Raw genomic sequence first — 249,760 nt, forward strand, 5'->3', positions numbered from 1 at the left:
AAGGGAGCACGCGAGAGGAGCCGAGAGCTGATGACACTGGCCCCGTCACTGGCACCATGCATGTGCCCTGAAGGCTCTCGGTGTGAGACTCTTACAAGTTCATCGTGCTCCTCCACCAAGCCAGAGGACCGGCCCAGCAAATGTGCGGCTGGGTGAGAACGTCCCGCCTTGACCTCATTAGCCCTGCCTTCTACACGGTTCCTCTGAAAGCTCGCGCCGAACTGGCTCCTCGAGCCTCGTGCCCCGAGAGGAAAGCGCAAAGCTCTCTCTCCGGGTCCCCCCCCCAGTCAGAGCAGAGGCAACCAGGTCCCCCAAAGCAGTTTGCTGTCACAGCTCAGCGTCAAAATCGTCTGGCCAGCTTGAGGCCTCACTTGTTCGCGTTAATGAGTGTCCTGTGTTTGCGACGCTTCGAAGCTGTTGGGTGAAGTTAGATCGTTAGATTAACACGTACGGCACGGACATTCCAGCCTCCTCCAAATCCCCTACTGAGTAAAGGAGGCGTCCGCAAATCTAACTGGAAAGATTGATCTGAAGTACAGCTGTGGCAACCTTCCCGGAGCCTTGTGGTTTTCTGGGTCCCTGGCTCTGCATTTGTGTCCTGAAATCATCTGAGCGGTGTGAGCGCGGCCACCCGACCCGGCCATTCCCGGAACGGCCAGGAGGGGAGGAACCCAGTCAGCTTTCACATTCACCCCTGCCTGCACTGAACGTGCATTGTGCATGCAGCCTGTTGGACCAGGAACATCTCATTGTGCCATTAGTGTGGTCCAGTTACTGTTGGGTTTTCTAGGCGATGCTAACCATGAGAACAGGACAATGACTGCCTAGGCGTTAAATAAATGACTAGGTGGGGGAAGGTAGGAGTTGTCCAGAGAGAGAATACCCTTCAGCTCCTTTACTGATCACCAACATCCCTGCACTTCGTGGGGTTTTCTTTGGAGATTCGATTCAACCGACTATTGCTGGTAGACGACGCATCTAGAGGTCAGAGGGCGAGTCTCGCAGACAAAGCTTGCGTGTTCTGTTGCATTTTATGTATTGGTTCCTCGTGCCCACGACACTCGATAACCACCCTCCTCGCCTCTGCTGCTCTCTCCTCTCTTTGCCCCTTGCCAAGTCAAATGTCTGTTGTGCTGTCCTTCGCTGAACAAACGTCTCCTGAGTATTTACTATAAGCAGTCGACACCAGTAGGGGTGGCAAAGTATGTGTGGTTGAAGAAGGAAGCGTCCCTTCGTTAAGGAGATTAGTACGAACACTAGATGAGTCGACAAAGAATAATCTAACAAGAAAGAGTATATGGCAGAATGTAAGTGCCAAGAGAAAAGACGGTTTATGGATGTGTATTTTCTGTATTTTGGGTGTTGTGACATTCGTGCCGTGTCCACCCTACAGAGGTTGTCCCTCGCAGGGCTAGCCAACTCCAAGACGTAGGGAAAGACTCACCTGCAAGTGTCCCTGTCCTGTGTAAGCTGACCGATGCAGAACCCGTGTCTGGCCACTCACTCTACCGGGTGACTTACCCTTCGGGCCACTATTTCTCTAAACTAGTCGCCGCCAGTGTTGGACGGCTAAGAGCGGCTCCTACACCCCAGGGCCCTCCGAAATCACTCAAAGTAGTCTACGCGAGCTAATTAGCCTCAACTTGTCTACACAGCAGAGCCTGTCCCTTCCTGAGGAAGCCACAATAAAGCATATCGTCCACGTTTACCGCCACTCCCTCTGCCTCCTGGCCGACCCTGGTACTTCCCCATGTGTCCTTCCCCCTCCCCGCCCGCATCACGTGATACACCCCCACCTCTTGGGGTCACGAGGAACAAACCACATTTACAATGACAGTCTTCTCCTGCTCTGTTGGCCTCGGCTTACCTGAATAAAAATAACAAAATCTGCATTCTACTTTTTAAAATATTTTGTTACGTTTAATTATTTATTTTGAGAGAGTGAGTGGGGGAGGGGCACGGGGGGGTGGAGAGAATCCCAAGCAGACTCCGTGCCATCAGCACAGAGCCCGATAGAGGACTTGAACTCATGAACCGTGAGATGATGACCTGAGCTGAAACCAAGAGTCTGATGCTTAACGAACTGAGCCACCCAGGCGCCCCTAAAATTTGTATTTTAAAACAGAGGGAGAGACAATGGAGTACACGGGGTGATCGAGAAGAAAAGCGAGGAAGGCTTAGCATCGAGCCGGTGTACAGAACACTGGAAGTGCTTGGAAGGCAGGGAGGGAAGGAAGCTGTGGACGCCGGAAAGCCACCACGGCACCTGCCATATACAAGTCCTGCTGGACAGGCAGGTAGGGTGGTAGACGGACTGAACAATGTCCAGGTGCCACGTGCCTTTACATAAATGATGTTTCTCTTTTTTGTTTACCACCCACCTGTGAAGCGGGCGGTCTCCTGTCCCACGTATGGATGCGGAATGGAAGAGTGTTAGGGTTACGAGATTTCTAAGTGTGCAAACCCGGTGAGGAACAGAGTTATTCGCACACAGGCCTGACTACCAGCTATGGAGGGTGTGGATTTCTAGCATTTCCTTAGCAACGATCTCTGTAATTATCTCGACTCCACACTTTGTTGCGAAAACTCCTGTAGCCTCGCCTTGGAACCTGGAGGCCAGGGGACCTATCGTGTCCCTCACTGTTTGCAACTTGTATGCGTTGATGACACAGACCGAGACTCTCAGCCTGACATCAATTCATTAATTCACTCTGTGTTGTCGTAAGTTGCTTTCTTGCTTTTTTCTTATTTTTTGTAATCATTTCTCATTTGTGAAATGTTTTCACTCTTTTTCATATGCACTTGTATTTCATGACATCCCTTTCCAATGTTATCATTTCTTCTTGGTGCACTCCTACTATGTCACTATTATCATTCACGCCGATATCCCTTTAGGGTACTTTTTTTTTTTAGTGTTTATTTACTTTTGAGACAGAGAGAGACAGAACATGAATGGGGGAGGGTCAGAGAGAGGGAGACACAGAATCTGAAACGGGCTCCAGGCTCTGAGCTGTCAGCACAGAGCCCGACGCGGGGCTCGAACTCACTGACCGTGAGATCATGACCTGAGCCGAAGTCGGCCGCTTAACCGACTGAGCCACCCAGGCACCCCCCCTTTGGGTACTTTTTAATGAATGTAACGATCTGTTTGCATTTCTCTTTCAGCTTCCTTTCTTCCAGAACAGGGTCATCCGGTTTTATCATTTTGGTTTTTATGATTTATTTTCTTGGGTATCACTCTGTCTGAGGTTATTTGTGACTCTGGGATCTGAGCTCATCCTCCGGAAGACTTCTCTGATTCAAAAGAATTCAGCCTCGATGGGAATCTCTGAAGGTCTCCAATCGTCAGCACCTGGGGGTCCTTCCTCTCAGGTGAGGAGGAGGAGAAATGTCCCCACATGTTGAAAGCCTCTCAAGTCAAATTCCAAACTCGAGCACCACGGGCAGAGACGTGTTGTCACTCTGGTAAGCCAGCCTCCAGCACCAGGACAGACGCACAGCAGGCAGGTGGCAAGTGTTTATCGGATGGACACCTAAGTGAGCACCCCAAATGCAATCTCCAGTTCCCCACGCTGGTAGACAAAGTGTTGTAACCGGCAACAATGGCAGCTTATCCAAATTAAAAATACAATATCAGTATGCGGCCCAGGGTCACCGCGTCTTTTCTATCAACTCTCCGCATCCACATCACGTCTGGACGCTGTAGCATGCCTGTGGCATCATGACCCACACGTCGTTTCCGCTCTGGGGGGACTTGGGAATGACAGTGAGGAAAGGCCATGTGGACTGAGCAACGGTCATCGTTCAACCTCCACGGGGCTGCTTCTGCCAGAGAAAGGCCACGTGAGCATCAGAGACCTGTTTGTCCTTGTTTCTAGGGGCGATGTTTTTCTTTAGCTCAAAATGAATGCCCTGGGGTTTAACTATGTGTAACTTCGGTGGAATAAATACAGGAGCACTTGAACTTAAAAAGAAGAGCACGTATGGGCGCCTGGGGGGCTCGGTCGGAAAAGCTCTGACTCTGGGTTCCAGCTCAGGTCATGATCTCACGGCTCATCGGGCCCCGTGCTCACAGGGCAGAGTCTGCTTGTGATTCTCTCTCTCCCTCTCCCTCTCTCTCAAAATAAATAAGTAAAGTTCAAAAAAGGGAGAGAGAACAAGAGCATGCATTGTACTCAGTCCTTTCAAAGACATTGTATAATGTCCTACCCCCTTGTCATCCCGTCTATACTGCAGCTCTGCTCACTAATACCAATTCTGGAGTGACCTTTGCCCCAAACCAGTAGTCTTCTCGGGTGGAGAGAAGAACCCACACCTTCTTAACCAAAGGTTTCTTTGGCTTTTGAGATGATTTAAGAATAAACGACGTGTTGACCGGGGGGAGCAAGTTATGGCTTAGACTCTCCGAAAATTCCAAAAGAATTTTATGAACTCTGTTTTGGGACCATCGCCGGTGTTGGATTTTGCAGTTAGGGGAAAGAGAGCAATTGTCACTCAGGCTCCCAGGTGGGTAGAAAGGAAGGTTTTCCGGAGGTTCTGCCGCACCCTGGATGCCGCGAATCCCATGAGACAACTAATCCTGTTGGGTCACACCCACTTACATAAAAAAGCACAGATGTATTGACTTCGCAACCTCTCCAGTGCGTGGTCTGAGCGACCGATGGGTGTTAACAGCAGAGGCTTTGAGAGACGTTGGCCACATGTCTGGCCTTCTGAATCTACTTAGGTCCTCCATGCTGCCCCTTCCCTAACTATGATCGACAGTGGGGCTCCCCTTCCACAAATACTTGGTGCCGCCCTCCAGGCTTCTCTCGAGGATTAATTTTTCCCTCAGATCAGATCCTGCGTTTGACTCAATAAAGCCCACAAAGTGCCACTGGCCTGACACGTTGCATTCAGAAGACTCTTAGAGGCTTCTGCCTACCTATCAGTTTCTTTTTTTTTTTTCTCTGTTTGCGCGGATGTATTTATGTATTTGAGTGTGGTTGACACATGACGGTCCATTAGCTTCAGGTGTATGACTTAGTGATTTACAAGTTTATGGATTATGCGATGATCACCACAAGTATAGAGATGGTCTGTCCCATTACATCGTTATTACAGTGTCATTGACTATTCCTTATGCTCTGCTTTTTATTCCCCGGACTTTCTCATTCCATAACTGGGGGCCTGTGTGTCCCCTTTCCCTTCACCCATTTTGCCCAACCCTCTCGTCCTCCTCTCTGGCAACCATCAGTTGGTCTCTGTATTTATAGTTCTGACTCTGATTTCTGTTTGTGTATTTGTTTTTTTAGACTCCATTTATGAGTGGACTCATGGCATTTTTCTTTCTCAGTCTGACTTATTTATATATATTTTTAAGCTTGTTTATTGATTTCGCGAGAGAGAGAGGGAAAGAAGGAATCCCAAACAGGTTCCGCGCTGTCAGCACAGAGACCGACACGGAGCTCAAACCCACAACCCAGAGCTCATGACCTGAGCCGAGATCAAGGGTTGGACGCTTAGCCGAAAGAGCCATCCAGGCGCAACATCAGTCTGACTTCTTTCACTTAGCATAACACCCTCTAGGTCCGTCCATGTTGTCTTAAATGGCACCATGCCATCCTTTTTCATGGCTGAATAATACCGCCCAAAACAATCCACAGATTCAATACAATTCCCATCCAAGATACCAACGGCATTTGTCACAAAACTAGCACAAATAATACGAAAATGTGTATGGAACCACAGAAGGTCCCAGATAGTCAAAGCGATCCTGAGCAAGAAGAACAAAGCCGAGGCATCACAATTCCAGATGCAGTACAAAGCTGTAGTCATTAAAACAGTATGGCGCTGACACCAAAACAGATACATGGATAGTGACCCCAGAAATAAACCCACGTTTATATGATCAATTAATTGATGACAAAGCAGGAAAGAACGTCCAGTGGGAAAAAGACAGTCTCTTCAACAAATGGCGTTGGGAAAACTGGACAGCAACGTGCAGAAGATTGAAATTAGACACTTTCTTATACCACACACAAAAAATAAATCCAAAATGGATTAAAGACCCAAATGTGAGACCTGAAACCATAAAAGTCCTAGAAGAGAGCACAGCCAGTAATTTCTCTGACATCAGACAGAGCAGCATTTCTCTGGGATACATCTCGTGAGGCAAGGGAAACAAAAGCCAAAATGAACTATTGGGACCTCATCAAGATAAAAAAACTTCTGCACAGCAAAGGAAACAATCAACAAAATTAAAAGGTAACTGACAGAATGGGGGAAGATATTTGCAAATGACATATCAGATAAAGGGTTAGTCTCCAAAATCGATAAAGAACTCATACAACTCAACACCAGCAAACACAACAATCTGTTTAAAAAATTGGCGGAGGACCTGAATCGACATTTCTCCAAAGAAGGCATCCAGACGACCAACAGACACATGCAAAGATGCTCAACATCACCCACCATCAGGAAGATGTAAACCAAAACCACCATGAGATACTACCTCACACCCGTCAGAATGGCTGAAATCAAGAAGACAAGAAACAACCGGTGTTGGCGAGGATGCGGAGAGAAAAGGATCTTCGCGCACCGTGGGTGGGAACGTGAATTGGTGTGGCCGCTGTGGAAAACAGCGTGAGGTTTCCTCAAGACAATTAAAACTAGAACGACCGTATGATCCAATATCTCCACTAATGGGTTTTCACCCAAGGAAGACGAACACACTAATTCAGAAAGACACACGCGCCCCTATGTTTGTTGTGGCGATATTTACGGCAGCCAAGTCACGGAAGCCGCCCAAGTCCATCGACAGATGACTGGATACGAAAAATGTGGTGCCTATACACAGGCACCTTAGCGTCATGATAATCCTAAAATTGCCCTCTAGGTATTCAGCCCAAGCCACGATAAAAGGAGACCGTTCACCCCGTTACAGGAGTCACAGCTTTGGAAATTATTCCTGCGATCCCCTTGTTTGTCACAAATACAGATGACCTTGTGAGGCCCCTCTACCTGGCGTGGTCTCTGCCTAGGACTCACCCAGGGTGGACCCACTTCGGTTCCGTAGCCAAAGTTCCTCTCTCGCCTGCACCCCCGGCCCCCAGACTTCTGGAAACCGAGCTCAGCCCAGGTCGCGCAAAGTCCCCACTTGCCTGGGAGAGGAAAGTGGATTCAAAAGACACACAGAGGAGGAGGGACATCACCAAGAAGAAGAGAGATCCAGAGCAGCCTAAAATTTCCTCAGTTCTGGAAGCAAAAAGCTCACACAGAAGAAGGAGCCGGGCTCTGAGGGCCACAGGCCAAGCCTCAGCTTTCATGGCTTAGTCCCCACATCACAGCTGCATTCAGGAAAGAGTCAATAACCTGAAACTCCCATTGAACAGTTAGAGCCCAGCCCATCAGTGCCAGCCGGGTTATTTCTGTGAGCCTAACAGACTGGGTTAAATAAACCCTCAGTCATTGCCACCCCCAGGTTTCTGGGTTGTTTGGGAAAACACGCACGTCGCGAGCGTGCTGTGAAGGCACACGCACGAGTTGGGTCCTTCCACAGCGTGAGCTTTACTTCGTCACAGAGCAAGGGGGACGTACTCGTGAAGCGGGTGCAATGACATCTCACCACGTGATTAACCTGGCTTCTGGCAGAGCACAAGGCAAGCCTCACAACCAACAGGCCTTGGCACACGGCCTCTGGCGCTGCTGGTCCTCAGGCCTGAGTGTGTCCTCAGCCGGTGCTGGGTTGGCAGTATCTGCTCTTTGCCTCACCGCCCTTAGCTGCTCGCGCGACTGCCTGACGTGAGTTACTGGCTAACGTGGGAGACTCCATCTTGCTCTCTACAGGGCCTCCTCCCTTCACGTCTGCTGCATCTTTTTAAATGTTTATTTATTTATTTTTGAGAGAGAGAGAGAGAAAGTCGGGGAAGGGGAGAGAGAAAAGGGGACAGAGGATCTGAAGTGGTCTCCGTGCAGACAGCAGAGAGCCCAATGTGGGACTCAAACCCATGAGCCATGAGATCCTGACCCGAGCTGAAGGCAGCCGCTTAACCAACTGAGTCACCCAAGCGCCCCTGTTTTACTTTTTTACTTTTTATTTATTTATTTTTTTGAGAGAGAGAGTTAATTCAACTCTTTAAAATGGCGTCAAGGGGAGCCTGGGTGGCTCCGTGGGCTAAGCGTCTGACTTTGGCTCAGGTCATGATCTCACGGTTTGTGAGATGGAGCCCCACGTTGGGATCCACACTGAGGGTGGGTCCTGCTTAGGATTCTCGCTCTCTCTCTCTCTTTCTCCCTCTGCTTCTCTCTCTGTCTCAGAAAAAGAAAATGGTGACAAAATCTTCTTTTTTTATTTTTATTGTTGGAAAAAAATGTTTAATGTCTCTTTATTTTTGAGAGAGAGAGTGACAGAGTGTGAGTGGGGGAGGGGCAGAGAGCGAGGGAGACACACAGAATCCGAAGCAGGCTCCGGGCTCCGAGCTGTCAACAGACCAGGAGATCATGACCTGAGCCAAAGTCGGATGCTCAACCAACCGAGTCACCCAGGCGCCCCCAAATCTTTTTTTTTAATGGTCTCAGAGAAATCTGAAATTTATTGACCCATGGCACATAACTAAATTAAAGGCACTACATTAAAGCTTAAAGTCTACGGCAATTGTGTGATATTCCGATTTCGGAAACCAGTTTACTACGTATGTTCACTGAGCAATGTGAAATCCATCGTGCTCCAGAACCACACACACGCACACAATTTTAAGACAGATGGTGAGCTTATTAGAGAGAGAGAGAGAGAGAGAGAGAGAGAGAAAACAGTTGTTCAAAAGACAGAATAGGGACAACGTCTCCCCCATAAGACAGTTACCAACCCAGGGAAGCAGGTTACCCTGTGAACGTTGTGGGCACCACTGCGGAGGGCACAGGGATAGAGGACTGTCACGCTTTATACTTCACCCCTGTGGCAAGCTAGCCACGCTTTAGTGCAACACTAGGAAAGGGGGGCTGAGAGGCCAAGTTCCTTCCCGCGGCTCGGCCCTCTGGCAGCTCAGGGAATGATAGAATTACATGCCGGCTGCCGGGGAGGCTGAGCTCCCCCGAGAGCCGGGCTCCTGAGCAGAAAGGCATTTGCAGAGATCAGGCCTTCGCGGCCTGTCTTTAACTGCACTGAAAATCAGGTAATGCTCCGACGGGTGTTCTGGGGAACATTTCTTTTTCAGGTATGTGCTGTGGGAAATCCACAGGGATAAGAAATAGGACTAAGAATGAAAAGAAAAGAAAAGAAATGTCAGGGAGCAGCCAAACTGCACGCAACACTCCACAGGTGCAGAAGAACATTCCAGAAAGGAAGTCCAGGGGGTCCGCAGAGACCAGCTACCAAGTTTCCTTGTTGAGGCCCAACCCGCTTAAAGAAAAGGGCTCTCTCCCTCCTTGGCCCCCCTGCCCAGTGCGTATCCCGGGCACTTCCAAGGGCGTCCGGGAGCTGTGTCTCCCCCGCCCGCCTGCCGGCTGGACCTCTCCGGACCACGTTCCAAACCGACAGAAATAACCCAGATGCACAGAAGAAACGCGCGTTTCTCTTTTCTCGACGTCGCAGTTCACCTAGCGCTCGAGCCCTCGTTTTCTCTAGTTTATATCCGAGACAACAGAACACAAGCAAAACCAGAATGGACTCTAGACCCTGCGTGATGGGTTCGAGGGTTGTGTAAGTTTAAAATACACAGTCGGCCCCTCTGGGGTGACTCAGTCTCTTGGGGATTTCCCTCTCCTCCTCCGGAGGGCCTGTGCCCCAAGAGTAAGGCCGTCCTCACTCCCCCAGTCCCCAAGGGTCCGGCGGACAGCCGCCTCTGTTCCGGAAGCCTAGGGCCCCATTGGGCTCCCGTGTCTTCCTGTGACCCGTGCAGCTCTGACTGCAAGGCGCCACGTGGTACCAGCCCCTGCCGGAGGTCAAGTTCCCTGCGGGCCGCCAGGCCCCTCCCACATCCTTCGCCTCTGGGGCGTCCCCCCAACCCGAGAAAAGTCTTTCTCTCCTTCCAGGGAATAGGAAGGGTTTTTTGCATCAGACCCTGAATCCTCCCTGCCTGCGGTTTATGACGAAAGCCAGGCTGGACTCCGCCAGCACCTGTCAGATCCGCTGCTGGATGGTCCCAACCAATTAACTCAGAATTTGTGCATCTGCCCAGGGGTGCCTGTTGTGACCAGCAGGTGCTGACCAACCTCCCCCCACCCCGCCCCCGCCTCCACTCCCACACCAGTAGGGGTTTTAAGTCACTGCAGGCAAACCCATGACCATTGCAGGGGCCGCCCCTTGCCACAAGCCACTGACACCACGGGGCTTCCTGGGGGGCAGAAGCCCAGACTTTGGGAGCACACCAGACCCTCCCCGGCTGGCTACTTCCTTTCCAAATCTCTCGCCTCCCAGATCCAACCTTCACTGCCCATTAATGAGGGCAACCCCGTTTTCCTGCAGCAGAAGGAACATCCGTCCCCAGGGTCCCCGCCTGCCCCATACCTTCCCATCCCCAGGAGGCGGGGGTGACCTGATGGCTGACTGGCTACAGGGAACAACCTGGGGTTCTCTGTGCCCCTGTGGGGCCCCCTTTTCTGTAGCGGGCACATGTTCTCTGTTCCTTAGGGGGGTGGGCTGTGTCCCTGCCGGGAGGCCCGTGGTTGGCAGTTTTCCAGAACAACCTGTGAGCACGGGTGTGGGCGTACGTGTGTAAGTCAGTCCTTCCACGTAAGTATGAATAAAGCCTGATTGTGGGCCCTCTTTGGCGCCCAGCCGGGCCAGGCGTGGCCTGTAACAGGACTAACTTTGGACCTCTGTCCGTCTAGCACTTTCTTAGACCTGAGTTTGGGAGGAGAAGGGAAGGCCCAGTGGATGTGTCCCCCAAACTCCAGGTTCTGTGCCTGGCCTGACAAACACAGATGGGAATGCCCTTTGGGAAGCAGCAGTGTTTGGGGTCACAGGTCTCGGTGAGTGCAGCCCAGCAGGCTGGTGACCTTGAAGGAGCCCTGCGGGGAGGTGTCCCAGGAGGCGCTGGCTTCACAGCTCCGCCCTTGGCTCAAAACCAGTGTGGGTCACATGCAGTCGTGTCAGATGGCCACACAGGCAGCTGACCTTGGCATGAACGAGGCAGGCACAGACCTACCGAAGCAGGTGCCGGGGTAAGAATTGCATCATTCGATAAATGTTTGTGCCCCAGGAAAAGCTCTCCTGGACACGGGAAACATTGGGATCACTCTCCGGGCTTTAAAGGACTGTGGGTGCGCTTTTTTTCCAGCCAGGTCTACTAAAAGACAGGTAATACAAGGAATAGAAAACAATTAGTTAGCACTTTCTGTTTGCGGTAGGCTGGCCAGTGGCCCCAAAGACGTCAAGTCTCGGTTTCGCGGAAATTGTGGCTGTTACCTTTCATGACAAGGGGTCTTTGCGGGTGTAAGTGAAGACTGTGAGATGGAAATTACTGGATTACTCAGAGGGGCCAGACCGCAGAATCAGGGAGCGTTGGTTTCGGGGGGGGGTGGGTAAAGGGGCAAGCAAGGGCTGCCGAGACAGATGAGGGGGGCTGAGGCCAGCGGCCCCAGAGGCCAATGCTGATACTGCCTGAGGGTGCCTCCCCGGGTCAGAGCCAACTGGAGCATGATGAGGCCTGGTGAGTTAAAGCAAGTGACTAAGAAGCGAGCTGGCGTGGGGGCGGGGGGGGGGGGGCGGTTCCTGCGAAGGTCAGAGGCTTGATCCTTTGGATGGTGCTGTGTGGGCAGGAAGGGGGGCGGGGGCGGGCAGCGCAAGGCTCTGGTAAGACCAGAGCCTCCCTTAGGGCTCCAATCCTCTGTCTTCCTTCCGCAAAAGCTAGGAGCTGCCAGAATGTAGCCCGGTCGGTAGGTTTCTCTCTGGAACTGCAGACCTACCATACTGCAGGACTGTGAGCCCCAAGCATGCTGGCACTTGATCAAAGCCCAGCCGTGGTGCCCAGAGCTGGGGGCTGACTACGGGACAGGTTGCTGACTGTGCAAGAGCAGCCCCGCACCGCTTCTTCCAAACCATGCGGCATCTCCAAGGGCAGAGACCGTCCCTTCCTGCTGTCACCTCTGCCGGGCCACCCTCCAGGGCTCTCATTCGTGGAACCCGCCCTTGGCTCTGCTGGGCCTTCTCTCGAAGCATCTGTCTCTGTGCCTGAGTGCACCACCCCAGCCCTGCAGCCGTTTCTGTCCCTGGGTCGCCGCCGCTCTGCGTTGATCTGATGTCTGCGTGGCCGGGCGTCCCCTTGCCTGGTGTCCACTGAGGTCCGCCAGCCCCCCGGGCCTCCCTGGTTTAGACCCTTTCCTGGAGTCCCATCCACCTTTCCTCCTTTCTAGTCTGTCTGTGCCCTGGAAGCATGGCAGAGGAGAAGCCCAAATAATTTAAAACGTTCTTGAATCGAAAGACCGAAACCTGGCTTGTGTTCTAAAACACAAAGTTTCAAATTCTCTTCTCTGTGCTGAGTGTGGCGCAAGACGCCAGGAAGAAGGACACGGGGCTGGGTGTCCACCGTTAACAGGCTTTCCCCCTGGGAAGACACGTCTTCTCTGCTGGCCACCCCGGCTCTGGGCGGAAGAGTAATGTCATCCTTGAACAATCTTCAGGCCAAATACAGGCTAAGGGCTCGTACTTTCTGCCTCGAAGTATGGAGTTTTTCAGGACAGGCTGGAAGGTGTCAGCTCCTCTGTAACTACCCGGGAGACCGAGCATCACGGATTTCTCTTGAGAATCCTAAAAGGTGGACGAAACTTGAACGTGGGCCTGTTCCATCGTGCAGGCAGCTGATATATGGAAGCCTCCCGTGTGCGGGGGCCGTGAGCGGGAGAGACACAGAGTGAGCCGGAGGTGATGCTGTGAGGCGGGGTAGCAGGAAGAGAAGAAAGCTGGGTTAGTGGCTAGGACGCGATGACCTGTCCTCAAAAGGCGTTTGTGATGCCCTCACGATGTAAAAACACAGCAGGAAATGATGGTGTCGCCCAAGACCATCTGGACGGCGCTTTCTTCGGCAAGGTGACTTTTCGCTGTCCACATGAATGCTTCACGGCGTGTCTGTCCCTGCCGGCAGGGGCCTCCAAGTGTTTGAGGCAGCTGGAATTCACAAGATTTGATTTGTCTTGCTATATATTTAGTTGTTTGTTTTTTTCAAATTCCAGATTGTGGTGACACTACCCAGGGCGCTACGCGGTAAAAATCGCGAATTCGGATTCCCCGAAAGAGATGATTGTTCAGTTATTAGGAATCGGTGGAAACGTCTAGATCCTGGTGACAAATAGCGGGCCTGTGAAACATTAAGAATGTGGTCATAAATACTCCGGTCTTGCTCTGTAACACAGTTATCACGTGGTTACTGATTTGGAATTTCATAATATGGGAACTTGGGTTTTGTTCATCTCATGAAGACAGAGCGAGACAGCTGAACGAAAATTGCTCAGGAATGGAGTCGGGATGCTAATTAACGGTACGTGGCAGCGTTTTCCATCTGAATCTGTCCCAGGGCATCAAGCGCAGCACAAACTAGGGTGTTGGTGACAGTGTAGATGAGATTCTTTTTTTTTTCTCTTTTTAAATTTTATTTGTTTTTTTTTAATATGAAATTTATCGTCAACTTGGTTTCCATACAACACCCAGTGCTTAGAAGAGATTCTTTATCTCAGAAAATGATCCAGACTCTTCCCAGATTGTTTTGCAAAGAGAAAGACTGGGTTCTCTTCTCCTACGAGTTTCGGGAGCCCGATGGGCGGTGTTTCTGGTTATTGAAGTGTTCACAAAGGAGACGTGACATGGGAGGAACGAACCAGATTGGTCACCACAGATTTGCTGTGCGGTTCTTGGCGTTCAGTCCACAGAAATGCTAAATTCTGTCCAAGAGACACCATCTTTATTCTGGAAGGATCACTAGAATTATTTCCCGTGGAAATCAACGGGACTTGGAAGAAAATTTGGAGCAAGGGGAATGTCGATGCTCACGTTGGATATGGTCTTGGCTGATCAGACACTGCCAACTATGTGTTTCCACTTGTTTCCAAAGGAATATGTATTATTTTTCATTTAAATGCATTAAATTTCATTTATATTGAATCTTTCCTGAACTTATACAGCTATTTCTATATTCCAGGCATTGTTCTAAATCTTTTATAAATATTAACTTATCTTGTCTTCTTATCAACCTGAAGTAGGTGCTTCCTTTATTGTGTCCGTTACAAAGACAGGAAAATGAAGGCTCCTGGAAGTTAGGCAACATGGCCACGGTCCCGTCCTGGCATTCTCCGTCTTACTATATTTACCTGACAAATATTTTAATTTTTTTAAAGTTTGTTTTTACTTGTTTTGAGATAGAGCATGAGTAGGAAAGAGGCAGAGAGAGAGAGAGAGAGAGAGAGAGAGAGAGAGAGAGAATCCCAAGTAGGCTCTGCACCATCAGTGTGAAGGCCGACATGGGGCTCGAGCTCACAAACTGTCAGATCATGACCTGAGCCAAAGTCAGATGCTCAACCAACTGAGCCACCCCGGCAACCCGCAAATATTTTAATTTGATATTAATTGAACAATTAATTTAGTATTTCAGTTTTCCTTTGCAGTATAGGTGCTGTCTGAAAAGTGTGTGATGGAATTTTACTTCCATAACAAAATCTAAGACTTTGTTGTTTATTTAATTATAGTTGACACACCATGTTCCTTTAGTTTCAAGGGTTAATACTTTGTTTTCTAATAAGCAAATTTAATGTATTTTAGGTATTCACGTACTTTTCTGTGTCTTCTCTTGTCACACCCATGCCTTCTGATTTTCATTTTTCTGTTGCTACCCCCCCTAGGTTTTTTTCTATATATTCAAAATCTTGTCACTTTTCTCTCCTCACCTATCCTTCTCATCTTTACTACGGTATTTACTTTCAACTTTTCAAAGGGATTTTGGCTTCAGTCTCTGATCTTCAAAGTTACAAATAAAATAGTACTAAATGTACATAAAGCAGAGTCCCTCATCCATAGGGTCAAATTTTAGGAGAATTTCACTTTGCTTTTCTGCTCCTTCTTCCCCTTCTGCTTCTTGAAAATATTACGAAAAATAGGAAACATGCTCGTTTTATTAACCTCATTTAGTTATACATACATATGTGCGCATCTGTCTTCTTCAATAATCATCATAGTCTTTGGTAACGTTAATAGTCGTCCAAACTCGGTGTACTTATTTTAGTGCTAAACACTGCTCGTGTGATACCGTATCTCCCAAATAATAAACCCATATGTATCTAGATCTTTCCAAAGCTGAAAAACAAGTCTATAGTTAAGATATTCCAGGCAGAATTAGTGACAGAAGGCACAGCCAGACACATCCTGAAAAAACACCAAGACCTGTGCTTCTCCGAGGAGGGCGAAAAATAAAGAGAACTGGGGGAAAAGGAAGAAAGGACAAAGGAAGGAAAACGGAAAAGAAGAAAATGGATTTTTATAAAGGGAAACAAGAGGGAAAGCACTGGGGGTGGTGTGTCAGCCATGGGCACCTCGCTCAGTGCCGCCACCCAGTGGACCCCAGGCCAGCCCACGGGTGGATCCGGGATCCCTTCCAGGATGGACTACACCTGCCATAGTGCTTTCCAGACCAGTCAGCAGGGGCGGGCTGATGTTTACCACTCTTTGATGAGGAAAATGCAGGGACTCACAGCTAGAAGCATTCTAAGCACTTCGACAGAGGCACTTAATATCACCTGAATCAATGAATTTAAGAAATGAGGATTGTGTTGTATGTCTGCTTCATTTCATTGTTCTAGTAATTCATTCTTATTGCACTAAAAAAAAAAAAAAAATGTGTCCGCTACAGTTTGGGAAGAAAAGAATGGCTCCTCACCACATGGCAGTGGAAAAGCAATGTTCTGGATATTTTCGCCTCTGTCGGTGCCTCCTCAAGGCTCACGTTGTTTTCGTCTTTCCTACAACCTTCTAGGAACAACTTCCCGGCCGCTGTGTCGAGAACAGCCTCACGTGACGCGCCCTCTCCCTGCACTGTTGGTACAAGGACACGTTCCAGGAATGAGGGCTACTTAACAAGAAACTCTTCGAGAGAAGAGCAAGTTGGAACTCGCTTTTCCTTTCCACACTGTCCAAGGGCACGCCCCTTCCCCTCACTTCCTGTTTCCTCCCGCTCAACAAGTAGCACGCTCTGGGAAGCTCTGGGAAGTAGAACGCTTAGGCTCATCTCCACCCCATCTGCCACTCGGTGTCCCCAAGAAGGGGGTCACTGACTCAGATGGGGAGTTTGGAAGAAGACGCTGGGCCTGGTGACCCCTCCTATTCCTCCCCCCTCTTGGGAGCGTGTGTCCTTAATATTGTTGGTCCCTCTGGAAGTGCCTTCAAAACAGGGCGGGAATTGGTGGGAAGAGTAAATTCAATGTCTGAGAACCTTGCCGATGTAACCGTGGGGACAATAAGTACATGTGGAGGAGGCTCGGGTGGGCCTTGGGGTTTGTAATTTAGGGTTTGGGCGCCTTTCGGGCCGTGCAGGGGTTTGGTTGGGCCGCTCCATTTTCTTCGCCAACCCAGCTGCCATTTTACTGCTAGAGCGAGAACCGGCTGCTTCGGGCTTCTGGACGCTCTGACGGTGGCAGGTGGCCCCAGCTCTGGGGACTCCGGGCCCTGGCGCACGGAACCTGCAGAGGAAGGACAGAGTCCAGCGCAGAGGTAGGAGGCGCTCAGCCAAGGTGTGGCGTGTGGCCTCGTTCCTCTCACACATGGGGGCAGACGTGCCATTTTCATCGTTTCCACTTCCAGAAGATTCCAGGATGTAGGCTGGGGAGGTTCCTTCGGAGGAAGCAGGATCCAGGGAAGCAATGGCAAGCACAGGGCACCTCTGGAACGCCTTCAGCAATGATCTCTCTTCCATGTGGGATTCCTTCCACTCTCTTTTCTCACACACTTCCCAGATACTCCCTGAACGTTCTGGCCTCTGTCAGATCACAGCACTGTGGAGAGTCATGCTGAGTACTGAGTACTGAGTACTTTCTGCCCATCATGAATTCGCTTTTCTAACTGTTTACAGACTGGGGATGGTTAATGGTGAATAAGAACACCCAGGTCAACATAATGAGCACCCGTTTGAGTTAAAGGCATTCAATTTAAAAAGCATTCTTAATTATGAGACAATGCACTGGCCATATGTATATTTGTTACCTTCAAAAAATGGAAGCCTGGCAACTGGAAGTTGGTTTTCTTTTGGAGTTTTCAATTGGAAATTTTACTAGATCATAAAATCCAGACCTCTGCTCTGCATTCGGTGTTTTCTGTCCTGGCAGTGAACTACTTATTTATAATGTCTTGAGATTACTCTTAAATTGCTTTCATTTGAGCCATTGCCTACTTACCGACTTCCGCCAATGCTATCTCTTAGATGAACTTAACATGGTCCATTTTTCCACAACCCCATTGTCACATGCTTGTGGGGGCCACCGTCATTTGACATGTGTCTCTTGATCAGTGAGCTCGTGTTCCTCTCTCCCTGTCTCGCCCGGCCATGTGCAGTCCTTCCCCAACTCTGATCCCATGACACCCTAAGTGACCTCTTGGAACCCTGTGCCATGGCCCTCCTCATCCGTTCGGAAAACTCAGATGAGCATCCCCCAGGAGGATGGGGCAAAGAAGGAGCTGTCCGGGAACAGGGCGTGTGTGAGGTGAGCTCCCTGGAATCTGTTGGCGAAACCAGAGGCGGAAATGAGGAAAACATTAGCAGCGGTGGCCTTTGGGAAGGAACACTTGCATGTTCTAGAATGATTCGGAGCCCTGCAGGAGAGCAGACGGCTGCTTGGCGGAGGCCTCACGGACAGCAGAGTGGACCCAGGAGAAGCAAGTGTCCCAGAAGGACCCAGATCACATCCACCATGATGGCTGCTGAAGAGGACGCAGAGGATCCTATCAGCCGGCTGCCAGCAGCCGCCAGTGTGGACAGCTCCTGCCTGAGCTGAGACGGTGGTCTTGAACACGGCTGGGACCGAGCACAGGAAGTCCTGCACAACAGTGTAGGGGAAACAGCACCTGGGAGACTCGGGAGTAGTGTCTATGTGGACGGTGGTCTTGAACACGGCTGGGACCGAGCACAGGAAGTCCTGCACAACAGTGTAGGGGAAACAGCACCTGGGAGACTCGGGAGTAGTGTCTACGTGGACACTTGTCAAAAACCAACCTCTGTGCTTAGGAGCCAAAATATAACTGGAAGATCTCATTCGGGGTAAAGAGGAACAATAGCTTTATTGCCTTGCGGGGCAAAAGAGGCTGCTGCAGGCTGTGGCCTTCAAACACCTGCAGCTTGCCTGGAGGTAGGGGCTGGGCGTCTTTCGGGGGAGATGCTGATCTGGCCCATTTGGATAGGACCCCTGTAGGTGCCTCCCTCAGGGTGCCGTCGGGTTCCAGAAACAAAGGGCCAGGGAGGGAGAGGAGGTGTGCAGAAGAGGAAGAAGGTTACTTAGTTTAAAATCCAACTCGCTGAAGCATTAGTGTCGCCATTTTGATTTTTGTTCAACTTTATGTTTTTAAGGGTTTTCAACATGACCTCCCTCAGGAGCCGGAAGAAAGGTTCTTGAAACTCTTGGCGCCTCCTCTCCAGGAAAGGACCTGCCTTCCCTGAAACAAGAACATGGAATCTTGAAAAGAGAGGGGACAAAATGGAAGTGAAAAATACAGAGAATAACCTACTCATTTGTCAAACACTCACTGGTCGTGACGACCAAATGCTCAGTAACAAACGATAAACTCACCCAGTGGAGCAGTTACGGGGAGAATGGGCACTCCAAAACCATCAGAAAAGAAGCCTTCACCTGCCCCACGTGATACAGGCAACAAAACAGGGCAAACTTCAGTGACGTCAGAAGTTGCTCAGGAAAGCATGTGGATAGCTGGTTTCCACATCAAACGGAGGAGAATCAGGACTGTCTGTAAGAAATGCCAGACACACTCTCCTCCAGGACACCGTCCGCGGGAGCCCAAGCACGACTGACCAGGACTTTGTTCTAGTTCCTGGAGATGAAGGAGGACAGAGCGGAAGAACGGAGGAGGCCCGCCCTGGCCTGTGAAATATTCAGGGAGGCTGTAAGACACAAACCCGACTTAAGAAACGTTAACTTGGGAAAAATGCACTTCACAGTTGAGGAAATGCAGAGAGGAATGACAAGTTTACCCATCAAAACTAGGGGCGAGAGAGCCATAAACTTAAATAAGAAGGACCCACAGGTCCACTGAGTGTCTGACTTCAGTTCAGGTCACCAGCTCCGGGTTCAAGTTTCCTGAGATCCAGCTCGGCCTCGATCAGGCTCTCTGCTGTCAGCACAGAGCCCTCTTCGGATCCTCACCACCCCCCACTCTCTCTCTCAAAAATAAATAAGACATTAAAAAAAATGTTTTTTAAATAAGAAAGACCCATATAATTACATTAAAAAGCGTTATCACCTATTGGCAAAATAATTCCAAAGCAGCCCGCGTTAACTGACGTCTTCGCTCACACACAAGCAGGATGAGACGCAACCACTCGCTCCTTGTATTTCTTCATAAGACGCAACTATTCTTGAAAATACTTGTTCAATGTTTGTCTTTCCCACTGAGTTACAAGCTCAACGGAGAAAGGGCCGCCATGGTGGGTTCTCGGCGAGATGACAGACGGACACAACACACACGTGTGAGCACTCAAGCCGAACTCCCATTGCACACCCTTCCACGTGCATGCACACTCTCTCACACACACGGATAAATCATTTCAAGGTGAGATCCCCTCACCAGCAGCATGCCATCTCAGAGCCTGGGCCCAGCCTCGCTGTACAGCTCTCCCCCTAACACTCAGGGAGGCCCCTGGCTGTCCCCTCCCGGCCCTCCATCCCGAGGGGCTGCCTGGTAGGTTCCACCTGAGCCTGGGCTGCTCGTAGAGTCCTCTGAGGAGCTCTCCCAAATGCCGGTGCCCGGGTCCCACCCCACGCCCTCGACGTCAGTCTCTAGCGATGGGGCCTGGGAATCTGGATGTTGGCAGCCTCTGGGAAGTTGCTCAGGCAGAATAGGTGGAGGGCCACCACCCCGGGAGCCTTCTCAAGGCCGTCACTGGGCCCCAACCTGGGGGTCCCTGCAGGAGGGGGCCTCCTGCGGGTGTTGGGGGGAGCAGCCGATTCCTTCCAGGCTGCATGACCTGGAAGTGCTTCCTTGGGGAGGGCCTGCGCCTCTGAGGTCGTAGGCGGGATTCAGGGGTGGCCTGGTCAGTTAGGCCTCGGGATGAAGACGATCACGAACGGATGTTCGTGTTATAATTCCTTCCTGGTCCACAGAAGCCTCACTGATGATGCTAGCTGGCTGGGGCTGCTGTTACCCAGCACCACAGACTGGCGGCTCAAACAGGTGTGTGTGGGCCCATGCTTCCGGAAGCCAGCAGTCCAAGCTCGGGCTGTGACCACGGCTGGTTCCCCCTGAGGCTGTGAAAGAGAATCCGCTCCCGCCGCTCCCCTCGCGTCTCAGGGACGTCTGGCCATCCTGGACGTTCCTCGGCATGTAGAGACACCGTTGAAACCTCCGCCTTCACGTGCCCGTGGCCTTCTCCCTGTTTGCAAAATGCATGACAGTGCGGCCAAGGTCTGCGGGCCTGGTCCCCACCACTGGGTAACCAGCCAGGGTACAGGTCCGTGAGCAAACAGAAACCAGTCTTCTGTGACGTTGCGGGGTGTCGTCTTATGCATCTACAGCACGCCCCCCCGAAACGTCCGTATTCGTTTTACCCTTGTATTCGTCAGAAGAAAATACACGTAGCAGGAGCCAGGGTGAATATGGGCCAGACGACCTGAGGGGAACAGTGCTGAATCTTATTTCCTGAGGTTTCCAAGGACTCATCTTCCGACACCTGTTACCTTATGAGTGACTTTGGCAATGGTGATTGGGGACAGACTCATGGGGCCTGTATGTTAATTACCGATAATAATAACAACTAATTTATGTATAATAATGATTAAAATACCATATGACCTCACTCATATGAGGACTTTGAGACACAAAACAGATGAACATAAGGGAAGGGAAACAAAAATAATATAAACACAGGGAGGGGGACAAAACAGAAGAGACTCATAAAGATGGAGAACAAACTGAGGGTCACGGGAGAGGGTATGGGAGGGGGGATGGGCTAAATGGGGAAGGGGCACTAAGGAATCTACTCCTGAAATCATCGTTGCACTATATGCTAATATATAACTAATTTGGATGTAAATTAAAAAAAATACTGATTATCCGCCTGTCATAAAGAACAATTTAATACTAAGTGGTTATATTTTATATAACGATCTAATCTTTGAGCTAATTTCCATGTGTTTACTAGTAAAGGGAAAGGAACTTATAAATGCCATGTTTGAGTTTAGGAATCTCACCTTGTCTGTCTCATCGGCTCCCCATTTTCCTTCTGCTTTTTTGTAAGAGTAGAGTCTCAAAGCGAGAGAGGAGACCAGATTCTGGAGTGTAGCCAGTAACAGAATCCACTTTGGAATCAGATACTGAAGCGCTCAGGCTTGTGAAGGACCCCTGGGTCCACCGACCAAGAGTGTGAAACCGTGTTGGCCCTAGCAGTCTGACTTGCTCGGGGCCAGCTAGGACTTGCTTGGGCCTCTGGAGGAAACGCCGGGGCTACATTAGGCCTGGCCAACCGTTCCGCAAGAGTGGTTCCTCCGGTATCTCCTGATTTCCTAGATGGTGCAAAGTCAGACTCCAGGGTGAGCTCTAAACTTGAGACAATCCACAAGACACAGGCCCTGTCCTAATCTTTCACTTTGGGAATTTCAAGCATCTTACATCAAAAATGTCCCCTTCTGGTTTCTGAACATGCTATTTTTTTTTTTTAGAGGTAATCTCTCTAGTCGTAGGCTGATAAACCATCTTTTAGAAAAGTGCTAGAGGGTCAGACCCAGCTGACCTAGCCAGTGATCTCCCTATTGGGAATCTGCTGGTCACCTGAGCTTCTGACCACATGGCTATAGATTGCAGGGACCCGCTCCCTAGTTTCAATTAATTTGCTAGAGTGGCTCACCGAACTCAGAGAAACATTTGACGTGCCAGGTCACTGGGTTATTCTAATAGGATGTAACTCAGAAAGAGCCAGATGAAGAGATGCCCAGGTGAGGTCTGGGAAAAGGCACAGAGCTCCAGCCCTGTGTGGCACCACATTTCCCCCCGCTCTCCACCAGTCCACCAGCCTGAGGCTCTCTGAACCCCGCCCCCTGAGGTTTCAACGGAGGTTTCATTACACAGGCACGATTGATTAAATCATTGGCCATCGGTCCTGGTGCTCAACCTCCAGCTCCTTTCCCCTCCCTTGGGAGTGAGGGGATCTCCCAGAGGGACTGAAAGTTCCAACCTCCTAATGACGAGCCTGGCGCTCCTGGCAACCAGCCCCCTACATTGATGCAAAGTCACTTCATTAGCATCACAAAAGACACCTTTATGGCTCTATTTTCTTGAGAAATTCCAAGGATTTTAGGAGCTCTGTGCCCCAAACAGAAAGACCAACAGGAATCTTGGCTCACCTCACTCCACCCTGGTCCTTTCTGATACCCAGTTCACCAGACTCCCTGCTCTGGGCTCCCAACCTGGCCCCAGGCTGGAGTTCATGTTCTGTATCATCTAGACACATTCCTGGTCTGGGATGAGCAGCTGAAAGAATTGGAAAACACTCATCATTGTAAAGGACATTGTTTCTTCACAATGGCAAGAGATTCATTTGGTATTACTCAAAAAGAAACAAAGCAAAACAAAACAAAACAACTCCTAAAACCGAATCCTTTTATACCAGCCCCTCTTCTTTCAATCCATCTGTTTCAACAGAAAAAGAGCCCTTTGATGTCCCCACGTCTTAGCTAGACTTGGAAACTCTGACCCCCTTGCACACACATTCAACATAATTAGAAATAATCGGGGATCCATATTTTATCAAGCGCACCGTGGAGCCTCAGCCTCCTGCAGAGCCTTTCGCCAGACCCAGATGTGCTGCCCAACCAGCCTCAGCCCCCAGGTCCCTCCGGCTGAGCTCCCTGCCCAGGGCACTGAGACAGCCCTTGTCTGGAGCTGGAGGAAGGGGACCGGTGGTGGAAGACTGTTTTCATTATTTTACTTATTTATTTTTTTTAATGTGTATTTATTTTTGAGAGAGAGAGACAGAGTGGGAGAGGGAGAGACAGAATCGGAAGCAGGCTCCAGGCTCTGAGCTGTCAGCACAGAGCCCAGCGCAGCGCTCGAACCCAGGAACAGTGAGATCATGACCTGGGCCGAAGTCGGTTGCATAGCCAACTGAGCCACCCAGGCGCCCCTGGAAGATTGTTTTTAAAATCACCGCCAGTACAGGCCATTCTGTAAAACTATTTTCATTTTGAAGAGTGTTTTCAAATAGACGAATATGGCGGGGGGGGGGGGAGTGCGGGGAGAGAGAGAGAGAGAGAGAGAGAGAGAGAGAGAGAGAGAGAGAGAGAGAGGAAACTAGAATCAGCCACTGCACAGCCAGGAGCTCTGCTCTCCCGTTGTCAAGGCTGTGGGAGGTAACACACACCTACGCCTCAAAGCTAGCCAGGCAAAGGAAGCCAGAGACCACAGTCACCGTTTGCTCCCCATCTTCCTCTCCAAAATGTGCAAAATAGGCCCTTGTGGGATGCAATGAACGTGAGGGACACTGGAGCCACAGGCCTAGGGGCCCTGACCTCCAGCGTCTGCAAGAGGTTAAGTGGTCACGGAGGAGAGGAGCAACCAGGAGCCGCCACCGGCGATCCGTGCGTGGGAGAACACGCGCTGGCACACGCATGCACTGACGCGCGAGCGCATCGACACGCACACGTGCGCGCACGCGAGAGGGTTGCGATGCCCGGAGGCGCCGCATTCAAACGCGCACACACGCGCGCGTAGAACACCGACCGGGCTTGCTGCCGGGCCTGTGGTCGGCGGGGCACCTGCTGCCGCCCGGGCCTTCGGCAGCCCAGCCCCCCGCCCGGGCCCACACCAGTCGCAGCAACCCCAGGGTCTCCCAATGGATTGGCCACACGCGGGCACCCGGCAGCCACGGCGACCCAGGCACGCGCGGCCAGGCCGGTGGAGGGCGGGGGGCGGGGGGGCGCCGGCGCTGGGGGCGCCCCTCCATCCTCCGGGACTTGGCGAGGAGCTGGCATTGCTTGCCCGACCCCGTCGTCCCTCATCGCGTCCGCAGCCGAGAGCGGCCGCGGTGCGCACTCAGATCCGCGCGGCTCTCAGAAGCTCTGGGCGCCGCCGTCCCGCCTTTGATCTCCCACCCGCGGCGCAGGGCGGACGCCGCGGGGCCCAGGCGCCGCCCAGCCTCCCTCGGCAGGTGTCGGCGCCCGCGGCGGCGCAGGTCGGGCCCGGGGGGTGGCGGGGCGCAGCGGGCCTGCGGGTCCCGAGGGCGCCTGGAAAGCGACTCACGCCGCTCACCACTCGGAGCCCCCGAGCCACCTCTCCACCCGCGCGCACACGGGGAGGCGGGCGAGGCGCCGAAACGGGCTGGGAGCGCGGGGATCCTCCCGGCCCTCCTCCCGTCCGCCCCGCCCCGCCCCGCCGCCCGCTTCCTCCGGCCTCTGCCCTCCCCCTCCTGTCTCCCCTCCGGCTCCCCACCCCGCCGCCCCCGCCAGCCCCTCCTGCTCCCCGCTCCCCTCCCCTCGCCGGTCCTCTCCGCCTCCCCTCCGCGGCCCGCCTCCTCCCGCCGCTCTCCCACGGTGCGCGCTGGTGCCCCACCGCCCTCCCCGCCCCCCGCGCCGCGCGGAGCCGCAGTGATAACCCCGCGCGGGCGGCGGAGTCGCGGCGGGGAGGCTCCTGCGCGCCTCGGCTCCTCGGTGCCCACTTGCAGCCGCCCGGCTGGGGGCCGCTCCGAGCGCCCCTGGATGGAGCCGCGCGCTCTCCCCGCGGGGGCGCAGCGCGCGCGGCGGGCGCGGGGCGCCGGGGACGGCGCGGCCATGCGGGGCCCCGGGCGCGCGGCGCTCTGTGCGCTGCTCCTGACGCAGGTGGCCGTGCAGGTGAGTCCCCGGAGGTTGGGGGGCGGGTGCCCGCGGCTTCCCTCGCGCGGCCCGGGTCTCACCGAGGTGTCGCGGCTCTTTTCCAGCAGGCACCTGCTTGCTCCGTGGGACCCGCAGCGGCCTCGCCGGGGAGCCCGAGCGGCCGGCGACCTCCCGGGTCCGCGGAGTGGCCGGCCTGGATGGCACAGGGCGGTAAGTCTGCGGGGAAGGAGGGGTCCCAGTCCTCACCAAATAGCTGCCGGTGTTGCTGGTTTACCAGGCGCTGCGAATGCTCCTTAGTCTCCAAACTCACGCATAGTATGAGCCGCGCTTTCTCGCCTTGTGAGCGAGCACCTGGGAGTCGACTTTCACCAATATTTATATTGTATTCCCTTGTGGAACAGTAGCGCTTACCAGCGTAATTGCCGTAAGCAATAGCAACAAAAGAAGGAATGCGCATTTAATAAGAAAATTTACGAAAGCAAGGAGTAATCTAAAGGTATTTCTAATTGAGGCATTCAGGAAATTATAAAGCGCAGAGGACTCCTTTCTCCACGCCTCACCCCCTCCTGGTCCTCCTCTGGCTGTTTAGATTGAAGGCTCTCTGTGTGCCCTTGACTAAACGGCAGGAGACAAAAGAAAGCCATTTTTGCCCAGTACTCTTGTCAGGGTGAAAGTGGATGGTCTTCAAGGGTTGGGACATAATTGAAATACAGCGCAGGGAAGGGTAATTAGCGTTCGCGACCTCCGAAGCAATGCCGCGCCTTAAGCCATGAGTCTGGTTCATTTGCAGCCTGTGGTTTCACTGCTGCATTTGTAAATTTCTCGTGCCTTCCCTTAGGTTAAAGGGGAAGGCAGGTGCGGGATGTCGGCCGCTAGGCGCTTTTTATCTGAACCCAATCCCTTGGCGTTTGTTTAATATCAGTGCTCTGCAACATTTCCAACAATAAGTTGCCATATCAAATGTCAGTATTTTAGAGGAACCAGGTTTGATTATCCCAACATATTTTCAGAAAATCCAGAAGATTACAGTTAATAACTCAATATTTGAATATAGTTTTTAATCTTTGGTAAAGACAGGAGTTGGACACACGCATTACCTATTTGGATTCTCTCTTGCTGGGAGAGTTCATGAATAGTCTATAAATGAAGCCATAGGTTAGACGAACGCTGGGAACAGAAGACTTTTCAGGACCACCAGAGGGCGCTAGATGTAAGTGCTAGGAAATCCTTACAAATGACTTAGGGCTGTGTAATTGCTAGAGAAAGGTCATTATCTATTTAAAGGTCACCTTCTTGGTCTGGTCTGGCCCCTGCCTTCCTTAATGTTTCCCGTAGGATGTAACTGTCCATATTGTATTTGATTGTCCCTCCAGAGACACTTTTTAAAAGAAGACTTCTGTAAAAATTCTAGTTCTCCAAAATCATGAAAGTCTCAGGAGATTTTCAGATCACTGTACGGCATTTATAGAAAATAAGTGGTCTTTAGGTGAGAGCATCATAGGCAGAGAACCACGTCCAGAAGGAGAAGTCAAAGACTCCCTTCCTGAGTGTGCGTCCGCTGTTCCTGGCCGAGGCCGGCTCCCGGGAGCTGGACGGCAGCCTGGCTGGCTGGACGGCAGCCTGGCTGGCGTGAGGCTCCAGTCACCTGGCATTATCAGCTGGTGTCACAGGCCTAGCATTTCCATGACAACCACATACCTTGCTTGCTCAGAAACAGAAGGGGAAGCTGTGAGCCATCATCGGTGAAGTTCTAGCTTAGCGGATACACCGCCACCTCACACCCACCCTCTGTGTGTTTTAGGTCTTTAGTTGCAAACGGCTAAGTGGAGAGTTGTGCATGTCACTGGAGGGCTCTCGTACCAGCAGGGAAAAGACTCTGCTGAGCAGGTCACCTGTGTCTGTTCAGAACAGGAGAGCCGGGGTGCACTTGGTGGGTACTGCTCGGTTATCTAGGTGTCGGTGACACACGTTGGCTTTGGACTCCCTCTTTCGGCCGTGAGGTTTGTTTAACACGTCGTTCACACGGTGATTGCAAACTTTGCTCCGTGTCTGGTGCAGTTAAGCAGTAGGAAAGAGAAGCCCGTCTCTTCTGTGAGGCAGCTGTGCCCAACGAAACTATTTTCAGACATTAAGTACACCCGTTTGGTTTTGGCTGATTCAGAATGGTGTTTCCCTACTAGGAGATTTTAGTGCTTTGCCTACAAATTGACCTTTGTGGTAAAAATAGCGGCTCCCTCTAAAGAGCCAAGACTATCACAGATTCGTTAGCTTTTTAATTCTCCAGTAAGTTACTCTTCCAGGGCAAGGTGTAGACGTTCTTTAGAAACTTGTTTCATTGTGCGTAATAGACCTGTTGTGTGCGTGTGTGCATTGGGGGATTATACCGATTTACATTCAAACATCCAGGTAACGTGAGACAGGGCAATGTCTTTCAGGTTCACCTGGGGTGTGCTCGTAAATCTTTAACAGCAGGCTCTGTGGCGCCCAGATCTGTAATATTTTCTGGTTCCCAAGGGGTAAGTACTTGCTCCCTGGTGGCTTTCAAGCTACGGATGTGACGTCACTGAATCCTGGGGTAGGGATTCAAGGTTCGGATCCGCTCTCGGCCACTGGTACCAAGCAGCCCTGCGTGCTCACAGGTGGTCCACACCTCCCGCACTGAGTTTGAAACCAGAGCGGTCTTAGACTTCATGCTGTGGTCAGAAAACCTCTTGAAATCAGGCAGTTCTGACCACTGACGGGAGCAGCCGTATGCGACGTTGTCCTCCTTTACCAAACGTGTAGGGGACACAGGTGTGATTTAAAGGATTCTCGGGATGTCAGGACTCACGCTCATCTTTTTCTTGAAATCGCGAGCCGACAGCCGAGGGGATTATCATCTGAAAACCTAAGCTCAGAAGTTGATTTTTTCAGATTACTGCAGTTATATATTGACTTTTTCCAGATAGTAATGCGTGTATGATGAGATACTGTGCTTGTTTTGTTCATTCACTGAATTCTTTAGCGATGACCTTTTCCGCGTTCATTTATATGTAACCGAGAGTACACATTTGATGGTAAGCAGGGCTTTCGGGCTCAATCAGGATTCCCCCACCTTGGCGGTATTGACATTTTGTAGCGGAGGTCCGTCCTGGGCATCGGAGAATACGTAGCTGCATCCCTGGATTTGGCGGTCAGATTCCAGGAGCGCCACTGTCCCCCTCCCCCTTCCTGACAAAGCAGAAACGTGTCCAGACGTTTGTCTCCTGGGGGAGGGGGAGGGGAGTCACTCCAGCTGAGAATCAGCAGACTGAACGGGAAAACCAATCTTCCATCAAACATTTTCTCCCTGCCTCTTGGGAACCGATCGTCATTAAATCCCAAAGAGTGGCTTTGCTGCTGGCACAGCTGTGTCCTGAGGCCAACAGGTACCAGCCCTCCAGAGCGGATTGTCCCTTTCTGTGAAATTTTGCCGAGCTGGTCATTGAAAATTAAAGTATATGGGGCGCCCGGGGGGTTCAGTCGGTTAAGCGTCCGACTTCGGCTCAGGTCACGATCTCACGGTTCGTGGGTTCGAGCCCCGCGTCGGGCTCTGGGCTGACCGCTCGGAGCCTGGAACCTCCTTCGGATTCTGTGTCTCCCTCTCCCTCTGCCCCTCCCCCACTCATGCTCTGCCCCTCTCTGTCTCAAAAATAAAAATAAACATTAAATTTTTTCCAATAAAATTAAAATATAGTTACCGTGAAATAAATCCTATTAAAGACAAAATGAAAAGACTCAACGCTCCTCCCTTATAATTGCTTTACTAGGTTTTACTATTACCTGTGCTCTCGAGGTTATTTACATCAGTCGTATCTGTGTGGGGAGATGTGCATAGGTACAGGTGCAGGTCCGGGGGCGCATCTTTCCACACTCCGTGTTGAGTGACGTCACGTGGAAATCAGCCATGGTGGGGGTATTACCCCAGGGGAACTGGCAAATGCCGTCCACCAGGCCGTTCGTGTTTTCCCCTTAGATAGCTGGAGGTCCTGCATTTGTCAACAGGACCCTGGATGTGTGTATGTAAAAGAGGCTTATCAGTGATGCTGTTTTGGGCGTAGATATCCAATGTCCCCTCCAGATACAGGATGCATGTTACATGACTTCCAAAACAAAGGTCAGAAGAACAGGACTGATGGCATCTGGAAGCAGTTTGATTTTTTGAAAGTGGTAATCATCTTTTACGCGGAGTAGTCGTGCTGATTAGCTAGTGTTCCCCAGCCTCTGTTGGGATGCACATAGGCTGGGGTGAGGTGGGGAGGGCTCCCTGAGAGCCCCGGGAGGCAGGGGGAAGAGTGCCAGGCCACACCGCTGCTTGGCACCGGCCCCTCCCCTCGGCCCAGAAAGCTGGGCAAGAGGCAGGTGGGGTGGGGCTTTGCGCTCTGCCCCTCGGAGCCACCCCGGATCGGCCGCCGTCGCCCACACCGGCCCGTCCCTGACCTGTTCCCCCTTTCTCCTATCCTTGCCTGCAGTTCAACCAGATTTGTTTTATTGTCTCATTTCCCTGGTAAACTGTGAAACAATTCCAGGGTGTTTTGCCCCGCGGGACACAAATGTCCTGCCTTGACGTCGATGTTGACGGTCGGCTCAAGTCGTCCGCCAGACCCTGCTGTGTGCGGCCCAGCTCCCCACTTACCATCAGGGCACCCGTTCACACCTGCGTGGCAGGGCCAGGCCCGTGGGCCTAGCACTGGGCCCAGAAGAGTCGCCTGTCAAAGCTCTTGACCGGCAGGGTGCCTGGGTGGCTCAGTCGGTTAAGTGTCCCAGCTTTGGCCCAGGTCATGATCTCAAGGTCCATGGGTTTGAGCCCTGCGTCGGGCTGTCTCCTGTCAGCAGAGATCCTGATTCCGATCTTCTGTCGCCCTCTCTCTCTGCCCCTCCCCTGCTGTTCTCGCTCTCTCGAGATAAATAAATAAACTTAAAAAAAAAAGGTCTTGACTGGAGGAGACCGCATCCCTGGAGTCACAGAGGCCATTGTCCAGCCTTTGGTTAACCCGCCACTTGATGGGGCTGGCTGCCTGGCCCTGGACACTCACCTAGCCCCAGGCTTCAGCATGGGGGGCTCCAGGCAGGGCCTTCCCGTCCGTGGCCTCCCTTGCCCTCTCCACACCCACAAACGGTCACTGGCTGCCTGCTCCTTCCAGAGTAACCTTTCTCTTACCTGCCGGACGGCACAGGGACACACGATCAGGCACCTGTGTAGAAAGACATCGGTTGAGAACAAAACCTCACTTTTCTAGAAACAATAATTACCCAATTACCCCTTACTTCTGACCAAGTGCCATTTCTGTGGGATTCTGTTTTATTGTATCTTACGACTCCAAGAAACATGTCCAACTCCTGCCAGGGCAGAAGAGGGCCCCACTTCTCGAGCATCCATCACAGCAGTCTCCCGACGGCACATGCTGGTAACGAAAGGAGCTCGGAACCTTCCTTCTGTGCTTCCCACAGTGGGGAAACTGACTCAGATGTACAGAGAAGGCAAAACTGGGGGGTCGTCGGTGACTGAAACCCGGCAGACCTGTGAGGGGGCCCTGAGATCTGACAGCCCCTCGGGGGTTTCCGGACTTTTCCAAAAATTGTTTGTCCGAACGTGTTTTAGGCTCGAGTCCTGTGAATCAGAGTGGGCAGAGGATTGTGGTGAGTGTCTGGAAAGACCCTGGGCTGTAGACTCTGGCAGTTGGCCAAGAACTCAGGCCAACGAGAGGGTCCACCACGCTTTTCCGTGGGAGCAACCACATAGGAGCATTTCCCAATGTTAGCATCTAGAAACCCGGAATATGTCTGCGTAGGGTTTACGGGATTCCTCGATTTAACAATAAAATATTAAAATATTAAGCAGCAAGGAATGCCCATCAGATTTGCCTTTTTAATAACTGTTTTCTGAAGCTAAAATTTGTCAGCTCAATTGAGATGGTTGTAAAAAAACAAAAAGTGTGACTGAAAGAATATTTAGAACCATAAATGATTACATATCATCATGAGCGTAAGGTGAAATTTATGAAATGGAACCCCACATGTCCCGTTTTTGAACTTCCTCGGTCTGTAATCTGTTTTTCCTTTGAAGTGTCATAGATTTTGCCGTACTGGGACTAGCCCGTGATGGGGCACCAGTGACTTCCCTACAGGCTACTTTGAAGGTTTTCCCTTCTGACTCTGATTGTTTGCGTCCCACGGTGGAGATCTGAGGTTGGCTCGACGTTGCAATTTTCCTCCGTCGTGTTTTACCGGGAGGGAGTGTCGTCTGGCAATAAATTACATTCTAAGACTGACTCCCAGGTTCTTTTCAGAATTCTGAAATTACTCAGCCAAGCCCCGTCTTTGTCTTTCAGAATACGAGCTGGTGTCCCCCTATGAGGTTGACCACAACGGAGACTACGTGTCGCATGAAATCGCGCACCCTCAGAGGAGGAAGAGGGCGCTGGCCCAGCTCGGGGTTGAATCTCTTCACCTTCGGCTGAAGGGCTTCAGGCATGACTTCCACATGGAGCTGAAAGCGTCCAACCTGGTGGCTCCTGGATTTATGGTGCAGACGCTGGGGAAGGGAGGCACCAAGTCCGTGCACGCCTTCCCGCCCGAGGATTTCTGTTTTTATCAAGGCTCCTTACGATCCCACAAAAATTCCTCGGTGGCTCTTTCAACGTGCAAAGGTTTGGTGAGTACCCGCCGCCGCTAGTGAGGTGACAGGGACAGTGGCGTGTGTGAAGGGGGAGGGCGATGAGATGTCCCTTGAGATCGTCTAGCTGACTCCTCCGTCATCGCAGGGCAGATTTCACTGATCTGTGAAAGCAGGAGAACGTTGTCAAGGAGCGCTGTCTACGAGGCGCGATGCCGTCGCCTTGGGCCCATTTGGCTGTGGCCCATTCTGGAGAAATGTCTTCATTCTGCAAAGAACAACACGAGTCCCCTGGTGGACCGGGTTGATTATTTGATCGGCTGCTTGATAGCCCTTTACTCGTGTCGTTCTGTCCAGGATCGCATGCTTACAGGTTAGGGTGGTAATTCCAAATGTGACAAAGCCGTGGCCGGGAAGCGCAGGTCTCACTGGACTGATGATTCTCTGGGCATGTTCCCCATCTTCTTAGCACAGTAGAGACTTGGATGGCGAGCAGCTCGTTCCGGGAGTATTCCGCAAGACGAGCAAGCGTTTCTAATAAATTTTAATTACTTTTAAACACGTATTCATCTTTAAGAGAGCGCGAGCGGAGGAGGGGCAGAGGGAGAGGGAGACACAGACTCAGAAGCGGGCTCCGGGCTCTGAGTTGTCAGCACAGAGCCCGATGCGGGGCTCCAACTCACGGACCGTGAGATCATGAGCTGAGCTGACGTCGACCCTTAACTGACTGAGCCACCCAGGCGCCCCAAGAAATTTCCATTTGATAAATGAGCAACATTTCACAGTATGAGTGGTATGTGATGCCAGATGTCACATGGTCACAACTGAGCCAATGGTTCTTCTCTGTCTCTGTCTCTCTCTGTCTCTCTGAGGGATTGTGGGTGATCATTTCCCATGCGCGGATGCTCAGTCTCTGGCCATGATGTGTGGCAGACGTTGGTGATTTTTCACAACGTTGGAAGGTGCCCCCAACTGGCAGTGGTGGATTTTTTGTCACTTCAGAGCACCTATGGACAGTCCTTTGCTTTTCCACACAACAGTGAGCTTAGGAATGCTTTGCTCCATCCTAGGTCATTAGATAGGTTCCTTGTTAAAGTCACAGGAACAGAAAAAGATTCTATTGAGCCGATAGACAGCAGTGATGCCGTTAGTGATGGTGAATGTTGTCCGACACAATAACCCGCCCCCCATCTCTTGTCTCCCTCACACCGGCCACGAAGGTTTTCAAAGGTAAGTGCAGGTTAATTTGCTTATTTTTCTTTATATTTTGTATTTTATTTAATATTTTGTATTATGTTACAGGATTATAATCACTTTATATGAATGTTGTCTGGGTTGTGGAATGAGTCATCTGAGCTTCCATTATTTCTTATGGGGAAATTCTCTTGGATGTATGAGAGCTTTGGATTACAAGCACGTTTCTGGAACGAATTCTGCTCACAAGCCAAGGTTTTACTCTATCGGACTTAGACATCGAACATCACTTAAATGCCTCTGGGGGTCCCCTTCGCTGGTCCCTTCATTAAGGAGCATCCAGCCAAGTTGAGAAGATACCGGCATCCCTCAGGCTGATCCAAGCCAAAATCTTAATGCCTCGTCATTTAATTTTCTTGAAATAGTTCCATATTTAAAGCAACAAACGCTTAGTAGATACTTAGAGTCTTGAGTACATTAATCTGTCAGACACAGATGAGTGAGATGTGTCTTAGGTAGCTGAGTGAAGATGTGTGGTCACGTTTTAAGGTCCTGACCACATTTTGAACATTTATTACATTTCCAGAAAATGTTTTACATCTGTCTTAAGCTTCTTTCTCCCTTTGGAAAGAGGGAATTCAGAGTCTGCATCTTAGAAGGATTTTGTGTATGGGAGTGCGAGTATCGGATGCCCAAGTATTTGAATCCCTTCAAATACTACACATGTGCAAATGCTAAATCCCGTTAAAAATTGCCAAACAATATTAACACTTGCTTTTCAGGGGAATGGGAAATGGATTGATCCCGTGTCTACCCTAATTTGTGAAGGGCTTCTGGTTTGAGAGCGATCACAACCGGGATTTGCCAAGGATTTGGCGGTTATTTGGCATAATTTTTATGATTGAAGACGGTGTGGGTGATTTCTTCCATGTTCTCCCAAGAAAAACAGATCTCCCTTAATTAAAGGGCTAGAACTCTTCATATAATGCATCAAAGGAAGAGATCTCCTCCTTGGCTTTTTTAACGAAAGCTCAGACCCGGAATGGAAGCCATCTGTGTGGAAGGGAGGCGCGCCGTGCCTTCAGAACTCATATCCTTGGATTTGTCTGCGGAGCTTGGGCGAGGTGCTTCCCATGACCCCGGCAGGGGTGCAGACTTAAAAAAGACTCCTCTGGATAACGAGCACCGGAATTTAATATTTCGGTCACTGGAATAGGAATCTGTATGCCTTCACCATTCATCTTCCAAACCCATTAAATCCAGCTTCGCTGATATTTTGTCTGTAGAGGATCATTACGAACATGACCTTGACTAGACTTATGAGTGTGAGGGGCAGGGGCATTTGCCATATGACAAATCAAAGGCATTTTAAAGAAGAAAAAGGGAGGATAAGGAGTCCTCTGTCGTTAGCCAGATAAGAAAAAATATTGAATGGGAACGTCCCTCAACTGGGTGCCAAGTCCGTTATTTCTTTCCTGATGGATGGCTACCCCATCTCTCATTCAGATCTCTTAAGGTATGAAGAAAAATGGTGTTACATTAGATGAGGGCTTCTTTTATTAGGGGTGTGGGGGGGAGGATCTAATTAAAGTCCCAGGTAGATCTCAGTTAAGCTTTTTTTTTTCCCCAGTGTTTCTGGTCGGCCCACCTATTGAGTGGCAGGCAGCTGCCTGTAGAATTCTCTTTTGTTTGCCCGTTGTCCCTCACACCCTTTTGCAGACTCTAGGGGAGAGCACGATGCAAACAAGATCCCTGGTGGTGGAGAAATCGCCCATACTGCGTTCTCCTGCTTCTCCCTACAGCGTGGGACTGTTACCTTGAAGTTAAAATATATCGCTTAACTAAGAGTTTAACGTCTTCAACTGGAGAACTTGGTTGACAATTGTGAGACGGTGCAGTTTGCAAACCGATAAGCAGTTTTCTCCCCAGGTTCTCGGAGTTTGAGTTCGGGAGCCCTCGGCTGTAGTTGTTCGGTAAACGGGTCTGAGGAACACTGTCAAAGTGAGTAGCTGATGGTGTGGTCCTATTTATAGTAAGCAACTGTTCTTGCAAGACTAAAATGACTGTTTTCCCAAGGATCTTGGGAAACGCGAATGAGCTTCAGAACTGGGCGGCGCTGGAGCCTTCCAGAGCCGGGCACGAGTTGCCGGTTGTCTGATGAGAGAGCCAGGACACAGGTGGTGTCACCGCAGTGATGACGGGAGGGAAAATACAGGTGCCAGGAGATGCGGAGAGGGTGCATCTCGGAGGTGGCAGATTCAGCCTAGGTTCCTGGAGTAGTTTTGTCCAAGCCGAATCTTCATAGGAGACTCGGGTGTGATGCCCGATGGAGGAGTCACAGGCTGCCCCGGGGAAGACTCCTAGCATCGTTCACCATCATGGAGTTCTCCGCTGCCCCATCTGTAAACCCTAAAAAGACCTCTAAAGTTGTCCCGGTACTTCCACCAAGCGTCTTGACTGAAAATATTTCTTATCTCACAGCATCAGGTTATTTTATTTTATTTTTAAGTGCTTATTTATTTATTTTGAGAGAGAGCGAGTGCACGTGTGGGGGAGGAGCAGAGAGATAAGGAGAAAGAACCCCAAGCAGGCTCCGCCCTGTCAGCACGGAGCCAGGCGGAGGGCTCGATCTCATAAACCGTGAGATCGTGACCTGAGCCGAAATCAGGAGTCGGACGCTCGGCTGACTGAGCCCTCCAGGCGCCCGAAGGTTATTTGTAAAAAAGGCAGTATGTGTAATTGCCATGTCCCTACCTAATTGACATCACAGACCTGTTGTGGTGACCAGCATGGGTGTGTAAATGTGTGGGCACAGCAGGTGCCTTTCAAGAATGACTGCACTAGTGAGCGCGGGAAACAGCCATGGCCAGGACGAGAGCGGAAGAACCCGGACTAACTTACTGTGGATTTTGTGCCGGATGCTTGGCTAATAGCCTCACTGTTGTTATCTCACTTAGCCTAATGACCACACTAACATAGGTGCTGTTTGTTTTGTTTTTTTTAAGTTTATTTATTTTGCGAGAGACAGAGGCAGCAGAAGCAGGGCAGGGGCACAGAGAGAGAGGGAGAGAGCGAATCCCAAGCAGGCTCTGTGCTGTCAGCACAGAGCCCCACGTGGGGCTCGATCTCCAGAACCGTGAGATCATGACCTGAGCTGAAATCAAGAGTGGGATGATTATCTGACTCAGCCACCCAAGCACCCCAGTACGATTTTTTTTTTTTAAAACGGCTTTATCGACCTGTAGTTTACACATCGTTTCCCCCCTTGGAAATGTGTAATTCAGGGGTTTGTAGTAGGTTTCCAGATCACTACCACCTAATCTGAGACTCTGCATCCCCTCAGAAGGAAACCCCTGACAGTTCCCATTTCCCCAGGCCCCATCAGTCCTGGGCCCACGAATCTTACACTCAGTCTCTATAGATTTATTTACCTCATCTGGCGATTTCCTGTAGAGGGAAGCATACATCATATGGTCTTTTGTGACCGGCTTCTTTTGCTTAGCATAATGTGTTCACGTTTCGTCCATGTTGTAACCTGCATCAGAACCTCATTATTTTTTTAAACATTTACTTATTTTGAAAGAGAAAGCACAAGCGGGGAGGGGCCGAGAGAGGGGCAGAGAGAATCCCAAGCAGGCTCCACGCTGTCCGCAAGGAGCCGGACGCGGGGCTTCAATTCACAAACCGTGAGATCGTGACCTGAGCTGAACCAAGTGTCGGACACTTAACCGCCCGAGCCACCCAGGCGCCCCAGTGTGTTATTTTTATGGCTAAATAATAATCCCGTGTACACATATACCACATTTTTTATCCCCTCAGCAGTTGATGGATATTATTGTCTCTGCTCTTTCTGGCAATTGTGAATAACACTGCTGTCCGTGTCCTGATTCTTGTGTGGCCGTACGTTTCTTTTCTCTTGGGTTTATACCTAGGAGCGTCACTGCTGCGTCCTATGGGAATCCTGCGTTTAACATTTTGAGGAAATTCCAAACTGTTTTCCACAGTAGCTCTCCCACCTTGCATCCCCCTAGCATCGTATGAGGTTTCTGATTTCTCCACATTCTGGCCCCCACGTGTCCATCTTCTCGATTATAGCTCTCTTGATGACCATGGGGTATCCCACTGTGGCGTCGAGTGGCTGGATAGAGAGCGTTGTTTGACAGTCTTGGTTGTTGTTATTCTTGTTACGGCTTAGTTACTGTGTTTTCCTTCCGGCGCTTTGAAGATGTCATCCTGCCTCTCGCCCCCTGTTGTTTCTCAAGAGAAGTCTTCTGTTTATTTCATCGCAGTTTTATTGTTTGATTTTGTGGCTATTTCCCGATTTTCTTTTTTTTTTAATTTTTTAATGTTTATTTATTTTTGAGAGAGAGAGAGAGACAGGAGGAGAGAGAGAGAGAGAGGGAGACACAGAATCAGAAGCAGGCTCTAGGCAGGCTCTGAGCTGTCAGCACAGAGCCCGACGCGGGGCTTGAACCCATAAGCCACGAGATCATGACCTGAGCCGAAGTCGGATGCTCAACCGACTGAGCTACCCAGGCGCCCCTCCCGATTTTCTTTTGGTCTTTGTCTTTCTACATTTTTACTGTGATGTGTGCGCGTGTGGCCAACTTTGTCCTCACCTTGTGGGGCTCCCATTATGCGTATGTTGGTGTGTTCCATGGTGTACTGCATTCCTCTGAGGCCCCATTAATTTTCCTTCATTTGCTTTTTCCTCTGACCCCTTCATCTTGCCCGATCTTTATCGATCTGTCTTCAAATGCACTGATTCTCTGCTGACAGTTCAAATCCACTACTCAGTTTCTATAGTAAAGTTTCCTTTGTGATACCGTAGTGTTTTTGGTTTTGGTTTTTTGAAAGAGAGAGAGAGAATGTGAGTGCAAGGGAGAAAGAGAGGGAGGGAGAGAGAGAGAATCTTAAGCAGGTTCCACTCTCAGGATATGCAGAGCCTGATGTGGGGCTCCATCCCAGGACCCTGGGATCATGCCCTGAGCCTAAATCTGGAGTGAGACGCCTAACTGAATGAGCCACCCAGGCACCCCTGGGATATTATACTTTTTAAACCAAAGAATTTCCATTTGGTTATTTTAATAATTCCTCTTAGTCCGTATTTTACACCTTTGTCGCCAGGCCTTGCTTTAATTCTTCAGACGTTGTTCCCTTTGGTTCCGTGAACGTGTTTACAACAGTTGCTTTGAAGCACGGGTCTACTAAGCCCAGCATCTGGGACCCCTCAAAGCAGTTTCCGTGCCTGTCTCTTTTCACGTTCGGGGCCACACTTTTCTGCTTCTTTGCACGTCTCATCGTTTTCTGCAAAAACCGAGCCTCACGGAAAAGGGTGGCAACCCTGGACCCTACCCGCGGTCTGCCGTCCAAGGCTTCCTGCTGCTGTTTCTTTTCCTCCTGTCGGTTTCGTGACTTGGCAGGACTGGTTCCGTGCAGCCTCCGATGTCGCTTCTCACGAGTGCCACCTGGAGCTCGTGCGCCATCTTCCAGAGAGCCCGGCGTGCTGCTCTGCGGCCGTTGGTGGCACCTCACCCGCTCACCTGTGCTAACTGCTAGCGGATTGTGTTGTTGTTGGGGTGTGTGTGTGTTCATGTTTTACGACACCCTGGGGCATAAATTGCTCGGCGGTCTGACTTGACTAACGTAGAGCTCCTTTGGAGGGTTCCAGACAAGCTCTTGCAAAACTGCTCTTTAATCAAATCAGACTGTGAAGCAATTTGCACTTCAGAGCGGTAGTGATAAAAAAAAAAAAGAAAAAAGAACAATGAGCCCCTTGAGGTGAGCCCCCCTTCTTAAAGCTGGCGCTCCTCCTGGGTAGGACATATATGTGCCACTGCGTGGAACAGGGGCTGGCAGTGTCTGCTTCTCCCCGAGTGCCAGGCACCCCTACCCTATGAGTGGGGCTCCGGGTGAGGCTGTGGGTACCCAGGCCCCTCTGTCTGCTTCCCGGCCTGCAGCTGTACCTTGCAGATGAGCTGGTATGGGGACGGCCAGGGTTCCCTTATCCTCAGCCTGCTGAGTCCGGAGAGGAGCTTCTGTCCTGAGAGTTGTGGCCGCTTGTAGAAGGCAGATCGGTTCTTGTGGCTGCACCTTCCCGGAGCACAACTGTTGTGGTAGGGGGAGCAGAGGGACAGGAGGCCTGGTAAACAGGCCAATTACTTGGAAGTGTAGCTGTAGAATGGGAGTCGGGGGAACGGGAGGCCCTTGTCTTCTTGGGAGCTCTGTGCCACCGACTGGGGGCAGGGTGAGGCTGTGACTGGCCCACGGCCCAGAAGCCACCGAATTTTCACCATTCTTTCCAAGATTTATGAAATTAGAGTCCGTAGATATGTCTCCCTGTTTGAAGCCCTGAGGACAATTTACATGGTTCGGGTGTGTGTGTGTGTGTGTGTGTGTGTGTGTGTGTGTGTGTGTGTGTAATTTCTAGCAGTTAAATGATCGTTTCACTGGAGAGCAGATCTGCCCCACCCCGTACACTTCCGTTCTGGAAGTCAGTCTCCACTAGGTGCTGTCATCGACCCATTTTACAGATCATTACCCAAGGCCACTCTACTGTCCCCCTGTTACAGACGACTCCCATGGTCATTCTTAAAAGAGTGGGCTTGGCATCCAGGAAGCCTGACTTGAGAACCAGCTCTTCAGACAATAGTGCTCTCTTGCTTCCTGGGATCCTCAGGACAGAGAGAGACAGGGTGTGGGTGGGGGAGGGGCAGAGAGAGAGGGAGACCCAGAATCTGAAGCAGCTCCAGGCTCCGAGCTGTCAGCAAAGAGCCCGACGCAGGGCTTGAACCCACAAAGCGTGAGATCGTGATCTGAGCTGAAGTCGGACGCTCAACCGACTGAGCCACCCAGGTGCCCCTGAATGATCGTATTTCACATTTACAGATAAAAATATTATATTTACCCAACTTCTGTTTTGAGGTATAAATAACTATACAATTCATTTTAAAATTCATTTCATCTGATTTCTTTCCGTGACTGCTGAACACCCTAAATTTTCTGTCGGGGCAGTTTATTCAGAAAGGATGTATTTGGTAAGGTTTCTAACAAAACAATGTTTAAAAACTCCCATTAGTCAATACTGTTAATGAGGCTTCTGTAGATAAGGATTTTGTGGCATATGATGGGATTAGATTTTCTTAAAGTATTTCATGCAAGTTCTGTACTTAGATTGTCACCTTAGCTCCACCTCACCCCCCCCAAAAAAAAAACAAGTCTGTCCACTGCCTTTGGCACAAAATCTGTGTGAAATTTAGCCCTTCTTATGTAAATCATTGTGTTTGTTAAAGCTTTTAATGCGTAGGATACATATCCCTTCTCTTAAAATCTAACTATTCTCTTGTTTCCGGCAATGTTGGAAAACCGGTAAATCCCACAGTTCCCAGTGTGCTTAAGAATTCCTTCACATGGTGGGGGTGGGGGTGGGGGTGGTGGTGCCTGGGTGGCCCAGTTGGTTAAGCATCCGACTTTGGCTCAGGTCATGATCTCAGGGTTCATGAGTTTGAGTCCCGCTTTGGGCTCTCTGCTGTCGGTGTAGAGCCTGCTTGGGGTCCTCTGTCTCCCTCTCTCTCTGCCACTCCCCAGCTCATGCTTGTTCTTCCCCCCGAGAAAATAAATAAACACTAAAAGAAAGAAGAATTCCTTCACTTGGTTGGAGACTTACTCAGTGCGCTGGTCGGAGCGGTCCTAGGTTTTATTCCCAACCTCAGACTCCGGGGATTCTCTGGAAATCCTAGTCATGGAGAGTTTTCCTGCAGCACCCAATAAATCCTCGGAAACTGTCTGAAATATTGCCAGACTTTTAACTGACTTTGAGAAATGTTCTGGAGCCAGTAAAATAAAGCGGGAGTGGAGGGAAGAAACAACAACAGAGCCGGTCAGAAGAGACAATATGAGTTTTTAAGAGTTGTGCCGCAATCTGAGAAGGCCAGTGGTGGCACGACCGGGTTGAAAATATGTCAGGCTTGGGAGGCATGTCGTAACGTCGTAGAGAATGTACGTTTTTTAGAGGAAGTGAGGCCAAAGTTGGTAGCTGTTAGGAAATGTAAACATGGGTGTGGGGAACCAAAGAGCATGCCGGATAATTATGTTTCTGCCGATTCCTTAAGAATGAATGTAGTTAAGAATTTTGAAATTGACAGACATGAATGTGGTTCATCACCAGAAATGGATCCAGGTTACCGGTTTGTAAGATGATCTTTTATACTTGAGGTGGCCAGCGGTTTTTCTGTTAGCTTCCCATTCGCTGTGAACAGACATGACGTGCCTAGAGAAATGTAATTACAAAACCTAGAGGTTTCTTCCACTTCCCTTATTTGTCAGATGACCAACCTGAGCTTCAGTGCGGTGCGGTGATGCGGCCGATATCGCAGAGCCAGCCGAGTTTAGACAGGTATTGGATGTGCGCCTTCAGATTCTCTGTCCGGTGATGTGCTCACCAAACACACTGGACGCTATTACTTTTCATATACCGAGGAAGCAACAGAAAGCGTTTAAGTGTTGGAATATGAGCCAGAGATTCTAAAAATAAAATCAATGTGTCTTTGGTCTGGGGATCTGGGCCAGGTAGCAGTGGGGAGAGGAGAGACGGCAAGCTTCCCCTCCGGTTGGTGCGGGGTATTCCCAGTGTCCCTTATTAGAAGGCAGATGCTTCTCCCACCACCACCAAGGACGACGCTCAGAGGGACTCATCATGGTCGGTAGAATATTTGCTGGAAGGATCATCATCAGGTGCTCATCTCTGCAACCAGTGTGACCAGCATGTTCTTCACGGGCAAGATTGGCCCGAGACAGCCAAATGGGTCTCTTTGGGGGAGCAGGAATGTGACCCCGCGGTCATTTCCTCTGGGGGATGATCCAAGTCTGGGATTCTCTGAAGGACAAGAATCCCTGAAGCCTGCTTATTAGGCAGTGGCTATTCAAGAGAACGTCCAGCCCAGTCTACAGATTAGAAGAAGGGACCGGAGGAAACCGTGCCTTTTAAAGCAGGGTCCTGATTGCCTGAGGTTCAAGCAGAGCAGGATGGCTGTTTTCTTCTTAAATGTCACTTTCCCTGACCCACACATCTAAAATCGCCCACTCTTCCCCCTCCAAACCTACTTCCCATCCTCTTCCCTGCTGTCTTTTTCTTGGTATTTATTGTTACCTGTATCAGTCATAGTCCAGTTAGGACCCGGAAACCGCACACCTTGATAAGAGAGAATTAATGCCGAGCATGAAGGTATTAACTGAAAAATTAGAAAGGGAATACTAAAGCTTTGCAAGATGGAAAATGCAGTTAACAGGTACTGCCCCTGCGGCTGAGGGAACCCAGTGAAGGAGTTGTGGTTATCAGAATTTAGATGCCTCAGGGAGGCTCAAACCCCCAAGCAGGAGGCGCTGGCCAGCTGGTGCTGGACTCTGAGGGGGCATGTTGCTGGTTCTTCAGGTAAACCCTAAACTAGAACAGACTGTCACTGCCAGGTGGAACAACGCTGACAGGAACAGGAAGCAGACAGGAAGTCCGCAGGGGGCGGACAGGAAGTCCGCAGGGGGAAGACAGGAAGTCCGCAGGGGGCGGACAGGAAGTCCGCAGGGGGAAGACAGGAAGTCCGCAGGGGGTAGACAGGAAGTCCGCAGGGGGCACACAGGAAGTCCGCAGGGGGCAGACAGGAAGTCCACAGGGGGTGGACAGGAAATCCGTAGGGGAAGACAGGAAGTCCACAGACAAGAAAGAACAAGTTCTTCCACATTCTTCAGTCTGTCCAGCCTCTCACCAAACGGGCTGTGACAGCGATGAAGAGCGAGCAGGTGGCAGAGCAGAAGTGGGATTTGCAGAGTTCTGGCGTCAGCACCACACAGCACAGTTTAAAAGGGGAGCTGGGAGCTAAGGATGATGTCTTCACGGTAAGCAAGCTGGCCACTATGCTAAATGTTGAGAGGGTAGCAGGGGTTCGTGTCTGACTTCTGCCTGGTTTATCCTCAGCGCTGTCAATAGTGTCTGATATACAGTAAAGCCCTCAAAACTGGATTCGATGAGTGAGTGATTTTTTGGTGGCAAAATGGTCCTGGCGCTTTGCAGAAATCATCGCACAGACACTGGTCTGGAGGCGGGAAGACACGGAGACCCCAAAGCCGAAATAGCAGGGACATCACAGCCCTGTCTACGGAAAGACCGGACCGACCGTAAGGACCAGAACTCAGCAGGCCTGAGAGCTGGAATATTCCCGGGTGGGGCTGGGGACGCTGGACCCAGTGCACGCACCCATTCCTTCCCTATCCGCCCGTCGGGTTCAAATCAGATCTCTTGCGGTGTGTGCCTGGTGGGAGAGGCAGCCGCGTCTCCTCAGTAGGCTTGAAAGTCCTATTTTGGGACTTACTCTATGGGAACAAGCTGGAGCTCAGGGCCTCGTGTGTTCGTGTGCCTGCAGCGTCCATGTCCCTGTAAATCCCTCCCGAAGGAGAGATTGGGGCGTCATCATCCACAGGCCCGAGGCCAGACTGTAACAAGGTGAGGCCGGTCCTTGCTCACTTCGGACAACAGGGGGCGTCAGGAGCCCCGACCCTGGTCTCAGGTTCCTGGAGTCTCAGAACTCCGCTGTTGCTGGCGTGACCACGCTCCGTTCCCAGCTCGTTCCAGGCATGTGTCGCTTTTGCTGATTTTGATTCCTTTGTCTGAGGACGGCAGTCATCTTATTGCACATGCATCTCACTACTTGAAGAACTTGTTTTACTGATTTTTTTAAGGAAAAACAGCATGTGTTTTACAGACATTCAATCGAATAAATTCAGTGTTTTAAAATAGTAGTGAAAGCAGTGTTCGTTTCATATTATCTTTTCTATAATTTCTGTGAAATTAAGGGAAAACGAAATAAAAATATCTCATTTGCAAATTTACAGGCTAGAGAAATGTAGACAGTATTCCTATGTTTCCTTTTGGTCAATTGATAATAGAGGGACATACCCAATAAGGTATATGCTGTCATTATATCTAAAAAGTTACCAGTTTACAGGGCGCCTGGGTGGCTTAGCAGGCTAAGCGTCCAACTCTTTATTATTTTTTATTTTTTATTTTTGGGAGACAGAGAGACAGAGTACAAGCAGGGGAGGGGCAGAGAGAGAGGGAGACACCGAATCCGAAGCAGGCTCCAGGCTCCGAGCTGTCAGCACAGAATCCGACGCGGGGCTCCAACCCACGAAACGTGGGATCATGACCTGAGCTGAAGTCGGATATTTAACCCACTGAGCCACCCAGGCGCCTCAAGCATCCAACTCTGGATCTTGACCTAGGTCATGATCTCATGATTTATGAGTTTGAGCCCTGCATCGGGCTCTGCACTGACAGTGTGGAGCCTGCTTGGGATTCTCTCCCTCCCGCTCTCTCTGCGCCTCCCCTGCTTGTGCATACACATTCTCTCTCTCGAAATAAGTAAACTTAGAAAATAAAGTTACCAGTTTTAAAGCAAAAATTAAACTAGGGTAAAAATTAAAAAATACATACACACACACACACACACACACACATGCTGTTACCAGATTTACAGTGATGCTAAGATGTTTGGTTGCCTTTAGTTTAAAAATGGTACTAAAATAATAGAAAACTTAAATAGGCAATGACATGATATATCCAGTCATCCCAGTTTTTTGTCATTGAATAATTGTATCTTCAACCAGTAGAAATTTGGAGCAAAACTTGTAAAATGAAATGCAGTTGAAGCATTTGGTGACTTCATCCAGTATGCAACGTCTGTGAAAAAAAAACATTTGCCTTGATGATGACCTTAAGGTCATTTCATTCTATCATAATTTATATTTCCATATGAGTACATTGTATGAATGGTGAAAAAGCAGGTGCTGACCCTTAGCTGTGATAAGCCACCTTTAAGTTCATGGCTGTTGGGAATCCTTTCAGGACTGCCAGCACCCAGCAGTGTTCCTGGCCCATGTGAGCAATTGGATGGATGGATAGGGGGGTGGGTGGGTGGGTGGATGGACAGACAGTTAAATGGATGGATGGATGGATGATGGATGGATGGATGGATGGATGGAAAGTCCTCGTGTTAGATACTAGTTCCATCTATGCTGGAGACAGTTCCTAAGAGAATCTCTAAACAAATTTTAAGTAAGAAACACTGCAATATACTTGGGTCATGGGATATGATATAACTTGTATAAAGTACAATTCAAAAAGCTAAGTGGATTTGCCCACCTCTTAGCTTCTTATACCTTATTGCATGAGCATAGAGACGAAATTGTGTCTCTGCGTCTTGGATGGATGTCTTCTTTAGCTATTAAGCTTATGACGAGGGGGATTGCCTGTTGCACATGAGGATTTCTGAAGAAGGGTATTCTTTTTTTTTTTAAATTTTTTTAATGTTTATTATTTTTGAGAGAGAGAGCAAGTGGGGGGGGGGGGTGGGCAGAGAGAGAGAGGGAGACACAGAATCGGAAGCAGACTCCAGGCTCCAAGCTGCCAGCACAGAGCCCGATGCGGGGCTGGAACCCACAGACTGCGAGATCATGACCTGAGCTAAAGTCGGCTGCTCAACTGACTGAGCCACCCAGGCGCCCCTGAAGAAGGGTATTCTTAACCCACCTTGAATCCTTCACAAAGAGTGATGCAGTGCACTTTCAGGGACGAAAAGCTGGCACTCACCATAAAATAAGAAGAAAAAAAAAATTTCCATTTCTACTCTGTTAAGTTAGCTGAGATAAATATTAAGCACTTTGTAAATCAAAATCCAGAACCAAGCTAGTCAACAAGCATTGGAGCCCCTACAATCGAAGGACTGTGGTCGTTATCCTGGGAAACAAATGAACAGGAAAACATGCACTGTCTACATTCTCCATGCAAGGAAAGATCTCTGTTTAGATGGACATATACACAAGAAACAGAGTCAAATGACTACTTGAGACAACAAAAGGGGAAACATAATGAGAAAACGTAGCCATTGGAGTCACACGGGGCTGTTCACAGGGAGTTTCTCTCATTTACTAGCCCAATGGCTCTGTACTTGGCTTTTCCCGTTTCCTTAATTTGTAAATAACCCTGATGTCACCGGCTGGCGGGAGGATGGAGCGAGGCAGTGTATGCCCAGAGCCCGCAGCACAGAACTTAGCGCACAGTAGGAGCTGAGCCCTCGCCCCCCTCAGCCTCCCCCATGTAACTGCGAAATGGGGGTACAAACCTAATTAGAAGCGAACTGACCACCTGCCAGCAGGCTCGCGTCAAGTGAGGGAACCAGGAGGTGACACTGACCTTCAGAGAAGCCCCACAGTTGAGATGGGAGTGGAATTAGGATCTATCGTCTTCACACTGGAACCTTCTGGGTGGGTGATTTATTGAAAGCCCCCGCGATGAGAAAAAGACCGATCCTTTGAGCGAACGCTTGAAAACGCAAGAGTGTCATTTTTGCAGTTTGGTGAAGCCGTGCTTTGTGCCCACGCGGGTTAAGTTCTCCATTCTCGGCACCTGGGAGGTTGCTTTGTGCTTCATAAGGGATCGTAAACGAGGAGAGTGCCCGAATCGCTCCCGTTTTGACTCCGTAGTCCCCCTGCCGCAGCCACCGGGGCCATAACCTTGTTTTACTTGCAGGGCTTCTCACTGAAGCTGGGGGACTTTTGACTATGCCCTTTGCAGGCCATCATTAGGTAATAAAACTAGGAGTGATGGCTGCAGAACGACCAGCCAGAGGAGAAGCGAGGCTATTTTATAGCACAAGCGCCGTGTCCAGCGGAAACGTACGAGTACGTGTGCACGATCTGGGAGGGTGAATAGCGAATGCTTCCGCACAGAAGCGCTGGGCCACGTGACCGTGCGTGCCACACGCAGAGACGGAACACGCTGTGCGTTCCCGGGGAGGAGTAGCCTTTCCTTCGCCAGGCGGCGTCGTCATTCTGAGTTTCTCCTATCGCTTTGATACGTAACGGGATTGTGTTCACGCCTTAAAACCTTTTTGGGGTCTACCGTCAATCGTAATTCCCAGCTCCGCCCCCAGTATGTTGTGCACCGGGGAGCAGCGTATGGGCTTCCTCGTTCTAATAAAATTGAGCTGACTGTCCCCATCCGCGTTCAAGTTCCCCGTTGGGAACCCTCTGAAAAGAGGGCGAGACATGCGTCACCAGAGCCAGTTGGTTTATGAGGTTTTTAGAAGATAGCTGATGCCCACGTATGTGAAATGGGCCCCCGTCTAAAGAAGAGTGGGAACCCCAGGCTGTAGTAGGCGCGGGGACTTTACGGGACAACAGTTTTGTCTGAATTTGGGGTCTTTTTTCATGTAGGCTCTATGCCCAGCGTGGAGCCCGTTGTAGGGCTTGAACTCGTGACCGTGAGCTCAAGACCTGAGCCGAGATCAAGAGTCGGACGTTTCCCAGCTGAGCCACTCAGGTGCCCCTGAATTTGAGTTGTAAATACAGGCTGGGTCGGGCCAAAGTTTACATTTACCTGGGCTAATGAGAGCCCTTACATTTATTTCACTTTAAAAATGGAAACAAACCCCCAGCTTCACCTCGGGATGGAGTCTCCAGATGTGCAGCCGGGGCTAAAAACTGGCAAACCCAGCTTTCTGCCTCGCTGGAAAGGTGCAGCGTCCCAGGGACGTCTGTGCCTCTACATGTATGACGGGACGCACAGGGTGTGGACTGATTTGGGCACTTATGTCTCACACTGTGAAGTGTGTTGGGAAGAATAATTTGACAGTCTCGCAGATTGCAATTTAAATGTAAAAATGTCTCAAGGCCCATAACCTAAAATTAAATTTTGGGGGTGGCAGGGGCGCCTGGGTGGCTCAGTCGGTTGAGCGTCCAACTTCGGCTCAGGTCATGATCTCGCGGTCCGTGAGATCGAGCCCCGCATCGGGCTCTGCTGACAGCTCGGAGCCTGGAGTCTGCTTCAGATTCTGCGTCCCCCTCTCTCTGCCCCTCCCCTACTCATGCTCTGTCTCTGTCTGTCTCTCAAAAATGAAGAAACGTTAAAAAAAATTGTTTTTAAATAAAAAAAAATGGGGGGTGGCAGTCTTCAGTTACATATAAACCAGTGAATCACATACATTGTTATATATGTATTCCGGTACAAAAAATGCGTCATGTGTGCAATGATATAAGGAGTAGCTGTTCAGTGCAATGTCCATATCAAACCAGGAGGGCCAAGCGTATTAGTTACGTTTGAGATGGTATCACGTTCTGTTGTATCCCTTGCAAATTAATCCTCTGATCTGGCAATTATTCACAGTTCAGATTTCGCTGTCTGCCCCTGCACTCTGAAATGGATTCGACTTAGAGACTTCCAAGAGGTCGTTTTCGTTTGATCTTGGTTTCAAAGTCAACCCCGACCAACTTTCCTTTCTCTGGCTGCAGCCCTTTTGTCCGCCCTTTGTCGAAGGTGTGGCCTGGGGGTTCTGCTGTGGGAGCGGAGGGGCCGTGACACGGCGGTTGGAGACCCAGGGCACGTGGGGGTCAACTTGTAGAGTCCACAGGCATGACCAACAGTTTACTCTTGTATTTGGGAAAACACGGAGACGTAGGGGCGTTCTGTGCCGTTGCCTTCATATTCAGTTGGATGTTGGTTGCAGAATTCCTTCTGTGATGTGCCAAATTACCAAACCCCCATGGTGCCATAATCCACCTTTCATCCACGTGTGCCTTCCACTATGTTTTCATGGTAATAATGTCCGGACAACCCAAATGTTCAGCTCTTGCCAGAGGGTAGACTCTCGTAGTATTTTTCCTCTCGTGGGAAAAGCAAACACCTCCTTGGGTTTGACCTGCTTTAGTTATGGTGGCTCTTTGCGCGTGGTGGGTCCTCTGTTCCTGGTAACTGGACGGGGGGGGGGGGGCTGTGATGGTTTTATAGGAAAGTGGTGTCTCCCACTTTTTTTTTTTCTCCCACCCTACCCATCGCTCCTCTCCAACTCCTAAACCAGAGCTTGGGGGAAAATCTGAACCTGCAGTTCTGATTTGTGTGTGCCCTGGGACCGATGTGTCATCATCCCGAAAAGGCCTGCTCGTAGCCTACAGTCCACGTTTGGTTGTTATGAGGCCAACGTATGGCGAAATCCGCTTTACCGTCGGAACACGTATGTTAAAGTATGTGTCCGGGATGCGGTTTCATGGTTTTAAGTAAATACACAAAAATGGAGCCATTATAAACGGGGAACATATGCTGAGCACCTACTGTATGCCAGGCATTTTTGCACACGGATTCACCACGTGCATTACGCCTGCATTTCATTATATGAACATTTTGAAAAGAGTTTTTATTCCTGTTTTATGGATCAGACAGATTATGTTTCCTGCCCAAAGCTGCTGTCTAACAAGGGTCCGAGCCTGGATTCTGAGCCATGCCCATTAGATCCCAGACGGGCTTTCCACCCAGCACCCTGCCTCCGCCCAGGCATGTCTATATCCTTGCAGTCTAACTGGTTGGGCAGCACGGGATCTTGGCAGTACGAGAACTTAGACGTGCAAAACCCGACTTTTAATCGCTCGGTGCCTGCGTGGGGACAGCCTGCAGTTCGGCACGACCTCACTCAGAGAGCTGTGATTCTTCCAGAGAATTCTGTAGGGCTTATGTGTCTGTTGCAGCTCCAGTGGTTATCAGCTCACGGGATCATATGATTCCGCAGTAAAAGACCAGAAAGAGAGACAGACAGAGAGGCATGGAACATATATATGTCTGAAGCATTTTTCAATCCAAGATTAATCAAGGAAGGCTACAGAAATTTCGTGTGATACATAGTGCCTGGCCCCCTTAATTCAGCCCAGTTCACAGCTGTTGAGCCCCAAGCGTTTCTTGTGGCCATGACAGCAGGGTTTCTCACAGCATCATTTCCTTTTAACAACGTGCTTGACCCAAAGATGCGCGTGGAGAAGTGACAACTTCAGGAGCACTGTGATAAGAGCTCCTGCTGCTTGACCAAGAGAAATGAATGTCTCGCCTGGAAATAACCGAGAGAATCGGTCCTGGGACGTTCTCTTTTTAAAATTTCTTTGGGGGCACCTGAGTGGCTCAGTCAGTTAAGAGTCTGACTCTTTATCTTCGGCTCAGCTCATGATCTCAGGGTTCATGAGTTCAAGCCCCACGTTGGGATCTGCACTGACAGCTCAGAGTGCTCGGGATTCTCTCTGTCCCCTCTCTCTGTGCCTCCCCTGCTTACGCGCACGCTCTCTCTCTCTCTCTCTCTCTCTCTCTCAAAATAAACCGAAGAAACGTTTTTAAAAAACCTTGTAAGATTTCCTTTGTGAAGAAAACATAACTTGTCAGAAACACGCACACGTACATGCTCACGTATAGTGATTTCAAAAAACCCTCTCCTCTTAGAAACTTTTCAATTTGCTGGATTTTGCGGGGGGGGAGGAAGGGGGGTGGCAACCTGAACTCCGATAACTCCGCGGGCCTAGGAGTTGCCCCGTAATTATCAGGTCTGTGATCCGAGCCAGGGCATGGAGTTCTTGTTTACTGATCATCCGCTGTGTTCAAGCTCTTACCTGTATTTTCATCACATGTAAGGAGTATCTAACCTTTACGCAGAGCTTGGCATGTGGAGTTTGAATGTTCACGTAGAGACCAGGCCCGAGAGAGTCGGCATGCAGGGGGTCGGTGGTCGGTATAAGAGCCAATGCGCCGAGGGTGGGGGGTGGGGGAGACACATCTCAGTCCTCAGCAGTCACCGTTTTATGCGTATGAGTTATGGTGAAAATGCCAGGGGTAAACGAGTCGGCACGTATCACGGAGATCACCGGATTATGTAATGTTTGAGGTAGTCGGTTGGTCCCCATTCTCTATGATCTAAGGTTCAGTTTCCTTGCCCTTTGTAGTAAGTTGTAAGTCATCTATTTGAGAAACTCTTTGGGCATAAACCTGTTGTTAAAAGCACACAAACATCTTCCAAGTCTGTGAAGGCCACACTGAACCCTGACTCCACTCTGCTGAGTCTTTTTTTTTTTTAAGTTTATTTATTTATTTTGAGGGACGGAGAGAGCGAGAGAGTGAGCCAGCAGGTGGAGGGGCAGAGAGGGAGGGAGGGAGAGAGCAGAGCCCAGGGAGGGGCTCGATCCCACAAAGCGTGGGATCGCGACCTCAGCCGAAGTCAAGGGTCGGACGCTCGAATCCCCACTCTGCTGAGTTTTTACGGAAGGTACCGACTTCCGCAAAATTGGAATCAGAGTCCACAAGTACTCGTGAGCACAGGCAGTTATGGGAGAAATAACGTAGGTTAGCCTCCCCTGTCTCTTGGGATGTTGGTGGTCGAGAGAATGGCAGTTGTTGAAAATGATACACAGGCTGAGTTAGAAGTAACAGCCACTCAGTTCAGCAAAACGTACGGGCGTGATTCAGCGCAGCCGTTGGCCACTCGTAAGGCTACACGCTTAGTCTGATTGTTCGGGCTGTTTCCGTGGCCGCGGCGGGGGAGGGGAGAGTCGTTGCCCAGCTTTCGTGGACTTGCTGTCTCTGAGCCATTCTGGAGAGTGAGTCCTCTGCTCCCTGGCTGGCAAAGGTGACAGGGGACCGCCATGTGAGGTTTCGAGAAGCCCTCTGTGATCACACTACGGAACCCACCTGGGCCTGGTTTCTTCACATGATTGGTGGCTTTTTGTGCATTTTGGGTGTTTTGTTGTCGTTCCTCTGGAAGTGATGGACCTGCCCGAGCTGTCTAGTAGTGAGCCCCTTGTGACCGTGTGATCGCGGGTCGATGCGGTTTGAAGACCCGTAGGGCAATGTCCTCGATCGTCATGACTGATTCTGCCATGATGTTACCACTGCTTTCTTTCTTAAAAGAAAAAAAAAATTGCCTCCTAGTAAGTTCCTGATAACAGCCCATAAAGAGGGCATCTACGGAAGACCGTCTCAACAGGCACGGCCGCATTTTCTCCAACATTTTTTATTTATTTTTGGGACAGAGAGAGACAGAGCATGAACAGGGGAGGGGCAGAGAGAGAGGGAGACACAGAATCTGAAACAGGTTCCAGGCTCCGAGCCATCAGCCCAGAGCCTGACGCGGGGCTCGAACTCATGGACCGCGAGATTGTGACCTGGCTGAAGTCGGACGCTCAACCGACTGCGCCACCCAGGCGCCCCTCACGGCCGCATTTTCTAACGATTCTACAGTTGGAGCTGATACTCTGGAAATAGGGTCGCTCATGACTCTGTGGTCCCCTCACGGCTCTGACGTGTATCAGAGGGCACCCAGTCACGGGATAACTGAGGCTGGAGTCCGTGCACGGTCGGATTTGGTACCTGTTGTAATGGATGTTTAAAGAAACGGCCTGGAATGTTCTGTCTTAAAGAGGTCACGTCAGACATACAACGTTGGCACAGATGACTGTCCCAGGCCCTACGTTACATTATGCCGTGTTTTCGGTCTGGAGGTTGTTGTACGTGGTATTACTTTTGCTATTTATCAGTGTGTCACCAGAAGACAATGGTGTCCAATAGAACTTGCTTGAGAATAAGGAAACTTAGTTATACCAAATTCAACACAGGATCCGATGGTGTCCTAGCAGGTGGTTCATTTTACGGGCGACGTCCCGGCACCGTGTTATCTCACAGGCGTCCTGAGGGCAGGCCTGCAAGTCAGAGATGACAGATACGCACAGGGTGCAGGGCTGCCGGCCCTCATGTCACAAATGGTGTGCATGGATCTTACTGAACACGCACGTTGTCACAAAGCCCCTGTCCCCCAGTCCTGTGGCTCAGAGCCTGGGGAGGGGGCACGGGTTTCAGTGAGCCGCTCGGGGGGTTCTCAGGGACAGAAGGCTTTGAGGAGCAGACTGGATGTGCAGATAAGCCCTGCCGAGGGCCTTGTGAAACTGTTGCTCCTCGGGGCTGGCCCCCACTGTGGCCCGGCCTCCTGCACCCCCCAGCCCGGCAGCCCAGCCCGGCCCTCACACAAGACAGGCTCATGGAGCTCGGTGGCCTGTTTTCTGAAAGCTCTACTGAGGTCCATTTTACCCAACGGAACCGTAGCACGGTAAGCTCAGGGGCTGGTGAGTGTTGGGCGTGTGTACGGGGGTGCACACGTCCACGGCCCCGCAGCGACCCTCCTGTCACTGCAGCCCGTCCCGTGCTCGCCCCAGCCCGCAGCCTGATCCTTTCCTACATCACAGCTCTGCTTTGTCTGCAAGCTTCTTAGAAACAGGGCTTTCTCTCTAGCTGCTTGAGCTCCGCATAAGGTGCTTGGACCCACCACGTTCAGCAGCCCCCTTGCCTGACGTCATGAGCCTTACACCGAGAGACATTTGGGGTGTTCAAGCTCTGTTTCTTTACCCTCCCCCCAAAATCCCTGCCTTACAAGTCTGGTCTGAGGGGTCTTGACAATGGCATCCAGTCCCTGGAGCCGAGGCGGGGCCGTGGTTGGAGATCACTAAATTAATAAAACCAATTTAAAATATTTTTTTAGTGTTTATTTATTTTTGAAGGAGAGAGAGAGACAGAGTGTGAGTCGGGGGGGGGGGGCGAGCAGAGAGAGAGGGAGACCCAGAATCCGAAGCAGGCTCCAGGCTCTGAGCCGTCAGCACGGAGCCCGACGCAGGGCTCGAACCCACAAACCGCAAGATCATGACCTGAGCCGAAGTCGGACGCTCAACCGACTGAGCCACCCAGGTGCCCCTTAATGAAAGTAATTTTAATGTGATTAACGGAAATAGAGTGTGACCATCCTGGAACCCGGGGCTGACAGCGCACGTCGGGAGGCACTATACCCACAGCAGAAACCAGCAGCGAAGAGAAACACCTCGTTGCAGCATCCAGTAGGGCAAAGAGTGGATGGGGGGCCCGGTGGCAGCTTGCTGGGCTCACGGCAGGATTCACCCCAAGCCGGCAGCCCTGAGGGAAGGGCACCTTGGGGTCGCACCCTGGGAGGGACCGAGCGTGTGCGGAAAAGGCTTGTAGGTCCAGGCGGCAGCACCCTGGGGACCCGTGACCTCAAATGAGAAGCACGTGTGCCCACCGCACCCAGTGCCTGTGGATTTCTCGGTCCGGAGGACCCAGGCAGTGGGTGCTCTGCCATGACTTCCCCGCGCTGCCCTTGACCTTGGTCTTCCTCTCTCAGCAAGCTCAGAGGCTTGCAGGCCACCTCCTCTCTGCTGAGGCTTCCCACGTGCTGCCCCCCATTCCTTAGAAATCTGTCCTGCGGCTTTGACGTCGATAAAATCTCTCTCCCCCTCCCTCTGTCTTTTTGCCACCTTGAAGTGTATGTACAATCCCTACTGTCGTCCTGGGAGATAGCTGTAGATTCGTCCATCCTTCGTTTGCAAAGACAGGAACTCGGTTTCAGGACCCACACGTAGTCACCCCCACACTCCGAGGAGAGGCCGACTCAGGACTTGAACCTGATCTTTGGCCTCCGCAGCCACCACCAGTCATTGCCTTGTTGCTGCGGGTGCCACCAGGTTGGGGCTCATGTCCATCCCACCACGGAGAGCCATGTGATGGCAGGCAAGTCGCCACACCCCACCCTGTCGCCGCAGCCTTGAAGGTGAGCCAACCCCCGGCCAGGAGAGGGCTGGTGGAGTGGGTGAGGCCGCAGGGAACACCGTGCTCCTGGAACAGGAGCAGAGGCCGGCTCGGCGGCGGGGGTGTCCTGAGCGTCCGGCAAGGGGGCGGGAGCGCAGCCTGGGGGTGATGCTCCCCGGAGCCTGACCGTGGAGAGGACCGATCGTGTCTGCAAGTAAAGGATGTCACCGCAAGGCTGTGAGTAGGTAGGGACCGGCTTCGTGCTTCCCGTCACCCCCCACCCCCCAAATAAAAGGTAGACAAGAAACCCGGAGGGGAGTAAGAGTGGAACTGGCAGATGGCGAGTGTAGCTCTCAGTCATGGCGGTGGAGGGGGTCCGGGGACGGCTCCAGAAGCCTCCAGTGTGCCCTCTCTGGAGGGGAATTTGCAGGCAGGTCTGTCCAGTTGGAACAGGTCCTGCCGAGTGGTTGGTATTCCTGTTGCGATCGGCACCAGCAGCAGCAGCAGCCTTAGCTGGTGAATCTGTCACGTGACTAGTTTGCAAAATCACACACATCAGTGACTGCCCTGTGGGACCATCGGGCCATTGCAGTGGCTGTGGCTTCTGTGTGGCCCACAGCCTTCCCTCAGGGGACCTCAGGGGGCCTCAGGGGACATCCTCGTCTCATTTCACCGGAAATGCCACCTTCGCAGCGAGGCCACCCTGACTGCCATATTTGAAATTGAAACCTCCCTTGTCATGCTCCGCGTGTCCTCGTCATTCTGAGTTTCTTCTTCTTCTTTTCTTTTTTTTTTAATAGACATTTTTCAGAGCAGGCTTAGGCTCACAGCAAAATGGATGAGTTTGCATTGACATGCTATTATCACACAAAGTCGATTCCCTTTGGAGTCACTCTTGACGTAGGTTCTGTAGGTGTGACAAGTGTTGGTGACGTGAAATCCACCATTAGAAGGTCACCCGGAGTCATTTCACTGCCCTAAAAGCCCTGCGCTCTGCCTTTTTATACCTCCCTTCACACTAACCCCTGGCAACCTCTGATCTGTTCTTTTCTTTTTTATTTATCTTATTTATTTATTTTTCTGACCATTCGTTGTCACATTAGCTAACACACAGTGTATCCAGGGTGCTCTTGGCTTCAGGAGTAGATTCCCGTGAGTCATTGCTTCCATACAACACCCAGTGCTCATCCCAACAAGCGCCCTCCTCAATGCCCATCCCCCATTTTCCCCCCTCCCCACCCCCATCCACCCTCAGTTTGTTCTCTGCATTTAAGAGTCTCCTATGGTTTGCCTCCTTCTCTGTTTGTAACTATTTTTCCCCTTCCTCTCCCCCATGGTTTTCTGTTAACTTTCTCAAATTCCATATATGAGTGAAAACATATGGTATCTGTCTTTCTCTGCCTGACTTATTTCACTCAGCATAATACCCTCCAGTTCCATCCACCTTGTTGCAAATGGCCAGATTTCATTCTTTTTCATCACCAACTACTATTCCGTTGTATATATAAACCACATCCTCTGTATCCATTCATCAGTGGATGGACATTTGGGCTCTTCCCATAATTTGGCTATTGTTGAAAGTGCTGCTATAAACATTGGGGTGCATGTGCCCCTAAGAATCAGCACTCCTGTATCCTTGGGATAAATTCCTAGGAGAGCTATTGCTGGGTCTACTGTAGTTTTGCCTTTTCCAGAATGTCATGGAATTGGAATCCTATGGGATGCAGCCTTTTCAGATTGGCCCCTTTCATTTAGCGATACGCTTTTAAGGTCCCTCTATGCTCTTTCATGGCTTGAGAGCTCATTTCTTGTTAGTGCTCACTAGTATTTCATGTGTGAATGGACCGCAGCTTACTTACCCATCCTCCTACTGACGGACATCTTGGCTGCTTATTAATAAAGCCGTTATGAATATCTGTGGGCAGGTCATTTGCGTGAACATAAAGTTTTCAACTCTTTGGGGTAAACACCGAAGAGAATGATTGCAGGTCTTATAGCAAGGATGTGTTTGGTTTTGCAAGAAACTGCTACACCGTCTCCCAAAGCGGCCGCCCCATGTCACGTTCCCACCAGCGATAAGGAGAGTCTCCACGGATCCACACCCTCATCTGCGCGTGGCGGTGTCAGGGTTCCAGATGGCGGTCGGTCTAACAGGCGTGCGGTCTTACGTCACTGTTGTTTTCCTTTGCAATTTCCCTTATGACGTACGAAGTGGAGCGTCTTTTCATACGCTTATTTGCCATCCACATGTTTTATTCAGTGAGATCTTAGTTAAGGTCTTTGGCTTACTTTTTTAGCGTGTTGCTTGTTTTCTTACGGTTGAGTCCTTTGTCTGATAGGACTTTAGCGTTTATTTTCTCCCAGCCCGTGGCATGCCTTTTTGTTCTCTCTTTTCATGTTTATTTGTTATTGAGAGAGTGAGAAAGACAGAGCGTGAACGGGGGAGGGGCAAAGAGAGAGGGAGACACAGAATCCGAAGCAGGATCCAGGCTCCGAGCTTCCAGCACAGAGCCCGACGCGGGGCTCGAATTCACAAACCGCGAGATGGTGACTTGAGCCGAGGTCGGACGCTCAACCGACTGAGCCAGGCAGGTCCCCGTGTCTTTTTGTTCTCTTGACAAAGCGGAATTTTTAAATTTTAAAGAAGCTCCGCTCATCTATTTCTTCCACGGATCCTGTCTTTGGTGTTGCATCTAAAAAAGTCACTGCATGCCCGGGGCCATCTCGATGTTCCCCTAGGTCATCTTCCAGCAGTTTTACAGTTTTGCATTTTACAAGGTCTTCAACCCATTTTGAGTGAATTTTCGTGAGAGGTTTATAGTCTGTGTCTGGATTCATTTCTTTGCCTGTGGATGTCCAGTTATCCAATTAGCGTTTGTTGAAAGAACTATCTTTTCTCCATCGTATTGCCTTTGGTTCTTTGTCAGAGATGAGTTAACCGTACTTACGTGGGTCTGTATCTGGGCTCTCTGTGCTGTTCCACTGATCTGTCCATCTCTGCTTTCTTCAGTATCGCGCTGTCTCGATTACTGTAGCTTTACAGGAAGTTGTGAAGTTGGGTCAGTGTCAGACTTACGACTTTGTTCTTCTCCCTCAATATTTTCGAGGGTAGCCTGAGTCATTTGCCATGCCGTAGAAACTTTAGACTCGGTTTGTTGATATTAACAAAACAACATGCGAGAATTCTGATTGGAATTGGGTCGAATCGATAGATCAAGTTGGGAAGAACTGACGCGTTTTCTTTTAACCTCTTACCATTTGTTTTTACGTCTATCATTATTCTCTTCCCTCACCCCCCTGCCACCTCACACTGGAATATAAGTTCCAGGAAGGCAGCCGTATTTGTCTGTTTTGTTCATAGTTGCATCTGGATTTGCCTAGAAGAGCACCTGACTCACAATAGGCAGTTGCCAAATATTCACCGAATTCATAAAATGAGTGAATGAGTGAAGGAACACACCGCAGAGTCCTTGGATGAGAAGGACTGGGAACTTCTTCCACTGTGGAATTGAAGTCATGTCTAAATGTTATACAGCTCTGTAGGAATCTATTCTAATGTGCAACCCATGGTATTTTGGTTACATTAAGTAGAAGCAGTATGTTCCATGCCTTGACTCAATAACTTTGCTTAAATATTTCTTTGTGTCTTGGGAGTGTACAGAAACAGGATCTGAGGATTTAAGTTTGAGCTGTTCTTGTTCAAATATTATTGTTGTCAGCCAAAAGTAATCTTACTGAGCAATCAATCTAAGATAATAACGTTTTGAACATTTGGGCCGGGCCATTTTTATAAAGATGCTAATGGATGTGATTTGTAAGATTGTTTCTAACTGTATGATATATACGATGGTAGAGAAATGCTGTAGCAACCTCTCATATATCTAGAAAATCAGTCTTAAAAAGTAAGCTCCCAAAGATTTGCTTTTCACCATTTGCCTTAGAGTAGTACTTTCCAGTGAAACTTTATACCATGATAGAAATACCTGTGCTGTCCAGTATGGTAGCCATTAGGCACACATGGCTACTGAGTCATTGCGACATTAAATTTATAACTACGACTTCACTTTATTTAAATTTAAGTTGGAATATCCACGTATGGCTCTTGAGCCATTGGAGAACTGGAAGTTTAATTTTACTCTACATTAATTAAAATTTAGGGGCCACCATTGTGGACGGTGCATGTACAGACTTCCCCTCTAACAGAGACGTATACCCTTATAATAGATTGGTCTGAAAGGTCTCGTAAAATTGAAAAGCACACACAAAAGCAGTAACAACAAATTCACTAATCTGGGAAGACATGCTACAATAACATTTCATCTCCAAAAGAAGTTTGATCCCCCATTATAAATACGTGCCACATTCCATTTTATTATCTATATGCCTTACCTTTTGCATCTTCGTTGCATTTTCCTGAGGTGTGCTCATTTGGTTCTAAAAACCAGATCTTCGATTTACTAGACTTCTTTGGTTTGATCGTCACAATGTTCTGTCTATTTACTAATTCATATACTCTGAATTTACTTACTTATTTTTAATTAGCCTTTCTGGTTTCCACATGGCCATTAATTGTGTTTTAAAACACTTTGAGCGAATGCTTGGGTTGCTCAATCTTTATTTAGAAGAAGGAAAGCATTCAGGATGTGGAATTTCTCTAAGTGCCGCATGAGTGCATCTCACCATTGTTTACAGAACCAGGGTTTGGATTCTTTGATAATCTCTGTTGATTTCCAGTTTTCAATTTCACTGATTTCTGCTCTAATTCTTACTATTTATTTTCTTCTTCTTACTTTGGGTTTTATTTGGTTTTATTTTTCTTGTTTCCTAAGGTGAAAATTTAGGTCATTGATTTTAGATCTTTCGTCTTTTCTAATACATGCTTTCAAGACTAGAGATTTCCGTCTCAGCACTGCTTTCCTTGCATCTTATAAATTTGGATACATTGTGTTTTCATTTTAATTTAGTTCAGAAAGTTGTCTTGAATTTCCTCTTTGATCTGTGTGTTATTTACAAGTGTGTTGTTTCATTGTCACATAGTTTGAGATTTTCCACTTATCTTCTTGTTATTGATTTCTATGTTAATTCTCTTGTGGTCTGAGAGTGGACACTGTATGGTTTTTAACCTTCTAAATATTTTAAAATATGCGTTATGGCTCAGAATGTGGTTGGTCTTGGCGAGTATTCCGTGTGCGCTTGGAAACAGTGTATTTTCTGCTGTTGTTGGATGAAGTCGTCTAAGGAGGTCTTACATCCAGTTGATGGATGGTGTTGCAGAGTTCACTATGTCCTTACTGGTTTTCTGCCTGCTGGGTCTCTCCATTTCTGGGAGAGGGTGCTGAAATCTCCAACCATGAGAGTGTGTTCATCTGTTTCTCTCTGCAGTTCTATCAGCTTTTGTCCTATGTAGTTTGGTGCTCTGTTATCAGGTGCATACATGTTAAGAATTGTTAGGTCTTCTCAGAGAGCTGACCCCTTTATCATTATGTACGGTCCTATCCCTGATAAATTCACTTTGAAGTCTGTTCTGTCGGAAAGTAACATAGCTATTCCTGCTTCCTTTTGATGACTATTAGCATGGTATATTTTTCCATCTATTTAGTTTTAATCTATATGTGTGTTAGATGTAAAGTGGATTTCTTGTAGACAATGTACAGTTGAGTCTTGTGTTTCGATGCATCCTAACAATCTCTGCCATTTAATTAGTTTGTTTAGAGCATTGACACTCAAAGTGATTATTGATGTAGTTGGATTAATACCTACTCTATTTGTTACAGTTTTCTACTTGTTGCCCTTGTTCTTTGTTCCTATTTTTGTCTTCCACTCTTTTTCTGCCTCTTGTGGTTTTAAATGAGCATGCTATAGGATTCTGTTTTCTATCCTTTTTAGCATCGAACTTGTATTTCTGGTTTTTTTTTTTTTTTTTTTTGCATGTTTTAGTTGTGGTTCTAGAGTTTGTAATATACATTTGCAACTAATCCAAGTTCACTCTCAACTACCACCATCACTGGTGTTACTCTCCAGGGGCCATACTACGTACACACCCCCCCCCCCCCCCCCCGAAGAATAGACCTAATGGTGGTGGTAGAGAGGAAGCCCTGATGTGCTGGTGAGGACATAGATATTAGAGTCATTTAACCTGGATTTTAATCTTAGCTCGTCCATTTACTAGGTCTACAATGGTTGAACAACTTTTTTTTTTTTTTAATTTTAGTGTCCCTTTCCTTTAAATGGGAATATTAATTCTCATTTTATACATCAGCTACTGGAATAGGAATAATAAATAGAGCAAAACAGGGGCATCTGGATGGTTCGGTCCCTTGAGCACCTGACTCTTGATTTTGGCTCAGATCATGATCCTAGGGTCATAGGATTGAGCCCCACGTCAGGCTCCATGCTGAGCGTGGATCCTGCTTGGAATTCTCTCTCTGTCCCTCTGCTGCTCCCTCGCCCTTGCACTGTAAATAAATAAATACATACACACATACATACATACAGCCAGCACATTACTTACCACATAGGTGGAACCCAAGACAAAGTAATTATTATTTCATAGGTGTTTATGTGCATAATAGTATACCTAGTAAATGCTCTGCTAATTAATAAGCCACCTGTGAGCTAGTAAAGGTATATTGGGTTTTGAAGTGACCCAATACATGCCTCTCTGTTTCCTTACCTCTTCCTGTCACTTTTCCCTTTTCCCTATGTTCTGTATTCCGAATGCATTGTAAGATACGAACAACAAGAATACCTCAAAAGAATAGACCTATGTATCCTTTTTAAAACCACTGATAACATCAGTTCTGGAGACGGGGGAAGATCTGTGCAGGTGAGTGGTTGTCCTAGAAGTGGACCCCGACTTGGACCCAGGCACTGCGTTGCAACAGATGCTGGACCCCTGAGAGTCCCCCACCGGGGGCGGCCACCCACCTGGCAGCTAAGCGCATGCTGTGACCAAGACCCACGAGGACAGGAGCTTCCAGGGGCGTTCGGCCGTCCTGAGTGGGAGGGCTGTACCGTGCACGCCCGCTGCTGAGCCCAGACTCACAGACAAGTTATTCCCTCCCCGGAGGGGAGCAGGTGAGGGGCAGGATTCTGTGCTCCCGGGTCCCGCCCCACTGAAGACACCATGAGTGGGCGAGAAGCTTTTACCACCAATACTCCTGGTTCAGTCGTCAAGCAGGCGTCTCCTGAGAGAACAAATATCATTTTCATCTGGGGTTCTAACCATACGTTATGTCGCTACTAAGATTCTGTTATGTAGCAGGGCAGGAAATATTGGTAACTTAATGTTTGAGTGAGTTAAAATCAGTATAAGAGACAAAAAATATGAGCCTTCTTCAGATTTTAAGGACAAGGGCGTTCACAGTGTTGACCCCTTAAAGCTTCAGTGAGGAAGTTTCAAAACAAAGACAGCTTCTGATGCTAGTAGTGAACAGGGAATAAGACTCGGGAAGGGCCTTAAATATATTCATTGTCCTTGATCGTTTGGAACAGCCAGGATAATTGCAGTGCATTCTTAAATCGCCCTCTGAAATCACAGCCCTGCTTCCTCCTGCTGTAAAATCCACCCAAAGCCTGATTGGCTAATGGCACAAGCGTGCGGTGGAGCGTGCCCTTTCCGTGTTGGTGTGTGGGGAGTGTAGATGGTTGGCACGTTACCCAAGCTGCACTTGTTCCGCTCCTCTGGTTTTCACACTGCCCCAATTTATCCGGGTCCCCCAAATCCAAAGCGAATTCGACCAAGGATAAATTTGTTTTGCATCATGCAAATGGGGGAAGGCCTGGAAAAAGTCTCTTGCTTAAAAGACCACCCTTCTGTGCCTAATTCAGCCATCGTTCTCCAGTCAGCCTCCATCAGTCTCCAACCTTCAGTCCGCTTCCGGTCAACATCCGGTAAGCCTCCACTTAGCCTCCACCAGCCGTTAGACTGCCTTCGCTTTGCCACCATCAGGTCTCATGTCAACCTTCAGTCAGCATCTGTCAGCCTCCTGTCAACCTCCAGTCAGCCTCCACTCAGCTTCCACTCAGCCTCCAGTCAACCTCTAGTCAGCCTTCATTTACCCTCCACTCAGCTTCTAGTCAACCTCCAGTCAGCCTCCACTCGGCCTCCAGTCAACCTCTAGTCAGCCTTCATCAGCCTCCAGTCATTGTCCGGTCAGTGCCCAGTCCACCCCAGTCAGCCTGCAGCTGACGACTTCCACAGCCTCTCCCTTCTTCCCATGCGCTGACAGCGAGTGCTCAGGGGACACGGATGTGATCTGATGGCACTGTGGTGGGAGCTGGGGTTTAGGCTCAGGCCTCTTGGTGGATTATGATGACTGAATCACAGCAAAACTGACAAGACGTGGGCATCTAGCTTCAACCTTAGCGAACTGCCGGGGGTCAAAATGTTAGGCTTTTGAAACGACAGGTGAGCAATACGAAGGCCACCAGGGACCAGTTGTACAACCAAGCAAACAGCATGTTGAAGCCTGGACTTACGTGGGTTTTGGGATGATGGGTGATTCCTACGACCAGCGCGTCAACTCCATTGTCCTTGCAGGCAGGTGGGTTGAGGAGGCCCGCGGGCCCGAGCCAGGTGTAGCGGCGATGGGGTAAAAAGAAGCAGATGGAAGATCTCCTGGAGAAAGAGCCTCTTGGTTTGTTTGGCCTTTTAGAAGATTCTGGGAGAATTTTGATTTTCACAGCATCACAGATAATCACGCAGCGAGACTTCCTGTGGGCTCGGGCATATGGCCAGGGGCGGACTGGGTTGGGGCAGGTTCTGGTTAGATCCTGAGTTTCCTAAGGGAATACGAAGCAGAATGCAACCTCTCTGAAAGTTCTAGAAAAGTTGCAATTGTTGTGTGTTTCTGAAACATCACCGAGAAGACTAGAATGAGCAGAATATTCCTCGAGCAAATGATGCTTTTGGAAAAACAAAAACAAAAACACAGAGGAGGATAAAATTAAATCAGTTGGGAAATGAAATGCCTGTTTCTCCTCATGAGCCAAATCACACGTCTGCCTGTTGGTTGATGGCGAGCCCTCTTGCAAAGGGTCCTGGGCTCACCTGAGGCAAGTGTGGAACCAGTTCGGTGGGGATCCGTTACGCGGCAGGGGAAACAGCCTCAGCGCTCGGACATTTATACCTCTCTTCCTAATTTCCGTTTGATTTGTTTTTAATTTCTTAAGTTTCTTTATTTTATGTTGAGAGAGACAGAGACAGTGCAGGCAGGGGAGGGGCAGAGAGAGAGGGAGACGGAGAATCCCAAGCAGGCTCCCTGCTGCCAGTCCAGAGCCAGGTGCGGGGCTCGAACTCACGAACCGTGAGATTGTGACCTGAGCCGACACCAAGAGTCGGACGCTTAACCGACTGAGCCACCCGGGTGCCCTTCCGTTTGATTTTTTGATTCATGCAACTTTTCCGGGCAGCTTCTATTTCAAATTTGATTTTCATCGAACTGAATTATTTACCGAAGTATGTCGACACAGAATGTTATATTAGTGTCAGCTGTACTGCGTAGTGATTTGACCTTACGGCATGTTCACAAGTGACACCTGTCACCAGACGCCGCCATTACATGACCATTGGCCGTGTTCCCTATGCTGTGCCTTCCATCTCTGTGACTTATTCCTTCCATAACTGGAAGCCTGTGCCTCCCTCTCCCCTTCACCCACTCTGCCCATCCCCCAGTCCCTGCCCCTCGGGCAGCCATCCGCGTGATGTGTGTATTTCTGGGTCTGTTTCTGCCTTTTCAATTACTCGTTTTGTTTTTTAGATTCCACGTGAGTGAAGTCGTATGGTGTTTGTTTTTCTACGTCTTACTCCTTTCATTCAGCATAATTTACTTCTGAATCCATCCATGTTGCAAATGGCGAGATTTCATTCTTTTTTATAGCCAAGTAATATTCCATTTTGTGGACAGCTTTTATAAATATGTGCATTGATATACAAGTTTTTTATTCTTATTTAAAGCAAGTATATAGTAATATCACTACAGTTCCACACTTTAGTTTTCTCACTAAGTAAATTTGGGTATAATTCTCTATCGGTAACTATCTAGTTCTTTCAAATGTTGACATTGTTCTCTAATACATACACGCTCATTTATATAACCTGTCATCGGGGGGCATTTTAAGTATCTCTCATTTCGGGGGCTGTCGTATTTATTTTTACTATGATCTACATCCTTTTACGCATCTTGCGATACGTGTGTTAGAATTTTCATAGGGTAACTTTGCGATACGTGTGTTAGAATTTTCACAGGGTAACTTCCTAGCTGCAGATTTATTAGGTTGAAAGTACACACGTGTACATTTTTGAGAAACAGTGTCAATTCTTTCCAAAAGTGCTTTACCAATTTACTAATCTTCCTCACATCTTGACTATGACAGGGTATACGCTGACTTTCCACCTGCAGGTAGGACAGATAAGAAAGTGCACCTCGTTGTGATTTTCATCTTCTTGCTAAAATTGGAAGGAAGTAGGATCAAACCCCCTTTTTTTTTAATAATTCTCTCCCTACCTGTGAGTCTCCTTTTCTTCTTTTTTGTCTTATTTTGTTTCTTTTCCATTCCTTTTTTTTAAGTTGTATTACTTCTTCATTGTTGGTGTTTATGGATTGTTTTTAAGGATCATAGTTTTTGTCATAGGCATTCAAGAATTCCCACTAAGTGGGGCGCCTGGGTGGCCCAGCTGGTTGAGCATCCGGCTCTTGATTTCGGCTCAGGTCATGATCTCGCGGTCTTGGAATCGGGCCCACGTCAGGCTCCCTGCTGAGCGTGGGGCCTGTTTGGGATCCTCTCTCTCTCTCTCTCTCTCTCTCTCTCTCTCTCTCTCTCCCTCCCTCCCTCTGCCCCTCTCCCCTGCTCGCATGCTCTCTCTCTCTCCCTCTCAAAATAAATAGAGAAACATAAAAAAAAAACTTCCTGATAACTTGTCATTCGACTTGATGGTATTTTTTCACCACACCCAAACATTGAATTTACCCAAATTTATCGATCCATTTCTCTGCGGCTTCCTGATTTTGTTTCCCATTTACAAGTGTCTATACCAGAATTACAAATATATATATTTTATTTCATCTTTTTTACTTTTTATCGTTCTTTGCTGCACCTGACCTGTATTTTGGTGAATAAAGGAGAAAGAAGAAATCTAGATTTATTTTTTTCCAAAGAGCTTTCTCAAGATCGTTTATTGAATGATTCCCTTTCTTCTCTCTGAAAAACTTCCTGTAATGTCAGCTATGTTTTCATGTAATTATGGATGCGTATTCTGTTTAATTTATTTGTCTGCAGAGATCCAACACGTTTCAGTTGCGGATACAACGGACTCACACGGGGGCGCCCGGGTGGCTCAGTGGGTTAAGCATCTGACTTCGGCTCAGGTCAGGATCTCCCGGTCCGTGAGTTCGAGCCCGGCGTCGGGCTCTGTGCCGACAGCCTGGAGCCTGCTTCGGATTCTGTCTCTTGTCGCTCTCTGCCCCTCCTCCACTTGCACTCTGTCTCTATCAAAAACAAATTAAAAAAGTTAAAAAAGCGACCCTCACACCATATCTGACTTTGGAACTTCAGCGTTTCCTTCACAGACAGTGCCGAGTGAGAAACAGCATTTTCGGAGTACCAGCAGAGCACATGCTCTTTCCGTCCGTGCGAGTGCAGTGTGAGCATTAGATGAACTTCCCAGCGTAAAAGGATTTACGGAGCTGGCCAGGAGAGACGGGCCCCGGGAGAGCTCCTTGGCACAGTGTGGAGCCCACTGGCCTCTTTCTGAAAGCTTGGTTCATAATCCACCCAATTGATGTCCCGGTGGTTACTGTGGGCAGGTGTACCGTAGAAATCAGATGAGTTTCCAAATGAATATCCTTGGGTCAATAAAGAACAGCTTTCGCGAGAAAACATTCATCTTCCATGGCTTATCTAACCTCTTCGGTAAGCTTGCAAACTCATGCTGAAGCAAGACAAAGGGGTTGGTTTTTCTGTGCGTTTCGGCGTCTGTGGATTATCAGGGACATCAAAACATCGGCCTTATCAGCCCTCATATTCTCTGTATTTAACGAAACTGGGGTTGACTCCTTTGCTAATGAAAGTTAAGAAGACCCTCCAGCTGCAGGAGGTCACCGCTGCCCAAGGATCTGGTGCTCTCAGCCTCGGGCACCCACAGCGGCGTCTTGAACTGGGCGAGCGGGGGGAGCAGGAGTGGTTTTTGAGCCCGAACAGCTGTCAGAGAACACAGGGTTTAGATGCGGAAGCCAGAAGAATAAAAAGTAAGACAGCAGGCCAGAGCACAGATGTGTTTGGGGCCATGGTGGAGTTGGGGTGCAGGGCCATTTGGGTATCGGGGGGGGGGTGTCTCGTGCTGTACGGTGAAAATACCCCCAGAGAACCCCCTGAGTCATCAGAAAAGAATCAGCATCAGAGGTGAAGCGTATTTTACATTCTTTGCTTCATTAACTCAGCACATCTTTTTTTGCGTCTTTTCTGTGCATCATGTGTTTAAAAGAGATTAATTGGTGAGCTACGAAGTCCTGGCAGGCAGCTAGCCCGATCCCCACTTCTAGACGACAACGCAGCACAGAGAGGCTGAGTAAACCCTCGGAAGTCACACAGGTCGCATTATTGCCGTGGATGGTGAATGCCAGGGTGTGGCACTCAGCTGGGGCTCCAGGGACACCTACTGCGCATTCTCCAGGAGCTGATGGTCTCTGAGGGGTGATTAGAAAGACAAGGAGCAGTTCACATGTCAGAGAAGGTTTCTTTAAGATGAAAACTGCATTCTTTTTTTTTTTTAAGTTTAATACATGAACTGGTTACCTTCTAAAGTGTGGAAGAGCCGTTGGGTCGTGTTGAGCACATGCCGATTCCTCCTGCTGGTCTGGGTTTAATTTAAATGCAAACGCGATGTAAGCCCGCGGGCCTTGGCCGTTCTGCAGTCCCACGTTTGTCTATTCCTTGATAGAACTGTTAACTTCAGCAGGTGGAGGTCTAGAGGACACAGAGATTCCCAGGTCATTCCCAGAGAGCCCTGCGGGAGAGCTGCCTCCCCCTTGTGATGCAGGGCAAAAATTCCAGGCATTTTTCCTTTCCACTGCCAGGTGGTACCTGGACCCGGGGGTCTACCCCCTACGGTGCTGATGGCTTCCTTGATAATTCACCCAGTGTACCCTCTCCCCCACCAGCAGGGACTCTAGGGCCAACGCTTAATCTCTGAATGTCCAGTCAGCTGGTCTCCCCTTTCCTTTTTCTCTCCCACCCCCAACCCTACTGTTCCCTAGAGTCCCGTCTGTCCCTTTACCCAAGATCTAAGAAGTGCTCCTGCCCCCCACCCCCGCCTGTCATCCCACAGTCCGCAGACTTCCAGGCTCCCACAGCAACCCCCCTAAATGAGATTCAGCCTCGGGCTCCTAAATCAGAGGCACACTGAGAACAGGGACGCGTGCATCAACCTCTTTGAGTACCTAGTCAGCGTCCGGCTCGGTGTAGGAAATTATCAAAGTGACTTTGGGAAAAATCAGCCCGATTGTAAGGCTGGTGGTTTGGCATCAGAGAGTTCTAAGTGACAGCTGGACAGTTCTGCAGAGACAATTCATCGTCTTCTCAAATCAGGGCGATATTGAATAACATTTAGAAAGGGTGCAAAAAATTGTCTCTAACCCCATAATCCAGCAGTGCCACTGACTTACTTACTTAAGAACATAAGTTTCTTACTTATGTAAGAAAACACACGGATTCTAAAAACTTGAGTGGTGCAGAAAGGTACGAAGATGCAAGCAGGGTCCCTCCTGCAGTCTTCTCCCCAAAGACAGCCGCCCACGGCCACCCGCGATGGCTCTCACTTCTTCCAGGGAGGTTCTCTAAGTGCAGACCATGCTTTTTAAAATGGACATGCTTGGGGCGCCTGGGTGGCTCAGTCGGTTAGACGTCCGACTTCGGCCCAGGTCACGATCTCACGGTCCGTGAGTTCGAGCCCCGCGTCGGGCTCTGGGCTGATGGCTCGGAGCCTGGAGCCTGCTTCTGATTCTGTGTCTCCCTCTCTCTCTGCCCCTCCCCCGTTCATGCTCTGTCTCACTCTGTCTCAAAAATAAATAAACGTTAAAAAAAAAAAAAATTTTAAAATGGACATGCTTGGGATCGCAGCATCTATTATACACTGTATAAATTCAATCCTTTTTGGAAACCCTCGAAGTATAAACTGTCGAAGCGCAGGTTCTGAACTGACTCTGATTTTGCTCAAATCCCAACTCTATTTCCTAGCCGGGTTGCCTTGGAAACAGAAGTGAACCACTGTAGTTCTCTGTCCTCACCCTTGAGAAGAGAGTAATACGATACCCCTAAAACAGAATTGCAGTCAGTGATGTAAATAAGGCATCATAAGGGCGCCTGAGTGGCTCAGTCCTTTAAGTGTTCAACTCTTGATTTCAGCTCAGGTCATGATCTCACGGTTCGTGGGATCGAGCCCCACATTGGGCTCTGTGCTGACAGCGTGGAGCCTGCTTCAGATTCTCTCCCTCCTTCTCCCTCTGTCCCTCCCAGCTTTCGTGCACTCACTCTCTCTCTCTCAAATAAGTAAACTTAAAAAAATTTCAATAAGGTATTATACAGAAGATGTTATCCACAGTCTCAGGAACTTGAGAAAAAATGTTTAATTATGTAAAATAATTATGATTATCATCAGCACATAATTATCTGATCTTTTTTTAATCTTCTGTTCTCTTCAAATATACAAATATACTTTAAAAACATTACCCTGAGGGGCGCCTGGGTGGTTTGGTCGGTTAAGCGTCCGACTTCGGCTCAGGTCACGATCTGATGGGTCCATGAGTTCGAGCCCCGCGTCGGGCTCTGTGCTGACAGCTCAGAGCCTGGAGCCTGTTTCGGATTCTGTGTCTCCCTCTCTCTCTGCTCCTCCCCTGTTCATGCTCTGTCTCCCTCTGTCTCAAAAATAAATAAATGTTTAAAAAATTTAAAAAAAAAATTTTAAAAATTTATTTTTTTTTTAATTTTTTTTTTCAACGTTTTTTATTTTTTTTATTTTTGGGACAGAGAGAGACAGAGCATGAACGGGGCAGGGGCAGAGAGAGAGGGAGACACAGAATCGGAAACAGGCTCCAGGCTCCGAGCCATCAGCCCAGAGCCTGGCGCGGGGCTCGAACTCACGGACCGCGAGATCGTGACCTGGCTGAAGTCGGACGCTTAACCGACTGCGCCACCCAGGCGCCCCAAAAATTAAAAAAATTAAAAAAAATAAAAGATAAAAACATTACCCTGAATTAATTGGTAAGCCTTTAAATGATTTATTTTTATTATTTTCTGTTTTGTGCTCTTACACACAATGCTGCACTTATACAGCCATATATATTGGTCCGTGTTGGGGAGGTGCCTATACGAAGCATTGGGAAGAATTCCAAAAGGCTAACTCCTTAGACCTGATGGCACATTTTCAGTGCTGGTGGACGTGGCGGGAAACCATGGCAGCCGCCTCCCGGCTCCGCCCCAGTGACCACTTTTCCAGAACCACACTTTGCCATGGATTCTCCAGCACTTGTTACTATCAGGTTTTAAAAATATCTGTCACTCTAGGGGCGCCTGGGTTGCTCAGTCGGTTAAGCATCCGACTTCGGCTCAGGTCTGATCTCACCGTTTGTGAGTTCGAGCCCCGCATCGGGCTCTGTGCTGACAGCTCGGAGCCTGGAGCTTGCTTCGGATTCTGTGCCTCCCTCTCTCTCTCTCTGCCCCTCCCCTGCTTATGTTCTGTCTCTCCCTCCTTCAAAAATAAAAACATTAAAAAATTTTTTTAAAATATTTGTCACTCTAAAAGGTGAAAAGCAGTCCCTCAATTTTGCCTCCTTTAGAATACTTTTAGTGTTTTTGAACACTACTTTTGCTCTACAGATGTCTCTTAGTGTTTTTTGAGTTAGATTTTTCCTATTTCCATAATACCTTGCTTAGAAAGGCCTTCCTGCTACCCTAAGTAAATTGTTTTGTGCTTTCCTCTGGATTAATTAAAAAAAAAATTTCTTTATGTTTATTTGAGAGATAGAAAGAGGGCATGAGTGGGGGAGGGGGAGAGAGAGAGGGAGACCCAGAATCCGAGGCAGGCTCCAGGCTCCGAGCCGTTAGCACAGAGCCCGATGCGGGGTTCGAACCCATGAACTGTGAGATCATGACCTGAGCTGAAGTCCGATGCTTAACCGGCTGAGCCCCCCAGGCGCCCCTCTTCTGGATTAATTTTAAGTTGCACGCTTCTACACCCAGTGTTACACCACGGTCAAGTTTGAAAGGAGTTCTGCAAATGACTGTTAGGCTTGCAATTTGATCTTCTTGTGTGGGACCCTCCCCCTCCAGCACCCACACTGACATCTGAGTCTGTGTTGTGCACGTGAGCTCTCTCCTCCGTGATCTGGGTTAAAGGAACCCCCGTTCGTGTGCTGGGAGCCCCCTGTGTTCCTGGACTCACGTCGTTGAGCTTGTACGAGGATGCGGATGGGAAGAGTTCAGGGTCTTTCCCGTCCTCGCCCTCAGCCACGGGGGAGGAACAGGTGCTTGGGAAGGAATGAGAAAGAAGTGATGCTGGCATCCCGGACGTCGTCTGGTCAGGAGGTGTAACCGCCCTTTCTTTCTTCCTCTCTGTTTCCAGTCGGGCATGATAAGAACACAAGAAGCCGATTACTTCCTGAAGCCGCTTCCTTCCCAGCTGGCGGGGACACCCGGGGACGCCGCCGGGGCTGGGCCCCCCTCCCACATACTGTACAAGAGATCCGCAGACGAGCGGGCTCCGGGGGCTCCCCAGGCGGTCGTGACCCAGAGGGATCGGGAACCGGGGACCCCGCACCTTCATGGCGGCTCGACCCTCCAGCACCCGCAAAAGCGGCATTTCTGTGGCAGACGCAAGAAATGTATGTAAGGGCGATTCTTTGCGTGCGTTTAACCTTTCGGGCATTTACGTGCGCCCACGAAATGTTCAAATGTTCTTGCAAGTCGTCCGGACCGCGAGGTGGAATCAGTGGGCGATCCTCGCCGGACTTACGTGTTGGTTCCATCGTCTGTGTGTTCGTTTGCAAACGCCCCTCGTGGGGGACGGACAGATAGCGGTGGGTGTTTTTGTTCCCCAGACCTGTTCCCTGGGCAGGTGAGATGACGTACCGCCCAGAAATGCAGAATCCACTGGAAGTCTTCAAAGGGACCCCGGTAATTCTATGGTTTGGAGGTCTAGATTTATGAGAGCCCACATAGTTTTCTGCGAGGTAATTTATCTCCGTACACGTTTATATATTTTACACCACCGCATCAAAGGGACAGGCTCCACGTGCCGTAATTTAGCTGTCGTTTATCACCAGCGTTTTGTGGAATCCTTTGTTGTGTGGTGAACGCTTCAGAGGTGATGTGATATTTGCACTTCACGTGGGAGCCTCTCGCAGTTCAGTGTTCTCTGGAATTGTCCTGGCTTCCCTCACCTTCCCCGCCAGCACCACTTTGTTAAACTTGCCCCCAGTGGGGCTCTGCGAAGCCCGTCTTCCCCTGCCGGTTTCTTCGGCTGCTGTGCCCGGCACCCTAAAACAGAGAGGGTCACGCTGTAGGTGGAATAGTGTAGATGGCCCCAAATCACTTGGTTCTTACAGCGGCACAGAAAGTACCATTAAACTGTCAGCACCTGTGTATCATCTGGACCCCTATTATCCCGCGAAGAAAAGCCTGATGCTCTGTTCAAGTGAGAAACTCAAGTCCAAATCGCCTAAGTCGGTGGGCTCGGTCTGCAGGAAGAGTGGGTCTGGGGACGGCGAGAGGTGAACGGAGTCTGAGAACGTCGGGGAGACCGAGGTTGAGTGGTGTCAGAACAGGACGCACTTGTCAGCATCAGCTGCTCTGGCTGCGTAGACAGGGAGAAGCGGAGAGGGGGTGGGGGGGAGGTGGCAGGGGATGGGACCGGGCAGGGTCGGGACCAAGAGGTGGGCCTCAGGCACGGACAAGGTCAGAGCCAGAATTCGTGCCGGCAGGGCTCTGTCTGGGACGGATCCCATGTCAGGGACAAAAAGCCAAGCGCCTGGATCCTGGCAGGGCTGTCCTTCCCTCTTCGACAGGCCACACTAGGGTTCAAAGCCGATGTTGTAGCGGGCCCTGAGAAAATCCAGCGGTGTGGACCCTGCTGAAATGAAGGGGGGTCATCAGAGCCCTGCAGGCCAGTGACGCCTAGGGCACAGCTCGGCACACAGTGAAGTCATCCTGTTTGCCGTGGCTGTGCCTGTGTGTGTGTGTGTATGCATGTGCACCTGTGTGCTGCCTGGACGGGCTCTTCGGAATCTCGGGGGCGGGGGGTGATTGGGGCAGGGCAGTCAGTCATTTGGAAACACTGCACAAGAAGTTTTTTATCTGAAAAATGGGAGGGAAAAGTGGCTCTTGTTTTCATAACAGAACTAGAGACGCAGAGTGCCACAAAATGCCTCTTAGAAGACATTAGTGACCCTTGTGGTGCAGTTCGGTTTGCCAGATATTTCCATCCCTTCCCTGCTGGGCGTATGGCAGTTCCGTGAGCACTTGGTGGCCTAGTGGCGGGCGGGCACAGGTGACACGTGCGGCTTCTGGGTTGAAGCATTTAATTCTCGGGACCTCCGCTGTCTGTGCCTGGATCTTTCCGTGTTGCTCATGGGGCTCTGGATGTGCTTGGAGGAGTCCCAGCCTTCTGGCTCAGTGGGGTTCACGTTTAATGAAGATTTTTCCCATTGGAGTCTCCGGCTCAGAAAATGGGAATTTTTTTGGCGCGTGTTTAGGCACCTGTGGGAAATGGCAATCGCAGGCAGATTGATTTGCTTAAAATCAATGGTGAGGATTAACCTTGTGCTCTGGGACCATGCTGCTCTGGGACCTTGTGCTCTGGGAGGGGCTGCGAGCAGGTTGCTCCGTGCCTCCCCTGTGCCTCGGTGGCCCATTCCTACCCGGAGCCTATCTCTACGCCAGTAGAGAGAGCTCTGAGGGTGGAGTCAGGCCTCTCTAATTGCATCAGTGTCGGTGGCACGCGATTGGTGCTTTAAGAACTTTGCCAGAATCATTATTAGCTTCCACAGGGTTCATTTAGGTTTGAAAGTATCTTAGCAAAGAGAAAATATGCGCCAGATGTGGGTACCAGCCAAAAAAAATGGCATCTTCTGGCGGTGCGGTCCATGAACAGAGTTGGCATGGCTTTGAATCAGTGCCACCCATACATGTGGGTGTTTTGAAGTCCACTTACATGAAACGACTCTAACCACATTTTCTGGGGCGTCCACAAAGCTGACTCATTTTTAACATAGTGTTAGCTCCCTGATTATAAATGCCCAAACGATTTTTAAACGGTGCCAAGGGGACAGAGTGTATTTTGTCTTGTAATTAAGCGAGGTAAATATTTATGGTGCTTTCTAGGAAATTCGGCCCTGCCGTGGAGTAGATCTGTGTCACCAAGTTCGTAAACCCATTTGAAACACGACAGACCAGTGACGCGTCCAGACTTGGGAATGACCTTTAAAAAGAGGCCATTAACATTTTTCAAATATGACAATGATGCAAGGCACTGCCTGGTAGCTATCGTTCCGCTTTGTGGTCTGTAAGTCTCCTGCGGAGCCCGTCTGACGCATCTTTATGCGAATGGTCTTTGAACATCGTGCTTCTAGAGACGAGCACGTGAAAGCCAAGGTGCCCTCTCTTTTTGTTTTAAGTCGGGGCAAAATTATAGAGAGGTAAACCTAGCGATGGTTTCCATCACACCTAGGTTGTATGAACTTCACTTACATGCGAGTTTCACGTTAACGCCGGTTTTGTGTCACAAAGTCGTAAGGGTGACGTGGCTCACGTCGTGAACTTTCGTTGTGAAAACCCAGGGTGGGCATACCCAGTTCCACCGCTGGTTTGGGGTGACGACTTTTGCTTTCGTTTCTTCCCGGAACATTCCCTCCGTAGACATGCCCCAGCCTCCCGAGGGAGACCTTTTCGTCTTGCCCGACGAGTATGCGTCTTGCTGCAGGCACAAGCGCTCTCTTCTCAAGTCCCATAGGAACGAGGAGCTGAATGTGGAGACGCTGGTGGTGGTCGACAGGAAGATGACGCAGACGCACGGCCACGAGAACATCACCACCTACGTGCTGACGATACTCAACATGGTAGGAAGCGCCTTCTTGTCGAAGTCGTGTGTGATCCCACCTAATGGGCGTGGGTCTGTGTCTCAGGCACAAGAGATGGGTTTTATCTGTGATGAGCCCTTCACTCTTCACATGCTCCCGTCAAAGAGCCGTGTTCAGAACTCCAGAGAACAGACTGGCCCTCTCTGCGAGCGGGCAGCACGGTTTGAGGGGGCCAAGGTCTTCATTTACCAGAAATCTGTACGGGGACCCCGAGACAGTTCAGCGCAGTAAACCTGCCTGTCAGCATTGCGTGTGATTTTAGATGCCGGTATAGAAATGCCCATCTCTTTAGGAGCATTAGTGTTTAAGTATCAAACATGCATTATGTCATCTAGAGGCAGAAAAGCATCCAACCCTGTAGACTGCCATCCCGGGTAAACAGTCCTGTGTCCCAGATCGGCAGCTTGTTGTAACAAGGAGCAGCGACGAGAGGCATCTAAGCCCCACTTGGGTGGCGTAGACTCAGTGACATCTGGTTCACGGAACACAAGATCTTGGGTCACCTGAGTGTGTTTTGAAAATTAGTGGGGATGACGGTGTTTTGAAAACACGCTTTCTGTTCCAGCTCAGCACATGGGTATTCCTGCTAGCATCCCTTCTGGCCGCCCGCCCCACGTGGTTTCTCATCCCCCAGGGGATGGAGGGGGCAGTGGCATCGAGACACCTGCCACTGCGCGTCCAGGGGCTGAGGACGTCAGGGCTCTGGTTTGTGCCAACGTTGCTTCTGTTTTGTCGAGCCGTTCCGGTATTCTGCACGTCGGTGCCGAACCAGCTCGAGGGGCCCTCGCTCGTCACCCTGAACAGCCACCAACGTCTGCTGTTGTCGTACCCCTCGTGGGCACCTTTCCTCGGCCATTTTCTTTCCACACTTAGGCCTTCTCTTTCTTGGATCTTCTGGGTCTCTTCCCAAGCATTTCTCTTGGGAGCTCCTCCGGAGGCCCTCCCTGGGAAAGCAAGGGGAATGCATGCCCCAGCCGTCATCGCTAGAACGCTCTGTTGTGTCCACCTGAGAGCTTTTATCACCTCGGAGCCTCGTGGAACACCTCAGTGGTGTTCCATAAGAGGCAGAACCTGCCTCCCCAAACTTCAGCTCTTACTACCAGGCACTAATGATAAAGATTTAACGATTGGTCTGCCTGGCCATGAGAGATTTCTATACCTGTCTAGCAGTATAAGAAAGTCAGCATTGACTTTGACTGTGACTGTGTCACAAGACCACAGGGACCGGCCTTCTCCAGCAGGACTCTGGGGGCTGGGAGAACGTCACATGTGGGGACTGACGGGGAATGCCTGTCTTTTTCAGGTGTCTGCTTTGTTCAAAGATGGAACGATAGGAGGAAACATCAACATCGCAGTTGTAGGCCTGATTCTTCTAGAGGAAGACCAGGTATTCTGTCTTTGAAACCAGCTTCTTTTCTCCCAGAAAAATGAATGTAAAGTGATGCCCCATTTTCCTTAATGGGATCATTCTGTGGATTCCTGACTTTCCTTTCCCTCGGGAACAAAAAGCGTTTTGTGTCTCACGCAGTGAGTTTCTTATCAGTTCCCTTCATGATGATTTGAATTTTGTGTGCGTGCGCACGTGTGTGTCTGTGCACGTGGGTGTGCGTGTGACTGCAGAGGTGGTAAGGACTGTTTTTAGGAGTCTTATTAGAAAAGTAGAACAGGAGAACTGCCTTAAATATATGGGTGGGAAACACTGGGGAGACAGTGGAAAGTGCGTCTTCAGCCACGTCCCCACCGTGAGCTTTTAGGGTCCCAGGTGGGACTGAGCCCTTTCTGCGTGTTGCTAGAACACCAAAACCGCCCTCCCACCTGGCAGTGAGATCGTACTGTCGGCATTTTGTTTTACTCTGTCCCCTCCCAACTCCTCAGACTGACCGCGCTCACCCCCACTGCCTTGGGCCACCGGGTTGTATTTTCGTAGAGTCTGGATGTCAAGTGCATTTCTCTCTTGCATACAAACACCGAATTATGCCAGACCTTGGTCACAGTGGGTAAAAGCATCTCCTTTGCCTGCGTTCCAGAGTCCCTGTGTAAATGCACGGGTGGGCCCTTCAGTTCTCAGGGACGTTGCATATGAACGTTTTGTGGCACAGCTAATGGGGGTGTCTCAGCCTTCCAAGGCTCCCCCTTCTCCTTTGCTTCAGGCTGATGACGGACTCCGCCTAGGAGGAGAGAGCCCTGCACCTTGCTGCTATCTTAGCAGGGTCTTCTGGTAGCCCCAGTTTTCTTATTTATAAAACAAAGAATTTTTTTTAGATGAAACCTAAGACCATTCGTAAGACCTGAGATGCCTCCAGACCGTAAGCTTCTGGGGCATTTCTCCTGTTCTGGGCAGAGTGGGGGGCCTGCGTGGGCAAGCCTGTTTCTAGCCGGAATGGTCAGAAAGATACAACTGCATTGTCTTTGTGTGAGTGAGCGTCTGGGGAGGGGGTGCAGAACTGACGGGGCGTCTCAGGTGACAGGTTAATTATTCCTTGTATTAAATCGTTTTCACCTTGGACTTCATCCAAGCTGCAAAGAATAAGCGAGGTTATCTTTTGATCGTACACCTGTGTTAACTTTGATGCATGCAGTGTTCCTGGAAATCAGCGGCTGAAGAATGTGAGGCATGTCCCAGTGCTGGTACACACACAGCATTTAGCTTAGCTGGCTTTGACTCTCCGGAAAGACAAAATAAGCAAGGAAAGAGAAAACCTATTCAGTGACTGAGCGACACAGAATTTAACCCAATATCTAGTCATGAATGCTTCTCCCGAGTTGTCCTGGAACCGAGCTGTTTAACCTGGCTTTCTGTGACCGAGCCACAGGAAAAAAAACAGCATCCCAGTAAATAGTTCAAATAACTCCGTGCAGCCTTCTCTGGTGGTTCCTGCTGCACCCCCCGCCCCCAACCCTGATTTCTGAATTTCCCAAGCGTTCGGGTGGCCTTCACTCTGATATTTCACTGTCGCTCTGTGAGAACGTGGTGTATATGCGTAAGGTGGGATGTATCCTGCCCAGTTTCTTTCTAGTTCCAGTCTGTCTTCTAGAAATAGCGCTTTACCGGTTGACCGGACCTTCCTCATAAGCATGTTGCTTTGGTAGGGAAGTGACTTGATTTAACGCTGTAATAATAAATGGCTAAGAGTGAGTTATCAGTTGGAAATCCTACTCGCCCAACTTGGTTGTGAAATCAGCTGAGTGTTTTTCCGTGCATGTTCAGAGTCTCAGAGAAATGATTCTCTTGCCTGAGATAATTTTACAAGGTGTTTTACAAAGACTTTGATGCAGACGTTCACGCACAAAAGTAGTCTTTCTTGGGGCATTGAAAATGCATTCAGGGTCAGCTCAGTGCATCCCAGCCGGGTCTATGCAGAACTACAGAAGGGAACAGAAGCGTCTGTCCAGAATCCATGCGGGTTTTTTTTTTAAATTTTTTTTTAGCATTTATTTACTTTTGAGACAGAGAGAGAGACAGGGCACGAGCAGGGGAAGGTCAGAGAGAGAGGGAGACACAGAATCCGAAACAGGCTCCAGGCTCTGAGCCGTCAGCCCAGAGCCCGACACGGGGCTCGAACTCACAGACCACGAGATCGTGACCTGAGCCGAAGTCGGACGCCTAACCGACTGAGCCACCCAGGCGCCCCTCCGTGCAGGTTTTATACAAGCCACCGGCCTTTGCATGTTAATCCATGAAACAGATGGATTAGCTTGGAGACCATCCCGATCCCTGTGTGTCTTTGAAATCTGAGTTAATGGTAGGCCGTTGTGATGGCGGAGGGGTAACAGGTGCGTTGAAAGGCGTTTTCTCTCTCCTCATGGGGTCTTGGTCTGTCTCCCGCAGCCGGGGCTTGTGATCAGCCACCACGCGGACCACACCTTAAGCAGCTTCTGCCAGTGGCAGTCTGGCTTGATGGGCAAAGACGGGACACGCCATGACCACGCCATCTTGCTGACCGGTCTGGACATATGTTCCTGGAAGAATGAGCCCTGCGACACCCTGGGTAAGACCCTCCTGTGGAGTCTGGAGGAACACGCAGGTGCCATACTGAGCCCGAGTGCAGAGAATAGATGTGCTGCCCTCTAGGCACTCTGGCCACGCATCAAAGTGTACGTTTATTCGCCAAGTGATTACTTCCTAAGGAAAAGTCCCTTACAGATTCAAGAACTCCTGTCTTTTCTTTCTAATTCTTCATTTCTTCCCGGGATCTTATTGAGATAGAACTCAGCAGAAAGAGGTTCATCGTGACTGCTCGTTCCTGAAAAGGCCTGCCGACAAGGCTGGCCTCTGAGAACCAGGGTTCCCACCACCGTGCTTGATGAGCTGGCCTGCTGTGTCTACACTGCTTGTCCAGATAACGGGGCTTGCACGGCATGTCTGCCTTCCTTCTGGGAGTCCGGAGTTTGGGTCCGTGTGCCAGGCTGGGGTGCTATGTGACGAGCCCCGGATAAAACCCCTGGGCCCTGGTCTCTGATGAGACAGCCACAGGTTGCTGGGGGGAATTAGGTGTGTCCTCTGTGGATCCACCGGGAGAGGGCTCTGGCAGCTCGTGCCTGGTTTCTGCCACACCTCTCCCCATGCACCTGTTCTCTTGGAAGATTTTGTTCTCATCCTTTGCTATCCGTATGAAACTATACCTGTGAGTATGACAAAGCCTGAGTCCTGTGAATCCCCCTGGCGAGTCCTTGAACCTGGGCTGGTCTTGGGGACCTCCTGATGCACCTACACCGTGTAGCACTTTTTTATTTGGGCTTTCTAGAACACAGATGTTTATAGACAAATGTAGAAATTCTCCTTCGCCTGCCGTGAATCCCCTTTTCTCCTTGGCCCCCATTGTCGTAACCTGGGATGTTAACACCACTTGGAGCCATGATTTGCTTTCCATGCGGAGAGAAGATCCCTCCCGCTCGCGTTGCCAAGACCCCTTAATGCGCTTGTCCAGGAGCGTCCCAGATTTCACCACACGCAGGCGCGAACCACACTTCTGGAAAGGACGGAGGACTCCTACACTTACACAATACACCCTCTTTGTTTGACTGCAACAGTGCTGCTGCATATTCCTTTGATGTCTGTGTCCCGCAGGATTTGCGCCCATCAGTGGAATGTGCAGTAAATACCGCAGCTGTACGATTAACGAAGACACAGGGCTTGGACTGGCCTTCACCATTGCCCATGAGTCCGGACACAAGTAAGTCACCCGTGTGGGAGAGTGAAACCCAGGCTGTCTTCCCTAGTGGACAATTGCCACAGAAACACTGATCATTGGGTCAGGTCTGTAGGGGCCTCACATATAACCGGTGAGAATGTCACCGACAGGTGAGACGTGCTATCCCTTGGGTACTTGTTATGTTTCTGTTTTGGTGCCTGGCTGTGCACAGTCGAAAGCCGTGGAAATTCCCGCGTTCCGACCGTCCTTTCTCTGCTCTTCCTTTACGTCTCGTACGTGCGTGCACGATTGCACACACTTGTATCAGCCCCCTCTCCTCCGTCCTGTTCTGAACTTGAGTCCCGTGCACGGCTCTCCTTCCCCGGTCGGTTCCTATTGGGGGCGGTAGTGACGAGGCCTCGTATTATCAACTAGTTATCCTGGAGTTTTGCCTTCTTCCATCCCTTTTGTAACTTGCAGAGATGTTAGGTGATCAGTGCCCCAGGCAGAGTTTGGAGAGGGCAGCTTGGACCAGGCGTTGGAGCTGGTAGGAGCTGGCCCTCTGCCCACATTCCCGTGCGCCCAGCGTTGTCGGTTTTGAAACGGGACGGCGTCCTGAGTGAGTGGTGAGCCTGGGGCTTGGACAGACAGACGCCGCTGCTGGACGGCAGCACTTAGCAACAGCTGGCATCTTTCTGCACGAACATTTTACATTTGTTCCTGCACAACAAAACATTCCCATCAGTTACTTACAGAAACTGCCATTCGTAACTAAGGTTTCTTGGGCTAGTGATTCTGTAAACTGCCTCAGGTCAAGGCATCCCCGTGAGGGTTTTGTTCCTTTACCGAGGCCCATGTGCTGCACCTGCTGACTTCCTGCCCTTGTCCCCATTAGCGTGAGCACCGGCAGTGGGAACACAGGTGTCTTGCTGCTGCACGACGGCTCTCCCGGAACTTTCTCCCAGAAAATGCACAACCAGGAATTGTCATTTTTCTATTTTTTTTTTTACGTTCACCCTGATTTTACTTGCAAATCACAAGATCTGCAAAAGGCGGTGTTTGTGATTCAGTTGTTGTAAAACTGACCCCTCCATCCCATGAGAGGCCATGCCCTCTCGACCTGTCCACAGCATCTGTGTGTGTGTGTGTGTGTGTGTGTGTGTGTGTGCGCGCATGCGAATGCATGCACCTGTCTTTAGTGGACCCCCACGGAGCCCTGCACACTTGGCCATGTAAACTGATGACCTGAAAATGAAGCTTATATCCTGCTTCTGATCCCTTCACCATTATAGGTAATGATTGACTTTTTCAGTACCTGGAAAATTGCCCCTATATTTTATGAACCTTTCAGTTAAGTCATAATTGTGTTTTTAATAGACTGCTAGAGTTAAAACTTCAAAACTCTCATTATTTTAGCGAAATGAGGCTCTTGCTGTCCCCTGAACCATACCTGAATTTAATTAAACAGTCAAGGTAAGAAATATTTAAGTCAGCGAGGGCTGAGCGGCTCAGTGTTAGATGAGCAGCCGAAGCACGCGCACTGGCAATGCCCGTAGATGCAGGTGGTGGGTCTCACAAAAGGTAAACTGGATCCATCTGAGACGCATCTTCAGTGTCAGCAGGGATCAGCATTTCCTTTTTTTTTTTTTCCTTAGGAGTCAATTAATACCGCCTTTCATCACTAGCACCGGGTCAAGATGGAAAAAGTACTTTTTTTCCCAAACAAGATGAAAGCTTTTTAATTGCAAGTGGGACTCTGGATGGGAGGAGGGAGATGGGCTGTAGGCTTGGATGAAAGGGAGTCCCGCTCCTAATAGAATTAACCTCCAGGAAACTGTCAGCCCCTTCCGGAGCACTCGACATTTAGAGGACATCACACAAGAGACAGGAAGCTGGCGCTCTGAGCTTTTCGTGTGGCCGGTGAACTAGCTTCTGATCACATTGAGGAAATAGGAAATACACCCAGGAGATGTGCAGGGGAGTTGTGTGTGCTGAGTGGCAAAACGAGGGACAGTGATAGGAACAGTGGTAACGATCACGGCAGTGGTAATGGTAGCACCTGCTGTTTGTAACACTTTTTGTGAAATCTGCAGAGCGGTTTCACATGCGGCTCCCACCGTGGAGACCACGGGGGAGGGGACGCTCCTGTCTCCGCTTCGCCAGCCTGGCAGGTAGATGATGCTGCGTGTTCAGCAGCTGTGAATGGATGAATGGACAGAATGACTCAGGGAGGCACGAATAGACGACGAGTATCTCAGATGAGTCATTTGCTGCGGTGACTACATCAAATGGGAAAGGGCACGGCAGGGCTCAATCTGACTCCGTGGATTTTCGTTAAATTGAAAATGTACACATTTATTCAGGTCATTTCTTTAGTAAGTATTACTCCATGGAGAAGAATTACAGCTTTGGTACGCGGATCCAACATCATAACGTAAAAAGCACGCTGAGCTGTCAGCACAGAGCCAGACGTGGGGCTCGAACCCATAGACCGTAAGATCATGACCTGAGCCGAATGAGCCACCCGGCCCCTCCCCCGCTTTTTTTTAGGACTTTTTAAAACATCCTGTTTTTACTTCTTCAGGTTTGTTTATACTCAGAGGACATCGCTGAGGTTGGAGGAGTGCTGTTTTCCATGCCTTTCAGCCAGATGGTCTAACCTCTAACTCCAAGAAAGATCTCAGTCACTGTCCAGCCCATTTTTCCTACTAAGTTCACTTATTTTCTTCAAAGAACATGTTCTGGATTATATCGAGGGATCCGTTCTATACACAGAAATGGCTAAGAACCTGTGTTTGGATTTGTGTTGGAAAGGGAGAGACAGACACAGCAACCAGAAGTGAGGGTGTGTGTTCTCCTTTAGGATGTGTGACTGAGTCGGGTTTGCTCCTAATCCATGGCGTAGAGTGAGTTTCCTGGTTAGATTCAATCACTTGGCATAGGACGTGTGGTTTGCTAGATGCAGGTGTCGAGAACTGGCACAGACACGTTGAGTGCTGAGCTACATGGTTTGGAGAATATGTCGCCTGAATGGCATGAATCCATTTGGAAAATCCTCACGTACAAAGGAAGTCGTGCCATTTGAGGAGGAAGACCCTGGGCCTGGGATTCCGGATCCACTGGGCTTCTCCCACCTCCTGGCAGTGACCGGCATACATCGCACGGTCTTCTCTTACTTAGGTTTCCATCTGCAAAACCGAGAGAGTCTGTGAGATCCTTGGCACACGTGTGCAGGTGCAGCTGAAGGTGTATTACATGATCTGAGCATCCCTAGCCTACAACACAGGCTTAAATGCTTAACTTGCATTATCATTTCAGACCATCGAGACGGTCCTCAAACATATTTGCTGTGCTTAGGAGTATTCGTGAGGGGCACCTGGGTGGCTCAGTCGGTTAAGCCTCTGACTCTTGGTTTTGGCTCAGGTCATGATCTCCTGGTTTTGTGAGTTTGAGCCCTGCATCGGGCGCAGAGCCTGCTTGGGATTCTGTCTCTCTCTCTCTCTCTCTCTCTCTCTCTCTTCCCCTCTCCCACTTATGCTGTCTCTGTCTTTCTCAAAGCTAAATGTTGAAAAATTAAAAAAAGAAGAAGTGTTCACGAGCTATCGTTCTGTCGCCCGTCTTCTCCCGCATGTACTGACTTTCACTGGTCACAATGTCCACTCTGCCAGCAGAGCCTTGTGTAGGATTCCACGAAAAGACTGGTAATCCACGGCCTCCAAGAGTCTTAACAGAAAGGCAAAATAGACAAGGCGTGCAAGGGTCAGGCCACATGGGCTGTAGGCGTGGCAAGAGACCAAGTCAGGGAAGACCGGGGGAGTCGAAAGAGGCAGAATCGGCTCGCTACCACAATCCGCTCCAGCAGGCTTGGCTGGTGAGGTTAGATACCCTTTCGAGCATTTGATGGTGAGGTTGAAACCACCCCGAGTTGTGGCCGTGTGCTGTCATCAACCTGAGCCCTACCGCTGGGTCAGGGAGGCCCCGAAGATTCTGAGGGTTTGTAGAACATCAAGGCAACAACTCCTTGAAGATCTCATCTGACCCAGTGATTGTCAGACTGTCCCCCAGGGAGCCCAGGAAGGCCAGAGGCTCATTTCTCACCAATTTTATCTATTGTTCTTCCTGAGACTTTTTTTGTTTCTGTATCCAAAGGGCGTTTGAAACCTATTGACCTTTGGCTGAACACGCACACACATGCGCACGCACACACACACACACATCATATGTATACAAGTAACATCTCGCTATTGAGCAATTTTACCAAGAACATTTGAATCCGGGAAGTGGGTCGAAGTTATGATTTTTCCTTGTGGTAGGTGTGGTACCAGATCTTCTGTGCAATTTAAGAGCCAGGTTTTATTACCCCCATTATATGGGTGAGGAAACTGAGGCTTGGTGACTTAAGTGATTTTCTTGAAATCCCAACGCTTGTGAATGTCAGGGCACAACCCTGATGGAGGCCTCCACCTCCACAGCCCACCTTCTTCTGGTTGTTTGATGCGCCCTGGCTCCTGAGACCCACCTGATGCCCCGTCCATGCCAACTCTTTCCGTCTTGGGTTGTGCTTCTTGAAAAGTCCACATCAGAGCTCGAGACCCTGAGGTCCACCTGTGGCATATTGCACCAAGGGTGTGATCGAACCATCCAGATGACATTGGCCTGTGGCTCCTTCGAGGGTTTCTTGTTGCCTTAGCTACTGCTGTCTGAACAGCCTGAAATAATGAGCACAACCTCTCACAATATTGGGCTTTTCATCATCCTGGGTGTAGCATCACTAATGAGGAACTGTGTGCTTGCTGATGTAATTGAATCACTCAGAACATACCGTAGGAGGCATTAAAAGCATCTCCCGCCAGAATATAAGTCTCAAGTCCGTTTTAATCCGAAATTAGGTTTACATCTGGGTATTTGGGTTGGTGTTTGGGCTGGAAGGTTGGTCTTTGTTCGCTCAACAAACATCAGTGGAGAACCTGTCATCAGCTAGTGAGTGCATTGGCCTGGGGCTAAGCATGGATAAGAAGAGTGGATGTCCTTTAGCAACTTAGAAGCTAGTCCGTAAGAAAGAAAAAATATGTTAATAGTTTTAACGTATGGGGTGAGAAAAACTTTGAATAAGATACTGTGGTTCACAGTAGCAAAAAAAAATGTCTGGTATGTATAACTTAATAGTAATTATATTTCTTGGTTGCCAAATACCAATCTTATCTTCAAAATGCGTTCTGTGCATCCTTCCATGACTTCATTAATGTTCATATCAAATGCGATCACCGTGTGGTACTTTCATGCTAACGTGCTGGCATCCATCACAGTACAAGATATGGGCACTGCGCTCCTTGGAAAAATAACCCTCCAATAGTGGGGTTCACAGTGGGGTTTGAGAATCCATTCTAGAAAGAGTCATTGAAAATACCTTAGATGAAAAAGTTGAAGACACACGTGTCCCCAGACCCGGGATGTTGTGGCTTTTATTTCCTTAGAAATGTAGGCAGAGGGAAGCAGATTTATCTGGGGTACCTACTGGACCACGACGCATGTGTCTGCTTCATATTCGGGTCAAGGGCCGGCCAGGGGAGGGCACTTCGATAGTTCGTTTTCATCACGTTCTCCCCAAGGCAGCCCCCCATATGTGATTACAGTCTGAATCCTTTTCGTAGCCATAACACATTTCCTCTGCTATATGGTTACCCTGGCCTTGATTGATTGCTTTTAATAGAACTTGAGAGGATGGGTGGAGGCTGAAATGACTCCCATCTGCATCACCCTTGGTACTGAGCAGGAATTTTGCAGAAATTCAACAATGTTTGCACGCCAGATTTCCTTGGCTACGCCCTTCAATCATGCTCGCGTTACACTCTTGCATGGGTCCCGCCTGGGCTCTGAGGTCAGGAATGTCACGTCCTAGGCCTGACCCTGAGACCGTGGGCATGGCTCTCTCCAGTCCTCAGTCTTGCTGCCACGACGTCGTACCCACCTTGCAGGCCTTCGGCGAGGTTTAAGTTAGAAAATACGGAGAACGCATTTAATACCCTGTTTGAAAAATAGTGAGTGCTTACAAATATCAGTTGCTCTTTTTACTGTTACTATTAAATCTCTATCAGCAAACCAGTTAAAGGGGAAGATGGGTCTTCAGCCTCAGCAACAAGGGCAGATTCCCCGGCCCACTGTGGGAGCCCGCTTCCCCAGGGTTCTGGGTCTTCTGTCCCTGCTGCCCTGCCTCCTCTCATCGTGGGATCCTTGGTGGCAGAATGTCCCCAGATTCAGCATCCATCTCACCCTTCTTTGCTTTGTCCCCTTCTTTTCCCCTTTGCCCTGTACCCCATTCACGCGGAACCCCATTATCTAAGAATCCTTACAATGATTTGGCAGGTCCCGGACATTAATAGCCAGCAGTGGCTTGATTCTCTAAGAATATGTTTGCCCTAATGGGAAGCCTTCGGGGTCATATAGAGCTCCAAGTCCCCCAGGCTTTCTTCCCAACGCGATTAGTCGTGCTGTCCTGTGGTAGGTGAAGACGGCAATGTGAGACTCTTCCAAAGAGCCAAAGCTCTCGGAGGTTAAGAAGAAGAAGCTGACCTGGTGGAGAGAGGTTGCTTCGGTTAATGGGATGCTTAGAGGCACAGGGCTAGAGTTTGCACAAGTGACAGTCATGGGATGCCAGTTGGCATTGTGCAATTAGCATATCCATAAAGGAGCCTATTAAGCGTTCCAAGAGCCAAGGTAGCTTGACAAGTCCCCCTGTATTAAGTTAGGGCTGGAGCCCCAGAGTGGTCTGATTTTTAGTCAGGAGGAATGGGTACATTCAAACAATTCCCACAGGTAAAGGCAGCCAGAGCCACCCACTGGGGTTCCACGGCCCTCCTTCCTCCAAAGGGACGTAGGGAGTGCGGTCGAGCGCCGTCCAGCCGTGACAGCCCCCAGCAGTGGCCTGAGGCGGAGCAGCCCCGGATGGGAGCCAGGACGAAATGTCAGCACCACGGGCAGCTGCACCAGGCGGTCAGTTCTCTAACCGTGGGAAGCACCAAACTTCACCCGGGGAGCCTGCGTTTGTATTACCCGCAAACATCTGGGAGTTCTCAAAATCCCTGGTGAGCAGAAAAGAGTGCGGAGAGAAGAAAGCAGTCCAGGACGGTTATCAGCTTTATCAAGATCGAGTGACCTGCCCTCCTTACCCTCCTTGAAACGCTTCCTCGTAATTAAGACCTCTGCCTTTAGCAGACACATCCGTTTTGGTGCTTGGTGTGCACTTTCAGAACAACTCACCGAATGGCAGTCCTTCAGGAAAGGTCTGTGAATACGTGGGTAGTCTCCACAGCTTGGCTGCACAGACAGTTCATTTCGGCCCGACCGGCATGCAGAAGTGGAGGCGTCCACGGTGTTGACGTGTGTTTTTGTAGAATATAGTGGATCATCGGCACTGTTCTGTGTTTTGAAGGAACCGTTTCTCTCTCTCGTAGCTTTGGCATGGTCCACGACGGAGAAGGCAACATGTGCAAAAAGTCGGAGGGGAACATCATGTCCCCTACGCTGGCAGGACGCAACGGGGTCTTCTCCTGGTCACCCTGCAGCCGCCAGTATCTGCACAGATTTTTAAGGTAGGAACTCCGAGAGCTGGTCGTGCGTCTCTGCGTGCCTTTGGTGAGCCCTGCCCGGTCAGCCTCATTCTGTCCAAGCAGCCCAGGGGTGGCTGTGACTCCTGTAGACGGTTCCCATTTGAAGATGCCACTTGGCCAAGAAGTTTGCCAAACACTTCCTTAGAGCACCGAGTCTCGCAGGCTTAACCTGACGTCATTTGACCTTTAGGCTCAAAGGAAACCCAGGGTGCTTACCAAATCAAAGTATTTGTCACCAGCGTTTGGTTTTTTTAACTTCTCACTTCTGTAACTAACCATTTTGTATTCGTGAACAGAAAGACCTGTGCGCACAATTATAAAGTACACGTAACTTGCGCGTGCACGTGTGTGTGTGTGTGTGTGTGTGTGTGTGTGTGTGTGTGTGTGTGTTTCTTTTTCCACAAACTACATTTCTTATTAGGAGGGGAAACTTGAGTATATATACCTTAGCTTGGCTCTAAATGCCTGTAATTTTAATAATTATTTTTGGAAAGTTTTACTATAGTGCTAATTCATCTAGGGTCTAGAACATTGGGGAAGCAGGGTTTGACCCCCTGAAAAAGAGATAGTAGATTTTAAGTGTTTTAGACAAAGAAGGGACTTTAAGAAGCAGCCTTAGTTGGCTAGTAAGGCTGGATCTCCCCCCAGATCTCAAGACTTTGAATTTGGAGTTTGGTTTTACCTGTTAACCCTGAGCGTACTTCTGACTCAGAAGGTTGTGCACAGATCAGCAAGTGTGCTGTGTGTGGTCATGCAGAGAACGGGTCCTCCTGCCCTGTGGTCTCCCCTTCTTGTGGGGCCTAGTTGTCACTGCAGCTGGTGGTGACCAGAGCAGGACAGGGCTGCATTCCTGGCAGTGAGAGCGTAGCTGATGGCCTGCATCGCACGGGGTGGGTAAGGAATGTCGTCTCCCCACGTGCTCTGAAGGAAAAGGGCATGACGGTGAAAGAGAGGGCCAGCTGAGCTCAGCAGTGGCCCCAGCTCCTGCCACAGGGGAAGTAATGTAGGGAAACAGAGTCGGGAATGGAGTCTAGGCATTTTGGCCCCTGGCCCTGGCCTCGCTCTACTGATCCCAAGAAGCCTGGAAGCAAATAGCCAAGGAGAAACAATTCTATTGAAATCATGGCTTCTCCTTTCGTTTTTATCTCAACAAAATTAGTTGGTTCAAATACTAAAAAGATGAGGGAGAGCCTTTGTTTGGAAAGTAGCTTCTGGGGCGCCTGGGTGGCTCCGTGGGTTAAGCGTCCAACTCTTGATCTCGGCTCGGGTCATGATCCCACGGTTCATGAGTTCAAGCCCTAGGTTGGGCTCTGCACTGACAACACGGAGCCTGCTTGGGACTCTCTCTCTCTCTCTCTCTCTCTCTCTCTCTCTCTCCCTCCCTCTCCCCCTCCCTCTGTCCCTCCCTTCGCACTCTCTTTCTCTCTCAAAAATAAATAAATGTAAAAAAAAAGAAAGTAGCTCTTAACTCAGTGAAGACAACTCATCTCTGACCACCAGCACAGGCTGCTGGCACACGGGCCGGAGAGTGGAGGTGCCGTGCCCATCTGAACCCCCAGCGTCCCTTGTCTTCCCTTGTGAACACACTCTCCTGGGACCCGGCGGTGGCCCCTGGAACAGATTGTAGTCGGATGTTTTTGTCCCTCCTAAAAGTTACCCCACTTTCCACCTTCATCATTTCTTTTTAATTTTTTAATGTTTATTTATTTTTGAGAGGGAGAGAGAGAGTGGGAGCAGAGAAGGGGCAGCAAGACAGGGGGACACAGAATCTGAAGCAGGCTCCAGGCTCCGAGCTGTCAGCACAGAGCCTGACGAGGGGCTCGAACTCACGGGCTGTGAGATCATGACCTGAGCCGAAGTCGGACGCTCAACCGACTGAGCCGCCCAGGCACCCTGACTTTTTTCATTTCAAGAACGTTATTTCCCTGGTTCTGGGAAGAATTGCTTCGGCTCAGCAGGGAGGGCATGCATGTTCATTACACAGAAACATATTCTGTTTTCCCAGACACGTGGAAGGCTCGTGCCCACTCTCTGACAAACACACCGGCCCTCCACAACCCACTGATCCTCGTCAAGGAGATACGAAGCATGTGCTTCTTTATTCCCAAAATGCATCCGTGCTGGCAGGAGACGGGCTGCCGTGTTTAGTTCTCAATTAGGTGCGTTCACATTTCTGAGATTCAGCATGGAAGGTATATTCTTGGCAGAAGGTAGCCGCCAAAACTACCTTCCCGTAAGACTTTGGAGCAGGTCATGACAAGAAAACAAACAAAAAATAATTAGAATTGACAGTCGGCTGAAGAGGAAAAGCAGATGGAAATAAAAAATGAAGAGGCAACGAGAAAACACACAAATATGTCAGTCTTAAAATGCATGCTTAGGCTGCGCTATTGAAGCTTGAGATTGGGCAAATTTGGTCTTTCTAGAAACCAAAGCAAAAAAGGAGATCAAATCTATTTCCTATTAACAGAAAATAGGGCAAATGCTGATATTTCAAGGAAAGCAAAGCTTTTGCCAGCGCAGAATTCTTTAAAAAAGATGACACTGTGTGTATATATATGTACACACACACACACACACATATGTATATGTATATGCTATGTAAAATATATTACATACTCATAACTAATTATATGGCATACAGTGAGTGCTTATAAATGTTAATAGACACACATGATGAAGATGTGGATAGGAAGTGGTTACCTGTGCACGCGCTTCCCCACGTCACCTGATGACCTCCCCCTTTCTACCGTCCTCTGGAACCCCCGCTGGGGGGGGGGGGGTCCATCCTGGGCCTGTCCCAGGCACCAAGACCACATGCTCTTACCTTTCCCGTTTCTGCCACACCATGATGCCAGCAGGTGAACAGGGGACACGTAGCTGCAGGGTGCAGGACCCACATCAGCTCGACCAGAGTTGGTGGAAGAAAAACAGAATGGCGACACCCAAGAACCACCAAGTTAGCGGCCAGAGTTTGTAACCGATGCCCGTTCCTACAGTCAAAACTGAGAACTAGTTTTTCCGAGCCAGGGATTAAGGGTGAAAGTCCGAGGTTCCTGTTGTGCCTGATAGACCCCATTCAGGTCTCCCCCAGCCACTCTGGCTAGCTTCGATGAGCTCCTTATCTTGGGTTCTAGGTTTTCTTTGTTGTTGTTTTTTTTCTCCTCTCTTTCTCTCTTTTTCTCGTTATTGTTTTGGTCAAGCCCCTTTTCCTTCCTTTTTTTTTTTTCTGTTACATAAGTGACATCATCTAGTTTATAGCACACCATAGGGTGGGGTCACATGGGTATTTATTTCTGTTGGTACCCCCAGTTTGCCCCTTATCTCAGACTGCCCCCCACACGCACATGGAGCTGTGAGCCCATGGCTGGTTTCCCTTTCTTGCTGTCTGTTCATTCAGTTCTCCAGATGACCTTGCACGGCTCTTCTGAGCCAGCATCCTGACTACCAGCCTTCAGCTTGGGGTCCTTCCCCCTATCAGTCAACATACTTAATGCCTACCAGAATGATGGCCGCCTTCCGTATCTTATGCCCCCCAAAAGGAGTGAGATTTTGTGGATAATATCTATCTCCTGGTAATATAAATCTGCATTCTAGGAAGATACGCTTGATCATTTTTCTTTTATTTCTATTACCAAAAACAGCATGGTCATTATTCTCCCATTGGGGTCGTTTTGACATTTGCTGTTCCCTGTGTGGGGTCCTCATAGGGTCGAGGTGGGGATTGTTAGCATGGTTTGTGGCTCTTTCTGACACCGGTTCAGATTTGCTTGAGGTGCGTGTGAGTGAGTGTGTGTGTGTGTGTGTGTGTGTGTGTGTGTGTGAAGAATTCTGCTTTCCGTCATAAAAAAGGGCATGAACTTAAGCTCACAATGCTCTTATTGGTATTAACAAGGGAAATTTGTGGTCTTCTGTATCACAAATCTTCCCTGTAATTTTCTAGATTATTTTTCAAAATGTTATAGCTTTTTCATTTTAACGGTTATGATGAAGATAAACATTTTTGATTTTTTTGAAACATTCTCGGACAAATACTGGAAAGCCAGGGATGCGAAGTTTGGGTGTACAGTGAGAATCAGCATCGTAAAAGAGTCCAGATAAAGTTTTTAAGCTGCCAAGAAATATAGGAGATCTCGTGGAAGGGAAATTGTTATATGCTTAGAGAACAATTGTTTTGATGACATTAGATATGGGCTGTGATCTTCGAATCGGACTGTGACCCTCGGAGGGGTTGCCAAGAGTCTGGTTCAAAGACATGTTTGCTCTGGGATCCCAGGACGATTCGATGTCTGCTCAAGTGTGCTCATTTGTTTTTGTGTCCATCAGTAAAACCGTTGTGGGGCAATTCCATAATAAACCTTTATTTGCAAGAACTTCGCTAATTTCTCTGGGCCACATGATTATAAACAGATATGCAAGATTACACATGTCACCCATTTGTTTGCTTGAAAAGTTACATTTTCCAAGAGAGCCTCCCGTTGTCAGATTCACCCAAGCTTTCTTTCACTTGGGGTGACCAGTTGTGAATCAGACACGTCTACACTGTGTTAACAGTGGTGTCTTATTGGTTTAAGCATGTCTTCTTTGACATGTTTGCTGACTTCCTGATTTCCACGTAATCACGATCCTGTTCTCCGCCAATTGGGCAGCTGTTTGGATCCGATCCCAGCAATGAGTAAGGACAAGTGGCTAACTTATAAAGATGAATCCACTTGCCTTTATTAGCAGTCTAGCATTTGGTATGTGGAAAAAATATATAATAAAGGACCTCGGTTGGTCTGAGGTTGTCAGCACAGCATTTCTCCACAGTTGGTAGTCAAGAAGGACAGATATGTGTTTGGAGTAAATTCATCGACCTAGTCAGTGAAGTCATGCGTCATTTCCTGTGAACGGACACAGACCTCATCCCGTGTACTCATGTCTGCGTCTGGGAGACCTAGGATTAGGGAAATTTTAGCTCATTAATTTAGTTTAATGACAACGGGGACTCATCTTCAATGTGCTTTTTAAAAATGTGAATCCTTTACTGCAGACCTGTGAATGTACCTCCCCTCTGACCCTATGAATCGAAGTCAGTCCATGGGAAAGGGGGCCGTCACTGGGAACCAGGAGTTTAAAGGATGCATGGATCCCCTTCCCTACCCCATACCCCCTCTGTCAATGAGAAGGTTTGATTTGACCTGAGAGCCCATTAAGCATACTTTTGGGTGTAATGGAAAGAATGCCCTTCAGTTCACATCTTGCTCTGCTGTGTAACGTTTGTCTTAAGAAAAACCAAGCCACAGCTGTCCTTAGTTTCTGCAGGAAGACGGGAGAGCAGGCACTGCCCTGTGACAGAAAGAGCAGCAGAGGGGATCAGAGCTCAAATGCTGATCGTGGCTTTACCAGTCGTGTCTGGGAAGGTCTCGACCTTGGCAAGTAATATAATCTGTTCCAAGGGCCCCTGTTCCCGACTTGGACAAGGAAGAGAGACGACTGTAAGATCTCTCAAGCTCGTTCACCTTTTATGGCTCGTCAATCAGAGTGGGAAACTGACTTTGAAATATCACTGTGGTATCTCTGACCTTGCCTTGTTTTTTTATCAACGTTATTTTTGTCGTGGTTAAACAGATATATAGAAAAGCACAAAATTATGAGGGTTCCGCTCAGTGAAATTTCACACAGTGAACGTGGCGCTGTACCTTCTTCTCAGATCAATGTACAGAGCTCAATATAATAGCCAAGACGGGAAACAACCCGTCTGTCGTCTGTCTACAGATGAATAGCTAAAGATGAGATATATGTACGATGGAATGTTATTCAGCCATGAGAAAGATGGAAATCCTGCCATTTTTGACAACGTGGTTGGGCGTTGAGGGCATTATGCTAAGTGAGGGAAGTCAGAGAAAGACGAATACTGTATGATCTCACTCATCTGTGGAATCTAAAAAACCAAACTCATAGCAACAGAGAATGGAGAGGTGACCGCCACGGTGGGGGTTTGGGGACATTGGTGAAGGTGATCACAGGTACAACTTTGCAGTAAGATGCATGGGCTCTGGGGGCTCTTGTGCGCGGCATGATGACTAGAGATTGATGTGCTCTACATTTCACAGCTGCTAGGAGAGTAGACCTTAAAAGTCCTCACAACTCTAAATACGTGGGGTGATGGATGCGGTAACTAACCTTTATAAAAAGGCACAAGACACAGTGACTACCCCAGAGATAGCCCTTCCCCAGAGATGGTCATTCTCCCGATGCAGGACACCATAGACTGGCTTTGCCCGTTTCTGAACTCCCTATGAATGGAATCATGAGCTATGTGCTACTTGGCGTCTGTTGCGATTGGCTAAATATCATGATTATGAGGCTCATCCTTGTTGCTACCATAAAAATATAGCATTGTTTACTTATTTTTAATTGCATGAGTATGCCTCAGCTTACGAATCCATTCTGTTGGTGATAGACATTTGAGATTCGGATTTGGGGCTATTGTAAGAAATGCTACTCTGCATAGTCTGTGTGTTTGCCTGTACATCCCTGATTTTACGTAGGACTGGAACTTCAGGGTCATAAATACACAGTCTGGAGTGTCCATAGACACTGCCAGACAGCTTCCCTAAGTGGTTACACCAAGTCACACGTCTAGAGCCATTACGAGCGTTCACATGGCCCTAAATCCTGGCCGTCGCTTGGTCTGGTCGGTCTTTTCCATTTTAGCTCCGTCGATGGGGGTAGCGGCATTCCAACGTGCTAATCAAAGAGATCCTGGAGTGCCTTTTTCATGTTTAACGGACACTCGAGTAACCTTTAATGAAGTGCCTCTTCAAATCTCTTGTGAATTTGTAAAAATTAGGCTTTAGTGTTTCATATCTCTTGATGGGAGTGCTTTATATATTCTGAGTAGGAACACTTTGTCCATTACGGAGAACATGTACTGCAAATATCATCTTTCACTCTGTGACTCAGTATTTACACTGTTAATGGTGTCTTTTGGTGAAAAGAAGTTTTTCTTTGTGTCACGGAGACCAGATTAATCCCTATTTTTCCTTTAGGGTTAACGCTTTTTAGTGTATTGTTGGGAAAAAAAAAAAAAGCTCTGCTTACCCCAAAGTCCTGAATATATTCTTCCATGTGATCTACAAGCCTTATCGTTTTGCTTATCACACGTAGGTCACCTGACTTTTGTCCAGCACATTCAAATGAGTCAAACGCATTTTGTTCGTGTGGAAGCTATGGGGGATTGTTGCTACAGTGACAGCGCTTTTCCTTCTTACGTCCACACCGTGGGGTTTTCTCGCACCTGCCCCATTGGCCGCGCGCTTAGCTGTGAGACCTGCTGGGGCCGAGGGTAGAAATCAGACGTGCTCCAGCGTGAGCCTAACCAGAAGGACCAGGGTACGATCAGTGTGGGGAGTTGCAGCTCTTCAAAGGTGAAGCTAATTGGAACCGACTTTTACATCCCAGTAGTGGTATGTGTGTTCCCGAACCTTCTTCCAGGCTCCCAGTCCGTGAGCTTCATTTTTCTTGGCCAGGCGGGAACCTTGTCCTCAGGCCATGTGCTCATACATTTACACAAACTATAAAAATTCCTGAACCTGTGAACCTTTTTGAATTTTCAGTCTCTTGCTTGGGCCGGTCCGTTTGGCCGACGTGTCCTAATTTCCTGTCCGTAGGGTAGGGATAAGATTGCCTCCCTGATGTAGCCTCTGGGAGATACCGGGGAACACTGAACTAGTGTATAGAAATCATTTGCGATCCATCCGAAAAAGGTTCTATGGAGTTCCAGAATTGCTAAGTCCCTCCTGTCTTGGAGTGTTAATTCTGCTTTTATTCATTTTTCTTCACTTCAAAATATCCTTTTGCACTATGATTGCCTTAGTAGTGATAGACAAGTCATTTATTGAACATGCACAATGAGCCGGCCACTGCTCTGAACGCTTTCCTATCATCTGATTTAATCTCTATTCCTCGGTTTGCTCTCAAAAGGCTTCTGACCTCCTTGTATGTGGGATTAATGTCTTACCACGGTTAACTGGTACCACCCCTTGTGTTTCGTGTGTGGATATTAATTGAAGGTATGCATGCGTGGACTCCAAGGCAGTGGGATCTGGGACTGGGCCATGGAGACTGAGGCCCAAATGATCCGGGTCAAGGTGGGTGACCACACAAAGCAAAGTGTAGGGATGCGTGGGTGGGTCTGCTCTTGGTCAGTATGTTGAGAATATGCAGGGGTGGGGGAGTTTTTTGCTTGTTGAAATTTGTAAGTAAAGTTTAGTTGCTACATGCAAACACTGTTTTCCCTTCCTCCAAACGCAAAAATTTTAACTATGCAGGTAGGGAAGGGAATACCGTGTTTGTGTAGGAAAAAATCATTAGTTGGTCTTTAGCCATCTGCTAGTGAACTTAGGCAGAGTTAATTTCCTCCTTGACTTGGGAATCGAGTCAGAAATTAGCGTGAGTGTAGAGCATTGCCGGTAGAAATTGCTGCTGTGTTCCATGGCAAACCTCCGGAGGCTGTGAGCTGTGGTGCAGGTGGTCCCTGGCCCCGGGGAAGGAAAGAAGGGAGGGAAGGAGGGAGGGACTGACGAGAGGAAGGGGGGGAAGGAAAGGAAGGAAGAATGGAGGGAGGAAAAGAAAGAAAATTCTAGTCTTTGAGGTTGATTGTGTTTGCCTTGCCCAGTGCGCATTGCCATCTGTTGATCGTTCATGGCAAGAAGCATACATAAAAGGTGCCTGCCATTGGAGCTTCTCACATTGTCCATCTGGTTGTGCGATTCCGTTTCCCTCTGCCCCGTGATAAGCTGGAGAAATCTGATGAAGAACAAATTGCCCTCCTGGAAAAGATGAGATGCATTATGAGCAATTTGAGGCCATGTGGCCCCCGGATCCAAAGATAATCGAGATTGATGTCAGACCCCAGGAGAAAAATGCCCCCTCCTCTCTGTTCGGGCTGTGTTGTCAGATTGCATGAGAACATCAAGGCGTAACTCAGTGCGTATCTCTGGTAAGTCTTCCGGAATCACGAGCAGCACCATCTCTCCTCTGCATTTCAGCACTGCCCAAGCTCTGTGCCTTGCTGATCAGCCGAAGCCTGTGAAGGAGTACAAGTATCCTGAGAAGTTGCCGGGAGAGTTGTACGATGCGAACACTCAGTGCAAGTGGCAGTTTGGAGAGAAAGCCAAACTCTGCATGCTGGATTTCAAAAAGGCAAGTGATTATTGGCAAGTGCTCAGTGCAATGTGACTCATAAAACCGTTTTATTCAGTGTAACGGACATTGATGGATTCCGCATTTATTGGGTACCTACCAAATGTCAAATCCTGTATGTGAAAGCTGGTTTCCTATAACAGGAAACACATGTTTTACTGGCAAAGAAAGTGATGGTAGATACTGGTGTGGGTATCAGTTTTCACTGGAGAACTGACTTGGCCCGTTAGTTCAGCTCTTTCTTTCTGATTTATCACGTGGGAGCTCAGCAGTAACCTTTGGTTGGTGTAAGTTGGCTAACTAATACTCTGCGTTTTTTTCAAACGCTGTTAAGCAAACAGCACCGCCCTGCTCTATCTTCCTTAGATGTAAGCGGAACTTACTATGGAGAAGCAGCCTATCTAGGGCTTCTGATTATTATATTTCCCAAATACGGGATTGCTAGAGAAGTCTCTCCTCGAAGTTGCTATCTCCTCCACTGAGCCCGGGGCCATCACTGGCGTGGCTTCCTAACATAAACCCCACATATGGCAGAGACGTGTGCTTGTGCTGGACGGGCAGACCGATGGCGATCTAGGAACTTTCTGTACCGAGTCACAAGGGAAGGGACCCATACGTTAAATGAAAGCCACTATTTTTGAGATTTCTCTTACTGTAGTTTATAAGGAAATCGAGAGGAAAACAGACAAAAGTACCATCCTCCAGAAACCTCCACCATTTCATAATGCGCCGGGAAAGTTTCCAATTGAAATCTAACGTGATAATCTCTTTTCTTCTAAACTCAAGGAGAGCTCCCCCTAAGATCAATTACAATCCATGTGCCAGAACTGGATTCTCGTCCCCTCGGCTGGGTAATCTCAGCCTTAAAGAAGAGCGATAAGTCAGTCACCAGCAGCACGTATTCCTAATGTTGTCCTCTTTCATGGGCAGAACGGGTGAAATCCCTAAGAATTTTGCGTGTTATTCTTCCGTTGGTTAAGGGAAAGGAGCATAACACTAATTGGTTTTTTGAAGGTGGGATTTCCTACAGCACGCTTCTGGTTTCCACATTATTTTTGCTCTGTGACCGTGGGCGGTGGCATCCAGGGTACCCTAGCGCCACTTGGAAAGTCCCAGAAGTTAAATGCAGTACACCTTTCATCACTGAGGAGATATTTACATGCAGTGAATCACCAATGTGTTTACCCACGTTTGTAACACAGTGTGTTACCAGCACACTGACCGGGATGTGGCTTACTTCTGTAAAGCCGAAAAGTTCCCTCATGCCCTCTCCCATTCAGTCCCTTCCCCACCCCGGTAGGCAACCGTTGCTCTGATTCCCAGCACCTTAGGTACACTTGGCCTATCCTGGAGCTTTGTAATTGCCAAGTAAAGGATTTGCAGTGACATGGATGGAGCTAGAGAATATAATGCTAAGTGCAATAAGTTAGAGAAAAATAAACACCGTGTAATTTCAATCACACGCGGAATTTAAGAAACAAAACCGAAGAGAGAGAGACAGAGAAGCTGACTCTTAACTCTAGAGAACAGGGTACCAGAGGGGAGCTAGGGGTAGGGGGTGAAACAGGTAAGGAGAGTTAGGGGCACACTCACTGGGATGAGCGCTGAGTAAAGCGTAGAGCTGTTGAATCACTGTATTGTATACCCGAAACTAACACCGTGCGTTAACTACATTGCAATTACGATTAGAAACTTCAGTGACGAATAGAAAACGAATATGATGTTAGCTGTTGGTTTTACATAGTTACCCTTTATCAAACAGACGAAGTTCCTTTTCGGGCCTAGATTGTTGAGAGGTTTTATCACAAAAGTGCGTTGACTTTTGGGAAACGTCTTCTGCGTCTGTTGATGTAGTTATATAGTTTCTCTCGCTTATTAAGTTAACGTGAGGAATTGTATTGGTTGGTTTTAAATTTTGTTTCCTATTGGCCATGCTTCTTTTTTAAAATTTTTTGATGTTTTATTTATTTTTGAGAGAGAGAGAGAGAACGAGCAGGGGAGGGGCAGAGAGAGAGGGAGACACAGAATCCCAAGCAAGCTCCAGGCTCCAAGCTGTCAGCACAGAGCTCGATGTGGGGCTCAAACCCAGGAGCCGTGAGATCATGACCTGAGCCGGAGTCAGATGCTGAACCGACTGAGCCACCCAGGCATCACGCTCACACTTCTTTTTTAGTTCCCTCTTTCCTTTCGGAGTAAACTTGCTTTTAAAAATTCTATTTTTTCTCAATTTACATCTCAGCCATACTTTCTTAACACTAGTTTTTAGTGGTCGTTCTAACGATTATAGCTGCATCTTTAATTTACAGCGTATGTAGAATTAACATTGTGCCACTCTATGTAAAATGCAAGATCCTTACAACAAGTCAGTCCACGTGGCCCTCCTTCACACTGTACTGTTGTCACATATTTTATTCTGTGCATGTTACAAGCCACCTGACACAACGTTCTAATGTTTGTTTTAAAATAGGGAGTTACGGGATGCCCGTGTGGCCCAGTCCGTTCAAGGGCCGAGCGACTGGCTCTTGATTTCGGCTCAGGTCATGATCTCGGAAACCGTGAGAGCGAGCCCCACGTTGAGGCTCTGTGCTGACAGCCCAGAGCCTGCTTTGGATACTTTAATTTATTATTATTTTTTAAACGTTTATTTATTTATTTTGAGGGAGAAGGAGAGAGTGTGAGCAGGGGTGGGGCAGAGAGAGACTCCCAAGCAGGCTCTGCACTGTTAGCTCGGAGCCCGATGCGGGGACAGGTCTCACGGTTCCGGAGGTCGTGACCTGAGCCGAAATCAAGAGCCGGACGCTCAACCGCTCAACGGACTGTGCCACCCAGGTGCCCCAACAGGGAGTTACTTTTAAATAAAATTGGACCGTCTTTCACATTCACCCACCCATCTACCACGTAGTACTTATGCATTCTTATGGATCGGCTTCAAATCATATCATTTGCTTTGGCCCGAAGGACCCGATTTAGCGTTCCTTATAGGCTGCATCGGCTAGCCACAGAGCATGTCAGCTTTTCTCTCTCTGAAAATGTCATTATTTCACCCACCACTTTGAAGAATAGTTTTTCTCAATATAGAATTCTCAACAGTTTTTTCTGTATTTTTACCCTTTAAAAATTTGAAGGATATAATTCCACTTTCAACTGGACTCCGTTGTTTCTGGTAAAAAGTCGGTCATCATCTGTAGCTTCTGCCCTCCCTAGTCACTTGTCTAGACAATTCAGCAAGCTCTACGTTTGGGTTATTTTAAGTTTCAGTTGCCAGAAATACCGTCTAGTTCTTTGCAGTCTATATCTCTCTACTGGAATTTCCCATTTTTTTCATTCATTCTGTCTACTTTTTCCTTTATAGCCTTGAGTATATTTATAACATAATACATGATCACTTTGTGTTATATAAATTTATGTGAATAGGTGATCCCTTGTCCCTTTGAGGCTTTCTTTGGTTCTTCCCTAGGGCGCCTCTCTTTCAGTCTGTCCTTAGCCCAAGGGCAAAGCCTGTGCTCTGGAGTGTGGTTCTCACTCAGCACACGTGGACTTCGGGCTCTCCCCTGAGGGCCCAGACTGCTCACTGAGGTCTCTCCACCACGGGCGGGCCCGAACTCTGGTGTCTCCCAGCACGGTGTGGCCTCTGTCCTCCAGCCTGTCAGCTCTTAGCCCAAAGCTGCTGCCTCGTGCTGGGCCACACGAAGCATCATGTAGTATGTCAGCCATTCACCCCACGGATCAGGAGGGACCTCGGGAAATCCTCAGGCAGGCACCTGCAGCCCCCAGCTTAATGTGGCTTTTTTCTTTTCTGGTCCCACATATTCTCATGGATTCTGGCTCCTTCTGCAGGCCCAGCTCTGATCTCTGCACCGTCCATTCGGAGGGGACTGCGTTATCTGCCTGGGACCCACCTCTGCACCACGGTCAGCAAGGTGCTCCAGGCAGATTGACGGGGCCGCGGTGTCACTCAAATTACAAATTTCCCTTCTCTTGAGGGACACTACTGTGCTGCCTGTTGCAAAGTCCAGAACAATTGGCCCAAATATTTTGTCCAGTTTTACGTAGTTTTTGTGTGCAGAGAAGTAATCCTGGTACCAGTTAACGTCATCATGGACCGTGGAGGAAATGTCTTCTCAAGTTAAACAGAAATACATCCATTAGAATCAGTGAGGTCAGCTCATTCCCTATGATGTAAAGCTGTTTTTCAGCATAAATAAACGTGACGTATTTTCTAAGTTAAGTACCATTTGTGTGGCCACAATCTCTAGGATCCTGAATCTCAAATTTAGTTATGGTGCAGCACTTAAAGTATCTTCCAAGTGAAGTAAAGCATCTCAGAATATTTTCACTAATAAAATTTATTTTTTTTTTATGAACTCCTTCCCGGAGCACCTGGGAGGTTCAGTTGGTTAGACATCCGACTTTGGCTCAGGTCATGATCTCACGGTCCGTGAGTTCAAGCCCCGCGTCGGGGCTCTGTGCTGACAGCTCAGAGCCTGGAGCCTGCTTCGGATTCTGTGTCTCCCTTTCTCTTTCTGCCCCTCTCCCACTCACTTTCTGTCTCTCTCTCTCTCTGTCTCTCTCTCAAAAATAAATAAACATTTAAAAAAATGTAAATGAACTCCTTCTGAAATTTTATGAAATGGGTCTGTTTTGTTAGGTTGAAGTATAAAGATCCAGAGTTTACAAGTTACCTGGTGCCTAATCCCGCAACTAACACGTAAGGGCTTCTCAATTGCACATTTGCTGAGCAGGGGGATAGACAGAGGGATGCTATTTTAGAAAAGCGCTCTTTAAGTCCCTCTGCTATTTAGTTTGGACAAGTTAATGAATAATGTGAACACATATGTATCTGTCTCTGGAATAAATAGATGTGTATATGGTGTATGCGTGTTTACACACTCATGTATGAATTCACGCACATATATGGCCATGGCTTTCTCTGCCCTCTGAGGACTTGCATAGGGATCATTGGAATTAGTGACGAAAGAACCCGACTTCTTCAAAAACAAAAATAAATAATTGCAATAATTTATAGATCCCATCGTAACATCATTTGTAAATGGGATTTCAGTTTGTATTTTTGGAGAGTCTGATACAGACAGTTTGAGATAATGGATCTGGTAGTGCCGAAGTCACAGTGTGGAAATCCCCAACGCTGCCCTCTGAGAATGTTGGTTTTATTTGTGGTGTTGGATTGTGAGGTTGAACTTAACCAAGTCAGTAGGACTGAAACCGGTCTTCATAAACGTAGCTCTTTTTTTTAAGTTTGTTTATTTTGAGGGTAGAGGGTGAAGGGACAGAAAGAGAGAGAGAGCAGCAGAGGGGGCGTGGGGTGGGGAGGGAGAGAGAATCCCAAGCTGGCCTCAAGCTGACAGCACACAGATCGACGTGGGGCTCGAACCCACGAACCATAAGATCACGATCTGAGCCAAAACCAAGAGTTGGACGCTTAACCGACTGGGCCACTCAGATGCGCCATGCACGTAAGCTCTGAAACTGGAGGACAGTCTCGCAAGGGAGTGCCCTCGTTAAAGACCCTGCCCCTTAGCTGCAAAGATGAAAGCAAGTGTGGACTCTCCATGTGCCTTTAGCTTTGTCCTCCCCGAGTCAAGTGTTAGTTGTCACGTCTTCATCGCGTGTGTTCGCATCGCGTCTTCATCTAGCGCCTCTCCTGCCCCGTCAGCATCAACATCAGTGGTGCCTGGTGGCCTGACCCTGGTCTGAGATGCAGACTGCCAGAGTGACTTGGAAACCTGATCCCCTTTGTGTCCTGGGTACTGTAGTGAAACTGGGAGCTTCCCCCCACACCCAGCATGTCTTACATTCCAGCTCTTTGACCCTAGACGTGTGATTTAATAGGGTCTTTGTTCCAAGAGGACCCTGAAATTTAATAAAGGATGTAATGACATATAACAATAATGGTTAATTTAATACAATCCTTGCACACTATGTCCAGAAGTTAGCAGTTAAGTCAAAGTATGATAAAAGTGGGAGGGTGTCATCGGTTTTTGGTTGTTCGGTTGTTTCGTGGTCATTTTATTACCTAATTCTTTGAGACGCTAGAAGTTTCATGTGTTTTCCAGGTTAGAGTGTCACATTTTTGTTAAACGTCAGTTACATCTGTAGGGTACCAAGGTTTCAAATACGTTTTGCTATGTTGGAAAACAGCATGGATTATATGATATTTCAAGGCTCTTCTCACTCTTGTGATTTGTTTTGGCCTGGAGTACTGCGTTGGGGATCAAGCCGGTTCCAGGATGGGCTGAAATACACAGGCGGCATAAGCCAGGCATAGACTGAGTTCGTGGGTCACGTGCCTTAGGGGCAAGCTATCATCCACCTCCTGTATTTGAGAGCTTTGTCCTTAGTAAAGTAAAAAAAAAAAAAAAAAAATCACCTTTAATGGTATCTTCCATTCATAGTTCTGTATTCTACAGAATGTTCCCGAAAACTACGATGGGAGAATATTGTGAGAATACGTTAAATAGTAGGGTCTAGATCTAGTATTTTCATACATAAGGTACCCTGCCTATGTCTTCTTAGGTGTTTTTACAATCGCATCTCATTGACCGTTATTAATTTCCTTCCATAGGAAAAATGTTCCCGCTCATTCCATCCAAGGTTTCCACAGGAATAAACTGACAGATGTTCAGCTCACTTAGAAAGCGTTTATTGAAAGCCAGCTAGGTATTGAGCTCTGTGTCAGGTAGCTATGTCAAATACACCGGAATAATTTAACATTTCAAAAATTTTTAATGTTTATTTATTTTTGAGACACAGAGCGTGCATGGGGGAGGGGCGGAGAGAGAGGGAGACACAGAATCCGAAGCGGGCTCCAGGCCCTGAGCTGTCAGCCTAGAGCCCGACACGGGGTTCGAACTCACGGACCGTGAGATCATGACCTGAGCTGAAGTCGGCGGCTCAACCGACTCGGCCACCCAGGCAGCCCTAATTTAACATTTTAAAACACCATTTATGTTGTATCGTCTTGGATAGTCTTTGAAACTGCCCCATCCGTTGGTAGCACCCGCTCCCTGAGGCCACGGCCGTGAAGCCCGGCAGAGCGGAATTTGGGCTGGAGTCACCTCCCACCCGTGGAGTGAGGGAAACGTGTGCTGCGCTTGGTGCCCCCGGGGCAGTGGCCTGAGTTGGGGGTGTTAACGACAACCACTGCATTTAGCTCCCAGGACAGGCCGTGAGCGGGACGGTGGGGGGCTTCCCATCCTCAAGCGTACGAGGCGGACACCGGGTCCTGCCTGCCCGGATCTGCCCTTCCAGTCCACACCGATGTGCCTCCCTTCCCGGAAGCCCGGACTCTCTGCCCAACCACCGTGTCCATCTCCCATGTGACCCGACCACGGGAGCAGCTACCTCGTTCCCATCCGCCCATTCATTTCTTCATCCATTCATCCACTTGTGCCTTCATTGGCTTACGTGTCCACACCCAGCCTCCGGAACTCATGGTGAGCCACCGCTCCAGGGCGGCGACGCCTGCCTCCCAGTGCGGGACAGACTCTGGTTCTGATCCACCGCTTTCCCACCCAGACATCGAGCCTGCGTCCATGGGCTCCGAATTCAAGGGAGCTTTATTTATATCCTGGTATCCTATCAAGTCGTCACCCTGCAAGCCAGCGCTTTGCAGTTGTCTCTTTGGAGGGTTGCAGACGCTCGGGCCCCTGCTCTTACGGATTCCTTGAGGTCTGCTTACGGCTCTGATCTGTAAACGCTGTTCTGGCCAAGAACAGAGGCCCCCAACTCAACATGCCGATTTCGTGAGAGGCATTCGCCACCGACGTGACACATTTGCCCCAGTAATGCTTAGCGACTGAACGCCGGTTCACATCTCCAGAACAGTTGTGCAGATCATTTAAGAAACGTTAGCCTCCTGTGCGTTTGAAGCTCCCACCAGCGTTCCTGAAGGTTCCATCCTTTTCTGAGTCTTACTCTCGCCCCTCTCTAGGATGTTCCTTTGGGCGTAGAAAGCTATGAAAGGAAAACCGATTCCTTGAACTTGGAGAGACTTTCACTGTGTGTAAATCTCAGATCTTGTTTTATTTTACTGCCCTATCAGCCATGTGGGTCTTCCTTCCTCTGCCCAAACCCTTTGTTCTTTCTCCGTTGAATGTCATCCCCTCTTTCATAACAAAGTCCGTAAGCTCAGGAATTGGCTGAGACATCATATCTTCCCGTGTGTCCTTTCCTGAGTCTTCCTGCTTGCACGATATGGTGACTTACAGCAAATTTACCCCGTTAGACCGTGCTTGAGAGGGTGGGTCTGGGTCATATTCCTTATGGAATCTCCCTCCTAGCAAGGCAACTGGCATATTCTAGGCCTTCATCAAAGGTTGGGGATGGGGGTGCCTGGGTGGCTCAGTTGGTGAAGCGTCTAGCTCTTGATTTCAGCTCAGGTCGTGATCTCAGGTTCATGAGTTTGAACCCCACATTGGGCTCTGGGCTGACAGCTGAGAGCCTGCTTAGGATCCCCCCCCCCCCCGCCCCACACTGTCTCTGTCTCTCTCAAAGTAAATAAATAAACTTTAATAATAATTAAGAAAAAGGATTGGGGATGGTGGGTGAGTGGGTGGATGGATGGGCAAGTCAGAAAATTTCATAATCAACTTTAATTTAGAAATGAGGATTCACACTTGGAGAGGTGAAAGAATAAATTATACAGTGTTAGGCGTTATCGAATCTTTTCAATTTCTGTAGTGTGCTCCAACCTCGGGATTCAGCCTATTTTACTTGTTAGTTTAGGAAAGATGATTTTGTGGGGCGCCCGGGTGCTCAGTCAGTTGGGCGTCTGAGTCTTGATTTTGGCTCAGGTCATGATCTCATGGCTCGTGAGTTTGAGCCCCAGGTCAGGCTCTGCGCTGACGGCACACTGAATTCTGTGCTTGGAGTTCTCTCTCTCTGCCTCTCTCCCTGCTCACACATGCCCTTTCTGTCTCTCTCTCTCTCTCTCTCTCAAAATAAATAAACTTAAAAAAGTTTAAAAAGTACATCATTGTGTCAAATTGATCATAACTACATATGAATAAATAAAAGCTTCAGGGATGGAATGAAGTCGGGCCGAGTCTAGAACATGAGTCTCTGAATCTTCTTTCTTCTTTACCATTTTCATGTGCTGCTGCTAACCCGCTTTTAATTTATATCCGCCGTTTTCCCCTTCAGTCATTCAGTGATATTTTATTGTAGATTTGTGGACCATTTGTGACACTAATGACCTTTTCTCCCCGGTAGGATATCTGCAAAGCCCTGTGGTGCCACCGAATTGGAAGGAAATGCGAGACTAAATTTATGCCTGCAGCAGAAGGCACCGTTTGTGGGCATGACATGGTAAGGACCTAATCTCGGGTCATGGGTCATGCTCGGATGTCACAGCCTCTCTACCCACGCGTCTCTCCTCCTCCCACGCTGGTATTTTGTCAGCCCGTCTTCCTCATTTATATGTGCGAACCTACCCCTGGGTCAGAAGATGGGGTTTAATCTAGATTGGTACCGGGAGGGGGCTCCTTTCTCCTCTTCTTCCTTTCCCGATGATGTAATTGGTGGGCCGTCTGCCACTAATCGATGTGGATGCCAGGCGACAGGTGGCGACCGCATGTATTTAATAAGGGGAAACATTAAACCCTTGACCATATTTTAACCGTGGGCAGCACCCGCATTAGGTAGTGCTGTTAAAGGCACAGAGCATCAATTCAAAGACCCTGGAGCAGACCATTCTGACCTGTCGTCTCCCCTGGGAAAAAAAAAAGAGAGGCGCTTCGGTAGAGAAAAGAACTACATAAAGCAGCACATTTATTACTCACTGGTAGAGAATGATGATTTTGTCATTGAACTGAAAGTATCTTAATACCCAAGAGTATTATTTTGACTTCTTTGATTAAACCTGTGATTTCACTGTTCTTTTTAATATATAAGACTATCGAGGGGGTGCCTGGCTGGCTCAGTCGGTTAGGCGTCCGACTTTGGCCCCGGTCGTGATCTCGTGGTTTGTAGGTTCAAGCCCCACGTCAGGCTCTGTGCTGACAGCTCAGGGCCTGGAGCCTGCTTAGGATTCTCTCTCTCCCTCTCTCTCTCTCTGCCCCTCCCCCACTCGTGCTCTCTCTCTCCCCCCCCCCCCAAATAAATGAACATAAAAAACACATCTAAAATATAAGACTGTTGATAAAGATGGAAATATACGGGACCCAAATTATTACGTAACCATGTCTGCAAGGCTAGGCGTGTGACCTTTTCAGTGATGCTAATGAACATGAGAGAGAAATTCATGCCTAAATGTCACTGGTTCATACGTGTAGATTCCAAAGCAAATATATCACACCCTGAATGTATTTTAATGGGAGCATGGACAGAAAGGGTTAAACATGTGAGCAGACAGCGCTGACACGTGCTCCCAGGATAAATTCTGGCGACACCGACAGAGGGAATGAAGAGCTGGGAGTGCCCCTACGGCAGAGACCCCTATGTTTAGTCCCTCAAAGACGGGAGTACTCACAATTAAATCCTTCTAAAGATATAAGCAACAGTAGTTAAATAATTCATACCCATAAAACTCTGGGGCACCTGGGTGGCTCAGTCAGTTAAGCGCCCAACTCGAGATCTCAGCCCAGGTCTTGATCTCAGGGCTGTGCGTTCGAGCCCCGCGCTGGGCTCTGTGTTGGACTCCGCACTGGGCATGAAGTCTACTTACAAACGAAATGTAATAAATATGCTCTTAGAGTCTCGGAAGAGGAGAGGAACCTGCTGGCGTGCCACAACGTGGAAAACACACATGGTCGCGGCACGCCAGGGAATTGGCCTGAGCAGTAAGCCGCAGGTGATCATAACCTTCTGCACTTAGTTGGTTGACATTTACTCTTCAGGTGACAGTTTGCAAAACGAGGCTGCTCTCTGGAACGATTGGCAGAAGCTGCAGCCCACGCAGGCCCTGGGGGGTTCTCAGGTCGCCTGCTTCCTGTAGGACCAACTCCCTAGCTCTGGCGCTCCCTGAAAATCACCTATACATTCTCGTTATGTTTTATTTACCGCAAAAGCACAGTCAAATCGGTGGTTCTTGGTATTTTCAGATCATTTCCCTTGTTGGGCCAGAATACACGCGGGACGGCGTCAGCGCTCCTGTGAAATCTCCCTTTGCTGTTAATTGCGTGCCTTCCTGTGTTACTGGCTGTCGTGTGTCCCTGAGCTTTATCGGTCTAGAAGCGTGTGTTCCCAGATGTCAGTGTCACGGTGCTTTGGCCGGTGCCAGTCGGTGCGTTCTGGGTGATTGGCTACAACCATGCCGCTTCTGTGCACTTTTCTCCTGGATGGGAAACTGTTTCCTTCCACCTTGCGCTGCCTGTGAGGCTTGCGCGTGGTGGAAAATGGGGCTGATGTTGATTGCATTTTGTAGCATGAGGCTCTGTCCTGAGTACCTCAAATACAGGCGGCCCTGACGACCACCGTGCGAGGGCGAGTCTGTCGCGGCCCCCCTCGGGCACTCAAGAACCTTTCCAGGGAAGGACACTGGGTTCCTTTGTTCTCATGCCAGGGGAATCCAGGGCAAGGGGCTGGGACCACAGCCCAAAGCGTAGGAAAGCAGATTCTAGCCCTCTAACAATCGTGGGCCTCTAATGTAGAATTAAACCAGCTCTCACGTTACCCAGATCTGACACTCGGTGCTCGGTGCTTGGCCCGTGTGACCACATCAGATTTTTGGAGCAGCCTGGGCTGGTGGTACGCGTCATCGCTAAGGTTCTCGGCTGGGACACGCAGGCTCAGAGCACTGGAGTCACCTGCCCCAGGCCACACGGCAGCAGGACTAATACTGAGGTTCCTTTTCTCCCCGCTCCCCAAGTCAACGGCTGCATCTTATCAGGGTGCTTCCCGTGTGGGCTGGGTTTGGATGTGCCATGCAGACTCCGGGGACAGTATCAGAGCAGGAACGAGCACACGTCGCGACATCTCGCTTGCTAAGATGAAGCCTTCCCTTGAACGCCGCGTTGTCTATGAATAAAATACAAATGGTGAGAAACGTGGGGTGGTCCCGGAAACCGAACTGGTGTTTCGGTGGAAATGGCGTGTGTGTACTTAACACATGCCCTTCCCCGACCCGCTCACGGTGGGCTCCCCAGCTCTGTGACCTGCGTGGACTTGACACATAAAGTCGGTGTGCACGTGGATGCACGTGTTTGGGCCCCTGTACCTTCATGCCCACGTGCATTTCCCCCCCTCCAACCTCCTTCGGAGAAGTTATGGTGTTTTCTCCTCAGACCTCCAGAAAGTTTTTGTTTAATAATTTTTTTTTTTGTAGTTTATTTTGAGAGAGACAGAGAGAGAGATCGAACAGGGGAGGGCAGAGAGAGAAGGGAGAGAGAGAATCCCAAGCCAGCTCCGCACTGTTAGTGCAGAGCCCAACCCCGGGGTTTGAACCCACAAACTGTGAGATCATGACCTGAGCCGAAACCAAGAGTCAGATGCTTCACCGACTGGGCCACCTGGATGCCCTAAAAGCAACTTGTAAAGGGACGGTCCTGTAAAGATATTCGGACGAAAGCAGCAGCATTTCACTGGCAAGAATATCAATGGCAGCAGCAATTTCGACAGCAGAAGACCGGAAACCACGCGGATGTGCGTGAAGAGGGCAGTGGCTGAAGAACCCCACCTGCAGGAGGAGAGCCCCGTCTGCACACTGCAGCAGATGATCCGCAGACATCCTGTAGGTGGACAAGCAGAACGAATAGAGCATGTGCAGTGGGCCCTCACTGACCAAAAGAAAAGGAAGTCGTCATCTGCACAGTTATTTTCTTACGTTAAAAAAAAAAAAGGAAAGGATAAACCCAAAATTTGGAAGAATAAACGTAAATATTTGCTGTACTTTTAAAACAGAGTGAAACCACATTTTCTTCAAGTAATCCTTACATGCCAGAAGCAAAAGCGACTGGACCCAAACACCTGTCACCTTGTTGGCTCGACCAAAACTGTAACAGAAGCATTGTTTCGAGTGGCTTTAAAACCTGAAAATATTTTCTGAGGTTCAACTTGTTGGTTCTTGCTTTCACATTTTCTGGGTTGTGTGTTAGAAAGCTCTGACTGGGTGATTTTTTAAAATGGGACAAAACAACCACAGCAGACCCCTGACTTGTCCCTCCCGGTCCCTCCTGGTCCCTCCCGGTCTCTCCCGGTCCCTCCCGGTCTCTGCCAGCTGCAGGGCCCTGCCCAGAGCCCACAGGAGCCAGCCTTCTGCTTCTCTCAGCTCCTTCTCTCCTCTGACTCGAGGCCTTTGAGGAGCAGGTGCCCTGCTGTTTTCTGTGCACCCCTCACGGGCTGAGGGTGTCAGGGAGACTTCAGGACTTGTTCTAGCACCTGGGGGTGAGGGCAGGGAGGTAACAAAAGAGAGACTTATTTTTTGCTTGTGGGAAAGAATTGAAGAATTGAATGGATGACGTTTCAGGGCTCAGAATTTCTTATGTTCACGTTTTCCTCCTTGAATGGTATTAAATCAAACCATTTGTAATTGCCAGCAAAGGTCAAGTGGCAGCCATCTGATACGTTTTCACCCGACACAACAATGAATAATTGAAGCGTTGTTATTTTCCTCTTGTAAAGTACCATTTTTTCTCTCGGAACAAATCCGGTGGCCCTAACCTTGGAGCCAGACGGGAGGGGACTTGGCCCCGTCCCTCACCCCGCAGCCCTCAGGCCAGGCTCTGCTTGGTCCCTGCGGGCCAGCAGCAAGGGACGAGCAACTTCCTTTTCTCCTCTCAGCGGATGGCCTGAAGATTGTCGAAGTCTACACCAAACCATGGGTGGAAAACCAACAGCATTGAACACCGCGTGAGATGAGTAGCCTTGACGTGTGACGGAAGCAAAGACAACACGTGGCTTTGGGCGTGAACTGACATTGACGAGCGTTGCTTTTCAGAAGGGACAGCTGATGGCATCTCCAGCCGCGTGGGGACACGTGCAGCTCTGTGTGGGCTGTCTTATCTCCCCGGGAAGCAGTGTGACCTCCGACCCGCGTCCGCCGATAACCTCCGGGCTCCAGGCTTGGAGCCCAGGTGCTTGGGAGTGACGGCACAGAGCGTCGGCCAGAAATGACAAGGTGTTGAGTCACATGGAACCTCCAGCTGGACGTTTCTACCCAAGACCCCGTCTGCTCTCAAAGAGCTATGAAAAGCACGTTGTTCTGGGAGAGATTGGAGTTCACTCACCCGAGAGCCGAATGATCAGGCTGAACGTTTGCGCAACACCACTTAATTACATGTGCTGAATTCCAGCAGCTCGGACGCTAGAAAATGGTTCTTCTGTGTATCTTCCCTCTACGGGGATTTATAAACCGTGCTAGGCTGGGAAAGGGAAAAGAAGCAACATCCACTCACTGTATTTGTACCATACGCTTACCTGAAGGTCAGATGTTGATATCTTGCGCGTTCTACCAAACTCCCCACGGCTGACATCACAGCGGTGCCGGACCCGCCTATCCACCCATGAGTCACGTCAACCTTTCTTTCTTTTTTAATTTTTAGTGGTGCCGGGGAGGACAGTGTGTGAAATACGGTGACGAAGGCCCCAAGCCCACGCATGGCCATTGGTCAGACTGGTCTTCCTGGTCCCCTTGCTCCAGGACCTGCGGAGGAGGGGTGTCTCACAGAGACCGCCTGTGCACAAATCCCAAGTAAGTACATCCTCACTTCATTCCTCACGAGCGATCTCTGTGCTGTGAACCTTCCAAGCCGCGTGTGTACCTAAATTCAGTAATATCGATCTGTACATCACGTAGCAGTGTAGGGATCACTGAGTAGGTGGAACCACATGGATGGAGCTAGAGAGTTTTGTGCTAAGTGAAATAAGTCAGAGAAAAACAAATACTGTATGATTTCACTCCTACGTGGAATTTAAGAAGCAAGCAAAGGGGAAAAAGAAGAGGGAGAAAGTGAGAAACAGACTCTTAACTATAGAGCGCACACTGATGGTCACCAGAGGGAAGGGGGGAGGGGGTATGGGTGAAACAGGTGATGGGGATTAAGGAGGGCGCTTGTGATGAGCATCGGGTGAGGCATGGAAATGTCGAGTCACTCTGCCCTACGCCTGAAACTAACGGAACCCTGTGTGTTAGCTACGCCGGAATTAAAAAGCATCACTGAGCAGGAAAGTCATTTTAGTCAAGTATTTCTCAAACAGCGATATCTCTTTGGTATAATTTAAGATGCTTCAAGCGACCTGACCATAGCACGTGATAATAGACCCAGCAGCGATACACAGGAAGTGGATTTTAGCCACATTTCTGCGAAATACCAAGGGTCTGCCTAAAATGAGTATGTAAATCATGAAGATATGGAGAACACAAATGAATAAGAATCAGGAAGAACTGTTTTTTCACGTGGGAAAAAAAAAGCCAGATGTTGGGTTCTTCATGAAATATATTTACCTTTGCAACATGTGGTTTCACTGTGACCTTCTGTGAGAAGACAGGGACACCAGAAGCGGTCCCCAGTGCGCTGGGGTAGAGGAGTTTCCAAATCCTCCCTTTGCACCTGACTTTGCTTAAAACATGACTCCTATCACGGCCCTTCAGTCCTGTCTTTATCGTGTGACGCTCTTCAGTCCTGTCTTTGTCATGTGACGCTCAGTGGGTCCGCCACGTCGTATGGCTGCGTCCACGTGAATTCTAGGGGGTGAGCCGGGGGTGTTTCCCATCAGCACCGACCAGTGGAAGGTGACTTCAGCGAAGTCCCTGAATGGCAGTCTCAACTCTGCTGGCTGTCAACTGTGCGGTTCTGGGAGAGCCGCCCTCCCTTAGCGGTCCCTCCTCTATGAGTGCAGAGAACGGCGACGTCACGCTGCCTTCTGCAGGGGTGCTGGGAGTCGGTGGCGGACAGATGCCGGCAGATCCATTTCCACACCCTAACTGGCTCTACTAACCTTGTGAATAACACTGCCCACGTCGTTAATGGGTGAGAAAGTGCCAGGGTCCCTTAGAAGTACACTTTTCTTACTTGGTCGCTGAAAACAACATAACAGGATCTGCTCATCTCTTCAATAAGCCTAATTTCCAGGGAGGGGAGAGTAGCTGTTAAATGTAGGGCTTCTTTTTGGTTTTAGCGTGCAGTCATTTCGGGGACAGCATGAGTGTGAGCGGGGGAGGGGCAGAGAGAGAGGGAGACCGAAGATCCAAAGCGGGCTCTGGGTTGACAGCAGCGAGCCTGACGCGGGGCTCGAGCTCGAGAACCATGAGATTGTGATCTGAGCTGAAGCTGGACACTCAACCAGCCGAGCCACCCAGACGCCCCAAACGTAGGGTTTCTAATTGCGAAATGTATGTTCCAGACCATCGCACGGAGGGAAGTTTTGTGAGGGCTCAGCTCGGACTCTGAGGCTTTGCAACAGTCAGAAATGTCCCCACGATAGCGTTGACTTCCGTGCGGCACAGTGTGCCGAGTACAACAGCAAACGGTTCCGAGGGTGGCACTACAAGTGGAAGCCGTACACTCAAGTGCAAGGTAAGTCTTAAACCCCCCCTTCTAGGAATAGCCTCGTGCTTTAAAGAATTACGTGACTGAAAACTCTTTAAAGAATTACATGGTTGGAATTGTGGTGTTCGGATAGACCACATCGCTATGTGAGGTGGTTGTCACAGGCTCATCTGCCTGCCCCTTGGCCGCTGGCTTCGTACCTGAACTTGACCAGCGGTGTGGCCAGAAATTAACAAGCAGATAGAGAGTGTGTGCATCATACCGTGAAATCTTCAAAGAAGTGATAAAACATTCAAAACGGATGGTTTATTGATAAGGGATCAGTGCTTTTTAATTACAAATCACAGTAGTTGAGGGCGATCTCACCCATCGAACACTTACAATTGCCAGAGAATGAAAGAAAAGTTTTAGTATCTTTTGGAAAAGCAGTTGACTTTCAAGTATAGTATATTCAAAACTCTGGTTCTAAACCAAGAAGTTTATCTGCACCATATATAAGATTTTATTCTCCAGTGTGAGAGAAGTACTTATTGTTCTTAAGACTGAAAGAACTTGAACCTGGTAGCTCCGCTGACATAATTTAAAGAGAAATCCAAAGAATGCCTAGTCACCTCACTCTTTGAAACTGGGAATCCTGTCCAAGCAACAGTCGAGAAATACATAAATCTCATCTGACTTTATAAACGTAATGTTTTCATGGTAAGAACTTTATGAAGTCAGTAAATTCTGGAAGGAGAAGTTTAAGCAGTTTCCCACAAAGCATTTTTGGTTGTTTTTACTCCCAGACTCAGTAAAATGTAAGCCAGTGAGAATTAAGTAGGCAGGAGAAAAAGGAGAAAGAACTTTGAAATCGGGGCCAAAATACGTGTGCTCTTCTGGGCTTCCCTATCTCAGGAAATAAACACATTAATCATGGAAGCACATACTTGCCTTGATTCTTAGGGTTATTCAATGGAGTCTCCTCCTGTACAATAAAGAAAATATTTGTGGATGAGTCTTGAGCCCATGAAAATTCCTAAGGCAGACTGTATTTTCATCAACTCAGCCCTTCTTTACCAAGAAGAACGAAGGGAAAAAAGTTCATGTTAATTACATAAATCATAAAATCTTTGAAATAGATTATCAAAAGAAGTCGACTGGCTCTGCCACTCTTAAGTATACGGTGATACCTACATTCCCCACGTGTCAGTATTTTTTGACAGTCATTGTGTTTATAGAAAACATCATTCTCTGAAGATTTCATCTAAAAGTTATTCCTTTTATCAGTTTAAAAATATAAATTTCATCAAATGCATTAGCTTTTTAAAAATTTTTTTGCTTTAGTGTTTATTTATTTTTGAGAGAGAGAGAGACAGAGACAGAGACAGAGACAGAGTGTGAGTGGGGGGAGGGGCAGAGAGTGAGGGAGACACAGAATCCCAAGCAGGCTCCAGGCTCCGAGCTGTCAGCGCAGAGCCCGACGTGGGGCTCAAACTCGCGAACCATGAGATCATGACCTGAGCCGAATGCTTAACCCACTGAGCCACCCAGGCACCCCAAGTGCACTAGCTTTTAATAAATTTGGTGATTATTTGAATTCTTTTATTACATTTTTCCTGTGAGAATTGTGTATATTGCTACAAAATAGTAATGACCTTTTGCATTTCTGCAAGAGAATAGTTCATCAAACTAGTAAAATAGTCGAACAGTGATGTTGTCGTTCCAGTCAACAAATATTTATTGAATGCCTACTATGTGCCAACCACTGAGTAAGAACAAGGACAGTAAAGGACACCGTAGAGTAAGAATGGTGAAGGCTTATACAAATTAAAAATTAAAAGCAAAAACCAAGCCTCATGAGACAACCATAAAAGAAATGTCTTTGCAATGAATATTGTGTGGGAGTTATTTTATGGGCAAAAGAAAAAAAAAAGAAAGAAAGAAAAAATTTAAAAAAAAGTCTATCTAAAATTTAGAACAAAAGTGATCAGAGCTTAAGTATCTTTCTTATTTGTGTTTGTGTGTGTATTTCTTTTTAAGATCAGCACTTATGCAAACTCTACTGTATCGCAGAAGGATTTGATTTCTTCTTTTCTTTGTCAAATAAAGTCAAAGATGGGACTCCATGCTCGGAGGATAGCCGTAATGTTTGTATAGATGGGATATGTGAGGTAATAATGATCGTTCATTCATTCAACACACGTCTCCAGACAGTCTGCTTTGTGTCAGGCATTCCTCTAAGGGGCTAAAGACACCAGACATTTCAATCCTGCCTTTCCCTCCCGCTCACAGCCTGGTGGGGGCGGGGAAAGCCGGATGAACACACACAGAGACACAGGTGGTTTGTCCCAGTGGAGGTGCCCGCGGAGGATGGGGAGCAGAGGAGAGCTGATTTTCTCCCCAGTGTGGATCTGGGGGATTTGCAGGGTTCCTTGGAGAAGGGAGCTTCCGAGCTAGATCGGGAAGGGTGAGTTGGCCTGGAGGTGTGGGAGAGCCCACTGGGAACACGGTCGTGCTAGAAGGTGTGGGTTGGTAGGACCCGACTCAGGCATCGAGCACCCGGAGGGCAGGCAGGGCAGGGGTGCCGAGGGAGGTGAGGGAGCGAGAAGGGGCGCACGGAGGATCTTTATCCTCCTGTCCTGGGGGAACAGACCCTGGGACCTGGATGGAGCTGAGCGGCAGGGTCAGCCGGCAGTAGCTTGGGCAGCGGAGGAACCAGGGGCAGCTTTGAACCAAGAGATCACTTGGCATCCTGCAGGGACTTGGAAGACAGACGGGGAAAGATTTGTTGCCTAAGTGGCCGTAGAGCTGCCTTGGGCAGGGGTGAGATGGGGAAGGAATTCCATTATTACACAAAGTGGAAGCGTGACCAGATCACATACGTTGCACACGATCGATGGGTTTTTCATTGAAGTTGCTCAGTATGCACACTCACAGAGTCTAAGCACCTCGGTCATCGTTCTGGTCTTCTCTAAGTGAGATGACCGTGGTCAGGTTGAGTCGTGCACTGGGACACGCACAGTGTAATCCTTTTTCGTAGGTGAAGATCACACTCGGTTCTGTCAAGATCTCTTTCAGATTTCAGATGGCCGAGTCTCTGTCCATTTTGTCTAATTATTAGTGGGCTTGTTAAATATGTCATTGTTTTCAGGTATTCATCACAACACAGTGTCATAGTCCCTTAAATGTAGTTCTGAAATCCCAAAAGCCGTCACACAGAAGGTTTATGGGGCTGCACAATACAGGATGCCCTGAATTTGTTTACTGGCGAAACCTGCCCTCGACGGGTGTGAGGCTATGTGTCAGTTTTATTGATCTCGCTTCGCGTGAAGATGTATGTGATTTGCCATAGAAACATCCTTTACGCGTTTCATTGAGTGCTACCCTGGGCCCTGCTGGGGACTCTCACATGAGGTGCATAATATGTTAATTCCCTTCCTAAAATCCAAAAAAAAAAAAACCCTCTGAATTCTGAAATGCATTTGACCATAAGGATTTCCAGCAAGGAATTATGGAGGAATTGTGATTCATTTCTGAATGGGTTTTTTACAAGTATATACTAAACTCTTTGTTAGTAAATATAAAGTTAGTAAGCACCATAGAAATTATAAAGGCCCCTAAAATTCTAAGACAATGAACAAAGATGCCCTTTAAATGATTTACTGCTGGGAATAATTCCCAGGCAGCCTGTGTTCCTTCTCTCCTTTGCACACGGCCACTCAGAGGCACAGCGGCACATTCCAGGGGACCCTCACGTGGACACATTGCTCATCAATTTGTGCTTTGCGTCCATCTGAAATTTACCATTAATCTCCAATATGAAAATCTGATAGATTTAATTTAGGGCTCAGGGTTTTTTTTAATTTTTTAATGTTTATTTATTTTGAGAGAAAGAGAGAGAATGAGCAGGGAAGGGGCAGAGAGAGAGGGAGAGAGAGGGAGGGAGGGAGGGAGGGAGGGAGGGAGAGAGAGAGAGAGAGAGAGAGAGAGAGAGAGAGAGAATCCCAAGCAGGCTTCATATTCAGTGCACAGCTCAATGCGGGGCTCAAACTCACAAAACTGTGAGATCGTGACCTGAGCAGAAACCACAAGTCAGACGCTTAACCAACTGAGCCACCCAGGCGCCCCTTAATTTAGGGCTCGAGATTCTAAGGTCGTGTAGCAATGCCAAAGACAACAGCTCTCAGGGTTTCCTCCTTTGGATCTGAGAGTAGAGTTTCAGTCTTGCTGTGCACATACTTGGTATCCAATAAATATTTGTTAACTACTCTGTGTTGGTGAAATGTTCTACTGGAGCGGGGAGGTTTCTCGCTGGAGCTCTGTGACTTCGCTCTTGTCGTCTTTTCTTTCACGAATGACGTGTGGCCCCGGTCCCCCAGAGAGTGGGATGTGACAACGTCCTTGGATCCGATGCCGTGGAAGACTCCTGTGGTGTGTGCAGGGGGAATAACTCAGATTGCACGACACACAAGGGGCTCTACACCAAGCACCACGGCGCCAACCGTGAGTACGAGGAGTACGAGGGAGATGTAAACCGGAACCTCCTGGGGGGGGACACCTGGGGTTTCCGTGGCAACAGCAGGCATCAAGGGTCCTGAAAAGACCGACAGTCTCCTTCCCTACTCTGCCTGTCAAGCCTTTCCTTTATTGTTTTAAAAAAAAAATTTAAGTTTATTTATTTATTTTGAGAGAGAGAGAGAGAGAGAGCAGGCGAGGGGCAGAGAGAGAGGAAGAGAAAAAATCAATTCCAAGCAGGCTCCATGCTGTTAGCCCAGAGCCCGATGCGGAGCTTGAACCCACAGACCGTGAGATCGTGACCTGAGCCAAAGTCAGATGCTTGACCGACTGAGCCACCCAGGCGCCCCAACTTACTTTTTTAAAATAAAGATTATTTATTTTGAGAAAGAGGGAGAGAGAGCATGAGTGGGGGAGGGGCAGCGAAGGGGGAGAGAGAGAATCCCAAGCAGGCTCCTCACTGACAGTGTGGAGCTTGACGTGGGACTCAGTCCCACGAACCGTGAGATCACGAACCGTGAGCCAAAGTCAAGAGTCGGACACTCAACCGACTGAGCCACCCAGGTGCCCTCCAAGCCTTTCCTTTTGATGGAAAGTGGTTGCTAGGTTATTTGAATTAAAGTGGTTCTTAGGAACAATGAAATTTATAATAGCTCTGCTTCAATTAAAAGAAAAGAAAAACACAAGTGACTTCAAGGCCTCATGGCACCGATTGCCAAAATTCTCCTGGTTCCCAGCGTGGATTCTCAGGTTTGAGTTGTGGGGAACCCCAGCGTAGGGATTTTGCCTCGGCATTCTTGAATGAAAATACCACATTCTTCCCACTCCTGTTTCCTTTAACGTAGAGTATTATCAGATGGTCACCATTCCTTCTGGAGCCCGGAGTATTCACATCCGTGAAATGAACGTGTCGACGTCCTACATCTCTGTGCGCAATGCCCTCCGAAAATACTACCTGAACGGGCACTGGACGGTGGACTGGCCGGGTCGATACAAGTTCGCAGGCACCACGTTTGATTATAGACGGACCTCCCATGAGCCGGAGAGTTTGACCTCTTCTGGGCCAACCAACGAAACACTGGTTGTGGAGGTAGGTGCCAGCCTTCTGATTTTCGGGCTGGGATCTGGGATTGTTGCAGATTGACGGCCATCGGCATAACTTCAAGAGCACAGAATAATGATTACAATTTGAGAATGTGTCCGAAGCAAGACTCATCTAAGCATTGAAGGGGGTGGTGGGCTTGTTACCTTTCATCTCCTGGCACCTAATCCGATTTGTATTTACGCACATCACGCGGTTCCTGTTTTGGGTCTTTATCAGCCGGTGTTTACGAAAGTCGGCCCCTCTCCCGTACGCCGTGTGGCTGTGAGAAGCGGGCACACTCGGGGGACTCTGCCGAGTCCTGTGGAATGGGAGTGGGATGAGAGCCCGAAGCAAAGCCTCAGCAGTGACGTCATATGGGCCCCCATGTGCAGGGAAGGGGCCACAGCCGCCTCCTGACCCACAACTGCAGAGGCTCACAGGCTGCCATTAGGCTCTTCCTGCGACGTAATCTGCCCCCATGAGACTGGGCAGATGGAGGTGACAGGCACTGGATAGGCTATTGCCCCACCTTTTTGTCTTTCTGTGCACAAAGTACTTGGTTCAAATGTCGTCCCGTCAGTCTACAACCAGTATGCAGATGTGAGCCACCCAGACTCCCCTCACCTGCTCTCGGGGCCAGGCAGCCCCCTCCTGTCCTCTCGTATCTTCCTGGGAGATGCTTCCCTGGGGCTCTCTGCACACATCCCCCCTCTGCCTCCCCTCCTGGCCCTGAGCTGTTCTTATCACCTTATTTCACCCTGATGATTTCTCTCCCACCAGCGCAGGCTTTAGCTCTAATAATGGTACAGAACAGAGATAGGTCAAGGGCGAAGGTGAGTGTGGCTTATTAGGAACTGTTCTGGATGGAAGAAGATTTGCAAAGGCTCAGGATGTCAGACAGGAGAGCATCTCAGGGGCCTCACCATGCAGCCACCTGTACCTGTCCTCCAACACCTTCCTCAACTAAGACCCAAGAGCTGTGTTGTCAGGGGTGGGGAATGTGGTGCCGGGTGGTCAGAGAAGGGCCAGCGTCTTTACCCCCTGGAACATCACATCAGCACCAATAAAGGCTCCCAGACTCAGAGATGGGATTTCTGTCCACTGATCAATGGTGAGGCTTCCAAAGTAAAAAACTTTCTCCCTGAGATCAGCGATCTGACACATTCACGAGGGCAAAGGTAACTGGTCCATACGATTGGGTTTTAAACTAGGAGGTGAAGAGTCCAAATTCAAGGTGCTAAGATAGGCTCAACTTGAGAGATCTTTACGGATAGGTGTTTTTCTCCTGGAATGTGCCAGTTGGCCAAAGACCCCTGCATCCGGTCACGCTGGAAAGTACTCTGCCGTAGCTTTGATGGGTGGCATGGGTAATATCCACTCATGAGTCCTGACTGCTTAGAACGCACCAGGAAGCGTGAGAGTGCTTTATAGGCATTGCTTTCTGATGCGCTCAGATGGACGGGATTTGCAGGGGATCCCAAGGAAACGCTGGGGGAAATAACCAGATACCCGAGTTAGGTTGTAGAGGTGTTTGAAGCCTTGAAGAGAGGAACACACAAAACGTAAGGCAGACGAGTCGAATGTCTACATTTTTCTAGATGCGCTTGCTTCTTCTTGAGCGTTCGCTTCCATCTAGAAAGTTCATATACGTTTTAGAGGATGGACGGTGTTTATCACATAACCAACTTTCTGTTGATGTTGTCGCTTCAGTACTATTTAAAAACTAGCTTATATTTATCAGTTCCATTTTAACTTGTTTTCTCTGCCCCCTTTTCATTTTCTAGCTTCTGTTTCAGGGAAGGAACCCGGGTGTCGCCTGGGAGTACTCGGTGCCCCGGTTGCGGGGTGAGAAGAAGCCCAGTGGCCAGCCTCATTACACATGGGCCATCATTCGCTCCGAATGTTCGGTCTCCTGTGGAGGGGGTAGGTCACCTCTCACACCTCTCCTGGTTGGGGGGGCGCCGAGGGGCCACGGGCACACTGCACTCACGGGTCCACACCACGTCCTGGCAGGCGGCCCCATCCCCAGAGGGAGAGCAGAGGCCAGTGGCCCTGCGTGTCACCGGAAGGCCGGGCCTGACTTCTCTCGTCCATCTATGTCAGCATGTTGCTCTGAGGGAGTCGTTTGGTGAACCGGTTTCTGCTTTGCACCCAAGTGAAGATTTGATAAAGAGTAGTTTCGTGAGTTGAGATTATTCAAATGAAAGTCACTCAAATTCTACGTATCATGTTGGTGATGAGAAGTAGAAGCTTTACCTACGTTGAAAATATTGTGATGCAGACAGGTTTGGGTCCAATGGTCTTGCTCAAATTTACTGCAAAGTCCTATATTGAAATTCACCCAGAAACTACAGGAACGTTATGCAAATCGTGGTGGAAATGACTAGAAACAGCATGTCAGGAAGAAGAATTTCACATGACAGTCAATGGCTTGGTCATCCTGATACCATAAAAATTGGACCGTCCAAGAAAGTCTAAAATTGATAACGTTGGCTGACGACAGGAACATTTTCAGCCAGAGCCAGACATATGCTCTGGCAAAGGGTGGCGAGTCAATTTTTCAAATTTGGGAGCAAAATACTAAATTCTAGATTTAAAAAACAGACAAGTTTTGATATGGGCAAATGGATTTCAGCTTTGCCAATTCCAGCTTTTAATGATTAATTAATTTAGACAGCTGTGTCTTTAAGTTCTAGAAGAAGGTACACAAAATGGGAACTTGCATAAATTAAGAATCTAATGAATGAATGAAGAAAAAATAACGGGCTGCCTGGGTGGCTCAGTCGGGTAAGTATCTGACTCTCGATATCGGCTCAGGTTGGGATCTCAAGATTGTGAGATTGAGCCCTGTGTCAGACTCTGCGCTGAAAGAATAGATCTTGCTAGGGATTCTCTTTCTCCTCCTCTCTGCCCCTCCCCTGCTCATGCACACATGTACTTTCTCAAAATAAATAAACTTTAAAAAGGAATTTAAAACAAAAAAAGGAAAATGAATTCATACACTGAGAGGATTATAGAGTTCTTACCCTTTCTTTATTAATGTGATGTATCACGTTGACTTATTTGCAGATACTGAATCAGCTCTGTAGCCCAGGAATAAATTTTGATCGTGGTGAATCATTCTTTGAACGTGCTCTTGGATTCGGTTTGCTAGTATCTTGTTGAGAAGTTTTGCATCCATGTTCATGAGAGAAATTGGTCTGTAATTCTCCTTTTTAGTGGGGTCTGTGTCTGGTTTTGACATCAAGGTAATTCTGGCCTCATAGAATGAGTTTGGAAGTTTTCTTTCTATTTCCATTTTTTTGGAACAACTTCAAAAGAATAGATGTTAATTCCTTTTTAAATGTCTGGTAGAATTCCCCTGGGAAGCCATCCAGCCCCGAACTCTTGCTTCTTGGGAAAGTGTTGATTCCTGACTCCATTTCTTTACTGGTTATGGGTCTGTTCAAATTTGCTATTTCCTCCCGTTTCACTTTTGGTGGTTATGTTTCTAGGAATTTATCCATTTCTTCCAGATTGCCCAATTTGTTGGCATATAATTGCTCATAATATTCTCCTGTAATTGTTTGTATTTCTAAAGTGTTGGTTGTGACCTCTCCTCTTTCGTTCATGATTTTATTTCCTTGGGTCCTTTCCTTTTTCTTTTTGATAAGTCTGGCTGGGGGTTATCAGTTTTATTCTTTCAAAGAACCAGCTCCTAGTTTCATTGATCTGTTCTACTGGTTTTTGTGGGGGTTTTTTTTCTATATCATTGATTTCTGCTCTAATCTTTATTATTTCCTTTCTTCTGCTGGTTTTGGTCTTTATTTGCTATTCTTTTTCCAGTTCCTTCAGGTATAAGGTTAAGTTGTGTATCTGAGACCTTTTTTCCTTCCATAGGAAGGCCTGGATTGCTATATACTTCCCACTTATGACCGTCAGCCAAACCAATGCAACACTATATGTTAACTAATTTGAGTTTAAATTAAAAAAAAAGTGAATTCATACATTCTTAATAGTTGGTCTAAACGAAAGGCCTGAAGTAAATAGAGGAAAACAAAGATTAATGAAAAAACGTAGCCGTCTGAACAGTTAGCACCAATGTGCTTGACATGTGCTAACCCTTCTCATTATAAACTAAGAATGAAATATTTCAATCATATTTAAATTCTGACATGAAAAGCTTTTTAAGGAAAAATCCTGCTGTGGAGAATTACGTGGGGCCCCCCCTTCGCTGGGGATGGGGCCAGACAAGCTGCCATGTTATGCCATTCAGGAAATGGTGGAACCAGACTATGTTCATGGGCATCCCCTGTGTGTGACATGGGAAAATTAACGTCCAATCATACTTACTTCTCTTCCCTTTCTCTTCCAGTCTGACAACATCCCTCATGCTTCTGCAGATTATACACCAACCCAGAACTTATTCCATAATCATTTGCTTGAAGAATTGCATGGTAGAGTCAGCAAATGTGTTGTTTGTTTTCAGTTTGGATGGAAAGTTGGTGGGAAATTAGGGTTTCTCTCTCTCTCTTTTTTTTTTTTTTTACATGTAATTTATTGTCACATTGGTTTCCATCTAACGCCCAATGCTCATCCCAACAGGTGTCCTCCTCAATGCCCATCACCCACTTTCCCCTCTTCCCCACCCCCCCCCCATCAATCCTCAGTTTGTTCTCATTATTTAAGAGGCTCTTATGGTTTGCCTCCTTCCCTCTCTCTAACTTTTTCCCCCCTCCCCCTCCCCCATGGTCTTCTGGTAAGTTTCTCAGGATCCACGTAAGAGTGAAAACATACGGTATCTGTCTTCCTCTGCCTGACTTATTTCACTTCGCGTAACACTCTCCACTTCCACCCGCGTTGCTACTCCCTTCGGCAAGCAGATGGGGCACAGGATGCCTGTCCTTTACCACCTCGTATAGGATGTGGCTCCTCTGAGAGTCTTCCTGCCAGAAACCAGACCTGCCTGTGTCCCGAGACAGAGGGGTACTTCGACAGAAGTCTCGGGAATCGGCCCAGATCACCCAGCAGGCAGCAGGGGTTCAAGCAGCTCCACTGACCCCATTTTATTCCCACCACTGCCAGACTCCAGCGGTACCCGTGTCTCGCTGGCTGGCGTCCGTTCACATTCTTTAACAAAGATTATTCTACCAGTGAAGCACAGCGTGTTTTCAAATTGCCATCTTCCTTTCGTAATAGAGCACCTGATGACTGACGGGGACTGCAGTCCCCTGAACACAAGACCGCAATGTAGTGAGACGAGGCCCCTCGCGGACTGGCCACCTCTTAGTTTCATGACCACTTGACGGTTCAGATTCCTCTTGTTCGGTCTTAACGCCCGCTATGTTTTGATCCCCGTTTAGTAGACTTGTCAGACGTCTCCCAATAGTCTGTGATCACATGGTTAATTGCCAGAGGTTAATGACAGTGATTTATTTGGAGGCAGGGGCTTTTCGTTCCCCAGACTTGATTATAAGTGGCCGTCTTGATTAAACACTTGACCAGAATTCACTGTCTAAACCTTTCTGAACTTTGGCCCTTCAGGATCTGCTGATACCTGATGACACAGGCCTTCTGCCGATAAGTCCTTAGTTACTTAAAGTTTATAAACTGCTTCGTTGATTCTGTGCTATGGGAGTCTCTCACTTCTACAAGGTAGGCCAGGATATTTCAATTCTGCATCATAACTGTCTACAAGATGAACATTGGAGGCTGACGGCTCAAAATGAATCCATTCTCGCTTTTTCAGTTGTATGAGAGAACAACCAAATTCGCCAGCAGATCTGATAGAGCACTCGTCTACTGTCTTGGTTTCTTGGTGGCTTCTGTCAGTGCATCGCCCACATTCTCAACCCGATCCCCCGGGGAAAGGGGAAGGTAGAGGCACCATTTTCATTTTTTCCTGCACGTGTTCTATTTTTAAGATCTCTAGTTGCATAAACCTTCCAACGTCCTGGGTTGCGAAACCTTTAAAGCATTCTTTTCTTAGCCTGTCTCCCCGTGAACGTAATGTCTACAAAGAGGTATTTAAATGACCCAGTTAGGGAATTAATGAATGGGAAGAGAGACACTTGGAAAACTCCCCCACCTCTGGTTTCATTCAAGAAATATTACCTGGCATCCGTGGAGGAAGGATGATGATGAGGATGATGGTGGTGGTGGTGATGATTTTAAAAAGATCCCATTTCCTTATCTATTCTAATGGGCCCATCTCTCTGTAGAAGATAAGATTTCCTGAAAGACACTGGGCAGATCCAGCCTTTCATCTTTTCTGACAAGCTTTCTCTGCTCCTTTTTTTTTTTTTTCCTTTCCACTTACTTTTATGATGCAACCACATTTTTTACTTCTATAATCCTGTTTAGTTTTGCCTTCCCTGGACTCTCGGTTGGTGTCTGGACATAGGTGAGGGGATAAGGACTTAACACAGAGAGACAGGAAGCCAAGGGTACTGTTAGGACAGGAACTGGCTTTGCTGATTACATCTGAGTCTAAGGCGGTGACTTTTTTCATATGGTGATGTCGTCACTAGACTTTTGTTTCTAATGTAAAGACAGCAGCCATTTCTCAAAATTACTTATGCTGTAATTTAATTTTTTTAATGTTTATTTATTTTTGAGAGAGAGAGAGAGAGAGCATGAGTGCAGGAGGGGCAGAGAGAGAGAGGGAGACACAGAATCCAAAGCAGGCTCAGGGCTCTGAGCTGTCAGCACGGAGCCTGACACAGGGCTCAAACTCACAAATCATGAGATCATGACCTGAACTGAAGTCGGACACTCAACCTACTGAGCCACCCAGGCACCCCCTCATATGCTGTAATTTTAAAAAAATCAGCATCCGATTCAGTTGGTTCAGTCCATTTCAAATAATCTCAAACCACTGATTTACTTCCAAGTGAAATGCTTATTAAAGTTTGGCTTATAGTTATGTTTTAAACTCTCCAAAATGCATGGTGCAATACCTGGGGATAATGCTTTTCTTTCAAGTGAAACTATTTATCTGATTCACAATTAAAATTTCTCAGACAAATCTTAAAAGTAGCTTGTAAACCAGCCTCTCTTATACTTTTCCAAGAATATTCTCTTCACCATCTACCAATAGTACAAGTGAGCTTCATTAGTCTAGTGATTAGGGCTAGAAAATGGAATGGGATCATTAGCAACCTTGCCCCCGTCTTATTGGTGTCAAAGCATTCGTTTATTCCTTCACTTGAGGAGTCAGCAAACATTTGTGGGCACAGATCTGAGCCTCAAACATCTTGAAGCCAGGGGGGAAAGATGCAGGGGAAAATTCCCCTGGTCTGTGAGTTAAACAAACAGTAACATCATGGTTAGTTGACATGAAAAGTTAGCGTTGCAGCTGATGAACTGTGGTGCATCCGCACGCTTCAGACACGGAAGGAGGACTTCAATCCAGCCCTTCCTCCTTAAATGTGTGAGGTGTTATGCTAAGATAGAGGTCTATAAAGAAAAATTATACACACCGGCTCTGTCCTCAAAAACACAAACAATCTGGAGAGAGGAGGGACTCAGGTGTGCGCAGGTCTGAATGCGCGAGGCACGGGGAGTGAGGGTCCAGCTGACCTTGAACGTCTCAGTCGCAGCAGGGCAGCCTGGGTCGCCCCGAGATGGCCCCCATGCTGTCAACCCAGTTACTCTGCCAATTGGCTGACATCACCCTCTCTTGTCACAGCAACCGCTTCAGATGACATCGTCCCCATCCTTACTTTGCTAGAATGCTCTGAATCTTAGAAAAGCATGTATATATATTTTTAAACTATAACTAAAGGCTGAGCTTGGCCTTCTAGGTCCCAGAGACCAATGTGAAATGGTTCCCGTTCTTTCCCCCCTGCATTGGGTTACCTTTGAACCGAGTTCATAAAAATGCCTCCGTGTCTTTATCCAACACCCTGATTAATTTCCTGGAGAGAGAGCACCTTCCTCGGGGGTTTGGGCTGTGATGTCCACCCCCGCCCATTCTCCAAGTGTGCTCAAAGGGCCCAGGTGAAATGGGATAGCTTATCCCTTGCCAGGAAGCAGGGATCCTTACTTGTTGCCAGAGGCTCCCCAGTCTGGGCACACCTCCCAGATCAGGGGCGGTGGGTTCAAGTGTCCGTCCGAGGTCACGTTCCCGTCACATGGTCACGCCTGGCTCTGCCCACCCTGCTCCTGCTGTGGGGCTTCAAGTCCTGCTTCCCTGGAACCGGAAAGATGGTCCTGACTGCCAACAGCAAGAGGAGCAGCATGTCCCTATGCCATTTAGGACAGGTCAGTGCATCAGGGAAATCGGAGATTCTGGCCAGTTCCTTGTGAAGCAGAATAGACGCATGAGGACGTCAAAGGGCCATCCGTAAATGACCATGACCACCACCCTTGGGGCTCAGGGGCGCATTAGGACACCGTATGCTCAGTGTGACCTTGCCAGGCACAGCTGTCACCTACGTACACCTGGGAATCATCTAGACCCTGAGCAGATCCCAGGAATTCACCCACTCTGGTTTCCTTCTCCCTCCTCTGATTTCAAGGACCTTCAATGCTCATTCATGACACATCCATGAATCTCTAGCACAAGCGACAGATATGGTGCCTGCTTCCCCAGAGACCCAGAGGCTGCGTGCGTTCATTTGTGGAATCTCTTCTCGTTTTCCTTAGGTTTCCTGCAGATTTACCTAAATGATTGCTTTCTGTTTCCTCATAAAAGAAGGATAGGGCTTTTGACCACAGCTGGAATTCACTCTACACTTAGAATTAGTGAAAACTTGGAGATAGTCTGATAAAATCATAGTCTTTCAGACCGTGTCCTCCCCTTCCAGACACTTTGGCAAAATGTGAAGATTTAAAAATGACTTCCCGAGAGCTGGCCAGAGCCGGTTTCCATGTAAAGGTGGAGGTAAAGCCTGAGTGCGGTGCTCATAAAAGTCACCACGTTCCATGGGCAGGAGGTAGCTTTGGGCTCTCCGCAGTTAGAGGCTGGTTCTCTTCGACTTCCTTACTATATCCTTTAAACACTATGCTCCTCCTCTCTTACCTGTTCATATGGATCATTTAAAAATATTGACCAGTTCGATCCTGGCATTCCTGTGTACTACGTGATTTTTCTTTCTGACAAGTAGTTGAGCGATTGATTGTAAACACTGTTGAGAAATTGCTTAGCAGATGTGCCCTCCATCAGAGAACCAATGCCTGAGTCTTAATAAATACTCAGCTACAGGGGCGCCTGGGTGGCTCAGTCGGTTAAGCATCTGACTTCAGCTCAGGCCACGATCTCATGGTTCGTGAGTTTGAGCCCCTCATTGGGCTCTGTGCTGACAGCTCAGAGCCTGGAGCCTGCTTCCGATTCTGTGTCTCCCTCTCTCTCTGCCCCTCCCCACTCATACTCTGTCTCTCTCTCTCAAGAACAAATAAACATTAAAAAAAATAAAAATAAAAAAGTAAGCATTCAGCTACATGGTTGAGGAGACCCCTTTCTACAGGAAGCTCGCCTGAAACACAGTTATCTATAACCTGCTGTAAAAACAGAACCCAGAAACCCTAAATGCTATTGGGCATATGGCTGTCTGTGTATATTTTTATTTTCTCAGAATATTCAGAAATTTGAAAACACTCAAAGAAAGAAATATTTAAATTCACTTTTATGTCTATTCTCGTTTATACGGGCTGGGGAAATACGTTTCACATTAAGAGCTGGAGTGTTCCTGCCACCTGCAAGCAGATTTGATGTGTGGCTGAGTCGTGCCGTTTCAGTTTTAATAGTCTAGGATTTGGGCATCCCTGAGCCATCCGATAGGCACCTGGCCTGTAATGTTTTATGTTGCCCCTGGGGATGGTGAGCCCCCACAGCCTGCAGGCTGGGGCGTGTGGATACCGTTGACAGCCTAGCCAGCAGCCCCCTCAACCTGCCTTTTCTTTGCTCCTTTACTCATGATCTGATTTAATCATGGGGAAAAAGCAGCCAGACATCAGGTGGAGGCAGACGTGGAGGTGAATGGCCATAGTGGATTGATGGGATAATTTCATCTAAGCTCTCGAGTTAATCTGCGCAGAATGCCCAGGATCTGGGCGCCTCGGCTGCATGGAAAGGGGCAAGTGTCCTGAAGCGGAAAGACGTCTGCGTTCCCCCATCTCATCCTTCCAACATTCCTCCTGAATCGACCCATCGCCTTGGTTTGTTTCTCTTTGGTCTTGATTCTCTTCCGCACCGGTTTCTTCCCTGTGAGTTTTCTCATGTTCTGAACTTTTCCTTGGGCCTGAGGAAGGGACTCTGTCCCCTGGTTTTACCTGCCTGAGTCCTGAGCATGTGTCTGCCATGTTCACTCACCAGTGAGGAGCCCCAAGACACCCCCGGGCAGCTGGTGGTGGTCCCCACCACCCCAGACCAGCGCCACTCTCACTTCCCGTGGCCTGGATGTTCGTGGCCCTGTAACACCTGACCTGGGCGTATGTCTGATTTTATTCTCTGCTGCCTTCTCTGTGTTTGGGTTCTGTGACAGCACTGGCGCAGTCTTGGGTGGTGGTCGATTAGTGGCCTTTGCTGCTTTTTATTAGCTGTCGTGTCCTGGGGTCTAACATTGTACCATAGCAGCCACCGTGGGCATATTTGTCAAGGGGACAAATGCAGGATCTCGACACTGTTTTGATTTATACATATGTGAGGACCGTGTTTGGAAAGGGTGGTACGGGGTCACCCGCTGTTACCCAGAGACAGGTGCCCTCCACGCCTCCATGGCCAGAAGCTTCCCCGGGGCTCCTGTCCCCTCCCTCTTGCTTCTGGACACAAAGAAGGAAGCAGTACCCGGATGTGAGTTTCATCGTTCAGAATCTGAGTTCCCCTGTTCCAGGCCTTTACTCGGCAGCCGGTGAAATATAGTTTAGAAAATTGTTCTCCGTGTATGAAGCGTTCTAAAACAGAAAACGATATGAATCTCTTTCTGCCTCAAACAAAAACCAAAGCAGAGGTTAAAATATCTCCGTGCATATCTTACAGTGGAGGAAAGGACCGTGTGAGTAGGTGACCCGTGGTGCCTAGATGAGCTGTAACGTACAGTGTGATGGTTTTGACCGGACTGCCAGGAGTGGAGAGGAGGCCGTGCCTGTTAGAAACCCGCGATCTTACGAGCCACTTAAGCCTTTTACGCCTTGGGGAGCCCATCTATAAAATGAGGATAATGATGTAATCTACCGTCTAGGGTTCCTTTAAGGATTAAATGAGATAATACCTGTAAAGCTCTTAACACCTCGGCCAGCCAACTAAATGTCAGGTCCTATTCTTTTCTTTTAACGTTACAGTCCGCCTCAGAAACGGGACAGTGCTGGTTAGAAAACTCTCGAAGCAAGAGGGAGTTACTTAATGATCTTGTTACCCATGTGGCCCCAGGGCAGGGATGCTGAACACATTCCTCCCTATTTTGCATGATGGTACCATCTTCAAAGTTTCTGGACACACGTGGGGGGGGGGGTGCTGCGTGAGGGCTCGCGGAACCTTGGAGAAGTGTGTGCACGTGTGTGTACGCTTATGAGTGCTACAGCTGAGGGGTCAAAGCACCGCTCACCATTTTCCAGCTGTGGTGTGACAAAGGCCAAGGGGCAGGACGTCGAGGCAGCGTAGGGGCAAGTGGTGTGAACGGAGAGCACGAGGTACCGCCCGGAAGCTTCAGTTTGGGTAACAGATGGCTTAGTTTGTTGGATGCAGCATTTTAAGGAAGATGCAGAGAGGCATCTTGTAAATGTCTTCTGATTTCTCAGCCTCCCCGCTGCTGACTCAGGTCGCTGGGCCGGGCTCTGTCGCAGCACCCAGGATCGTGGAGCAGCACATCACCCTGTGGTCATGGGAAGCCTGGGCCTCCCGACGTGACGCTGCTCGCCCCACGCTAATGCCCAAACTTCATTGTGTTTGGCACTCCGAAACCTCTTCCGTGTGGGAGGTCTGTCTTCCCTTTGTCCTCCCGGCTGGCATCTGTCCTTGGCCGTGTCCCATTCTGTGACACCGGCCTTTACCCAAAGAACACACTGCCCGAGATCTTGAGTCTGCCAATCATCCACTTAAGGTGAGCACAAGTCTCTGATTACAAACCCAAGAAGGCCTTTTGAGAAAAGACAGACGCGGTAACAGACACGGGGCTCTTCTATTTTGCTGAATATGTAGGTCTTGCCGTGTTTCCTGCGGGTGAGGTTACCGATGGGGACACACCGGTGACCTCAGTGGGTTGACACCAGAGGAGCGGGCAGGACTTTGAGAGCTCACTGGGGGGAAGTGCTGAAGGATCTGATAGGCTCCATACAGAAATTAAGGCAAACAGTCAGGGTCGAGAGAGGAAATGGGACTGTTCTTAGCCAAGCCTGTGGGCACAGACTTTCGGGTCTTTGGGCAGAACAAAAACCTCATCTCCTGTGATTCTCTGTAGGTCTGGCTTAACTGTGAAAAGCAGTTTCTTAGAACATAACCTAAGCCTGGTCCCAAGCAGCCAGGCCATGAGCCCTGTGACACCTGGCCGCTCCCTAAGGGTTCAGGGGTTCAGGGGTGCTGTCTGGGCCCAGCCCGGGGGCGGAGCCCCGGTGCGGAGGGGGGCGGACTGGGAGTCTGCCCTCCTCTCTCCCCTCTGCTGAGGCGGGAATTTCCGTGTGCGTGTGGGTGTGTGCACGTGTGCACAAGTACACAGGTGTGTGTTTTATGGGGCCCCTGTCCTGCTTTCTGGTTTGTTTTTCTGTGTCACTGTGTCAGTCAACAATTGTAAGACAGATCAAAGACCAACCAGACAGTCAGCTCTCTGCTTGGCCTGTGTCCTCCCGCCCTCGGGCACCCCTTTAGGCTTTCGATGCCGGGCCTTCCAGGGCAGAGTGAACAGGAGAGGGAGGGAGAAGCAGGGCAGGTGGGGGACAGGCTGTGGGCTAATAGGAGGTCAGGTGAGGTCGCCCGGGAGGTCAGGGCCCTCCCGCCCCCACCTCCCGCTTCCCAGTGTCGTCAGCAAGACAGATGTCTGTTTTCCTGAAGGCCCAAATTTGTAGATGTTGTGATTAGTTTTCGCTACAAATGTTGCAAACAGACCACTCTCTGACCCAAGGTCATTGCGAGCGTTTTCGTGCATCCCATCCCATGTCTTTCCCACGTGCGCCCTCCCTGCGTGCACCCTTCTCCAGACTTAATGGTGACCTCCTCCCAGGTCCACGCTGTTCGTATCCGTCATCTTGCAGAGCCTTTCCTAGGTATTGAGTGAACAGCCCATTTTTAATGTGGCCGTTCAGATTCTGCAGCCAGTTCACTCGAGCATCATTGGTGATGCTTGTAACAATGAATGTAAACACACTGTAACAACGAATCCTTCCAGACCCCCCAAATTCCTTAGTGATTACAAAGTTAGGCTCCATGTTTTGGTGGGTATCCTGAAGGCATAGTTCCTAAAGTCTGAGACGCTTTGATTTGGGCAGAGAACACACACACACGCACACACACACGGAGTCTTTTTTGCTTGTGGGCACCGATATGGAGCAGGGAGGTGATTTCACCCTCGGATCCGGCTGCCTACCAGAGTAAGACGACAGTAGGGGAGATCTTCTGGAAGAGTGTCTGAGGTGCTGTGGGCATTGCGGGGCCCCAGGCCAGCAGCTCGGCTTCACTGGAGAACTTGTTCAATGCAGATCCTTGGGCCCGCCCCACACCTGCTGGAACCGGAGCCCTAGGGCGCAGAGGGACCGCAGACGTCTTCTGCGACGCCCCCAGTGTTCTTGAAGCACGCGACAGTTCAGAACCCATGCAGGGAGTCCCTGCTGTTGTGTCTCTGTGAGGGGACTTCTCTCCTCACGTTGTATGGAAAGCCCAGTCGCCAGGCCCCTGCCCGGAGCCCCAGGCAGCCGTCAGAGGCACGGCCGGAACCGCTCGTGCTCAGGAGTCGCAGGGGAATCCGCTTCCCTGGGCAGAGCCGGCTCTGAAAGAACAGGGACTTCAGTGAACGCTGCAGTGATCAAGTAAGTGGCAGCAGAAGGTTGCCCACCAGGGACCGTGATGGCCAGAGGTCAGCTTGATGCTCTCTGGGAGGGGACTTAAGACGGGTTAAGTGGATGTTGAGGGGGGGAGGATTACAGGCAAGAACTTTCCTGGACAAAGCCCAGAGTCGGGCTGTTAGCATCTCTGCCCACGTGCTTTCCGTGTCCGGAGAGCTGAGTCCCTGCTCCCTCGGTCCCAGACCTCCTGGCCTTTGTGGCTGCACTTCACCTGCCCTCGGAAGCAAGCTGGAAGCCGGGCCCGGGGTGGCGGATGGCGTGATGGGCTCTGTGGTTTCTCTGTGCGTCCCTGTCCCCGTGCAGGTCAGGTCCCCTCCGCAGGGAGGCTGAATGTCAGCCCCGCTTGTCCCCACCAGGCCACGGGTCCCCCTTGCTCAGTCCTGTCTTTGATGATCCAGAGGACGTGCTCCTCCTTCCAAAGCTGATGCTCCGTCAACAGCCTGCACCTGGTCACCCGCATTCCTCGCCGCCGCCAGACAGGCCCTTCCTCTCCTTCTGTGTCTCCCCCCCCCTTCTGGTCCCTAAATGTGCTCAGGCGTCCTCAGCCTTCAGACAACTCCTCCTTCCTTCTCCCACGCCTTCCCTGTCTCTCCTGCCCTCCCTGCGCACCTATTCATGAGGACGACATTCCTTTCCTTCCGTCCTGCCCACCAGCCACCGACTGGCACCCTCCTGCCCCTCACCTTTGACACGGCTTCCAGTCCCGACACCATGGCCCCTCTCTGTGTCCCACAGCCCACGGGACTTCCCCGGCCATCTTCCATCCCTCTCCGGCCTCCCCCCTACCCCCACAACCACCCCCCAGGGCCTTGGGCCTCCTGCCTCTGCAAACACATTCCTTCCTGATACCTGCTCACCATCCTGCAAGCAGCAGATCCCTTCTCCCCCAGGTTCCCTCTTGCCTTTCACCACGGGGGCCTTGCCGTCTTCCGCTGCACAGCTCTGCGCCCCCGTGGGTCTGGTCCTGGGAACATCCTGCCGGACGGTCCCCGGGATGGCCCCCGCCCCCCCAGGAACAGATTTAGGCCATCTCAGCGGTGGTGCCTATTCCTCCCACGGGCGGCTGTGCCCTATCTCAGCTCAGCCTGGGTCCCTCGCTGTACCTTCCCTGGTTACCCACCAACCCGTGGTCACCCCCTCTCTCTCTCTCTGTCTCCGTCAGTTCTCTAGATACATAATCATACCTCCTGAAGCTGCTCCCCTGATGTAATGTTCATATCCCGTCTGCTGGTCTAACTGTATGAGCCAGCGTCTCCAAAATCATCTTAACTCCAGGGGTCATGAGTAAAGTTCTTTTTTATTCCATCCCTTAATGGGAAATTTTCCACTGTTTCCCATAATGTTGCCTTCTCGGCTTGAATAAACATACAAACATCTCTATCCATATCTATCTAGAAACGTAGATATACACAGAAACTCATACAATTACACAAAATATTGATGAGAATAAATATTCACCTGCTGCCTATTTTATTAACCTTTTTTTTCAAAATGGAGGGTAAGTTTGTCACGTGCTAAACATTATTACATATATGGGGCAGTTTATGTTTGTTCTCAATCTGTTAAAATTAAGAAATTAAAGGGGCGCCTGGGTGGCTCAGTAGGTTGAGCCTCTGACTTCGGCTCAGGTCACGATCTCACAGTTCATGGGTTCGAGCCCCACGTCGGGCTCTGTGCTGACGGCTCAGAGCCTGGAGCCTGCTTCCGATTCTGTGTCTCCTTCTCTCTCTGCCCCTCCCCACCCCTCTCTCTTATGTAAATAATAAAAATAAAAAACTGCTTTTCCTAACATTGAACCATCCTGACATTCCTGCTATGAAACAACAGCTGGTGATGTAGCTTCTATTTTTTTCAGTGTGCTACTTGATTCTGTCCTCCCGACTGATTTTCCTTTTTTGCATTAATATCACTAAGTATCATGGGGCTGCAATTTTCTTTTGTGTGCTAAAAGGCACTTTTTTAATGTTGGAAACCTTTCTTATTTTTTTATGCTCTGGCATGATTTAGCTGGCATTGAAATTCTCTCTTCTTTTTTACTTTTGGTAGAATCTATTTGAAGCGTCTGAGTCTATTTTCAGGAATGAGGTCTTCAATACAGTTTTGTATTGTGTATGGTAATTAGACTGCATAGACTATTTCTCTCTTCTGGAGTTAGTTTTGCTCATTAAGAAAACCAGCTTTTTCTGCAGTATTGTAAATTCTGTGTTTACAAATTGGACCAAAATGCCCTCATTAAGTTGCCTTCATTTCTTCTAAGTGTGCATATTTTCTTATTCTCATTTCGTATCTTGCATATTTGTGCTTGTTCCTTATTTTTTCATTAGGCTGGCGTATCAGTGACAGGTGAGCCAGGAAAACAGAAACTTTTCTAGGCATGTTACACAGGAAGGTATTTAATATAAAAGATCGTTTGCTTACAAAATAGCTGGAAAGGGTGGAGGAGTAAAGGTCAGAGAGAAAGACACCAATAGTTCTCACTCTGGCTATTAAAGAATCAGGAGGTTGTGGAACATTCCAGAAATCACCCATGATGATCAGAGCCAAGCCAGCCTCAGTGCAGATGATTCCCAGGAAAGTGCCTGCATTGCTGGAAACCTCATGACTGCCAGGGCCCATACCTGTGCCTGCTGCTGCCAGGGAGTAGGGACGCAGCCATAACTCTCTTCTGCTTCCTGCATCAGTGGGAATCTAACCCAGAGTCTCACGGACAAGCAAGTACAACCCTCCCCCCAAATCAGCTCTTGGATTTTCCATTTTCCCTTTTGTAACTTGTTTGCCCATGTTTGCATCAAGTATTTTGACATCTGTTCATTTTCTAATACGTTGATTTCCATTTCAATCTAGATCAACTCTTTCTACTTGCTTAGGCTATCCTCTTTTTCTCACATCCTCATTCGACATTACCTTCTTGTGTTTCTGGTCTTGGTTATTGGTGTGAGCATTTAAGGCTATGAATGGTCCTCAGAGTATTACTTTTAGCTGCTTCCCATGAATTCTGCTTTATAGCCTGTTCTTCATTGTTCTTTTCTTAACTGAATTGTTTTGAGCCTACTTCATTCACCCTCCCATTTTGATCTATTTCTATGAACTGCTAAAATGGTCAAAGCAATGGGTTGCATTCCCCCTTTCTTTTCCTAATCATAGACTTTTCTTCCTTATCCGCTTACGTTCTACAGGGTCGTCAATGCAAGCGTGCAATCCCCCTCATAAGGGGCACTTGGAAATGTGTGCAGTCATGATCGCCATGATGTTAGAGAGTGAGTGCTCCTGGCACTTAGTGGGCAGGATCCGGGGTCTTGCCGTGAGTCTTACGATGGGTGCTGCCATGCTTCCCAGCAGATAATGCTGTTGCCCTACAGGCCAGCAGCACCCCGCTAAGACAAAGGAAAGCCTCCAAAATCACTAGCTAAGAAAATAACTGGCACAGTTGGAATGTGAACATGCATCAGACTTTCCTTTGGGTTACAGATATACATATATTGAGCGCATTCCTAAATTATTTCAGGAATTCCTAGCTCCAGATTTCCCCCTTACCCAGTTCACAGGTAAGAGCCTTGGGACTTGGCAGACATGAGGCGGTCCGGGGTGAAGCCAAACAAATGTGTGCAATAAAAAAGAAAAAGAAGCACTTTAATCAAGTAAACTTCTTTTTCTGTTTCAAAGTAGAACCAAATTTCGTATTTGCTTGATCGAGAGCCCGTAACTTGCCCGGAACCAACAGTGACCATTAAGGCCTGATGGTTTGTTGAGACTTGAGCAGAAGCAGGATTTCACATCTTTAATTTCAAAACAGGAAATGAAACTGAAGCTGCTATTTATAGAGCCACACCTCCTAAAAAGTCGTAGGAGCTTAGCTAAAGAATAAAACAGTACCCTTTCAAATCGACACATAAATGGAGAGAAAAGATTAGTTTTCCTTCTCTTTTCTTTAGGGCACAAACTCTTAGCAGTTTCAGGAAATTGTACCGTTGCTCAGTGTGGCCTCGTACAAATTGGATCATTATGATAAACGGGCTTAATTTCGGGAGTCCCCAAGATTCTTTGCAGAACAGCTTAAACACACGTTTGTTTCTTTTTTCTAATTGTATAGTTTCTTATTCCTTGTTAGCAAGTGGAAAAGCAGGTTCATAAAACATTGACTCATATTTCGTCTCTGCATCGGTATACAGGTGAGTCAGCCACACGGTGCCCAGCTCATCCTAAGTCATGTATAAAGAAGGGAAAACACCTGTCCTTTGATGATGTTTTGGCCAAGCATTAGCTCCCCCACTATTAACATGTCTGATCTTAGAAGCTACCGAATGTAATGAAATTGGCCCGTCCTGGTAGCGCGGGGACAGACTGACCCACACACGCTACAGGGATTAGAGAGCCAGGCGGCCCATGCTCTCTGCCCTCTAGAAAGATGCCCCAAGGGATGACACGTACATCCTAACTGAACTTGTCCTTGGACGCACCGTGTATCTTGCCCACACCTGCGTGCTTTGAGAGCGAGAGGGTCACTGTTACCATTCGCCAGGACAGATGAGCGCAAGCCTGAGCTAGCCTCGTCTGGACTGTCTTTACTCACTCTTCTGACACCAAGTGGGTGGCCAAGTCTTTGTTACGAAAAACCAACTTTCCAGCAGCCAACGGGATGCCTACAGTTCAGTTCTGACACCACCTACCTGGAGTCACTCAGATTCTAGAGGGTTAAGGGCTCAGTCCCAGGAGGCTGTTTCCCCTTCAAACACCAGTCGCAAGTACTGGGTGCCCGGGGTACCCCCACTTCTGTGTTGCGTGGCTACAAAGTTGGGGGTTCCCATGATCCCTCCTTTCCGGGTTTGTTCATCTGTCCTCATGAGCACTGATTTATTAGAAGGGAAAGGAGTGAAGGACCAGAGGACAGGGTAGAGGGAGACTTCTCTAAGGGTCTCTCGTGGTGCAGCTTCTGTCCCTGTGGACTTGGGGTGTGCTACCTTCTCAGAATGCCGATGTGCTCACCACCCAGAAGCTCTCTGAGCCCCGTGGTTTAGGGTTTCCATGGAGATTTTGTAACATAGCCCCGGTTGATTAAATCGCTGGCTGTGGCTGATGAACTCAATCTCCAGCCCCTCTCCCTTCCCTGGAGGGTGGAGGTGGGGCTGAAAGTTCAAATCCTTTATTCCTCCCTGGATCTTTCAGGAGACCAGCCCCATCCTGAGCTCCCCAGGGCCCCAGCCTCCAGTCACTCATTAGCATACAAAAGATACTCTTATACCTCAGGAGTTCTTAAGGGTTTTAGGAGCCTTGTGCCAGGAGGAGACAAAAACCCAACGCTGACTTCTTGCTGACTTCTTACTCTCTCGCACCCCTGTAACCCCAGACCCAAAGGTCTTGGCTTCTGATTTTGCCTAGAGCGGTGGTCCTCAAAGTGTGGTCCCCGTTACCAGCAGCAGCAAAACACCTGAGTGTTGGCGAGAAACGTAATCCTCCGTCCCCACCCCAGACCCGCTGAATCAGGAACTCTGGGGTGGGCGCCGCATTCTGTGTGTCAAGTCCAAGAGGGTTCTGATGCCCACTCAAGCCCAGGAGCCGCTGACCAAAGGACTCCAGAGGAGCGGGTGTTTGGGTCTCATTTAAGGGGAGAAGAAATCTGCCAGGTGTGCCGAGGGGGTGGCAGTGGAGGACGCATTCCAGGGAGAGAGGAGACAGCCTGTGGACCGGCTTTGTAATCAGAGGAGCAGGGAGGTCACCGCCGAAGGACACAGAGCGGCTGGGAGGGCAGGGCTAGGAAGCCTCAAGTTTAAAACAAGAAAAGCAGGCTTCTGATCTGCTAGCAGCGTGAGAGTGTGTGTTTAAAACGAAAGATCCTTGGGATCTGTTTGACATTGGAGTTGGAGGAGGAATCCTGGAGGAAGGCATGGAGTCGGGGGCTACGAGGCTGACCCCACTGACCGCACGGGAGACCCCGGGCCCCAGGCAGGTGGAGTTTCAGGAAGCCTGCTTTGCAAGGATGGGTCTGTGTTTGTGTATTTGTTCAACAGCCTGGTCCGTGTGTCCAGCAGGCAGCTGGGGGACCTTAGGCCAGAGCTGACAGGGGGCACCACCCTCCCCCGGGAACACTCACAGGGAAATAGAAGTGGATCCTGGGCAGAGCCTGCTTTTCCCTCCTGAGGGGATGGACACACCCCTGCAAGGTCTTGAGAAGACATGCCAGTGTCTGTGTGTCTGCGTCTGGGCCGTGTGTGACACAGTGACAGGACACACGGCCGCCTGTCACTGTCTCAAGGACGCTGTGGGACAGCGTGGGACACACTTCCTTCTGAGGTGGAATCCAACGCCAAGTTCGCATTTTGGAGCACTGTGTCTGTAATCTGCAGGTGCCTGTGATGGGGTCAGGTGTTGGGCTCGGAGCCACGGCCAAGGTACAATTCTTGAGATGTCTTTGGTACCAACAGTTGTTTTTATTAAAGTACAGGGACAGGACGTGTGGGCAGAAAGAGCTGGCTTAGATGTGTGAGGAGCTACTGATATATAAGATTTTCTATCAGGAGGCGCCTGGGTGGCTCAGTCGGTTGAGCGTCTGACTTCGGCTCGGGTCATGATCTCATGGTCTGTGAGTTTGAGCCCCGCATCGGTTCTGTGCTGACAGCTCAGAGCCTAGAGCCTGCTTTGGATTCTGTGTGTCCCTCTCTGCCCCTCCTCTGCTCTCTCTCTCTCTCTCTCTCTCTCAAATATAAATAGACATTTTAAAAAATAGGAAGAAATAATTGCAAAATTTACATCAGGGAGCACCAAATAGAAACTACATAGCTTGATTAGAAATATGATTGTGAAAAGTTAGCAGAGAACTGAAAACTTTTATAAAACCGCATGGGTCCTGTGAAACCACCACCTGTGGTCTCACAGCAGCACCTTCCGGGCTTTGGCCCCAGGAAGTGGGTAGTTTGGGGCTCAGACACACGAGCTTGCGTGGTGGTTCCCTGTTAGACCCAGGGACTCCTCTCCTCCCCCGGCTACTGAAGAAAACCAGTTCCCCAGAGAGTGTACCTTTCTGCATTGAAGATATTGACTTGTCTCATTCCTTCTTTCAAAGCGAAGCCAAAATGTCAAGTGTGTATTTTAGAGACATTTAGTTTTCCTTGAGTAAAGAAGAATTCGTCTTCCCATGGCCCCTAGCGTGAGCGATGGCTGTGCCTGGGTCCGTAACCTGCTGTTTCCTCCCTGACACCACTTCTTTGGTCTTTTCCTTGCCTGGCGGGGGGATCAAGTTGGGTACAGGAGGACGCTCTGAGTTGTGCCGGGGCGGCAGACCAGGGGGCCAGAGGGGCCACATGAGCAACGCCACCCCACCAGGCTTTCCAAGTGCAGAGGGTCATTTCTAGAACTTAATAGATTGCATTGCGTTAATTTTTCATCAGGACTAGTGTGGCTCTTTCTCTTTATTTTTCTCTCCGTTGGATGAACTCTTTAATATCCTCCTTCAAAATGGGTCTCTAGTTAGAGTTCTCTTCGTGTGGTGGTAAAATAGACTCACGGAAAATTCACCGTGTGACCATTGTTGAGCGCACATCTCCGTGGTGTTACGTACGTTCACACTGCTGTCCAGACATCACCTCTGTCCGTGTCCATATCTTTTTCATCTTCCCAAACAGACAATGTGCCCGTTAAACGCTGACCCTCCGTTTTCTTCTCTACCCAACATTCTTCTTGTTGGCAAACCAACATTCTGAGTTTGACTCTCCTAGGTACATCATGTAAAGAATAGCACTTTTTTGGTAAATTTAATGAATTGAAATACTGAACAAATTTGGGCATGTCTTCAAAGCCATAATCAGCCCTGGGGATGTAAGTGGGGGCTGAGAATTAAACGAGCTTTCGTTTCAGTCATTTCCATTAACCTCATTCGATATAACACATTAGTCACGATTGTGAAAACGTCTCTAGTCAGCTTACCACCATGGCAATATTTAACTCTGAGTTCTCTGGCGATAAACAGCTTTGTGTGTTGTTTTGTCTACGTTTCTGGTTTCTTACCGATGGCTTCTCGAGTGGAAACACAAGCCAGGCATACTGTGTTTCTTTGGAGAAGTGGGCGGTGTTCCCAACTCTGGACACAACAGAAAAGAACTGGTATGTTTCATCCAATGTCTGTTGGCACCAATTCCACGACACATGTCGCCTTTAACGATGTCCAGAGCTAGGAGGGAAATCTGCACGGCTTGGAACCGACGGAATTTACTCATAAAAATGACAAAGACAGGTCAGGAAAGTCCTAGTAGGTCAGTAGTTGGCTAATCGGTTATGAACTTCAAGACATGCCCATGTGGTAGACGCTTTTTCAAAAGAGCTTTCCTTAGCTCTTTATCTGTGTTTTACCACGGGGCACACATCTCAGTCTTTGTTCTGCGCTGCGCTCTTTCCCGCAGGACACATGACCACCAGAGAAGGCTGCTACAGAGACCTGAGGTTTCCAGTGAATACGTCTCTCTGCAATCCCCACACCCGACCCGTCACAGGGGTGGTCTCCTGCAAAGTGTCCGCCTGTCCTCCCAGGTAAGAACGGCTGTGGTCGCCCAGACGGTCGCGCAGGTTTGCGAATATACTTGGCGAGCCTCTGGCGCGCCTGAGTCTGGAGAATGGAAGTGCCACGTGCTGTCACGGCATCTGGAACGGTGAAGAGGCAAAAGCACCCAGACCTTCCTGAACGGGTATGTTTGGCGGGAAGTGGTCCCGAGGCTCTTGGGAATGGAAGTAGGAGTTCTCGCGACAGCATCCCGTTGGCTTGACTTTTACCACAATCACTGCAGGGCCGGCAGGAGCGATCGTGTGCTGTGGCGACAGCAGCGTTTTCCCTCTCCGCCTCCGGGCCTTTTGCTCTGGTCTGCTTTGCCCTACCGCGTGAAACGTGTCGGAGGGACCCGTTCACGGGCCGGCCAGGTGGTGCGGGGCAGTGTGGATGGCTGCAGGGCGCACGTGTACACGCGTGTGTTTGCACAGACACGCGTGCACGCGTGCGAGACTGAGCTGAGAAAGCCAGGGGGCGCTCTGGCTCCCCGTCCCCCCCCAGCACCGTTGCCCCGAGACAGGACCCCCGCAAGTGGCAGGACCCCCGCGAGTGGCCACGGCCCGGCCCTGCCGCCAGCCGTCACACCCTGGGCGCACCCTTCACCTCTCTGGTGCTCGGTCCCCTCAGCTTTACGGGGGACGCGTCCCAGAGGGGCTGTGAAAATCCTCTGAGTAACACAACGGGCATCTGACCCCAGCTGGGTTCTCCGCGCAGCCGACGGCCCTAAAATCGGCCCAAGATCATGTCAAACACCTCGATCTTAAAGATGTACAGCTGCTGGCGAACTGATTGCAGGTTTGCTGAGAGGTGCCTCAGAAGCATGATGCTTTTCCAGGAGACAGGGACACGCAAGAGGGAGAGAGGCGTCACCTCCCTCTGTCTCTGAGCTGTCCGGGTCCCCGGTCACTGGCTCCGGATGGAGACGGGGTTGGCTTGTCCGCATCTGAGAGGTCGGCAGCTTTTCTCCCACCACGGCGAGGGGGGAACCCCTGGGGCTGGGGACCCACCGCCTCACAAAGCCTCCCGGCTGCCTCAGCTCCACACCCCACGGCCCGCGGTGGGGAGACATGCTGGTCAGAATGGACACGAGGACTCTGGCGCCTGGGACCCGTCACCCCCAGTGCACCGGGCGCCCACCCGGGGATCCTTCCTGGGACCGCGCAGGCTTTTGGGATGGCCACACACCTTGGTACCCGCTTCATATCCCTCAGCCGGCCCGTGCACCCCACGCGTGTGCTGAGCTGGACGCTCACTGCGGGCTCTGTGTCCGAGGTGATGTACCAAGCGCACAAAGTCCTGGATAGTCTCGGAGAAGAGTCTTGAGGTTGGCAGAGGGAGGCTGGCACCAGCTGGGCACCATTGGCTGCAGAAACAGCCATACAGGATACAGGGGCACCTGGGGGGCTCAGTGGGTGGAGCGTCCGACTCTTGGTTTCAGCTCAGGCCATGATGTCGTGGTTTGTGAGTTTGAACCTCGTGCTGGGCTCTGCGCTGACAGCACAGAGCCTGCTTGGGATTCTCTCTCTTCCCTCTCTCTCTCTCTCTCTCTGCCCCTCCCCTGCTCATGCACACACACTCTCTGTCTTTCTCCCTCTCTCTCCAAATAAATAAATAAACTTAGAAAACATGATCATCCTGTCCAAAGGAAACAGAGGGCCGGACAGCCAGGGTTCCTGCAGCCTCCTGTCGAGTTGGTGCGCAAACTTGACTCCTTCTTCCTTCCCGGACAGCCGGTTCTACACCTGTGTTGCAAGTGACCCAGTGTTGACGTCACTGTGACCTTAGATCCTGGATCAACACCTCCTCGTGTGCAGATATGGATGTTTAGAGGGGTTGCCGTGTGCACTGAGGGTCTCTTACGATATCGTGCTGAGTTCCTGCTGGGGCAAGAACTGATGTGGGGCGCCCAAAAGCAGCTGGTTAGCTGCTAGGAGGTTAGCCGTAGAGGAATCTCCTTCACGTAGACCAAGAGAAGTGTGCACGTGTCATTTTCAGGTGCAGGAGAAACCAACCTTTGTAGTTACTTGTGGAGGCAGACTCATCTGAGTCTAGAGCCCCAGAGAACTGGGGACGGTTAGTGCTCGTGTGCCGTCGCCCCGCACGTCCGCGAGCGGTTCACCCTCCTGCCGTCCAGCCTGCCTGCCTGTCTGTCCGTTCAGTGAGGCTTGTCTAGAAGCGACGTCGAGAAAACACCCAGCCCGGGACTAAGTCACCAGCGCCCGGCTGCCAGCTTGGTGATTTTAAGCAGCACCTAACTCAGATGTGAACTGATAGTGGGGACCCCAGAACAGACCTCTCTGCGTCTGTAACCCATGCAGGGCTCAGACCCGGAAGCAGGAGAGGCCAGAGCGTCTACACGGGTTAGAAGGTCCCTCGTTTTTCCTGTAAGTCACCTGTGCAGCCCGCTGGTTTTCTCGCTGGGCCTCCTGTGCTTCCCTGCGGTTTGTCTTTCTGGTTTTGAGGGATTTGCATTCAAACCGTCTCTATATTCTCTGATGTCTTCTGTGCTTAACTTAGGTAAAATCTATTAAGTAAGTTCTGTCAAGGACCTTGTGTGCTGACAGAGAAGGCAAAGTTCCGAGCAAATGGACCAGTCGAGGGAAAGTTAGAACCGGGGTGTGGAAATAGCAGGTAGAAACATGGTGAGGTTCCCCCAGAGTCATCTACCCAACATCCAAAGGCCCCCCCATCCATCTGGCTCTTGGGTTTACGTCTCATGTGTTCGAGTATTTGTAGTTTTCTCCGAAGAAGGCTTTTGGAGACAGTCCTAAGCTTGGCTGTAAGACGAATGCCATGCTTTCCTGCTGGGAGATTCCTAACATCCCCGCAGAGAACCGAGGCCCGATGTCACGCGGGGTCCCGCAGCGTGTACTACCCGGCCCCAGCTGTGTGTGTCACTTCGACGGAGTGGATGGGGTCGGCCAGGATGAGAAGTGCACTCGGCAGCTTGCAGAAAGGCGTGGGCCGTGCAGCCAGCAAGCTGGTTCAGATCTCCCACGCGGCTGGCGCTGGCACACTGAGGCCGGCCCTGCCGCGGCCCACGGAGCGGGAGAGGAAGAGGAGGGGACCCCAGGAGGCACCCGCATCACTGATGCTCCCGTGGGACGAGCTGGGAGGGGGATGTGGAACATCCCGCTGGGCATCCATGTGGTTATTTGGGGGTAAACAGAGAGCGAGCGTGTGTCGAGGGAATGCACGTAAAAGCTCTTAGCACAGTACGTGTGCTAAGCGCTCAGTAACCCTTGGCCGTTTTTATTTGTGCTGTAAAAGGAGAAACAAATTCACATCAGCTATTTATTTAGTCTGTGAAGCAAGACTGTCTATGACAAAACACAGAGGAATCAACTTATCTTACATACGGTAGAGCTTGTGGATCGTTAGTTTAACAGTTGACTTGGGGAAGTAGATCTTAATGTAAAAAGTTGTTTTGTCTTCCTCCGTGATGTGAGGCGCATTTGTCTCCTGCCCAGAATCTGGCAACTTCTTGTTCCTGGTTACATGGGCAGAAAAGCCAAGTTTCATTTGTACAACCGCGAGGACGTGTGCCTTTCTTATTAGAGTCTGTCTGCTGCTAGTGCAGGCGTTCCCCTGTGCCTGTCCCGGGGCGGGTGTTCCCCTGTGCCTGTCCCGGGGCGGGTGTTCCCCTGTGCCTGTCCCGGGGCGGGTGTTCCCCTGTGCCTGTCCCGGGGCGGGTGTTCCCCTGTGCCTGTCCCGGGGCGGGTGTTCCCCTGTGACTGTCAGAGCCACGGCAGGTGCACCCAGTGCCTCCGAGAGCTGAGCCCCGTCCTCCCGGTCTAACTAAATGCAAGACACAGCAGGTGCAATTCGGTGTTTCGTGTTGTGCCGGAGGCAGAGTCCCCAAAGGACCGGGAGCAGAGTCTAAAGCATCTTAATGCACAGCCTACTTGTCTTTAACTGAAATGAGAAGCTGCTACCGCGTGGGTTGTAGCTCCTGACCTCCCTGTCGGCATCCACATGCACACCTGCATCTCGGGCGCACAGCTGGAGGGCGTCAAGGCCAGGGCCCTTCCCCGGATGGGCTCCCCCAGCTCGTAAATTTCTGCGGGGAGCGGTGGGCTGGGCATCCAGCAGTGTCCTCACTGGAGGAAGCTCATCTTAAAATGTCTGCGAGGCTCCAGCCGGCAGGAGCATCGTGGCCAGATGAGCGGGGTCCGTGGTCCCCAGCTGTTCCCCGGGCCTGGGCTCCGCACTGGGGGCCGACCCCCCGCTGGCCCCGGAATGGCCGGCAGCTGGGGCTCCCAGGGCCTAGCCACCTCTGTCTTCATCTGAGCGTGAATCGGGCTCTTGTCTCGCTTGCCTTTGAGACACAAGCCAGCAACCACAGATACGTCCTCCCTTTTACATTTCGCAGTTTACCTAAACGGAGTGGCTCTTGGTGTCATTTATCTCAACTCGTGTCTGGTTTTGGAAGCACGAACACCGCAGCACGGCTTCCCCGACAGTGTACGGAAGGGGCAAGAGGAAATACTTCCCAGATGGGAAGCGGGTCCTTCTTCTCCGTCCCTGTGATTCCCCCAGGAATGCCGCCTACGCGTTTAAAACAGATGTGACCAAGTATACTTTGTTTTCTCGTGTTATTGAGTCATGCCGAGGCAGCTCTGTGGTCCTCTCCACCAGGCAGACTGTTTCTGCCTACACTTTGGTGACTCCTTACAAACCTGTTGCTAGAACCGTTCCCTTGGAACCAAAGTGCCTCGGTCGGGGACTACATTCCTTCGGTTGCACACCAGAAACGCAGGTGAGGGTTAGCAGATGGACTTTATTCCCGGTCGTCTCCCACGGCAACGTTTGCAGGGACAGGACAGGGGCAGTGACTCCGTCTTTCACCTCCTTAGCTACAAGCCGTACAAACATTAAGTGCCCAGTGGTGCACAGGTTACCCAGGAAGGGAAAGAACCCTCATCCCTGGGGTGGTTCCCGCCTGCAAAAGGGTTCCACTCGCAGGGATGCCAAGGAAGTGAGCAGCTGAGTTCTTTCGCGTGTCTGAGACACCGAGGATAAATCAGCCGTGGGCGTGTGGCTCCCCACTTGCTTTCATTCTCCGCCATTCCAACTTGAAATGCCTAACCATTCCGCGGGGGTGTTCACACACGATGTAGCCAGTCCTGCCCGCTAGCCCCGCTTCTGTTGGAGCACTGTTACCTGGAATACGGTTTGGAAAACGATTCGCCAGTGACTGAATCACAGACGTCTCTTGTGACACCACAGCGGGAGGTGTGGGGGATGCAGGCTCCTTGGTGCTGTTTCCCTGGGCTGTCTGCCCCTCGCTTACGGGGTGTGAACCAGTGTGGCCTCGCGGAACAGCCCTCCCAGGTTCAGAGTCTGGCAAGATGCCTTCTCTGGGCCCCGTGCTTCCTGCCCTCCGGCCGCGAGCCCTGTGCTCTCAGGGAGCCTGATGCTGTGGCTCACGCCCAGACATGTCACCTCCCAGAGAGTGGGGGACCCTGCTCACCTTCCGGGGTCTTGACCCGCTCCAGGGGCCCGCAGTGAGAAGGCATCTAACCTCTGTCTGATCAGGGACACCAGGAGTGTCTGAAATTGCCACTGCCTTCAGAGGGATATGGCGTCCACTCGGGTGTGAGCGCTGTGACTGAGTCACCCGCGTGTGACGGTCTTCCTACCGAAGATGATGTCTTACTTCCTCCTCACCCCACCCCAAGAAAGATGTCACTTAGCACCAAAACAATGAATTTCAAACACATTCAAGGAGCGCCTGGATGGCTCATTTGGTACAGAGTGCGACTCTTGATCTCAGGATTGTGGGTTCAAGCCCCATGTCGGGTGTAGAGATGACTTAAAAATAAAATCTTGGCCGAATACCAAATACCCAATATTTCTGGGGCACCTGGTGGCTCGGTTGGTTAAGCGTCTGACTTCGGCTCAGGTCGTGCTCTCACGGTTTGTGAGTTCGAGCCCTGCGTCGGGCTCTGTGCTGGCAGCATGCAGTGGCTTTGGATTCTCTGTCCCCTTCTCTCTCTCTCTGCCCCTCTTTCTCTCTCAAAAATGAATCAACATATTTAAAAAAGTAAATAAGTGAAATCTATAAAATGCATTCAAGTTGGTACAGGCATTGGTTAGAATGTATCTTTTAGGAAAGTCAAGTTACGAGTGTGGACAAACAGAATCTGTCATAGAGCAAGACTGATTTAACTTATTTCTTCAGTCACTTAAATGTTAACACAGGAGCTGAGGGAATATAAAAATTAGCTAGCTTTCTAGATTTGAACTAAAAATCTGCCTTAGGTAGTTCTGTAAAATATTTTGCATTTTAGGAGGTTTTGTCCAATTGTTTTTGCTTTATTCAGTTTAGTTTGATGTGTGTATGGTTGTTTTATATTTATATGCATATATATGTATTTATCCATATGAATAAGGTGGAAAGTCACCTTGAGAATACTTTTATTTTTCAGGGAACTTAGCTGGTTATATACATTCAATAATACCTAAATTTTTCATACTATTTTTATTATTTTGGTCTCCAGGCAGGCCTTAGTATGATTGACTCTAAAATTCACCAACCCCACCATGTTCAACAATAACTATTCCCTAAATAATACACAGTATGACATACACTCCCATTATTTTGGAATAAAAATGAAAAACTAACTTACAGATAGATGATAGATAGATAGATGCATAGATACATAGATGAATGTTGGACAGATGATAGATGATAGATAGATGATAGGAAGGAAGGAAGAGGAAGGAAAGGAAAGGAAGAAAGAAAGAGAAGGAAGGAAAGAAGGAAGGAAGAAAGGAAGGAAAAAGGGAGGGAGGGAGGAAGGAAGGAAGAAAGAAAAAGAGGGAAAGGAGAGAAAGAAAAGGGAGGAAGAAAGAAGGAAGGAAGGGGAAGAAAGGAATAAGGGAAGGAAGGGAGTGGAGAAGGGAGGAAGGAAGGAAGAGAGGAAAGAAAGGAAAGAAGGAAGGAAGGAAGGAAAAAGTGAGGGAGGGAGGAAGGAAGGAAGAAAGAAAGAAAAAGAGGGAAAGGAAAGAGAAAGAAAGAAAAAGAAAGAAAAGGGAGGAAGAAAGAAGGAAGGAAGGGGAAGAAAGGAATAAGGGAAGGAAGGGAGTGGAGAAGGGAGGGAGGAAGGAAGGAAGAGAGGAAAAAGAAAGAAAGAAAGAAAGAAAGAAAGAAAGAAAGAAAGAAAGAAAGAAAGAAAAGAGAAAAGGAAGGAAGGAAGAGAAAGAAAAACTCTTACTACAAATCTTTACCCATATATTCACTGTCCATATACCAATTGGTGCTTCTGGAAATATTTGTTGAAAACTGGAAGCTTCACTCAGAATCACAGCGTTTTGCGGGGAGAACATAGGAAACTGGTTTTAGGTACAACTAGGCAACACTGCTTTACTCTTAAAGCCACGAATTATTTAGAATTATTGTGGTTTGATATTTCCAAACTTGTGGAGGCTCTGCCGTAATTTGTTGTTATTGTTATTTCAGATGTTATTACATTGAGATCAAAGAAAGAGTTAAAACTGTATCGTTTTTTTGCATTTTTGAGACTTCCTTTATGGCTTAGGCATGGGAGTGTTTATAACTGTTCCTGTGGGAACGCAGGAGCGTGTGCCGTGTGTTGGAGGAGGGTTATTCATAAGGCAGTTCGATCACGGTCCTTACTTATTCCAATATGTTCTTTTTGTCTATCTTGTGTATCTGTTTCTGAGAGAAGTCTTTTAAAATCTCACTTGATGATTGCTTATTTTTCGATTTCTCCCATTACTTTTATTTCATTACTAATATTAAAATTCCACATTGTGTCGATGGGGTTATAGTTTCTGCGCGAATTGTTCTCTGTTGCTAAATAATGACCATGTTTACCCCAATACTGCTCTCTAACTTAAGCTATTTTTTCCTCAAGTTAACAATATGGGTTTTGTTTCCATTCCCTTATTTTCGCCGTGCCCGACCCTTCTCCGTTCTCTGTGGTTTTAAATGTCAGCGTTACACGTTCACGCACACATTTAGTCTGTCTACCAGCATCAGAGGTGACTGCTCTCGTATTTGGGCCCGAGTCTAATTTCTTGTGTGTCTTCTATTTACTGTGCGTTTTCTTTGCGCCGTATCGTTTCCCGTCTCCACTGTGTTCTTACGAACTTGTGGGATTGTGTTTATTCTCTCTTATTCCCATGACTGCGAGAAGGTCCGTATTCTCCTTTTTTCACGTCCTGTGCTTCTGATAAAAATAAATAGCTGTATAAATTAGCGTAACTTAAAAAACACCCAGGATACCTCACACGTGAGCAATCTAAAACCCTTAGAAATAAATGATGTGGCACCTGTTGGGAGGAGCACCGGGTGTTGGATGGAAACCAATTTGACAATAAATTTCATAAAAAAAAATAGACAAGAAAAGCTAAATGAAGTATGACAGAGCTTAAACTGGAGCGAATCTTACCGATGGGCGGCTCAGTATTTTAGAGTGTGAGCGATGTGTCTCCGGGGTGGGGGGGGGGGGGGCGTTAGAAATCCCTGCATCGGATGCCGGACTGGACAGATCCCCCCCACCCACAGAGTGGGGTCTCACGAGCAGGGCCCCAGGCTCAGTGAAGGCTTCCCTGACAGCAGCGTGGGCTGTCCACACCCAGAGTGAGGTCAGCTGGCAGAGCGGAGCCCCCAAGACAGGACCAGCATGCTGGCCCCAGAAAGACAACACTTCCCCTCCCTAGAAAGACCACTAGCCTGGTTCTGTTCTTCTTCTTGCCAGAAAACAAAACACAATAGACTATGACAATAAGAAGAACAACAACAAAACTGTCCCGTTAACCGTGTTCATTATGAACAAGTGTTTCAGGGTCACTTATTTTTTTCAAGATACAGAGGCCTTGTTTTAAAGCGCGTTGCCCTCTGTGGACAGAACCTCACTGACGTTGAGGACCTGTGAAAGGTGCTCTGGTTCTGACCCCGGACTGGTGCACCGAGCGCATCAGACGCGCTTTCACGTACGGTGACGGGACATTTATTAAGATGCCACTTATTTGGATCCTGTGACCTTCTAACACTGTGTTGGACTGAAACCTGCCTTTCTACTGTCTCCAAACATGAGGTTCACTCCTGTCACTGAAAAGGACGATCAAGTGACCACGGAAGGGTTAGGGCTTGCACGGCATCACGGGAGAAAATCATGTCTTCACTATTCACGGTGCAGTGTGTTGTTTATTCGTCAGATATTTGAGTGACGACCCGGCACGTGCCACCGTTCTGGAAGGTTTGCTGCCGAGCCCTGACGCATGGGACTCACAGGGCCAGGCCACTGAAAGGCAGACAGATACGGACGTGTGCGTGTCCAGGGGTGCCTGGTGATTCGGAGGATGATCCTGGCAGGTCCGGGAGGGAGCGCTTTTTTTCCCTTAGATGATCACAGTAGACTTCTCGGAGCTCTTAGAGACAGTGCCTCATGAGAAGAGAGGGTGGGAATGCTCCAGCCGAGATGGGTAGCGAGTGCAAAGGCCCTGAGGCAGAGGCAGGCCGGAAGTGGGCAGAGAGCAGGGAAGCCTTGGCCTCTGTGGTCAGAGGGAGCCCGTGGCCATGACCCACAGGGGAGTGGCGGGTGATCCAAGTGTGCACGGCCTTGGAAGCCAAGCCTGGCAGTTTGCCTTGAGTTCTGCTCCTCGAGTGTTGGTGACGCTTGGGAAGGTTGTGAGCACTCATAGCATGGGGCTGGGGACAAAGGTATGAGAGGGAGGTGGAGGAGAGAGGGACAAGGGAGGAAGCAGAGCTGTGGGCACCTCATTTCTTTCGAGGAGTCTTGCCTCTGAGAGCACAGAGGGCAGGGCACGGCGGTAAATGGCCGCGAGGCCCCGGGAAGGTTCGCTGCTGCGTCCCTGGCTTTCATGCCGGAGCTCGTTGTATGCCTGTGCGCTTTGGGGGATGATCGGGAGGGCGGATGGAGAGAGCAGATGTGCCAGGTGACTTTGAGGGTCACCCTGGGCAGGCAGGCAGAGGGACACGGCCGGGGCGGTGGTGGTCCCCGGGGATAAAGATCCCCCCTCCTTGTTTTTGTTTTCACAGCAGAAGAGGCTAAGTCATAGGAGCGTGAGGGGAGGTACAGGCGTGGGACAGGGACTGCGAGGCGGTCAGTGTCCCCACTGGGGATGTGCGCCTCCGGGCACCTGGCCGAGGGCCCTAAATGGAGCGTAATCGCCCTGGACACGGGTGCAGACATGGTGGGCAGAGTTGGCTTAACCAGAATTAGGATGAAAAGAATAAAACCAAAACGGATTATACGTCATCTCATTTCAGTGACTCACCAGTAAAAATACGTCTCTCCAGTCCTGCCCGTGGTCTGTTCCCTTGTGTCTCTCAGCTACTGATTGGCGATCTACGAAAAGAGGGGGGGAAAGGCCAATTCAGTTTTAGAAAGGGGGCCTCCCAGACCCTCTGCTGTTCTCCGGGTGCCTTCAGTGACAGTCCTTGGCTTTTGTCTAGTGTTTGAAGACGTGCGTTTCGTTCCCAGTCTGGACACCCAGTGTGAGCCCCCCAGGCCTTGGTTTGCGGCTCCAGTCACGGGGAGTCCCGGGGGCCTCCGGCGTCGGGCACCGCGGTGTCCCGGCAGCTGCTGGAAGCATGTGGCTGTGCCCCACACGAAGTCTCCCTGCCCATTTCTGTGCTGAAGGCCTTGAGGTAAACGTACCCCCAGGACCACTGGATGAGGTGTGAAAGCCAAACCGTCCGAAGAGCTGCGTTCCGAGGGACCCAACCCGAAAGGCCTCAGAACCAGGGGTCTGCTCAGTGGACGGATGCTGAGGACAGTTTTTCATCTCAGGCTGGGCTGCTTTCCCGCGCTGTGGGTTCAGGGCGGTGGGGCCCAGGGACGAACGGTTGTGAGGTTCAGAGTCGGTCATGTAAAGCTCTTGAGGCGCCACCTTGAGGGAGACGCAGGTTCTCAGACTTGTCTCCCGGGCAACCCCTGCGTGGTGAGCGTCCACACCCACGGGGCCCCTCATGTGGACGCCCACAGGGCCACGGGGCCCACGCCGCCCAGGGCCCTTTGTCATTCGCCCTGAGCCGGCCACAGGGAGTCACCTAGTCTGCACACGAGTCCCCGGCAAATTCACACGTTCAGCCAACGAAATAGAAACCATGTGACGTAGCAAATACCGAACAAGCAAGAAAGAAGCCCTTCACACCTGCTAACGATCCGTGAGTCACAATGGATTTCTGCCCCGAACACCGTTGAACACTACACTCTCAGGGTTTGGGTTTCTCTGTAAATCATCCGATCCTGCGTACCAAGACCCAGTGACTCGGCCTCCTTAGCGCGTGATGTTTTCAGACAGTGTGTGCAGCCGCCAAGAAAATTAACCAACTCTTCTGCATTTCGTGTGATCAGCCTGAACTGATGATCAGGCATCAGGCATATTTTCCTTTCATGTTGGAAAGCGGTTGAAAAGCCTGGCTCCTGGTATTTGACATGATACGACATTGTTACAAATCAGGTTCTTAAAGAGGAGACTCTGGGACTGTCTTCTTTAAAAAAAAAAAAAAATGTATGAGAGGTCCAAGGAAATCACATTAGACAGAACTCCTGGACTTTCTCTTCAAAGGAAGTGCGGTCCGACCCCTGCTTTCTCAGACTCCGAAGCCAGCCTGAGTGTGGGAAGGCCGGGAGAGGACCCACCTTGTGTCCCCCCCAAGGGTGACACACACTCTCCTGTAGTGGAGGGGGGAGCGGGTGGAAGGGGGGGTGTCTGTTCCTTTTCTGAATCACTGCATTACACCGTAGCTCTTGTAAGGCCTGCATTGCTCAGGCATCACAGAAATTCTGCACCCTGGGCTCCCCGGGGCTGCTCAGCTGGACACTTGTCCCCATGGCAACTGCTGGAGAGGTTGGCCTCCCAGCTGGTGGAGCCTTCAAGAGGGTTCTCAAAGGTCTTAGTTTTTAAAAAGTTATTTTTCCCACCATAATCCTCTGTTTAGCCTCCCCCCCCCCCCCCCGCCCCGCCACCACTATAGAAAGCATTTCACTGGGGAAAAAAAGAAAGAAAAGAAAAAGAAATCGCAGACATTCTAGGGCAAGGAAAATTGAGCAAATGAGCCCAGTGAACTCCTGTAACCTTCAAAGAGCTTTAGCTGAAGAGGGAAACCAAACCACAGTTGATCCTTAAACGGCACGGGGTTAGGGGTGCCAAACTCTCCCACACGCGGTGGAAAATCCACATTCAGCTTTGGACTCCTCCAAAACTTGACTACTAACAGCCCCCTGCCGACTGGAAGCCTCACCCCTGACATAAACAGTTGATTAGCACACACTTTGTATCTCCTACGTATTATGTGCTGTGTTCTTACAATAAAGTAAGTTAGAGAAAAAATGGAAAGAAAACTCTAAAAGAAAACACACTTACAGCATTGTGCTGTATTTGTCAAAATAAACAAATAAATAAAAGGAGGGGGGCACCTGGGGCGCTCAGGTGGCTAAGCACCCGACTTCGACTCAGGTCATGATCTCACGGTCTCTGAGTTCGAGCCCCGCGTCAGGCTCTGTGCTGACAGCTTGGGGCCTGGAGGCTGCTTCGGATTCTGTGTCTCCTTCTCTCTCTGCCTCTCCCCCGCTCACACTCTGTCTCTGTTTCTCAAAAAAAATAAATAAATAAACGCTAAAATGAATGTTTTTTAAATCCCCGTATAGGGGTGTCTGGTGGCTCAGTCAGTTAAGCGTCCAACTCTTGATTTCGGCTCAGGTCATGGTCTCAGGTTCGTGGGTTCAAGCCCTACGTTGGTCTCTGCACTGACAGTGTGGAGCCTGCTTGGGATTCTCTCTCTCTCGCTTTGTCTCCGGCCTTCCCCTGCCTGCTAACTATCTCTCTCAAAATAAATAAATAAAATTTTAAAAAATCCATGTGTAAGTGGCCCCACGCAATTCAACCCTGTGTTGCTCAAGGTTCAACTGTAATTGACTTTAGAATTTGATACAGAAACTTATTTTGCAATTCACATTAACATGCTTGAGAAGTCAGGTTAGTTTTGGTTGACTCGTTGATGTGTTGTCCTTCCAAAGTGACCTGTAAACCCATGGTTTTGCCAGGCCTATTTCCAGTTGTAAAGACCTTATAGAGTCTTCAGGTCTAGAAGGAAGATAAGACATGCATCAGTTTCGTCATGTGGCTACGAGATTTTCCGACATATTAACACAGTTACAGAATGTTCAATTTTTCCCATCCTTCTTCTTTCTCTTGGGTTTCTGCTTAAGCAATGCTTATTTTATTTATAAAGTTTTCAGTAAGGATCACCTATTGCACATTTAAAGGCACGCATAGATTTTTAAACAATTTTCCCACAACCATAGAGATCCTCAAATTCGTGTTCCGTGAATTTATAGACAAATTACATTTTCAGTTGAAATACCGCCTTCAAATGGCGGTTCCATGGTGGAATGGTTAGCATTCTGGACTTGGAAATACCGCCTTCGGGACAAGCCCTCGTCCCACTGAAGAAATAGGTTTGCAGGGTGAAAAACAGGACCACATGACAGCTGAAGACATTTTAATGTGGCTTTTTTTCCTACGGGTTCCATTCAGGTCAAAGAGAGCTGAAACAGGAAACAAAATTTTAATGTGCTTCTGACTGTGGTGGCCAGGAATGTAATCACCAGAGAGGAAGACCACAGTCTCCCAGAATGTTTAGATTTGTCTGCATCGAATGCAAGACAAGAGCCCGCTCAAACCTTCCCCTTCCTCTGCCAGCTGCCACATGGCTGCAGTCTTACTTTGCTTTTATGTCAAACAAAATTCTAACAAGGGTTTCTTATGTTTTAATGCATTTATTACGTGTTTCCTCAATAAAAAAGAAGACTAAAGAGGAGAATTCATTTAAATTCTCTAGGATTTTGTTTCTTACACTACTATTTTAGTTGATTTTTGTTCTATTTAGTAACTACATGCAGCTGACTTAAAAAGTCCTATCGTACTTTGAAGCTTGCCGTGAGAAATCACAGTCCTGCCCACCCACCACTCCAGCCCCAGCCCCAGGGACCAGCCCCATGCGTATTCCTAAATAATCGCATGATCCCCGTGGGTATCTTTCCCCATAGTCCTAAATAATACGCATCATCCCTGTGTCCCGTGGATTGGTTCTCAATGTTCCCCTCCTCACCATCACAGCGGGGAGGGTACGGTCCTTTGCACCCACTCTGTCCCCCTAACGTGGCGGGCGTCATGGGCACCACCTTCCTAGCCCTGCATCCTTCAGTGTGACTATACCCCCTTGGTAGTAACTGTTCACATTGTTTTTTCTTGGTCCTTGCTGGCTAAGTAGAATACCCTGATTCTGGGTCCTTTTGTATCTGAAAACCTTATTTTTCTAAGAGTTAACAATTGCCTGAATTTTGCCTACTTAGGTTTCTTTACATAAACCCCAAGAGATATATTAAGTTCATCGGTTCATTCCACCATTTTAATAGTTGGAATGCCTGCTACACGCCAGGCACTGGGGATACATTAGTGAGTTGAAAAAGGTCCCTATTGGGGGGAGCTTATCTGAGGAGAGACAGTCCACAATAAACGTAGGCCTTTTTTAATGATGGAATATTCTAGAAGGTGACAGGAATGAAGGATAAAGAGCAAGTTGGAGGACACGGGAGTAGGGAGAGCAGGAGGCGTGGGGTGTCGGGCGCACCTCACAGAGCAGGTGCTGTTCGGACATCGTCCTCATTTCTGTCTGTCTCTTCCTCTGTTTGTTTGTTTCTTTTATGTTTCCTTTGTTGCTCTCTCTTTCTCCTCTCCTCTCCTCCCCGCAGGTTATTCCCTCCATATTCCTTTTTCCTCACAGCTGGGTGGTGGTTTTCCTCTTTCCTGCGGGGGTCTTCCTCTGGCTCCTCCTGGTGCTCGTCTGTCTGTCCGGGCACGTCGAGACAGGGACAGGAAGACGCGCGGTGAACATTGTCTGCACTGAGACAGGCCTGTCGGCTGCTTTCTGCCACCTGCAGCATCTTTCCCCCGGGTCCTTGGTGTCCCCGGGGAAGGGTTCTGTCATCAGATGTGCGCCTCTCTGGGGGAGGGGCAGCAGGTGCACCCAGCCCTCCAGCACAGTGGGGCCTCGGAGCCTGCAGTCCTGATGCCTCTCCCGGTTCTCCTGAGCCACAGCTCCAGTGGGAAGCCTCCTTCCTGGCCTCTGTTAGAACCGGGGAGCACGGGGAGATCAGCAAAGGTACTCGGTCCACTGTGTCTCAAGAAAAGCCTCTACTGCTGCTGCTTGGCGTGTCAGTGGAATAGTCCTAAGATCCTGAACATGTGGGTGCCGCTGGGACATTCACTGAAATAACTTGAAGCAATAAGTTGAAGCTCAGGCAATTGAAATAACGGAGAAAAATTACTGGAAATCTTTCCACAAGTCTAGCGTTAAATCCATCTTGTATGGAGGAGAAAAGAAAGCAAGTAACCGCTAGGGTGATCAACACGCCCCAAGTGACCTAGGATTGTCCTGGGTCTGGGGAGCCTCCTCAGACCCAGGCCACCAGACTGGTGGTCACCCTGTCCTCACTCCCCACGTGTGACATGAAAACAATTTGCATTATGATAGAAAATGCTCGTTCGGCGGTTAGCGACAGTCACCACTGGACCCTAAGCAGTGACTCTGCGAAGGGAGGTAGAAACGTCCAGAGATGCGCGGGCAGGGTCCGTGCAGGAGTGTTCGTAATCAGGGGGTGACATGGGGCCGCTGAACCTAACGCTGTAACGTCCTCCAGTTTCAAACTCCCAATTTTGCCTTCACTCTTCTTAGAGGAAGGTGTTCTAAATGCTAGAAGCCCCAGGCCCTACAAAGCCTGGATCGACCCCAACCGTGGCGGCAGTGACAGGGACCAAAGGATAGGGCCCATCAGTAATCTAGACTTGACTCATTTCATGCTCCCAGGAACACCAGTCAGTCAGTGCTATTCCCATCCCACGGTGGAGATGCAGAGACTGACCCAGACGGGCACGGGAGATTGTAGAGCGAGGACATTAGCCAGGGCACGTAAGCCAGCTGTCCGAGAGCTGTGCAAGTATTGAATGTGAGTGAATCAATGTAAACATATAGTTTACAGTTTGTGCCTTTTCCACGTGTGTGTCTGTTAGGAAACTATATGTGTAATCGAAGTAAATAACACGTGAATATGTGTTAGCTGGTATATGTTTATACATAGGTATCCGTGTGTGTGTGTATATAAAACAAAAGTCCTGTAAGAAGGACGATCGTACATTCCAGTTTGCTCCGGACATTTCCAGGTTATGCGCTGTTCCTCTGAAATCAATAGTGTCCTTCCAGCCTCCAACAAAGTGACCTTGTTTGGGTGGTACACTATTGGATCACTCAGCACATAAGCCTTGCTCCCCGGAGAATCCCTCGTGGAATTTTGCCGAGCGCCTTGTCCTACGCATTTCTGTTACTATTACATAATGTTTAAATTAGTACGCAGTGAAGTTTATATTAACTTTTAATAGAGCCTTGTTGACGTAAGGTAATTCGAAAGTGTTTTCCTCCTCTAATATTCTGAAATATGCACTCACACTCTCTTCAGACATTTTGGTTACGTGAAATATTTGACGTTGATGGAAATGGCATGCATTTTGATATGAGGAATGAAGTCTAGGGTTCCGCAGTTTTCTTCCACCGTCCAGCGATCTGCTCCAACGGCACTTAGTGAAAATTCATGTTCTGCCCACTGATCGGGAAGGCCAGCCCCGTCACAGCTTAAGTCCATGTATGTCATTGCTTGACTGGCCCCAGTGCCCTTCCCAGTTCATTTTTCCATGCCAGAATCTCACTGTTGGATGACCAACATCTTATGAATCATGTCTCTTTTTTAGAAATTTTCTGGATCGTCTAGGGTGGTTTTTTTGCCCATATGAACTTTATGTTGTCAAGTTAAAAAAATTTAAAAAAGGACCCTTCTGAGGCTTTGCTTGGGGTTACATTGCCTTAGTAGACTAATTTAGACAAAATTGAACTCTTAAAAATATGGAAGCTACCTACCAGGAACCAAGTTTTTCTTTGTGACTCCATTTGGCCATTGAGTTCTTTGGGAAGAGGTCATAGATTTACTTACTTAAGTGAATGTGAGCATTTATGTTTTCCTGAATATGTCATACTTTTATTAACATTATATTAATTTATAGTATACAAATCTTTATACCATTATACTTTAGTTATGATTTTTTTAATTTTTTTTAATTAATTTTTGAGACAGAGACAGACAGAACATGAGCAGGGGAGGGGCAGAGAGAGAGGGAGACACAGAATCCGAAGCAGGCTCCAGGCTCCGAGCTGTCAGCACAGAGCCCAACGCGGGGCTCAAACTCACGGACTGTGAGATCATGACCTGAACTGAAGTTGGTCACTTACCCAACGGAGCCACCCGGACACCCCAATTAGTTATGGTTGTATAGAGTCAAATTAATTTTGTAACCAGACACTAAAATTTTATGTTTTCCGATTTTTTTTCAGTCAGTAATCAAATATATTTTTAAAATATACATATATATAATAATTATATATATTTAAGAATATATCTTCTATAGGGGCACCTGGGTGGCTCAGTCCGACTTCAGCTCGGGTCATGATCTCACAGTCTGTGAGTTTGAGCCCCACGTCGGGCTCTGTGCTGACAGCTCGGAGCCTGGAGCCTGCTTTGGATTCTGTGTCTTCCTCTCTCTCTGCCCCTCCCCTCCTCATCCTCTGTCTCTCTCTGTCTCAAAAATAAATAAAAACATTTAAAATAATTTTTTTAAAGAATATATCTTATATATTTATTTGGCGAGAGTGTGCGCATGTGCACACGAGTAGGGGAGAGGCAGAGAGAGAGGCAGAGAGAGAATCCCAAGCAGGCTCCGCACTGTCAGCACAGAGCCTGACATGGGGCTTAATCCCAAGAACCGTGAGATCATGACCTGAGCTGAAATCAAAAGCCAGATGCTTAACCGACCAAGCCACTCAGGTGCCCCAGTAATCTTATATTTTTATTTTTAAATTCATTGTTATTTATTATTATTTTTTTAGAGAGTGAGTGAGTGAGTGGGAGAGGGCAGAGGGAGAGAGAGTCAGAATCCCAAGAAGTCTCCACACTCAGCATGGAGCCCAGTGCAGGCTTGATCCCATGACCCTGGGATCATGACCTGAGCCAAAACCAAGAGTTGGACACTCAACCGACTGAGCCACCCAGGCTCCCAGTAATCTTATAGTTTTAATATCCTAAACCAATAATGATAATTTGGCTTTCTTTTCTAATGTCTATACCCCTTGTCCACCCTACCCTAGTTTAATTACAAAAGCGTATGCTTCTAGAATAAAAATAAAATGTGTCTGTCCTATTTCCTGATCCTTATTGGAATGTATCAACATTTTCAGTCCCTTATTGAATAAAAGTTGCCCCTTACATTTTGATTTGTTTATCTTATTTTAAATTTTTTTTGTAACATTTATTCATTTTTGAGAGTGAGAGAGACAGAGCATGAGTGGGGGATGGGCAGAGAGAGGGAGACACAGAATCAGAAGCAGGTTCCAGGCTCTGAGCTGTCAGCCCAGAGCCCAACGTGGGGCTCGAACTCATGGACTGCGAGATCATGACCTGAGCCGAAGTCTATAAATGGAGCCAGTCTCCTTCCTCCTGGCCTTGGTCCTAGTGTGTGTTTTTTCCAAGTGCCTTCTGGAATGAGTACAGATAGCTTGTAACGTGACCAGGCCTTTTGTTTTGGTTCTTTCAATGTGTTCACAGCTTCTCAGCCATTTATTTGTTTTTGGTAAAGGAATCTTTTGTACTGTGTCACTTGTACCTACCTTCCCAAAATCTCCGCCATGATTTTTAAATTCAAAAACAAAAACGTCAGAGGTACGTGCTTTGTTTAGAAAGCCATTGAAGAGTGATCCACACCCATCAAATGGTTATGTGACCTATCTGTGGTTACTCAAGACATCAAGTCAGCATCCGTTCTGTCGATGGACAACAGCATTGTTTACCTCTACCAACAGTGCCGCCATCTTGCCTGCGGAGGGGGATGCTTGTGGGGGGGTTCCTCCAGGATTGGCGGTTAGCCACACAGCCCCGGTGGCCACTGTGACCCACATCTGTGACATACCTCCAGCCGGCCTCTGAGTGGTGGGCCTCACGTGGTCCAGAGCACAGACGTCAGGGCCAGGCTCCCTGCACCAAAATCCTGGCTCCCCCCACATGCACCTGCATATCAGTGAGCGTGTATCTTAGCATTCTGCACTCCTCTACTGTCCCGTCTCGGATGGGTGTCATCACCGTACCTGCCGCGTGGATTTGCTGTGAGATTTAAGTAGTTAAAGTAGGTCAGTGATGCTAGCTATCCTTACTAGTCTTAGAACTCAACATACCTGATTTGGGCATCGGATTCATCAGCCCAGATTGTCTGGCTGATTCCTCGGGACTTGGGACGTATACTGGTTTCTCTAGCACAGTTGGACTTTGCAGACTGTCCAGTGTCGTTTCCTGCTACCCGGGGAGCCATGCGTGAGACATCTGCCTTCAGTCCTCCCCTGGGCTCAGATTTTCGGACACCTTCACTTGTCCTTCTGTTAGAGATCCTTTCCTTTAGTTCAAGGAACTGAATGCCCCACAGATTTCTCTCCCGTGTCTGTGAATGCGAATGCAGTTCTCTCGTGGCTGCTCGTTTGTGCATATGTAGACCTTATGTCATACGGGAAGTTAGAGAAAGACGTCACAGGACTGCCTAAACTACCAGACCTGGTTTCTTTGCTCTGCATATGATATTTTGGGATAAATTATCAGAAATGCTACACTGGCTGGCTGCTGGTCCAGTTTAAGTCACTTAAACCAGCTGAGCTAGAAAATGAGGTCTTTAAATATGGGGCTTCTCTCTGCCCTGACTCATTGGAAGAATAGTGAGCATATGTGAAACCATTTAAATATACAGCAGAGTATTCTCTTATGTCTGTATGAATAATGTAAGTACCATTGGGTCATCAGGCCCCTTTTCAATGCAGGTTAATAAAATATGCCAATTATAATACGGTAAATGTCATGAATGAAATACCGGTCAAGTACAGTCCTGCTCACATCCTCTTTGTCTTCTAGAACCAATGTTTTTAAGAGCAGTGGATAAATAGGACATTTACATGATTCATCTGATAAGTTATGCGAGGTAATGTCTGAAGCTTTCCGTTAGGATGTCGATTGCAACAGTATCTGACTAAATAGTTATTTAGTCAGCTAACTAGACTGACAGCTAGCAATATTATTTAATTAAATAATGTGCGGTAATTTTTCCGTATTTGGTGTGTGTAAGATCTACCTGATGGGGACAGAATTCAACCCATGGGCACCCAAGACTTAGGAAGAAAATAAGACTAATCTGCAAACGTCTCGAAGAAAAATGGATGCCACTGGCAAAGGTAGTTTCACAGGGATGGGAGCCATGAGGTTACATAAACACTGTGCCACACACTCTGTGCGATCATTTCCTGGATCCGATTAAGCTTAATGTGCCAAAGTTAGAAATCCTTCCTGCGGAGAATGGAGTCCTTCCAGCCTTGTCGAGAGAGAGATGATTCTGCCATTGAAAGTTAACCACGTTATTTTTGGCAGGCAGCTGGCCTTATGGCATCTCATGGCCAGGAACCTCGTCCACGTCACGTGGTGCCTTCACACCTGGACCTCAGTGTGGAAGCTGTTTGACAGCTTCAAAGATAAAACTTGGAGATTCTTAGAACTATCGTTGTAAAAAAAAAAAAAACCCTGTCATGCTGTCATTTTGTGGAAACTAGAGTGAGTATTTGTGTCCGCCCTCTTTTCTGTCCTTCACTATTGGATTCTTGCCTGGACCCCTCCGTGTAGGTTTATGGCTCCCGTTCCCATCATTCCATTGTCATTACTGCTTTCATGAATTAAACCAAAAAAAAAAAAAAAAAGGCAGGGAAATGCGGTTACGAGTTTTGTTTACATTTCACATGCTAATCACTCGGAAAGTGAGGAGGACAGCTGGTGGACTCGACGTGGCCATGCCACCTGGACATGCTTCCTGTCCCTACTACCTGACGGCAAAGAATGTGGTGGAAACTCTGCGCTGGATTTGACATTGACTTCGTGCCAGTCTGCTTCTTTGGTGTCTCGCCTAAAGCCCCCTGGATGTATGACAGCCCCTGGTAACCCTGGCGCACAAGCCCCCTGTCGCCGGCCCTAGCTGACCAACCCCGGGCCCAGAACCTCGCGGCACCCCCACCGGCCGAGCGCATCAGCCCCGGGAACTTGGTGGCTGTGGTCCAGACCCGGTCTCTGGATGCGGCCACCTGGAAAGCATTCTTAGAAAATTGACTTGTGAGTCTGGAGAAGATCATTTCAAAGTATTTGTCTAGGAGTGAACATCCCAGAAACCCTGAAGCAAACATGCCAGAAAAGCCTGAAACTGTAGGAGGAGTGAGGCCATCATTTTACACGCTTCTCATAAAAGGAAGACGCCACAGCGGGGAGAGTTCACCCTCTATAATAGAACAGAAGACTGACGTTCTTTCCCCAGAAGACGAGGATCCAAAGAAAGTGAGTTGGAACACAGTTGTCGGTGAATATTCCATGATTTAAGCTCCCCTTTGCACCTCGAGACATGAATTAAACCACCTATGGGAAGGTCATTCTTTTTAAAAGAAAGAAAAATGAGCGTAAGTCAGTTGTTGGATACGTAAGTGCATGTGAGATCCGTCGATAGGCTTCCCCCACAGCACCACTAAATAGGCTCCTGAGAGGCAGGGAAAACTATTTCAGATGTCCTAGGCCATCTGATGTCCTGACGGCCCAGGGGAAAACAGTTTGGAGAGAGCAGAGCCCTAAGTGTTTTGACGCTGATTCGATACCGAACCGTTGTGGATTTTTCAAAACAGGCCGCCATGTGCATAATTGGCCCTAAGTAGAAGTCCACCTCTTCCTGAAATAGTGAGCTCACTTCTGTGACCAGGAAATGAACGTGCATAACAAAATTTGCAACTGTTCAATCAAGATATGCCGTGGCCCCAGAATTCCTAAATGCATGCACTGATTTGTTTTAGAGCTAAGCCACTTTGGATAACTGCCTCCCCTTAGATGTCAGAATAGGTAAGAACGCGGGCTCGCGGGGTTTTTTCCCCTGGTCCTGCCGCTTCCTAGTGTGTGACCTTGGCCATCAAGAGCCTGAGCGGCTGCAGCAAAGCCTCTCCCACCCCTGGGCCTCCGTGTCCTCACGTGTAAAGTGAGGATTTGGCTGGGACGTTAACGGGTTTGTGGGGCTAGATGGATTCACAGGGCGGCGTGCCGAGCAGGGGGCGCCTTGGGACCCGAACCGTGAGTGAGAGCCCAGGCCCCGGAGCTGGACTCACTGGTCCCAGGCACGACCCACGCTGCTTGCGGGACCTTTCTGCACGAGCTTCGCGATGCAACGTGTGGGGCGTGTTGCTTTTGTTGCTGTTTTCTTGCCGCCGTCTGCCTCCCACGATGGGGCGGCATGCCCTGACCCTGCCGGCCATGTGCTCTGGCCGCAGCATAGGTAGACCTCGCCGAAGCATCACCTCGTGAAAGCGTCCTGGCTTCCGTAGAAATAGCCATTGCTTCCTCGTGTGTGCGATATGCTCCCTCCTGGTGGTCACAAGTGCGTGTAACTGCCTGGGGCCGGGCACAGCGGTAAGTGAGGCGTTGCTGGGGCACGGGCCCTTTTCTCTGGGTCGTCTCCGGCTGCTTTCTCACCGCCTTGGCACGCTTCCGTCGTGGCCACGGGGACCCCGTGGCCCACCAGCCGAAAACGTTTACTATCGGGCCCTTTGGCAAAGTGCTTGCCAACTCCTGGGCTAGGTAAAAATGCCTTCCTGGCAAAATGAGTGTCCCTGTCACCCTTGTCCGTTTTCAGGGCAGAACCACGGTGTTCACGTTATTGAGGCAACGTATTCTGGAAAGCCTGAAGCTGGCTGAAGTCTGCAGTCCCTCTGCCCTCAGCGTGGAGGAATCTTGCAGGGGGAATCTTGTACGTTTGGACATACATCTGTGTTCTCAGCAATCTGGATGACGTGTTTCATTATCCTTTCTCATGAAAACAGAGTATCCGCAGGAAAAGAAAGGTTCTTTCTAACTAAACAAGTGAATTCGATTTGGGATCAATAAACACGCATGTTCCTACAGCTGGCTTTTGCCTAACTTGTGTGATGCCCCAGCCCGCTATCCAGACGTTTGCGCGATGTGTGTGGCCTCACGGTCGCATTCTCTGAACAAAGTGGGGGAAGGACCACTTCCCTCTGGTGTTTCTCAGAAGCAGCTTACGAGGCCCCGAGATTCTCCTTACCTCCACGACTCGAGGAGCGTCAGCAGTGTCTCTCGGGACTTCAAGTATCCACATCCCTCTCTCTCTGAAAGACCGGGTTTGGGAAATGGACTAGCGGTGGCCTCTCTTCCCTCCAACCTTCCCCCAGAGATCCTGACGCCCACGGTCTTCCATCAAGGATCCTGGCTTTTGTTCTGTTCCCAGGAGAGACAAGGAACACCTGTCCAGGGCCATCTCTGATTTAGTTTAGTGTCATCGAGATAGCATCTGCTTTCCCTTCTTTAGATTATGAGTAAATTCATTCACTCACCTTTCCTGGGGCAGGGGGTGGGCATTGTGTTCCATATTCCTTCAGCCCCCATCCCCCTTCTGTAGAATGTAATTCAGAACTATCTCAATTAATTCTCCTAAGTGTGAATATCCTAAATTTGCATACTTTCAACATCCGTGATCCCTTTAGCGCGTTATTTTTGCCCGTGTCAGAGAATCACTCAGAGGTACTACAAGATAAATGCGTGTGTCTTCAACGGATTGGACGAGCCCCCTCCCTCTCCCCCACATTGTAGGGGGCAATCTACCACCGATCAAAACTCTACTGACTTCAACGTTAACCTCATCCAAAACCGACCTTCACAGAATCCTCTAGAATAGTGCTCGGCCAAATATCTGGGTTGCACGGCCCAGCCAAGTGGCACAGAAGATGAACCAGCACCGACCTGGCTTCAGCCAGATGTCCAGGAGACAGCAGCTTTGCTGGAGAATCAGCAGTAGATTTGGTGGGACGTGGACGGGGCCAGAGGAAGGAAGCCGGAGGGTTCCACTCCCTGAAATGCGCACACGGGACAGCAGGGGCAGAGGTAGGGGCTGTTGCTCTTGGTTCCCGTCTCCTGTCACATGGATATGCTCTGTGAGCAGGGGTTCGTACGGGCGAGGAGCTCCCCCAGCAAGATTCAGGGCTTCTCACCAGATAGAAGAGAGGTTTGCATTCGACCCACTGATGGAAAAAGTGGAGTCAGGGAAAAATCACTTAAAAACACGCACACACACTGAACCTTTATTTTCACTTAAAACCCGTAAGTGTGCATCTGCATTCTGGTTCTTTCAGTTATGGCCAAAAGCTCACTGGGAGGAGGGCCTGCTTATTAAAGATCTGAACTGATTATTTGCAATCAAATGCCCATTACTTACGGTGCCTTGTTTGAGGGTTCTTTTCTTTTTTTTTTTTTTTTTTAAGAGAAAGTTGAAGCTTGTCCCGTCATGTGAATGCAAAATCATTTTACATTTTTAATTTTTCTCCATGTTTTAGTTTGTCCTCAGCCTCGCCCTAAGTGGACGGCAGTTCTGTTTAATGACTGGTCTGCACTGAGTCATTCTGGAGATTCAACTTCGTTTTCATAGAAACGGGCTTCTCGGTTTTCGTGTTCGTGTCTCATCGAGCTACACCAAATTTAATTATGTTACGTAATTCCAATACCAAGTTCAGCTGGCAGAGACCGACCCGAGGGTGGGCTCGGCTGGGTCCGCGTGTGCTCCCATGTCACCGGGTGGTGGCGGAGGGATGCTGACCATCCCGGGCGACCCACTCACCCGGCACTCAGCGTGGTGTGGGCGGTGGCCGGGGTGTTTCTCCAAGAGAGTGGAAAGACCTGATGAGTCTGGCGGGTCAGTTCAGAGTAAGTGGAGAGGAGAGCTGTCATGAGGCTGGCAGTGAACCAGTGGCAGGGAGGAGCCCGTGGCAGGCAGTGTGTCTGGTGTCCAGAGAAAGCAGACTCACCAGGAGTGTGTGTGCAACTGCTTTGTCCTCCTGAGGGCGGAACCGGCCCGTCTCAGGTAGGAGGTTATATCGGCCCCGCCCGGCAGAGAGCCAGCCGTCTGCGTGGGGGGCAGGTGCACAGGAGGGATCTTTGTAAGCCATGTGTTGTCCCCCGTCACGAACACATCCCTCATCACAGCCTGTCATGGCCGAGTATAAAATGTACGTCTGCAAGACCATGCACCACGGAGCGATGCTTGGACGGGGATGTGTCCACATTTCTCCAGATGGGTTGTTTGGGAAGGTTGGAAAAGTATCAGTTCTGGGCATGGTTACCTTCCCTTGTCAGAGATCTTTATTTCAAGGTTGGAAGCGTCCACGTACAAGCAAGCAGGTCTGGTCCGGCCCAGCTCCTCAGCTGCTTGGGTTCCGGGATGGTCCTTCTGGGAAGGAGCCTGAGCTTAGGCGACTTTGCACTCCCATCAGCCAGCTGCCGGGTCTGGGGCCAGGACCCGGCTCCGGGGCCCGGTCTTAACAACCAGGAGCACTACACAGAACCGGGGCCCCGGTCCACAGGGGAACCTGGGTGGGCTCTCCTAACTCGTCAGCGATCGGGAATGAAGGTACCTGCCTTCCTCCAGAAGAATCTGTTCACCAGGCTTCTCAGCCCCGGGTTTTATCCGCCCGTCCTAATTCTCTTAATAGTTCAAAAATAACATCAGTTCGACACTAATGCAGGGGGGAAGGAGGGCAGTTACGAACTGCAGGGGCAGGTGCCCTGAACCCTTCCAAAGAGCGGGGGCCGCCTGCCTTTCTTCGAGTCCGTGTTTCTGGCGCTGCTCGCCATCCAGGCCACCAGGCCGGGGAAGGGAGGGATTTGTAAAAGTCCACACTCCCGACGCCCATCCCTGAAGTCTGACTCCCGTGAAGGGAGGAGAGACCAGCAACGCAGCGGTGTTGGAGAACCCCGCCAGCCAGCTGCAGTTTGGGAACCGGTGCCTTCGCACTGGCTGGGCCACAGGCAGAGACCGAGGTCCCGTCGGCCCCTCTGCACACTCCCCGGGCATGAGAATTGGGGCTGGTGAACCCGGCTGAGTGGAGGGCGGACCTCCCACGCCGGCAGCGCCCGGCTCCGGGTGCAGCCTGGCGGGGATTGCCGGCTTGTCGGCTCTGTGTAGTCACCACCCAGATTTGCTCACTCTTCACACAAGTGTGTGTCATGTAGGCAGCTGGCTCGGCGGCCGGGTGCTGACTGGGTGTGGACAGCAGCGGGAGGGAGGTTCCCCCACGGAAAGGGCGTTCGTCCTCCAAGCAGAGAGCAGCCCTGGCATCCCACCCATCCCTGTCGCCTTTGCAACCACGTGAGCGGCTGTCCTCGCTTCCCGGGACTCAGTTTCCCCCTACGTAAGGCAGGCTGGTGAAGTCAGTCCTTCCCAGCTCTGACGCTCAGCCTCTTGTTCCCGGTTTTCCGTGCGGGAGTGGCGGCACAGGGGACCAGCACGTCGTCGTCACACAGACTCTAACGATCGCCCTGTGACCTTTCGTGAGTTTCGCTTTTGAGTTAACAGCACGCAGACCCTCTCCGTGGTGTGCAGAGAGAGCACCTTCAGGGGAAGGATTTTTGCTGGCGCAGAATTAGAAAGGGGGGGAGGGGAGGGCGGGCTCAGTTTCTCCAGCCCGTGTGTGCCTCAGATTCCACGGTCCCTGATTTTCCCACGTACACGGGAGCTCCACAGATCCTCCTAATTCTTCTTTAGACAACACCTGACGGCAGGATGGCGAGACAGGAAAATCTGGTACAAATAGCATGTCGGCCCCCGAATAATAAAAACTCACATACCCTTGGCTTCTCACAGTCCATAAAATTAACGCCCCTTCTGGAGTGAGCCTTTGATGTCCTTCAGCTTGGCCCTGCGGGGCTGGGCGAAGACACCGTGAGTGCGGTTAGGGGTGAACACAGTTCCCTGCCAACGTCTGGCTCGTCGTAAATCTCTCCATCGGGGACACAGGTCGGACAGAGCGGTTTGACGTCTGAGGCTGAACAAAACAAGTAGCCTCCCGGTCACACGCCGCCCAGTGCCCGTGGCCAGGGCCTGTCCAGGCCTCCTGGCTTCGGAAGTCTGGCCCCTGACCTTGCCAACAGGTGTCCGTGAAGGGTCTGCAGTTCTGAGGTGGCATGGGGGGGGGGGGGACCAACCCCCGGCGCCGCCTCTAGAAGGACGCGTGCAAGACGTCCAGGCGAAAAGACCGTGGCGGAGGGTGCGGACGGCCCGGGCGTCTTGCCGCCATTTCTGATGTGCCTGAGCCTCAAGTCTGGAAGCATCCGGGGACTGAGGGCAGCGCCCCGGAAGCCCGAGCGCGAGTTCGGCACAATCTGTTTGTCGGGCGATTCTGGCTACCTGGGCACCGTTCACTTTCACACCTGGGCACCAAGGTCATGGGCTCCTTCAGAGCCGGGCGCCTGGTTCTCAGCGCACCTGGAGAGTGGCTGGCACCATTGGGTTCTGGTGAATCGTTCCCGACACAGGCTGGTGGTGAATTCCCAGAGCAGCAGACAGGGCAGGGGTGCCCAGGGCCTGAGGTATCCTGCCAGGTGGCCTCAGGGGTCATTTCTCCCTGGCCTCCACCCCTGTGCCTTCAGCATACGGCTGGCCCGCACTCCTTAAGTGAACTCATGACTGATTTTTCTTTTCCTATGAGAAAGACAGATTCTTCCAGCTGGCGTCTGTTTGTTGGTGGACGTGCATTGTTACCTTGAAAACATTCCGTTTAGGGGGCGCCTGGGTGGCTCCGTGGGTGAAGCGTCCAACTCCTGATTTCAGCTCAAGTCGTGATCTCACGGTTTGGGACTTCAAACCCTGAGTCGGGCTCTGCACGGACACCTCGGAACGTGCTTGGGAGTCTCTGTCTCCCTCTCTCTCTGCCCCTCCCCGGCTCGCTCGTGCTCTCTTGATCCGTCTCAAAATCAATAAAGGACAGCCCGCTGGGGCGTGGCGGGTACCCGGTGGGACCGAGCGGAGCAGCGGCCCCGTGGTTAAAGCTGCATTTCAGTGGCGTCCTTCCCCGGGCCCGGCACTCACCCCGGGACCAAATGCAGCCGTGGGTGCCTATGATTTATCACGCCTTCCCGCGGCTTCTGCCGGCCACTATTCCGAGCGTTTACGTTTTCGAAAGATGCTCCTAGAAGGTCAAGACTTCTCCCTGAAAATGGAACAACGGGCAGGTGCTCAGTCTTGAAATTTCAAAGAGAACAAACAGAAAAAAGAAACGGAATCTCACTCCTGAAACGAAGCTAGCAGTTGTCTGCTGTCTGCGAGCCTTCCTGATGCGAAGTCGGTGACAGCCCCGGGGTGGCCCTGGCTGGGGCCCGGCCGTGAACAGTGGGCCCTGTGGTCCCTGTTGCCGCAGCCTCCGAGTCCCAGGGGCCGTTAAGACCCCGTGGCCGCCTGGGAGCTGCCTCAAATACCGTTGCTGGGAACTTGCATTTTCAAAGGAAACATTAAATTACCGAAACCAAAATGTCGTGATTATTTTTTTAATGGAGACGAGAAAGTCATGTTATTCTGAAACGGGTCATGGCTGTTGATAGTTAGGGGGGCCGACCGTTGAACAGATGGTTCCAGGGGTCCTGGCCTGAACTGCTGAGCAGCAGCTGTAAATTGTATCACTTCCTCCAGCGGCAGTGGGAGCCAGGAAGGTGTGCCCTGCCGGGGAGCCCTCGGCGGGGAGGTACCGTGGCGGCCGGGCACCGGCGTCCTCCGGGTCCTGCCTGGGAAGGCCGGCTGATTCGGGGAATACCGGCTACCTGCTTTGTTCTGGTTGGTGGACTTGGGAAGAACAGAACAAAGCCGGCCGGGCACGGCCACTGGTTAGCGACCAGGCACACCTTCGCCTCTGCTCGCGGAACCCACAGACAGCACAGAAGCTTGTGTGGATTCTGACTCTTTCATGAGCTGAAATCAAGACACCTCCCCAGAGCTCTGCCTGTGAAACAAAACAGGCACCTGGCGTTTCCAGACGCTGCGTGAGTTGATCTTTGTTCGGGAGGATTTCTTAATGACGTGTAGTGAAGAGAAGGGCAGAGAATGGATGAACCCAGTTGGAACGACTTAAGATGGCGGAGACAGAAGACTTAACGAGCTGGTGTGAAAAGCCTGAGAGCGGCCAAGACATCTTGGCGGCCCCAGTGTGGATACACCAGTTACAATTTATAAGGCCTGCAGGGCTGGGAGAGCGCATGGAGGAAATGGGGGGAGGCGACGGAGAAGCAGCTGGAGGCTCCCAGTGCAAACCCATCACAGCCACGGGGCTGGAAATGGAATTTTCACAACGAGGATGCTGAGCTTACGTGGCTTAACATGAAATGAAACACAGTTATCTCGTTGACACTGAAGAATGAAAACATTCCCACAGTTGATATAGAACAATTCCCACAGACCCAACCGTTTCTTTTTAGGTGACTCCAACTTTGCATTGCAGTTCTTGGTAATTTTCTTAGCAACACAGTAGAAGATGCTGAGGAGAAACACTTGGTATATAGTGTTTATATAGTTCAGGCCTTCTCCAGGCGAAGGTAGGTAAAACCGGGATAGTACGAGCCGGCCACAGGCGCCAGCCCCGGGGTGGGACCCCTTCCGCGTCCCATCAGCCTAACGCCTAATCTGTCCTGACAACTTTCCCAAGAGTCCGGGCATTGGCTCGAAGAGTGTTTGGGTCATGGCCCCTCCGAGAGCGTGAGGAAAAGTCCTGGTCATTCTGCTCAGACGTGTTGACAGGCACGGCGCCCCAGAACTGGTAAGGCTTCTTGGTGCCCATGGGCGTCCTGGAGCAGGGAGCCTTTGTTACCTTCCTTAGATGGGCCTGCACCTCGGTCCACAGAGTGAAACATGAGAGACTGAAAATACGCTCACGGAGGCTTGCAGTGTAAGCAAAATGCTTGTTTGGGACATTGAATTTTTAAAACGCAGAATTTAAAAGTTGCATGTGGGGTGCCTGGGTCGCTCGGTCGGTTAAGCGTCCAACTTTGGCTCAAGTCATGATCTCACAGTTCATGGGTTCAAGCCCCGTGACGGGCTCCGTGCTGACAGCTGAGAGCCTGGAGCCTGCTTCGGATCCTGTGTTTTCCTCTCTCTCTCTCCCTGCCCCTCCCCTGCGCGCCCTCTGTTTGTCTCTCTCAAAAATAAATAAACACCAAAAAAAAATTTTTAAGTTGCATATATTGCCTGCCCTTACCTATGCTTTAAAAAAATGGGGGCGCCTGGGTGGCTCAGTCTGTTAAGCATCTGACTTGAACTCAGGTCATGATCTCACGGTTCATAGGTTCAAGCCCTGCATCAGGCTCTGCATTCACAGCTCGGACCCTGGAGCCTGCTTCAGATTCTGTGTCTCCCACTCTCTCTGCCCCTCCCCTGCTTTCGCTCCTTCTCTCAAAATAAATAAACCAAAAACATAGAATTGTTTAAATGTACGCCGTACTCAGAGAGAGAGGGAGCGACCCTGAAGACTTGAGTGTGAGGGATAATCCCAGGGGTCCCCTCTGGACAGTCCCCATCTTCCACGCTGTGTGTCTGTCTGCATCGGCTGGGTCCCCGGCTGGAGTCCTCACAGACCCTCTCGCGTTGATGCGGGGTGTTTCCGAGAGGCGTCTCACAAGCTCTCCCCCAAGCGTTCTTGGCTTCTGCTGGACTCACGTGTGCCTGTCGGGGTACAGTCTGTGGGAGGAGGCTCTTAGAGCCAATGTGGAGCCCGCCGGGCCTCAGAGTTACCTGCGGAATTTCCAAGTTTTGCCTGAACACTCTGAACGGAAGAAACTAGGAGTGAGAGTCGTCGTGTCCTCTCAGAGGCCAGATGGCTGCCTTCTCGCCGCACGAACCCTTGTCTCTGAGCCGCATTTCCTCTCCTGCCCCTCCTGCCTCAGATGACCCCCCACCCGGAGCGTGCATCTTAGGCCCTCCTGCAGATGGGCTGCTGCAAAGCCAGTGGGCGGCTTCGTAGACATTTGCGGGATTATCTGAGACCCAGTAGCGGCGCCCCAGCTGAGCCTGGACCCAACGCCATCCCCCCTCCGTCACCGGCCGACATACACATCAACAAGAAATACTTCTAGAATCAGAAAAGAAAAAAAAAAACTTGCTTTCAGGGAGAACATTCTCGACAGCTTCTATCAAATTGAAAGAAAGATGACCAGGCATTATGGGCCTCCTACTGGAAGTTCTCACATCTGAAGTCTTCTCACAAAAAAGGCATACATAAATAAATAGAACCTAAGTCCAATCAAGCCTTTGGATCCAGCTGCTAAGTTACAGGAAGTACAGAGGACAGAAGAACATGTTAAGTGAAACCACAGAGATGTAATGTGGGGACTCCTGCGATCATCAGAAGCCACTATGGAGACTCAGCAAGGCGAGCGGTATCGTGTCTAAAACCAATCAACCCAATAGAAAAATACATTAAGAAAGAGCCGATAGACTAAAAGAGAAGAAAGACATACCAGCCAGTTGCAAAGTGCCGACCGACTCTGTCTGGATTCCACCAAGCAGATTAACAAGCTAGGACATTTATGACACGGTTGGCAAGGAAACACTGAATATTTAATGATAGTAAGGGATCACGTTAATGTTTTACGTGCCACGAAGGTATTATGGTTATGTTTTCAAAACCAAAGAGGGGCGCCTGCGTGGCTCAGTCGGTTAAGCGTCCGACTTCGGCTCAGCTCATGATCTCACGGCTCGTGAGTTTGAGCCGCGCGTCGGGGTCTGTGCTGGCAGCTCCGAGCCTGGAGCCTGCTTCGGATTCTATGTCTCCCTCTCTCTCTGCTTCTCCCCAGCTCGTGCTCTGTCTCTGTCTCCTTCAAAAATAAATAAAAACATTTTAAAAATTAAAAAAAAAAAAAAAAAAAAGAAACCTCAGGGTGCCTGGGTCGCTCAGTCGGTTGGGCCTCCGACTCTTGATTTCAGCTCAGGTCATGCTCTCACGGTTTGTGAGTTCGAGCCCCGCATTGAGCTCTGCACTGAGTGTGAAACCTGCTTGGGATTCTGTTTCTCCCTCCCTCTCTCCCCTATCCTACTCGTGCTCTCTCTCTCTGTCTCTCTCTCTCTCTGTCTCTCTCTCTATCAAAATAAAGTTAAAAAAAAATTAGAAACAACAACAAAGAGCCCGCACCTTGCAGAGATGCAATTGAAATCCACATGCATCCGGAATTTTCGTGAATGTGCTGCAGGGTTTGGAGGTATAAGTTGATGATCGTTGCAGGCAGGTGGATGGGGACACAGAGGGCCTTCCTTTTGCACGTGCGTGAAGCGTCCCACCTAAAAGCCAGCTAGAGGGGAAGAGAGAGCACTGTGCCGGTGAACTGAAAGCAGGGAAGGAGAGAAACACAGGCAGGAGGGCTAATCGGGAAGGTGAGAGGCAGCAGGGACCGGAGAGGCTGCCGAGCGACTGGAAACAACGGTGTGCCTGTGGGCCGTGGGTGGGATTGGCGCGGCCGTGTCTCCCGCACGGGCGGCGCCCCTCACCGAGGTGCCGTTGTCCCCTCCCAGCTGGTCCGTGGGGAACTGGAGCACGTGTAGCCAGCCTTGCGGTGGGGGCACCCAGAGCCGCCTCGTCCAGTGCACGCGACGGGCACGCTTCGCGTCCGAGCGGGTGGCGGCCAGCCTGTGTCCGCAGCCCATGCCGTCCAGCAGACAGGCCTGCCAGCCTCGGAGCTGCCCGCCCGCTTGGAGCGTGGGGCCCTGGGCGGAGGTAACTGGGACCGGGCTGGTGTGGGGGGCGGCAGCTGGGTCCCCTCCTGCCGATCGCAGAACTGGGTTGGACCTTGCGGGGGGGGGTCAGGGTGGGTCCGACGGAGGTCTCGCTGAGACTCGGCCCCTTTTCTTCCCACAGTGCTCCCGGACCTGCGGGAAGGGGTGGAGGAAGAGGTCCGTGGCCTGTAAGAGCACCAGCCCCGTGGCCAGGCCGCAGCTGCTGCCGGACGCGGTCTGCGGCTCCGAGCCCAAGCCTAGGACTCACGAAGTCTGTCTGCTTAAGCGCTGCCACAAGCACAAGAAGCTGCAGTGGCTGGTGTCCGCCTGGTCCCAGGTGGGTGCTCCTGGAGCCGGTCCATTCGGCACCGGGTCGACCAGCTGTCCCCTCCGCTGCTCTCACTGCTTCCCGCTCCTCTTCCTCCGAGTCTGGGTTCTCCAGCTCAGGCCACCCTTTGGGGCTCCAGTCTCCCCTCCTTGGCGTGTTAGGGACTTTCTGATCACATCCTTCGAACCACTCGCCCAGTGGCATCCACAAGGCCATCACCCACCCCGTCTCGAGGCCAGGACGGGTTGGGGGCGCTCGTCACGCTGACGGGGTCCTGGGGACCCACTGAGCCCCAGGGCAGCCGTAGCCATTCCTGGGGCCGTGTCCCTGTAGTGCAGAGCGGGAAGAAGGCGGCCTGCCCTGGGAAGAGACGAGGACCATTTCCTGAGCCGTTTCCGTGAACAGTTGCCGCACTTGGGGAAGAAACTGCTCATGTTGGTTTTGCAGGAATTGACGTGTTGTTAGTGTGCCGAACGCTAACAGGTGGGAACATGAGTGTTGACGGTGGCGTGACCCCACGTGAGGGTGCCCAGCGCAGTCCGGCCCTGGGGAGGGGGTGTTGGGAAGGGCCCCCTGCCAGGCCCCTACACCTGTGCCGCGGGCACCCAGGGGCTCGCTGAGGGTGGTGGCAGCTCCTTAATCTCCCTGTGCCTCAACCCAGACGTGTAGGTGTCACTAGGGTCAAAAAGGACACCAGAAAGAGAGCAGCCCACGGAACTGCAGCGTCAACCCCGCGCAGGGTACTGAGAGACTAATCCCGGAGCAGCTCCCCTGTCCCGGCCTCCTCGGGCCAGCTGGGCTCATTCCCACCCACACCTCGAATGACCTTGCTCAGGAGGACAGAGGATGGATCCAGCCGGGCCTGGAATCTCACTGAGGCACTGTTTCCATCCGTGCCCGCCCCCAACCCCCACCCAGGCCCTGGAATTAGCCTGCCAGTTGCCAGCCGGGGACTCTGGTTCTCTCTCACTGGGAGGCGGGAGCCTAGACTCCCCTAGGACTGACTGCGTGTTCTGTGCGTGTCCCTGAAGGCCGAGCCCACGGGAAGGAAGCCACCCGGTGGAAAGTCTCCGCCCTGGAGACTGAGCTCCGCACAGGGCACGGGCTCCCGCAGTGCAGGAAACACACAGGCGCACACCTGTCGGCCCGAGCGCGAGCGTGAGGCCGGAACCCGGGCCCCTGTGCTGATGTGATTTGCACACGCTGAGCCCGGGCGGAGTCACCCGCCCAGCACAGCGTCCCCCACTCGCCAGCTCCAGGCCTCGTCGCGGGGGACGGGGATTTCTCTCCGGAGACCCAGTGACCCCGGATCTCTCATCTCAGCCCGCTGTGCGCCGTCTGCCCCGGGCTCAGAGCACCCCCTGACCGGGAGAGAACGCATTTGTGCCCCGAGCAGACTTGCCGCCTTCTCTCGGCTTTCTGAGGCACACTCGTGAGCCCCGGGGGTCCCCTGCCGGTCCCTGCTTGGGGGGCGGGCGCTGTATTACGTTTCCACACATTCCAGTGTCAGATGCAACCCAACGTGTTATCTTCTCATGAAACGATAGCTTCGGAATTCCTCCCTTCATGGTTCCTGTCTGCCCTGCCCCTCCTTCGGCCCCCGAACGCTGTGCCTTCACATCCTCCTCTCCACGTGATACACCGTAATGCCTTTTTAAAATGCCAAGGTCCAATAAATCTCACTCAGTTGTCACAGTTACATAAATGCTCGAGCGGACATCATCCGAAGACGGTTTGACTCACCGATCGTAGCGAAAAGCCGCCACCAGAGAAGTACTGTTCGCTCACGGCTTTTGCTTTATTTTTAGTGCTCTGTTACGTGTGAACGAGGAACACAGAGAAGATTCTTGAAATGTGCTGAAAAGCACGTTTCTGGGAAGTACCGAGAGCTGGCCTCAAAGAAGTGCTTGCACTTGCCGCGGCCAAGTGTGGAGCTAGAGCGAGCCTGCGCCCCGTTTCCCTGTCCCAGGCACCCCCCGCATGCAGCCGCGGGCCCGCCTCGGGCCAGCTGGTTTGCCTCGCCCTGGTCTCAGGTAGGGCGACACTACGTGACCACGCTTCCCGCCCTGGGGGTGGGCCGCTGGCGTAGGCGGGCGCGCGTCTGCAAAGGGTGCCCCCCCAACCCCCAGAGCCGGGCCCCGACCCTTCTCTCCAGAGCAGGTGCGACGCCCAGGTTCCTGGGTGCGGGCACAGCTTTCCGAGGCTGGGCTCCAAATGTCATTGACCCTTTTAGGGCACGTGGGCCTTGTTCGAAGTCGTCACCCACTTAAGTATAGGCAAACATCATGCTTTCGTTTTATGCAAAAGCTGGGCAGACTTCCGCAGAGGTGAGTGTGAACGGGGACCAAGGACGAGCTCTGGAGGAAGTCGGTGACTGCGGGTTCTACCCGGGTAACCCCGAGGCCGTGCACGTGGGAAGGGGGTCCGGCGCGCTGCACTGTCCTGGCCTGCCTGGACCCTCAGGCGAGGCCAGCCCAGGCCGACGGAGCTCCTCCGTGCTGGCACCCCCCTTACTCCTTGCACACTGCCTTTGACTTTAGGGAAGAATCCTGCCGTTACAGTGGTCATCCCCTCTTTATTCTCCCTGTTTCCCACTCTGGGTTCCTGGTAACCCTCACCTTGGGGCTCGGCTCCCCTTTCTGCGTGTGATTCTGCCCGCCAGCCTTTATCTCAGATCCCTGCCTGTCCCAGGTCCCCTCATCCTTCTTCTCCTGCTGGTATTTCTGCTCTTGGCTCAGGGGGCACCCAGGCCCGAGGGGTGTGTGGGGCTGAGACATCCTGAGCCACTCCCACTGGCCAAACCCCGAGGAGTCTGTTCTCTGCTGCTCTGCCCGGGAGAGAGGGGCTCTCGCTCAGTCCATCGTCCCCATGAGCAGGTGCAGGGAGTGTTTTCTGACTCATCTTTTGGCCTGGCCAGAGGAGTGAGCTCTTTCTAATTTGCACATGGCGGCCCGTCTTGGCCTCCCTCCTCTTTCTGAAGGTAGAGGAGATAAAAGGTAGAGGATAAGAAGGTAGAGGAGACAGAGGGAAGGAGGGTGAAGGATGTGGGGTGGCCACCAGCCTCCGGGCGCCCCCCACGCGGAACCCCTGACGCATGGTCCAGCGTCTGGTTCTGTGGATCTTCAAACCTGAAATAGCTCTTGCGTTTAGAAATCTATGAACCCCCCTCCTAAAAGTATTTAAATGAGAAATGATCTAGTTGAAATTATTGGAGCAGGCGACATTGAGAACGCTGTCCTTCTCAAGCATTTTCTATTTTAAATGGACAAAAAGTATCAATGACTACAGCTTTTTCCCAGGCGGCCCCCATTGATCTTCTTGTGGGTGCGTGGTCTTTCCACTTCGATCAAGCAAGAGCCGAGCGGACAAGCTGAGTGAAGTTGCTTCTGGGGCAGAGGCCTCACTTTCTCTGTCCCTTGGGAGGTATGGGTCAGAGACACACGGAGGTGGTCCCCGAGACCACGGTCCTTCTGTCAACAGGGACCCCGAGTCTCTTTCCTGTGGCTCCAGTGGCTCCTATAGCCTCCGGCCACGCCAGGATTCACCCCGCTGTGCTCAATTCGGAGACCGCGGGAACATTCAGAAAACTGAGGTCCCTCATCATTTCATTTACCCCCAAAGCTAAAGCCGAAAATACATCCTGCTTAGCTTTTTCCAGTCTGAAATGTTCGGTGTGTTTGTCTAATAAGTCATTTTTATCATAAGCTGCCTGAAGTTTTTATCCAGGGTGATTCATCTATTATGTTCTGAGAATGTTCCTTCTTGGGAGTAATAACTCAAGGGGTTTTATGTGTTGTAAGCACTGGCACTCAAGACTGTGCCCTCAGATGGGGTGGGGAATCGTCGGCCGTGATGGATGGCCAGTGCTTGGCTGAACGCTGCCCCCGACAGGCTCGTTCTTGTAACCCTTGCTATCACGTGATCTTCAGGGTTTCTGTTGATTTAAATGGCTTTGCTTATCATCACATTTCATGGAAGGTTACCTAGTAGGACCGACTTCAGTCATTTTGGTCATTTGGGCTTTAGGGTCAGGCGGTTCCCATGCTGATTTGGTCTGGGAATGGCTTACGAGTGAACACCTGTTGGACTGTCTGATGCTATATGACAGAGATGGAAGTGTGTCCTCTGGGATGGAGTGGGGAGGCCTGGCTCGTTCCAGGGATGCACAATTGACCTGGAAACCCATAGGCTCTGGGGGGCAAGGGGCCATGTCACTGATGATCAATATGGTTTTCCATCATGGCAGTTATTAGGGCAGGAATATTAAAGTTGTATCAGGGGCGCCTGGGTGGCTCAGTCGGTTGAGCGTCCGACTTCGGCTCAGGTCATGATCTCACAGTTTGTGAGTTCGAGCCCTACGTCAGGCTCTGTGCTGACAGCGTGGGGCCTGGAGCTGGCTTCTGATTCTGTGTCTCCCTCTCTCTCTGTCCCTCCCTTGCTCACACTCTGTCTCTCTCTCTCTCAAAAATAAATGTTAAAAATGTTTTTAAATTTTTTAAATAAAAGAAAGTTGTAGCAAACACACATACATGCATGTGGGCGTGCACATGTACACAAGCAATAGGCACACACACACACAGGTACACACACAGGCACGCAGACACGGACATGTACACACACAGACTCATACCCACACAGACAGGCATGCACACACACAGATACACACACAGGCATGCACACACACAGGTACACACAGAATGCACAGGCTCCTTGCACCCCGACATCCAGTCGCCTGCCCACCTCTAAGAATTCGCTGCTCCTCTGCTCTCTTCGTCTTCCAGTTCTGGGTGGTGCACAGGGATCAGGGACCTTCTTGCTGACATTACCGGATAGGGTCACAGTATGCACTGCCTGAGTCGGAGGGAGTCTGTATTTGTAAGCCACTAGATTTGTACGAAAATTCCCTGCTCCGTTTGTGTTCAGAGCAGAGGTTGTGGTGACGAGGCCGTTGAGGGCTGCGCTAGCCCGTCTTGACCCGAGTAGACCCGCTCTCTGGGACAGTGGTGAGTGATCGGGCGGGGGGGGGGGGTGGGCAGAGGCTGCAGGCTCGGAGAGGGAGCACCCAGCCAGGAGGGGGACACGGGAGGAGCGTCTCCCAGGAGGGGTGTCACGATGGGAAAAGGAAGGTGTGAGATCTCAGGCATTATGGTGGATTTGTTCACTTGCTGTCCCTGACTCTGGACCTGAGCCCTGGCCAGCGGGACGCCCTGTGGTGCTCGTGGTTCTCGTGAACGTGGGGGCAGGAATGTGCCTTGGGATAAAGCCAGCCAGAGTATCCGCCTGGAGCTACCGGTCGGCAGGCGTCACCAGCCTTTTTCCATCGAGGCCAATGGCACAAAGGAAGAGTGATCCTTGTAATTTAAAACACACCCAGAGCCAGACGTTATTGTGAAAATGCATCTGTCTGGATTTTTTGATAATGACCAGGGGTCCGGATCAGTTTGCCCCACTCGTCTCTCAGGGCGTATGCTGTGCGTCTGGTACAGGATGTCCCTGAAGACTCAGGGGCTGTTACCGAAACAGAAGAAACCCCAAAGGGAGAGGCTTTCCAGGATTACAGGGCTCTGGAAACATGTGCTTAGCGGGTCCTGCAGTCAGACCCCCGGAAGCAGGAGACTGACACACGGGAAGAGGCCGTCACTTTCGGGGAGGTTGTTTCATCCTGGAGGGACAAGAAGACCCAGCCTGCTGACCTCGCGGTGGGGGGACCGTCCCCCTGGACCCGGCATTGACTTCCCCACAGCCGAGTCCCCTAGTCTAGTTGGGCGGTCTTGGAAAGAGTTCGGCACACCTGTGAGTGGCCGCCGGCCCCAGGGGAGGGAGGCAGGTGTGCAGAGCTGAGGGACGGGGTCCAGGGACCGGGAAGAGCTGGGGACGGTGGAGGACCAGCCCAGGGACGCCCCACAGAGGGCGATGTGCCTGCTTCCCATTCTGTGCCCACCCGCACTGGAAGCAGGAGCTGCCTCAGTGTCCCCTCAGCAGACGGACACAGAGCGGCCCACGTGCCAGGCGCCCTGGTCCCTGGGGAGTTTTGGCATCGGTAAGAGGCGCGACCTTGAAGAAACACCTCTGCGAACATTGCAGAGCCACAAGGGCTCTGCCCCACAAGGGCTCTAAGCCCACCCGAGGCTTCTCTGGAGTCGGGGCACCGGGCCCTCCGCGAGTCTGCAGCAGGGACCCCGGAAGGGGGGCAGAAGTAAGCCGGGCAGGCCGGGCTGGGTGGGGAGCAGGGCATGTGGCTCTCGGTGACCACAGAGGCCCCTTTATGAGCCTGCAGCTCCCCTGGTCGCGTCGGGCCGCACACCAGCTCTGCACACGCTCTCATCAGACTTGGACGTGACTTGAGTCGGCTCCGAAATGGAAACACAAGAGGAAAGGGCCTTGGCCAACAGGGTCCTGATCACCTAGAGCGGTGGCTCTCCAAACGTGACCCAGCCTGCACTGCAGCACCGTGGCTAGAAATGCAGGTGCTCGGGGCGCCTGGGCGGCTCAGTCAGTTAAGCGTCAGGACTTCGGCTCAGGCCGTGATCTCACAGTTCATGAGTTCGAGCCCTGCCTCAGACTCTGTGCTGACAGCTTGGAGTCTAAAGTCTGCTTTGGATTCTGTGTCTCCCTCTGTCTCTCTCTGTGTCTCTGTCTGTCTCTCTAAAACATAAATAAACATTAAAAAACAAAAAAGAAATGCAGGTTCTCATTCCTCCCAGGCTGTTGATGTTCAAGATTGGGGGTGGGGCCAGCAGGTGACTTACATGCACACTCAAGTTTGAGAACCGTTGCTGGGGGGTTGGAGCCAGCAGCCGGGGGTCCGGACAGATGTCTGCCGCAGTTGTGGTCACGTGTAGGTTGACAGACAAGCGCAGGTCACCGTACAGCACAGCGTCCCGCCGTCGGTGGGAACAATTGCCTCAAATGCGCAAGCTAAACCTCATGAGGCTGAGGAAGACGCCATCAGCTTTGACTTTGCCGTCCAGGTTCCAGGGTCTGTTTCACTGAGTGTGAAGGACCTCGGCTCGAGTCGGGACGTTACATCCTGAGGAGGAGCGACTCACCTGTGTCCACCACTCGGTCCCTGGCACCTAGATCAGCGCCTGGCACCTGGGAGCTGAGGGAACCCTATTTGTGAACGCAGGAGTCGATGACAAAGCATCCACTCCCTTCCTAATGATTTCAGCACCGTTTCCGTGACAAAGACGATGGCCAGATCTCTTGCTTCTCAGTTTAGACGCGTCATTAGCGGGACCGGAGGGAGCCCCGTGCCGTGCCGCCGCCGACAAGAACTCCGCTCTCGGCAGAGAGGTAGTGGACGCGCACAGACACGGACACACGTGGCCAGCGTGAACCCTGCGGCACAGCCGGGAGGGGCTCCAAAGGCCCTAGAGTGCGAAGCGCAAAGACCAGAGGTGTGGCGGTGCCGAACGCTCAGACGGACGTCACAGGCAGCGAGGAACATCTGTCTCCGTCGTGGATGAGCCTGATAATTCGGAAACCGGACACGAACCCGCTCGTGACGTTTTATTCCGGTTGCTGTAGTCATGTATTGAGTCTGAGCTGTTGACGGCTGTCGCTGAGGTTGGTTTTTGGAGAGAAGGGGGTGAACCTCACCGAAATGTTCCAGCCCCACGTGCTTATCGGCTGGAGCCTGGCTCTTCCCCGCCAGGGGCCCGGCCAGCCTTTACCTAAAGAGGGGAAGAGAAGAGAAAGAACGAGCCCCCCAGCGTCAGACTTTCCAGGACTCTGGATCCACAAAGATGTTGACTCCTGCCATCAGAGCGCCTACCCCAGGGGGTTTGAAAAAAGCCACCTGGACGGAGCCTCTGCTCACAGCATGTCCCCGGAAGGAAGCAGGAGACCGCTGGCTTCTCACTTGCAAGCTGACCTCAGCTCTGGAAAACCAGCCCCGGGGCTCACTGACTTGAACGGCTCCCAGCTTGCAGTCTTGTGCGTTTCGGCCAGCAGCCCGTGTCGTGCGCGCCCCGGTGCTGCACGGATCTGTCCTTGCATTTCACAGCAACCGTCTGACTCGCCCACCCCAGGCATCCCCCGTGTCATCTGACCCCGTCTTCTTGTAGGTGCTCCTTCGTCGGCTATGTTCTGGACACTTTTGAACCAGGAGCCTTGTTTGAGCACAATCTACATAATTCAGTTGAGACATCAGACAGCTCGCCTTTTGGACGGACGTGCTGCTGTTGGCGTTGGTTGCTCTATCCCCCTGGTCGCCCATCCCCTGATTCCTTGCGCCCGGTTGAGCTCGGATGGACCCGCTCTCGTAGTCGGTGGGGTATGCGTCCGGCCGGCTGGTGAAGGGCGAGCCAAACACGAGGCTCCTCCTGGCTCTGCTGTGCTCAGTTGCCTTCGGTGGCAGGGCCTACGTGTTGCAGAGCAACGCCCTCAGGAGGATGCCCTCGAATCCGGGCTACTGGTCCACCACTTCCAAGCAGGCATCCAGAGTCCGGGAATTTGGGCTTGGTTTTCTCGAGCCTCTGGGGTAGTTGGCTTGTCAAGTTTTTCCCAGGAAAGAGCCCCAGAAAAGGTGCCTTGGTGATTGCAGTCCGTGTAGGGCAACTGTTTCTGATGCCTGACCCGTCACCTGGGCAGGCCCCGGGGACCTCCTGGTACCCCCAGATAGGCACCAGTTTCCTTGTGTTCTAAGACCATGGACAGCTCAAGGCCGTTTTAGAGCTCCAGATCCTTGTCTCCTGTGTCCACACCTGGGGTTAATCCAGAATCTGGTCAGCCCCCCACAGTTGCCGGGGATCTGGGTGCAGGGGGAAGCCTGGAAGGGAGGGTGGCCCGACCCGGCGGCCGTGGGTGACTGCTGTGCACCTGTTTCCCGCAGTGCACGGCCAGCTGTGGGGGTGGCGTACAGACGAGGGCCGTGCAGTGCCTGGCGGGCGGCCGGCCGGCCCCAGGCTGCTTCGTGCACCAGAAGCCCACAGCCTCCCTGGCCTGCAACACCCACTTCTGCCCCATCGCAGAGAAGAAAGGTGAGTGTCCAGGCCCCTCGGCTTGGCCCTGGCTTTTCGGGGGTGGCGCTGTCAGGTTTCCGGAGTGGTTCCTAGTGGGCCTGAGACGTGGGGTACCTGCTACGCCATTCCCCGCTTCCCATGCCCGCCTCCCACTTGCCCCAAAACGGCTCACGGTGAGTGTCCCCTGCAGGGATGCCCTCAGCAGCTTCAGCGCCTATGGGACCCCCCCCTCCCCTCCCCCTGCCCCGGGACACCAGCTAACGCGGCATCCGCTGCTTTTCAGACCGCGCCTGCCGAGACCACTTCCCCTGGTGCCCCCTGGCGCCCCGGCAGGGGATGTGCAGCCACCAGTTCTACGGCGAGCGGTGCTGCAAGACCTGCTCTGCGTCCAACCTGTGAGGCCCGGGGGGCCCCTTCCAGGGCGGAGAACGCGAGGGGTGCTGCATCTTCAGCCCCCGTCAGCTGTGCGCTGTGCATCGGAACTCGGCCAGAGGACATCGAGGCTGGGAGAACTGTGTTCAGCCATCTGTCAGGACAGAGTGTGTGTGCACGTGCGCGCGCGTGTGTGTGTGTGTGTGTGTGTGTGCACATCGTGGGTCTGAATGCATGCATGGGCACACGTGCACACAAGTTTTCGGTTGAAGCATGGAGGCAGGCAGGAGGCCCACGCTGCAGACCCACAGTGATGCTCACTCCCCCTTGTGCTCCAGCTGAATCAGGTCAAAAAGACGGAAGGAGCTGAACTTAGTAAACGCTAAATGTGTGGTGCTTTGGAAAAAGAAGGAAAGGCCGTGGAATTAGGAATGAGTGAAGAAATTCTGCCCCTAGGTATGCCGGCCTCCCTCCGGCCGAGGAGGCCCCTTCCCAAGGTCTGGAACAACTGACCTCCCTCTGGAGAAGCAGCTGGCGGGGACAGCTCCCAGGCGGTGTCCCCAGGGCGGCCTCGGCCTGCCCCAGCAGCGAGCTTCTCTTTGCTGGGACCTGCTGCTCGGACGAGAGCTGGGTGTCGCCTCTGAGGGGTGCCGCCCTGCCGGGGAGAGGCCGGGCTCCCGACTCTGTGTCCCCATCACAGACTCTGCCCTGGAAACAGGAGACATGAAATCGTGCTAAGGTGCTTCCCTCCCTTTCAGACTCCTGAGCTGGAGGAGAGGACTTCTCTATCCTCTGTTCTGTCCTTCCCAGGTATTTACAAGCGAGTGTTTTTCTGTTCAACTCATTCCTTCCTGCGTTTCTCTCCCAAAACAATAGAATTAATTCCAGGTTCTACCAGAGCTGCCTGGTGACCCGTGACACCCAAACCCGCTGTCCTGATGAGGTTGTGGTCGGTCCTGCCCGGACAGACGTCAGCTGACGTGCACACCTCAGAACCCCAGGTCTCGTTTCTGTGTGTCGTGCTGTTTTTAAACTTCTTTCCGTGAGTTGCGGTGGTTTTGCAAGACCGGTTGGAGAGAAGGCCAGCATTTCCGGATGAAAGCTGCACAGCAGGCCCCCGACACCCTGCCCGCTGCTGGTGCTGCTTTCTGTCCTCTTTTCCTAGGCTGTAGCTCCATTCGGAATGGGCACCGAGATATTTATATTTGCTGAAGTTTTATAATAAATTTTATATTGTACCACTTGCTTCTGACCTGCTCACGATTCCTCACGAGTTTTGCACCTGAGATCCCCGGGCTGGCACGGAGGCGGGGAACTGGTCCAGGGACAGAGAGCTGGGGCCCTGGAATCCAACAGAACGTGCTGAAGCTGGTCTCATAGTGCCCCTCACTGAGGAGGCTCTGGGGAAGACGGCAGGTGACTGGTGATGGAGGTGGCCAGTGTGGGGGTGGGCGGTGCCCCAGTCCGTTCAAGGGTAACCCTTGACCCTGTGTTCTCTGCTTTATTAGGCAGCGGTCGCTAGGGAAACAGAAACAACAGGTGTTATACAGGAAGAGAAGAGAGCTTTATGTTAGGGAATTGGCTCCCTGATGATTATGGGGGGCGCTGGCAAAGCCAAAGTTTGCAGGGCAGAAGGCGGGAACACAGGCAGAGTCACAGTCTTGAGGACGAATTCCTTCTGCTCAGGGAAACCTCCATCTTTGTTCTTATGCCCTTCAACTGATTGGGTGAGGCCCACCTACGTTATGGAGGCTCCATCTGGATCACTCAGAGTCTACTGATTTCGCTGTTAAATGTTAATCACCTGTGAAATCTATCTTCGTCGCAACACCAAGTCTCGAGTTTGACCAAACGGGTGGGAACCGTAGCTCAGTCGAGTTGCTCTGTGAAATTAACCGTCACACCACTCCCCCCGGGCCTGGGATAGACCAGCCCTGATGGGGCACCACGGAACGTCCGCTGTCAGAAGCACATTTCCTGGCGTGGCTGGCCGCGCTCGCTCCCAGAACCGGCCCCGCTCGCAGACAGCCCCAGCTGCCGATGTAACACAGCAAACCTATACCGTCTCGGCTGGCACACGAGCCCACCCGTGTGGGAAGTAATCGTAAACCCGTTTTACACACAGGAAGTCGGGATTGCAAATGTGTCTGGTTTTGGCTGGTGCCACAGCCAGAGGACGCCGAGCTGGGATCCTGCGGGCCTCGGGCAGCTTATTCGAACGTCAGGAATCTCCCTGACCCACCAAGGCAATGGGGCCGCTCCCCGAACCTGTGTCCTTCAAACAGATTCCTAGTAATCCTTCTACTGTTTTCAGTAACCCTTCATTGGACAGGTGCAGGGTGCGAAAATGGGCAGACGTGGCTTCGCCTTCCAGGACTTCACGTCCCATTGGGAAATATCAAAGCGAGGTGTCACAAGGACAGGGACGGGCAGGGGAGGGGGAGATCGGCACCGGTGAGCAAGCGAAGAGGTAGGACCGACCAGAGAGGGCCAGCCGTCAACCTGGGCATGTCCTGCTCTGGGTCTGTCCCCCAGCCTGGCCTCACACGTGCCCTGGAAGGGGTTAGGGCGCTTCCCAGCTTCGCCTGTGTTCGTCCCTGACCAGAACCTTCATCTGCACCATTTTAGCAACAAAATGGTGCAGGCGGCATGTGCCTTGACATTTATTTAGCATTGCTCATGCCAAGCAGAGAGGAGGGCGCTGTGTGTGTGAAACCCCACTTGGCCCCCCACCGTGGGGGGATACGCCGACTTCCCCGTCACACACAGCCTGCCCCCTGTGAAGGCCCCCATCCGTCCCGTGCCGGCCATGGCGGGCTGTAGGTCAGCGCACCTATGTCTGCCGCTGGGAACTCTGGGAGCCTCCCAGACGCAGGAGACGCACACAGGGACTGGAATCTTCAACTCCGTGTCTGGAACCCAGCTCTACCCACCCCCCACCCCAGTGCCCAGGAAAATTCTAGCCGATGGACAGTCTGTCCTCAGGAGTGACGGGCGTGGGATTTTTCTCAGCAACCTGACTTAGCTCCTCCTGAAAATGTCTGTTCCCAATATAATCTCCGTACTTGGAGGGGATGAAGTCAGAATCCGTGCAGAGGGAAAGATCCCCCCCCCCAACGAGCCCTCATAGGAAATGTCCAAATTCTAGGCACGAGTGGGTCCCCAGATGCCCATCACTCACTGCCACCCTTTCTAGGGGCCACACTGAGGGCTGAGTGAGGAAGAGCTGATCCTGGAAACCACGGCTGAGGGGCCTCCTCACTCTGGGTTCTGGGCCCTGGAGGTCTTGTTGACCCAGCTGCTGACGAATCCCTGGGGCGAGAGTGGACGTGACCAAAGATTGGGCTGACGGGAGTCACGGGGACCTCGCGATGAGCTGGGGAACGCACCAGCCAGCTAGACGCTGACATGCAGCTGTGTCGTCTGCTTTGAGGACACCGGGAGTCCCCTCTCCCAGTGGCTGTGGTGGCCTTTCTCTTGCTTGCACCCCAGCTCGCAGCAGAGGTCATGATGGAGCCACAGAGAACCTTTTCTGCACTGGGCTCACCTCTCAGGAGCTAAACCGGAGGCTGAACCACACCTAGGGGTGACCCCGTCACCATGCCCTGGGAGCCACGCGCCTGGGACTGAACGCCGCCCCAGGAATTCCAGGGGGAGCAAGGCCGCCATGTTGGGAGTGCCCCAGGCAGATAAGCCAGGTGCACAGCGGTCACCCAGGCCGTGTCCTCTCTGCCTGTCACCACCTGACTCTCCCAGCACTCCTGCAGATGAAGACACTCCCCCACCCAGCTCGGCAGCCCCAGCTAGGAGAGTCTGCAGGGAGGAGGCTGCACGGTGAAGGGAGCCTCCCCAGCACCCCAGCCCTGTGCCTGCACCTTCCGGGCACGCTCCCCAAATAGTCTGCGTGATGTCACCTTTGCAGATGACAGTCACCTTTGCAGATGACAGTCTCTCGTGGTCACGAGGCTGCCCCTCCACGGACCAGCGTGGAGGCCTCGCCGAATCTGCTCTCCTCGGGTGAGGGAGGCCAGCCTGGCCCCCACCTCACCGACCCAGGCCCCGTCCGCCAACCCCCGCCCTCTGGGGTTCCATGTGCTCCCTCCTGGCTTCCTGCCCACGGCCTTCACCGATGCCAGCGTGGGGCTTGACCCTCCCGACGCAGAGCCTCTCGCCCCTTCCCTCGTGTGCCGGAGTGCTGTGTCGAGGTCACTGGGTTCGCTGTGCCGTGGGCTGGGTCCCCAGGACTTCATCATCTCCCGGTTGCCAGTGTGTGCCCTCAAACATGTCCCTCTTCCCCCACCCCCGGGATCTGGCAACCACCGTCATCTCAAAATAGATCCACCACACGACCCAGTCCCTCCACTTCTGGGTGTTTGTTTGCCCGAGGAAAATGCGGACAGGATCTCGGAAAGATACCTGCACCCCCGTGTTCATTGCAACACCATCCCCGGCAGCCGGGGGGTGTGAACAACCTAAGCGCCCACGGATGGGTGAGCGAGCGGACAAAGACGAGGTGTCTACGCGCACGAGGGAATACTCTGAGCCATGAGAAAAAGGGAATCCCACTATTTGGAACCACGTGGATCAGCTGGAGGGCGTTAGGCTACGTGCCACGAGTCAGAGAAAGACAGATGCTGTGCAATCTCGCTTGTAGGCGGAATCTAGAAAAGCATGGGCTGCCGCCTTAAGGCTGGTGGCGACCAGGAATGGTGTCCAACCCTAAGTCCGGGAGGGAGCGCCCGCCCGGCCGCTGAGCCCCTCGGGACCGCAGGACAGACTCCCGGCCCCTCGAGAGCCTGCTCCTTCCGTCCTGGCTTTTCAGACTTTTATCTCGGGAAGGAAGGCGGCTGTCACGTAGACATAAGAGAAGGCACCTCATTTGGCAATGTTTGCAAAATCCTTTACAAGAAAACATCGTAGGAAGAAACTGAGGTTGAAGGTCAAATAGAAAGCAGCCGCGACATCGAATATCATTAATTTCAGCAAATTACGTTTGAAACATGAAAAGTAATCACTTTTCTACATGTATTTTTTATCCGTAGAAGTTAAAGAGCATTCTTTTTCTTTTAAGTTTATATATTCATTTTGCACATAGGAGGCACGTAGGAGGGGCAGAGACAGAGGGAGTCAGAGAACCCCAAGCAGGCTCCACACTGACAGTGTGGAGCCCAACGTGGGGCTCGAACTCACCAACTTCAAGATCATGACCTGAGCTGAAACCAAGAGCCAGACACTTACTAGACTGAGCCACCCGGGTGGTCCTTAGTGTTCTTAGAGGCTCTCATTCCCTCTGCTGGGTCCCAGGAGTCCCTGTCAACCACGGAATTCACCAGCCCCTTCCCCCATACAGGATCCTGCCCTTTAAAAGGGCATCTTCCCAAAGACACAAGTAACTTGCCGCGTAGTAAAACCTGCCTTGTCAGGGGTGGCCTCTCCCGGTGCCTGACGCTCAGATGCATCAATGCTGGTTCCCTTGGGCGTGGGCAGCCTGGGTGCCTGGTGGGGGGAGAGGCAGCCATTCTGGAACGTGGTCTTACCTCGAGCCGAAAGCCAGGTCGGAGCCGACAGCCTCACCTGAGCGGCAGGCGGGCGGGCAGGTCCCGGAAGGCCGGTGCCCGAGCCAACTGGCGGGTCAGCATCGCCTGCCCTTTTCCTCTGTTGCTCTGTGATCATCCACCTGCCCCCGAGTCTGGACACCTGTCTTAAAGCCAAAGAGGGAAGCCTGCGGCTCGCGCCGGGGACAGCGGCCTTGACCTGCCCAGCCTGAAGGTTCTCTCAGGTGAGCACACAGGATGGAGCGGAGTTGCCTGCAGGGGTGACTCTTTGCCCTAGAAGCAAAGACCCCCAGTGTGACCTTGGGCAAGCCATTTCACCTCTCTGGCAGTTGGGTTTATTATCCATAAAAAAAAAAAAAAGTCATTCGATTTTTCAGGTTTCTCAGAAATTCTACGGCGCTGGCCTTTCCACTTCACTTACGATTAAACCGATCCTTCGGTGGAGGTCGTGGGTCAGCCCTGAGAACAGGACCCAGGCCCGTGTCATCTGGCTGGAAGGGAGGGAAGTGCTCCTGCATTGGAAGAGGGCCCTGGGGAGTTTGGAAGGATCATCGTGGCGATGCCTGGCGAAATCCTTACACGTTCGCTCAGACGCTCCCAGACTCCAAGTGGGGGGCAGAGCAGGGCCCCCTGGGGTTCTCCCGGGGGCCGGGCGGGGACCCCAGAGCTGGGTGTCCAGGGCTACCTGCTCACCTCCTAAGGGAGGAGCCCAGAGGCAGCACTGAGGGTCCTTCTGTCCCAGGTCCTCAGCAGGAGCCGTACCCCAGCCCACGTGCCTGCCACACTCACCCTACGGCCACCCATGGTCACCGGCCTGGGCAGAGCTCCTGGGGTCCCGCCTGCGTCAGCTTCCGGCCTGTGACTCACGGTGACTGCGATTTCTTCTTCTGACCTCGGGGGTTTAGATGGCTGGTCCAGGCGGCTGACTCCCCAGCTGGGGGCTGAAAACCCCAGAGGGTTCCTGCTGAGCCTGCAGATGGTGAGTTTTCATCTGCGGTCTGGACGGAGACTCAACAGCACCCATGCGTCCTGTGGCTAAGAGGCGAGAGGGAGCTCGGGCCCCTGTGGATGCCACACCGTGTCCATGATCTCCCCGGAGCGCCACATGACCTGACTCATTTCAGCACACGATCCGCGGTGTGGAGTGCCCCCAGCCCCTGAGTTACTTCACACAGAAAGCCATGCCTTCCCGTCGGGGCTCCGGGGGCCACAGAGCTGCCTGCGCTGGAGGGCGCCTCCTACAGGTACGGATGTGGGCAGGTAGGTCTCTGTCTTCCGGAGCCGGGGCACCTAAATATCCCATCGTTATGCTTAGGCTCAAGCCTGAGGGGAAACGGACCAAATATTTGTTCAGCTTTAACTGTCTCTCATTTTCAAGTGAGCTCAGCAGCTGTGGAATGTGCTGTACTGTGTCATTCTTCTGTCCCCTTCAAGGCCACTCCCAGGACCCCGGACAACTCTCTCCCCCAGCACGCTGCAAGCTGTGGACGGAACCGTGTCCCCCCAGATTCATATGTTAAAGTCCTAACCACCTCCCCCCCCCATGTGGCCACGTTTGGAAATGGGCCCCGTGAGGAGGGGATTCAGGTTAAATGAGGTCCTAGGATGAAGCCTTAATCCTGTAAGACTGAGGTCCTCAACAGAAGAGGAAGAGAAGGTCAGGCCGTGGCTGCCTCTTGCTCCCACATGGAGGCAGGACCCTGAGTGGTGGCCCCGGCCGGAGCGGAGGCCAGCATCCACCTCACTGCCACGGGGCTCTCAGCCTGCCCCTCTGTCATGAGATCGAGCCCGACATCAGGCTCTGGGTAGACAGTGTGGAGCCTGCTTGGGATTCTCTCTTCCTCTCACTCTGCCCCTCCCTTCACTCACACTCTCCCCCCCCCCCCACCAAAAAAAAATGAAAGACAGAAAGAAAGAAAGAAACTTAAAAAACAAATACAAGTGGCTAACAAATACTGAGTATTTAATAAAGATTATTTGAAATCAAGTGGAACTGCCCAGGTTATAGATCTGTGAACAGACCCATGGAAGGAGAAGGGAGCGGGAAGGACATGAATGGGGGAAGCCAGGGGCGGGGTCTGGCTTCCTCCTGTAAAGTAAATACGTGAAAAATATGAAACGCTTTGTAACGTGAAGCCCTACAAAGGGCGGGACATGACTCTGACAGAGTGGCCACGGCTCAGTGGTGGTGACTCATCACTTGGAAAAGTCATCTTTGTCCACAAATCACAGATCTCTCTCTTTTTTTTTAATGTTATTTATTTTTGACAGAGAGAGAGGCAGAGCGTGAGTGGGCAAGGGGCAGAGAGAGAGGGAGACCCAGGATCCGAAGCAGGCTCCAGGCTCCGAGCGGTCAGCGCAGAGCCCGACGTGGGGCTCGAACTCACAGACCATGAGATATGACCTGAGCCAAAGTCAGACGCTGAACCGACGGAGCCCTCCAGGCGCCCCTACATATCACCGATCTCTTTGAGTCGCCTCTCAGTTGCTATCTTCTGACAAAGGAAAACACAACTAACCACTGGAGACACCTTCCTTTTCTCCTGCTCAACCGTCATGTCTTCCTAACTGGGGCTCCGTGAGGGGCAGGCGTGGCAAAGGGACACCAGATATGCACCTTTCCTGACGTGGAGCTCTACGTAAAGAAAACCCACTTCCCTGGCTTTGCCAGGATCCCCCATCCTGGTTCAGATCACGGGAGATGTTCTCTGTGAATGTTCTCAGATCACAGAGCTCAGGGGCCAGCGGTGAGTGCTCATGCATCACTCTGGGGATCAGCAGTCTGTCCTCCATGCCAGGACCACAAAGCCTCCGGCTTCTAGGCTCACAAAGCCCAAGAGACTTTTCACCCCAGGAATAGCCTCAGTTCCTCCTTCTGTCTGATTTCCTCTCTCACCCGGTTCTACCCATCCTAGGACGGTTGAGATAGTTGAGCCTCAGATATCCCGTAACACCATGAGGTTAGACAAGGTTGTCCCCAGAATCACAAAGGATAAAGATACCAGACATTGAGTAAGCGTGTAGATCCGTTCTTTCAATCCCGTTCATCACTAGCCGTCTGTGTGTAGTGCACGGGCTGCTGTTTGAGGAACTAGTGTAAGCACGTGATCCACCCCTGTCCTGAACCGCTTTCCAATTATTAGGGAAATAAGTCTCTCGGGTGTGAAGCAGTGAGCATCTCACATGAAAGGGTATACGAATGACACTGTGGTGTAGGCGTTGGGTTTGGGTGAAGGCAACAAGAGGAGCCACTTGGCACCGTAGGTGGAACATTCCGGGCTCTGGGAGGAAGGGACAAAGGCTGAGGCCACAAGAAGAGCAAAGGAAGCAACATGTCAGAAGCGCGTGTCACCGTGGGAAGCATGCACTTGGGCTGGGTGCATGGCTGGAACGGGGGAGGAGGGGGCAGTGGGAAGGCACCTGTCTCACAAGTCCGGTGGGGCTAGAGGTGGGGCTGGAAGTGGCTCCAGGACAAGCTGAGACATCGGCAGCCACTGAGGGAAGGCTGGCTGGTCAGGAAGCTGAGTTGTGGGGCTTGGGAAGGACATGAGGGCAAAACCAGAGGTTCATCCTCAAACGAAGCCCTCCTTCCAACGTGCAAAGGACCAAGGAAAGAGTAAGGAGCACCAGCGAGAAAGCTGGAGAGGAAATTTCTGGAAGCAGAGAAACTACTGAGGATGGAATGAGCCACCAACTGCCCTGAGCATCTGGAAAATATGTCTGAAGAGCGACTGCACCTCACAGAGGACGGAGGGCCTCGCTGCACTGATGGCAGCGTGACTCTTTTTCTCCTGGAATCCTAATTCTCCTGCATTGATTACATGGTTTTTCAACAAGTAGTAAAGGAAATTTCCAGGAATTTTTTGTTAAGTTGATGGGTTTTCCTTGAGAAGTTGGGTTTTCCCCAAGAAGGCACCACTACATCAGGGGAGGAGAATTCTGGCCCACGGATGGTGGTCCTGCCCATTGGGGAACAGTGAGTGCCCTTATCCCAAACTGAATGCCGGCCATGGCCTCCATCAGCTGTGACACACGAGGACATGCCACACACTCCCAGGGCTCTCAGGGGGTAGGGGTGTTTTCCCAGGGAGAGCCATGTCGGGCCATGCTAAGAGAACATTGCCAGCGTAAGTTTGGTCTAAGCTCAGGTGCCCATTTCCAGCCTGAGGGCTTAGCTGACACCTGTTCAGAGGCAAGGGGCAGTGAAGAACAGGAATAGAAACAAGTAATTACATTTTGGTAATAGAAGCATGAAAAACATCAAGTCCAGAAGCCGGTGGGTGTACAGAGAGGGCCTGGGAGGGCTTCCCCCTAACAGGAGAGATGGGGATGGAGTCTTAAACAGGAGGCCAGAGCACTTCAGGATTGGCACCACATGCGGAAAGACACAGGGTCGTGAAATATGTTTCCTTACAGCAGACACACAATTTTTAAACACTCAGCAGTTCTCTCTATTGTCAAATAATTTTGAACATGACAATTAAAATCAATGACAATTTTAAGAGATGAAGGTTCAGTGAAAACCACCCAGAAATGAGTTTATGGAACTCTGACTTTAGAAAGAAAAATAATTCAAATAATAGATCTCAATTTTTTTTATTTACAAGAAAATTTCAACCAAGACAATTCAATGGGGGAAGGAACAGTCTTCTCGACAAATGGCCCCCGGATGGTGGATGCGCATGTGAGAATGAATGACGCTGGACCCCAACCTCACACCATGTGCAAAAATTGACTCAAAGCAAAAATTGACTCAAACACCTACATACAAGAGCTAAAACTACAAAACTCTTAGAAGATGTCAATCTGCATTATCTAATATTCAGAATACAGAACACTTAACTAGTTAACAATAAAAATACAAATCACCTAAGTTAAAAATCGGCAAAGGAATTGAGCAGAGTCCAAAGAAAGTATACCAACGGCCAATAGGCACATGAAAAGATGTTAATCCTCAGTGCTCTTTAGGGAAATCAACGCTGCAGTGTTGCAGAGATAGTGCTTCAGACTCTCTAGGTTGGCTGCGATAAAACACACATACAAAATAACACCTGTTGGTGAGGATGTGCAAAAATTAGTACCCTTGCCGATGGGAATGTCAAGTGTTGTAGCCGCTGTGAAAAACAGTTTGGAGATTCTTCAACGAGTTAAACATAGAATTACCGTAGAATTTAGCAACTCCACTTCTAGGTATATATTCAAGAGGAGTGAAAACTTGTTCACACAAAAACACGCCCACCAATTCATGGCGACTTTGTTCATGATGGCCAAGCCCAGCCTGGAGAGTCACCTACACAACAGACTTACATTGGGAGTAAATGTTACTTCTCTCTCCTCATGGAAACATCTATTAAGAGCCTAATAATAGGGGCACCTGGGTGACTCAATTGGTTAGGCATCTGAGTCTTGATTTTGGCTCAGGTCCTGATCTCATGGTTTTGTGGGTTTGAGCCTCACGTTGGGCCCTGCACCGATGGCATGGATCCTGCTTAGGATTCTCTCCGCCCCTCTTCTCTGCTCGTGCACACTCTCTCTTTCTCTCTCTATCTCTGTCTCTCAGAAAATGGCCTAACAGTCCTCACCCTTTTATAAGAAGTCAAGGAAGCACCAAGTTTGCCCAGGGCCCGCCTGGCACCACCTGCCACAGCCACTGGCCACCGTGTTTGCGACTGCCAATTTCTGCACCACTGCCCTCGTCCCCTGCCCGGGTTTCTGCGTGCTGTGGCTCCCACCGACATAGATCTCAGCTGCAGGAGAAGTTCTCACACAGCCTGGGGTGTGGCCATGCACCCACAGTCCCTGCTGGATTTGGCAAACCCAGGACCTGGGAGAACTTGCCCAACTTCCCCTTCCCTTGTCCCGGGCACCTCTGTAAGCCACTTCCCGGAGTTGAGTTCAGAGCTCAAAGGCAAACTACTACCCCTTGGATTTCCTTTCTTCTCAAAGATAGTAAACCATTTCTAAGGCAGGGCCTCCTTTTTTAATTCCTGTACTTTATGATTGATCCCGAATTGTTCACCTGGAGCCTCGAAACAGTCCAAATTTACGAAATCATCTTCATTTTGCCTCTTCGATTTGTATTCATATAATTCGTGGTAGAGTTGATTAGGCTTGGCAGCTCTGTCTCAGGCCCCCCCTCTCTCCTGAAGATTTGCGGCTGGAAGAAAACTGCGTGGGTCCCCAGAGAGCCAGATCCTTGGCTAGGGAGGCGAGGAGCTCAAAGGCAAATAACTGAGGAAAGCCATTAACCAGCCAATCCGTTTCTGGAAGATGTATCGTGATGTGCCATGGCAAGGCGCTAGTCGTTAGTGATGAGGGGATCCGGGGAAAGCTGAGCCCGAACACGAGCGCACTTTTCCCAGGCCCCCCACCACCTCCTGCCCACCCCCCCTCCCCAGGGCCAGTGGGCCTCCCTGTTTGTGGAAGCCTCCAGATCTTTGTTTCCTTTTCATATTAGTCATCCTACCTCCACTCAGCTCTCACACGCCAGGGCCCTCCCTCACGTCCCCAGACGGCTGCAAGGACATCCTCGCCTCTCTTTTTTCTCTCCATGGATTCGGATGGATTTGTCTCCAAGCATCTGCAGAATCGGTTGCAGATGGAACCGTGTCGCTCTGGGCCGCTTCCCCGGGCGTCTTTCCTGGGGTCTGCGTGGAGGTTCGTCAGACGCGGACGCCCACCGGGGGGGGGGGGGGGGGGTCTGGCACTGTGCTCCCAGACACCTCAATCCCCCATCAGGCATCTTCAGCCCTTCAAGCCGACTGGGGAGTATGTTTCGAGGAAAGCCAGCCTTTCTGCAGAACTGAAAACTGAGTTTGACGTCTCTGAGCATCATTAAGGATGGATGGACCACAGAGTCACTCTGCCACGGAGTACCTGGCCAGTGAGAGGAATGTGGCACAGGGACCCGGACACCTGCCCACAATCCCCGCATTAACAGGAGGAACCGATCGCGGAAACACAGGCCGGCTCGTGGAAGTGATTTGTAGTGGGGAAGGGTGCTGGGGGAGGGAGGAGCCTCCCCTGCTCAGTCTAAATACATACATACATACATAAGATATAATTCACATACCATAAAATTCATCCTTTTATTTTGTTTTGAATTTTTTTAACATTTATTTATTATTGAGAGACAGAGAGAGACAGAGCATGAGTGGGGGAGGGGCAGAGAGAGAGGGAGACACAGAATCCGAAGCAGCTCCAGGCTCCAAGCCGTCAGCCTAGAGCCCGACGCGGGGCTCCAACTCACAGACCGCGAGATCGTGACCTGAGCCGAAGTCGGACGCTTCACCTGCTGAGCCACCCAGGCGCCCCAGATTTCATCCTTTTAACCTGTACTCTTTGGTAGTTTTTAGTGTATTCACAGATCCGTGCAACCATCCCCACCCCCAGACCCACCCGTGCAACCCGTGCAACCACGACCCACCCCCAGAACATTCTCACCGTCTCCAGAAGAAACTCCCCACTATCAGCAGGTGCTTGGGCCCCTGGCAACGCCCAATTGCCTTTCTGTCTTGATGACTATGGCTGCTCTGGGCTTTTTCTACCCAAGGACTCACACAGTGCATGGCCCTGCGGCTGGCTTCCTTCACGGAGCATGCTTTCGGGTTTCAGCCGTGCTCTCGCCTGTATCGGGGCCTCATTCCTTGTTACTGCGGGTCATAGAACGCCCACATTTTGTTGATCCATGCTTCAGTAGGTGGAGGCTTGAGTTCCTTCTAACTTTTTGTTACTATGAACAAGTGTGCGTAGTTTTTGGATGGACATATGTTTTCCTTTCTCTTGCGTTTTTACCCAGGATTAGAATAGCTGGGTCCTATGGAGATTCCTTGTTTAACATAGAGGAGCTGACGAACTGTTTTCCGAAGAAGCTGTACCATTTTGTGTGCCCACCAGCGAGTTGGGAGGGCTCCACTTCTGTTTTTTTAAGTGTATGTGCTTATTTTGAGAGAGGCAGAGAGAGAGAGAGAGAGAGAGAGAGAGAATCCCAAGCAGGCTCCACACTGTCAGCGCAGAGCCTGATGCGGGGTTCGAACTCCTGAAGCCTGAGATTGTGACCTGAGCCGAAACCAAACGTTTGACTCTCCACCAACTGAGCCACCCAGGAGCCCCTCCACATCGTTATTATTGAATTTACTTATCTTTATGTGTTGTGGGTGTCGGTATATGATTTGCAAATATGTTCTCCTGCTCTGTGGGTTGTCTTATCACTTTCTTGAGAGTGGGGGTTTTTTTGAGAACAAGTTCATTTTTATAAAGTCCAGTGAGTATCTTTTTTTTTTTCTTTTGTTTTTGCTTTTGGCCTCATGTCTCAGAAACAGATGTCTAATCCAAGGTCATAGAGATTTATGTGTATGTTTTCTTCCAGGAGTTTAATCTTTCTTTTTTTTTTTTTGATGATCTACACTTTTCAAGGAGGACCAGTAAAGGGGGAAAAGAATTACCGAAAACATGAGTCAGTTCATTTTATTATGTTCTAAGCAACCCTAAGAGATTAGCGCCTGGCGTGATAGAGAGGACCGGTGCTTACGGCCACAAGGAAATAGTTCCCCCGTGTGTTTTAGGGAGACTCCCGCTCACGCCTCCCGTGTCTCGTCCTGACCCATCACTGATGCTCTTGCCCTGTTCATCTCGCGTGCCGTTCCGCCGAGCTGGTTCCGGCCAGGCCTTCTGCCGACCTCTGCCTTCCTCTGTCTGTTCCGCAGACCAACGTCCTCCTCGTCCCCTTCTTTCCAACAGCACCACCTGCGGCTCTGTGCACCGCGACATGACCCTGGCGACTGGCCCTCTCCCAGCGTGTGGCTGGACTGCAACCTGCAGCGTGCTTCTCAGGGTCAGAGTAGAGCACAGGTGTCATTTTTATGCCGCGCGTAACACTAGAAACTTGAAACCCCTTAGAAGGACCGGTCAGCCTTTGGTCGGGTCCTCCTTGAATCAGCCCGTGTGCACCTCTCGGCCCCTCAAGGCCCTTTCTTCCGATGCAAGCTGCACACGTCGGCAGACCGCTTTGTCTTCCTGCAACAAGGAGCTCACGGAGACGGTGCAGCCCCCTGAACGTAATGTGTCAAATGTCCTAGGCCCCCAGCCCTCAGCGTGGAATTTCGACCTGTTCTTCCCTCTCTCCCACACACAGAGCACAGCCCAATTCCACAAAGTGGCCTCCCCGAAACCTCCCGCATTGCCACCTGTGAGCCCTGAGTGGGCGGGGGAAGGCCGGACCCTGCTCCCATCGCTCTCCTCCGGGGCCCACAGCTGATACCTATGTACTCAGGAAATTAAGAAAAAATAAAACAAAAAAAACCCATTCAACCCACACATCCCACCCTGGAAAGACCCAAGCACAGCCCTTTCCCAGGCAGCATCCTCAAAGCCCCACATTTTCACAGATTTTATCACATGCCCCTCGCGGCTGGAATTTCTCATTAATGCGCAGGGATTCCTGGAGCGTGTTCACTTTGGTCTTCTGTGGCCGTGCTGGGGGGCGGGGGCAGTTGAAGCCAGATTCTGGCATCTTCCACACACTGCGACCCACCCATCCATTCTCCCCACCACTGTTACCAAGTAATTTTTTAAATTATTTATTTGTTTTGAGAGAGAGAGAGGGAGCAAGACAGAGAGAGAGAGAGAGAGAGAGAGAGAGACCTTGCAAGTAGGGGAAGGACAGAGAGAGAATCTTAAGCAGTCTCCATGCCCAGCATGGAAGCCGACGGGATTTGATCCCATGACCTTGGGATCATGACCTGAGCCGAATCAAGAGTCAGACGCTTCACGGACTGAGCCACCCGGGCGTCCCAATTTACAAACACCTTAGCAAATTACAAGAAAAAGGCAATGCTATCAATAGCCGGGTCTCCAGAAACCTCTAAACTCAGTTTCTTGGAGCCCCAACGTCACCCTCCCCTCCATAGTGATGTGGCAACAAAGGCCGGAAGGGATTAAATTCCCTTATCACCTGCAGCCCATTGGCAAATACTTGAGGCAAATCCAGGGAAGAACGTTTCTCTAGGAACCCCCTACCGTCCGATGTCCTGATGTTAATGCCTCACTAGAGGGAAAACGGCCTTAGCTTGACAATAGCTGGGCCTCAGCGATCCTAGGAGCCCTCTGTAGCATAGGAGAGTCCTTCTGGAGGCCTCCCTTTGGTCTTCACCTCCCCAGCTCCCCAGTGAATAACCAGCCTCTCTTCGCACCCCCACGGCAGCTTTTCCTGGCCCCTGCTTTCATCAAATCACCTTTTTTGCACCAAAGACATCTTCAAGGATTCTTTCCTGGCGGTCGGCTCCAAACCCCTACCACTCCAAAACCCCATCAGGTGTGTGTGCGTATGTGTTGTGTGTGGTGTGTGTGTGAGTGTGCAATGCCTAGTACGTGAAGGATGCCAAGGGGTTGTCGCTGTCCCTGGAGGCTAAGGGAACGGTGAAGAGCAGTTCCCGCACTTTGGGCAGATAACTCTGTGCAGCTTAAATCTTTTCCGGGAAGGATTTACTCACATACCACGTATATCATTTTTCAGAACCAGAAACCTAAAAATGAGTGGCCAACGGCCACAGCGTGCCGTCTGTGAGGGCTGGTCCCAGGAGGGAGAGAGAGAGCAGGGGACACGAGGCCCGGGCTTCGGGTCCCCCGTGTCCTGGGCGTCGCCAGCCTCTGGGGCTCCGCTGTCCCCTGGGGGGGTCTGCTCAGGCCCACCGCCTGCACAGAGCCAGCCTGAGTCTGACCTTCGTGAAACAGAGGGGCCACACCCCAGCTACCTTTCAAGGGTAACTTTGAGCTCTCTGCCACTCAGGGGCTCCTTCCACTCCAGGGCTCAGCTGACAGAAGAAGTATTTCTGGAAGGTTCCCTTCAGGGGAGTGGCCCCTCCATCCTAAGGGTCCCCTCACGTCCCGCCTGGCTTCAGCGGTGTCAGGCAGGAAAGGCCAAGGCCCAGGGCCTGCGTGGTGTACCCGGGCCTCCTGCGTTTCCGCGGGGGACGTTCTGGGGCCTACGTTCTCAGGGCACAGCGGGGCGCCCCACGATGTCTCCTCCACGGGGCTCCAGGGACTTTTCCTCGTGTTTCAATCACTGGCACATCCTCTCTCTGAACATCTCGCCTCTTTTTTATTTTATGGGTGCCGCAACCAGTAAACCCTCATGTTTCCATCCCCGGAATTTGGTTACAAACTAAAATTCGGGTCCTGTGTCCAGCAGACCCCGGCCCGGTGTGCCCATCACAGCCTCGTTTCCCTGCTTTTCTGTGCTCACTGTCTTTTTCCCAGATGCCCGTGGCTGTTAATCGTGTCAGCCTGTGTTTATTCAGTTAAGAGTCCCCAAGTCTTTGCCGACCTAAGTTGGCTGATGTAAAAACACCATTCTTTACTTCAGAAAAGGAAAGATTATTAAAATTTGCAGGGCCTCTTATAGGACAGCACGCATCCTGGAAGTCCTCTAGAACATTCCGAGCAGTGCACGGGCGTTTTGCTTTTATTTCAACTCTCAGACACTTACTTTACTGTAGTGTAGGACACGTGTGTTCACATGAACACACGCGTTTCATTAGACCTATGATCCCACAGAGAGTATTAATTAATATTATTAATAAGGACAAGGACAAAGTATGTAGCACCTATTTAAATGGGGCGCCTGAGTGGCTCAGTCGGTTGAGCATCCAACTTCGGCTCAGGTCACGATCTCGCGGTCCGTGAGTTCGAGCCCCGTGTCGGGCTCTGTGCGGACGGCTCGGAGCCCGGAGCCTGCTTCGGATTCTGTGTCTCCCTCTCTCTCTCCCCCTCCCCCGCTTGTTTTCTCTCTCTCTCTCTGTCTCTCTGTCTCTCTCAAAAATAAGTAAACATTAAAAATTGTTTTTTAATTTTTAAAAATGGAATCCACTTAAAGGCCTATGTGTATGACACATAATATCAAATAGGCTGCAAGGGATATAACACCTAATATCAAATAGGCTGGAAGTAAATCATGAAGGACTCACTTGAATGACATAGTTTGAGAAACAGGAACACCTAACACACACAGAAAGCTTCTATACCTAGACAGAAGCTGCCCGAGATAAAATAACGTAACAATAAAATAATATAAGCCCTGGGGCGCCTGGGTGGCGCAGTCGGTTAAGCGTCCGACTTCAGCCAGGTCACGATCTCGCGGTCTGTGAGTTCGAGCCCCGCGTCAGGCTCTGGGCTGATGGCTCGGAGCCTGGAGCCTGTTTCCGATTCTGTGTCTCCCTCTCTCTCTGCCCCTCCCCCGTTCATGCTCTGTCTCTCTCTGTCCCAAAAATAAATAAAAAACGTTGAAAAAAAAAAAAATAATATAAGCCCTGGCTGTATCCTGTTAACACGTGATACACTTACAACAGAAAGTCGCGTAGAAGTTGCAAGTCGAAAAGCGGAAGGAAGCCGTGCCAGGGACATACCAGGGCATCATCCCCAGCCAGGCAGCTGCTGACGTCAGAGCGGGCTCCCAGACTGAAAACATCAGGGATGGAGAAGGCTGGCCCCAAGGGCAAACGGAAAGCTGGAAAGGTCTATGACTCTACATTCGTATATATGTGATCACAGAGCCTCAAAAGCGGGTGAAGAAACACCGCGCCTGGCACAGGGTGGACGTCCACGCCGCGGTGGGAGGGAGACAGCGGGGAGAAGGAAGGTGCAGGCAGGGGCGCGGTGGGATCGGACGGTCTTGGGACGGCTGGTCGGAAGCGTGTGACTAGTGCGCGCCCCGCTGCCCGGTCAGAGCCGCTGCAGCCCGGAGTGGCGTGGGCAGGGACACAGGTCATCATCAAAGGCCATCCCTCTCTCTGAGGCCATGATTCTCAGTCTAGGCGGAGCTGAGTTTCCTTTCGTAGCTCAAGCATCCTCTGGCTGCTGTGCTCAGCTGTTCCGCCTCCGTCCGCTTGTTTCTTCACGAGCGATGGATGCACATCCCCGGAGTCTGGATGTCTTCCTGTTTGGACGGGGCGGGCGGGGGGGCAGGCTGGGTGATGGACGCCGTCAGGCCCCGATCCCCAGGACCTGTGAACATCATCTTCTACGGGGCAGGAGACCACAGATGCGCCCGCCTGGGGATCTCGAGAAGGGGAGGCGAGGCTGGCTTACGTGCACGTGTGTAATCAGTCACATGTGTCCTCCCTGGAGGGAAGTGAGGGAGGTTGGCCCCAGAAGGAGGCCGTGGTGAGCACAGAGATTTGTAAGGCTGGACTGGGAGGTTCGGGTAATGCAGCCACATGCCAGGGAGCACCTGCTGCCACCAGAAGCTGGAAGAGGCAGGGGACAGACCCTTCCCTAAAGTCCTGCCCAAGCCGGCCGTTCGGCCCGTGACGCTGGCTTCAGACTTGTGCCTCCAGAACCGTGAGGGAATACCCACGCGTGTGGCTTCCAGCCGTGGAGTCGAGGCTGTCGCCACTTGGCATAACAGCCCAGGGAGGCCGTCACGGAGGGCTCTCAGCTCAGGGCATCGGCACGGGGGTGGGGGACGAGCCCCAGGAGACAGATGACCAGACTCACCAGCACGTACTTAGCGGCTCCCGTGAGCCTGGCCTGCCGGGTGTGGTGTTTGCACAGATGGCCGGTGCTCAGGCTGAGTGATCTTGGCCCAAAGCACTCTGCTTGATATTTTGAGGGGATCCATTTCCGTGAATCCCAGTAAGGAGACAGCGTGGGGGAAATGACGGGAGCAGATGTGGGAACGTGGGGAAAATCTCAGAAGATTCTTGGTAAGATGCTCAGTGCTAGAGAAAAGTTCATCTCTCCAAAGTCATTCTTCTAGGGGCTGCTTTTCTAGAAGCAGCCCCTCCCCTGTGCCCCCTCGCCTTGCACAACAGAGGAGTGTGAGCCTCCCTGGTGATCTCCTGCAGAGGGCTCCACTGGTTTGTGCCCCAGAAGGGCCCCCGTGGGTGATAAAACGGGGTGACTTCAGGGATCTTTCTGGCCCCGTGGCCTCTGAACCGGCTGCCCCAGGATGGGTTCCAGGAGAGGCGGGGACACTTAATAGAAGCACAGAGACCCGGGGCCGCTGAAGGAAACAGGTGTCATCCTGTTTCCAAGTCAGCATCACCATCCCGAGCCACCGAAAGACTTCATCTCTTTAGCCAAAGAGGAGAGAACACCTTTCCCTTGGTTGGCTCACGTGACCTGCAAAGGGTCGTTCTGCACGTATTCCTGTAAGAGAGTGACCCCCATTGACAACTGACACGAAATCTTACATCTATTTATTGGTCAGTATCCACAAGTGATATGTGAATGGTTGGTTTGCCTGCACATGTCAGACGTCACCGGCTGCTGGCTCCAGGACCGCGTTTCATGCACAGAGAACTTTTGTTTGGCCCATGTAGTTTTCATTTTTTAGAAAACATTCATGAATGCCTCTTGGTAAACCATGCCCGCTCTCATTTGCCAGTCTCTCTAGGAGCTCATTCTTTTACGCTTGCCTCTGTGCGGACTGATGATTTACCCAGAGCCTACAAGTGGTTAAGGGTGAAACCCTTGTTTTGCCAATGCCTGCTCACATCAGAATGATCAGTTTTCTGCTAAGGAAGTCTGGGAGCAAGAATGGAGTTACAGTTTATAAACTGCCTCTACAGAATCAACTGTGTCAAAGAAATTCATCACTTGCTGATCTTTGGTGACCTGGCGATGACTATCGAACTTGATGGAGGTTGCGAAGTGTGAAGAAACACGTTTATTTTTGTTGGGTTTGGAAATTTGTTTACGTTTGCCAAAAAGAAAAACCCTCAACCTGTCTGGAACGTCTTCTGCCTGATAATGACTGTTTACAGAGTGATCCAAGATGAAGAATGAAACCAGATTGGATTAAGGTTCTTGTTGTTTGTAGCTGGAAGAGAATTCAGTCTGCACCTGAGCCCCTGACGTCCTTTTGAAAGAACCGAGGGTTAGAAGAGGAGTTTTAACACGACTGATACGACTGACTTCTGAGTTGTTTTATAATTTTTGCTTTTCTGGTTTTTTGGTAACCTCTCTCTTCGAATGTACGCTAAGAAGCAGCACATCCCCTATCAGGTTTCCGGTCTCACCTCCACCTCCTGAGAAGGTACTTTCTGGAATGCCTGTGGTACTGCAGCCTGATTGGATGCTCCAGCACTGTATGCAAATGATGCGAGTATATTGGTTTGTGATTGGATGAAGCTGCTTGTATGCAGATGTGCAGGTGCCATCATTTAAGATGCTGGGGGAAGGAAGATGCACCACCTGGGCTCCAGCACCGAGATTCAGCTCAGGAATGGATCGGGGCGCCTGGGTGGCTCAGCTGGTTGAGCATCTGGCTCTTGGTTTCGGCTCACGTCGTGATCTCACAGTTCATGGGTTCGAGCCCCGAGTCCAGCTCTGTGCTGACGGTGTAGGGTCTGCTTGGGATTCTCTCTCTTTCCTGCTCTCATGCTCTCTCTCTCTCTCTCTCTCCCTCCCCTACCCTAAAATAAATAAATAAACTTAAAAAAAAAAAGAATGGATAATGAGACCAAGAGAGCCTGAGATTCATTGAGACTCTGCTGTTGGAATCATCAAGAAATGGGGTCAAAACAAGGTAGCCAATCATGGCCACACAGATTCTGGGATTATAAAATGCTCACTTGTGAAACTCGCTGTCCAATCAGCAGCAGCCCTGCTGCGGAGATTCCCGGGGTGGCTCCAGGAAGGAGAAACTAAAATGTATACGTTAATAGTCATAAGAAACCGAGAGTGGCGCTCCTTCAACCTCCTTCTTCAGGATCACAGTGTCTGAGTCTAAATCTTCTTACGTGTGGCCCAGAGAGTCCCCTGGAGCGTTGGTGGCTGTCCCAGCAGAAATGGCCGGATGATGGTCGGGGGCTCCTTTTACCCGCTGAGGTTCACGGCTGTGTAGTGTGCACGACCATGACGTCGCTTCTGTTCCAGGGCGGAATGCGTAGCGGTTGACAGACTCCTCTCCTTCCTGGGGCTTCTGTTGCCCTTGCGCAGCGGCGGGGGGTGGGGGGGGGTGCAGATTGTAACCTGGCAATTATAAACACATTCCGTTATGGGTTGAGTTGTGTCTCCCAAGTTCCTACGTTGAAGCCCTCACCCCCGGACCTCAGAATGTGACCTTATGTGGATATAGGGTCTCTACAGAGTCACTAAATTAAAACGAGGTCATTAAGATGGGCTGGATAAAAAAGACCTGCTCCTAAAAAGGAGAGTTTTGGACACAGACACATGCTCAGGGGGAACACCACGTGAACGTGTAGGCAAAGATAGGAGTGATTCTTCTAGAAGCCACGAGCACCAGAGATTGCCAGCAAAGCACCAGAAGCCGGGAGGGAGGCCTGAAGTGGACCAGCCCTCACAGTCTCTGAAGGAACCAGCCCTGATCAAGCCCACACCTTGATCTCAGACTTCCAGCCTCCGGAAGCGGGAGACGATAAACTTCTGTAGTTTAAGTCACTTACTGGTGATGTGTTGTTACAGAAGCCCAAGCAAACTAATACACACACACACACACACACACACACACACAATGCCAAAGGTCTAAGTGTTATGGAGAAAAATGAACAGCAAATACAGAGGGAGGCTGGGTGCAGGCCGGGAGGAGGGAGGAAGGTCGGTGGCCATATGGGAGCCTCCCTGTTTAGGGACATTTGAGATCTGACAGAAAGGAGGGAGGGAGCTGGCCAGGCACCCAGAGAGGAGCACAGCAGCCAGAGGGGACAACAGGGTCCTGCTTGGAGGGTGAGACGTGTCAGGGAGGCAGGGAGGCAGGCATGGTGGGAGCTGGGTCAGTGGTTGGGTACGCCATATTGGGGGCCTCATGGGCCCGTGTGGTCACATCTGAACAAGAAGGGGAGGAGGGCAGGACCAGGAGTGAGAAGGGCTGCGGCTGGTAAGACCCTCCGGGCTGCTCTGAGCAGGAGTGATAAAGGAGGCAGGGAAGGGAAGGTAGAGGCTGTCGTAGGAGGAGTAGAGGTGGACGTTCTGAGAGAGAGGCCATCCCTGGATACATTCTAGAGGCGTGAACAAGGAGACCTGCGGAGGTACGGGATGTGGGTGGGAGCTGAGACAGGGGCCGAGGATGACGCCAGGGTTTGGGGCCAGCACACTGGAAGGCTGGGCTGGCCTCCCTATGCGACTGAACAGGATAAAAGGCAGAACCGACCGGCCCAGCACGCGGTGTGGCAGCTGGACAACACAGCTTTGGAAGAACACCAAGTTTTCATCTCATTTCTCATTTGGTCATTTTCCTCCTTAAACTGTATTGTTGGAAGTTAAATAGTGGCTCTTGTGTGCCAGCTAGGAGGTTCTGACCACCGGTCCCTGAGCCTCCCCACATGTCCCGAGAGCCTAGGTGCCTCCCACTGCCTGTGTAGACAGCCTACCCTCTCGGGTCACACGACTCTTCCTTCCCCCAGCTGCCTAAGCAGCGATCAGTCTTTCAAACGTCTACAGTAAAATCCAGCTGTGCAAGTCGCTGCCAGTGGGATCGGGGTGAAAACAGGATGAATAGACGTACTCCCTGTACACAAATGTACACACACATACACATATACACAAACAGATGCATCCCTGACACATACACACACACAAATACATACACACACATTCACACACACACACACACACACACAAATTATACGTTTAGAAAATGAGAATTAACAGCTCGGTGTAAACGATTTGACTTTGTAAAGAGCAATTGACCTTATTTAAAGTTAAAATAAACCATTGTGTTTGGAAACAAGCAGTGCATCTTAAAAAGGAGAGTGCTAGGGTACCTGGGTGGCTCGGTCGGTTGAACGTCCGACTTTGGCTCAGATCGTGATCTCACGGTTCCTGGGTTCGCGCCCCGCATCAGGCTCTCTGCTGTCAGCACCGACCCTGCTTGGGGTTCTCCATCCCCCCTTGCTCTCTGCCCCACCCCTGCTCACATTCTCTGTCTCTCTCTCTCTCAAAAATACAATAAAAAGGAGAGTGCGTGCAAGTCACCCCACTTATTCTGTCTGTGGGCACCTGAGACCCAAGGAGCTGAGGTGACTCCTCCTGGATCCCACCATGGGGAGCAGCAAAGCAGGTGGGCTCCCTACAGTCCTGGCTCTCTATCCATGGTCCCAGAAAGCAGCCCGCGTCTTCTCTCCAAGATGCTCTGCCCATCCCTCCTACAAAATTTTAGGGACTCGGGTTCTTTCTTTTCAAACGTCTATGGACACCCGAGTTACCCAAAGATGTGTCAAGAACCTCGTAGAGGAGAAAAGCTGATACAACGAGATAATTTGGAGCGCGGGCTCCAGGATGGAAGGAACCTTCCCATCAGCCGCGCCTGAGGGCTGACTCTTCTGTGTTGATGGCCCCTTACCCGCAGGGGTGCACACGCGCTCCCCTGGTCACCCTGGTGAGCTGGTTTGCAGCCTCCGAAGGGGCGGCTGGAGAAAACAGACCGTGAGATGATTAGGAAGGGACCACTGCCCAGGGAAGTTCTGGATTTGGCAGGAATTGGAAAGAGGAACGCATCACACAGAAAGCAGGGGAGTGAGGAACACCGCGTTTCAACCTGGAGTCTCTCCTGTGGCCGCTGGGTGTCCTAAGCGGGTGAACGCTAAGGTTTGGGGGGAGGGTGACAGATGGGGGGGGTTGGTGAGGATGAAGAGAAGGACATGCTAGCGGACTCCCGTGCATCCGTGAGCGAGAGAGTCTTTGAGGTGTCCTGGCATCTTCGAGGAATAATCAAATTTTCCCAGGCTTTGCTTGGCGGTGGCCTTTCGAGTTGCCAGGGGACATGCTCCGCCCACATGACCGGTCCAGAGCACCCCACGGCCCTCCAAGGGTTTGTTGGTTTTCTTTCTTTCTATTTGTGCCCACCATTCAATTCCCTGATCTTGTAAACTTTCTCAGGCACTTTGTTCTAAGATCCTAGCGACAAGCCATGGCAATTGTCAGGACGAGTGATGAATGGACTCACCAGGCTGACGCGATATTTATAAATCAGCACTAAATACCTCTGTCTGGGCTATAAACGTCTTAGTCTCTTTCATCCCACCGAGGAGTGATGTAAATAGTATCTGTGTGCTGGCCTGACCCCCTGCCCTGCCTGCCGGTTGCCGAAGGGAGGGACGGGCGACGGAGCCTTGAATGCCTTGGTCACCCTTCTCCTCTGGGGTCCCTGAGCATCCTTCAGTGACTCACCTCAAACTGGGGCCCAGCGGGATCTTTCAGCCTGGAGGGCCTGCTGCCGCTCCCCTGGGGATCGTGCCCTCCACTCCTGCAGACCAACAGAGGAGAGCTCACTGCCCAGGGCTCCCCAGCTGCTGTGGCACCACACGGTTTTGGCCACGCGTTTGCAAATCGCCCCGTCTTGCTGCCCATTTCTCTCCATGCTCTCCAGATGGAATCACTGACTAGCCCACTGTTTTTCTCCCCAAAGGAATTCAGATTCCTTTCCTTCCTATGATCATGACGACTCACCCAGTGGGACCCACCTGGTCAAGCTGCCCGACATCCACAGTGGGTCCAGCGGCCCCTCCCCTCCCCTGTGGCAATTTCCCCCTCGTGTCTGCAACCAGTGCTGTTCTGGGGAATGACGGTGGGACCTACAGTGACATCTTTCTTTTTGGCTAATTTTTAAAAATGTTTTATGATTTATTTTTGAGAGAGAGAGAGAGAAAGACAGAGCATGAGTGGGGGAGGGGCAGAGAGAGAGGGAGACACAGAATCCGAAGCAGGATCCAGGGTCCAAGCTGTCTGCACAGAACCCGACGCACGGCTTGAACCCATGGACTGTGAGATCATGACCTGAGCTGAAATCGGCTGCTTAACCCACTGAGCCACCCAGGCGCCCCTCCAGTGATAACTTTGAAGTGTGGACTTGGCCGCAAACGCTCACTTGTCCTTGCACAACCTTGGCACCTGGCAAGGGGGATGCTCTTTGTCTATAAGGTTCTGTCCAAGCATGGATGCCACACCATGACAAAGGAAGGAGCTCCCCAAACAAAAATCAGTTCATTTGGTGGCGCGAACAGAAAGGAAACGCTGACGGTAGAGGAGACACGGAAAAATGACTTACGCTTTCACCTTTGCAAATCCATACTTCTGGGGAAGTTACAATGTGAACACCTTGCAGAATCTGCTCCCCCTTAGCTGTTCCCTTCCAGCTGCCCGCTGGCCACCGATCACCCCCGAGATGTTACTTTGACATCTTTGCGACTCTCCTACTCTCCTGTGACGCTTCCTCTGCTGATACACCGTTATTCCATTTGTCTTCTATCCATGCTTAGAAAAGGACTCTTCTCTTCATTCTCTCGAAATCTGAACCCCAGTCTGAATCAATCGCCTTACTATAAATCATCGTTCCCAATGTCAGCCCTTGGTGGGTCTAAGAAATTGACATCATTTCAAAATTTCCTCTGATTCTTGATTTGTTTTATCTGAAACTAAATTTTAAAATACTGGGATAACTGAACTTTCAAGTAGAACCGTGATGTTGTGATTTATAATAAGAAACGCACGTCCCATTCTGGCACAGGGCTCCTGAAATCCTTGGAATTTCCCAAGCGTTGAGAGTGATAAAGGTGCCTTTTATACGTCAATGAGCTGACTTTCGGAGAGCCCTCAGGAAGCCCAAGGATGCGGCTGTTGCTTGAGAACCAACCGTGTGATTAGATGCTTGGAACTTGCAGCCGCATCCCCAGACCTCGGGGAAGAGAGAGGGGCTGGAGATTGAGTTCAGTCACCAACGGCCAATGACTCAATCAATTGTGGCTGTGTTATGAAACCTATGCCAAAGCCCCGGAGGATGGAGTTCAGAGAGCTTCCGGCTTGCTGAATGTGTCCAGGTGCTGGGACGTGGCCGCCTGGGAGAAGGCACGGAAGAACGGGGCCCTTCCCACACACCTGGCCCTGCGCATCCCTTCCGTAGGCCTGGCCCTGAGCTGTATCCTTCGCTGCTAGTCTGGGGATCTAGTGAGTAGATTGTTTCTCTGAGTTCTTTGAGCTGCTCTAGCAGATGAATTGAACCCAAGGAGGAGGTCCCGGGAACCTCCGATCTCTAGCGGTTGGTCAGAAGCCCGGGTACCGCCTGGACTTGGCACGGGTGTCTGAAGTCGGGGGAGGGGTGTGCAGGACTGTCGGACTGCGTCCATCACCCGTGGGACCTGGCGCTTTCACCAGGTACTGTCAGAATGGAGGCGAACCGTAGGACGCCCAGCTGGTGTTGCAGAATTGCTTGGTGCGGATAAACCCCCCATCCCCCCGCCCCACTCCTGCCCCATCAGAACTAGAAGCAGGGTAGTAAGAGCACTCAACCCAACGCCAACAGTGCCGTGTGTGTGCTACGGGGGTTTGTTACCTCAATACCCGGGGTTTGTTGTCTCGCAGCTTCGAAGAAGGAAGAGGCAGACACAAAGTGAGCAGCAGGAAACAGCTTATTTATTAAAGAGTAAGATTAGAAAGGAAAAATGGTAGGGAAGCTCTCTTTGCAGAGAGGGGGCTTTCCAAAGTGGATGCCCACGGACCAGAGGCAAGCGTCCTTGTTTTAGAAGGTCTTGGTCAGCCCCCCGTCCCTTCCCCCTGGTTCTTCTCAGGTGCCCCCCCCTTACTGGCTGGATCACTCTAGGTGCTGGGTTGTCCGTTCCTGACTGGCTGGACTCCACTGTGTGAGGAATCAGGTTGGTCATACCGTCCCTCGTCTCACAGAAGTTTTATGGTTCACCGGTTTTAGTTGGGCATCTTGATTGTCACATACCTAAGGGGAACCTGAGGGGGAGTAGGTGGGGTCTGTTGCATTGTTAAGAGGGACCTTATGCCCAAGGGGTTTGCTGTGGTCCAATACTCCCAGCATTGTTCCAGAATATGTGTTTTTCCCCACCCTGGGACCACAGGTCCTTTCCTTTCCCTCTCTGTCTGCTGAATCCCATCTTTCCTATCACATGAGGATACCTCCTGCTATGGCGTAATTGGTGACATATGCAGATTTGGCTGTAGGATTTAACCCCTTCTCCTCAAATCATGCGGGTCCTCGTGCTTTCTTACGAGATATTCCGAACTGTTAAAGGATCCTGACTACCCAGGATGCCACAGTGGCCACCAGCAAGGATCAGGCTGCCACCACCATGGCGGTCTTCTCACCAGAGCTACCTACTTACCCACGGTCCAGCAGGTACACGTGGGGGCAGCTGAGAAAAAGAACGAGGGGCCATGAGCCCTGACACTGAGGGAACATACCATCCAATATCCTCTGACCACAGTGAGTCTACTAATTGTTTTATTTGGGCCAGTTTGGACAGAATTGGGAACTGGGTATTTAATTTTTCTTTTTGATGTGTATTTATTTTTGAGGGAGAGGGAGACACAAAGTGTGAGCGGGAGAGAGTCAGAGAGAGAGGGAGACACAGAATCCGAAGCAGGCTCCGAGCTGTCAGCCCAGAGCCCGACGCGGGGCTGGAACTCACGAATGGTGAGATCAGACCTGAGCCGAAGTCGGGTGCTTAACCAACTGAGCCGCCCAGGTGCCCCTTGGGAACTGGCTATTTAAAGTGGCCCCAGCCACCTTTTGGGATGAGCACTGGGTGCTCTATGGAAACCAATTGGACAATAAATTTCATATATTGGGAAAAAAATTAAAAAAATAAAACATTGAATGCAAAACAAATACATAATAAAAAATAAAGTGGCCCTAGCTTCGACTTCATGATCAGTCTTGGCGCTGATCCTCGAGTTTCTGGCAAGAAATGGGGAGGTGGTGAAGTGGTCACTGATGGGACCGTGAGGAGTCTGGTGTCAGTCCCCACCATGGCTGTGTCGATCATGTCACACGGCAGAAGGCAGACGAGATGTGAGCCGGTGTGAGCTGCCCCTCGCTGCCCTCCCTCTCACACGGAGGCTCTGCGTGGGGAACAAGGACCATGTCTCTGGCTGAAAAGGCAGAGTGGACGGGCCACGTGAAGCGTGGAGGTGTGCAGTTTTGTGTATGCAAATGTGGACGTGTGTGTGTGTGTGTGTGTGTGTGTGTGTGCTTGAAAGTATATATGGTCGGTTCTGTTACAATATGACGTGGCTGTTGCTAAAAATCACCGAGGTGGGTGAGATCACGCAGTGACGACGACAGGGCTTACGGAGCCATGGGGGCAGTGGTAAGGGACTAAACACCCTCATCAGTAACACACCGATATGGACAGTGGAAACCCAGCAAAAGCAGGGGGACCATTTTATACGTGTTACATGGCTATGAAACACGTAAGTACGCAGACTTCACCTTGGGAAAGACCTGAACAAAGTCTGATGTGCACAGGCAGCCCCACTGCCCCTGTTCCCGCTGCCCCCCACCCCCATGCCAGCAGCCCCAGTGAGAGGAGAACCAGAGAGGGAGCAGAGGGCCCAGGTGGAAAGCACAGCAGGCTGAGGGGTGACAGGAAGGGGGAGCCCCGCCCCGCGGGGCAGGTGTGGCCATGGCAGCCGACAGCCAACAGCTTCGAGCGACAGTGAGGGCTGGGAGCGGGGTGCCTGAGGCGGGGCTGAAGCTCTCACAGCAGCTGCAGTGGGCTTCTCACCGTCCTACGCAAGCATTTTGTGAACACCAGCACGGCCGGGGTCCCCCGGGTTCCTTTCTCTACGTTCACCTGATGTTTGTCTCCGACAGTCCCCCGTGAGCAAACAGAATCCGTGCCACCTAGGACCCGGAGCTGCCTCTTTGGTTTAGGTCCCAGATCTGCTGCGTACTAGCTGTGTGACATCGGGCAAGTTACTTAACCTCTCTGTGCCTACATTTCTTCTGTGGATCAGGCAGGGTGCAGCCAGGACAATGAAAACCATGGTGAGTGTTTAGATTTTTTTTTTTAATTTTATTTTCAGAGAGAGAGAGACAGAGAGAGAGAGCACGTGCGGGGAGGGGGACCAGAGGGAGAGGGAGAGAATGTCAAGCAGGCTCTGTGTTGAGTGTGAACACGGGGCTCCATCCCATGACTGAGACCACAACCTGAGCCGAAATCAAGAGCTGGACACTCAACCCACTAAGCCATCCAGGCGCCCTTTTATATATATATATATATATATATATATATATATATATATATAATTCTTTTTTTTTTTTTTTAATATGCTGAGTGTTTAAAGACAGAGAGGACATAATGCAGGGGTTTCGTTGATCAGGTAAGGGAGAGGATGAAAACTCAACCGACCAGGGGGTGGTAAGGCAGCCCAGGGAACAGCCACAGGAACCTGGGCCGTCCTGAGGTTTGGCAGATGACAAGGGGAGCGGTGATTACAGGACGCATAAGCTGGGCCCATGGAGGGAATGTTCCGGCAGGGTCCAGCTGGGCATTCAGCCTTTGATTCAGCCCCCACCAGATGGGAAGGATCGGGACAAACACGAGGACACGTGCCATGGTCTGGAAGGCGGGCATCGCGACAGCACCTCCCCCCAGGGCTTCCTGAGAGTCATGAGCTAACCCCTGGGGACCCCAAGCCCGCCCCAGACGCCACCCTGGGGACGGTTTCCGCCCACGAGGCCAAGGCCCTGCGCGCACGTTGCCTGGCGATGGGCGGGGTGAGATGTGCTGGCGCAGACTTTCGTGTGTTACTGTTTTGATATAAAACTTCCTCGCTGGCTGTGGCAGCACATCCTCACTGCCCGAGTTTAAATCAGGATACTTTGGGTCTCGCAAATGCCAAGAAAATTAGTTTCTACTGATATCTGGTGGTTTGGGCATTAGGGAGATACAGTCACAGAAACATTAGACGTGCTGGCCCGCGTTCCATCTCGTTCACTCGAGACACTCCCACCACCGCGATTCTAAGGAAATCAAGACCCTGTCCTGGCGTAAGAGGGGTCAGCTTGCTGTCCACAGTCACAGCAACGTCCTCTGCGAGAGGGCCCCCGAGAACCGAGAGCGCTCGGGCTGGGATCACCACCATTGCACGCCGCGGGGTCCCTCCTGGTGCATTAAAGATCAACCCCTCGGGTAACGAAGCAGAAAGAGATGCGGTGTTTCGTGAGTTCCAACTCTGTCTCACACTTTTGCCATTGCCAGCACATTTATGTTCCATAACATAGAAGAATTATTTTGCCCACGTGGGCTCGTTCGATCCTCAGAGGAACCCGGTGACGTGGGCAGGACAGAGTGCCTCTCCCCTTCGGGCAGATGAGAAGATTGAGGCTAGGGTGCCCCCCCCCTGCCCGTGGGACTGGGCCGTGGGGGGCAGGGAGCTGAGCGCTTCTGACTCTACTCCAGCCTAGGGCTGTCCCTGCTCCAGCCTTTTCGCAGAAAGGAGGCGAAACACCCGGCCGTAGTGAGCGTTAAACTCTACCACACACACACACGGTCACACACAGAGTCACGCATACACATGTGCACACAACCACGACGACACGTATGAAGACGAGGTCTCCCCAAGGACCAACTGTTACCCAAACATCTCAATCGTGTTCCTGGGACGTGAGCAGGGATCCGCGGGGGTGCAGGACTCACACTGGCCCGAAGCAGAAAAACAAAGGCGATAGAAAAACTGTTTTTCCCGAAGACAGTTTCATTGGTTACCAATTAGGAAAACGGCTCCTTGGAGGATCTTTAATGCAAAATCTCCATCTGCTTGGAGCAAAGCTGAGCCATCGCTGTCAGCCACAATCCCTCGGGAGCCCTCCCTCTCCGGCAGCACCAGCCCGCCGTGGCTGGGCCTCCCTTCTGGCGGTGGCCTCTGCGGAGGACAGCTTGCCAAGGAGCAGAACCCACTCCACTTTCCCCCTCATTTCGGAGTGATTGCATACTCACTGTAGGTGAATTTGCAAAGCACTGAGCAAAACAAAAGAAAAAAAAAAGACCCTCACTAGCCCATCAGCTGGAAATAATCACTCCCAAGCATTTTGTATATTTCTTCCCAGCCTTTGGAAAAGGACTTGGTGATTACAAACTCGTGGATGTGAAAAGGCCTACTCCATTCAAAAAGTGAACTCACCCACCGGTAGTGGATGCAGGGAACCTCCCCGGGAGAAAGTGAGGGTGGCGACTGGCTTCGGGATGCTGCTCCCAGACCCAGCAGCCCCCCCTGAGGGGGCTTGGGAATCGGGATTGCATGTCAACCGGAGGCTTGCTGGTCTCAGCAGCCTCTATCGGGCTTCTGCGTATGCCTACGCCTGGAAAAAAGGATTTTAATTAATCAATGGATTTATTGGTTTATTTTTAATGTTTATTTTGAGAGAGAGAGAGACTATGAATGAGCATGACCGACGTGGGGCTCGAACTCCCCAACTGTGAGATCGTGACCGGAGCCGAAATCAAGACTCACATGCTGAACCACATGAGCCGTCCAGGTGCCCCTGGAAGAAAGGATTTTAGTGCTTAATTTTTTTTTTTAAGCCCATTACAGTAGAGTCCTGTGAAATGCTACCTGCTTTTTGTGAAGGAGAGACTCACGCTTTGTCCCGATATCTTCGCGGTGTACCTGTCATCGTCGAGTCCAGCCCCTTTCCACTCTAGGGACATGCTTGCCACGTGCCTGTGAGCTGGGTCTCGAGGTCGAGCATTCAGCAGCAGGAGAGAAAGAGACTTCCAGCGTCCTGGAAAGTTAGTTTTGTGGAGAGAATTTGGGGGTGGATTTCAGATGCACGCAAGTGTGCCGAGGAAGCACGGAGAGTGTGCAGAAGACGGGAGATGCACACAGGGCAACTCAGACTTTTACAAGGACGTGGGACCGCTGGCTAAGAGAGCAGATCTTCAAGATTGTCATCACACGGAAAAACGTGTCACTGTGTGTGGTGACGGATCCTAAGCCGAAGCACTGTGGTGAGCGTTTTGTGATCTACACAAATACCAAATCATCATGTTGTGCATGTGACCCTAATGTCACCTTACATGTCAATTATGTTTCACCACGATAGATGTGGCCATTTTACTTCTTCGTAGCCGACCTGCACTCTTCTAATGCCCATCACGTTGGTGACGGCAGAGGACACTTAAGCTGGCCACCTAACCGTCGCTCAGACTTTTCTTGCCGCCACTTTCTGGAGGGGTGTATTCAGTCGTCTTAGGGATCAGACTCTCTGCCCCACTTCCTGTCCTTGCAAAGATGCCACCTGGCATCTGGGACTCCGCTCCCTGCACTGCGTTCTCCTTGCTGGTTCCCACCGCCTGGCCCTGCCCTGTGCCGTCCTGGGGGAATCGGGGCTGGAGGACGTCAGGGCCCAAGGGTGTCCAACCAGGGATGAGTCAATACCTCATCACAGGCTCAGAATTGGCGTTTTCCTCATGTGGGACAGTGCAGAGCCCTTTCAGGCCACGTACTTACTGGCCATTGGCACATATTTCTGGCAAAACGTCTTCTCAAATCTGTTGCCCACTTTTATTGGATTGCTTGTTCTCTTGTTTTTGAGTTTTGGTTGTTTTGTACAAGAGACCCTTATCATACATGGGTTTGGCAAACATTTTCAATCTGCGGCCTGGGTTTTTTGTTTTTCCATTTTCGCAACAGCATCTTTCACGGACCAGAACCCTGCCATTCGATGAAGTCCAATTAATTCATTTTCCAGCTTATGAATTGTGCTTTCGGTGTCGGATGTGAGCGGTCTTTGCCTCATCCAAGGCAAGAGATAGTCATTCTCTCGTATGCTTTCTTCCCGAAGTTTTACAGCCCTAGGTTTTCTCCTTCGGTCTGTGATCCGCACCGGGATGGTGTTTGTGGGAGACGCGAGGGTCAGTTGTGGTCGTGGGGACGTCCAGTGGTTCCTGCACCACTTGTTAAAAGAGCTTTTATTTTTCATATTACATATGGCGGCGAGGCTGCCGTGGATGGAAGGTCTCTGTAAGCTTCCTCAGTTAGTCTTCAAACCAATCCCACGACCAAGGGTGGGGGTGGTGGTGATCAGTCACCTCCATCTGTGACGGACGGTGGGGGGTCGGGGGGGGGAAACGAGGCAGAGAGTGTGTGAGCATTTACTCAGGATCAGCCAGCCGTTAAGAAGTCCAGCTGGGATCTAAGCAGCCCTAACTGACCCCCAGTCCATTTCCTGCCCCACCTTGGGTGTCGGGGAGGAAGGTGGTCAGGCCGAGGCAGTCTCTTTGGCCTCTGGGCAGCAGACCGCTCTGTGCACCTCAAGGCGTCGGCGGGGCTGGGGTATGCCCCTCAAGACTCATCACCATGCCAACTCATTATGGGGCTAAACGTGACAACCTATACACCCCGCGGCCACCAGGACTGGCATTGGCTGTGTTTCCTCCGTGCAGAGAGGGAGGCGAGGAAGGGGCAGGAGCCGGAGCTCCCCCTAGAGGCCAACCAACATCTCAAATGAAGAAAAGGCCTTGCTCTGGACCAAGAGAGGAGGGGGGGCTCCTCTGTGCCAAGGCTTTACTCTCAGAAGAAAGGAAACACGATCCCACCCGGGATAAACATCTTAATGAAAAAGCCCAGGGACTTGTATTCTGTTGCATTTCTGGGCTTCCTTTATCCTATTCTAAACATTGGTTTTGGACAGTGCGCTAAAGCCCCACTGCTATTTGATTTTCTTTGTAAAATCATCCCAATGGTCTTGTACTTCTTTTAAGTTTTCAATAAATAAACACCGTCAGGCACTGTTGCCCCCCTGTGGAGTGACACATCAGTGCCCCAAACACGTCTCCTCAATCATAGGATGGTGAAACCCCACTGATGTTGTTCTAAAAAAAAATCTTGTAATTGTGCATGTTTCTGATATTTCTTCATTTAAGAAAATCACGGAGTCAGCCTTTTCAAAAGTTACTTTTCATCTTAAATTACTCAAGAGAAAAGCTTGCCCAGTGGAGCCCGGAAATATGTGACCCCTCTCATCTTAGATGATTCATTGAAAAGCGCCCTGGCCTAACATTAACCACTAATATCACTCCCTGTAGGACCGAAGTGTGCGTTTAACGCTGGGCTCAGCCCATGGACTGATTTGTTCTTTTTCCTCGAGAAAATAAATCGCTTCATCTGATGGTTACAGTTTGGTGGTCATGTTGGTGCTAATTTGGCCAGTCAGCCTGCTTGTTATGCTATCGGTATCCTCGCCGACTCTGCCCTGACCAGCAGCGTCTGCTTATGGACAACTTTCTCGGATGCCCTTGGTTCCCCGAGGCCGGTCCACGACACTTGCCCCGGCCCCGCTTCCAGCCCCGCCACAGGCCCCAGCGATGGTGAGAGGGTCCTCAACATCCCGGGCGCCCCCCCGGGGTTCCCACCACAAGTGCACCTGCTCCCCAGTTTGTGCCAAGAGTCAGACCGCTAAGAAGCTCTGTCTGACAGCCTGCTTGGAAACCGCCTGCCTCAGTGGCTCAGGCCGCTCTAACAGATTATTACCGACTGGATGGCTTAAACAACCAACAGTCGCTCATAGCTCTGGAGGCTGGCAATCCGAGAGCAGGGTGCCCGCAGTGTCGGGTTCTGGGGAAGGCTGGCTTCCTGGGTTATGGAGGGCCATCCTCCTGCTGTGTCCTCGCATGACACAGAGAGAGCTAGTACCCTTTCCCCTTCTGAGGGCACCAATCCCTTCGTGGGAGCCCCACCCGCACAACCTCATCTAACCCTATCACCTCGCAAGAGCCCCCCTCCCAGATACCGTCACAGTGAGAGCAGGACTTCAATGCATGCACTGAGGGGGGACACAAGCATGCGGTCCCTGGTACCGTCACTTCCACGTCAGCCCCTAAGGCTCCACCCACGCACACACTGGTGGCCTCGGACCATCTCCGAGATCCCCGCCATTCTTCTAATTCTGCATCTGCCTCTACCTCTTGAAATGGAATTAATTTGCACCTGAGAGAAGGAATGAAGGAATGAGCCATGGCTCACGATACACACCTCCCCACACTATTCACAGCAGGAGAACCCAACGTACTATGTGTTGAGAACGAACACATGATCGAATGGCGGGTAAAAGAAGGGTGGATGGATGATTGCATCCACAGAGCTTGACATCACTAGCCAATCAACTTTATTTTGTTTAATGGGGCCAAAATATTTGGAAGTTAAGGTCACGGAGGTTCAAGTTACTCAATTATCAGAAATTTGAGGACAAAAATCATATTTCGCTTTTCTGTGAAAATCGTCTCGGCAAATTCCACAGTCGTTCCTGCAAGGATAAATTAAAGTTCAGTGTTGCAAAATTCTGGAGAACGTGCCATTCCTTACGCAAGCCTTGTAAATTATTTGTAAAGCCTCTGAACTAGATGCTCGTTGTAAAAATAAAAGCCCGTTTTTCAACCACGAAGAGTCATAGGTCGGACTATACTTGCCTATGTTTGTGTGTGCATTTCTATAGTCTTCATAGAAATAACTTACGACCGTAACATCTAATGTTTAGTCCTCAGAGAAGACAAAATCCAATCAGTCCACACACTTGAAACATCTACCTTCAGAATGATGTGACAACCGTCGAGGTTGTCACTTCCTGGGAGTGCCTACCAAAGAACACCGTGGTCTTTTCTCAAACCGGAGGCCGTTGATATTACGGAGGGCAAAGAGGGCGGCATTCCTGAGAAACTGGGAGCGAGCTCTACTCAGTGAAATACTTTCAAACGTAAATAGCCTGTGATCATGAAACAGAGACTCCCTTTTGGACACGGAATGTTCCCACACCTAAAAGCAAAATAAGCCAGCCCCAAATATACAAACAAAGCACGACGTCACCACGGAGGCGCTAAGAGACTTCTTACCTCGCTGCATGCAGGTCATGAAAAAAAAGGACATGTGGATGCAACCTTGTCTGCAGTGAGGGCATCTCCGCACAGCCCTCCTCAACCCCGTTCGTCCCTGTTCATCCCCGCGCAGCCTGCGGAACCGAAGGACCTTGCGAGACAGGAGACACGGTGTCCCTGATCCAACGAAGAGAGGCAGCTCAGAGAATCCATCTGCCCTGTCAATACAAAACACCTTGACCACCCTGACTCACGCAGTAAGTCCTTTCGGGTCACATCCGGAAGAAGTGTCCACACTCTCTGACATTCCAAGGGGAAATTTGTCAAAAGGACGTATGCGGAATGAATATCGCCGGTTTTTAATATTTTAGGCTGCCTTTTAAAAAAAAACATTGATTTGGCTCATCAGATCAGTTGTAGCAGTGAAGTCACGTTGTGATTAGACAGCCTGGCTGCTGTCCTTAGACTAACCACAGGCAGGTTCAAGCCCGCACTAAAGAGGGGGATTAAACTCATCGGTGGGGGGAGACTTCGGCAGGCTACTTAATTCCGTGGCCAAAGGGGACAGGGAGCGCACTGGGGTCTCTTGTATAAGGACACTAACCCCATTCATGAGGCTCCACCCTCGTGACCTAATTACCTCCCAGCGGGCACGATGGGATTCGGATTTCAACATATGACTTTGAAGAGTCATAGACATCCAGTCCACAGCCCCGTGGGATTTCCCTCCCATACGCTTCGTTCTCGATAGGGAAAAACCAAGGTTATGTGGTGAGTGGTAAGGACTAGGATTCAAGGATGTGAGCCTACTCGGGTGGGCTGGTAGAGGCGCCCCTCTCACTGCATCTCTGTTCTCCTGCCCGCTCTCAGGTTTGGGTGCAGGATCCAGGACCCCAGTGTAACACAACGTCCCAGCACGTGTCTCTCCTGGCGTCGGTCAGACCCTTGTGCCCTGCCTGGCCAAGATCTCATCCAACGCCTGGGGGGAACCAGAGGCGCTGCTCTCATGCTCGAGAGCCAGAACCTCGAGCCAATACTTGGAATAAAAAACCCGAATGTAAGTCTTTCCTCTCCCCCGTCACACAGCACGTGCTTCTTGTGGAGTTGATTCCCCTCCTGCGGTCGAAGGGATGGACAGCGGTGAAGAAAGCAGAGAGGCTGGGAAGAGAAGGGACCCCTCACAGGGTCAAGCCCAGGAGGGTTCCCATCTCAGTGGCCCCGGAGACAGGGCGCATCGTCCCTGTGCAGCCGCGTCCCGACACCTCGCTCTCCGACACTGTTAGGGAGGCTTTCTGCTTTGCTGTGTCTTCTCTGTCTCGCACAGAAATGGTTTTTGAGAACGGTGGGTGGATTTTGCTCTGAAAACTGTTATGGCTGTTTCCATTGTTGCTTTGCTTTTGTCGTTTTTAAGTCAGAGCGATTCTCTGGGAGACTCCACAGAGAACCTTGTGCCTGGAGACATCCGCCTAAATGTTGCCGTAATCGAACGGATTACCAATAGTCAACCATTTATCGGGTGTTTAGTGCCACGTGATTACGTGCGCGATCTCTCCACAAACGTAGGCGTAGATGCTGTTGCCCCCGGTTTACACGTGAGGAAAGCCCAGAGTGGAAAAACCTTTCGCGAGATATCCAGTGACCAAGTAGAGAATGGGGCCAGGATTCCAATCAGGGGTTTCTGGTCAACCTGGCAGAACCCCCTGCTGGGTGGCTCCAGAGGGGGTATCTTCCGTGAGGCTGAGATAACTTTTCTTGAAGGGTCTCCAGGGCTGCTCTGGGTAGGAGGGAGCCAGGCTGCAGCCCAGAAGCAGAACCCAGGGGGCATTTCTGATAAATGCCACAACCACATCTCAGAAGATAGCGGCCTGAGCTGTCAAGGCTCTCTTGTCCTCAGCTGGGCTTTCTTTCCCCAGTCTGAATAAACGCTGCTTTCGTACCTCATTTTATGTGCTTTTCCCCACAGAGGGCCCCACAAAACCTGGATCTGCCTCCGTCGGCCGCAGTATTTATTATCTTACTGTGGATTCCTGTAGTAGATTCTTTCGTGCAGGGCAATGTCCTAAAGCACTGGGATGTGGGACAGCGAGCTTGGGTGCAAGGAAAGACGTAAGTTTCAGCCCTCGGAGGACACTTTCTGGGCCTGGGAGAGGAGTCCGTGGGCAGGTATGTCAGTAGGAGACGGACGGAGAAAGCCAAGCGAGAGGGAGGCGGAGCAAAGGAAGGGGTAGGAAGGCCCACCCCAGGGGTGATCTCCTGCCCCCTCCCCAGGGCGCCTCCACTGGAGAGGGAGAAGGCTGGATTTTATTATAGTAACAGCTACACCCCCAGATCAACAGTGGAAAGCCAGGGGCGTGCAGGAGAGGGGCTGTGGGTGGCCTGAGGACCACCCGAGCGGAGAGAGATCGTTGCAGATGGGGGACAGAAGCCAGGGGCATGTCGTGGGAACATTTCAAGTGCACCTGTTCAAGTCACCAGAAACAATGAATTCCTGCTGTGCTGTGCCGTGCTGTGGTATGCTAGGTTGACTGATACAATTGCACCGAGAACTTTAAATCTCCAGATTCCACATATTCTTGCCTACTGAATCCTGCTTTCGTGAGCGTGCCTTGCTGGCACGCCCCTCCGCAGGGGCTGCACCCCAATGAAGAGAAGTGGGGTCGGTGGGCTTGCAGAGGCCTCTTTCCCCACGTGTGGACTGTTCTGGACTTTCAAGATCGGGCTGAAACCAGCCGTCCCATTTGGTGGAAAATAACCAACAAAATAAGGGATTGTCCGACTGCCGCCCCTCGGGCCTCCAAAATCTTTGTAAGACGTCTCTACAAAACATAACGTCCAGGTTTAGATGTTTAAAACACAACCTCTTAAATGAACGGTTCTTGTAATTTCTCCTAAAAAAGGGTACGTATTCGAGCAGAGTCAGAGAGTTAAACACAATAACAAAAACAAGTTTTCTAATCGACACTGAAGAAATGTGAGGTGTCTGCGAGAATGTGCCGGGCTCAGTGAAGTTTGAACGTACGAGGCTCAGAGCCTGGGAACTTGAGACACCCCGTAGCTCAGGTCGTCTCTACCCTTGTCGACGCCTGGTTTCTGCCTCTAAAAGCTCATTCTGTCTGTGCAGGAGACCAAAGCATCGCTCGGGACCCCAGATGAGACTGGCAGATAGACCTGGCTGCACATAGAAGGTGTGGTCCCACAATCTGAATTTCTCTTCTTGTGACCGGCGAGGCTGGGATAAATGTCTGTGTCAAGGGCGCTCACCTGGAAAACGGGGAAGGAGGCAGGGCTGGGAAACCGAGGGCTGCGGTCAGGGCAGTGCAGGGTGTTGGCAGCTAGCCAGGGGCTCAGTGATGCTCAGTCCTTCTGTTCTCTCCATGCCCAACACGGACAGATGTGGATCCCTGACTCTTAGTGATTCGAGGGTCTCTGTCAAGGGGGATTCATTTGCCATATAAGAAACCGAACGCAAAATAGGGAGAGTTATTGATTTATTCTTTTAATATAATGTATTGTCAAGTTGGCTAACATACAGCGTATCCAGTGTGCTCTTGGTTTCGGGGGTAGATTCCCGTGATTCATCGCTTACATACGACACCCAGTGCTCGTCCCAACAAGTGCTCATCGGGGCCCTCCCCGATGCCCATCCCCCATTTCCCCTCTCCCCACCTCCCCGTCCACCCTCAATTTGTTTCTGTATTTAAGAGTCTCATGGTTTGCTTCCCTCCCTCTCTGTAATGTTTTTCCCCCTCGTCTCCCCCACGGTCTTCTGTTAAGTTTCTCAGGATCCACATAAGAGTGAAAACATATGGTACCTGTCTTTCTCTGCCTGACTTATTCCATTCAGCATAATACCCTCCAGTTCCACCCACGTTGCTTCAAAAGGCCAGATTTCATTCTTTCTCATTGCCACGTAGTATTCCTTTGTGCATATAAACCACAATTTCTTTATCCATCCGTCAGTTGATAGACATTTAGGCTCTTCCCATAATTTGGCTACTGTTGAAAGTGCTGCTATAAACATTGGGGTACAAGTGCTCCTGTGCATCAGCACTCCAGGATCCCTTGAGTAAATTCCTAGCAGTGTTATTGCTGGGTCATAGGGTAGGTCTATTTTCAATTTTTTGAGGAACCTCCACACTGTTTTCCAGAGCGGCTGCACCGGTTTGCGTTCCCACCAACAGTGCAAGAGGGTTCCCGCTTCTCCACACTCTGGCCAGCATCTGTTGTTTCCTGAGTTGTTCATTTTAGCCACTCGGACGGGTGTGAGGTAAAATAGTGAGATTTATCAGAGGCGCTCAACAAATGTGAAGCGGTGAGGCTAGGGGATTCCACGTCCATAACTTTATTTAAGAAATGATATGGGGCACTTGGGTGGCTCAGTCAGTTAAGCATCGGACTCTTGGTTTCAGCTCAGGTCATGATCTCACAGTTTCGTGAGTTCGAGCCCCACGTCGGGCTCTGCACTGACATCACACAGCCTGTTCGGGCTGTCTCTTTCTCAACAATAAATGAATAAAGTTTAAAAAAAGAAGGAAAAAAAAGAAATGATAAGTAACCCCATTCTAACTGAATGGGGAACCGGCTTCTTGTTAGGGTCTTGTGGGTTAGGTCTGCCCTAAAACCATTGTTCTTCTGGATTGTTACGGTGGTTATTTGCAGGCATAAAGAAAAAAAATCTTAAAATCTCTTTCAAGTAAAATAAATAAAGAAATAACTACATAAAAGATCCAAATGCCCACTCCACCAGAGCGCACTTTATAACCAGGTTAGTAAGGTTTTGCCTGAAAGGGATGTGTAATTTACATTCAGTCTATACAGACAAGCCACGTGGTTTATTTAAAGAAGTTTGTAAATAAAACTAAGTAAAGGGACTGAAGTCTAGTTACCCGAATCCAGACACAGACTCGGGACTTGTTCTGTTTTGCTTTTCCTCATTACAAGTTCTTTCTGAGGCGTTAAGGACAACAGCCAATTAACATTCCCTGAATGATTAAAAAGTTTCATTTGCAAACTGGGTTCACAGATTTATTAGGTGCTTTGTTCTGGGGGAAAGCTGAGCCATTGCAATTCTCTTGCCTCATGCAAGTACTTCCCATCTGGGGCAGAAGTTGGGAGTCAGGTTTTTGCCCATTGCAAACAAATTTGTTTTATCTGACACATTCCGTCTGAATACAGTCACATTTCTGGGCTCGTCTTTTGTGGTTTCTCCTTACATCATGCCCCGAGGAGTCCTGATTACAGAGGTGAGGGGGGTGAGTGATAAGACAGGGGTGAGTGACAAGAGCCTCCGGGTCAGAGTTGACTGGGGGACGTTAACTGCGCCTCTGCCTCGCTTCTCTGTTTGATATCAGCGACAGGCTTTCCATTTTCTCATGAGGAAAAAGAAGGGGTTTGGGATCGCTGCTGCTTGGGGTCCCCTCCAGCTCGAACTGACCTGAGTGTTTGATGCTAACCTCTTCAGGGTCTTGTCCATGGACACCTGCAGGCTTTACATGATCCCCATACAGTCACCCAGAGGGTCCATTCCTCATTCCTCTTGTCCACGGACCTTTGGTTATGGACCCAGAGCTGGAGGTGAGTCTGGAGGCCTGTGACTTCCCAGAAGGCTACCCGGCCGGAGGCATGGACACACCCATGTGCTGGGCTGCCTCAGTGCCCGCCCCGGTGGGTCATTTAGGGTCCCAAGTACCCCCATCCTGATGCGAGGCTGGTCCTGGGCGCCCCCTCCCTCTGGGGCTGGGTCCAGCAGTCACCTCCCCACTCTAGTGGCCACACCGCTTAGTTTCCTCAAAGTCAGCCAGCCCCGGGCCAGAAGGGCACCTGCGGGACACATCCCAGCCTCTCAGTGGGGGGACTGTGGGGACGTGGTAGCCTTTCTGAGATGTGACGTGGGCATTTCACTGAGGCGGCCTCTGCTTGACATCCAGTAAAACCTAACCCGGACTTTATTCAAGAGGATTATTGCAGTGTGGGGAACGTTCTGACAGTCAGATCTGCAAACTTCTCAAGAGTTAGGGAAAGGGAGTTTCCTTTTGTAAGGAGATGTCACAGGACTCAGAAGATCCCACTGTGGGGCAGTGAGAGGACACGGTGACCTGAATGGATAGTGGGTCAGAGGAGGTCCCAGCCCCCAGGACGGGCGGGGGAGGCTTCTTGTGGGTGGCAGGGACCTACCTGTACCTGCTGACTTCGAGCTGGGGAAGGCCCATGAACTGGCCACAGACATAGGGCCATACAGAGAGATCTGGGTGCATAAAGGGCTCCACCCCCTCTACCGCGGGCACCCCAACACCCACATGCAAACCTGATCACCCAGGACACAAGTTTTGCTACAAAAGTAGCACATATTTAAAAACTGTGGTTAAGGGTTCTGTATATGAACTCCAAGAAAAGGCTTCCAGGAACCCAGGCAGCTGCCAAAGGTCTCTGAGGAGAGGGAGGTGGGGCGGGGGGGGACTTAGGTCGGGGTCTGGGTTTCTGGGACAGGAACCTGGCAGTGGTGTTCTTTTCTGAAACGCCAATGCTGGAGAAGCATTGGCATGGATCCCGGGGCTGGTGGGTCTAAGGAGCTAGGGTAAAGGAGAAAGAGCCCCACACAGAGGAAACGATTTGAGGGAAAAGATCAAGGTCAAGATCGGTTTCCAGGAACCAGAGAATATTCTGTGGACCGGACTCAGCTTGGCCGGGGCAAGAGCGGAGCCTGTGGGGAGGGTTCTAACAGCCTCCAAAGAGCAAGGGACTGCCTCTCCCAGCCAGCGCGGAGCCTGCCGCATCCACTGGGGCCGGGGCCTCCGTTGTATTTTGTGTTATTAACTTTTCTTTGGGTAAAATCCATAGAGGAAAGCATTCACCGTTTTAATCGTTTTCAATGTGCAAGTTAGCAGCGTGAAGGACCATTTTATTTTAGGGTATGAGCCTGTTCCTATGTAATAATTTGCCGCTTTACATTTTTTAATGTTTATTTAGGTTTGAGAGAGAGAGAGAGACAGAATGTGAGTGCATGAGTGGGGGAGGGGCAGAGGGAGAGGGAGAGAGAGAATCACACGCAGGCTCTGTGATGTCACCGTGGAGCCCGACTCAAGGCTCCATCCCACGAACGGAGAGATCGTGACCTGAGCCAATATCAAGAGTTGGACGCATGGGGCACCTGGGTGGCTCAGCCGGTTGAGCATCTGACTTTAGCTCAGGTCATGATCTCACGGTTCATGGTTTCGAGCCCTACGTCGGGCTCTGTGCTGACAGCTCGGACGGAGCCTGGAGCCTGCTTCAGATTCTGTGTCTCCCTCGCTCCCTGCCCTCCCCCGCTCATGCCCTGTCTCTGTCTCTGTCTCTCTCTCTCTCTCCCTCAAAAATAAATACGCGTTAAAAAAAAAAAAGAGAGAGGTGGATGCTTAACCAACTGAGCCACCCAGGCACCCCTGCTGTCTTATTTTTAACACAACTATTGAATCTGAAGGTCAGCACCACGTTTAATTTCATACTCAGATCAGAAGGGATATGAAAGCAAGTACTTTCCAGGTACTTGCGCTTAGAACTTTCTGTACGAGGGTTTTGTGAGCGAAGAAACACGGCAACACGTCATATATGTGTGTGTGTTGTGATATATAATATAGCATCTTATTAATCGCCACACTGACTGATCAAGAACTGACCAAGAGAGGTGATGTCATGGGCCAGGGTGCACTGCTGGCTCCTGGCAAGGCTGGGTTCGAATTCAGGGTCCCACCTGTCTCCACTGTCCTTCCCGACAAGCATAAATAAATGCTTTCTTTCTTCCCTGACGTCTGACAAACTAAGGCGTCAGTTCTCCACAAAGGCAGAACAGAACAAAGTGCAGACGACACAGGCGAAACGTGCCATCCTCCGCCCTGGGCAGCCTTCCCCACAATCCCACAGGAGCCTGGGCTCTGTCCACCTTCTCTCCCTCCTGGCCCTGCCCACCTCCCCTCCTGGTCCCGCCCCATCTCCCTCCTGCCCTGCCTTGTCTCCCTCCTGGCCCCGCCCATTTCCCTCCTGCCCCGCCCCATCTCCCTCCTGCCCTACCTTGTCTCCCTCCTGGCCCCGCCCATTTCCCTCCCTCCCATCTCCCTCCTGCTCCACCCCATCTCACTCCTGCCCTGCCTTGTCTCCCTCCTGGCCCCGCCCATCTCCCTCCTGCCCTGCCCTCCCTCCTGGCCCCTCCCCTTCTCCCTCTCTTCCCTTCCACCCCAAGGTGGCCACTAAGACTCTGTGGGCATTTGAAGGTTACAAAGATAGCACACACACACGCACACACACACTCACACATGTACACCTGCACATACACACTCACATGCACTCACACACACCACACACACTTCTACACATACACACTTGCACATACCTCATGTACCCGTGTATGCACTCACACACATGCACACACCATGCACACACACACATCACATCACAGGCACACACACAGACCCACATGTGCTGCACACACTCTCACGGCACACACACACACACACACACACACACACACATACATGCAATCTCTCACACACACAACTGGCTCCCAACTCCACTTATTTCAGAACCAGGTTAGGTCCAAGATTCCTGTTTTCCAAGCTCACATCCATTCCCCCCACTTCCTTTTTTTATGAATACGCATTTTCCCTCCGTAATCTTGTTATTTATATGTTGAAGCTTATTGATTAATGTTGAGAGAGTGAGAGCAGGGGAGGGGAGAGAGACAAGGAGAGAGAATCCCCAGCAGGCTCAGTGTTATCAGTCTAGAGCCCCACGTGGGGCTTGAACTGACAAGCCGTGAGATCACGACCTGAGCCGAAATCAAGAGTCGGACGCTCAACCGACTGAGCCCCCCAGGCACCCCGTCAACCGGTTGTTTTTGAGAGATGGAGTGCAGCCTGGGGTTAACTCTAGTTGGAGAAAAGTCTCACATTTTCTTGTGTGTCTCCGGAGCCATGCTTGCAGGTTACCAGAGGATGTGTTTCCCTTTTCCTGTGGGAACCACTTCCGAAGCCCAAATCCCGCCTGCTCACTTCCCTGGAACTTCTGTGGGCTGGCCAGTCTCCACTGCAGACGTGTTCTCCCATCACCCCTGCTTGGAAGCCATCGAGGGAGCCACCACGTACATTTAGGACAGAAGAAAACCAATGGTGACAACTGACTGAGGAGTAAATGAACACGTGTTTTATAAGGAGCCAGTGACTTCCGTTTACCTCCCGCCAACCAGAGTAGAGATCTGTATAAACTCCCGGCTTTCTACTTCCTGACCTTGACTTTGGCCCTTGCTCCGTAGACCTTGCAAAGCCGTTCCCACGTCTGCTGCCATGTTCTGTCGGTGCATGTGTCTGACGGCCAGTATGGCTGCGTCCTGAGCCACCGCATGTGCGTTTCTGAAGGGTGTATCTGCTGCCCCCTCCATGGCTCTACTGTCCCCTTCTCATTCCCTGTCCGCTGTGACTTTGGAGAGGGGGTGGGGTGTCCACAGAAGGGCCAAGAGTTCTGAAAATGCCTATGGAGACATTTCTGGTTTATAGCTTAAGTTTTACCTCATTTCACACTTAAACGTTGCTTTTCCCATGGAAGTGACAGAATGACATCTTACCTCTAGTGCAGTGGTCCATTCGTTAGGTGTATTTTTTGAACCCCTACTGTGTGCCCTGAGATGAAGGCACTGGGGTACAAAACAGGACGGCAAGATGGCCGTGCATGGGAGCCCACCATCCAGGAGAGAGGGACGTGCGGGCAGGGGAGCCGCCAGGAAGGACTCTGATGCATCTCCCGTAAAGAGCTTTCTATGCCCATCGCAAGCTGAACAGGTGTACTGTTCCTGGGGAGAGGTCAGGGGACTGGAGGGGGTCCCGTGGGGAGAGGACGAGCGAGTTCCCTTGCCCCGTGCCTTTCCTCTCAGTCAAGTGAGGAAGGAAGCCTCCGCCTCCCCAGATGGGCCACACTGGACTCTGTCGTGGGTCCCTGCGGCACATGTGATCCCACAGGTAGCCAAAGACAAAGGCAAGGTAGACCCCTATCCCACATTCCCCAGTGTCCCTGTAGCTTCCCAAAGGGCACCCTTTAAGAAGGGAAGCGTGTCCCTGTGCTGGAGAGGACAGGGCTATGCCCACCTGCCCACACCAAGCCCCCATGTTTGCAGAGCTCACGCCCAGTGCTGTCCGCGGGTGGGCACCCCGCTTTAGTCCTGCCGCTCTCCTGGTGCCTATGTACACCCTGAAATGTGTGTAGACTCCCCCACTCGGGGCTGAGGCGTGACCACAGCTCTGAGCCAGACAGCCCCCTGGCCAAGGACGCAGGGGAGTCTGGGGCTTCCACTTTTGCCGGTCTCTGCACGTGTCCTTCAAAGGGAAATCCGACGTGCTCCATGACTCCTGCTCTGCCGAGAGGTCGAGATAGGAGCAAATTCTGGCATGTCATTTTGCAGCAGGGTTGAAAACGCCTTTGAAGCAGATAAATCCAGCGTGATGTGATTCCGAGTAAACCAAATAAGAGAAAGGAGGTGAGAAATGAGAAGTCATCTGGTCCAATTCCCCGACTTTACGGTAAGCCAGATGATTTGACTTGATCTACCCAGGGCTACAGGGAGTGACGGGAGATCCATTAAAACCTATCTCCTTGAGAGGTTGGTACTTCGACGAAAGTAAACACTGGGAAAAGAGAGCTAGCCCAGTGATTCTTAAACCCTAGTGGACGTGGAAATCATCCAAGGGCTTGTTAAATCCCACCCTGAAAATGAGAATCACCGAAGCATTGGGGTCTAACACTGGATTTTTAAAATTCTTCCTCTCACATTTGGGATTTTAGTTTTTAGCCATAGTTTACTTTCAACTGACGTCAGCCAATATTGGGCAGAACGACACCCTCTAAATTACGCTTGGACGCCCTGTGGTATTTAAAATATCTTTTGTTTCCAACATCCTGGAGTATTTAGCTAACCCTTTTCCAGATCAAATGACATCCCCTGCGTTTTGATTTATTTACAGTTTTTCTGAGGCCGCAGGAAAGCCAAGTCTCATTGTTGGCACACAGCTGGGTTTTTTCCGCCCTCTGCTACCTGGAGGTTAATTGAAGCCAACATCCTAGAAAGGAGAAAGTCACCAAACACGTGGCGGAAAAGCGAGCGGCCTCACTCCCCACCTGCTGCACCATTACCGAGTTCAAACAGCAGAAAGCCCAAGCCAAGGATGCCCCCGAGTGCGAGTGACCCCAGGCGGGGCTGGGTTTCCAGGAATACATCGCACTGCTTTCCCTGTTGTTTTTAACACGTTATGGCGAAATAAAGTGTTAGAAAATTAGAGCGAAAGTTGTAAAACAGAACAAGAACACCTGTGTAGCCTGTACTCAGAATCAACTACTGTTTCCTTTTGACCCGTCGGCTTCTTCATTGTGTCTCTCCGTATAGACTATTTTCTGAACCCTTTGAGAATAGCCTGCATACATCACGTCTCTTTACCCCCAGACGGAGGATATGTCCTGACCTAGCTACCGTCCAGTCGACACCTACGGTGAGTCTCACAATGACACAACCCTCTGATCTGGCCCACCATCTATACTCCATGTGCGGCCACGGGCGCAAAGATGTCCTTTAAGACACTTCCCCGCTAGGACTAGCACTGTCTAGGGTCACTTTCTGCACTCAGCTGTCACACACTTCAATCTCCTTTCCCCCGAAACATTTCAAAATCCGGCCCTTCTCGCTTTCTCAGAGCGTGTTCTCAGCAAGCATCTGCTCGCGTGGGTCTGGTCTCTGCACTGTGTCATGTGCACTATGCAAGCTGTGCTTTGCACTAAACGCCCAGCCTCCCCGTGGTCCGATTTCTCTGCTCCGCGCTTGCCAGTTCTACCCTTGCCTCTAATAAGAAATCTGTGGAGGGGCGCCTGGGTGGCTCAGAAGGTTAAGCATCCGACTTCGACTCAGGTCACGATCTCGCGGTCTGTGAGTTCGAGCCCCGCGTCGGGCTCTGGGTTGACGGCTCGGAGCCTGGAGCCTGCTTCCGATTCTGTGTCTCCCTCTCTCTCTGCCCCTCCCCCGTTCATGCTCTGTCTCTCTCTGTCTCAAAAAGAAATAAACGTTAAAAAAAATTAAAAAAAAAAAAGAAATCTGGGGAGAGGCCCTTTAAGATTTGACAATATCCTGTTCCTCCTCAAAATCCGGCCCCGCCCCCGAAAAGACCAAGCGGTCATTGATGATTCCTGCCGGAAGGACACTGTTCGGCAACATTCTACCCAGCGCACCTGCCGCATTTATTTATCGGCCTGACTCGTCAACCCCACTGCAACACCACTAAAATGCCACCACAATGCCACTACAATACTATTCTAATACTACCACAAGCGAGAGCCCTCCCTTCTCCCCCGATTAGCTTGTGTATCTATTTATTTATTGCATGGACTCCTGGATATTTTGCAATAATTCATTGTCATCCTTGAATATATTGGAATGCAAATACTCCCGGATTTGGCCAGTGGGAGCTCCTTCTGGTGGCTCTTGTGTCCTTGTGACAAGCCCCCATCTCTCTCTCTCTCTCTCTCTCTCTCTCTCCCCCTCCCCCTCTCTGTTTAGTATTTCCTTACTTTCTGAGACAATAAGACGTTCCTTGATCATCTTCTACTTCCTCCATCGCGTATCCGGGATCTGCCATTTTTATGCCTAAAATAAAATGTTTGATATCTGTATAGTATACTTCAATGCTGTATACAGAGTTTTCTTTACTAAAGAGTTAGGCTGTAGGATGGAAAGCCACTAGTCCAATAGGACCCCTTTGGTGGCAAGAAATAGAAAACCTGAGGTGAATGAGCACAAGGAAAGCGTCAGTTAATCGGGTTGGCAGAATCCAAGGAAGGGGGTAGACGGCCAAGCCCTGGCCGTGAGCAGCGTTTCTGAACCCCAGCGTCTGCTGACCGCTGGATGTAGGCTCAGGCTTTCTCAGCGTCAGGACCTCAGCTCCTCTCTGTGGGCCACCGTGAGCCCAGAGCCCTCCCTCTAAATAGCAGGGGACCTGGTGCCCAGGGTGTCCTTGGCTTACGTTGTTCGGCTTCCGCCCCTGAGGAATTTCCATTCAAATCCCTGGGGAAGAGGCTCAGCGTTTCCCTGCGAGGATTGGGTGTCCCTCGCTGGATCTGTCGAGAGGCCTTGGAGACAGCCTCGTAAAACCACGGGACAGCCTCTGAGCTGGCGAGTGGTGGCCCAGGAGGAGGAGCTGAGGGAGCATCGGGCGGGCACGAAGATGGTGCCTTGGATTCCTGCTCACTCTTCTCGGGTGCTGCAGAGGAGTTATCGTCTCTCCAGACCCCAGGAGTCCAGGCGTGGGCTAGCCCCTTTCTCTCCGTATTACTTAATTCCCGACTCCCTTCCGGCATGCCTTTGGCATTCTTCTGGTTTGGACCCAATCTACGGGTCCCATCTCACCCGTCAAATTCCAGATTAGGTGTGTCCAGGACCATCGCAAGGAGTGGCCAGGGTGAGGCCAGCATGCCGGTCCCCTCTACACGGAATGGCAGCCACTGCCCCTGTCAACCCAGGGACCGCCCACCACGCACAGCCCACGTGCTCAGACCTCATGATCAGCAGCCGTGGTGGTCCTAACAGCAGCCACTCCGCCATCAGCTGGGAGAGTCTCCATGAGTCCAGAGCTCCCACCAAGGTTAGGGAAGCTGCAGGGAGACGTTTGGAAGTAAAGCTGGGCTCCGGGGCTAGCGGTCTCGTGTTTTGACTTTATTATGAATGTGTCATGTTTCCAGGAGCATGGGCATGCCTGAGACTAAACCATCGGCTCCACCGTGAGGGACAGGATTAGCGGTTCCGGGGCCCTGCCAGAAACACAGCTGTGTAGACAAGCCACAGTGACCTAATCTCCCAAACTATGAGCTGGCCCCGTCCAGCTGCAATGGGGAGTATAAGAGGGAGCCGGAACGGAGTGGAAAGGTATGCCCGTGTTTGTGGATACAGGATGGGGAGGGAAATGGCTAGGTCAGACAGAGAGAGAGCGCGAGAGAGAAATATACTTTATGATTCCAGGGAAAGGCTATGTGAGCAGACGGCGAGCCCCTGTGCCCAGAGGGAAGAGAGAAACCACAGTGAAGGGGACGGACTGCTTTTGTCCAAAGGAAGTGAGTTATACTTCACTTCCGGGAAAGTGACTAATAAAATGAAAAGTACTTGGTTGTTTTAAAGAAGGGATTAGTGCGATGTGGAGTCCTCATCTTGATAAGGGTTTTCCCCCTCCTGGGGACAAGCTCACATCTCTGCTCTATCACCTGAGACTTAATGAGTAGGCAGTCTGGTGTTCATTTCTTCCACTCACTTAGTTGACGTTTGCTGAACACCTACTCTATGCTAAGCTCTGTGGTGGATGCAGGAGACACAACAGCGGGGAAGGCATCGAAACCCAACACGAGAAAATAGAGGTGCAGACAGATGGCGGGGTGGCAGGGCTCGTGCTGCGTATAGCACATGGTGAGCGTGGGGTGTGACAGTGGGCGATGGGGGTGGGGGGGACCCTGGACATGATGAGGGACAGCCGCGTCACATGGGGAGATTAGGGAGTATGTGGAATTAACCTGGCCCAGGGCATCATCGTAACGTGTTTACAGGGTGGTGGCGTGTGGGGCTTAAGGAGCTGGGTGGGTCCCAGTCATTTCCTAGATGGAGGGTTATGGTCATTGGGTCCAAGGCAAAATAGATCCAAACACAAATGCTGTCTCCCAGGCTGGGATGCTCCCCTCAACTCCCTTCCCCTGATTCTTCTCTTACCCCTGCTGTCAGCCCCCACATCCCCCCTCAGAAAAGAAGGACCTGCCCTGCTCCAGCCCCCGCCCTGTGGGCACAGTCCAAGAACACAGAGCACTTCTCAGTTATTCCAGTGGTCACTCCCTCCGTCATCGTGCAATTGTTGGGGGCCCAGTGTTCTCTCCTCCCCACCCTTCCCCAGCCTCCCGACAGCCTCCTCTCCCCCGCACACATTTCCAGAACAAACCACAACTGATGGCAAAGGAGCCTCTTCAACCCTTCGATCGCTTTTACTGATCTTTTCCAGTTACTTTTGGACACTCACAAAACCATTAAGGTGTTACTGAAAGCAGGTTTGGCCTGTCCCTTTGAGTCAAAAATTCAGAGTGGTATCCCAAGAAAAAGAAAGAACAGAAACTTTTGGACAACAAGCTTCAAAGATTCTTTTTTTCACCGATTTCCTTATCTCAGAACAAAATACGTGAACTAGAAAGAGAGCACACGTACATTCAGTAGCTGGTCTGTCACTCGCTCTAACAATACATGTAACTGGATCGATGAAAAGGGGACATTTGGGGAGGAAATGGAGCAAATTATGATAATTTCTGAATGGCTCCAATTAACCGGTTCAAAACATCCCAAATTTAGTCCAAAGCCTGGAAACCAACTCTTGTAAAATTGGAATCTTTTACGCGAATGAATAAGTTCAGTAAGCAGTACGAGGCCTTCCCCCTTTGTCTGTGTGCCAGCACTGCATCCGTAGTGATGGTGGGTGGGACACAGAAGACTCACGGTGACCTTGGCTGGATGTGTGGTCTCGTCTTCCCCTGCCCCGGGGCTTCCTCCGGGGGTTCCCGTAGAGGTGAGCAGCGTGTCGGGAGGTGGGGGCCTGGCTTAGATTTGACTCAAAAGCAACTTGTTTCACAAAGAAGGTGCCAAAGTGAGCTGTTCAGCTTTCTGAAGGCTGGAACAATAAGAAGGTCACTGATCAAATCTGTTGGCAATAAATGGTATTTTCTAAACCAAGGAATTCGGAAGTAGTAGTACTCTAAATGGACAGAGGGATTCGAGTACCTGAGGTCCCGATCTTCTGAGAGATCAAGGAAGGGATTGGGGAGGGGGGCGGGATGGGTGGATTTAGATCATGGCACAACTCAACAATCATTCCTGTCCTTAAACACATCCCCTAGGGAGGCTGTCATCCTATGAAGAGACCCAGCTACCATCCAGTGAAGTCACACATACGCCTGAGGGGAGGAGTTCGGCAGATCTGGGTGATGACGATAAACGTGCTGGAAAAACAGGAAAGACTTCCATCCCAGTGAAATTCATTTGAACACCTGAACATTCTCTCCAGCTACGTTTTTGCCCCTTGCCGATTTGGTGCTGACACATAAATCTGCTTCCATGAAGACGTATTGAACGAGGTCCTGCTCAGCACGTGAATTCCGAGGCAGGGGTGCAGGGCTCAGGGGCGCCCTCCATGTTCTGGATGGCCATCGGACCGGAGGTTGGGTTTACTCAACCTTGAAACACTGTCTCCTGGCCTCCCGAATGGCCATCTTTGAAGTGAAATAAAACCCAAACTTCTCTTCTGTCAGCTTTCGGCTCCGTGGTGAAGGTGGGCCGATGGTTTTCCCGGTTAAATTTTCAACAACCATAACAATGTAAGGGTTTGTAATGACCCCAAGTGGGGAAAACGCAGAAGGCCAGACTAAAGCTCTACGATGGTGAGGTAGCTGATTGCAAACCCACCTGGAAATATGATGACTTTGGTCCACAGCCAGCATTTTCTCGAGTAAGCCAGAGCACTCTGGAAAGACACTTGCAACCCTTACCAAGTTCACGTAGGTATGTTTGGGCCGATTTTCCCAGTCGTGCTGCATGCTAACTTGCCTCCCAGGTCAACTCTATGAAACAAAAAGGCAGGCTTCGGGAAACAAGAAGATAATACTGCTTGTTCAGAGTGAGATCAAACCTGAAATTGGATTCCATCCAACTGACGTGATTAATTCAAAGAATCCACCGCAATTGGAGACTGAAATATCTCAGACTGTTCTATTTCCATCACTCGCCCCTCCATGCTACAGGGGCTTAAGAAGGAGCCAAATTCAATAGGGACAGACATTTAAGGAAGGAAAAAAAAAAACACCTCATTTTATTTAAAACCTCATTTTATTAAACTCAAGGAATTTGTCTCTAGGTTTACAGAGTTGATCCCGTGACTCAAAGGTTTCACGCTGGCCTCCTCTGAGGCCTTGAGAAAGCCTCGGGTGCCCACAGAAGACACAGCTGATTAAACAGAGACACTGCTTACCCCCCACATCAATGGGCACTTTCGGATGATTCCGATGGGATAGAAATGCCCCAGATACACAGAGTTCTCCAGTGCAGGGAAACAGAGAAGCATCAGCCTTGCCCCGGGCTAGGAACGCCGTTCTGCTTTCCTGGTTTTTCATCAGCTACATCTATGACTCTTCCTAGACTGAGAAGCTGGTCCAGCTGCCACGTGTGTGCAGATCTCGTTTCATTACCACGTTCCTTCCTGCGATGTCTGCCCTGCAGAAGGATGACATAAACGGATGTCACGAAGGAACAGAAGAGATCATCAGCAGGGCGCAACCTGTCCCCGGAGGGGAAGCTTTAGCACAGGACAGAAGACGTTCCTTGCCCACGGTGTGGCCCACACCATCCTCCCTAGCCCCCCAAAGCAGCAGAGATGTGCTCTCGGGGGCGGCTTCGTCTGGCAGCTGTGTGTTTGTGGTCACCGGGAGAAATACGTTCTCCGCCACAAACACCGAGGACTGCCCTGTGTGTGGACAACTGGGTACAGATGTTGTCTCTTGTAGGAGATGTTTGACAATGGATTCAATTATTGACATTTTTTTTTTGTCGTCCTTAATCACATAAACCATCCTTGACGAGCCTATATGCTTTTTCTGTTTCAACCCAGAAAATGCTGAGTGATGCCTGGATTAGAGGGGTACGTGAGACCATATGCCTCTGTGCAATGGGGAAAAGAAAATGACTTTCTTCCTAAAATGCCTCCAGGGGATGACGGGAGATCACTTTATTAGAAAGTTTAGTTTGAAACCACATGCAATCCACACACGTGCAATCCTTGCAAGTATCTGTGCCTTTAATTATTGCAATTAATTAGGAGAGTCGATTATACTCAGAAGAGCTTAGCTGAGACATTTGTTTGCGATGAGCATTTCCCCTCTGTGGAGCTAGAAATATCGTAAATGTGGCGACGAACATCTCTCTCTCCAGCTCAGAAAGTGTTGACACAGATGTTTGGCTAATCATTCCGAGCAAATCACTATTCCCATAAAGGCTAAGATTAGTCGGAATTGGCATACATTTCTTTCTTCTGTGAGCCTCGTTTGATTATAGATGATGTTTTGTTAGAGTGTATCCATGCAACCTCATAAATGATGTAAAACCCAAGAAAAACAGAGATTCTGTGCCAAAACCAAATTAAATACACATCAGAAAAATGCGGGCTCGATTCGGGTTCAGGTACCATGCGGCTTGCCTTGGTCTATTGTTGCTAAAGCCTTCAGGAAAACTATAAAAAGCAACCGTGACATTCATATCAATTTAAAGTTAGTGTGGCCGCCAGCATTTACTCACCACGAGGCTCAGCCGGCTGTATCCTCTCGAACTCAGCGCCTAGTGGCGGCAATCACAGCCTCCAGAAACCGTGAGAAATGGCCTGCGCGGACCAGGCAGGCAGGGAAAAGCGTTCTTATCTGTTGAGCGTATTGCAGTCGCCGTCCTCTTTCCCGTGAGTGGCACAGACGTGTCGGGAAGGTGGATGGAGAGCTTGCTCTCTGGGTGAGCAGCTACAGAGTCTGTGGCCCGTGTGCCGGGTGCCCTGCCCCTTCCGCCAACCAACCCCAAGAGACACGTTCAGATCGTCGCCCCCTTCCCTCCTTGGCCGACTCCTCACCCAGGTCCCTGGAGCTGCTTGTTCAGTTACCACCGGCTCCCTCTGGAGCTTCTCAGGAAAGCCGGAGTCCTCAGTCTTGTCTCCCTGCTCCCCGCCGTCCCGGTGGAGGGGGTTCAGGGCGACCAGAGCAAGGCCAGCCCCCAGCTGAGAACCGGCACAAAAGCAGCAAGGCTGGGGTCCACTTACCACTCACAGGTTTCAGAGGCAGTCAGGTGCCTGCTCCCTGGGCGGGGGCATCCCGCCAGGCGCTGGGGACAAAGGAAGACCAATGCTTGCCCACACTTTGCCCGAACTTGGCCACCAGGAAGCAAAGTCACAGCGGGAAGGCAGATGAGTACTTGAGGCTCCCGGATATCAGGCGATATCCAGTTACCCTGGCAAGAAAGTGACATCGGGTGAGCGGAGAGAAGGCTGAATTACTTGTCTCCAGTTTGGGGGGGGGGGGGGCGATGCCAGCACCACCGCGGGGACCCGCCTGTGTGGATGGAGCCCGTTCTACAGGTGCCATCGGCCGCTCACCGCAAGGTGCTTGGTCTGCAGGAGGCGTGGGCTCCAACTGACCCTCAGGGTCTTGCCGAAGAGCCTTTTGTCCCCGTGACGATACGTTTCCTCCCCCAATCCCACGCCACCTCTTCTCTATCTCACGGACGCTAGTTAAGCCGCCTCCCCTCCGAGTAACGTGGCTCCGTCCCCCCAGCACTCATGCTGCGAGAACGCTCTCTCTGTACTGATCTTGCCAAGCTTGGGGTTTTACACCTGGGTGCGTTTCTATTTATTTTCGGGGCCCTGGGGAGGGTCAGCCACTCACCTGTCACGCTCTGCTTCACCTGGTGGCTCCCGCTCATCCTTGGAAACCTGGCTCAAAGTCAGCATCTCCCTGCTAAGCGCTCCGCACCTGTGCGCTCGTCTGCCGGGACTCATCGGACACCGTTCTCCCGTCCATCCTTTGGCAGCCGCCTCCGGACGCCTCCGGAGAGGGCCACTGGGTCTTTTCTACCACGCGGCACACAGCTCTGAGCGCTCGGACTTCCAGCAAGGACGCGGGAGCGGGTGGCGGAGGGGCGATGTGTCGTCGGCTCAGGCTGCCATGAGCAAGCGTCACACTGGGCTGCCCAACACACAGACGTGTTTTCACGGTTCTGGAGGCCGGACGTCTAACATGAAGGTGCCATCCGATTTAGCGTCTGCTGAGAACCCACTTGCCGGTTGGCAGATGGCCGCCGCCTGGCTGTGTCCCCACACGGCACGGACGAGAGGGGTCTGGTCTCTCCCTCGTCTTGTAAGGGCCCCAATCCTATCACGGGGACCCCACCCTCAGGACTTCAACTAACCCTAGTCCCTAGTCGCCTCCCAAAGGCCCTGCCTCCAGAGGCCGTCTCGCTGGGGGTGAGGGCCTCAGCGTGAATGGGCGGGGGTGGAGGGGACACAAATATTTAGTCCCTAACAGGCAGCCACTAGCTACGTGTGACTGCAGAGTTCTTAAATGCGCACCGTGTGACTAAGGAACTGAGTTAACTGTGGTTTGCCTCAAGGAGTTTACATTCCTATTTCCATAGCCACATGTGGCCAGTGGCCACCAGATTGGACAACCCAGAAGCTGCCATACTGCTTGGATTAGAGTATTTAGCCCTGCAATGAACTGAACTTAGGAGGAAAATCTATGTTGGTTCTTAGTTTAAATAGTTAAATCTTCCGAGATCTCAGGGAAGCTACACGTCTTTGTCTTCTCGTTTCCCAAACGTCTGTGGGGCTGGCCCGTGCGAGCCAGATGCCCTCTTGCCTTGGGGACACCTGTCCCACTGGGCCCCATCCTGTGGGGGAGGGAAGCTCTCTGGAACCGGGACATTTGCACAGAGAACTATGCACATGGGACCATCTGGCGGGAGTGGGTTCCGGGGAGAGGGGTCAGGACCTGAACGGGCCCCGAGGTGGGAAGGGACGTGGCGAGGACAGTGGACAGAAAGGCGAGGAGGCTCTTGGAGGCCAGGGGGTCGAGGAGGCTGCATCAGAGAAAGCAGGCTGCGGGCCGCTGTCGTATCTGAACTTTATTTTAAGCCAAACGGGAAGCTGTTGGAGGGCCTTGAGCGAGGGCACAAAGTGACGTCATGTGGGTTTGAAACCCGTTCCCTTGGCACCTGGGTGGAGGGGGACACTGGGTATTGGGGCGGGATTCTTTCCAGCGGCCTGGCCGGAGGAGGGAGGCGGAGGCACACGGGGCCAGGAGGACATCCCGTCATGGGATCTGAGCTCTGAGAACATGAGAGAAACCCAGGGGCACGTCCCGAGTGAGGCGTGAGAGGTGGCTGGGCTGCAGACCCGGAAGGGTGAGATGTGGGGCACACGGGGGGCGGGGCGACCGCCACCCACACCCACGGGGCATCTCTGTGGGCATGTGGAAGGGAGGGAGGCGTCCGGAATGACTGATCTCAGAGCCACCACCCTGTTCTCAGAGGGGACAGGGCATGGCCCGGGGGGCGGAGCCTCAGCGTCTCTTTGCTCTCTGCCCTGGAAGTGGGGGGCTCCACGGGCCCTGGTGGGGGGGGGGGGTTGGCCAGCTCCGCCCGAAACAGCGCGATCGCTGCAGGCTGAGCACCGCGGAAGGCCCCGAGGCCTCCCCCACTCTCCTGCCCACACGCTGAACTGCTAGATAAAGTTGTTGAGAAATTCTGGAACACCCCCCCCCCAGGTTTCTGTACAGTTTTATTTCTCACAGTGGACTATCAGCAGTGAGATAAATTTAGACTCCCTGCTAAGTGTGACACACAACGGTAATTGTGCAAGTATGATGTCTTAAATTACACTTTTATTATCTTGCGTTTCTCTTCCAGCTTATAATTCTTCTTTCTCATCACTCTCTGACCTGTGTCCCACCCCCGCCTCACAAGACAATCATTAAACTTCTCCGATCACCAGTAAATGGTGGAAAGAATGAAAGAGCTTGGCTTTAAACACTTCTAAGTAGACAGCTGGGAAGTGGTTGCAAATTAAAACCAGGCGGCTTAATGATATTAGCGTGGCCTGCTTGGGACACGGAGCCCGGCCCCAGGCTCTGGGCCTGTGGTCCCCATGACATCAGAGCTCGGAGGGGATAGCAGTGCGGGGGACGCAGGGACCGGCCCTGGAGCAGGGGGCCCGTGCGGTGGGGCCTGTCCACTCAGCCCCCAGAGGAGCCTTGTTTCATGTTGTAACAGGAAATCACTTCCCGGCCGGTGGGAAGGCTGACGGTTCCTGCAGGGGGGAGTATGGCAGGGAAACAGAAGGGTGGGGGGCAGGGGGCGCTGTTCCTTTATCATCTCCCCAGTTCAACCCACCCCGCAATGGTGGCTGAAAGCGGGAACCTGCGACCCACCAATCAGTGGGCCCAGGGAGTCTGGTTTGGCTAAGTGTTTTCCTGCTAGATTTCACTAAAAACGTAGGGTGACATTTACAAACTCGCGATTAGGAACTCGGATGGTGAGGTGAGTGGTAGCTGGGGATGTGACATTCATGTGACAAAGTGTCAGTTGGCGGGCGGGGGGGGGGGGGTTGGGAACCGTAGTCTCTAGCCATTGATCATCGACGACAAACAAAACGTGAATGATGTTAACATCCCGTAAAGAACAGCCGGGCCACGGTGGCTAAGGATGTCATTGCCCCCAGCACATTGAGCATTATTGCAGCCACAGACAACAAGTGGAGTTTCAAATAGAATCTTCTTAAAATAGTCACTAAAAGGCAACCATTGAACGCTGCACAGATTCTTTCCAGCCCCAGGACAGCACGGACAGGCAGCAGCGAGGAACGCGGTTTTGCCGGACGTGGAAAGAACGTGGCCCGGTTGTCAGCATCAGCTTCTGGGGAGCCTCTCTGGTGTCCTCGTGTGTTCTACGAATTCTAACTGAGATCAAATCTCTTGTGACTCATTTTTTATGTCCCCAGACACACATGGACCACCTTAGCAGCACACAAAGTTTCTAAAGCAAGCCCGATCCTGGAGCCCCACCCAGTAAGACGTGAATGTGGCTGGCAGAACACCCCAGATCCCCACTGCTTCCCCCCAACCCCATCCGGTACACAAACTGTCTCCCAGATGTTCGATCCACACGAACCGCCGTGACTGGATCTTACAGGGACCAGTAAGGGTCTTAAGGGACCGCCGTGACTGGATCTTACAGATGGGATTGAGGTGCAAGTAAATTGACTTCTAGGCAGGGAGACTACCCTGGGTGAGCCTGACCTAATCAGGTGAGCCCATACAAGGGACAGAGCTCCTCCTGAAGAAAGAGACCTGGACTCCCTGTTGCTGGCTTGGAAGATGAGGGTTCACATGGCAAAGAGCGTGCACGGCCCCAGGACCCGGAATCCGCAGTCCTACAACCGTGAGGAAATGAATTCTGCCAACAACCCACATGAGTTGGAAGCTGAATCTTCCCCTGAGTCTCCAGAAAGGAAGGAAGCCCGGCCAACCCTGATTTCACTGTGTGAGACCCTGAGCGGAGAACCCGGCTTCACTCTGCCGTGTTTCTGGCCTGGAGGACTGTCAGCTAATAAATGGCTGTTGGTTTCTGCCATTGAGTCCTGTCACTTGACACAGCAAAGGAAAGCTGACAAAATCTGTCGTGCAATCCACGGGCGCAGTGCTCGTGCGGGCTCCGGCATCCCACGGCCGGAGGACGTCAGCCTTCTCAGCAAAGAGGGATGATAATGCCTCGCCTGCACTCTGCACCGGGGAGGAGGGAGGGCCGCCAAGAAAATGTACAGAACTCACTTGGGAAAGCTGAAACCGCCACCAGAGATAGAGTGGACCGCCGCCTCCTTGTCAATGATGATCATTAATTACGGCTGTTTTCTTTTTCTCTGTTGGCGACATTTTGTCTTTTTCAGTTTTGTGTGAAAAATCATAGTATCGGAGAAATAGTCTTTCCCAGGCTTCAGAGCTTAGATAGCCTAGTGTTGACTGCGATGTTGACTATTGTTTCTAGGAGAAGGGTGCCAGGGTGTAATAACCAGCGTTTCTGGGAGAAGGGTGCCAGGGTCTAATAACACTCTTGGAGAGTCACAGGATACGAACAGATTAAAGGCCCTGAGAAGTCCTGCTGCAGAGAACCTTGTTCGACATGGTACAACAGGGTATTTTCTAACTTTATTTTGAAAGAACTTTTCTCCAGCTACTCTGATAAATCTTATGGAACTTGAGGAGCCCAGTGTGAGAAAACTGGTTCAGAAGTTAATAAAAACAAACAGGGCCACCTGGGTGGCTCGGTTGGCTAAGCGTCCAACCTCGGCTCAGGTCATGATCTCATGGTTGGGGAGTTCAAGCCCCGCATTGTACTATCAGTGCAGAGCCTGCTCTGGATCCTGTCCCCTTCTCTCTCTGCACCCTCGTCTCGTTCTCTCTCTCTCTCTCTCAAAATAAATAAATATTAAAAAAAATTAAAACAAATACATAAAGATCAGCTGACTCTTCATTGCAAGCACTCTGATCAAGCTGTGTCATGAGTGTATGAGAGTCTGCACCCTCTCAAGTGCCCAGTCCCCCCCCCCCCCCCGCCAGCCAATTTCTGGACACCCCCCTATGACTCTGGGCCTAAGCATTCCCAGACACTCAGGCAGAGGAAAAGGGCACCTGGTAAGAATATTTAAGGTAAGTGGCAGTGCCTTTCATTCCACAGAGGGAAATGCCAAGCCCTCAAAGTATGCACTAAGAAGTGAAAATATCTTTTTAATAGGAAAATAGCTGGTTTGATAAGATGATGGAACACCACTGTCCACCGAAAAAGAGAGAACACCCTTTTACTCATGTAAATTCTATACAAATCGTCACTCTCCCATTTGCAAATAAAAGCTGTGATATTTAAAATCAGACCTGCTCTGCCAGATAAAGAAGTATGGTACTTGATCACTAGCAATTTACATTTTGTGGCCTGGGGCCAAGACCGCAGGTCGATCAAGGGAATAGAACAGACAGTCCAGAAGCAGGCTCTTCTGTACAGAGACTTCACATCTGAACAGTATGGCTTAAAAACATGAATTATTCAACAAAGCCAAGAAAACTGGATAATTCTTTGGGGGGAAAAATAGTTGTATCTCCAACTCTCATCTTCTTCTAGAAATGGGCTTCGAATGGAACACAAACTTAAGTATAAAATAACCACTTCTAAATATAGTTGGAGGAAGCATAGGTGAAGATTTAATCCCAGGATTGAGAAAGGACTTTTATTTTTTGTTGTTGTTTATTTACTTATTTTGAGAAAGAGGAGGTGAGAGAGAGAGAGAATCCCAAGGAGGCTCCCTGTTGTCAGCACAGAGCCCGATGTGGGGATTGATCCCACGAACCGTGAGATCATGATCTGAGCCAAAACCAGGAGTTGGATGCTTAACAGAATGAGCCACTCAGGTGCCCTGAGAAAGGACTTTTCTTTTTTTTTTTTAATTTTTTTTTAAACATTTATTTATTTTTGAGACAGAGAGAGACAGAGCATGAACAGGGGAGGGTCAGAGAGAGGGAGACACAGAATCTGAAACAGGCTCCAGGCTCTGAGCTGTCAGCACAGAGCCCCGACGCGGGGCTCGAACTCACAGCCCTCACGGACCGCGAGATCATGACCTGAGCTGAAGTCGGCCGCTTAACCGACTGAGCCACCCAGGCGCCCTGAGAAAGGACTTTTCAACATAAAATCTCAGATGTGAGCCCATGAAGACAGATACTGGTGAACTGGATTCTGTATCGATTTCTCTATTAGAGAAAAACTAAATGAAAAGGCAAAGGGAAATTTAGAAAGACATTTCTAACATCTGTAAGAGACAAATGACACATAGATGGGTTGCAAATGAATGAGGAAACGCAGAACTCTCTAAAAGGAAAATCGACAAAGGACAGAAAGGCAAAATAAATTAGAGCTGAAATGGCCAATAAATGTGTGGAAACATACTGGCCGTCCCAGCAGTGACAGAAAGGGAAGTGAGACACGAGATACCTGTCTGGTGGGCGGGAAGAGAAAGGAATGTTCATCCCCCGTGGACAGTGGTTATGGGAGCCGGGGCAACTGAAGGAGACAACTCTGTGCACAATGTCAGGATGGCAACGTTAAGAGAGAAAACATCAAAGCTTAGGAATGGGCAAGAGGATGACTGTGTCTTTTCAAGGATACACGGGGGTGAACGCAAGGACCCCCTAAGACCTCTCTCATTCATGACTTACTAGTTTCCACTGACTAGTGTATCTCACAACCCTGTACGAGTCCACACTGACACACAGAGAACTGACCGCAACGCAAGTGACCAATGCTGTGGAGCCTCACGGAGGACGCTGTGCACAGTCAGAGCTTCCTTGTGAGTGTGATCGTGGAACCCCCTTTTGGGCACTGTGTCCCCTCTTCCTCCTGAACCAGCCTTCCAGCCCGCCAGCTGTCTCTCTAAATGAGACAAAGAAATCTTGGACACGGGCTCCCTATATGTTTGTGTCAGAGTTGTGCTTTTAACTTTCTAAAAATGATACTTGGATAGAAATTTGGCAAAAATATATCAGAGTTCTCAATGGATGCTGCTTCTCTGCAATAGTAATTTAGCAGCTGGGAATGTACCTTCTGGGTGTACTTGGATGGAGGCAGAAAGCAGGCTGTGGGGAGGTTCAGGCAGCTTTGTTTAATGATCAGCAAAGCAAGTAAGCGAACACACCTACAAAATAAAACCACTTAAATCCACGGTTCTCAACTTTGGGTGAGTCTGCCCCTGGTGGACAGTTGGCCCCATCTGGAGACAACGTGGGTCGTCACCACTGCAAAGGGCTGCTGGGGGCATCCAGGGGGCAGAGGCCAGGTATTTTCAGTGCCCAGATCCTCTGAGGTCTTCATCATGTAGCCGTCCCTGCGATTTCGCAATGAATGAATGGTTAGCGTCCTTACCGTTGATGGCCCCGTTGAGATCATTCCCTTGGCCTGACCTCTTTCTCTTGTTACTTTCAAATGATCGCAGACTCCAGGGAGGAGAACTGAGGTAAACTTCTCTCCAAGTGCTAGGCCCCAAGTGTCCCAAAGACATGTCTCCCTACAAGACATTCTAGAATGTGGCCGTAGAAATCCAGGTTGACCAGCCCCGCTGCTCCCGTGGGCAGAAGGCGGCGGAGGAGGCTGGCTCTGTCTCTAGTCTTTGGTTGGTCCTGATCTGTCACTTGATAACATGATTTTCCTTTAATTCCTTGAAGCCCAATAAATCTTCTCCTGCTCTGCAGCACTTACAATTGTTGCCTCATCTGTTAATGCATGTGAATGTCTCCCCAAGGTTGCTATGGTTCAGGAGGTGCTTTGCGACTAGGTCACTTTTACTCTTCACTTCCATTGGGCGGAGCCATGAGGTATGACTGAGAGAGAAAGGAACACCTTTGTGAATACTGCCCTCCACCCCACAGCCTCTTCAGCTTCACATTCTCACGTGAGGATTGAGACCAGGCTCTCAGCCTCGGCACCATGGATGTGTGAGCCGGGACGATTCGGCGTGTCGTGGGATTTTTCTCGGTATCCCTAGGCTCCACCTACTGAATTCCAGTAGTACTTTCTCCATCCCAAACGGTGTAATAATCAAAAATTCAAAAATGTCACGTCACCGGGGGCTCTACTGGCCCAGTTGACCAATGGCCTCCACTAGCAGGGGAAGAAGGAGCTCCAGAAGCTTCTCTCTCACCAGTCAAGATGGAGCCTCCTCTCTGTGCCCTACGAGAACCTGTTTGGTCCCAGACTATTTCTGAAGAGTCCTCAGTCTGCGACATTCAAGTGTTGTAAGTGATCATCTCTTCATGGTAGAAATAGTAATAGCCAGGAATGATTTTATTTTCTTCTTTGGATTTATTCATGTCATCTGCATTTTCTGTTTATTCCTTTTGAAATTTCTAAATGCTTAAGAAATGGAAGGATTCATACACATGTTTAATATAGTCTTAGATAATGTAGCAGACATACCATAGGGTGACCCCCTGTCCAATGATTGGTGTCCTATATAATCTCCACCTTTTGAATGTGAGCGGGGTTTGTGACTTACTTTTGGACGACAATATGGCAGAGGTGATGGGCTGTCATATCCAAGGTTATAGATGATGTAAGAGTTTGAGGAAGAGAGACTCTCCCTTGCTGCCTTTGAAGAAGTGAGCTGCTGTTTTGTGGGACCGCCTGCAGAAAGGCCATGTGACAGGGAACTGTGCAGCCTCTAGGAGCTGAGAGTGGTCCCAGGTGACAAACAGCAGCAAGGCGGGGACTTCCATCCTGTAAGCCCGGCCAAACAAAATGAGAAGGCTTGGAAGGTGATCTTTCCCCACTTGGGCCTCTGATGAGACCACAACCCCACCTGATGCTTGACTATAGTGTGGTGAGACCCAAAGCGGAGGACCCAGCTGGGCTGTGCCAGGATGTCTGACCTGCATAGAGTGTGAGATAATTAATGCGTGTTGTTTTAAGTCACTAAATTTGTGGCAATTTATGACGAATCAACAGATAAAACATGTGGGAGCTTCCCTGTCCTTTGAGAACACCTGAGCCAAATAACTTCTGTAAGTATTGCGGCTGTGTCTATATTGAGGGACTAGTGAGCCCTTAATTACCCAAGAACTGATGGATCAGAACCTATGAATCTTTCAGAAGAGGAAAGCAGCCTCCAGGTGCTGCCAGACCCTGGCACCCTTGGCCATGCTCCTGCCCCTGTGGGGTTAAACGGTGTCACAGAGCACCAGAGCTACAGAAGGCCACTCTGGGGACATGGTGGAGCAGGGCAGAATGAAGACCCCTCCCAAATCATCCTGCACACAAAGACAAGTTCCTCATCAAAACCACAAACGTGACTGAGCATCCCTCTCCTCTGGCTCATGTGGGTGACTGCTGCTTTTTAACCAGACGGCATTAGCCTCACTCTGCTCTTTTCACCTTCTGGTTGAGAGTTATTATGACATCCAGTCCTGGAATCGTGTGAGCCAACTCCTCAAAATCTCTCTCCTCCTGCCCTCCCTCTGGAGAGTACGTATGTATCAGTGTATGTAAGTACATACATATCACCCATCTATGTATTTGTCTATTATCTATGTATCTATCTATGTATCTATCCATCTCATCTACCTATCCATCTATCTATTATCTATCTATCTATCTATCTATCTATCTATCTATCTATCTAATCTCCTCTTGGTCCTGTTTTCCTGGAGGACCCTCTATCATACAGAGTTTCTTTTTTTTTAATGTTTATTTATTTTTGAGAGAGACAGAGAGACAGAGCATGAGTGGGGGAACGACAGAGAGAGAGGGAGACACAGAATCCGAAGCAGCTCCAGGCTCTGAGCTGTCGGCACAGAGCCCGATGCAGGGGCCCGAACTCATGAACCGTGAGATCATGCCCTGAGCCGAAGTCGGAAGCTTAACCGACTGAGCCGCCCGGGTGCCCCTGTCACACGGTTTCATGATCGTACTCTTTGGAAGCATCCGTGTGATTGCCTTCTTTCACTAACAAAACACTTTAAGGGGTGAACACCTTGTGTGGTGGAGAAAGCTCTATATCATCAGGACCTGATGGTCAACAAGTAATTATAGAGGCTCTTCCGTGTACTTGGCACTCTGCCAGCCTGGAGCGTCTTGGAGGTGGAACCTACAGATCGTCTGCCCACACGCAGCTTTGCGGATCTGGTACGAAACTTGGTTTATTTTTATTTTTATTTTTTTATATTTATTTTTATTTTATTTTTTATTTGAAAGAGAGAGAGAGAGGGCATGAGCAGGGGAGAGGGGCAGAAGGAGAGAGAGCGAGAGAGAGAGAGAGAGAGAGAGAGAGAGAGAGAGAGAATCTTAAGCAGGCTCCATGCTCAGCAAAGGACCCGACATGGGGTTCCAACTCACGACTGTGAGATCATGACCCGACCCGAAATCGCCGGGCACTCCATTGCCTGAGCCACCCAGGTGCCCCGAAACTTGGTTTTAAACAGAGACATAATAGTTGCAGTAATGACATTGAGTGTTTACTGTCTGACTCCGCCCTCAGTGCTTTATGTGAGTCGCCTCATTGAACCCTTGCAAAAGCCCCTGGCTCCTATTTCTGCGCCGTGCACTTCAAACACGAGAAAACTGCATTTGTTTGTGTCCTGTTGCCGCTGTGACATATCACCACAGACTTGGTGGCTTGAAACCACACGAATTTACTCTCTTGCAGCCTGGAGGGCACAGGTGCACAAGCAGGCTAAATCGAGGCGTGGGCAGGATGGGTTCTTTCGGGAGGCACCAGAGATTTTGCGGCCTAGACCTCCCCAGATTTCATCGGCCACCTGAAGGGCTTGTGGCTCCTTCCACTGACTTCCCAGTGCCTCCCTCCCTTCACGTGGCCTTCTCCTCTTTCCCAAACCTCCCTCCGCATCCCTGTTGAAAGGATACCTGTGTTTACATTTAGGGTCCCCCCCTGGGGAATCAAGGGAAATCCCCGCCCCCCCCCCCCACCCATCTCAAGACCCTCCTATCACATCTGCAAAGTCCACACTTTGCACACACCAGCTGACGGGGAGGGGAAGTTGTGACTTCTCAGCTCACCAGGAGAGCAGGTGTTGGTAAGGGGGGAGTCTGGACCCACAGCCGATGCTTTAAAAAAAAATGTTTATTTATTTATATTTGACAGAGCGAGAAAGAGAAAGAGAGAGAGAGAGAAAGCAAGGGAGGGGCAGAGAGCGAGGGAGAGAGAGAATCCCACGCAGGCTCCTCATCGTCAGCGCAGAGTCTGA

General features: G+C 50.6%; 1 protein-coding gene across 1 annotated transcript; it reads left to right on the forward strand.

Moving 5' to 3' along the window:
• Positions 1 to 24,734: 24,734 nt before the first annotated feature.
• On the forward strand, positions 24,735 to 184,479 carry ADAMTS16 (ADAM metallopeptidase with thrombospondin type 1 motif 16). The gene is made up of 23 exons (XM_053906864.1): positions 24,735 to 24,999; positions 25,086 to 25,191; positions 31,332 to 31,654; positions 70,861 to 71,119; positions 74,151 to 74,350; positions 75,675 to 75,758; positions 78,201 to 78,360; positions 79,440 to 79,545; positions 86,955 to 87,092; positions 96,146 to 96,299; positions 105,531 to 105,626; positions 110,798 to 110,946; positions 112,599 to 112,771; positions 114,764 to 114,894; positions 117,103 to 117,226; positions 118,084 to 118,328; positions 120,107 to 120,245; positions 140,684 to 140,810; positions 173,368 to 173,569; positions 173,711 to 173,905; positions 175,705 to 175,929; positions 182,733 to 182,880; positions 183,146 to 184,479. Exons 1-23 carry the CDS (start codon positions 24,868 to 24,870, stop codon positions 183,259 to 183,261), a joined length of 3,732 nt encoding a protein of 1,243 aa, XP_053762839.1. The 5' UTR covers positions 24,735 to 24,867; the 3' UTR covers positions 183,262 to 184,479.
• Positions 184,480 to 249,760: the final 65,281 nt, after the last annotated feature.

Source organism: Panthera pardus, unplaced genomic scaffold (genome assembly GCF_024362965.1).
Source record: "Panthera pardus isolate Hobbes unplaced genomic scaffold, ASM2436296v1 HiC_scaffold_2, whole genome shotgun sequence".
NCBI lineage: Eukaryota > Metazoa > Chordata > Mammalia > Carnivora > Felidae > Panthera > Panthera pardus.

Excerpts from the sequence above, each read along its gene's own strand:
- ADAMTS16 (XM_053906864.1), top strand. The coding sequence starts at position 24,868 with ATGGAGCCGCGCGCTCTCCCCGCGGGGGCGCAGCGCGCGCGGCGGGCG. Across the intron at positions 110,947-112,598 it reads CGCCTGTGCACAAATCCCAA|ACCATCGCACGGAGGGAAGT; the intron begins GTAAGTACATCC and ends TGTATGTTCCAG. Across the intron at positions 114,895-117,102 it reads GTATAGATGGGATATGTGAG|AGAGTGGGATGTGACAACGT; the intron begins GTAATAATGATC and ends CCGGTCCCCCAG.